At 45.7% G+C, this 222003-nt stretch overlaps 3 protein-coding genes and 1 long non-coding RNA gene across 17 annotated transcripts; 2 read left to right on the forward strand and 2 right to left on the reverse strand.

Annotated features, from left to right (window-relative positions):
* The first annotated feature begins 13969 nt into the window (after window positions 1-13969).
* USP43 (ubiquitin specific peptidase 43) lies at window positions 13970-107287 on the forward strand. 2 transcript variants are annotated; one of them, XM_083597676.1, is made up of 15 exons: window positions 13970-14926; window positions 32901-33041; window positions 55865-55971; window positions 66523-66615; window positions 70336-70471; window positions 70856-71000; window positions 79438-79600; window positions 83574-83685; window positions 92135-92238; window positions 95569-95646; window positions 96159-96288; window positions 97839-98166; window positions 103435-103593; window positions 104689-104847; window positions 105772-107287. In XM_083597676.1, exons 1-15 carry the CDS (start codon window positions 14309-14311, stop codon window positions 106809-106811), a joined length of 3513 nt encoding a protein of 1170 aa, XP_083453802.1. In that variant the 5' UTR covers window positions 13970-14308; the 3' UTR covers window positions 106812-107287. The 2 variants fall into 2 exon arrangements, with proteins under 2 accessions (XP_083453802.1, XP_083453803.1); XM_083597677.1 differs by lacking the exon at window positions 32901-33041.
* Window positions 107288-107415: 128 nt separating this feature from the next.
* Window positions 107416-124482, forward strand: LOC310755264 (testis-expressed protein 47-like). 4 transcript variants are annotated; one of them, XM_083597798.1, is made up of 9 exons: window positions 107416-107605; window positions 107639-110368; window positions 113051-113123; window positions 114016-114122; window positions 115873-115934; window positions 117663-117867; window positions 118604-118760; window positions 121978-122037; window positions 124077-124482. In XM_083597798.1, exons 2-8 carry the CDS (start codon window positions 110213-110215, stop codon window positions 122013-122015), a joined length of 798 nt encoding a protein of 265 aa, XP_083453924.1. In that variant the 5' UTR covers window positions 107416-107605; window positions 107639-110212; the 3' UTR covers window positions 122016-122037; window positions 124077-124482. The 4 variants fall into 4 exon arrangements, with proteins under 4 accessions (XP_083453924.1, XP_083453923.1, XP_083453925.1 ...); XM_083597797.1 differs by lacking the exon at window positions 121978-122037; XM_083597799.1 differs by lacking the exon at window positions 121978-122037 and having other exon boundaries at window positions 107639-108891.
* Window positions 124483-127571: 3089 nt separating this feature from the next.
* Window positions 127572-216278, reverse strand: ARHGAP44 (Rho GTPase activating protein 44). Of its 10 annotated transcripts, XM_083597686.1 has the most exons (23): window positions 215691-216277; window positions 168582-168621; window positions 165498-165602; window positions 165114-165190; window positions 164229-164340; window positions 162214-162290; window positions 157284-157401; window positions 156775-156843; window positions 156550-156631; window positions 154940-155067; window positions 154625-154736; window positions 153726-153807; window positions 148972-149052; window positions 146444-146557; window positions 145422-145513; window positions 144404-144584; window positions 141155-141172; window positions 139944-140165; window positions 137328-137786; window positions 135563-135711; window positions 134377-134754; window positions 132297-132348; window positions 129484-129622 (listed from the first exon to the last, which is right to left on the reverse strand). In XM_083597686.1, exons 1-22 carry the CDS (start codon window positions 215741-215743, stop codon window positions 132341-132343), a joined length of 2757 nt encoding a protein of 918 aa, XP_083453812.1. In that variant the 5' UTR covers window positions 215744-216277; the 3' UTR covers window positions 129484-129622; window positions 132297-132340. The 10 variants fall into 10 exon arrangements, with proteins under 10 accessions (XP_083453814.1, XP_083453810.1, XP_083453808.1 ...); XM_083597688.1 differs by lacking the exon at window positions 132297-132348 and having other exon boundaries at window positions 127572-129622; window positions 134701-134754; window positions 215691-216278; XM_083597684.1 differs by lacking the exon at window positions 132297-132348 and having other exon boundaries at window positions 127572-129622; window positions 165114-165187.
* Window positions 142432-144405, reverse strand: LOC310755284. Its single transcript, XR_014544278.1, has 2 exons — window positions 143161-144405; window positions 142432-142742 (listed from the first exon to the last, which is right to left on the reverse strand). It is a non-coding gene; the product is annotated as an uncharacterized lncRNA (long non-coding RNA).
* Window positions 216279-222003: the final 5725 nt, after the last annotated feature.

The raw sequence follows: 222003 nt of genomic DNA on the forward strand, positions 1-222003 counted from the left end.
GAGGATTCTTTGATTGGGGAAGTGTGCTTTAAACATATAGTATGTATGTGGCCATTAACAGCTTAAAATGCAGCAGGCCACATTTTTTCTCCATTTAGATTGAACTCACATGTGCCATGTGAACCTGAGTAACAGCTCTTCTTAGTTTTTGAATCTGTGGAGGTTAAAGATATCATTAATATTGTTGCCTGAAACATGAGGGTGAGGGAGCTAAGCATTCCCCAAAGAATTAAAGTTACATCAAAAGAAGTCATTGAAGCTCAACATCCCTGGGAACAAACTGGAAATGTTGAGCGCTGTATACGTGTGTGTTTAGAAGTAAAAATGCTGTAAGACTTGTTCTTAAACAGAAACCCAAGTTCACATTTGCACCGCCCACCTTTGCAGCATTTACACGAAGTCATGGTTTTATTTTAACTCTCCTTTAACAAAGGGCCTTTTTAGTCATCGAATTCCAGTCATGTTTGGTTTCTCTGGCTATCCTTCCTTTCCCCATTCAACTTCCTTCTCTGGTTTCTAGGCCTTGTTGATTGCCAAGTGGGGGGGTTGTGGAAGCGGGACATCTTCTACCTGCTTTCAGTGATGTGAGACACAAATCCCAGAAAAAAAAACATTTCTCAGACTTCTCCTCTCCCCCTCCCCCCGTTTAATCTGCATTTGCTTGAGTGACGGGAAATATCTATCTCAAAATCTATCCATCCCAATAATTGCTTGAAGGTAAAGGGACCCCTGACCATTAGGTGCAGTCGTGACCGACTCTGGGGTTGCGGCGCTCATCTTGCTTTATTGGCCGAGGGAGCCGGTGTACAGCTTCTGGGTCATGTGGCCAGCATGACTAAGCTGCTTCTGGCGAACCAGAGCAGCACACGGAAACGCCATTTACCTTCCCGCTGGAGCAGTACCTATTGATCTACTTGCACTTTGACGTGCTTTCGAACTGCTAGGTTGGCAGGAGCAGGGACCGAGCAACGGGAGCTCACCCCTTCGTGGGGATTTGAACTGCCGACCTTCTGACTGGCAAGTCCCAAGCTCTGTGGTTTAACCCACAGCGCCACCCACACCCCAGAATAATTGCTTAGTAGTTACATTACTTTCATGGACCTGGAGAATAACAGATGGCCTTGCTGTCGCTTTCCCCATGTGATGTTGAAGTCATACTTCTCCTCCAGGCAATAAAAGGCTGGTGACTTGGGAGGGCTTTCTGACTGATGAAAAGGCACAGGGTGATGGTGGTTAGCCTTCCCTCCCTTTACAATGCCATGCCTAGCCATCACACTCAGGTAAGTTAGCCCCACAAGTGATGACAGCAGCAGGAAACACAGGTCTCAACTAGTGTTTCCTGCAGGAAGAACCTAAACTATGGCTGTCCTACAGATCGTTAAAGGTCCACAGGTTCATGCACCTGGGAACCCTAACTGGCACAGGGTCCACAATGTATGATGCCCATAATTTACAAGTATGCTGCAGACAACACCACCAGTTCTTTGCATACCCTCCAACATTTGTCTGACAAAAATAGGGACATCCTATTTAATCATCATCATCATAATTATATTATTTATACTCTGCCCATTTGACTGGGTTGCCCCACCCACTCTGGGCAGCTTCCAACATATATATAAACATCATAAAACATAAAACATAAAAAACCTTCCCTATACAGGGCTGCCTTCAGATGTCTTCTAAAGGTTCGGGGGGTCGCATAACTCCATACCCATATTTCTCTGATGAAAGTAGGGACATCCTAAGGAAAAGTGGGACATTCCAGGATCAAATCAGAACCTGGGGCAGCTTCTGTAAATCAGGGACTGTCCATTGTAAATAGGGACACTTGGAAGGGTGAAATACAAAATGAAAGACCCTCCCCTCCCAGCTTTTCGTCGTTGCAGAAAGAGCCTTAAATGGGACAAGGGAGATCTGTGGCCAGGTTTCGAAAGATACCCCCCCCCCCAGTTAAAAAGCTGTAACACCCATCCTCTCTTCAGATTTGGATTGAAGATTCAGTGCTGGGGCTGGGCAGGAATAGGAAGCAGCAGGCTTGGAAGCTAAATGTGGTCCTCCATGGCTTTCTATCTGGTCCTCATGGTTCTCCCTATAGCAGTCCTCTTCCCTAGGCCACACCTATCACCAGTCTGGCACCATGCCCTCCTGCAGCGATGCTGTCTGGGCGGAATGTGTCTTTGATCTGCGTATTTCCTCTTCCTTCCTTGAACGGAGCTTTAAGAGTGTGCAGAAAGCTCTGATGGTAGGAGTCACAACACTTACTCTGCTCACTTTTGCCTCTGGCCCCACCCACAATTAGCATGCACCAAAGGTTGTTCACTAGGGACCAGTGGCTTTCAGGCTAAAAGAGGTTCACTGCTTCTGGGATTAACCCCTTTTCCTTTGTGCCATTACTTTAGTGGTCCTGAGGCTGCTATTAGCTGCAGAGGGGAGCAAATAACAGGTACTGGGCAGGTTAGCGGTTCTCAGACCTGAATTCCTTGTTTGTTTCTGTAAAGCCATCCCATGCTGCGTCTCTTAAAAATTCATGTGAAGCAGTTTCTAACGTTTGCACGATTCCACAAAAGCAAATCCGAACACAGCAAACTTAATTCAATGTTGGTCTCAAATCCTGCTTTGAAGCCAGCTTTACTTGGAATAATTCACAAAGTTCGGAGCGCAGGGGGTGTACAAAGGCTCTTTGAAAAGGGAAATATTTAATTGCTGTCAACCCTAGTCTGTCTTGACCAGAATCCCTAAGGCAGGTATAAAAATCCACCACAATATTCATGGTGGGGTTTCTTTCCCATAGACAAAAAGGGGAGAGGCTGTCACTGTTCATTTGCATACTTTTTTTTGTTTTAATTTATGCATTCTTTTTCCTTTTTCTTTATTTTTTCCTGAATTTTCCAATACATATATTGGCCAATAAATGTAAGCCAAATATCAACTGCTGGGGGGGGATGGAAAGTGAGATAAATGTTTGTGTTTCATATAATCTTAATTCACCAAGTTTCCTATGCTTGAGAATTTGTATTGTTTTCTCCAGTGCTTAAGTAACTGACCTGGCGTGTATTTGTATTTGATTGGCTGATCTCTCTATGCTTAATTTCTGCACTGTGCCCCTGCAGACCTTCCAAGTGTCCCTATTTTCCAGGAACGTCCCTGATTTTGAGAAGCCATCCTGGTTTCTGATTTGATCCCAGAATGTCCTGCTTTTCCTAGGACATCCCTATTTTCATTGGAGAAATGTTGGAGGGTTTGGAGTTATCCGACCCCCAAGCTGTCCGAAGGCAATCCTGTATAGGGAAGTTTTTTTAAAAAAAATGTTTAATGTTTTATTATTATTTTTATATAATAATAATAATAATAATTTATTATTTATACCCCGCCCATCTGGCTGGGCCTCCCCAGCCACTCTGGGCGGCTTCCATAAAAACCAAAAATACAATAAAATATCACACGTTAAAAACTTCCCTGAACAGGGCTGCCTTAAGATGTCTTCTGAATGTCAGGTAGTTGTTTATCGCTTTGACATCTGCTGGAAGGGCGTTCCACAGGGCGGGCGCCACTACCGAGAAGGCCCTCTGCCTGGTTCCCTGTAGCTTTGCTTCTCGCAATGAGGGAACCGCCAGAAGGCCCTCGGCGCTGGACCTCAGCGTCCGGGCAGAATGATGGGGGTGGAGACGCTCCTTCAGGTATACTGGACCGAGGTCGTTTAGGGCTTTAAAGGTCAGCACCAACACTTTGAATTGTGCTCGGAAACGTACTGGGAGCCAATGTAGGTCTTTCAAGACCGGTGTTATATGGTCTCGGCGGCCGCCCCCAGTCACCAGTCTAGCTGCCGCATTCTGAATTAGTTGTAGTTTCCGAGTCACCTTCAAAGGTAGCCCCACGTAGAGTGCATTGCAGTAGTCCAAGCGGGAGATAACCAGAGTGGCTGGGGCAACCCAGTAAGAAGTGTGGGGTATAAACAGTAAAATTATCATTATGGAATGGGACGTCCCTATTTTCACCGGAGAAATGTTGGAGGCTCTGCCAGCGTGGTGTAGTTGTTAAGAGCGGTAGACTTGTAATCTGGTGAAGCGGGTTTGCGTCTCCGCTCCTCCACATGCAGCTGCTGGGTGACCTTCGGCTAGTCACACTTCTTTGAAGTCTCTCAGCCCCACTCACCTCACAGAGTGTTTGTTGTGGGGGAGGAAGGGAAAGGAGATTGTTAGCCACTTTGAGACTCCTTAGGGTAGTGATAAAGCGGGATATCAAATCCAAGCTCCTCCTCCTCCTCTTCTTCTCCTTCTTCTTCTTCTGAGCATTTTGCTTTGCTCACTTTCTTGAACAATCTGCGCTCTTCTCCTTTCTTCGTATTCTACCATGGATTCACTGTCCCCACATTGGGTAAAATGATTTTTAGAAACTTCAAACCCTTGACTATATCATTATTATAACTCAGAAAGGTTACCTAGGCCATGTACTGCAGATCAAAATGCACATATGCATTATAGCATAATATGTGTGTGACTTGACCTGTTAGTGTGTGACCTGGCTCATTCTCTTAAGCTACCTGCTCTGCATATTCTTTTATTTTCTGTGCTGTTTGTGACACAATTCTAGAGGCCACAGCTAGTTGGTAGAGCAGATACACGTTCCGGGCATCTCAAGGTACAGCTGGGAAATACCCCTTTCTCAAATCCTGGAGAGCTGTTGCCAGTCAGTACAGACAACACTGGGTGAGATGTGGGGGCCTGGTATCATTTGCGGATGGTACCACTTGGTAGCAGGGGACTTGTGTTGTTGTTGTGTAGTCGTTTAGTCATGTCTGACTCTTCATGACCCCATGGACCAGAGCACGCCAGGCACTCCTGTCTTCCACTGCCTCCCGCAGTTTGGTCAAACTCATGTTCGTAGCTTTGAGAACACTATACAACCATCTCGTCCTCGGTTGTCCCCTTCTCCTTGTGCCCTCCATCTTTCCCAACATCAGGGTCTTTTCCAGGGAGTCTTCTCTTATCATGAGGTGGCCAAAGTATTGGAGCCTCAGCTTCACGATCTGTCCTTCCAGTGAGCACTCAGGGCTGATTTCCTTAAGAATGGATAGGTTTGATCTTCTTGCAGTCCATGGGACTCTCAAGAGTCTCCTCCAGCACCATAATTCAAAAGCATCGGTTCTTAAAGCATCGGTGATCAGCTTTCTTTATGGTCCAGCTCTCACTTCCATACAACACTATTGGGAAAACCATGGCTTTAACTATACGGACCTTTGTTGGCAAGGTGATATCTCTGCTTTTTAAGATGCTGTCTAGGTTTGTCATTGCTTTCCTCCCAAGAAGCAGGCATCTTTAATTTTGTGACTGCTGTCACCATCTGCAGTGATCATGGAGCCCAAGAAAGTAAAATCTCATAGGCAAAAGCTCCACACCGTGGGTGTAGCCAGGATTTTTGTTAGGGGGGGCAGAACCTCAGTTAGCTACATATTTTTATTGATTTTGGGGGGGCAGCTTCCCTTCCTTGCACCCCCTGGCTATGCCCATGCTCTACACCGAACATCAACAGTACCCTGTGGCTCCACCTGTATGAGTTCCCAGCTTCATCCTGTGCTGTTCCTTGATCCTTTGTATTTTAAGAGCTGGCAAGGCTAGAATAGGATTGTTTAATGACCTGCAGACATATAGGTATGTAGGGCAAAGACACTGTCCTTCTGTGTGTATGTGCAACTCCCCCCTCCCATTCCTTGCAATCAAAGACATTCAGGTGTAGCAAATAAGGTGTAGCATAGAGTTATATGTGCCTTGCTTTAAACTGCATCTGCCTGGCAAGGCAACTCGGTTCTGCTGGGGTATTTTTAATCCCTCCTCCTTCACCCCCACTTGCTTATCTTCAAAGTATCAGCCTTATTCTCCCCAAACCAGAATGCAGTTGACGTTCTATGATGGTTCTGCCTGGTCCCCGTGGATTTCCTCTGCGGGTGGTTGATTTGACACAGGCAGCTTCTTTCCTACGTCATGATGGAAGATAGCTTCTTTTCAACTAAAATGCTCTTTTGTAACAATTCCTAATTGAATGGCATTTTTTTTCTGAATCTCGGCAAAGATCAAGATGCAGAAAGTTGATTATCTAAGAAGAAATACATTTTCAAAGGTAATAGAATTTGGATTTCTTTTTTCTTTTTTCCCCCTTGCAGAAAAAAATCCCCACACAGATAAGATGCGGGAGGACTGTTTCAGTGCATTGACTTTTATGACATAATCCTGTAATCATTTCCATGGAATCCATTGTTAATCTCTGCCACTGGATACTTAGTTAATTTATTTACATCTTTAGCTTGCCTAGTACCAGAGGCATGAATCAGTAAGCAATATATTTTAAAACATATGAAATTGTCACATTAAAATGAAACAGATCAAGATTAAACATTGTGAAGTCCCCCCCCCCCCGCAGGATCTGGTGCCTTTATCAGCTATGTGTGTGACAAGAGAAGATTTTGCATGCAGATTTCTCCTCATTCAACTGGTTTAATACCACAGAAATCCCATCAGAAAAAAGAGTCAGCAGTAACTCTTCTTAATTTCCTTCCTAAACCAGCATTAAGCACTGACACCAAACACCAGTGTGTGTAAAAGGTCTTACAGCAAAAGGTGTGGATTGGGTTGCCTGACAGGTGCCCAAACTGCACCTTTGACACGCTCCTTTCCCTGACAGGAGGTTGCCATATCTGATGAGGGATGTGTTTGAAAGTGCAGCTGAGAGTGGCTATTGCTGGCCCAATCCATGCTTAAAAGCTCTGCTCAGGTGGGAGAAGTGAGGGTTTCTGTTATGTGTGTATTGTCCCCACCCCTGTCTTAAAGTTTCCGGAAGATGCTTAGGCTCTGGCCTCTCTCTCTATGGCATAGCTGTCAACTTTTCCCTTTTTTAAAAGGGAAATTCCATTATTCCAAATAGGATTCCTGGCAAGAAAAGGGAAAAGTTGACATCTATGCTCTATGGGCCAGATTTTTTTTGGGGGGGAGGAGGGGCAGACACCAGGAATGCCTTTGTGTGTCTGCAATGTTGGTAGTCACAAGGATTCTTTCAGGATGGAGCATGACCTGTCAGACTGTACAGAGGGATCAGATTATGCCTTTCAGCACCATGGATGATACTGCAGTATCATTTTAGCAACCAGAAAAACGACGACGAAAATGCCCCATTCTTCACTGCAAGAAGCACAAACAATGAAAATAGCCAGGAACGGCAGCTGGCTGATTTTCTTGCTGGTTTTAAATCACACTATGTACATCAGGGATGGGGAACCTCAGGCCTTGTAGCTGAATTTGACCCTCAAGGCCTCTCTATATGCCCTTTCAAATGCTTCCCAGGCCAGTATTTCTGCCTGGCTGGAATGTGGCCTTGAATTCTGGCAATGCCTCTTGCTTGTCTGGCTGGTAGTCAGAGAGAAGTGTGTGTGTGTGTGTGTGTGTGTGTGCGCGCGTGTAGAAACTAGTCTACTGTACAAAAGCTAAAAATTACATTTATTGCTCTACCCACCTTTGGCTCTGGCACGTGGGCCCTGGAAGACTGCCCAGAATGAGAGAATGAAGCCCTCAGGCTGAAAAAGGTTTCTTCACCCCTGACACACTTGAACTTATTTTTCCAGCTCCGTGTGCTAGGAGATGACGACAAAAGCCAGGAATTCCATTTGGACAATGGAAGCCTGCTGCCCAGTCCAAAAAAGTCCGGTGTCTGGTAAGAGTTTTGGGTTTGGATGTGGAGGACCTTGGCTCAAAGGGAGAGGAAACCAAGTGTTCCAGGCAGGCATGAGTCACAGCACCTCCCTGATTCTAGAAGCAATTGCTGCTTGGGGCATCTCCTGTTTTGACCGGAAACTACAATGGCCCCACTTCTCACCCCCCAGGGTTGTTATGGGAATGAACATAGTAAGGAATATGCATTATTAATTGACAAACAAGCACAACAACAACAATTATACAGCAGTGGATAATAACAGTAGGAAAAATAATACTACAGCACCACAACGATAATAATCACAGGCAGTGGCATGTTTGTTACTCAAGGAAGTTTGAACCCCTTTGGTGGCATTTTAGGATTAACTCTGTGACTAATTGCCACTTTAGATCCTGGAGAGTCTTCTGCAGGGGGCTTGCCTGAGCAGCCTACCAGGTGTCTTTTAACTCAGCTTCTGGGAAATCTTAGTTTGAATTATGATGTGGACACCATATATTATGTAGCCATCAGCATGCATCACGAGACCTTGAGTTTTGTAAGTTGTGCAAACAGCCCCAAGCCAGCACATTGTATAACGATGTTCCCAAGGCCTTTTTTATGACACCCAGGATCACTGAATGTTTTTTCCTAGACCTAACTTCTATCAATCAGCCGGAAACATTCCTAAAACATCAATCGTGCAGCAGGGTAGTGTCTTAAGAGAGCGAGTACAGGGTGTCTGCAGGACGCCATCATTATAGTAAACAGTAAGGTAGTCTCATTAAAGGGTGAGTTAAACAGCACCAAACAAAACATTTCTCTGCTTGGGAATTAAGCCAGATCCTAAGCAGTCCTCCATTAATCTCTTGTGCTGACCACCTCTTGTTAAGCTAGGCCCTGAAAAACACCAGGTGAGCCTAACAGCATTTTAAAAGTCTAAGTAAGTCTCATCCTTGGATCTTTCCCTGACGTTTCCTTAACAATGAAAGTAGCTGGCTCTCTCCATCTTTCTTTCACAGCTATTACTTTATGCATTATATTTGAACATCCACATGATGTAAAAGTCACTTCTTGAAAACTAGTGGAACACAGAACATGTTTAGTGTTCAACTCTGTGCTATTTGATTTCAGAGAAAAGACATACCAATTTGCCTAGAAAATTAACCCAGAAAATTGTGGGAATAAAGTGATGAAATTTGGATATACCAGCATACAGTTCTTTCCTGCTGTTTTTTTTTTTTGTGTGGGGGAATCATGGAGAAACAGAAACACACATGTGCAGAGAGGGTGGGGGAGTAGCATCATTGTCCGATGATGTTCACTGTGTCACACCATGCCCACTGGTGTGGATGAAATTTATTGTGGCATGCCAATATCATCACTCAAAAAGGCACAGTTCCATAATGCAACAGGTTACTGCAGTGTGACTGGAACATTAGAAAACAGGGCAGGATGATAGAATTGTAGAGTTGCAAGGAATATGAAAACAATTATAATCAGGAAAACAAACACACTATTCCACATGTCTGAATGCACCTTTAATCTGGCTGCAACGAGTCTTTGCAAGATTAGGCCCTAGAACAGCTATATTTGACAGGTACGCTGACTGACCTATTTGTTAGGGGAAGGATTGATTGAAGAGAGGCGCTGGCTCCATGCCCAGAGAGAATCTCTTCTCCTCACAGCATTGCTACAATAAGGATGACATGCCTATTATGGAAGGTGGCCTCTTCCGCCTTTCTAAGCTGTACATCCTGACTCAAATCGGTGTGCTACATTATGGTCTGTAGCTTCTAACTATAAAGTTAGAAGAGGGACTCTCTGTTCATCTGAGAGACATCAGCATTTCCCTGACAACCAGATCCAGGTTGCGGTGCTTCTGCTCTGCTTCTCTCTCACATTCACACACCTGTCAGTCACTCTGCACCTGACTTGACAGCAAAGAAACCCAGTGCCTCTGAGCAGCCTGGAGCTGACACCAGGTAACAAGCTCTTCTCTGAGGCCTGACCTTGTGCCCAAGCAAGTGATGAGGCTGCCTGGGTCTTATGCAGAACAGGCACCGAGTCATATAGGCCACACTTGATACCTGCTATGAACGTTTTATCTCTCTAGCTCACTGGGAGCTTAGAAGACCAAAGCGGGAAGAAAGCTTGCTTTTACTGGTAAATGAAATAAAGCCTAATGTGTGTCACTGTGACATTGCTAGAATGCTTAAGATTACATGCTACCCCCCCCCCCCCCACAATTCTGCTGTTGAAAGACAATGGGTAGCTTAGCAATGCAGAGATGTGCTTGGTTTCTGTGCAAGTTTTGCTCTCACACCAGAATTCCAGTTGGCTATCATTTGAGACTTTCTTATGCCCCTGTTTTTCAGTTCGGCGACTAGGCTAAAAATATTCTGGGTCACTAGTTGGGAGGTTTCCCCCCTATGCTTTTAAAAACTTCCATTGCTATTGCTTGTGCTGTGAAAATCACAAAAGCCAATGTTTTTCTTCTAAAGCGACAAAGCCACAGAAGACTGCACGTGTCACACCTCATCTTGTTCCTTGGCTTGTTTCTCCCTCCATCTTCCTCCCCACCTGCTCCATATGGAAGGTGGCTGGCTGGAGGGAGCTGTGGAGAAGCTGACCTGGATGGGGTCATACTCTTCTTGCTGGGGTCGTACTCTTCTTCTGCTTTGAAGGTTCTCCCCCCCCCCCCGCATTTTGCAATGTAATGGGACAAAGCATTTTTGGGAGACATTGTGACTTGCCCAAAGCAGAGCTGGGATTTGACTTCTGCCTCATCTCCAATATTTATATCAAACCCTCTTATCTGATGTTTGCTCTAATTGACAGAGCAATATCTTGCTAATGGAACACATCTGTGCTGGTGAGAAGGATGCTGCCTTTGAGGAAATCTTCCTTTTGTTTGGTGCACTTTTTACATCCACACACATTGACCAAACCACTTCCAGCAAGGGAAAGAGAGAGAGGCTGTCAAAGGCAAGCAGGGGCTTCGTCCATCTATGGCACGGATGTTCTTGATATGCTGCTGCCAAGTGATGCTCTACTCTGAAATGAGGTAAGACTTCTTCCCTTTGGCCCTGAAAAGCCATACTAACGGGTTCTGCCCTTGAGTTGAGGACTTGGCTTTTTGCAAGTGTGAAGGGATAGCAGCTGGAGCTGGAAGTGCAAAGGCTGAATGCCTTCCTTCTACTGCCACCAGATTTTATGTCTGTTGTAAAAGTTCCAGAGGACGGTCAGCATGCAAGTTTCCAATGAAAGTGAATGGGGGTGGGGGAATCTGGACTGGGGCCAGTCTTTGCTATATCCATTAAGCAAAGTGTCATTAGGTTCTGGTAAAGCAGCAGATTAAAATAATATTAATAATGGGGTGATGATGGCTTTTCATAGAACATGGCCACTTGTATACCACGCAGAAACAGGGCAATTTGCATAAGCTAATAGGTGTGTGTGTGAATACAAAAATTTAGAAATGCTTCTTCCAATAGACTGTGACCAAGTGACCTGGATCCATCTCTGCTCAATCTGCTGCCCAGGTGCTCACTGTTGACCAGCAACTTCAAGGCCCTTCTTGCTCCCCCTTTTTAGGGTTCCTTTTCCAGCTTGGGCCAGGCTGTCCTTTCAAACAGAGGGCTTCTCCTTTGTAATTTATCTAAATAGGTTTGCTTTTAGTTTTACTGAAAGTGTTGGGGCTGCCCACTCCTTTTGGGGCCGTTTTTCTTTTCTTTCAATACAAGCAGTGCAAGAAGAAATGGAAGGTGAAAGCCAACACACAACATGGTGTCAGCGAAGTTAACTTTTTATTCAAAGAAACCGAAACAGTGCAGGCCTAGAAGAAGAAGTTTGGATTTGATATCCCACTTTATCACTACCCTAAGGAGTCTCAAAGCGGCTAACAATCTCCTTTCCCTTCCTCCCCTACAACAAATACTCTGTGAGGTGAGTGAGGCTGAAAGTCTTCAGAGAATTGTGACTAGCCCAAGGTCACGCAGCAGCTGCATGGGGAGGAGCAGGGAAGCGAACCCGGTTCACCAGATTACAAGTCCACCGCTCTTAACCCAACAACTTTTCCCAGTAGGTCTTGCCCTGATGAGACAGTTGCAAGGACTGTAGGTCCCTGCCTTCCCACAGCTGCCTAAGTTGCCTCCTTTCCTTTCTGCTCATTTCAGAAGACCTTGCAGAAGAGGAACTCTTGATGGATTTTGCAGTAGATTGTGAAAGGGATCCATGGCACTTCAGCCATGGATATTGCGCAGAGCCACTGTCTAGTTTATTTCTTATAACTATTGGTTTCTTCAGGTCACACAGTTTGTGTGCCTGGCCACACAGTTTGGGAATGAATGATCACACTATAGTATTCCCAATGCCTAACTGCTTAGGAATTAACTTTCCTCCAGTTTTCAGCCCTAGATCGTAATGTTCAAGGTCCTCTTGAATTCTTAACGAACTTGAGGGGAACTGAGAGATCCTGGTTTTCAAAGTGAGATTGTCTGTCTCTAAGGAGGATCCATAAGGGCAGTTTCCCAACTTAAAAAGTGATCTTGTTTACAGTGCAGTTACAGTACAGGACTCAGAGGCAAGTCCTGTTGAGGTCAGTAAGACTTCTAGCCACCTTAAAACACTCTCGTGCATCCCCATCTTATGAACAATATTACTTGTGTTCATATGGAAGGCCTGCAAGCCCTCAGCAGCCAAAGTTTTCAAACACAATTGGCTTAAGAGCTGATCCCAGCTCAGCCCTCACTGATCATAGGCATGGAGTCAATGTGGACAGTGATGGCAAGCAACTGCTGCACTCTAACCTGTGCAGGCAAATTGGCCCTTATCACAGATGGTTTATGTTTTATGCAGGTGATGACTAGCAAAGTAGCTGTTTGACTACCCATCTTGCAACTTAACCAACCAACATTTAATGGGTTACTAATGTGGATGAACCACTAACATACATATTATGCCTGACCTGTGTGGCAATTAGACACACATCCTTGCCATATGCTGAACTAATCCATGTAACCTATATCTCCAAATAAAGTTCTTAGTGAGCTGAGCAGTTCTCCTATCAGGAATCTGCACAACAAGCCTGTGTTGTAGGCCAATGTCCCCATCAGGCAAATAATGGCCAAGGCTGGTAGTGGCTTGCCTAAGGCATCCTATGACTTCATGGCAGAGGTGCGGCTTGAACTGAAAACTGCATGGATTCACTGACATTGCTATCCCCATATGTCTACTACTTGTGTGCATTTTCTAATCTACAGGGTGAGTCATATGTGTAAAGGATTCATGGGGGTTGCCTGAAATCCTTGTGTGCACTAACCCTTTGCCTGTATGCAGCTGCTACCACCCACAGACTTATTTCTGGCATACTCTTGTAAACCACCAGCTCTTCCACCCGCGGAGCAGTGTAATATTTGAAGCTGGGGAGCACACAGGGGTGGAGCTAGCATGCTTACTTTTTAAAGAATGCCCACATCAGTATCACCCCAACTCTTCTGTGGTGGGGCAACATTGGCAAGGGAACTGATCCCCACTAACTCCTCTCACAAGGTCTGCCAACCTGGTCCAAATGGAGCAGTGTGGGATACATGGATCTGGTAGGAAATGGCTCTTCTCCTTTATGAATGGACTCTACCACCACAACCCTGTGCACACCCACCTGGGAAAAAGCCCAACTGAAGGCACTGGGACCGGTAGGATCACTCTGCACCTGTGAGTTTGTGGTGGTGTGCAGAAACACAGACCTGCTCTGTCTCCAGTTGGCAGTGATGGCCGTAGGGTAGGAACCACAATCCCGAGGCTTGGTTGGGGACTACGGTAGGGTACCGGTATGTTGTCGTTGGAATGTTGACATCTTTCCTAAGCTGGAAAGAGATGCCCACCTCCACCTGGCACAGGCGAAGGTGGCGAGGCTGGCTTCTCCAGGATTCCCGGTGGCCCACAGCCGCAAGCTGGCTCGCTCTCCCCGCCTCCCTAGCCGCTCCAGTCATCTGCCACTGACTGTGGAGCACCTGAGCAAAGGAGGAAGAGGGACGAGGCAGGCTGCAGGTAGTGCCGCCGCCACTACCCTCGCTGGCAACACCTGCCTGCCTGCCGCCCTCCCTTCCCCACCCAGCCTGCCTGGTCCAGGAGATCCTGCTCCGTGCGCCTGCCGGGCTCCAGCGGACGCCACTTCTTAGCGGCAGCAGAAGCAGCAGCAGCAGTAACGCCTCGCCTGCGAGAACCGCCGCCTCCCCGCTGTTGAACCAGGCGGGCGGGCGGGCGAGCTCCCAGCAGAGGGAGGCGCTTGGCGCCGCACCTCCAAACTCAGCGCGCGCGATCCACCCCCTCCGCCGAGTTTACTTCCCCTGTTCCCCAGGCTCTGCCGATCCGCGGGCGGCGACCCGAGGAGGCGGGGAAAGCGCCGTGCCTTGGGCGGAGGGGCGCAGCAAGATGCCCGCCTGCCCCCGGCCATGAGCCCGGCCCGCTCGCCTTCCCCGCCTCTCTGCCCTGCCCAGCCGGCAAGCGCGGAGGGAGGGCGGAGAGGCTCGGAGCGCGCAGGTAGCCGACGACAACAACGGGGAGAAGAAGGCAGCAAGCGCCGGCAGGCGGCGGCGGCGGAGCGGGTGGCCGTAGCCTCCTGGCGCCGATGGGCGAGCAAGAGGCGGGCGAGAAGTCCGGGCCCGGCGCGCCCGGCCCCCCGGACGGGGTGGCCGGCGGAGAGCGCCCCCACGCCGGGGCAGGGCGGCGACGCCGAGGAGCCGTGCGCGCCCTGAGCAGGCTGGCGCGGCGCCTCTTGCAAACTTTGCGCGGCGCCCGGCAGCAGCAGCAGCAGCAGGCGCGGCGGCGAGAAGGCGCCGAGCCCGAGGACGACGAGGGCGGCTTCAAGCGCCCGCCCGGGCCCGAGCGCGAGAGAGGCCAAGCCAGTGGCGGCGGCGGCGGCGGCGGCGGCAGCGCCCGGCTGTCGTGGGGCGCGCAGAGTCCCCTGCCGGCGGCCGTTCCCGGGGACCCTCGGCCGCTCACGCCGGGCGCGCAGGGGCTGAAGAACCACGGCAACACGTGCTTCCTGAACGCCGTGGTGCAGTGCCTGAGCCACACCGAGCTGCTTGCCGCCTTCCTCCTGTTGGCGCTGCCCGACCAGCAAGGGCCACCCGGACCTGGAGCCGGAGCCGGAGCCGCCTCCGGGGAAGTCACCCAGCACTTGGCGGCGCTCGTACGCGCGCTCTGGACCCTCGAGTATACGCCGCAGCTCTCCGCGGACTTCAAGGTAGGGGGTGCACTTTTGCGCGGGATCTGTCCCTCTCTCCGGGGGGCCCCGGGGAGAGGGGAGGGGCGCTCGGGAAAGAGGCTCCGCGTCTAATGCCGGAGTCCTTCTCAGCCACCTGTAGGCAGTCTTCGACGCTGCATTTCCACCCCCCCCCCATCCCCAGTGTGACCTGCTGCTCAGGATCTGGCTCCGGCGAGCGGTCTGACCTCAACTCTGCCAGGCGCTGCGGGGACACTGGCTGCTCACAGGTGGATTGCTAACCGTCACGCAGCTTCTGCACTTCGAGATGTGCTCCTTGGTGGCAAACGGCTCCACTGGGCAGAGTTAGAAGGATTCCTTCACGCTCTCTCTCTCTCTCACACACTCTTCTCTCTTTCTTTTTTCTCCAGCCACCTGTTTAGTCACACCGCACGCTTTAAAGCAAGCTACTGTGCTGCAGGCGGATTTGGCAATGGGGCCAGGTTGACTGCCGAGGCAGGTGGAGGAGTTGGAGGGCATTGCTAACAGATGGGCTCGTGGTGCCACATCAGGGAGGCTAACCAGGATTTTTAAAAAGAAAAAAGGAGCGGGAGAATAAAATGCTCTTATGTGTTTTTTTTGTGAGGAATTTCCAGATTGTTTGTGATCTCACCCTGCTCCAAGTTCATACTTCCAGCAGCCTGAGCTCTTCCTGTTCTGTGTAAGCATAGTGTTTGCTGGTGTTGTGACAACTTGGTCAGGTCCTTGCCCATAGCCAGAAATGAGGAAAGTGCTACTTTTTATCTTGAGGATTTTTAATTTAATAAATAAATAAATTTCTGGGAGGGTAGTAAGAGAAACATTTGTGTGCCTGATAGAGCCTTTCATAAAGAATTTCACTCCTGCTTGGCTCCACCAGACACACAAATGCTTCCATAATCACCCTCCCAGAACCTCCCCCCCTTTTTTTAAAAAAAAACCTCATTCCCTTTCTCTTTTTTCTGGGCAAAGACGCTGAAGGTAGGGATGTGCTGGAGAGGGTTTTGCTTGTGAACGTTGCACACCTGGGAAGCTCTCCTGAAGTCTGTGGTGCTGCTGAACATTTGTACATTGCTCAGCATTTGTGAGCTGTGCTTTGAAGTTGGAAATGAAATACTCATTACTGAGCAATTGCTGTGGGACTGCCTCCCTTCCTCCTCCTCTTCCGGAAACCCCATTTTTCTATCATGAGGGCCATGAAGCTGAATGGGTCACCCTAACTGGATGTCTCTGCTTCTGGAAGTTCAGAACTGTTCTGGTGAGCGTTCTGGGTTTCCCACCCAACCAGTTCGTTGTGATCCCCCAGCTAGGTTCGCAGCACTTCGGGAATAGTCAGGCATGATACTCTGCACTCTGTGTGTCAACACTGCCTGCTTGCCTTTAGGTGGGTTCACACTCTGAGGGGTGAGGAGCAATTAATCTGGGGAAGCAGACTTGATTCTAGAACTGCTTAGAAACGCCAGCTGGAAGGGAAGAGATTGTCAAGTCCACAATTTCCTGCCTGCCACAGGGCATGGTTGCCTGTATAGCAACCCCAATCTGACTGGCAAGAAATAATAACGACAATAACAGCAATACAATATTGTTATTTATATGCCACCCATCTGTCTGAGTTGTCCCAGCCACTCTGGGTGGTTTCCAACAAATTAAAACATCAAACACAGTAAAACATCAAACATTAAAAACTTCCCTATTCCAGGGTGCCCTCAGATGTCTTCTAAACATCAGATAGTTGTTTATTTCCTTGACATCTGATGGAAAGGCATTTCACAGGGTGGGCATAGCAATGAGGGAACCGCCAGAAGGTCCTTGGAGCTGGATCTTGGTGTCTGGACTGAATAATGGGGGTGGAGATGCTCCTTCAGGTATACAGGGGTGAAGCATTTATTTTTGGGTGGGTGGGAGTCCCAGGTGTTGCTTGCAAGTGGACTTCCACCCATCTCCTAATCAAGTGATGCATAGACTATTCAGCCACTTCATTAGGGGGCTGAGCATGGTCCAGTGTGCTGAGCCAGTGATTTGCCCTGGTGGCTTGTTTAAATGCCTGTAGTTTACTGAAGAAAAGACGGATGAGTGTGCACTGTGGAGGGTTTGAGTAGCAATGGTGAAAGATAGGCCTCTCTTCCATGGGTGGAAGGGAGAGGAATTGCCATTGGAATATTTTGTTTTGTTTTGGGAATTCCTTCCCTAGAAGAGTGGACCTAGGGAGCTAGGATCAGGAGGTTCTGTGCAGTTGAGGGATTCTGATTTATTTCTGTTGTTTTGAATCTACAGTACTATCTGGTCACTTTTGTTGACAGATTGTATTTCTTCAGAGGTGAGCCTTTTCTCCTTCTCTGATGCTCACATTTGGCTGCTGGCTGTCAGAGGCTTCTTTGAAGCAAATGCCTGAGCTGTAGCTTTGGCAAATCTTGTGTTACTAATTCAGCTCCTTGACAGTCCTGCTGATACTAGAGTGGAGTGTGTGTGTGTGTGTTTCTTTCCCTGTTGATGCAGCAAGCCACTGTCAAAGGTGAAATTGTCTCAGCGTCATCTGGTTATTATTATTTTTATACCATGCACAGGAGCTGTATGCTAAGAAGGAACCCCAGGTGGATACTGAATTATAGGCGAGGCATCTGAATCTTTCAGCACTTTGCATTTTGTGGCGGTTTCTGGAAACATAGATTTCAAATTCTATTTGGAGAAAATTCTCAGAGTGGAATGTGAAACAAAAATGTCTCAACATCGAACCTTAAAATGGGGCATGCGGTGGTATAAGGAAGGGGCTAGATTCAGCCCCTGAAGGTGATGACACACTCTCACCTTCAGACTTACGGTATTTCCAAATTAGTCATACTCAAGTTCATTTAAAATTCCTGTTTTATGTCAGATGCAAAAAAGCTTTGGGTAAGGAGAATGGTGGTGGAAAGACGATGTGCTGGGCAATGTTGGGTGGTGGGTTTGAGCCCCACATTGGGCAAAATATTCCTGGATTGCAGGGCTTTAGACTAGCTGACCCTCACGGTCCTTTGCAATTCTACAATTCTGTGGTTCCGTGGAAAGAAGCTGGGGCAGCCACATCCTCACTCAATGATGGCAGCGTCAAGACAGTTGCTTACTTACATCTTGAATTGCCACCATATATCTAACACCACAAAAAAAAAACCAAAAAACAAAAAACAGATAGGCACACTTTTGTGGTGCTTCAAATGCAACTTGGTGGCGCCTCAAATGCATCACTTTGGTGTCTCTTCACACACATGTATCAATGGGCCTTCTCAGTGGTGACTCCACACTAACGGAATTCTCTCCCCAGGGAGGCACCCCAGTTCCATCATCACATATCTTTGTGTGCCAGGCCAAAACATTAATTTTCTACCAGGCCTTTGGCTTTTAATTATCTGTGGGCCTCCTTCAAGTGTGTGTGTGCGTGTGTTTAACTCTTCCTTTTAAAAATGTAAATGAGTTTTGGATTTTACTCTGTCTCAGTTTTATGCTATTTACTTTTCTAGTTGTAAGTTGCTTTGAGTTACTTTTTGCAAAAAAGTGTCTAGTAAGTTTAAATAATAAAGATACTAAATGTTTAGTAATCAAACAGTGTTACTAGACAGAGTGTGCAGGTCTACAGTTGGCAGATGCTCTGCATACTTTCAAAAGGAGAACTTCTCAAGTTCCTCCTTATGTCATCAACATCTGTACAAAGCATAGTAGTGGAGGTGCAAATTTCTAAAACTAGTTGATTCTCCATATTGTTTTCACTGCACTCTTGTTACAAGTTGGTAGCATCATGCCACTCAGGCTGCAGAAGGAAATTTGAATTCTCTGTGGAAAGCCGTGAGCTTCCTGTTTGTAACTACAGTCAATCATCATGATACCATTGAAATATCAGGTATTTCTTGTGCACACATACCTGACACTCTAATAGTCTCTGGTGAGGCAGGTATTATGTTGCCTCAGATTCTCAGTATAGCACTTTAGGGCAGGTATGTTCAATTTTTGGCCTTGCAAAAGCTGTTGGACTATATTTAGTTCACATCCTCCCTGACCATTAGCCATTCTGTCCAGGGCAAAAGTTTGAGTCCAACATCACCTGGATGGCCACAGGTCCTCCACCTTTGCTTTTAACATAAACTTTACAAATGGGCCATAGGTTGTGGAATTGGTGATGCTTTCGAATGGTTGTAGAGAGTGGCTTGGGATGTGGAACTTGAAACATGGCATGATCGTTCATATCTCACCTCTGCCATGACTTTCCCAGGGGCTCTGAGTGCAGCATCTGCGATATGGTGATGACTTACCTGAGATTATCAAGGACAAAGGTGTCAGTATCTCCTGTTGATGATGACAGGTGGTGGGAATGATGATTGGTTTGCACTGTTTAACAGACATGGGTTTTTTGTGATGAAGGCTCCCATGCTCTGCAATATTATTATGGTTGTACACTACCCTAGTCTCCATCTGTACATGATTCCAGGTGCTTACCTAGGGTTGGTGTTTCCTTTTGAAATGAGGCAGTGGAGACTGTGGTGTCTTTCTGATATATGGCTTTTTTTACACACATATATACAGCCTGAGCCTGTGACGGAGGGGTTCCCAACATTAGCACCTTAAGAGGGCCTTGCTCCCCCTGAAGCTGTGACCTTGGATTCAAACAGATATCAAACATTGCTCTGTCTCTCTCAGTTCCTTGTCAAAACATTGCTCTGTCTCTCTCAGTTCCTTGTCAGTTCCTTGTTTGATTCTTTGCTTCTAACCCTCATCACTCCAGCTCTCTGCTCTCAACTCTGGCTTTGTCCTTCTAACTATCTGTGGGCTGAGGGAGGGGCCCCACCTATTTGCCATCTCACACAGAGCCCCTTTCCTTTGTTCCCCTTAATGGCCCATCACCCAGGCTATCACCTTTTCAGGAAGCTAGCCTGGCTGATCTTTTAACACTTGCTGGATCCAGGGGTTAGGAGGGTCTTGGGCATACAGCCTATTCCCCCTCCTCCACATCATAACATTATTATCATTTTACTTGGGGAGGGAGTGACTTCCATCGAACACAGTAGGGCTTTCTTTTGTGTAAGCCTCCATAGGCTCCTTTTACAATTGCTGATACACACACACACACCACACACACACACATATTTGTGACTGGATCGTCACAGATCTAGCTAACATTGCAGAAATAAATAAGAACTTCCACATTGCCCAGTGTCACCTCACGTGCAGGTTTTCCTTGGCATCAGCCCACGCATTCATCTGCCAGCCCTTGAGAATTGGGTAATCAAAATGATGTATATATGTTCGTGAGCCAATTCTACTCCCTGCTGGCTGTCAGTCTGGGAACCCACCAGCTTCTCATATATGCCAGGCGGACGTGGCCTCTCTTACTTGAATGGGAGCTGGGAACCAAGCCGTGCAGAGGGAGGATTTCCCCTGAGGGGCCTGGTATAAAATGGGAACATAAAACTTAGGACCTCCAGACAACACTTCACATTTCTGAAATGTACCAGCCAGACAGACTTTATGTAGTATTTTTTAGCTGAGGGTTTGAGTTTGGGGGATTAAAATTGGATCACCATCTCCAAAAGCTGAAAGAAGAACGCCCTTGTTCAACCTCAGTCCATGTATGACAGTTGTAGCTGCTGGTGGGTGGGAAGGCACTTTAGCGCGTACACACCCTCTGTTTATTTATTGTGAGGCTGAGTAGTGATGTGTTTGTGACGGGCTCTGTTTCTAGGAAACAGCAAGGCAAAGGACTCCGGGAAGGAGACTGTGCAGGGAAAAGACGGCGAGCGCAGAGAGTCCTGTTGAGAAAATTCCTCTTGTGCCGGTGCCATCACAGGCAATTTTCGCATTCCCGCAGAACAGAATCTGCCCTTTTCCAGTTCCACTTGAGTCTGCCTAGCACACTTCTGGTTTACAAAAGGACTTGGGAGTGTAGGGGTCTCATTGAGTCTCTCACACAAATCCCCCTGTTGTCTGGTCACTTGGGAACCGATTGCTACAAGGAGCCTCTTTGGTAACCTTACCCTGGGAACACCCGAGAAGATCTTTTTTCATTCAGTTCTGTTCCTGATGATCAGGTGGAGAGGAGGGAGGCTTCTGGCTGCTGGCAGACAGGCAGGGGACCTCTGGCTGCTTGGATTGAACTGGGTTGCTCCTGTAACAGCCTTTTTAAACACCCAAGCGCAGATGCTGAGTTTGAAGCCCTCTTCAGTATCCAGGGCTCTCATTCTGTAGCAGCATTTTTAACCTCAGGGCATTTCAAGAGTGAGAGCGGAATCTTTATCCATCACCTCTGCTGCTCTTGAGCCGCCCTAGATCATCCCTGGGCCACTTTGCTCTTTCCAAATAAGTTTGCCTCAGCTATGCTTAGTCCCCATGATACAGTGGAAGGGGGTGGGGTGCAGCTCCAGGACTTACAGTGGTACCTCGGGTTACAGATGCTTCAGGTTACAGACTCTGCTAACCCAGAAATAGTACCTCGGGTTAAGAACTTTGCTTCAGGATGAGAATAGAAATTGCGTGGAGGCGGCAGCGGGAGGCCCCATTAGCTAAAGTGGTACCTCAGGTCAAGAGCAGTTTCAGGGTAAGAACGGACCTCCAGAACGAATTAAGTTCTTAACCCGAGGTACCGCTGTACTTTCTTTTCAGAATAGGAACTATGAAATCATCAGCCAGAGATCCTCCGGACTACCTGGGGGCAGAACATCCCAATTTATCCTCATAATAGCAACAGCCCTATGAGGTAGGCTAGGCTCAGATGGTGACTGAGGTCCAACTATGGTCACACACTGAATTTGATGGCCGATCAGAGTTATGAAGTCAGATAGACTCCTCAGCCCAAATGCTAACCTGGTGGGAGGGGACCTTTTTTGGCCCAGAAGGCCAGATCTTTCTCTGTCCTCACCCCTGTGGGTGAACATTGACAGATGGGCAGTCCCTTCAACCTTGCTTTCTGCAGGGATCACCTGAGTGATCGGGTTCCCCATGGGGAACTGAACTGCACAGCCGACCCAGCTGTGTCTCTTCCTGGCCCATACCTGATGTCACATATGATATCAGGTGGTGGGACAGGTGGGCCTGGTTTGTGGATCACCCTTTGCAAACTGATCATTCTATGACTATCAGCTGATCCTAACAAGGCTGAGTAATGCGGTGTGTACTATCACTCTTTGGGTGTGTACAGTAAACTAGCACAGCTGTCTTCATTCTTGGACTCTCCTGGAGAACAAGGCTATAGACTCTCCTTAGGGGTGCAGCTGTGGAGGCCATCACAACAAACTCCTGTCATTCAAAATTTACAACTACATCACTGCTTAGACTGAGAAGCCCACATTCCAGTTGTGCATTCCACTGTGCTGTATGAGTAAAAAAAAGGAAAGGACTCCTGACAGTTAAGTCCAGTCTCGAACTACTCTGGGGCTGCAGCGCTCATCTCGCTTTACTGGCCGAGGGAGCCGACGTTTGGCCGCAGACAGTTATTCCGGGTCATGTGGCCAGCATGACTAAGCCGCTTCTGGTGAAACCAGAGCAGCGTACTTTACCTTCCCGCCAGAGTGGTACCTATTTATCTACTTGCACTTTGACGTGCTTTCGAATTGTTAGGTTGGCAGGAGCAGGGACCGAGCAACAGGAGTTCACCCTGTCGCAGGGATTTGAACCGCCGACCTTCTGATCGGCAAGCCCTAGGTTCAGTGGTTTAGACCACAGCGCCACCTGCGTCCCTTGTATGAGTACCAGAAGGTTAATCCAGTACTGTTTCTTTTTTAAAAAAAGGTTTGAAGAGCAACAAGGGTAAACACATCCTATGTATACTCTGCAGTTTCAGGAGTGTTTTGAAAAAAATAGCACAGCTTCCTGGCTGTGCATCCTCCTGTTGAGAACACAATACCCTTGGAGGGCAAAAATATCCCTCCATCATTCCCAGAGTGCAGGTTCTGGAATAATCCTTGAAAGGGCTAAGTATCACTTTCTGCCCCACTGCTTCTTTGTGGAAATATGTCCTTTCGAAGATCTGCTTTTCTTTACAAAACCCAGCTACCAGGGCAATATATATATCCCACCTTTTTAGTTTATTTAATAAATGTATGCCCAGCTTTCCCAAGTTATCCGTGGCAGCATTCATGGGTAATAAAACCCATAGAACCCATAGGCAGTACTAGACGACCTCCCGTAACAAGGCTGCCATGATGCAAGAATGGCAAGCTAGCAATAAAATTCCATCAGGAAAGACATGGGGTTTACCTGGCTCCTTAAAGAAAACAGTGCAGGTGCCAGGCACACTGTTTTGGAAAAGGTATCCTACCAACAAGGTGCCACAACTTAAAAGTCCCTGTCTCCAGCAGCTTCCTACCTAAGCTCGATTGGTGGAGATACCTGGAGTAGTATTTCTGATGATGATTACAATGGATGGGCCAGTTTCAGTGGGATAAGGTAGTCGGGTAACATGTGGTTTGCTCCTCAGACAGTAGAGTTATTGGGGCCAGAAGGATCCAAGATCTGATTCTCACAGGCCTCCATTGGAAAATGGAGACAAATGAGCAATACTTTTATTGGGTTTCTGAAATGCTGTTTCCACATTTGACTAATAATTTGCCTATGGGTGTTAGGAACCTCTGTTCTCATTCTCGGGTATTGTGAGGTGAGGGACACGCAAATAAGGGTTGTGTAGATGATCTTCTCTCCTCCAGCTCCAAACTGTGTGGAACCATTCCCCTTCTTTCAGTGGCTTCTGTGAATAGTTGGTGAATCCTGTTTGGCATACTCTGTCCTGTGCTGAAAATGGTACATGTTGTCCTAGCAATTCAGCTGGGACAATCAGACAGGGCTAGAGGACTGACTGGCTCTTCCTTGCTCAGCCCAGATGCCTGTCAGTTTGGTCTGCTCTGAGATGGTTTGGCTCATGTTTATTTATTGCCCATGTTTCTGCTGAGCCCATACCAGTAATATCATACTTTTCATCGCAATGCTGCCACTAGCACACCACTGACCTTCCTTTTCATTCTTCAGCACATACTTGATCAGCAATAAATGAGGTGTGTGGGGGAATTAAACAAAGCCCACAGCAGGCATTCAGATCCCAGACTTCAAGAGATAAAAGCAACAGTCCTTTTCAACTCATTTTGGAAATCGGTTAACCAGGAGTACCTGAATTTGAGGCTGTTTACTCCCACGCACGAACATGACTAAAATCCACATTCCCTCACTTAAGTCACTGGGATATAAGAGCAGCTGAAAGGAATGGTTCATATACAGCGACAAAGAGAAGCTTATGCCTTAATAAAATGGTTAGCCTTTAAGGGGCCACAAAACTCTTCTAGTGTTTATGCTGCAGTAGACTAACACAATTATCTTTCTGGGAATCACTAATGTGAGTTGCCACTCACCATTTGTTCTGCAGTTATATATTCATGAGTTGGAGATGCAATGTATAGTGTTCTGCATAATTTTGGTATTCTTGTGACACAAGAGTGGGCAGTTTGGGTGTGTTATTGTCTCCAGAATGCTGGCCTCCAGCTGCAGGCCCAGGACCCACTTCTGCAGGGATAAGGAATCAAGCCTTCTAGGCCTCTCTTATCTGGCCCTTGGGACTCTTCCCAGGTCACATCCCACCACCAGGAGTGCCCCACACCACTCCAACGTTGTTATTTCCTAGAGTGCTTTTGCCTGGCTTGAATGTGTTCTTGAATTGTAGACATGCTTCCTGTTTGCTGGTAAGGAGGTGTGTGTGAGAGAGAAAGAGAGAAAGAGAGAAAGAAAGAAAGAAAGAAAGAAAGAAAGAAAGAGGGTGTCTGTGTGTCACCAGTTGAGTGGGGATTGGAACTCTGGTCTCCCAGGTCCAACCAGTACACCATTGCATCTGCCAGCATCCCTTCTTCCGGGTGTCCAGAAAATAATTGATAGAAAGTCTTTAGGTTGGAAGCTTTTGAGTGCGCGTGTGTGTGTAAGTAGTGCCTACTTTAGAGCGGTACTTTTGCCAGAATTCAACAATTAAGGTTGCATAAATTTTCTCTGGAGAAACAGTTTTACTCTTTCCCCCTTTCCAGCTCAGACTGAAATACTTCAGCAGCTCACCGTTTGGCCATGCCCACATTGAATTAGCAGTCAGTTTTCATCAGCCACATCTCCATACTGCCCCTTCAGAGATCGGGAAAACCGGTGACCAATCTTGATGCAGGGGAATTTAACCCCCATCATTCTATCTGAAAGTGGGAGGGAGACAAAATGGTGATGGAATAACCAGACGTGCTTAATTTGACTTCTACATTTCTTCCCTTTCTTAATGTGGGGGTGGGGGGAACTGCCCTAGGTTAATATCTGCATCTCAGGCGGGGCAGTGCTTTTTTCCCTGGGGGTACGCATACCGCTAAACATTTTGTGAATCTAAGTTTGGCCTCATTGAGGGGCAGTATTTCAATATGAGTAGGAAAATGAAAGTACCCCTAAACATTTTTTTTTTTAAAAAAGCACTGGGTAGGGGCACAGGTATAGGAAGAGTTCAAAAAGTTGGCAAGCCTAAGTTTTTTAAAAAGCCCAGACACTTCATCACCAGAAATTTCTCATAAATTTCCCCTGCCTCCTGTTTTCCCAAATTAAATGTTAATTTGCACAGACACAGTAGCCTCTGTGTGTAGCATGAAGCAGAGTAACTGACCTGCCTTTTTGTGGGTTGTGCAGCGCAGCAATTTCTGGTGATTGCTACCCACTCCTTCATGATGTATAGGCTCGCCAAGGGAGGCTGCTGAGAACAATGTTTTGTTATAGTAATATTTCCCTTGCAAGTCTGGGTTTAATTTCTGTTTAATAGGATGGTTATTATGCAGCCACAAGGCTTCAGCGATGAGCTACCTGCTGAGGTTTCACTACATGTTACAGATAAGTATCTGGAGGGCAGATCTGTTAACACTCAGTTGGCTATATAGTTCCGTTAATAATCAAGGGCTTGTTAGCATTTAATTGCTCTTCACTACCCAAAGAGCATGGGAAGGAGCCTTGCTTGAGGAGGAAGCGGGTATGAACTGCTTCCACAGCCTGCCCTCTAGGCTTTTGGACTGTGTGTGGCAAGATGGCTGCTGATGGATCTGGTCTCCTAGAGCAGAGACCAGTCACCTGTGATCCTCCAGCATTTGTTGGACTCCCAACTTCCACCAGCCACAGCCAGCATGGCCAGTGGTCTAGAATGGTTGGAGCTGGAGTCCAGCAACACCTGGAGAAACGAAAGGTAAAGGATGCTGGCGATGTCTCACATCTGACCTCACCTGTTAGAGGGACCCTCAGGCATTCTAGTTTCACTGGGTAATGTGTTACATCAGCAGAAGCCCTGGGCTTCTTCTGGCACAACTGGGCTCCCCTCTTCTCCTCCCCCTGCACACCCAAAAATTGGCTCAGAGGGGTGTTTTGGGAGAACACCCAGAACACTTGGGGGCAGTCTAGGAAGCTGCAATGCTTGACAAGGACGTTCAGCAGAGTACAACACTGAATTCCACCCACTATGCTGAGGACTCCTTGAAGGGAACTTTCCAATTTTACCTCAGGCACGACTTTTGTTCCAGCAAGTGAGTCCTGTCACATAATATCACTGCAGGGGTACAGGGTGCAAGACATTATACTGCCTGAGGTGGGAAAATCAAATGGTGTTCTCTCCCCCTTCTCCCGTCCCCAAATCTCACTGTCCATAATAAACATACACACAATAAACATAGACACCTTCGCCACAGGAGCTGTGCAGAGGTCAAGCCAGGATCTGGATATGAAAGGGGTAAGTTGTTGATAATGCACCCAGACCAGGAAGGCTACGTTCTAGCTGAAATATGAAGCCGTCTATAGCTCTGCCAATGACCAGCCTGGGAGAGTGGTGCCAGTCCACAGCCTGAGGTTACAAAGATGCTCCAAACTGCAGTTTTGATGGCTGTCCTCATGGGCAGCCATGCACATCACTGGTGGTTCCTGATAATGTCAAGTGTAGGCTGAACATCAAATGCCGATTGAATCCCTTTCCTTTGGAGTTGGCATGTGCCACGATAATTTTACACTTCTTAGCCCTTCAGCTGAGAAGGGCTGCACCTTCTCCCCACCCTCACAATGCTCTTCAGAAGCTTTCACCTCCCTGCTGTTCCTGGCTAGTACCAAAATCCTATGGGGAGTGAGAGAGTCTCACCTGCCTGATTTTAGCCCAGCCCATTTCACTGAAGCTCAGGTGTGGTGTGGGCAGCCCTGTAACTAGTGTTGCTTTGTACACCTGCATTCCAGCACAGCCTGGCACAATGCCCTGTGCTTGGCACACATTCTTTCTGTGCATGCTTTTTGCTGCATATTTCCAGGCTCTTAGTATTCCCGTCTCGGCATACTGAATGTCACACTTAAACAAGCATAGCAGTATTTAGGGAGCAGCTTGCTCTTGAAATAGAGCGTGTGGGAGACGTTAGTGTGGAGAGATGGGGGAGTAAGGGGGAATAGACCTTTTGGAGCACAGGAGATAGATCCTTAAGGCGTGGAAGTGCCCCGGATTGCACAGGAAAGGGGAGGCAGCCTAATTCTGATCACAAGATGCTAAGAAGGAACAAGGAGTGGCCATCACATTCATACCTTGCTTGCATGTGGTGGCCAGAGGCATTTGGCTGCCTGCCAGAGAAGCGATAATGTGGGACTAGATGTACCTCTTCCCCCTCATTCTAATTTAGAAACAGAGTGTTTATTTACATTCTTAAAAAGGTCATCCCTTCCGCAATTATGACATTGGGGTAGGCTTGGAGACTTAGGCGGTCACATTAGAGCATCATAATCTTTAGCAGGCTAGTGCTTTAGGTTTCCTCTTGCGTTGCAATTCTGCTTTTTCAGTACCTAGCTTGGGGACAGAACTGATGGGGGGAAACCCATGCAACTCTTGGCCATCGTGGACAAAGAGAGCTCTGTCTTCGGTAGCCGTTGGATCTGCTGGTTGCAAGTAGGGTTGATACCACCGCCCTCCCAATAGGGCACCTGTGGCTTCAAGGGAGGGGTGGGAACTGTGGGTCCTCAATTTTTTTTTGCTGGACTACAACCAGAGCCATCTTTCCCATAGGGCTTAGTGGTGCATCGCGCCAGGGCGCCGGCCTCTCAGGGGCGCCCCAGCAAGTGGGGGAGTGCTGGGGCTTTGCCGGCGGCCTCCACTTTCCCTGCATGCCCGCCAGCAGTGCCCCACCAACCATAAGGCTGGCGGGCATGCAGCTTCCCTCCCAAGCCTCCATGGGAGGAAAGCGATCCCCACAGAGGCTTAGGATGGAAGCTGCGCCCCGCCAACCATACAGCTGGCTGGAGTGCAGCTTGCCTCCCAATCCTCGCTCTCCTCCTGAGGAGGCTTGGGAGAGGCGCAACTTCACTCTCAAGCCTCTGTGGGGATCGCCCTCCCACAGCGGCATAGAGGAGAGTTGTGCACCCCCCAATGGCTGGCAGTGCACAGCTACGGCCAACCCAACACTATCTGTGGTAATTTGGGGTGCTGGGCCGATATTTGCACCCCAGCACTGCATCTGCTAAAGACGGCCCTGACTACAGCTCCCATCACTCCTGACCAGTGCTGTAGCGTGGGTTGCCAGTGTCTGGGGCCGTGCGGAGGAGTGGGTGGGAGAGAGGGAAACGGATGGAGTACACATGCACATGCAGCTGCCTAACAGTGTCGCGTCACCCAGGAGATCGCTGCTGCAGAGATAAGAAAAGAAGAGTCCTTCCATTGTCTGGAGAAGCCATTTCCTGGTTTGCATGGAGAAGCCGTTTCAGCGGAGCACAAAAATTGAAGTACACAGTTGTCTTGAGGCAGCACCGGGTATTGATAATTAGTGCCTCCTGGGCTACCACCCCTGCCCCCTACGCTACACCACTGCTGGGGTAGATGGGAGTCATAGTGCTGAAGCATCTGTTAGGCCACCACTGCTTACCAGCTTCATGAGAGACAGACCACTGCTTTTCCCAGCATAGATGGGGGGGGCAGTTCTCCTTGTGAGTTTGTGCCCATCCCACAGCTCTTAAAGGCACAGGCACCTTGCCAGAACAAAGTGTGTGGGGTGGCTTCATGGGTACCTGGGGCAAGCTCCTAGTGAGTGGCTTTGGGGACAGGAATGGTGTGTCAGAGGAAGGTTTTCCAGTTTTTGTTAAGCTGGGCAGGGTGATGTTCAGAGCTGCAACTGACTAGACTCTTCTTCATAGCAGAGATAATTGGCTCCTTCACAATGTCCCCTTGTCAGCAAAGCACAGCAGGAAGTGGCTGGTTTTGCTTTGTGATCTAGGAGGACTTCTTTGCCCAGGAGCTGCAGGTAGGGCATCAAGGTGTAGCCTCTAAGAGGAAAGAGCAAAGTTGCCCTGACAGGCAACAGGGAGAAAGATCCTGAACTCTTCTTGTCTTTGCCCTCCTGGGTTCCCAACAGTGTAGCTTTGGTTGTCATGGTAACTGCTGGGCAACTCAGAGGCAGGCAGAGAGCCTGTGTTTGTCTCCTGTAGATCCGACATTGGGGATCAATTTAGCATCCTCTTCTATTGCTGCAGGGATAAACCGTGTCGTCCCAATTCTTTCCTTGTGAAATATAAGCAGGGGTCAAACTGCAGAGGGGCATGATTTAGGAACTGGGTAGGTCTGGGGATTATTATTATGCTTTTTGAAATGTGGAGTGAGCAATTCTGGTTTTGTTAAGTCAGGTGAAGATCACTTGTACAAAATTGACATGGTAATAATGTTGAGGATGATGCCACACATTGTGGGATAAGCTTTTCTAGGGCACGAGCATGGTGTAGCTGTTAAAAAGCCAGTGTGTTTTAGTGGTTGTCCTAGACTAGGAAGACTTAGGTTCAAATCCCTGCTCAGCCATGCAACTCAGCCTAACCTACCTTACAAGGTACAGTGGTACCTTGGGTTAAGTACTTCATTCCGGAGGTCCGTATTTAACCTGAAACTGTTCTTAACCTGAAGCACCACTTTAGCTAATGGGGCCTCCTGCTGCCTCCCTGCCACCGGAGCACGATTTCTGTTCTCATCCTGAAGCAAAGTTCTTAACCTGAAGCACTATTTCTGCGGAGTCTGTAACCTGAAGCATATGTAACCTGAAGTGTATGTAACCCGAGGTACCACTGTAGTTGTAAGGATAAAATGGGCAGGGGGGAAGCTGTGGATGCCACCTTGTGCTTCCTGCAGGAAAAGTGGGTGAGAAACCTAATAAATAAATTGAAAACTTTTGCTAGATTATCTGCAAGAATTGGACCTTTTTTTTTCAGCAGGGGAGAAATAGTCTTCTTTGTAGCTTCAAGAGCAAAGAAAGAAAGAATAAGGACTTGTGTCATCATGTAAAGAAACCTACTGCATTAGGTGTAGAAATAGGTTTAATGTGTATTGCATGGCTCAACACGATTCTGCTGTGGAGAAGTTCCTGCTTTGTTAAGTTAAAAAGTGAGGAGGAAATGTCAAACTGAAGAGTAGTTCAGCTGCAGGGTTTCTTTTTCGCAACTCCATTGTATTGACCAGATTTACAACTATTCACACTTATTACACCCAGATGCTACAGTGAGGGAAAAAAGTATTTGGTCCCCTGCTAAATTTGCCCGTTTGCCCTCTGACGAAGAAATGACCAGTTCATAATTTTAATGGTAGGTTTATTGTAGCTGTGAGAGACAGAATAACAACAGAAAAAACCCCAGAAACCCAGAAGACAAAAGTCAGAGATTGATTTGCATTATTATGAGTGAAATAAGTATTTGGTCCCCTATCAACCAGCCAGATGTCAGGCTACCTGGTTTCTTCACTGTATGTAACAAGCTGAGATTAGAAGCACCTGCTGTAAGGGAGAGGTCTTACCTGTAATCCTAGCTCGTTACAGTACCTGTACAAAAGACACCTGTCGACAGAAGCAATCAATCCAGCAGATTCCAAAGTAGCCACTATGACCAAGACCAAAGAGCTGTCCAAGGATGTCAGAGAGAAGATTGTAGACTTGCACAAGGCTGGACCGGGCTACAAGACTATTGCCAAGCAGCTTGGTGAGAAGGTGATGACGGTGCAATAATTCACAAATGGAAGAAACACAAAATAATTGTCAACCTCCCTTGGTCTGGGGCTCCATTCAAGATCTCATCTAGTGGAGTTGCAATGATCAGGAGGACGGTGATGAAGCAGCCCAGAACTACACGGGGGGAGCTTGTCAATGATCTTAGGGCAGCTGGGACCATAGTCACTGTGAAAACAGTTGGTACCACAATACGCCGTAAAGGACTGAGATCTTGCAGAGCCCGCATGGTCCCCTTGCTCAAGATAGCACATGTACAGGCCCATCTGCAGTTTGCCAATGCACATCTGAATGACCCAGAGGAGAACTGGGTGAAAGTGTTGTGGTCAAATGAGACCAAAATCGAGCTCTTTGGCATCAACTCAACTCGCTGTGTTTGGAGGAGGAGGAATGCTGCCCAAGAACACCATCCCCACCATCAAACATTGAGGGGGACAAATTATGCTTTGGGGGTGCTTTTCTGCTAAGAGGACAGGACACCTTCACCGCATCGAAGGGACGATGGATGGGACCATGTATTGTCCAATCTTGGGTGAGCACCTCCTTCCCTCAGCCAGGGCATTGAAATGGGTCGAGGATGGGTATTCCAGCATGACAATGACCCAAAACACACGGCCAAGGCAACAAAGGAGTGGCTCAAGAAGAAGCACATTAAGGTCCTGGAGTAGCCTAGCCAGTCTCCAGACCTTAATCCCATCAAAAATCTGTGGAGGGAGCTGAAGGTTTGAGTAGCTACACATCAGCCTTGAAATCTTACTGACTTGGAGAGGATCTGCAAAGAGGAGTGGGACAAAATACCTCCTGAGTTGTGTGCAAACCTGGTGGCCACCTACAAGAAATGTCTGATCTCAGTAATTGCCAACAAGGGTTTTGCCACCAAGTACTAAGTCATCTTTTGCAAAGGGATCAAATACTTATTTCACTCATTATAATGCACATCAATCTCTGACTTTTGTCTTCTGGGTTTCTGGGGTTTTTCCTGTTGCTATTCTGTTTCTCACAGCTACAATAAACCTACCATTAAAATTATGGACTGGTCATTTCTTTGTCAGAGGGCAAATGGGCAAATTTAGCAGGGGATCAAATACTCCCCCCCCTCACTGTACCTGTAGATCTGGTCCAACAAATGTTCTACGTTTTTTCCCCTCTGTTAGGTCAGGAGTAGGCCTTGTGCGAGTTTTGTGGCTGCCTTTGCCTGGCTGAGGCTACCTAGATACATATAGGGCAGTAGAATGGGGAAAGCTTTGAAGCCATGGGGTACCATCCCACATATTTCTCTGCCCCGCTTCTATGGTTACTTCTTCCTGTGTCCCTTCCCTTTAAAATTTCCTCCATGTCCTTGCCTACCGCTGTTGCTGTCCTTGCTACAAATAACACCATGTTCTTTGAATCCTGCCATCTTGGAGCCGCTCCAGATTATACAGCAGAAGTCATGCAAATGTGCTCTGCATAATTCAGGCTGAGCTCTCGCTTAGGTGACAAGCCTACATCTGGGCTGTGCCCTTTCTCTTATTTCAGTCAAGCGAATGAGTGACTTTTCCAGGGTTACTCAGTGTGACTCTTAGGGCTTGTTCTCACTCAGGTGGTAAACCTTTGTTTGACCTGTACCACTTTGACTGCAGTTGGGGGCCTCCCTTGATGGACTGCTTCTCCATATCAAACAGTTCCATCCCCACAGAAAGTGGGTGTGTCTGGGAGGACACTTCTGGCTTACCTTCTCTCTGATGTGCCAGCCCCCACTTGCACTCTGAAATGGTACAGTCCAGACATCTTGTTTTGGTGAGGCCTTATTCTGATTAATGTGATTCTGCTGCTCTTGGCTCTTTTTGATTACCCACAACTTAGCCCAAACAGAGGGAAGATGTCAAGGAGGATCAAGGCATATGAATATCTTTTACCCTTCCATGGCTAGGGCCCCTTTCCTACACCATACAAAATATTAACTCTGAACTCTTGTTTGTTTGTTTTTTTAACTGCAGAATGTCGTATCTAAGTATGGCACACAGTTCCGCGGAAACTCACAGCACGATGCCCTGGAGTTCTTACTGTGGCTGCTGGATCGTATGCATGAAGACTTGTGTTCGGTGTCTCTTAATCAAAAACTCAAGGTGTCTGGAAAGGTCAGTGCCTGGCAGGGGATGCCCTGAAAGCTCTCTGACTTTACACATCAGATTGTAGGAATGTGCATAGAGTAGCTTTTGCATCTCATTTCTCCTTGAGCTGAGGGGCGTTCCCTCAATGTGCAAATAGTTCCCAGGTGACAATGGGACCGGCTGCTAATGTCACAAAAGCACTGGTGTATTGACTGTTTTTTAAGCTTTGATTTTATTTATGTTCTACTGATTTTCACTTTTCTGAACTACCAGGAGGTTGTGTTTAATTGGGTGGAATTTAAATGCCACACAGTCAATTATGGCTTCACTAAAACAGAGGGGAGTAGTTACATTTCCCCAGTTCCTTAGAGAGATAGTGGGTGCTCACTCCCAGGTGAAAGGCTGCAGGTTTCCCAAATGCAGTCTGTTATCTTCCCCTCCTGCTCAGCTTTCAGACTTTTCCTCTCCCTTCCACACTGGGAAGTGGTTCAAGAGGAGATGGTAGACTGACAGACCAGAATTCCATTATCCCAGGAGCTATCTGTGTGCCAATGCAATTTGGTATCTGTAGATATGTGTCTGTTGGTTTCTGTATCGCAGTGCTTTACACACTTCGAGTGCTTGGGTCAAACTTATTTCCTGCATTGTGACTTACAGCACACACATTCTCTCTCGCACACTGCTATGCTGTGTCTGAGTAAGAACATGACGGATACCCATCAACATGAGCCTCTGGCAAAACACACGTTTTTCCTTCCTCTACCTGACTCTTGCCTTAATTATGGGGCTGGTACAGGGAAAAGCTGACTGAGGTGGGACACGTCATCCTGCCTTAAAACCGGGACAGGTTTCTGATGGACTTACCGGTAAATGTAATAACCTTTCCTTTGGCTTGTTTACTTCCTTAGGGCCTACAGGAAGGAGGCTGTACCAGGTTTGATCTTTGGTTGTACAAGGTTTTACCAGATGTGGACATCTAAATCAGTGATTGAATAAAAAAGGACATAGATTCAGTGTTTTCTTCCCCCGGTGTGAATGTGGGCCTGCAGGTGTTAGATGGGGGTGGGGGGTTAAGGTGGAACTACCCTGGCTTTGATAACAGTATATTACCAAGTGAGAGCTGTGGCAGTGCCAGGCTGTTCCAAAGTAGCCCCCTCTCCCTCTTTTTTGCTCCATTCCTCACTTTTCATCCTAAGGATCTAGGCTCTGGCTCTCTGTCTTAGCCACTTGCTCTTATTAGTGGCATAGGGACACGGGTAGCACTGTGGTCTAAACTACTGAGCCTCTTGGGCTTGCCGATCAGAAGGTCAGTGGTTCGAATCCCTGCGACGAGGTGAGCTCCTGTTGCTCTGTTCCAGCTTCTGCCAACCTAGCAGTTCGAAACTGGTACTTGCATACCAGTGCAAGTAGATAAATAGGTACCACAATTGCAGACAGGCAAACGGTGTTTCTGTGCACTCTGGTTTCCGTCACGGTGTCCCATTGCACCAGAAGCAGTTTAGTCATGCTGGCCACATGACCCAGAAAGCTGTCTGTGGACAAACGCCAGCTCCCTCAGCCTAAAGAGAGATGAGTGCCGAACCCCATAGTTGTCTTTGACTGGACTTAACCATCCAGGGGTCCTTTACCTTTCCCTTATTAGTGGCATGTGCAGAAGCTTGAAGTGCCAGGGCTGCCTTTCAGCACCTGGCATCCGTTTCCTGGATACATTTTGGTTCCTTTCTGGCTGGAGATGGGTGTGTGGCTGAGAACAAAATCTCCTCCAAGATTACTAAATGTGCCACCCAGGAAAGTGATGCCAAAGTATTAAAATTCGGGTTGCAAACTTGTTAATTGACCTGTGGCTTTCTAGATGTTCTTGGACTCCAGCTCTCAACAGCCCTGGTCAGCATGGTCCAATGATCAGAGATGATGAGAGTCAGGGATGCTGGAGAGCCATGGCTTCCTCAGCCCTGATCTGAAGCAGCAATGGGGAACCTGAGACCCTTCAGATGTTTCTGGACTACAGTTCCCATCATCTCTGATTACTGACCATGCTGGCAGGGCCTGATGGAAGTCAGCATCCATCAAAATCTGCAGGGCCTCAGGTTCCCCCAGATCAGGTTTTGATCTGTATGGTTGGAAGTTATGAGCTTGTTCAAATCTCTGAGTTGGTTTTGGTTCCCCTCAAAAGTTTGCTCCCTATTTTGTGGCATTTTGTTGGTTCTAATAAGGATATTTGTCACTTTTGGATGTTTCCCCCTGCCGGCTATTTACACTTTTGGATACTACTCGGTTAAGACCAAGCTAGATGTGACTCTGGCCACCTTTTTCTTTGGTTAAAATCATCAAGTGTGTGTGTGTGTGTGTGTGTGTGTGTGTCTGTCTGTCTGTCTGTCTATATCTCTGTCTCTATCTCTATCCATGGTATCTATCTATTCTATGATTCAACTACATAAATTGCACATCCAAACTCTCTCAATAGTTAGTGTGCTTCCCCTTAGGCTGTTTCCTTCTAATCGTCCCACAAGCGTACATATTATATACTAAGTACTGTAATCAGTGCATTTTCACTCCCTTAATTAGTGATCTTGTTAATGTATGTTCTTATGTTTGTTGCCTGTATTTTAAACTTTATTTCAAAATAAAATCCCATAAGTGGGATTCAGCTAATGAGTCCCACCAGTGGAAATGCTACACAAGGACTTCTGTTTGTCCAGCAGCACTTCTTCCCCTCTTCCCCCCAATGTTCCCCACGATTGGTTCTGGGGTGGGGTGGGGTGGGATAACCCCCTGGAACAGTGCACTGGGGGAGGTGAAGGGGGATTGTTCCATCTGGCAAGCCGAAATTCTTGTCCTGGAGGAATGATAGCCTTAGCACAACACTGAATTCCTCCCCATGTTGTTGTTGCTTAAATCTGTGCCAGGCTGGTGGTGATACTTTGGTAAGGGATGTGGGGCTGATGGAAGGATGATTAACCATTTGGTGCTATGCCGTATCCCTAACTTAAACCTTCCCCTCACCTGCTGTTAGTCATGGAGGTGAAAAGGCAGGTCCATTATGTACCTGACCTTGAGACCCCTCCGAAGTTAGGAACAGCTTTGGTGTCAGCATTGAAACCATGGAGGACAGAGGGGGGAAGCATGGAGGAAAGGCTTCAACCCCTCTCTTCTAGTGTGATGGCCCTGATCCAGTGTCCTCTGGTGGCTTTTAACCTACTTATCAAAAATATTTATTTTATTTTATTTCCAAACCCAACAAACAGTATATGTATTTTCTGACAAAAAGTTTTCCTCTTTTTTATTATAAAAAAATTATTAATTTCAGGTAACAAAGCATAGCCATACATTTCCTCTTTAGGTATATAAGCAAAATCCATTTAAGATATTTCTAAATGATCTTCGTCCAATATACTTTGCAGCAGTGTTCTATTCTTGTCCTGTGGCAGAGCCCACAGAGCAAGGCAGATCTGTCATTTCAGCACCGAGGAGAGCTCCTAGTGATCAACTTGTTCCCACAAGGTTTTGAAGTGAAGCAAGGCCTTGTGCGCCTCTGCCTGTAAGTCCACCTCTGCTAAACTTAGCGCCTTTGGGGAGAGCTAGAGTCTTTTAAAGCAGCCTTTCTCAACCTTCGGTTCCCAGATGTTGTTGGACTCCCAACTCTCATCAGCCCCAGCCAAGATGGCCAGTAGGTTCAGAAATTATTGTCCCAACAACATCTGGGGGCTTTCAAGTCACTTGATGTAATGTTCAAAGGCAGTGGAAGAGATATTGTTTTAATTGGAGCTGTTCAGAATTGGGGGAAGAAGTTGAGTCCAGTGTTACTAAGCCAAATCCATAGAGGAGGCCTTCCATGAATACATATCTACCATTAGGGGCCTTCATTTTTGTTCTCTATAAAGTCAGGTTGTGGGTATTGGGGCACAGGGACTCTTAAATTTTTAGTTTCATGTAACCAATTAAAAGCCAGGTAGTCAATCAGCTGATAATTATTTGATATATGGACGGCCCTAACTGAAACAACAAGATAAATACAGCCATACCTTGGTTTTTGAACAGCTTAGTTCTCAAACGTTTTGGCTCCCGAACGCCGCAAACCCGGATGTGAGTGTTCTGATTTGTGAACTATTTTTGGAAGCCGAACATACAGTGGGGCTTCCGCGACTTCCAGTTGGCTGCAAGAGCTTCTGGCAGCCAATCAGAAGCCACACTTTGGTTTTCGAACGTTTTGGAAGTTGAACGAACTTCTGGAACAGATTCTGTTCAACTTCTGAGGTACGACTGTAGTTTTTATCAGTGGAATCCTCAGGCTTCAGTTAATAGTTCACATGGTGACAGATGACAGACTTGCTGACAGATGTATCTCTAAACAAGTTCTGGAATTAATAACAAGCTCTTTGAAATCTGAGGAGAATTGCCTACAAAAAACAGTGCACCAAGGACTGCACCATCTTTCCCAAGCAATGGTTCAACAAACCCATTTCATGGAAAACTCTGCAAAGGCCCGGCTAACCACCTTGACCTTCCAGGTAGACTTGACCACTTCCAGATGGATCATAGAGTTAAGCCGAGGAGATGAAGGAAGTCTCTCTCTGCCTCTCTCCTCATTGTGTGAACCCCCATCAGAATCCCACTACTAATCTGCCACTAATTACACTTTCAGGCAGCTTTCTGGAATGGAGTGGCAGCTGCTTTGCTGCTGGCAAAAATAATTTTTATTTATTTATTTTTTAAAGCAAGCTACAGAATGTGCCTCTCTGTCTGTGGCTCATGCACACTGAGCTGGAGTTAGGGGGTATTTCTTCAGATAGTGCAGAGACTATACTTTTGAGCAAACGGTTGCTGTGTGTTGTGTTTTGCTGAGGACAAATGTTCAAACAGTCCACACCCTCTCTGTTGGGAGAGAGATCAGGGAGAAGGTTTTAGAGCCCATCAGTCAAAAGACTTGCTTTGCTGTATATGATGGGAGCCTCCCACCTGTCCTGTGAGGCAGAGCAGATTGAGATGTCCTTCTTTGTCCTATTATGCAGTAGCTGCCATCACTCTCTGCTTTCTTAGTCTCAAGTCAGGAGAATCTTAGGACTTAATGGATTTCTTCTGGGGAATGGCATGAATGCTCTTATGTTTAAAACTTTCAAAGGCAACCTGCATTTGACACGGGGGCAGGCCATCTCCCCTCACCCTGTAAGGCACAGCATGGAATTATGTCCAGCCACTTAACGGAGGGATTTTCAAAGGCATTCTTAATCTGTGTGGTGCCACACAGCACTTATCTCAAAGCGACTGTAGGACTATATAAAAAAACCAAACCTTGGGCTTTCCCATGGATGATGGAGCAAGCTTGTTTTCTGCTGCTCTGGAGGGTAGTCCTGAACCAATGGATTCAAATGACAAGAAAGGAGACTAAACATTAGGAAGAATTTTCTGTTTGACAGTGGAATGGACTACTTCCGAATGGGGTGGACTCCCCTTCACTGGAGGTTTTTAAACAGAGATTGGATAGCTGTCGGTCAGCAATTCTTCACTGTAGAGGGTTGGACTAGATGACCCCTGGGGTCCCTTCCAACTCTACAGTTCTATGATCCTATGACGACCTGATAAACTGCAAGCAGCCACACCCTGCAGAAATGTGGGCTACACCACATATTTATATATATATGTGTGTGTGTTCAATCCAAGCACTGCTCCAGGTGGTGCAAATCAGATAAGTTTGCTCCAAAATGCAGAGTGAATCTCTTAGCAGCAGCTAGCCTAGTTAAGCCAGTCAAGAGCTGGTTCGGAGGGTTTGGTGTGAAACTTAGTATTCTGTAGTGCCTTGGAAAGCGTCCATTTAGGGGACTGTACTGGTTACTTGTCAATATAGGGAAGAGAAGTGAGAAATGGTTTCATTTCTCATTGGCCAGAAATAGGCAGATTTTCCACTTGGAACCTTGATATTTGTATTTTCAGGAAAGTGTAGGATGTGCATGCTTTGCTCACTTCCCTGTAATGTAGGAAGGAGTATTTAGGACAGAGATAGGAGTACCTAAATGTTGCACACAGAAGGGCTGGCTATTTCCCCTACATGGTATGGTTTTGCTGTACATTTATTCTGTGTACATTCCAGGATTTGCTGATAGTGGCAAAACGGGGATGTAGACTGCACTTAGGCAACACTCCCCAGAGTGTTCTACATGATGGAGATAATAGCAGTGTCCTACCTTACAGGGTTATTGTAAAAATTACTGAGATAAGGGATGTAGAGTTAAATGGACATTCAAAAATCCACCATGTCAATGCCAAGTAGTTCTACCAAGCGCCACTATTACTGCAAGACTATCTTGCCTGGTGGCAGTTTCTACAGCTAAGTGCTACATCTGTGAGCCTGGAAGAACCAGAACTTCAGAGCTGGGTGGAGGAGCAAGAAATACCGTATTTTTTGCTCTATAAGACTCACTTTTTTCCCTCCTAAAAAGTAAGGGGAAATGTGTGTGCGTCTTATGGAGCGAATGCAGGCTGCACAGCTATCCCAGAAGCCAGAACAGCAAGAGGGATTGCTTCTTTCACTGCACAGCAATCCCTCTTGCTGTTCTGGCTTCTGAGATTCAGAATATTTTTTTTCTTGTTTTCCTCCTCCAAAAACTAGGTGCGTCTTGTGGTCTGGTGCGTCTTATAGAGCGAAAAATACGGTATGCATGAACGTAGCCAGGATTTTTTGGGTGGGGGGAGCAGGGCTTTTGTTAGGGGAGCAGAATCGATGTGATTGGTCAGCTAGTTAAGTATTTCTATTGTTTTACTTGATCCTGGGGAGGGGGCAGCTGCTCCCCCTGGCTATGCCCATGGTCCTAAGGTTCTCTCCTGCTGCTGGAAGGGGATGTTGCAGATGTTTGGGAGACTAGTACCAAGCTGCCGTTGCTGATGCAGATGTCTCTAACAATCATTCTTTAAATTTTCCGTGTCTGTAAATTGAATGAAAGACACACATATGCACATATAGTCTCTCTTTTGCTTTTTAAAAAAATATTACTTCAACAGCATTCCAGAGTGACACATTCCAGGCTAAAAAGAGAGTGTTCTTGACATCAGGTTATCTTCTCTTGACTTTTTCAAGTATGCAGTTGAGTTTTTTAAGCACATCATATAAATTATACTGTAATGAGGAGTATATTTGGCTGGTTCTCAGTTTATAGCATGTCCTTGCAACTCTTACCCCCTTATCTGATCTCCGCGTAAACAGCTTGTTTCCTCCCTCAGTGTTCTAATACTACCCTTTTTCCATGTGCTCCCTGGAATCTCCAAAGGATCTCCATAGAGCAGCTCTGTTGCCTGTCCTAGCACTAAACACCACAGCGCTGTGATCAGAGGTGAGCCCTTTGCCTGCTGCCTGTGAGTAAAAGGGCAGCTGTGGAATGAGGGTGAGGAAGAAGGCTGCCTTTTACTTTAAAGAGCAGGTGGAGGGGCTTATCTCCAGTCTCAGCACTGTGCTGCTTGGCACTAAGAAGGGAAGTAAATGATCCCTCTGGCTGCTCTTCAGAGAACTCAGGGAGTGGCAGAGGGATTCTATCTCTTGATCTCAGCACTGAGACTGGGAGATAAAGGACTCATATCTTCTGACCAGATTGGGAGATGAAGCTGCGAGACTGGTAGGCTACTTCCCGCATGTCTTTGTGGGCCAGATCTCGTCTGCGGATTAGCCACCCCTGACCTAGCACTATATCATATTTTCAGTTGGGGCTATTAGGGATACTACAGAAAGAGGGGAAGAAATAATCCGATCAACCTTTATCACATAACACCCTTCATAAATATATTTATCCATCCTTGTTTTAATGCTAATCAGATGCATTTGTCTAGACGGCTTGTCTGCATTTGTGACAGGTGTCAAAGTGTGATTGGCAGCTACCCCTAGGCAAGGATGAGAAACCACCAAAAAAGCACAAGCTTTTTCTTTCTTCTCCCCCTGGCAGGTGGCTTAGAACCTGCACCCCAGCTAGGTGAGGCTCCCCTTGGAATCTGCTAAGTATGCCAGCGGGCCTGTTGGGGAGTGTCACTGCACACCAGGGTAGACAAATCAATAACCGTAGACACTAACTGCACAAAACCCAGCTTGGAAATATGCAGCAAGAAACCAAGCATTGTAGTGGATGCTTCTCGGCTGCATTGGGATGAGTGTGTGATGAACGCTGTCCTTCTTGCAGTATGTGATGCAACACAGTGAAACAGTGGAAGTTGGAGCAATGTGCTATTAGCAAAGCAGATTGATCTGTTCAGACTGCAGTTCTCTACGCAGGAGTAAGCCCCGCTGAACTCAGTGGGGTTTACTTCTGAGTAGACATGTACAGGAATGCACTATTGTTTGCTTTTCTGGGACCTGCTCAAATTGTGATTTCCACTGGTATTTGGATCGGAGGTGTAGGAGATGAGCACCAACTACTTGCCAAGGGGAGAATATAATAATAATAATAATAATAATAATAATAATAATAATAATAATAATAATAATAATTAGTAGTAGTAGTAGTAGTAGTTCATACCCCGCCCTTCTGGCTGGTTTTCCCCTGCCACTCTGGGCAGCTCCCAACAGAATATTAAAAACACAATAAAACACCAATCCTTTAAAATCTCCCTATACAGGGCTGCCTTCAGATGGCTTCTAAAAGTCAGGTAGCTGTTTATTTCCTTGACATCTGATGGGAGGGTGTTCCACAGGGCGGGCGCCACTACCGAGAAGGCCCTCTGCCTAGCTCTGAATGTTTCCCATGTTTTCCATGGCAGATGCCTCTTGCTCTGGAGGTAGGGGTCCCATACTGATCTGGGTTTTTTTCTTTTTAAATGGAAAGCAATATATAGCCTGTTGTTCAAAGGCTTATGTGCCCTCATTTTAAGTAGAAATTGGGACTTGAAACAGACTCGGTATTCCTCATCCCCTGTGTTGAGCAGGGAGGCTTAGTTGGTGTTTACCTGTGACAGGGCCTTCTTAGTGGCAGTTCCTCATCTGTGGAGTGCCCTGAGTCTGTCTCCTTCATTATTAACATTCATGAGGTTAAAAAGCTTTCCTGTTTACTCAGGCATTTGTTAGCTGTAATATACTGTTCCTAGCAATAATTACTGGCTGCCGCAGTATGTTTTTAGATGTTCTCAATGTTTTTTAAAATACCTGTTATTTATTTATATTTTATTTTCAATTCTGTTATTTTGCTACTTGGCTGTTTGCCACCCTTTGGGTGGAAGGGCAGGAAACAGATTTTTTAAACCAACCAAGGAACGAAACACACTTCTGGACTCCTCGACAGCACTTGTGCTCATGCCAACTGCCGCTACCAGACATGAGCTTTCCTCAGATATATTTCATTTAACTTTAATTTATTTCATATCTATCCTACCCATCATCAAACAAGTGATCCAGGGTGTGGGGCACATCAGATATATAAAACCAAACTAACAATAATATAGCAATTATTGTTACATTAAAAGAACAGTAAAAACAATTGTAATAAAAGTACAAGAACAATAAGAAATCAATGGGGACAGTCTGTACAACTACAGATTGGTCCAGCTCCTGGATTTTCAAGTGAAAGGGTCTCAGGTATGAAAGTCCTCTGCCCCATGACCCTGATTAGCTGTTACCAGTTAGTGTAAATAACACTGGGCAATTCCTTTGACTCCCATTTGGCAGAAATAGCAGGAGTATGCTTCCCTTAGATATCTACTTAGGTAGTCATACATGAGCAATGGTATAGCCATTTTTAAATGTAAGCATTCTTAGCTGACTCTTGAAAACTGGTTTTCCTGTTAAAGGCATCTGTTGGCAAACAAAATTGTCTTTTTGCTTCCTTGCTTGCTTTATTTATTTATTTATTTATTTAATCAATCTATCCTTCAGTTGTGAGTCTAGAAATGATGGAGAAAGGGGACTGACTTTTCAAACAATTCAAATTCAAACAATTTTCTGTATGGGCATTGCAAATATGAGAGAATGAGAGAGAGAGAGAGAGAGAGAGAGAGAGAGAGAGAGAGAGAGAGAGAGTGTGTTACAGAGGAGGTGGGAGGATAACTGCTACCACACATTGCCACAATAGCACTTCAGGGAGGGAATTGTATTATGAGCAAACTCTACGTTCTCTAGGAAGCTGCTGATTTTTTCCTTAAGAAAAAGGCATCTTCTGTGAGTTGCTACAGCCTCCCAGTGATGATAGGCTTGGCTTTGATGCAGTTTCCCCACAGAGAAACGTCTCTCTGTTAGGAAAACAATAATATCAGAAGAGGTGCTGAAGAACAAATCTGGTTTGGGAAGTGAGCCAGAAACAAGAGGAAGGGGCAGTTGCCGTCCCCCCTAACGAGCTCCCATCATGTAATAAGCTTGGATCTTGGCAATTGGTTTACATCTCCAACAAGATCCCGTATCTCTGTGCTTTGCTTTCGCTAGCAATGTCAGGCTGGGCACATTGCACCTTCCAAGGCTGAACACACTGTAATCCTACATGCTGAGATAAATGTTTGATTGTGCAGCCCTTATCTCTTGCTCTGCTGCTGGCTGTGATTTGCTCAGGTGGTTCCTTGGGGAAGACAGGAGCGTGTGCTTCCTGGAGCACTGCAGGCATGTGCGTGAACTCTCTCTCTCTCTCTCTCTCTCTCTCTCTCTCTCTCTGCTCTCCTCCCACCTTAAATAGCGTGGCTTCTCAGCTGTGACAGAGCTCAGGCTTTGGAGTTGCCTTTGAAGCACCTGTGGACACTCTTCTGCTTACAAGGTCTTTCCAGCTCAGGCTCTCGCAATCCCATCACACTGTGGTCTGATGGGTGGAGGTGGCATCCAAGGAACTCCTTTAGGTCCCCTGTACAGTTAAGTACTTAAGTACTTAATACGTTTCAGAGGTCCGTTCTTAACCTGAAGCTGTTCTTAACCTGAAGCACCACTTTAGCTAATGGGGCCTCCTGCTGCCTCCGCGCCGCCGGAGCACAATTTCTGTTCTCATCCTGAAGCAAAGTTCTTAACCTGAAGCACTATTTCTGGGTTAGCGGAGTCTGTAACCTGAAGTGTATGTAACCTGAAGCGTATGTAACCCGAGGTACCACTGTATTGGATTATTTTAATTTCAGGAAGAATGCTTAACCTTAGCCACTGTAGATACCTACAATCTGGCATGTTTTCACTTCCCTTTCATGGGACGAAGAGTACATAGCTGTAACTAACAGAAACTCACAGGTTTTGTCTGTTGCCCATTGAGGTACTCGTCACATGTGAGGTATTTCCCCCTCCCCCCCAAAATAAAAATCATTTTATTAACTTATAGTAAAGATTGACGAGTAGATCAAATGCAGCTGTCAAAAGAATGTAATTCTCTGCCAAGCCATAGCTGTACTGACTATGTCATGTGCCTTCTTAGCCTATGCACTCTCTCCCACATACATTTTCCCCCTGCATGTGTTCACACCTCTCTCTGTCTCCTTGCCATACATAGATGCTGTCTGTGTTTCTCTCTCTCTCTCTCTCTCTCTCTCTCTCTCTCTCTCTCTCTCTCTCACACACACACACACGGTACCCTACCAAGAGGAAATCACCTGCTTTTGTGCAAGATACACGAGGCTGCCTAGCAGCTGAAGCGAAAATTAATTGGCACTTATCTCAGTTTGAAAATGTGCCTTTTGTCAGAGCATGCGGCGAGCACTGAACTCCTCCTGCACAAAGCACTGTGTTTCCCTAATTGCCACTGGAGACATCAGCCTCGGGGGAAGAAGCTCTTAGAACCTGACTTTACCACAAGTGGAAGGTTTTTGGGGGCGGGTGGGAAAGCTGGAAGGCAAATAGGCATGAGGTCAATTTTAAGATTCCTGCAACAGGCAAATCTTAACAGTAGGACACCAGCCCTTAGCATATATTCCAGAGCAATAATTGGGATGGGGAAAGGTATTGTTACCATAGCTGTCAACTTTTCCCTTTTTTCAAGGGAAATTCCCTTATTCCGAATACGATTCCTTACAAGAAAAGGGAAAAGTTGACAGCTGTGATTGTTACACACCACTCCAATGACTACGGTGGTGGAAGATTCCAGGGGTTCCAGGCACTTACCCAGGGTTTGTGTTTTCTTTGGAACTGAGGCACAGCGGAGACCATGGTGTCTTTATGATCTGTGGTTTATTTTCACATATTTACAACCTAAGGCTGTGATGGAGGGGCTCACAGCATTAACACTCCAAGAGGGTCTTTGCGTCTCCCATGGCCACAGTCTTGGGTGCCAGCAGAAATCGGCCATGGCCCTCTGTCCCTCTGCTCCAGCTTGCTGCGTTTAACAGACTGCAACTTCTTCCTCACACCCCAGCCAAATGCAATTCTAAATACAGCTCCTCTCCTTCCAACTCTAAAGCTCTACTTCAAATGCTCTTGTGTTTCTAACTAATTTTGAGTTGAGGGAGGGGCCCTTGCCTTGAGGGAGGGCTATTTGCCCTCTGGCACAGAGCCACTCCCTTTGTCCCCCTAAGGCAGTGTTTCTCAAACTTGTGTCCCCAGCTGTTGTTGCACTACATCTCCCAACATTCCTGACCACAGGCCCTGCTAACTAGGGCTGATGGCAGTTGTAGTCCAACAACATCTGGAGACCCAAGTTTGAGGAACACTAAAGGAAGACTTTAGTGGGTCGTTTCTTCTATGGGGACATCCATCACCACATTGTCAGGACCCAGAAACATGCCAAGCCCCATGCTCTGTTCACACGTTTTGTGTCTCCTTCTCTCATGCCAACTGCATGCCTACTTCTCTGGCCATGCCCTGGGTTCAGAAAGCACAGCTGCCTCAGCTGCATTCCCAGGAGAACTGCATTCAGTGCTGGCCCACCCACGAGGCAAGGAGAGGCAACTGCCTCAGGCGGCAGGATCCACAGGGGGAGCAGATTATTCCCATCTTGTTCCTGATGTAGATCTTCACTCCCCTCTTCTTCTGTGGTGGCGAGGGGGGCCACCATTTTGCTATTCATCTCAGGTGCCAAAAGGCATTGGCCTGGCCCCCACCACATCATTCTTTCACATCCTTTAAATAGCCACCTCTACCCTGGGCAGATGGTAGAATTCATTAGCCATCACTGATCCTTCCCTTGGCCTGATTGCATTGGCACTCTCACAATGCGCGGCTTATTCAGGGCTTCCTTCCCAAGCTGCTAATTCAGTCTCGGAGGAAGAAAGGGGGGTGGGGTAGATACTTTCGCACCCACGTGGATTCTTCAATTGTAGAGTGGGAGCTCTGATTCCATGCAGTCACTCAGCAAGAGCTCCAGGGCTGGAGGAACCTTGAGATAAGCCTTTTAGAGAGAGGGAGGGAGAGAGAGAGAGAGAGAGAGAGAGAGAGAGAGAGAGAGAGAGAGAAAGCAGATGTGCTCAGCCTTTTAAAAGAAGCGGGGAGTTAGTTTCTGCTCTCCTACAAAAGTGGCCACCACACAGCCCCCACCCCCCAAAAAGGCTCCTCATCTGTTGGTAGCTTCACTACTCCAGTTACCATCTCAGCCTTTTTATTTGGCTCCTTTTTATTGGGTCTCTTCCAATCCTACCTGGAGATGCTGGGGATTCAACCTGGGGCCGTCCCCATGGATGGACCACACCAGGCAGAAGAACTGCTTTGAGAAGGTGGTACACCTGATGGTGATGATGGGCATAAGATACCATGAACAGGCTGTTTTTATTATTTTTTTAAAATAAGTATAGGCCAGATCTTAGTGTTTGTGTCTAATGGAGGGAGAGTTCAGTGTATGTACCAACCTAAGCCACTAAAAGGTAACTTTTGATAGATACATGTACTGGAGAACCAACCATGTAATCTAGAGCATGCGGGGTGCTAGGTGTGACACACAGCTCAGGACTGGCTATAATTCTGCTGTAATGAATAACATCATTTATAAAGAGTGATTTTAAAGACTTGACACAGCTTAGGTTCTTTAGACTGGAGGCAGCTTAGCAATGTTGGTGGTCATTAAAGCAGCCACCCTGAGCCATTTCCAGGACTCGGATGGTCCGCCTACCTGTTCAGCAACTCTGAACAAAAGTAGTTATATCTAATAACTCTCTGCAGCTGTTTCTTTGTACAACAGGGAACCAAGTTTGCGAGTTGTTGTTCTTTCTGCCAGCCAAAACATACGTGACCGAAATGGAGCAAGCTGTGTGAACTTAAAAGACACCAAGTCATGAACTAAACTTCCTGCTAAAACTTTCGCTTAATATTTATTCTGTGTGCTTCTGCCCCTCTCTTTGAGCGGATTCCTATCTTGTTCTCTTGAAGCATGGTTTTACTCTCAGTGGCTCTTCATTTCTGTGAGAGCGGGGATCTTGGGCTGGCCACCTATATTCTCTTAGAGTATGGGTGAAAAACCTCATGTTGTTGGACTTGATGACTCCCCATCCAGTAGTGAGGGATGATGGGAATTGTAGTCCAGCAACACTAGGGAATGCTGCAGGCTCTTCATCCTTGTCCTAGAGCTGGTTGTTCTAGATTCTGATGGCTGAGAAGAAGCCATTGGGCTTTCCACCTAAAAGTGACCAGATTAAGGCTGGGCATGTTCTCTCTGTGTGGAAAATCTCTGCTTTGCTTTTCCAGACACTGTCCATTGTGCACAGTGACCTTCCTGATTCCACTGGCTCTGACAAGGCCTTTGTCTTGAGGGAAGTTCCCTGAATGGCATTGTGAAACCCATGACTGCACTTGTTCCACACACCTTTCTTTCTGGCTAGCACACAGCTTTTGCAGTTTAGTAGGTGCTTAGAAATGTCCGTAGCCCTTACGTGCTTTTTTGTGGAGCCTTGGTGTGTTGTGTGCTAGGCGCTTGGTGTGTGAAGGCAGTCCTGTTCAGGGAAGCTTTTAGTGTGTGATGTCGTATTGTGCTTTTACTGTTTTTTTGTTGGGAGCTGACCAGAGTGGCTGGGGCAACCCAGTTAGATGGGTGGCATATAAATTATTATTATTACCTCGAACCTGAGGGAAAGGAGCTGTGGAAAAAGACCCGACTACTCAGGTGAGGAGGGATGCGGGTGGCATTGTGGGTTAAACCACAGAGCCTAGGGCTTGCTGATCAGAAGGTTGGCAGTTTGAATTCCCGTGACAGGGTGAGCTCCCGTTGCTTGGTCCCTGCTCCTGCCAACCTAGCAGTTCGAAAGCACGTCAAAGTGCAAGTAGATAAATAGGTACCGCTCCGGAGGGAAGGTAAACGGTGTTTCCATGCGCTGCTCTGGTTCGCCAGAAGCGGCTTAATCATGCTGGCCACATGACCCAGAAGCTGTACGCCGGCTCCCTCGGCCAATAAAGCGAGATGAGTGCCACAACCCCAGAGTTGGCCACGACTGGACCTAATGGTCACTCAGGTGAGGTGGGTGAGGTTGCCCTGAACATGCTGGGACATATGTGTTCTCTTAGGTATTTGCACCCTGGAAATGAGCCCTGAGTGATGGTGCATAGTGGTAGCTATCATGTCAGATTAAAAAGTTAAGAGAATTTGGCTAAAGACCACCTTAAAGTTCATTTTCAGTAAGAGTCGTCATTCCAGGCCAGTAATCCCATGCAGACGCCAGCTATCATCAGCCCCGCAACCTCACTCCCACTGTGTGTGTATGCACAAGCTCACATACGCATGTAAAATGCAGGCAGGTGGGGGTGTTTGTGTTCAGCTGCAATGCGCCCAAATTACCTCTTGCTGTGTAGTAATTAGCTAGTATAACTGGCGTTATCAGCCTGGTTGTTAAAACGTGGATGGGCTGTAATTTGGTAAGCTGACTAATGCATCTTGCTGGCAGCAGCTGACATGCTGTTTGCGCACATACTTTGCATTTATATTTATTTATTTGTATTCGAATGTAGAAGCCATTGTTTGGCCAAAGCAGCTCCCAAAGCAGCATGTGACAATTACAAAGTACAATATGTGCGTATTTGTGTGATGTATTGGTAAAACAGTAAACACAATAAAACCAAGCAGCATAAAATTGAAAGGCAGAAGCAGTTGGCATCAGCAATAACCAACAATCTGGGCAAGGGAGCAAATCAGCCCATGATGCAGGCCTGTTAAAACAGGATGATCTCTACCAGTTTCTTGAAAATTGACAGAGAAGAAGCTCCCAAGGGCTGGTTGCTACAACTAAGAAGGCCCTGTCCTGCGTATGCAACTCCTGAGGACCTCCATGGGCAGGCATAATCATATGGGAACAAGCAGCAGGGACTGGGGAGCCAGTAGCCCTCCAGATGTCACTGGACTCCAACTCCCATCAGCCCCAGTCAGCATGGTCAATGGCCAAAGATGATGGGAGTTGTAGTCCAACAGCATATGGAAGGCCATAGGTAAGGCACCTCTGTTTTAGAGCTTTAAAAGTGATAAGCAGCTCAGAAACAAACTGGCAGCCAGTGTTGGCCCTCAGCAGTGGCCTGCTAACAGCATTCTGCACCACCTGCAGTATCCAAATGCCTTTCAAAGGCGGCAGCCATGTGTAAAAGTGTATAACGATAGACTCCAAGGAACAGAATGATAATTGAAAGGCAAGGGGATAAACAATGTGCTGTTGTGCGGAGTAGTAAGCCCCAAGGGCAGGGAGTTGCACAGGAAAGATGGTATCCTGATACCACACCTCACTTGGATGGGAACTAGCACACGGAGCTGTAGTAAAGATCAAGCCTTCAGTTCTTTTTACGGGAGGATTTTGACCATTTCAGGCAACAGCTTGTGGTGTACTAATGGATACTTGTCTCTCCACTCAGCCTGTGCCATCTGTTTCATCATTATAACAAATAAACTGCTTATTAGGGCTGGGCGACAACTGGTTTTCAATATTGTGATCTATCACCAGCTAAACATCGCAATATATTGACATATCACGATATCTGAAATAAGGAAGGCACCACTCAGAGGTGAGCAGGACAATGTCCTGGCAAATGCTGCTACATAAGGGTATAAAACTGATAACTGATGATATTATCAATCACCTCATGGACACTATCAGCAGCATGCAAGCCAAAATGCATCCCAATAGGACTTTTGGCTTTGGGCTTGGCTACCAAATGGTGGTATTCAGGGCAAGCCAGCGTATGGTGTTGAGTCATAGTGAATACAAATAATCTGGGACTGCCAGACTGCCAACAGACCTGCTAGGCGACAGAAGCGGTAGCAGCCTGGTGACGGCAGAATCAACAATGGCAGGGAAAGGGCAGAAGCAGCGGCAGCAGCCTGGCAGCAGTGGCACAATAATCAGCAGCCTGTGAAGCCTCGCCACAGGAGTGGGCAGTGGCAGAAGTGGCAGCCACCTGCAAAGCCTTGTCGTGGTGGCAATTGTGCCGCCGCCATAAGGCCTTGCAGGTTGTTGCTGCTACTGCCGACACACACCGCAGTCATGGTAAGCTGTTTCTGCCACTGCTGCTTCTCCACCCCCATCCCAGGTTCCTGATCTGGATTGGTCCACCATGCTGGCTCTTGGTGGAAGAAAACTTTTGTGAGCCTTGCACTCAAGGGCAAACCATGTGATTGAAAGGTGTTAGGTACTATGGCTCTGACTGTGACAGAGTAAACACAATAGGGAATGAGTGAGCCCCAGCCAAAGGAGCCTTCGGACCAAGATTTTGTTGACATCTATTAGTTAAGAAACCCAAGCAGGTAGACCGTCCTAGAGACACATTGGGGTCTGAGAAGGCTAGGCATCCCTTGTCTCTTAGTGGGTGCATTTGTATTTTCAAACCTTTAATATTTAGGATCACTACAGCATGCAAAGCTGGTGGTTAAGTTTCTAAGATTGGGGCCATGCCCCATGAATCAGCAGGCAAGATCAGGAGTAATTTTATTAAAGCAGGGATGAAACTAGGCTCATTTTCACCCTGGTCAAAGACCCAGGTTCGCCGCACTCCCCTGGTGTATTTGCATACACACAGGCTGGTGCCCCTTTGGAGGCTTCACCCGGTGCAAAAAACCTGGCTCCCCCCCCCCCCCGCAAGCTACGGCTCTTATTAGAAGCTGTTTATTTGGAAGTGGAATGACAAACAGGCAAGATGAAAGAAGTACCGTAATCGCAAAGTCAGAGGTGTACCTAGGGGTTGGCAAAACCAGCCCCAACCAGAGATGCAGGCACGGGGGGGGGGCACAAAAACCACCTGTCAGGTATTGGAGTCCTCTCATGACATCTGGAGTGCCCCCACTTGCTCAGAAACCCAGTCACTGCTTTGCCCACAGAAGGAGTCTCCAGCAGGAAAAGCTGCTCCTACTGCAGGAGGAACGGAAAGTGGCCATTGGAGTGGCTTGCAGGCAGAAAGCCGCATCCAGCCCTGAAGAGGCATGTTCCTCCTGTCCACGCAACCTTGCCTGCTTCTTAGATTTTTCCCCCGGGGGGGTCTGTGTCCCACCAATATAGCTCCTTGCTGAGGGTGCAAGGGACTCTAAGTACACCTCTGCACAAAGTATTAGAGCTGACTTAAACTGCCGTAAGCTAAAGGTGTTATGCAATTTCAAGAAGGAAAGGACACTCCGTCTTGTTCCAGGAATGGAACAATTGTTATGGGCCCGCGGCCAGGCAGTAACCCAACCCCTTCTCACCTACGCACCTGTAGCTCGGTTGCGTTGGATGTGGGTCAAGCTGACGGGAAGACAGAAAGTCCCCTTTGAAAGGGAGCAAACACAAAGTGGCATTCAGCAGTGACCTCCCGTAATTGTGCAATTTTGGGCTAATCTTGGCTAAACTCCCAAAGGTTGTTTTGGAGATTGTATCTCCAGGCAAAGCTTTGTTAAGCATACAAAAGTCAGTTTCATAAGTTGTCTCCAGCCACTGTATTCTTGCAACCCAAAGTTGTATTTAAGCAATAAAATGAAGCAAGACATAACTGCCCTGTGGCATAAGGGGCATTCATGAGACTTAATTCAACAGGGGATATATTTGAGGGTCTCAGTAAGTGACAGGAGCGAGCCAGCAGGAAACTACATTGAGCAAATTGGAGTTAACTCTTTACTAGAAAAAACGAAAGAAAGAAAAGCATTTGCACAGGATGTCAGGCCAGCTGAGCAGAGCAACTCTTCTCTGGCAGGTCTCGTCCCCATGAAGCAGTTGCGGAGACTGAAGGTCCCCAACTCCCCACAGCTGCCTAAGTCCTCTTCTCTCCAGGGTTTTCCCCAAGCAATCTGACACTGTGCCTGCATGAAGCCAACTTCTCCTCTGCTCTCTTCATGCCTCTTCTGGTTCTGGGAGACCATGGGGGAGGGGAGCTTGTTGCAGCAGGAGAGGGAGACACCTGTGTATCTTCAACAGCCAGATTCATCTCTGCCTCTTGGCCTCCCTCCTCTCCCATTTGAGCTTTTGCCTCTGATTCTGAACTTCTCTTTGCAACAATCTCTCCACCTCCTCCCTCACTAATCCCTGTTACCTCTTCAGCCTCAGACAGCTTCTCCCAGTCTTCACCCTCTGACCACTCATCGTTTTCCCACCACCAGTCCCCTGGCTCTGAGCCTTCTTTCCTTGAGGGTTTCCCATCTGGTTCCTCCAGCCAGTATGTAACAGCAAGTGTCTATTCTCTGGTCAGAAGGGAACACTTTAAGGTGCGGAAACCCTCCGCATTCAGTTGTGTGAGCTCTAAATTTGCCATCTGGAGTGGTACACCCTGGCTTGACATAGTCAGAACTAGGAAAAAATGTATCAAATTCAGATGCAAAATTGAAGCCATGTCCAGATATTGTGAATTGAAGCCATGTCCAGATATTGTGAAGTTCCAGATCCAGCCAGATAAGTACTGTATTTTGTATTAAACGCTGACTCAGTATGAGGCAGTTTCCTATGTTCCTGTGAATGGGGAGGGAGGAGGAAAAAATAATCTCAGGCAGCAGTATTTTAAATTATAGTTCTTATAATGACCAGGTGGGGTGGAAACAATTCAGGAAGTCTGCTGGAACAGCTGCTGTTAGGCAACAGCTGACAGAGAGCTAAAGCCAGCTGATCTCTCAACGGAAGTGACACAGCTCCTCTCTGTGCTTACCTACCTAGACCTTAAAAAAGTTGGACATGATTTGCTTTCTATTCAGGTGCCAGGATGTTCCTGTTTTTGAGTTATCCCTGGACTGGTTCAAGTGACAGCACTCTCTGGTTCTGAGGTGACCGGTGTAGAAGACAGCTCTTGGGTAGATGTCGATATGACTTGCCTCTCTGCAGCGTAAGGTCTTCTGCATGCTGTAGTGAATCAGGTGGTGGTGGATCTTCCATCTGAATGCTGGCATTGTTGCAGCTTAGCTGGATGGGGCAGGATGGCGGTGGGGTTGGGAGTGTGGGTGGGCACGTGGGCTTTGTTGGCACATCTGCAGAGCTCCAAACGTGCTCCACCCAAATAAGCATTAGGCAATGCTGGTGTTGGGAGGGTGGCTGCACCCACACTTAGCCAAGTTTCATCTCTTGAATTCTCCCTTAGGAGAAAGTTCTTGTTATGGAATGTGGGCCATGCAGAAAGGCTAAACTCTTCTGTGACTCTTTAGGAGTGCTGGTGGTCAGATGCAAGAGAGGACATGCATCTTGGTGTTCTAGTGGAGAAGTGGGAATTGTTAGAGGTGCAGGACCCATGTCCTCTTTTGCATCTGATGAAGTGAAGGCGGCTTTAGTTCTCTGCTGTTTGTGGCAGCTGTTTGATGGCTGAGGCTGTTTCCACAACACAGGAATGCCAAAGTTTAAGGACTTGATAAAATGGAGGGATGGAATAGCCATCTTCACCCCTCCCCACCTTAAAAAATGACAGTCCAGGAAAAAATGTAATGGAGAAGCAAGGAGAATCTTAAAGGATCTTGGTGCATAACAACACCCTTAAGAGTATGGCACCTTGCACTTTAATTTTCCTGATAGTCCTTTGGAATAAGTCCCCTCTACTCAGGTCTCATCATGAGAACCAATATTAGGTCAACAGTGTCCAAGCTACCAACCTTCTGAGAAGCCTTACCACAGTGAGATGCATCTAGAGCAGCAGTTCTCAACCTGTGGGTCCCCAGATGTTGTTGGACTAAAACTCCCATCATCCCTGAGCTCTGGCCTTGGAAGCTATGGGTGATGGGAGTTGTAGTTCAACAACATCTGGGGTCTCACAGGTTGAGAAAGGCTGATCTTGAGGGACCCTTTGCATTGCAGAAAGTGTGAGGTGCAGTCCAGAATCATACTGTTCTCATGGGCCTCATTGTTTACTTGCATGAATTTTACTCTGCAGCACGGCCAGCACCCTCTTCTGCTTCTTTGCATGGCAAGGGGGACTTGATAGGAGCAAGAGATCTTTCAAATACCTTGTCCAGAATTGTGAACTTTTGCTTGGAGGATCCCCTAATAATAATCTTCCAAAGAACATAACCATTAGGTTTTTAATTTTTAAAAATATTTACTTCACTTTATCAATAATAAAAAACTCATCTTGTGTGGCTAACAGCATGATTTGAAAGATGACAAAGCATTCCTTAAAATACAGAATAGATAACTGAGTTCTTGCACTTCTCTTTGAGCCAATGTGTCACCATGTTAGGAGATCAACTCCCATTTTAGGGAAATCTCCTTGCTTCCTAGAGTCTGGGCGCTATTACCCTCCTATTCTGTTGTTCTTCCTTGCGTATCAAGAGAAATTCTCTCCCTTGCTTTCATAGAGGGGGGGAAAAACACTTTTCCAGACAGGGCAAATGGTTTGATTAATAGCATCATGAATTATTTTCCTTCCATCCTGCTACGTTTGAGAAATCCATTAAAATGTTAAATCTCCTTTGTCTTAATAGGAGGGGGCAGGTGTGGGCAGCCTTGCTTCCTGAGCTGTGAGGTCACTGAGGCCCAATTCAGATTACTATTACAGCCTAGCAGCGGCTGCTGAAAAAGCCTACTTGCATGCTCAGAGCACCGTGTCACAGCAAGCGGCAACCATGCAGATCTCCCAGATTGTACAGTGACTTCCAATGCTGGTAGCACTTAGATTAGTGTGTTTGTGTAAGCCCCAGGCAGAAGTGTCACTGGCATATGCTTTCATTGCAAAATGGAGCCTTGACTATGCAGAAACAGTTTGTGGGAAACAGTAGCCGCAGAACAATGGTAATGTAGCAAGGGTGGGGGACCCACTCTTCCAGAAGCCAGTGGCCAATGGTTGATGGGAATGTTGGTCCATCCGCATGGAAGGCTATAATATAGGATTCCACTGACTGGTCCTGGACTCGGGTGGCAAAAGTTGCTTGCATGCTTTGGCTTAGTATACATTCTACTAAGAATAGGGCTTGACCAGGTGTCCCTTTCTGGTCCCTAGGGAGACCAACCTGCCTGCTTTATTTGCAGATACTTTTTTTTTATTCCTTTGTTGTCACACTGCGTGCAACAAAATGTGTTTGTCCTGTTCTGGGACTGGCAGGTGCTGGCTTAGCCTGCTTCTCCCTGATTTAATGAGGAGAGAGTGAAAGATTCCCAAACACCTTGAAGCTGGTAATTGAGCTTTTGCACCCTCTTCTCTCATCCAAACAACTTCACAGAGCAGGACAAAAAATATGTGTATGTTTATGAAAACCCATCAAAACAGAACCCTGCCAGAATTCTTTTTTTTTTTTAATGCCTGTTAGCAAACATGGTCACCTAACCAACTCTCTCTATTCCCCCTTTTAGATGTGATTTTGCTGCTGAAAGGGAGTGGGAGATGTGAAAAAGTGAGAGAAATGTGGTGGTGATGGAAGGGCAGGGAGAGAAGGTGGGAGGAAAGCAGGGACAACGAGCTGGAAGAACCCACATTTTAAAACAGTGTTAAGAAGGCAGAACTATGGTGGCAGGTTTGGCTGAGTGTCCATTGGGAGAATGTTTTGGGAGGTGTTTTCAGCGGCGGTGGAATGTCGGGAGTTGTAGTCCAACAAGATCTGGAGGGGGGGGCAGGCTCCCCAGTCCTGTAACTCAACTGTACTCTCTTATTTTCTCTGCAGCTTCCATCTGGGCAGGAAGAGGGCTCCAATAATGCAAGTGCTCAGCCAACCGCCCAGCCGCTAAAGGGCCAGAGCTTTGTGCAGAACCACTTCCAGGCACAATACAGGTAAAAAGGGAGCAAGTGCTACTCATTGCATTCCGGCATTTTGTTACTTTCAAAAATGGCCAAGAATTGTGTGCAAATATATGTTTCAGAGCACCTCCAAGGCAGAACATGTGGGAGATGCTGCAGGCAGGCCAAAGTCCTGGAGGACCTGAGTTTAAGCTAAGGAGCATAATAGCTGACTAGCAGAAAGTGCAGGGTGAGCGAGAAACAGTGATTTAGCTTGGACATACCAGATCTGGCTTGCCTCCTTCTCAGCTGCTTGCAACAGCAACTGTGACAGTGTAGCACTCACAAATACAGTGGTACCTTGGGTTAAGAACTTAATTCGTTCTGGAGGTCCGTTCTTAACCTGAAACTGTTCTTAACCTGAGGTACCACTTTAGCTAATGGGGCCTCCTGTTGCTGCCGCGCCGCCACCGCATGATTTCTGTTTCATCCTGAAGCAAAGTTCTTAACCTGAAGCACTATTTCTGGGTTAGCGGAGTGTGTAACCTGAAGCATATGTAACCTGAAGCGTATGTAACCCGAGGTACCATTGTACTGCATCAGTGGGTTAGTTTTGGAGATAATCAGGTGACTTGATTCTGAACTCCCTGCACCACTGTGGTATTACTCTCTTCCTTTGTCCATCTGAGCTGCACAAAAAACTGTAGGGACATGATTGGACTGCAAGCACACCCTTGCACCCGTGCAACTGCATGCACCCCTGCTGCAGGTCGTGACTTCAACAGCAAGTACCCTCTTTCAGAAGAAGTGTCCCCCTTTCCTTACACCACCCCTGTGCAGACGGAGAGGCTAGTGAAGTGTGGAATGGAGCAGAACGTGGCACGGCTCTGTCCCCCTTTGCGTGGCCAGGGGTGACTTGCCTTAGCACAATCTTGCAAGCCTAGCAGCTCCTGACTCTTTCAGCCACCCTGAGCTGGATGCAGGCCGAGGGAAGCATCGCAGCCGTGCTTTCCTTAGAATGCATGCACATGCACAAGGCTCCTGCTGCTGACACTGCTGTTTTGTGTCTCTGGCGGTGGGATGAAAGAGCTGGGAGCGGAGTGAAGTTTGAAGCTCCCGGTGTGAGGCTGCTCTCAAAGATAAGGCATTAATGACTAGCGCTTGCCAGAGCTTTCCATTGTAAGTCTCTCTCCCCCCACCCCACTGTGCAATGAATAGGGTGAGCCCTTGCTCTAGGCCACAGCAGGAGCAGGGACACAGCAGCCAAGCAAGCAGACGAGGCTCCCACATTTGTCTTCCAATCATCAGAATTTAGTGGAAGCCAGTGCTGGACTTGCCTCCACCTTTCCCAACATCTCAAGGGCATTGGCATCTCTTTCCCAAAGAAGGGTTGTGCGAACGGAAGGAGAACATGTGGATGTGTTAGCTGAGCATGCTGCCATCCAGACTTATCACTTGTGTTCTGATTCTTTTGTTGAAGTAACAGGTGTCACTCAATTCCAAAACGTAGCACATCTGTAGGGGTTTCTTCCCATTTCACTTGCTCAGTCCCTTCCTCTGGGTTCTGCGCAGCAGCTGTCCTGTGGGCAACTTCCACACCAGTGCTTCCCCCTACAACCAGCCAGCCAAAAGGGCATTGTAGTAGTTGGGATGGGGAGGGGGGCACACACTCGGCTTCTTATATGGGTGGCTAAAAGGAGCCAGGATTTGCGATCAAGTTTTTTTCCCCTTCTGACCTGTGAATAAAATCTGAGCTTTTCCTTTGAGGAATGCAGTGCCCCATCCTTTCCCCCATGTGGTCTTTCCATCTTCTTCTTGAGAAGGGATGGCAAGGAACCTGAAGGCACAGGGCTTCTGGATCACTTCTAGAGGATTAGAGGTCTTTGGCACGTGTGCACTTGTTAATCTTTAAGGCGTCACATCACCCATTGTTGTTGCTGCTGCTGTTTCTATTCTGAACGGCAGCTTACCGAAAACAAAACTCCAAGCCCTGAAATCTGGAATTCCAGCCAACTCCGTCTTACACTGTGAACTTGACTTGCTTCAAAAACTTGGGCTCAAATTGAATTAGCTATATTATTCCCACTGCTGTGGCCCAGATGCCCAGTCAGGCCAACAGAGGTCCTGCAAGCAAGGTACGTATCTGTGAATTTACAAAATATCCAGGAGCAGGTTCTGAATTTCTGAGTGTTTATTAAGAAATTTGGAGACACTGTTGCAACAGACATTTCAGTCACACTCATGCTTTATCGTGTGGCTGCTGAACATGCATAGGTTTGGAGATAACAAATTCTGCCCCTGATCTACATGCGTTCATTCAAGGAGAGCCCTGTCTATATTGCTTCTTCTGATCTGTGCACATTCTGCAGCCATGGAGCCTTGAACAGGTATATTGTGGCAGGCTCCAAATGTGATAATTGCTAAATCTGAATTCGACTTTGCCCTGTTACAAACTTCAGGTGGAATTAAGCATTGTGCTAATATGATCATTCCATCAGTGTGAGCATTTCTGCTTGTCCAATGGAATGATTACACACACACACACACACACACACACCTGTGTTGCTCGAACCCCCCCGAGTGGATTTTGGGTGGAGAGGAGGAATCAACATTGTGCTAGTGGGTGTCTTTGCACTGGTTTCTGCCCCTATGTTTTTCTGGGTAGTATTCAGAAAAGCCAAAGTGCACATAAAAGTGTTGAATAAGTCAAGACAGAACAGAGATAGGAAGAATTGTTTTGTTGCTTTGCCCCTAAGCTGCTGAGTAGGTTTTCCATAAGAGGAACTGAGCTAAGGATGCCAGCAAAGCTGTGATGCGGGGCTTCTTTATTCAGCAGAATACAATACCAAATACCAAAGGTTCATCTACTCTAGTAACCCACTTCTCACAATGATGAACGAGATGCCTCTGGGATGCGCACCAGTTGGACATTGTTCTTACCTGCTTCTGGTCCCTAGTAATTGGCATTCAGTGATACCCTGTCTCTGAATGCAGATGTTCCACAAAACTATTATTGCTCCTATCCACTGATAATTATTGAATTCATTCATGAATTTATTTAATTTTTGAAAGTCATCTACAAGATGAATAGAGACCTAGTGCCCTCTTGATGTTGTTGGACTCCAACTCACATCAACCCCAGCCTGCCTGTCCAGTGGTCAGGGATGATGGAAGCTGTAGTCTAACAACATTTGGAGGTCTACAGTTTCCCCATCCCTGATCTAGCCTGTTGTACTCACCAGTTTCATGGCCACACATTCTTTAATTATTTTTGCATCATGTGAAGAAGCATGTGTTTCCTGGTTATCTTTTATGCTTTTCTGTGTTTGCTTGTTAAGCCTGTTTGTTCTGCCGCACATAGATTTCTATGTGTTTGGATATTTTCTTGCCAACAAAACCCCATTGTTTCCTGGAGAATTGGACATACACATCCAGCCTGTATTTGGAGAGACTCCAGTCTTTACCAATGAGGTAGGAAGAGAAACAGCTATGATGCTGTTATCTAGTACCTGTGATAGGATCAACAGCTGCTATCACAGCGTGACCAAAACTGGAGCAGCTGCTGTTAGCTAGCACCACAGATCTTCAGGCCAGTATTTTCCTTTGAGTATTGTGCAGTGCTGCCAGAGCTTGTGTGAAAATATGGAAACATATCCTGGCTTGGCTCCAGTTTTATGAGTTTTGAAGTGCATCAGCTGGGCTTTTTGGTCCATAGAATAAGGCTTGGTCATCCCTATTCCCGAACCACATCTGTATTGCTTTGTTATATTTGGAGAACAGAAGAAGTGCCTTAAAACAACCAGCAAGCAGAAAGTGGGTTTTGGAAAGGTTAAGAACCCTTTGAGATGAGTTGTGCTTAGAAAATCAGATGCTGGCAAAATCTTCATGGAATTAGATTGATGACACCTGGACTTGTCCTCTGTGCGGCACGCAACCTGGTGGAGCAAGTGACACTTGTGGAGCCCGAATGAAGCTGACAGCTGTTAACCAAAAAGGCTGCTGCATTAAGGGGCCGGAGCGTGTCAAACAGGCTTTAGTAGAGTAAAGTGGCTTAGAGATTGCAAAGTTAAATTTATTCCAGTGCATGTGGACCTCTACAGCTTGTGCTTAGAGGACCTTATGTAGGGAGAGAACTAAATGAAGCAAGTTTTCTCAGTGGTGCATTCTGGAGGGTGGCCTCAGTTGAACTCCATGCCATATGCCAAAAAAACCTTGGAAGTTTACGTCGACTGCAATGGGTGCCACTTCAGGGGCAAAAGCAATCATTATGGGAGATCCCCCCCTGCCAATAGAACTGGAGCAAAGTCAGATGCTCCATCTGTCTGAGTGGCCCATCCATTATTGCTGGTTCTACCTGTCACTTAGTCGGCAAACCGCCCATCACCAGATCTGCAGAATGCCTTGTGTTAGTTGGGGCCACAGTTTGCGCTGTCCAAGGTGGTTTCCGTTGCATTTTAAAATCTGGGCAAGTGTCATCTGGCAGAGGATAAAGTGTGTCACATTTGAACACGTGACTTGTGTTAAAACTCTCGTTCAGTGGTGGACGACCCAAGAGTGATCTTCCTCATAAAGATATCTCAGGGGGAAGGAAATGAAGGCTACATCTGTTGTGTGTTGCCTGCTCAAGACATCCAGCTCTGTGTACAGTGTTGGGGTGAGTGGAAGAGCTCATCTCATCACACACTGAACAGTGCTTGGGTGTGTGAGTGATTGTGTGGCCCACTGTAATGTGTGCTCTGTATTTTTGCCTAGTTGGCGAGTGACTTGTATTTATTTAAATATTATAATCTGCGCCTTCGTAAAATATATCACGCAAAAATATAAAATCCGTAGAAGTATGCGTGAAACATAATCCAAAGCATGAATAGATATTGGTTGGTTAAAAAGAGAAATGCAGATTGTGAAGGACTGTCTAAATAATACTGTTTTCACGTTTCAGGAATGGTTCTTGCCAAACCTCTACTGCTAAGGAGCTCCACAGAGTAGACATCTGTATTCCCCCACAGATCCTGGCAATGCACAAACCTTCCCTCCCTTCCCTCATAATGACAGATATTTTGCTAATAAACAGATAAGAACTAGTTCACTTGTCACACCCTCAGCCCAACAGAGGTGTTCCCAGGGCCGTTGACACCCTGCTACAGTGGGGCCTTGCAGCTATTGCTTCCTATGAGGTGGGGAATTTGCATTAACCCCATTCCCCATTCTGGAGGAGCAGAGGTGGGAGATAGGAGAGACCAGCCCCCCAATCCCCCATGTTCATTCCCAAGTCTCAGACTTGCACTGCTTTGCTCCACCGTGTGACATTGCAGCCATCTCCATGGCAACCCGTTGTAGTGTTTGAAAGGGTGGCTGGCGTGGTGGTAGCTAGGCAAACGCCACCGCAGGGGCACACGCTAGGCTCCAGGAAGCCACTTTTTCAGCAACTTACTTTCCCCGGCTGATATCCATGCAAGCAAGCATTTCCACCTGGAAATGTGCTCAGAGAAAAAGGCACCCTCACCCCACCCTGCGTTGCTTTGCATGCCACACGCCACTTCCCAGCTTGCATCCTGCGAACAAAAACAGCCTTTCTGGCAGGAAATTGAAATGGCCCCGTGTGACAGAACTGGCCCCTTCCTGAGCTCTGGAGAAGTCTCATTTTGGCGGGCTTTATTTCCTAGCGTGAGCCATCACAAAAACTAATAGAAGTGCAGGGCAGTTGCTCTATGTGGGGTTCTGCCTGTGCTGTGTGTATGGTTTTGTGTGTGCTCTGCAAGGAGCATTAAATTCAGTAGCCTGAGATTTGCGGAGGTTGTGGGGGGGGGGGAGGTTTCTAGCCCTTATGGCAATGAAGGTGAGTTTAATTATTTTTGTGGGCAATGGTTGGTGTAATCTCAGAAGCCAGGGAGACAGGTTGGTGTGCGAGGGAAGGACAGGCAGCTAGGAAGCAACAGGGTGTCATTACTCTTTATATCTTCATGCCCTTCCATGTGCCTAGTGGAGCTGAACAATTATTGCGGAAGAGAAATGAACAAACACACACATTTTATCGGTTTCCAAAATTGAAAGAAGTTTAGGTTTTCATTAAAAATAAAAAGGTGCACCCTGGACTCCTTAAATAGTCAACACAATTGCACCCTCGGTTAGCAGAGGCTCTGTTGTTTTGCTCCGGACCACATCATAAAAAATTGCTGCAAATCTGTTCTCTGATAGCGCCTACATGTGGTGGTTGCAATTTCCATGGTATCTGAGGCAGTTCAAAGATTCCATCCACCTTCTGCAGTGAATCACAAGAAGAGCTTTAGATCTCTCCTCGCTGAGCCAGCCTCCTCCACCCCCAGCCTAATCCCATGTGTCCCCCCAAGGCCCCCTTTCCCATCGTGCTGGTTGGCAGAGAGAGACACGCCAGGCATGCCAAGCGGCTCTCCACTCCCCAATTAATCCCTTTCCCATTAATGCTTATTAAAAAGGGCTGCTTTCATTTTCAGCCTGCCAACTTCAGATCTGTGCGTCAAAGCCTGTCTATATGCAACGGTGCAGTGCTGCTCCGCTCTGAGCTGGCTGGTGAAGGAATGGGAAAAGTAGGGCTCGGAGTTTGGCTTGACTTTAATTTAGGACGCTAGTGTGTGCGTTTGAGCGGGGGGGGGGGGGCGCGAGAGCGAGAGCTCGGGAGGTGAACTGGCTATTTCCATTAAATATATATAATATCCCTGTGGAGCTTGGATAGAGTACTTTTTCAAAACTTGGTACCTGAGCGGGAATGGCAGCAGGTGGGAGATTGAGTTTGCCAGTGTTTCTTGCTCATGCATGGTCTTTGGGTGGGGGGTGGGGGGAGCCGCCACAGCGCCATTGATAGCCATTCTTGTATTCTGGCACTGTGATCAGGGAAGGTAAAGAGAGCCCCGCTGGATCACTCCAAAGTTCCTCCTAGCACAGAATCCTCTTTCCCACAGTGTTCAGCCAGATGCTTCTGCGCAGCCCAGATACAAAGGGAACAACCCTCTTCTGTTCTTTGACCTCCCCCCCCCACCCCGCCGCCCGCCCAGCAACTGCCTCTGAGCTTGGGGTTGAGCTATTACGGTCAATAGTCACTGACAGACCGATTCCCCCTCTGTGAATTTGTCTAATCCTCTTTTGAAGACATCTAAGGTAGCGCCCGTCCCCACATCTTTCTGGTGGCAAATTCTATTAGCTGTGTGAAAACAGTACTTTCTTTCGTCCACCCTGAATCTACCCCTTCATCAGAATCGTTGTGTGATCACAAGTTCTAATATTATGGCAGAAGGAGGAGGGGAAGATGGATCTCTCTCCCTCTCTGTTTCTCTTTCCGTGCATAATTTTGTAAACCTCAGTGCCATTCCCCCCTTCAGGCATTTTCTAAACGAATCCCTCCCCCAGTGCTTCAGCCTTTCTTGCGTGGGAAATGTGCTCCGGCTCCCCGATATTGAGGCCTTTCCTTAAATGTGTGTGTGTGAGAGAACTTGGGAGTCCTACTGCAATCGGAGACATCCATTCCCCCCTTTGATCTTATCCGCTAGGACTCTTCTTACAGTTAAGCTATGGAATTTGCTATCACACGGTGTAATGATGGCTGCTGCCTTTGACAGCATTAAAAGGGGATTAAGCACATTCATTGGGATAAGGCTATCTTGATGGTTATGTGTTAACTCCAGGATCAGAGACACCATGCCTCTGACATGCTGGGAATCACAAGTGAGGAAAGTGCTATTGCACACAGGTTCTGCTTGTAAGCTTCACATACGAATCTGGTACGCCACTGTTGAGAACATTAGTGGACCAGATGGGCCTTTGGCCTGATTCAGCGGGGCTTTCCTTATAGAATCATAGAATTGTAGAGTCGGCAGGGACCACAAGGCCCATCTAGTCCAACCCCTTGCAATGAGGGATCCTCCCCCCCCCCACACAGCGTGGGCTCGAACCCATGCCCTGAAATTAAGATGCCCTACTGACTGAGCTCCAATACTTTGGCCACCTCATGAGAAGAGAAGACTCCCTGGAAAAGACCCTGATGTTGGGAAAGATGGAGGGCACAAGAAGAAGGGGACGACAGAGAACGAGATGGTTGGATAGTGTCTTCGAAGCTACAAACATGAGTCTGACCAAACTGCGGGAGGCAGTGGAAGACAGAAGTGCCTGGCGTGCTCTGGTCCATGGGGTCACGAAGAGTCGGACACGACTAAATGACTAAACAACAACAACAACAACTGACTGAGCTGTGTTCCTCATTAATTAAATGATGATGATGGTGGTGATGATGGTGGTGGTGATGATGATCTAGGAGGCCAAATAGTGCTCCAGACATCAAATTCAGGAGTGAGGGGAGGTGGTTTGCTTCTCCTGTTGGTTTCACCTTGGCAAAGTCAGACTGCTAGTGCATGCAGTGTGGTTGTGTGAAAGTGAGTGGGAGCAAAAGAATGCAGATAAAAATAGGACTCGGTGTCTTTTAAAATAATATTTCAAGGGTAGCTGCAAAGAAGGAGATAGGGCAAGCTTTAAGTACTGAGCAAAGCGGCTCCTGCTACACAATACCTGACTCCCCACCCCTCCATAACAAATGCCAGCTTCCTAGAGGGCAGATTTAAATGTAAATGATGGCGGTAGTGGGGGGGGGGGTTAGACTGTCTCCCAGTGCTGTGCCCTTGATCCAAATCTTTCCTTCTCCCCTGCAACACCTTATAACAAAGAAAAATCCATTGGCCAATCTGATCTCCTGTCACATTTAGTTTGGCCATTAGTCTCGAGATGTTGGCTGCAGTTTCTCAATGGGGGGAGGCCAAGCATTCAAACACCTTCTCCGTTTTTGTTCCTTCACAGGTACAAGAGCTGAGCCGTGTACATGTATCTGCTAGAACTCTGTTTAGTGCAATGGATTGGTCTAACTGAATGTGGCTACCATGCCAAATCCTATGTTGTGTATGTGGGGAGGGGGGTAATGCACGTTGCCTCCATGCCTGTAAATGCATGTCCAAAGGGGTTGTTTTGGGTCATTTCTGGTACACACTTAGCAAAACTGTGCTACAGAAAAGCAGATGCAGTAGTGCTTTTGGATGGCATGATATGATGAAGGGTGTTACCTGCGTCCTTCTGAAAGCGCACCTGTATATTTAAGCCTGACTGCACCACTGATGAAAAAGGGACTTACCTGAAGTATCCACGTAGGTGAAGATAACTTTCTATTATTAGGGAGTTGCTGATTGTTTTCTTTTCTAGAATGGATTCAGCCCTGCATGTTGAGTCTAACCCTCACTTCTTCCTTTTGGGGAATCTTTTATTTTTATGTCACATACTGGAGCCTGAACTCCCAGGTAATCTTGTTAGGTGCAATCCCATTAACTGGCTAGGACTTGCACCACTGAGCCAATCTCATTAAAAGCTGGTCTCACTTCTGATGATCGGCTCTGTTCACTGCTGAGGAAATAAGTCCGCTTCTGGTGGAATGGGCTAGCCCTGCTAGGTGGAAAACCCACTCTTTACTGCTGAATTGGAGCAAGCAGCCCGAATTGCCGTTTGTTCTGATTCAGCATTAAAGAGCAGTTTTCTTGGGGAAAGCAGTGGGGCAAAAAATAACCACTCTGACTTGGAGCTTTAAAGGGTGGACCTGTGTCTAGAAAGAGCAAGGATGAGCCCTGCTTGCAGTATTGGTCTTTTATCTGTTCTTTGAAACCAAGGGTATGTATTGATATGCATCAAGGGGATTTCTTCAGTCAGCCACAAATCATCTTGGTGAAGCACAGAATGTCTCCATCACAGAAACGGATCTGGTGCTATGAGGCTACAAACAAGCGTCAGGAAGTGACACTATGCTGGATGAACAAAATGTGATTTGGTTATTACAGTGAACTCAGTGTTGGATGTGAGTTGAGGGGTCATCTTTGTTTGTCAGCATGTGTGTAAAACATGCTCCCACTCCAGGGCAACTATGGCAGAGAAAAGTTTCATTCAGCGATAAGAGCTTTGAAATATTTTGTAGTATCTAGCCTGTAGATAAAAGAATCGCTGGTTGTGGCATGGAACTGGTCACAGTGACATAGAGGATGAGCATGAGTGTAGTAACCAAAAGTGTTGTTGCCTGGGGGACAGGGAAGAGTGTATTCATTTATGGCAAGTCAATTTACAGGGATACAAATTTAGAACTATTAACTGTCTGACCTTAAGCTCCTCAAAGTGACTTCAGTATCCTGCTGCTTTTGATAATACTCATAGACTGGGTGCAGATCTTCCTTGTGGTCATTCTTCTGTGGGGAGTCTGCTGACTCAACCCTCTTTTTGTAGAACAAGGGGCCCCTTGAACAGCCCTTTGGCTGGAGCAATGCGACTGTACCTGTGAGATTAAAATGGTAAATCTAAACAAATTTACTGGGAAGCAAGTCTCATGGACCTCAGCAGTGTTTATTTCCAAGTTGTTAATGGGTAAATTTCACAAGGGATGACCTCCTAGGACCTTAGTTATTCTGCATTCCACAAGTTCTCCTTTTAAGCCTTGAGGCCAGATATGAGCTTCAGACTTCTAGAATACAAAATGTGAGGTCAGCCCTACATTTTCACTGGTGTAGTTATCCCTTGACATGGGATCTGACAATGTTTTTCTCCCTCCCTTTCTAGGTCCTCCTTGACTTGCCCTCACTGCCTAAAGCAGAGCAACACCTTTGATCCCTTCCTGTGCATCTCATTGCCCATCCCTTTGCGCCAGACCAGGTATGCGAGCCAAGTACCCACACTTTCTCTCCCAGATCCTAGCTAGGGAAATCAGTCTAGTCAGGTCTGTGTCTCTTCTGCATGCATTGACCCGTAACTCCCTTGCACCCCACTTCTGCATGAATTTATGATTTCAAAGAAAAGCTGCATGAAAATTAACATTTTAATATTCTTTTTAAAATGTATTTTGAAATTTATTTTCTTTCAAAAAGTGCATGCATTTTGATATGTTCTTGATCTGCAAACTCCCTTTGAGTTCAGTGGGGTTTACTCCCATGGAAGTGAGTCCAGGACTGCAGCCTGAGTTCCGATTCATACATTAGTCTGGGAGAGGGAGGATTATCAGGTCAGCTCCTAGTGAAATTAGCAAAAACCGAATTGCTCAGGCATCCCTGGTCCAGCCTCTCTGAGTAGTGCCTAGTAGTAAAGATCAGTGAAGTGGTCTGCTATTCAGCCCCATTTCAGGTGCAGAAAAGCCTGCATATTCTTAGTCCCCCCCCCCCCAGGAGAAAGCAGACTGTCTTTTTGTCCAACCAAAGCAGGACCTTTCCCCTCTCAGAATCAGTGCATACAGACTCCTTTGCACATCTATTGGGAGTTGGCAAGGCAACTGCAATGGTCACCTACAGAGATAGCCCTATTCACTTGCACTTTTGTTTTTGTTTTTTTTATAAAATATTTATTGAAATTTTACAAAAACATAGGTTTGCAAAATACATTAAAAAAAGAAAAAAGAAAACATAGGAAAAGAAAAAGATAACAAGAGAAAACATACAAAAATACATAAAAAATAAAAATAAAAATACAAAATACAAAAAAAGAATAAATAAAAAAGAGTTAAAAACAAATCCATTTTTTGTATCTTTAAACTCATTAGCTTGTTTCCTTGACCTCCTCACACCTCCCCTTTTTGTATTCCCATTTAAATAATCAAATCAGCAAATCCTTACCCTCTTTCGTTTATCTTAACTCTATATCTTAACATATCATAACTATATTTTCATCCATTATCAATTAATTTTTGCATATTCTCATTAACTTTGTTGCTAATGTCACTTATTTTCAATCCAACATCATTTTTAACATTCATTAATTTTACAGTGTTTCTGCAAGTAGTCTTTAAATTTCTTCCAATCTTCTTCCACCAACTCTTCTCCCAGGTCTCGGATTCTGCCAGCCATTTCCGCTAATTCCATATAGTCCATCACCTTCATCTGCCACTCTTCCAGGGTGGGTAAATCTTGTGTCTTCCAATACTTTGCAATGAGTATTCTTGCTGCTGTTGTTGCATACATAAAGAAAGTTCTATCCTTCTTTGGCACCAATTGGCTGACTATGCCCAGGAGAAAGGCCTCTGGTTTCTTCAGGAAGGTATATTTAAATACCTTTTTCATTTCATTATAGATCATCTCCCAGAAAGCCTTAATCTTTGGGCACGTCCACCAAAGGTGAAAGAATGTACCTTCATTTTCTTTACATTTCCAACATTTGTTATCGGGCAAATGATATATTTTTGCAAGCTTGACTGGTGTCATGTACCACCTGTATATCATTTTCATAATATTCTCTTAAGGCATTACATGCCGTGAATTTCATACCTGTGGTCCACAACTGTTCCCAGTCAGCAAACATTATGTTATGTCCAATATCTTGTGCCCATTTAATCATAGCAGATTTAACCGTTTCATCCTGCGTATTCCATTTTAACAGCAAGTTATACATTTTTGAAAGTATCTTAGTTTTGGGATCTAACAATTCTGTTTCCAATTTTGATTTTTCCACCTGGAAGCCAATTTTTTTGTCCAAATTATAGGCCTCTCTTATTTGATAATAATGAAGCCAGTCTTGCACTTTATCTTTTAATTTCTCAAAACTCTGCAATTTCAATTTATCTCCTTCTTGTTCCAATATTTCCCAATATTTCGGCCATTTGGCCTCCATATTGAGCTTTTTCTGAGCCTTCGCTTCCATTGGTGACAACCACCTTGGGGTTTTATTTTCCAGTAAGTCTTTGTATCTTATCCAGACATTAAACAATGCTTTCCTGACAATATGGTTTTTAAATGCTTTATGTGCTTGTCGTACCACAAATATGCATGCCACCCAAAAACATTGTTAAAACCTTACAAGTCCAAAATGTCCGTGTTCTCAAGAAGCAGCCAGTCTTTCAACCAGCAGAATGCTGCTGATTCATAGTAAAGTTTAAGGTCTGGCAGGGCAAATCCGCCTCTTTCCTTTGCATCAGTTAATATTTTAAGTTTTATTCTGGGCTTCTTGCCCTGCCAGACAAATCTAGAAATATCTCTCTGCCACTTCTTGAAACAGTCCATCTTGTCCAAAATTTGCAATGATTGAAACAGAAATAACATTTTTGGCAATACATTCATCTTTATAGCTGCAATTCGACCCAACAAGGAAAGCTTCAAATTTGACCATATTTCTAAGTCTTTTTTCACTTCTGTCCAACATTTCTCATAATTATCTTTAAATAAATTTGGGAGTTGGCAGGGCAACTGCAACGGTCACCTACAGAGATAGCCCTATTCACTTGCACTTTTGAGTCATTTCTGAAGGTTTTCCCACTCCCACCCAGCAAAACATTGTCTGTCTCTGTACAAGTTGGCTCTGCAAACACACACACACACACACACACACACACACCAGCCAACAGTAACTAGTCCATGCTGTCCATTTATCTGCATGGTTCTACTAAGCATTAAAACCAGGAAAGTTTTTAAAAGTCTTTAAAAATGCTCCCAAGATGTAACCTGTCACCATAACTTGCAAGTCCTGGGGGGAAAAAAAGATATTTTCCTCCATGTACTTGGTAACTTTACAAGGATGTTGCGTTGAGTGGGAGTGAGGAAATGCCCCCCCCCCCCAGTAGGTACATGGGATAGCCATCTTTATTTCTGTATACTTTCCCAGGAAGAGACTTCACTTTATGATGTTAGGGTGCTTACCAGGAGTGTTGGATTGTGTTCATAAATTCTATAGACCCACCCAACCGCTCAATCTTCACTCGCTCTCCGTAGATTAATCCACATTATTCACATTTATCTGTTTTTGATCCACAGATGGGTCTGTTGTTCCTCCGCCCCAGTGGGTAGTTTCACTCCCAAATGCGGAGCTAACTAGACTCCTCTGACATCTCTTTTCTGATGGTGCAGGAGTACATGCAGAGTCTGTCCTGTGCAGACTGCAGATGAGCCAGTAATGACTTTCCCCTCCAGCTAAAAACTTGCAGTCACAGCCAGTCACCAACTTCCAGCAACAGCGCTCCCAGTTCTGCTTGCCATGGCTGATGCTTGCTGCATCTTTTCTTTAATAGCTAGAGGGCTTACCCAGGCCTCTGGTAGGCAGCTCCCATTTGTCGGCTGTTGCTGGAGCAAAGGAAGACAGAGGATTGCATGCAGGGGAGAAGAGACCAGTGTATCTAAAGCAGGCATGGGCAGACCTCAGGCTTGTAGGATCTACTTTGCTGTTAGGCTTTTTTTTAACTTTTGTTTACTAGAACCCTGAGATCTACTTTGGGAAGCCCAAACATTAAAAACTTCACTGTTCAGGGCTGCCTTCAGAACTAACAATAATTTTATTATTTATATGGGTCCCAGGGCTCTGGATGCACCCTGTATCTCACCAGGGTGGGGCAGGACTGCCATTTGGCGGCCATTTTGCTGCACCATTCTAAGTTCCCTTTCCTGGCCCCTTTCCCTCCAGGCCTTTGAACGTCACTCTTGTCTTCCAATCCAAGAGCCAGCGATTTGTGCGTGTGGGCCTGGCTGTGCCTCTCCTCAGCACCGTGGCAAAGCTGAGGGAAATGGTGGCAGAGGAAGGCAAGATTTCACCTGACCAGGTAAGCCAGACTTGTTCCTGCCCCCATGCTCTGGGTGCCCTTGTTCCCTGCGAACTGCATACAGTGGTACCTCTGGTTAAGAACTTAATTCATTCTGGAGGTCCGTTCTTAACCTGAAACTGTTCTTAACCTGAAGCACCACTTTAGCTAATGGGGCCTCCCGCTGCTGCTGATGCCGCTCGATTTCTTTTCTTATCCTGAAGCAAAGTTCTTAACCTGAGGTACTATTTCTGGGTTTGCGGAGTCTGTAACCTGAAGCGACTGTAACCTGAAGCAGCTGTAACCTGAGGTACCACTGTATAAGCCAAGGAGGTTTTCCTTTCTCATATACTGCCTAAGTCCTCAAGCCTTGCAAGCCCTGACCATTTCACTCTGCCGCTGCAGGTGATCCTGGCTGAGCTGGGCCAGTCAGGATTCCGGTGCTCCTTCTCAGACGACGAGGACCTGAACACCATTGCAGAGGGCGACAACGTCTACGCTTTCCAGGCTCCTCTCTCCTTCAGCAGGGCCAACTCTTCCCGCCTCTCAGGTGTGTCCTGTTGTGGCAGCTGGAACGCATTCTGAATGTCCCTCTAAAAATGCCTGTCAAATAAGCTCTGGAGAGGCGGCCAAGTTCTTCTCCATCCTCAGGCCCCTGGGCCCCTGCTATTGTCCAGCTGGCTCCTCTCTTCCCCCTCTCCACATGGAGGTGTCTGGCACTCAGAGCTTCAGGTACTTTTGTATCAAATGGTGAAAAGTTGAAGAAAATAATAATTCCCTCCACTGAGTATTTATCCCCTCTGCCAATTCCATATTGTGTTCGGCCTGAGGGCCAAACCAAATATCAACATCAACAGAGCTGTGTTCTTAAATCCAGATTGCTGCAATAACATACCTGCCAAGTGCCCTGTTTTATGTGGGATGGCCCCATTTGCTTTGAAGGCTCTGCCTTCACCCCAGGGTTCATATGGATTCATATGGCTGGTGGGCAGGTGGGCAAGGGTGAGCGGAGAGCAGGTGGGCAAGGGCAAAGGTGAGTGGAGATTGGGTGGGTGAGGGTGGGTGGTTGTCTTGCTTTGCCCTCCCAGAATGTTGCAGGGTATGCAATAATACAGGAAGCCGTTTGTGGAGGAGCCTAATTTAAGGGGCAAAAAGTGCTGTGTACAGCTAACCCCCACTTTCCTCAGCCTTTTTCCTTTCATCCCCCCAGCTTGCTGCCTTTCTTCCTGCTCGAGTCACTTCCAGTAGTGGGACCCCCCAACTGGAAGACAAGGGGTAAGGGAGAGGGGCTGTGGGGGTGTAAATTGAGAGAAGAGCTTCTCTCACCCACACATCCGTTTTATTCCTCAAACAGGGGCACCCATCTCCTTCACCCACGTTCTTGGCCATGGCAGCAGATCCAGGTTTAAACACACCGATCTGCTGATGCCCATGTCTAGCATGGCCTTGAGAAAGCCAGGCGGCTGTGCGACAATCATGTGTGATGGACAGGATGCTTCTTTTTTCAGTGACCAAGCAAAGATACTGCTGCCAAAAGTAACAGCCTCAGAGCCGAGCAATTTACTCGGCACTTATTAAGAATGTAGTACCTGTGCTGATGTTGTGAAGGTTGGGGTGCTTTGCACAGCGGCATTCAGAAGCCAGCATGAAGGAAAGGAGGAGGAGGAGGAGACACCCGATGCAAGAGGAGAGAGTTTTCCTGGCTTGATGGGATCACAAGGAGGCCAGTAACTTTTAACTGAAGACTGGCTCTATCCATCAGCCTGCCCTTGTCTCCTCCAGCCAGCACAGATTAGCCACAGTCACAGCAAATAGCCTCAGAATGAGTGGGCTTTAGGGGCGCCGAGACTCTGTCACTTTAACGGCCTCTTATTAAGATCTACAGTCTTGTGATTGCATCATGAGGCCTCTGGGAAATACCTTTTCCCTGCAGAGTCAGAGGACCTTCTCCGCCTCCGCTGGCAGCTTTACTACCTAGCTGTGCAAAAGGCATTTTTCCTTGTGTCTGCTCTTTGTTTGGCTTTCGGCTGGCTCTGGCAGACTGTGAAGAGGTGATGCACCTGTAAGGCTGAGACGCAGTTGCCGGGACCAGGTCTGAACTGACAAAATGGGACAGCTGCTTCTGAGAAGAATTGGATGGATGCTGATGCATTGATCAGCCCAGGAACCTCTCCTGTGCCCTTGGTCCTGTTGCTCAGCCTCCTGGCCTGATTTCCTTCTGAGAGGTTTCAAGTGGTTTAGCATTGAACACACAAGTGGGTGTTGTTGAAACTGACGCAGCGAAAGCTTTCCTGCTCCTGCTTTTCTGCAATAAGTGTGTTCTTCGGTTCCTTCTTTTTGAGGGTGTCTGGAGAGCACGTGTGGTATAGACCTCGTCTGCTAGGGTCATCTCAGAGTTCACATTGTTTGAAAGCACCTGCTTTGCCAACTTGGGAAACTTTGCACATCATGGATGCTGCAAGGTTTCACCAGGGTTATTAACCTTCTGCAAACAAGGCGAGTTTGATACATAGGTGCATTCACAAAAGTAGCTCCACACATGCATTCAGAGGTGGCCCTGGGCCATTTGGGAAAGGTGATTTCTGAACAGTGAATTGCTCAAAGGATGCTTCCAGACCATTGCTATTTTCAGGTGGGATTCAGATCATGTACCAGGAAATTCAGGTTGATTAATCAGGTTGATTAATGAATGAATGAATGTTAATATGGTGCTCTTAAAGCAAACTGGCTTCCTCCCCCAGATGGGACCTTTTTGTAATAAGCAAAGTGGTAGAAGAATACACTGGGAAGTGTAGGATAAAAGTTGTATGGCATGTTTTCTAACTTCCCTGCAAACAAATAAGAAATGAATGCTCAGTAAATCAATGACATCACGTAACCTCCTTGCAAACACTTGATAAACCTCTTAATTTTTCTGAGTGTTTCAATGCTGGGAGACACCACAGTTCACTAGAGCTTTTCTTTTCTCCCAGTGTTTGTTTGCTGCAGCTATTTCGCCCCCTCTCCACCCCCACTTCCCATCTGTTCTATTCTTTATGATTCCTTGTTGTGGCAAAAGATAAATAAAGTACAACAAGCTGATATTTTGCAATGAGTAACCAGTGCGTATTGTTCTGTATGCAGTTGGGTTTTCTTTTCTTTTCTTTTTCTTTTGCACCAAATATGCAAGGTCATATTTTATCAGAAAAAACTCTTACATTTTAGTATGCTTTGTTTGCCTAGTCCTAACTTGTTACCAATATGAATCACAAAATCATAAAATTGTAGAGTTGGAAGGGACCTTGAGGATCATCTAGTCAATCCCCCTGCAATGCAGGAATATACGGGGACCGAACCTGCAACCTTGGTGTTATCAGCTCCATGCTCTAGGAAGCACTATTTGGACTACAAAGCTATAATCCAGGTTAAAGGCAGCATTAGATTAGGAACACTTGTAAAAAAAAAAGAGAGAAAGTACTTAAAAAAATACGGTATAAAAGAAAACTTATTGGCAGAATCAGACTGAACCTTGCATTGTATGAATATAAGTTTGTAGGGAAGTTAACGGAAACTATATAAGAAATATGTAACTGTATGGTATAAGATAATCAACAGATAAAGTACAGCGAGACTAATTGGAAGTCATTTTTAATTTCTTGTTTTACAAGTTTTACAATCGTTCACACATCATTGGGAGTAAAAAGGATGTTAGTGATAAGAATTGTGTTGTTTCATATATTGCTTTGTTGTTGTTTAGTTGTTTAGTCGTGTCCGACTCTTCTTGACCCCATGGACCAGAGCACGCAAGGCACTCCTGTCTTCCACTGCCTCCCGCAGTTTGGTCAAACTCATGTTTGTAGCTTCAAGAACACTGTCCAACCATCTCGTCCTCTGTCGTCCCCTTCTCCTTGCGCCCTCCATCTTTCCCAACATCAGGGTCTTTTCCAGGGAGTCTTGAGGTGGCCAAAGTATTGGAGCCTCAGCTTCAGGATCTGTCCTTCCTGTGACCACTCAGGGCTGATTTCCTTAAGAATGGATAGGTTTGATATATTGCTACTGCCTGTCAATTCATAGTTTGTTTATTTGATTGTATATTTGTTTGTTGGTTTGTTTGCTTTCCTGGCAGAAATGTATCTATTTTAATTTCTCAACCTGGGATCCTCCAGATACCTCCCCCCCTCCCCGGCATGGCCATTTGGAGAGCACCAGGTTGGGGGAAGCTGCTATCTGCCCCTAGGCCTGCTTAACTATGGTGTTCTGCCTCTGCCTTTCAGGCATTTGGGGAATGTTATGCTGTGAACTAGTTCATGATGTACAGCAGGAAAAGATAGGCCCATACCCTCTCCTGCACAGCATTCCAAGGTTTCTCAGTTTAAGCTTGAAACACTGAAAATGGTTTAGGTTTGTAGTGATAATGCAGCTATATCGAACCATTCAGGGGAAAAAAGCCCATGGGAAAAATGTCTCCCCTAACGTAGCTGAAATGGAAACAGACGTGATTTGGCTGTTTGCAATTGCTTTCATTCCAGTTATTAGCAGGCAGATGAAAGAGAGGTGGCAGGCCTAAGATGGGACTGAGAATGATGTTGGACTCCACCTCCCATTGGCAGGTGTTTCAAAGAAGGTGAAAAGCCCTAGAGTTCCACCTCCACTTTCAGAAGTTGCCTGCTCCCATACAGTACCAGTTGTTGGGAATTGCAGGTGTTTGTGCATTCATCTCCAGCTTGCAGTCTTCCCATAAGCACCTGCCTGGTCAGCAGGCTCTTCTTACCTTCTTCTAGTTCCATGGCTACTGTGCAAGCTCAGGCAGGTGTACCTGGGAAAAACAACAACAAAGAGACAGATCCCCTCCTGCAAACACATTAATTGCAAAATTAATTGCAAAACAGGTAGTGATTGAGTCTGTAGAGCAGGTATAGGCAAACTTGGCCCTCCAGATGTTTAGGGACTACAAATCCCACCATCCCTGACCACTGGCCCTGTTAGCTAGGGATGATGAGAGTTGTAGTCCCAAAACATCTGGAGGGCCAAGTTTGCCTATGTCTGCTGTAGAGCAACAACATGAAGCATCTCCAAACACACCCACACACCCACACACACCCACACACACACACACACACACACACACACAAAAACCCCACAGTCCCTGGAAGATTCCCCTAGGCATTGGAAGGTAGTGGCAGCATGAACCCACCTGTGCCAGCTCAGCCAAACTCTATGGCAAGGGTCTTGTTGGATTACAACTCCCATCATTCCTGACCGCTGGCTGGGGTTGATGGGTGGGTCACTGGACCCCTAGAGTTTGACTGAAATGACACAGGTGGACTCATGCTGCTGCTAATGTGCTGTGTGCTTTGGGTACCTTTTGGGGACAATGATTTTTGGGAACTCCTGATGTTGTTGCTCTAGAGCAGCGTTTCTCAACCTGTGGGTCCCCAGCTGTTGTTGAACTACAATTCCCATCACCCCTAGCTAGCAAGGCCAGAGCTCAGGGATGATGGGAGTTGTAGTCCAACAGCATCTGGGGACCCATAGGTTGAGAACCGCTGCTCTAGAGACTCACTTGGATTGTAGAATTGTAGTATTGGAAGGGACCAGAGGGTCATATGGTCCAGTCCCTGCAATGCAAGGATCTCAAGTAGATCACCCTAGGTCACAGAAGGCCACCCATCCTCTGCTTAAAAACCTCCAAGGAAAGAGACTCCACTACCTCTGTCCATCGACAAACAGCTCTTACTGTCAGTCAGTTCTTCCTGATGTTTAGTCATAATCTTCTTCCTTGTAACTTTGAATCCATTGGTTTGGGTCCTAGCCTCCGGAGTAGGAGAAAACAAGCTTGCTCCATCCTCCGCATGGCAGACCTGTGATCAATACCGTTTTATAATTAGTGTGTTGCCAAAAGGGGACCCATCTCTGTTTTGTGACTAATACAAGAAGTTATTTTTAGCCTCCCATGGACCTGGCAGGCAGCCAAGCCATCCGTGCTTCAAAAGGTCAGGCTCTGAATCGAGATAAATTGGTTTTACAGTCTGTAAAATGCCACTAGAGATCCAAAGAGCTCCAAGTCAGGGAGCTGGGAAGTGTTGTGAATCCTGGAGTGGCAGGAGAGTGTAGTGAGGGTAAAAGCCCATAAAGAACGAGAAAGGAAAAGAGAGGCAAAGGGGAACAATTGTGCCTCTTCTAAAGAAACCCAGAAGTTTTGGGGGGAAACAATAATAAATATTCAGCATGCTTCCACCTGCTCTGTGTAGAATCATAGAGTCATAGAATTGTAGAGTTGGAAAGGGACCCTGAGGGTCATCTAGTCAACCCCCTGCAACACAGGAATCTCAACTAGATCATACATGACAGGTGTTTTGAGTCTGTTTCAGTGTGTGGGGGGGGCGGGAAGCATTCAAACATGTAACTCCTTCCTTCAGCCTGAAGTGGAGCCACAGGCCAGAAAGGTCATTACTGCTTCATTCTGTTGATTTGATAAATGAGCCAAATGTGACTTCTAGGTTCATCCCAATTTTTAAAATTTTTTTAAAATGTATTTTTATTAAAGATTTTCTTGGTTTACAAAAGTATGTGTAATGTCTCTCTCTCTCTCTCTCTCTCTTTTTTCCAAGTAACATTTTTTTACAGATCAGTTTTGTTTGTTGAGACATTAGGAAGAAAAGGGGGAGAGAGGTGGAGGGGGGGAGGTGAGTAGGGGTGGGGTCAGGTCCGATTTGAGAATCCCGCAGCTGTGAATTCTGAGATACTTCCCTGGATCATCATCATCATCATCATAATTTACCATTTATACCCCACCCATCTGGCTGAGCCTCCCCAGCCACTCTGGGCAGCTTCCAATCAAGTGTTAAAAACAATACAGCATTAAATATTAAAAACTTCCCTAAACAGGGCTGCCTTCAGATGTCTTTTAAAGATAAGATAGCTGTTTATTTCCATCACATCTGATAGGAGGGCGTTCCACAGGGCGGACACCACTAGTGAGAAGGCCCTCTGCCTGGTTCCCTGTAACCTCACTTCTCGCAATGAGGGAACTGCCAAAAGGCCCTTGGCGCTGGAACTCAGTGTCCGGGCTGAACGATGGCGGTGGAGATGTTCCTTCAGGTATACAGGATATGGACTTTGCAAGGCTGAGGCTTCAAGAGGGCAGCTTGGTGGGGAAGAAGCCAGGTGCTGAGAGGAGAATGGGGATGAGCTGATCCTTGGCACTTATGGTTGCATTTTGGGATGGATTAGCTTTTATATGCAAAATGAGAAGGGAAACTGGAGACAAAGTGCCGTGGCAGTGATTTATTGCCTCTCCAGGCTAAACAAGAGGCCTTAATTGAAAAACATCAGAGGAGACAGCGCACGCAGATCTGGGAGATGAAGTTCATGGCAATCCTGCCTTTTGGACAGCCCTGTTGCCAGGTGGTTTTGATGAATTGCGCAGCCCAGATCTGGGGAGGTGGACAGATCGAGTTGCAAATTGGAGGTGCAGATTGGACTGATTATGCGTGAGCGTTTATTGCTGGTGATAATAGACACCAACTTGTTGAGAGTGTTAATGTTTATTCTTCCTTGCAGAATCGCAGATCTGGAAGGGATAAGTCTGAATCATTTTGTCAAACCTTTGTTCTAAGGCAATATGTCCTATATCTTATGAATTTCGGATGATCTGTGTCTAGATTTTCTATGAAAGTTCTGGAAATCGAGAGCCCGCAAATCTCGAGTCATCGTATTCCCTTGCTATCTATTATAATTAGGAAGCTTCCCCCCCAACCCTGCACCTCTCATGGGTTTTATTTACCATGGTTTGGGGGTGGGAGGGAGCTGGGGGCACTGTTATGCAGTGGTTCCACTCCTTCCTCCTGGGCCATGTCCAGAAGGTGGCGTGTGGGGATGAGTGTTTGGACCCCTGGGCGCTCACTTGTGGGGTGGCTTGGGGCTCCATCCTCTCCCAAATTGTTTTCAACATCTATATGAAGCCATTGGGGGAGATCATCAGGGGGTTGGGGTTGAGTGTTCACCAATATGCAGGTGTTACCCAGCTCTACCTGTCTTTTAAATCAGAACCAGTAAAGGCAGTGAATGTCCTATGTGATTGTCTGGAGGCAGTTGGAGGATGGATGGGTGTTATTGGATTGAGGTGGAATCATGACAAGAAAGAAGTACTGTTTCTGGGGACAGGTGCGGGTGGGTGTGGAGGACTCCCTGGTCCTGCATGGGGTAACTGTGCCCCCAAAGGACCAGCCTGGGGGTCATTTTGGACTCACAACTGTTCTTGGAAGTGCAGGTTAATTCTGTGTCCAGGGCGGCTGCCTACCAGCTCCATCTGATATGCTGGCTGAAATCCTACCTACCGGCACACTGTCTCACCAGAGTGGTACATACTCTGGTTATCTCCTGCTTGGGCTACTGCATTGTGCTCTGCATGGGGCTACATTTGAAAGTGACTTGGAAACTGCAGCTAATCCACAATGCAGCAGCTAGACTGGTGACTGAGAGTAGCTGCCGGGACCACATAACACCTGTCCTAAAGGTTCTTCACTGGCTCCCAGCACATTTCTGAGCACAATTCAAAGTGTTGGTGCTGACCTTTAAACGGCCTTGGCTCAGTATACCTGAATGATGTTAAAAGCTCATAGTTAAACCATGGAACTCACTCCCCCAGGAGAAGCTGATCGCCACCAACTTTGATGGCTTTAAAAGAACATTGCACAAATTCATGGAGGGTTGGGTTATCCATGGATAGCAGCCATGATGGCTATGCCCTGTGTCCATGACTGAAGGCAGCTATGCTTCTGAGTACCAGTTTCTGGGAATCGCAGGTAGGCAGAGCGCAATTGTGTGCAGGTCCTTCTTGCAGGCTTCCCAGATGCTGCTCTAGGATGCTGGGCTAGATGGACCATTGGCCTGATCCATCAGCTCTTCCTATGTTCTTCTTTAAGCCATTCCCAAAGTAGTTGTCCAGTAGAGGAGAGGGATGCCTTGGGGATTTACTGATGTGCGTTACTCTTTCCTTTTCCCAGGTTGTCCCCACAGCCTCCCATCCTCTCCCAACTCTTCTGAGCCTGAAGGCCAGCGCTTGGCTCATAACGGGGCCATTTCATCGGAGTTCCTGCACCATGGCGGAGGGGGCAGGATCCTGCTCCTTGTCTGTAATGTGGCTGGGGCAGGGCAGCAGGCCGTGCGGTAAGTCCTGCCGAGCAGGAAAGCTCATGCTAGAACGGCTAAGAGTTCTGCCACTGTGGCTCAGTGGCAGAGCTTCAGCTTTGCATGCCAAAGATCCCAGGTTCAATTCCTAGCATCACCAGGTAGGGCTAGGAGAGACTCCCTGTCTGAAACTCTGGAGGACCGCTGCCAGTCAGTGTGGACAATAACTGAGCTAGATGGACCAATGGTCTGACGCAGCATAGCACAGTTTCTTAGTTGCCTTTCCTGAACTGGGCACTTGACCTGTTGGCTGTCCCCTGTTACTCTCAGGCTCGCAGAGGCCTTTTCAGAGGGATGGGACTTCAAGCTTGGGAGTTAATTAGTTAGTTGCTTGTTTTTTTGTTTTTCTAGATCCCAGCTTGCTGATTAGCAGCTCTGAAAAAGCCGGAAGGAATCACAGAAGCAGCAGCTGGGCTTGTTAAGAGCAGTTTCCTTTGTGTCATTTGGCACAACATCTGGGCTGTGTAACATTAATGTCGAGCTCTGATAAAGCAAGCCTAGTGGCAAGTTAATTGTCTCCACTTGGTGACGAAGGGGCTTGGAATGGGAGGGCTGTCGCTTCAGCCAAATCAAGCTGTGCAGTGGGTCTGGAGAAACAACCACCGAGTGTCCTGAGCTGCGCTTTGGACCATTTGGCCTGCAGCGGTGTTCTGCCTGGTGTGCCACTTGTTCCTTCAAAAGCCCATTTCTTTCCCATGCTGGAGACGTGGATGGAGGTGGGGGGGGGGGGAAGAGCTGCACTCTGTTTACCAGCCACTGATGGCTGCGAGGAGCTTGCGGGAGGGCGATTGGATGCAAAAGCACTGTAGGCGGGTAATGAATTCACATTGCACATCCCAAATGTCATTAAGTAACGCTCTGCATGCTTGCAGTGGCTAATAAACCAGTCATCGGCTGGGAAACGGCTTGTAACATGCTGAGCTTTATGGAGGGCAATTTATCTAGCAATATTTCCGTGTTACGTAGGCAGGCCTAGCATGTCTCCCTCTCCCCTCCTCCCAACCCAAGTGCTTTTGCAGGGACAAGAACTATATGGCTTGATTCCTGGAACTTTTGCCTGTCCATTTCGTACCCCATTTATTCAGCCAAACAGCACACGCAGATTGCAGGGCTCAGGAAATGGGGTACTGATAGTTGTCAGAACAAGAAAAGAGCTTATAAGATGCATTAGAGGAGAAGGTAGCAGGAACTTACTTGAATCTACACTTTTGGTTCTGTCACGTTGCCGCAAATGGGTGGTGATGGTAGCCATGTCTCCTATTTTTTCAGAGGACAGTCCTCTATATGGGGGGGGGGACGGTCTTCTCTTTGAAGGGTCATCTATTTTACAGGAACCTTAAGATGGGGGAGCAGAGGTCTTGAAGTTGCCCATCAACAGTTAGCAGCTGGATAGCAGATTAAGCAGGCAAACAGGTCACTTGTGCACACGCCATACATTTAAAGCACATGTCTTCTCCCCAAGGAATCCTTAGAGTTGTTGTTTTCCACTCAGAGAGCTACAGTTCCCAGCACCCCTACAGTAACAACAGATACCAGAATTCTTTGGGGGAAAACATGAGCTTTGAGTACATTGTCATGCCCATTATGTTGCATTTCTGTTTAAATCAATAGTAATCATTTCTGAATTTGCATTTAGAAATGTAAATGTGCATATGCAAACCTCTTCTGGAGATGCATTCCCCACCCCTTTTTTGGCAATGTGTGACTAGCCACCCTAAACTGGAACTGGAGGGTATATGTCTCCAATAGATCAAGTGGTTTGCTTGTTTCCCCCCCTTATTTGATTTTGAAGGGAGAAAGGTTTTCCTGGCTTCTCTTCCTATCATTTCCATTAATTCTCTTTGTAGCTCTTAGGAGACTCAGTCTTTTGAGTTCTGCAAGCTGGCCAAAGGAGCCTGGAGTTCCAATCTGTCAAGTCTGGCTGAGAGTTTCGCTGGCACCACCAGAGTTTTGAGTGCCCAGCTGTCAACTTTCAGCCTGGGGAACTTTTAAGAGCATGGGATCAAGTAGTTCAGATCAAAAAGTGCAGTCTCTTGAATCCCTAGGTCAAATATGTTTAGATTCATAAAGAAATAAATTATATACTTTCAAAACAAGCAAAATAGTTTTAGCATGGAAAATAAAGAAAGCAGAAAAACACACACACTTTTTTCTGTTCCTGGGATGGATATACGAGACCAAGTTTCATTTGCCTTTAGTTACAGAACTAGTAAATGGCTATGTGGATTTTTGTGGTTTTTTAACCCAAAAAGAAAATATTTTGCCAAAGAAAGTTAGCCTTTACAGTAGAAGACTTGCCTGCCCCAAATCTTTCATGCAGACTATCCAGCCAGCCTAGGCTTTCCCTCAAACAATTATCTTGGCTTTGAAGTGGAAATAAGATTTAGCTTTCCATTTAGTCGATTTGCATAGTCCCTAAGCCCGCCTGCCCTCAGCCTAAATTTGTTCAACTGCTTCCCGCCCATTTCATAGTAGACTGTGGAGTACAAGATCTGATCACACGTGATGAGAATGATGAATCAGGGGAAAGTCCTGAGCAAATACCTGCCATAAAATGCAAAATTTCCCAGACATGACATTTTGATTGGCAATAGATGACTTGAAGCATTTCCAGGTTATCCAGCCCACCTGTTTTTATATCTCACAGGTGACTAGCATGCCAAGTTTGTTATCTGCTTTGGAAATGGCCGAACAAGATTTTCTAGAACACTGGGGAACTGGTCGAGTATTATGCCAGAGACCCACGCAAGATCATTTATTTGCATAGATTTCTCATAGTACGTTTACCTCTTAGTTTACCCCTCTTGCAAAACCGATCGAGTTATTTCAGAATTCTCTTAGTTTGTGCTTTCACGTCTCATCACAACATTGGATATTGCTTGGGGAGCTTTCTTGCACCCAGTAAAGCTGACTGATGCAGAGGACTGGCGAAACGTACAACAGGGTGAGAGCACAGAGAGACCGTTTCCCTCAATCCTTTGCCTGCACTGCCTCCTGCTGGTCTTGCACCCTTCGTCTTGATGAGCTTCCCTTTAGTCTACATAGAGAAAGCTGAGATTGGTAATGTAACCACCACCACCACTGTTAGCCATTCAAGAAAACATGAATGCACAACCAGTCACCCCTTAATCATTCTTCCCTTCTCAGGCAGTATCAGTTGGGGAGAAGTACAGAGGAGAACTGGCTGAACAAACATAGGGAATATAGGAAGCTGCCTTATAGCAAGTCAGGCCACTGAATCCATCCTGCTCAGTATAATTTGCACTGATGGGCAGTGACCCTCCAGGGTTTCAGACAGGGGTCATCTCCAGCCTTTCCTGGAGTTGCTAGGGATTGAATCTGGAACCTTATACACGGAAGGTTATATTCTATCACTGAGCTACGGTTCTTCCCCAGGTCAAGCAGCACGTTGGTGTGAATGCTTTAAAAAGTGCAGGCATTTATATTAGTGGCTTGAGCGCAGGATGCTCTTTTCCTACCCAGGAACAGCAATGGGACTTTAGTTTGCCGGTTGCCCACTGTCTAGGGTCAGCAGACGGTCGCCTGAATGGTAACATTCCAATTGGGTAGCAGCCTGGGAAGAATATCATCCCAACCTCAGAGATGCTGCTCCGTTATCCCCTGACATCTGAAATGTAGTTGTATTTTCCGGAGAGCAATGGGCCTGGGCAAAATGATGGGTGATGGAGGAGGAGAAATGGGAAATTTAGATCATCTTTCTTGCTGAACTCTGGCAGTCGGCTATTCTGAAATAAGTCCCTGCTGGCATGATCAAATTAATGTGATGTTGAATTCCACCCTTCATTTCATTGGGAAGTAACTTTAAAATTTAGATACCTCTGCCAGTGAGTGAGTGATGTCTTGGCTTCTTTTGTATCACTAAGTGAGCAAAAGGCACCTGAAGGCTAGTTTCTTTGCACAACCTACAGCAATTCTCTAATGTGTTTTTCAGGTTTGGCCCACCTTTACTGATGCGGGAAGACAGAGCCATGTTGTGGGATCAGCTTCAGCAGTGCATCCTGGGCAAAATGCGCTATCTGATGAGAAGGGAGGCCCAAGTACAGGTGAGTCCATCCTGCTGTCCAGGCACTGTTGCATCTGCCCTGTTGCTCCTGCTCCTGGCAGTAGGAGAGATGCAATGTTTGAAGGGTAGCAGCTTCTTACAGAACATACTGTACTCACAGCAAAAATTAAGCAGGAACAGAGTGCCAAGAGTCAGTAAGCATATCAGGGAGCTCTTCGGTCATCCTAACCCCAGCCCCAAATCCCTTAGGAAGCAGCCATCGCTCTCCCAAGTCACAAATCATGATGGGGCAGGGGAAACTGCCTCCACTTACAGGCAATTATTGGCCTGTAGCTGTAGTTATTTGTATAATTCTTTTCCATTTCAAATGTTTATTTGCTTAACTACCCTTCATCAGCAAGAATCATGGGGCAGTGTAGAGAAATATGATTAAAACAAGAAGTTCCGTCGAAGCACACAAAAACGTAGTAGTGTAGAACAATAATCTGGTCTTCACCTTAATTAATGCAACCAAATCAATGCAGAACAGCATCAAACTCTCCCAAAGACCCAAGGGAAGAGATGTGTCTTACGACTGTCAGAAACTCAGTAATGAGGGTGACAACCAAAACATCCTGGGTGGGGTCATTTTATGGGCAGGATGCCACCACTGAAAAGTCCTTGTCCTGCGTTTCGTGATCATGAACAGTGCTCTGACCCCCGCCACCGGCAGCAGATCTCAGTACCTTGGCACTCCTTCAAAATATTTGGGCTCAAAGTTGTTTAGGGTTTTTAGTGTTAACATCAGAACCTTAAATTGGCCCTGGCATTGGCAGCCAGTGAAGGTTGCACAGAATTGGTGTTATGTGGTGCTTTACTCTATATAAGAGAGCAGGTCCCTGCCTCAAGAGGCTTACAAACTGGAATATAGATTGACAATAGCAAAGAAAGGAGAGAGGAAAGGAAAGGAAGGCAGGGCTTACTTATAGCAAGGCACAGTGACAAAATTATAAACTTTTGATCTAGTTCTGAAGACACTAAATTCCTCATAGGGGAAAAATGATTTAGTTTAAGTGTTATATTTTTGTGTGTCTGTTACTTGCCTTTTGGAGTTGCTCTAAGTGGGTAGCGTTTTAATTTAATTACAGCTTATTAAATCATAATTGGTTGCCACAAGGGACCTAAAATTAAATTCCTGTGCAAAATGAAGATTGATTATTGCATCCAGATCCAGGGTAGTCACTTGTAGATGCTTGGCAGGTCTTTTTCCCTGGCATGATTGACACCGTGTAGTACTCTCGGAGGGGAGAGAATCCTGCTTCCGGCCTCCTAATCCCCTCTGTTTCTTCCAAACCGAACATTTGGAAATAACAACTGCGGCAATAAACACTGCCGATTGCATGCAATGAGTGGAAAAAAACATTCTCAGGGGTTGTATGTTTATAAATAGACATTTCCTCCCGTCTGTGTTCACGCTGAATGTTTGGCAAGGACTCATGTTTTCCCTTTTATGTTGGCTGGGACAGCAGACAACAGCAATGTGCTCACTGCGAACAGGGATGGGGTGAAGTGAGATGGTGGCTGCAAGGTTAGGGGAGGTATGGGGCAGCAGCAGTGACAGCCCCAGAGGTGTGCGTATAGGGCTGTTGTCCCAATGCTCCCTCAACCTCACCACTGCTGCCTCGCCTCCTTCTGAGGAGCATCTCTGGGAGGATGCCACTGCCTCTGCCACCCCACCCCTCCATGAGCCCCCACTGGTACACATGAGCTGCCATTATGAGGGGTGGCAGGGACTCCTGCATGGTGTTTCTCTGTGCCTGCGTTGGCAGTGATAGTGGTAGTCCGGATGTGCTGCACAGCAGTTTGTCCCTCTACTTTTTCTCATAGGAGCGAGTAGACACCATTCATTTATATGGGTGGAAGCAAAGCAATGTACTCAGGAAGGTAATTGGAAGGGATGACTAAGCTGGCCCCTTGTGAACACTGTGGCTGGGGGTGCGCTCTCATCTTTTTGCTGAAGGCTTTGAGAGGGTACCTGTAGAAGAACTGATGGCTACAGCAGGCATTTCCCAGCGTTTGATCCTGATGTGTGGCCCAGCTCTTGCCTGCCTCTCCTGTGTTTGTGGATAGCAAGTTGATGTGGTTCTTTGCAGTCTGTGAAGTGTTGTGTGCCCCTGTCTGGAAGAAGATGTGCCAGGCATATAGTTCTGCTATTTATTTTTTTTTTAATTTCAGCTTCTATAACTAAATTATCTAGTCAAACACTGAAAACAGTAGGCGTTCCTCTTGGAAGAGGTGCTCTCCAGATTCATCTCCAGAGCCGATCATTTCCAGTGTAATTTGTGACAAAAAGTGGAGGGTGGTGGTTTTGTGCTTATCAGCACCAGGGGCCCCAGGGTAGCATGAACTGGGTGCCAAGACTCTCCTTGCCTTCCGCAAGCCGTTTCAGCCATTGCTCCAAATGTGGGTGTTGCAGAAAAGAATGTTCTACTTCATTAAGGGTCCAGAAACCAAGCCTTATGAGGAATGGTTCAAGGACCTGCGTATGTTTAGCCTAGGAAAGAGGAGACTGAGAGGAGATATGATAGTCATCTTCAAATAGCTCTATGATTCTGTGATCATTACAGCTACCTCAATGCCCTGGAAATTACAGCATCCCAAAGTCTTTATGGGAAGTCCAGTTGTTCATTTATATAATGTGACATTTGGGACCTTGGTTCTCTCTGGAAAACTACTCCCATCATGGCTTGTTCACCCATCCTAGTGGTGCTTATGGGTTGTCTGTGCTTACACAGCAGTGAGTGAAAAACACTCTGCCCACGTTCAGTGGCATTCTGTTATCACTTCATGTATTTCGGGATTAAGGCCTGGGAATAGGGGCTCCCGGACTCAACCCATGAAGTGTTATGCTTCAAAGTAAGAAAGAAGGGGCAATGAGAGAGAATTCTAAATGCAGAGAGATGATTTCCAATACATTCTGTTTTCCCCTAAGACCCACAAAACCCCAGAAATTCCAGGTACATTTTATAAATGAAGGTGAGCAGCCTGCGGTGTATCATTCATTCTCCTCCATTGGTTATCTTTTGGAAGAGCAGAAAGAAATATATTGCTATTGCAGACTGTAGCATTTCCCATTGATCTGTACAAGTCCATTGTCTGGTGGCCCATAGTAATGAACTGTTCAGAAGAAAATAATGCCCCTACTTAACACGCCTGGTCAGTGAATCAGGGCATGGGGACAAATTCATCCTTCTTGAGCTCAGCAGCTGCCTTAAAACATGCCATTAGCACGTGCACAGTTTATGCTGTTTCAAGTTACCTTCATTCCGCCAGTCTAACTAAAACTTGGCTACTTTCATTCCTTCCCAGTGATGTGTCTCCTAGGATGGACTCGAAAGTCAAGCATTGCTTAGGATGGTTTGACAAGGAAAGAGTGAGCTTGAAAATAAAAGCAAACAAATAGCTACACGGTTGTCCTTTTAAATCTGACCACATGCAGAGTGCTTTATGTTGTGAGCCTGGTATGTACAGCAGCTTAACAGGCCCCTTCAAGCCAATGGAATTTGCAGTGGACAGGGAAGATTGGATTTTAGACATGGTCAACTACTTCCATGGGGAGTAGTTATCCACACAGATCCAAAACAATCCGGGTAGTTTTCGTTGTTTTTATTTGGACCCACCCTATAAGATGGAAGGGCTGTAATTCAGGGGTGGAGTATATTCTTTGCGTGACCCAAGTTCAGTGCCTGCCATCTCCAGATAAAGGCTATAAAAGGTTACTGCCTGAAATCCTGTAGAGCCACTGCCAGTCTGTTTACCAAACTAAACGGACTAATGGTCATATTCAGTACAGCAGCTTCCTATGTTTCCATTCGTGATTCTGAATTTGGCTACAAGTGAATATTCACCAGATCTTCCCCAGATTGCTTTGCTTTGAGCATCTGACACCAATGGGGACCTGTAACTGGTATTTTATTTCAGTAGTTAAATGTAATTACAAAAGCACCAAGCAAAAGTCACCAGCCGCAGGCTGGGTGTTTATAGCGAGCTGTCCTTTAATGGCAAGTGCCTGCACAAGTGAGAGCAACTGGGCATTTCTGCTTTGTGCGCTGCATTCCCCCCCCCTTTCCCCTGTCAAGGCGGCAGCAGCAGCTCATCTTGCAAAAGAGTCACGGAGAGCGGTGAGCCAGCAGCACGGTTCATCCGCAAGGGAGCCATCCCATAGCTGCTTGACATGAAATATTAAGATGGAGCTACCTAGCAAGACTGTGCCCCTTGCAGGAGGCATTGAGAGCCAAGACGTTTTCCCCGCTGCGGGCCAGGCAGCGAGTGGAGGTTTGCGGTCCATGAAGTCTTAATGAATTGGCTTCATAATAACAAGCTTCGAAACGAGCAGGCCAACTGCTGCACCTTGGCCCAAAGACTGCGCGAGAGCTCAAGCAGGAAGGCTTCCCCGTGGTCATCACCTTGAAATGTGAAGGGTGAGAAGACTCACAGAGGCAGGCAAATGTTGTGACGCAAAGGCAGGCCGTTCTGCCAGGATGGAATTCACCATGTAAAATCGCCTTCTTCTGGAAAGGAAGCAGGTTGTGTCTGGTTTTTGTAGAAGCTTCCAGCACTTCAATGGGCCATGGGACTTTCCTGTACAGCTGAGGGTAGGATTTTACTCCTTGTTGCGGAACAGAGCCTCTTCTCCTCCAAGGAGAAAGCAATGGCCGTAGCCCAAAGTCCACAAGAACCAAAATCCCCTTGTAAAGCTCGCAGAGCATTGTGCAGTCCCCTAAGGATCTGAAGCGAGGCTGTTCTAATTGCAAACAGACCTCACAGGTAAATAACCAGGCCATGACAAGCTCCTGAGGGGCAAACTTGTGATTTTTAACATGTCACGATGAGAGCCCCTAGTAACTGTCAGTTGCATGAATGGGCTGCACATGCTTAAAAGTGCCTCATAGAATCATGGAATTGTAGAGTTGGGAGGGACAATGAGGGCCGTCCAACCACCTGCAACTGAAACCTTTTACCCAACATGGGGCTCAAACCCACGACCCTGAGATTAAGAGCCTCATGCCCTACCAACTGAGCTATCCACAGGGCTGGCCTTCCATATCTCATTCAAATGGCTGTTGTCTTCTTTCCTGATAATGTGGTGTTAGGAACTGAGTGTTTTCAGTGTCCAGGAAAATATTGAGGAAGCAAAGGATTTAATAAGGTGAAGAATCAGTCGGGGGGTTGGGCAGATCTGTGGCAAAACAAGAAAAATGGACTTAGGTAACAGGCGTTGATTGATTGATTGGTTGGTTGGTTGATTGATTTTTTTTTAAGAGAATAGAAAAGGCACATGGTGGAAAGCTCACTTGAAACGACCAAGGGAGAGACCTGGTCTGAATAGAGACTTTGGATTCTTATCTCATTATACATGATAAAGCTATTTTTAGCCATCTCACCCCTTGCTTTTTCCTGTAAGACCAATTGCAGTCATTAACAGTCGTCAGCAGGTTTACGCCACCTATCAGCCAATCACCCATTCCCACCACCCTTCTGAGTAATACCCCTCCCCATCCTCTCACTATATATAAGGGTCTGGTGACTTCTGTTTCAGTGTATCTGAAGAAGTGTGCATGCACACAAAAGCTCATACCAATAACAAACTTAGTTGGTCTCTAAGGTGCTACTGGAAGGAATTTTTTAATTTTGTTTCGACTACGGCAGACCAACACGGCTACCTACCTGTAACTAGAACTAGAACTCATGAACATTCCATGAAACAGTGTTGGAATATTAAGGACAGACCAAAGGAAGTCCTTCTTTACATAGCACATGGTTAAACTGGAATTTGCACCCACCCGATGAAATGATGGCCACCAAATCAAATAACTTTAAAAGAGGATTAAGTATGTTCATGGTAGGTAAAGCTGTCAATGGGTATTGGTCATAAAGTGACACTCACACACCTCCCCTTCCTGTTGTTAGGAGAGGCTCCCTAGTACAGTGCAGGGTCTCAGTTATACACCCCACACCCTGCCATCTTTTGCGTGTTTCCGCTGAAAAGGAGGCCATCTACATCAGGAGCTAACAAGCCCCCTTGTAACTTAATGCAGCTTGTTCTGGGTTCCTGGTTCCAAAGAGCTGTTTTCATTAAATTAGGTTTAATTAAAACATGCAGGTATTTAATTAACTCTGTGGCCCTCTGCTGCTTTCATGGCTGCCCCGGGGATATTTATAGAAGTGCAGGCAATGGAGCCAGCTGGCCTTTTGGAGGCAAATAAGTGGGGGCGGGGTGGGTGTGGCTCTGCTGCCCTGCAGCTTTGAAGACCAGACATAGGAAAAATTACGTGTGAGCAGAGCAATTTTTCTTATCCTGTATATCGAGACTGGGAGTAAAAAAAGGGGTAATCCTTAAGCATGTCAGGAAAAGTGAGATAGATAAAGGCAGGGCTAAGGGCGTTTGATTTTCTGAATAAGAATGACCCTACAAATTTTGTTATTGGGTTCCTCCTAAAAATGCCTGTCTGTGGTTTCTGGCTTGCATGGTTGCAAGGAGAGCAAATGTGTCAGCAATATATCGTGAAATGTCTTAAATTGGGGTGGAGTAGTAGAGAGAAATTGATCAGGATTTCCAGTGGGCATGGGGGCAGAGCGTATGCACCCTGCAGAACTATTTGGCTCTCTCCCTGGTTAACAGAAGCAAAGTCTTACACAACATAACTAACCAGTTTGCATAATGTATGTTTTGAACTGACCAGGCACCACCTCTTGCTCAGTGCTGGTGGTGAGACCCAGTTGTGAAGTCTTGAACTTCTGGACAGGAGGAACAGGGGGTGCAGATACCTGGTTCCAATGAGGAGGTTGTCCTTTCCAGTCCCCAGGGTGTCCAGGGTCCTGTGTTTGTCATGTGGAGGAATGAGCTCGTAAACCTCTAGCTATCAGTGGGAAGTCCTGTTCATTTCACACTAGGAAAATAAGGAATCCAGTAAATACCAGCTGGCTTGGAACATACTGTCTCCTGGAACTGTGATGTTGATCAGTTGACCTTTGTCAAATATGTCCTCCATGTTTTTCTGGTATCCTGGACCCTGCTTGCAGATGGTGGATAATTGGGGCTCTGTCGTTCTCACTCCGGAGACTCAGCTTATTCTCTCTGAGCTTTTTGGACTTCCAGTGTGGCATTCTCTTCATGGCAATGTACAGTTTTATTAGCTGATCTATAAACATTGGGTCTGCTGTTGCCTCCTCAGCTCCATGCGGATAGGAATGTAATAAGGCTAATTTTGAAGCGACACCAACTCCTGCTGGCAGAAGCCAGGGAAGAGGTGGGGAGGAGGTGTGGGAGGTCAGAGTTGCTGGTTACTCCATGCTCCCATCCCCAATACAAGCGGTGCTGAGGTGGGGGGGCACATCACTCTTTCTGACACCTGTCCAAGGGGCGGGTGGATTATAATCTGAACAGTGTCAAGATAATGGATTCATATTTGTCCCCTCATCAGGTCTCATTACATTCTCTGTCAAGAAGACGAGGGAGCTGGACACAAAACATAATGAAATCTGGAATGTACTGGCTAATCATACTCTGGTTTTAATGACAAAACAGCATTATGGAGCGGGAGGGAGGAGTAAATGAATCCATTTGTATGACAACAGGGAAATTGCAACTGGCACCAGGGGGAAAAGGTTGTGGAATGCTAGACAATTTTTGGATGGAGCGGGAGCCAAGTGAAATGGTCGTTGTCGTATGGGATCCATCTGCCTGTGTGAACATGCAATTTACTTTAAGTGCGTTATCAGACCCACACTCTTTGTGTTAGATTAATTAGTCCACAATACTGATCACCTCCTATTTCTGTTTGGAAATGGAAATGGAAATCACAGCTCCGCTCATAAGCATGCACTGGAAAACTAGAGGAAGCTTTCTTTTGCTACTCTTTCTTCAACCCTCCCCCCTTGATAGTATGAACAAAAGGATGCTCTGAGTTTTATTGTCTACTAGCCACACACCTGACTTTAGGATGGGTGGCCCTAAGAAATAGATGTGAAGAGGATCTGTAACCCTCCAGGTGTTATTTGGTTATGGCTCACATTGTCCCTGAACACTGGTAGTCACACTGGCTGGAGCTGAGATATTATTGCATGGCAAACGGTTTGAGTCTTTGAGAAATGAGCTCCATAGTGAACTGTTTGAGTACTAGAGAAATGTGTGCCTCAACAACTACAACACTCTCGTTTTCCCTGCAATTGCTAAAGAGGGGCAGCAGCCCACTTCCTTGCAGAAGAAACAGACTGTGTTAACAATTCTGTAGTAAGGTACTCATTGAAAATCTTCTGGAGACACCTAGATTTACTCCCAAAGGATATGCGACACAAAAGATTAGCCAAACAGCTCTCTTCCCACAGTGTAGCTGCCTCATTGTTTTTGCCCTTGTTTGCCCCACTGAGCCCCTAATTTATCAGAAGTCTTCGCCAGGGAGAGCAGATCCTTTGACTCCTTCTCTCTCCCCTTCCTTTGTCTTTTTCAGGCTACTCCAGGCCTGTTCCAGGTGCGAGTGGTTGGCGGCTCTGCGCTTTGCAGCTACCTCTCTCCCCAGGACAGCTGGCCTCTCTATCATCCAGCGGTGGACAGGTAAGAGATCAGACATAGAGATACTGCTAAAAATAAGTGACTGGAGGGATCCTGTAATCGAAAGAGCAGAGGACTGAGGACCTGCCTGTTCTGTTCTCTCACTAGTCATGGATCCTGTTTACTGAGCTTTTTCTTCCCTAACTTTATGCAGCAACCTCTGTTCGCCTTCCTTCCTCCTGGGCTCCAAGAAGAGCTCCCTGTTGTAATAAGGAATTACAGTGGTACCTCTAGTTATAAACTTAATTCGTTCTGGAGGTCCGTTCTTAACCTGAAACTGTTCTTAACTAGAGGTGTGCTTTCGCTAATGGGGCCTCTTGCTGCGGCTGCGCCACCAGCACACGATTTCTGTTCTCATCCTGGGGCAAAATTCTCAACTTGAGGTAATGCTTCCAGGTTAGTGGAGTTTGTAACCTGAAGCGTTTGTAACCTGAGGCGTTTGTAACTCAAGGTACCACTGTATAGTGGTACCTCGGGTTACAGATGCTTCAGGTTACAAATGCTTCAGGTTACTGACTCTGCTAACTCAGAAATATTGCCTCAGGTTAAGAACTTTGCTTCAGGATAAGAACACAAATGGCGCGGTGGCAGTGGGAGGCCCCATTAGCTAAAGTGGTACCTCAGGTTAAGAACAGTTTTGGGTTAAGAACGGACCTCCAGAATGAATTAAGTTCTTAACCCAAGGTACCACTGTACTGCATTTCTTTAGATTCTTAAGCTTCCCTCTTCTCTGAGTGGGTATCAGTGTGCTGGTGCTTGATGGCACGTTCAAGTAAAACTTTTAACAACAGACGCAGGATGTTAAAACACCACACCTGATATGAAACATGATCCAGAATAAACAAGTTCCAAGAATGCTTCTGGATGATGCTCAGACAAGTCTCAGAGGGTTTCTGTGGTTGTGGGACAGCAACCAAAGTCGCCTCTCTAACATGCATTTGATCTAAAGTTGATGCATTGATGTTGGCCCCAAGACCTGTTTAGCCTAAGCTGTGTACTCACTGTACCATTAAAACACACGGCGTTTCTTCTCTCTGTGCTCCTCCCAGCAGTCATTTCTCTCCTGGTCACTACTATGGACACTGCTATTGGCTGTGTAAATGCAAGAACCTAGGAAGCTGCCTTATACTGAGTCAGACCATTGCATGTCTACACTGGCTGGCAGTGGTTCTCCTGGATTTCAGACAGGGAGTCTCTCCCAATCCCACATGGAGATGATGTTGAGGATCGAACCTTCTGTCTGCAAGGCAGGTGTTGTGTTGCACGGAGCTATGTGTGGCAGTTCCGTGCCGGTTTCCTTCCTTGGCTTGACAAACCGGGCGGGTGGCCATTTTAACTGGGGTCCTGCCTGGTGGGTGCAGCTAAATAGATGGTGGGCAGCTAATTTCCTTCCATGGCATCTTCCCTGCTTTCAAACTCCCGGCACCAAGGCTGCGCACCAGGCCTGGCAGCCCTGAAGCGGCAGCGCCCAGCCGGACGTGCATCGCTGTCGAGCCATCGCGGAGGGGCCGATGAATTATTAATGCCTTGCCGCTGCTAGCTGGATTCTAGTCAAAGATAATGTTAGCTCAGATAATGTCCCCAGGAAGCAGAGAAGTGAATCAGCTGCTGTCACCCTGCGTGTGTATGTGCCACAACCCTTGCTAATTGCATTACTCACTGGCTCCCAGAGGATTCTATGGGGATCCCCGTTGGGGAGTTAGGTGCATGGAGCCTAAGTGGAAAGAAACAGGAACCCAACCTAAGCATCTCTTCTGTGTGTATGGGCACACCACAGCAAAAGGCTGAGGGCTGGGAGTTGCCAGTTGCAGGAAAGATAAAAGGTTCAACTTTGGCTCTTCCACTGAGTCTGAATTGGAGTGATGAGCCTAGCCTGCCCCTATCCTTGCCCTTTAGGGCTGCATGTGCTTGAACCTATTGCTAGCTATGCAAGTAGGCCTCCTGCTCCTGAGCATCTTAAGGCAAGAATGGGGACATTGTGGCTGCTGTGGGGAAGAGCAGACCCACCAACAGGTCTCAGGGCTTTGCAATGAGGAAGCAGCCAGATGGCTAGAGGTGTGCACTAGTGACAGCATGGCACCTGATTCCTGCATTGCAGGGGGTTGGACTAGATGACCCTCAGGGTCCCTTCCAACTCTACAATTCTGTGATCTGTGTGTGACGGCAAAGAGGCTTTACTTCCCGTTGGTTTATCTGTAGAAAGAGATGTGCCCTGGTTTTGAAGCCTGCCAAGGAGTCGAGCAGTCATGATCCCTGATCTGGGAACCCTAGTTCTTCATTTCAGATTTGCAGTTACTGCCTGTGTGTTTTTTTCTCAATGGTACTTTGCACCTGATCAGAGATGAATTCTTCATTCTTACTTTACCTCCTCCTGGGCTGAGCCCTAGCACTGAAGACATGCACAGAATTCCAAATACTTTGGGAGGGAGTTGGACAAATGGGAAAAGGCCACAGTTTACTACTACTACCACTACAACAACAGCAGCAGCAGCTTATTATTATTATTATTATTATTATTATTATTATTAATCCCCAGCCACTCTGGGTGGCTCCCAACAGAATATTAGTAATAATAATAATTAAAACAACAATAAAACATCAAACATTAAAAACTTCCCTAAACAAGGCTGCCTTCAGATGTCTTCTAAAAGTCAGATAGTTGTTTATTTCCTTGACATCTAATGGGAGGGCGTTCCACAGGGCGGGCACCACTACCGAGAAGGCCCTCTGCCTAGTTTCCTGTAGCTTCACTTCTCACAGTGAGGGAACCGCCAGAAGGCCCTCGGATTTGGACCTCATGCAAACTAGGGTCTGGCTCCATAATGCCCACACTGCAGCCCTTTGCACAAGCATGAACAAGAAAATATGAGGCTTTTGAGGAGGCAAACCTCCATAGCAGGATTCCAGAAGCAGGAGCTGATTAATTGCCAAACACTTCTGAAGCAGTTTGGAGTTGGGGATCTTCAGAGACAAGCCCCACAGGTAAAAGTGACATGGAATGTACGGCAGTAACAGAGGCTTAGATGCTTCCTGGTGCACTGTTCCCTTTCCCTGTTACAAGTGTCTCAGTAAGCAAAGGAACACCAGATGAAGCTTCTTTGAAACCATGAGTTTTATCCAACTAAGCTCATCTCAGAACAGGCCCATTGAAAGTAATGGACCTATGTTAGTCCTGTTCGTTAATTTCAGTGGGTTTATTCTTTCTGAACCAAGATTCTCCAGGACTAACTGGACTCCCCATTTTCTCTGGGATACGCCTGTCTGACTCATTACATTCAAGGCTACTTGCATTGGAGCCTGCAGCATAAATCTAACGGCTCCATCTTCCTGCAGAGCACTTCAGTTTGGTGGTCCTGGTGGTCCCGCACATGTGAAGCTGGTGATCGAGTGGGATGTGAGCACCAAAGAATGGTGAGTGTGCATTGCAAGTACGTTGTGTTAAATCTCCCTGGCCGGCCATCATGGTGGGCACAAGTGTGGCTCCTTAAAGGACTTTCACTCCGGTTGTTTTTTTCTGAAATTCAAATGGCATTTGGACCGCACTGCATCATCTTTGCCCCACATTGACAGATCCCTGAACTGGGCTGAACGGGGCATTTGCCACATCAGCACAATTTGCCAAATGCATTACCTTCTGCCTGTAGAGCCCCTCAACTTTAATTTCCATTTTTCACCAAGGGTGCGCACCCCCCCTCCATGCTCATGCATTGAGACTGTGTTTACACAAAGGGCAGATGCATGCCATTCACACAATTCTGGCCAACTGGGCAGAGGTATTATGGATTAAAGCTCTGGATGGGAGTTGAGAAGAACAGGTGGTTGGCTTGGGCATGCGTGCATTATGTGGACCCATTTGCCTATCCATAGTAGAGTCACGATCAGGTCTGAGCCATTGCTGACCCCCTTCATCTGCATTTTTGCAGCTTGTTTGGCAACATCCAGGAAGAAGTGGTTGAGGATGCAGAAAGCGTGAGGCTGAAGCAGCAGCTCCACCAGCAGCAGCATAGCTGCACCCTGGACGAATGCTTCCAGCTCTACACCAAGGAGGAACAGGTATCCTCGTATGAGTGCCAAGGACATGCTGGGATTCAGCTTGTTTATCATTCATTTATTGCTTTTATCTCTGAGGTGCGCAAGGTGGCGTACATAGTTCTCCCTATCCTCATTTAATCCTCACAACAACCTTGTGAGGTAGGTTGGGCTGAGAGGCAGCGACTGGCCCAAGGTCACCCAGTGAGCTTCATGGCTGAGTGCGGATTTGAACCCTGGTCTCCCAGGGTTTATCCTAAACCACATGGACACTCAGTTGTGATGCAAACAACTGAAGCAGGTCTCTCCCTATTGACTGCCAGATGGCAAACAACGCAGACCTTGCCATCATCATCTCTTCTTTATGTGGCTCCTCCATGAGAAGTTCAGAGTATGGCAACACGAGACGGGGCCTTTTCTGCAGTGGCTCCTTGCTTTTGCAATGCTCTCTCTAAGGAGGCACGCCTGGCACCCCTGTTACATATCCTTAGGCACCAGTCAAAAAGATTCCTTTCCCCCCAAGCCTTAGGCTAATTAAACTATATATAGCCTTTTAAACTGTGGGGGATGGGGATTGTTTTTGTTTGTTACTATGTTGTGCATATTGTAAACGGCCCTGTGATCCTTGGATGAAGAGCAGTATAGAAATTTAATTAACAGCAACAGCATGACCAATAGATATGGGAGTGCTCATCTTGTTCTCCCAGACTCTGTTTGGCTCAGGGGTGTCCTACATTTAACATGACTAATAAGGGTGCATAGAAGAGGGGGAAATAATTGATTGCTGGTAGAATATGCCCATCAAGCAGCGTTGCCCTCCCCGCCTCATTCAAGTGATTGCTGTGTCTGTGCTCCAGTGTCTAAACCTGACAAAGCCGCTTTGAAAAAAGACTGGGAACCATTCATATTATATTTTCAGAAACAAAGAAAGTCAATTGACTTGATGGCAGGATTTAAATAAACATTCACATTATCAGCATTAGAAAATGTTTAGAAGATAGTGAAATATGATGGTGCATTTACTTTTATTTTTATGTTTTTAGGCTTGATGTTCTGTTACTAATAACTTTTTCTGTTAAGAGATAGCCAAGTGGGTGAAAATAGAAACAAACCAGAAGCGGAAGTTGGGGGAAGCCTTGGCGGGGAGGGAGGGAGGATTATATAGTAAATGCTAAGAATTTGAGATGTATGTAATGAATAAAGAAGAAAAATGAATATGTTATGTACTGAAGTTCTCACCCTGGGCCAGCAGGGGGATACTGTAGATAGTTATGCAAATAAGGGATTGAAAGTGACGTTCAGTGATTGGATAGTTTTAGAAAATAGTTACAGTTACGTTGTACTGGAGCTCTATATAAGCAGGCTGACTGAACCCTTCAGTTCAGTTCTGTTCTGGCCTCTGAATAAACAAGAGCTGTTTGAAGAATTGCTGTGTCGTCTGATATGTTCACCCACAACTTAACAGAATATTTTTTTTAAAAAAAACCCTGACAAAACCCCTGTTGTCTGTTTTCTGTTCTCTATCTATCTATCTATCTATCTATCTATCTCTCTATCTCTCTATCTCTCCACAGCTGGCCCCTGACGATGCCTGGCGCTGCCCTCACTGCCAGGTGCTCCAGCAGGGCATGGTGAAGCTCAGCCTATGGACACTGCCCGATATCCTCATCATTCACCTGAAGCGCTTCCGGCAGGTGGGCGAGCAGCGCCACAAGCTCTCCACGCTGGTGCACTTCCCCCTCCGCGGGCTTGACATGGCTCCCCACGTGGCCAAGCGCAACCGTGGCAGCAAGTGGGGCCCCTGGAAACACCCCGCCCTGGAAAGCGGCCAGTGCAACTTCCTCTACGACCTGTACGCTGTCTGCAATCACCACGGCAGCATGCAGGGCGGCCATTACACGGGTGAGTGTCCCACTGGTGGTGGGTGGTGGAAGTGCAGGAGTCAGTATAGCTGTGGGCAACTGCTGCTGAAGGAGATTAGTTTGCTGGGATTTGTGGGAGAAGGGAGATCAAGAAAATCCTGCTCCAAGGAATGGTGAATTCTGCAAAATGAATACAGGTGTCCCCTTGCCCACGCATGAATGCATAAATGTGTGGTGCTGGGAAATAAGTAAATAGTTCAATTCAAACCCGGAAATGGCAGGAGGAAGCTGGGGAGCCCTTGTGGCCTAAAGAGGATGTCAGTGAGGGCGCAGGAAGCCCCAAAGAGATCGGAGGCACAGTGGGGCATTGTTTACCATAGTTAAATGACTCTGTATTTAGGTCTTTGCTCTGCATACCGTATTGGCCCAGATATAAGCCGCAACCAAATATAAGCTGCACGTTTAAAAATCAAGGAGGGAAAAGAAAAAAAGACAATACCCGAATATAAGCCACTCCCTTAAAATTCCACAGGCATTCAGGGGCCACTAGGTGGCGCATCAGAAGATGGCTGACAATAACATCTCTCCGACCCACACGAGGTAATTTGGAGGCTATGATGGGGGTAATTAGCCTCCTTAACCCCCCAGGATTGTGGGGGGGACGGCCCTTGCCTGCTGTGCCCTATACCACCCCCGAATTTGTGGGGGTGGGGGCACTAGGCACAAAGCCCTCCTGTGGGATTCCGGCACTCCTGGACGCCGTCCCTGATTCGCACCGCTAGTTGCAAGCATCTTCAAAAGAAACAATTTGGACAAGATAAATTGCACATGCTTCAAGGAAAAAGGGGAGTAAAGACTGCTGACAGAAGAGATCTCTGATAACAAGACAAGAATAAAATATGAGAAGATACGTCAAGATTCGGTAGGACTGAGGGGGGAGGGGAAAAAAAACCTGCCTTCCTTTTTCTTATGTGATTTAACAAGAATCCCCTCCCCTAATGAGTCAGAAACTAAGGGCTTAAGCTGTGGATTTAAGGCTGTGTGGAGATAAACTTTCGAACCAAAGCAATGTTTCAAGATGAAGCTGGAAAGCTAAGAGTTTTTTTTTTTAATGAAATATTTATTAGGATTTTTCAAATTCAATACAAAAAAATCAAAAAGAACAAAAAATGCAAAAAATAAATAAAAAAGGAAAAATTTAAAATTTTTAGTTTCATATTTTCATTACCATATTTCCCAGACTTCCCCACACCTCCCCTTCTTGCATTCCAATTCAAGTTCTTTGTTCAACAAGTTCCTATCCCCAATTTTTAACCTTTTTATATTTAATTCATTTTTCTTTAACTTATTTTAACTTATAAACATCAATATTTGTACCTCAATACACAAATCTTTTTCCTAAAGTCGACCCTAGTTCCATTCCACGAATTTCCCAATTTTCATATTGTTAACCAAACAAAAAAAAATAAGACAGATCATAGTTATACACCCTTTGGATTCTCAAACCCCACCACCCCCTTTCCCGGTTTCGATCCCCAACAAATGTCCAGTCTTAATCTTCTATCAGCCTGGAGATCTCACGTCCGAGGCTCTTAATTCTCTCTCAGTTCCTCTCTGCCAGTTTTTTTGATAGTCCTTAATATTAAACTCCAAATTTCGGAGGAGCTCTGTCTCAATAAGGTCCAAATTTCTTCCAGCCAGACCTCCATACTTAAAAGCCAGGTCCAAAAGTCCAATTGTCACCAAGACTCCAGCTTCCACTTTAATCAGATTTGTAATCCATATATCTTCCGGTCTCCACACAAAGGAATCTCTCCATTCTTCCTTCACCAATTTAAACCAGAATTTCATCATCCAGTACTTATTTTCCTTTGTAATCATCCTGTCAGGCCTTTGGTTTGATTTTTTGTTTCCCTTTTTGAGCATGATGTCAGGCCTCTGGCTCTCTTTTGTCATTTGCAAAGTTACAGCTCCTCCTTCCTTCTCCTCAGGAACAACATATATCTCTTTCTCCACACTTTCAAGATTCTCAAAGTCCTCTTTTTGTCCAGCTGCATGGGCTTCCTGAGTCAAGTCCTTATCAAGTTCCGTAATGTTATTTGCTTTTAAATTCAAGGTTGTTACATTTGTAGACAAAACCTCAATTTGACCTTGTAACTTTCCCAGGAGAACAAATATTCTGTCCAGCCCAGCCTGAATTTTCCCTTTTCCAGCCATTCTTGTAGTGTCCCAAATCCTCCTCTAGAGGGATTTAGTAATTTAGTATTCTTTCCAGTTAAAATCCAAAAGTCAGGTTAATTTGTATCAGTTCTTACTTATTTTCAACAAAATATAACCAGATTGCAGCAACTGTATCCAGCAGAGACAGCAGAAACAAAGTTCTCTTTTTCCTTTTTGACAGCTAAATTTGACAGCTGTCAAACTTCTCTATGTCTCCTCAACAGGCTCTCTCGCGAATCACTCCCGGGTCCGGGGGGGGGGGGTGTGGAACTTCAATTCTCAAAATTAACTCTTATCCTCCAGCACAATTACTTATTGTATCGCCAAATCGTGAAATTGATATCTTTTATCGAAAAGACAATTCTCTCGACTTTAGTTAACTAGTCCTTGCTTTAGATCTTTTACAAGGCGGGGAGGTGGACTTCCTGTTTGCACCTTCCCCGATCGTGCCAAATTCCAAAGAAATTTCCTTAAAAAGTCCAATTTCCTTACTACTAACGGGTTGTTACTTTTAGGGTCCGATTGTTCACAGGAAAAAGTCAGCGCCCTCCGACCATGGCTCGCGGTTTCACTCCCCAGGAGAAGCAGTCGACTCTCAGCACCGCGCCACTCACCCCGTCCCCCGTTCCAAAGCCTTTAAAAAGGCTTCTTCACGGGTCGGGGGGGGCGCAAATGGTGCCCGCCGAGTCACCAAGTTCACAGGCTTCCCCGCCTGTGATTTCTAAGGGTCCCCGCGTCACCGCAGTGGCAAGACCCCGCTCCTGAAGAGCCGATTCCCTCCGGAGCTCGGATGGAATCCGCCATTAGCCGTTCGTGCTAACCCAGAAGTCTCGGAAAGCTAAGAGTTTTGGAATGACGCAGTTAAAAATGCCATCGCCTTTTTGGGAGGCATTGTTGGAGCTCTTGGGTCTGGGAGGAGAAAGAGAGAAATAGAGTTGTTTACATATCGTGGATCAACTTCTCGGTGGGACTTAAGAGCGACAAATGCCAAATTTATGATGGAAAGAGCGATGTTATCTACAAAGGAGATATATGGAAACCATCTGGACTTAGTGGAGGAACGGGAAATCCACACAGGATTATTATTTTGCTTATCGGCTTAAGGAGACTAACAGAAGAGATCGTAAAGGAAAAATAGAAATTATATGAACAAGATATGATGTGGAAACACCAAGATAAGACTGGATAGAATTATGAATTTTGTTTGGACTGATTGGGACTGATTTGGACATTAACGCAGTAATAAGAAGATGATCTGAATCCCCCTTTGGATCTTGAAGTATGGGTTCCCCCAACAAAATTTAAAAATATGGCTTTGTAATTTGGAATTTATGTGATGTGATTTAATTTGATGTGATTGGCCAGTTAATAAAAATTATTAAAAAAAATAAATCCACAGGCATTCATACCCATAAATGGCAAATATAGAAGAAAATTCTACAAGTACTAGAGAGGACCTACAAGTGGGTTAAACACCTGTTCGTAGCACCGTAAATGCAAATAAAAAAATCAATACTGCACTGTAAAATACGGGGAAGGCGATGAATGACATTTGAATTAATTGCACAACAGTCTCAAGCTCGCAAATTGGCAGTAAAACTCCCCCCCCCCCCATTTTACCATATGTCTGTTTAAGTAGCGATAACGTAAAAGCCAATTTCTGTAAGGTTGCGAATTTAAGCCGCACTTTAACTTTTCATGGTCGGAATTAAAAAGTGTGGATTATATTTGGGCCAATACGGTATATTTCATTTTGTTTCTGCTAATTGCGGGGCAAGAGAAGGTGCTCAGATCTCGCTCCCTGGAAGCAACTCTTATCTCATTTCTCCCAGATGTGTTCAGGTTTATCTTCAGAGTCAGAAAACTAGAAATCTCTTTTGAAAAAAAGAAAACCAAGGCTGTGGGAGGAATTCAATGTCATGCTAATTTAAAGTTGCTTAGCAGTGCACTGGTTTGCACTAGCACATGCTAGTGCAAGAAAAGGCATAGAAAACCATCCCTGGTTGTGCAACAGATAACTACTGTAGTCCTGATACTCCCTGGTGCACAACAAGCTTCTACTTGCACAACTATTGCACTGCATTTTGAATTGCACAAGCTTTATATTAATCCTTACACTAGCAGAACAGCCCTTGTGCTGGCGGTTGAATCCAGGCCTGAGATTCTTAGGATGTTGAATACTATCCATGACAACAAATGTCTCTGTGTGAGACAATCACAGGCATGATGTGGATAGAAGTACTGTATTTTTCACCCTATAGGACGCACTTTTTCCGCTCCAAAAATGAAGGGGAAATGTGTGTGCGTCCTATGGGGCGAATGCAGGCTTTTGCTGAAGCCTGGAGAGCGAGAGGCGTCAGTGCGCACTGACCCTCTCGCTCTCCAGGCTTCAGGAAGCTATCCGCAAGCCTTGCGAGCCCGGCGGGAGTGCCCGCCGGGCTCCCAAGGCTTGCGGGCAGCAGCCTGCAGATGTCTGCAAGTGTTGCGAGCCCGGCGGGAGTTCCCGCCGGGCTCGCAAGGCTTGCGGATAGCAGCCTGTTCTGGGGGCTGGGGTCGGGGGAAGCTCGGGCTTCCCCCGCCCCAGCCTCACGGCTGGAGGGGAAATATTTATTTATTTATTTATTTCCCCCCCAAAAAAAAAAACGAGGTGCGCCCTATGGGCCAGTGTGCCCTATAGGGTGAAAAATACGGTAAGTTTATCAAGCAGGAAATGAATGTGAAGCTCCAGTTCTGTTTGCAGACTACCTGCTTGGCCTGATCACATGCTTGAAAATTATCCCACTGCCCAGCAACTTTTCCTTCCTCTAGTGAACCCTTTGGCCCTCCAGATGTTGCTGAACCACAACTCCCAACCCCAGAAAACATGGCCAATCGTCAGGGATGACGCAAGTTGTAGTTCAGCAAAATCTAAAAGAGTCAATGGTTCCCCATGCCTGCAATAGATGCATCTGAAGCCCTCCATCTGAGAATAATCATTAGGATTGGTCTGGATCTCTCTCAGCAGCTTCAGTATAAACCACACGTTTGGAGGAAGTTCAGTCCCACCAGCCAGCGTCTCCGTTAATGTGGTTGTCTACTCTGTCCCCAGCCTACTGTCGCAACACCTTGGATGGTCATTGGTACAGCTATGATGACAGCACTGTGGAACCTGTCTTGGAGGATGAAGTCAGCACTCGTGGTGCTTATATCCTCTTCTACCAGAGACGCTGTGTGGTTCCAAGCTGGTCTGGTGGAAGCTCTGTTAGAGGTGCGTAAGCAGTGCTTAACCCGTACAGTGACACTATTCTGGGCATTTTATCTTTTCCATGTCTTTTACTGGTGGAATTGACAGACACACAGAATTCCAACAGACACGGTATGGGATTTTAGAGCACGAGTCTTGAGACTCATGCTGGTGTAAGTCAAAGATGTGGGCCTCATTCAGTCCAAAAGAAGTCACTGTAAACTTGCTTTACCTTGATGTGAGACCATTGCAGGACTCGTTGGGCAAGCCTCCACTGCCCAAGGGGTTTCAGACCTCCCCACCCCCCAGTAAAAAGGAGATGAACTTGAGAAAGAGCCAATCCATTTCTCCAAAACTCAGGAAACAGCTTGGCTGATTTCAGAGCTAGTCCCAGTTCAAATCCACTTCTTTGAACCTCCCTACCCACTAGGTTATTTTTCGTCCCCCCCCCCCAATAGATTTTATTAAAGTTTGAAAAAAGATATGCAAAAGTTAATATCAAATACCCAATATCTTTTTAGAATATCAAAGATAAAATAATCTAAATAAAAACACACAAAAAGAAAAGAAACAGAAAGAAAGAAAAGAACGAAAGAAAGAGAAAAATAAAATAAAAAGGTTATTTTTCTAACAGAAACATTGCCATTTTGGAATGTCATCAACACTTTTCACAATGTATATTGGGTGTGCTTGCTTTTGGTTTGTTGTTGAAGCATGATTCTCAAAGCAACACAAAAAGTCTCTGGACCTGAAAATGGACGTGAGATTTTGGTGGGTCCTCCCCCCAAAGCAATATTTTCTAAATTTTTCCTTTCAATATGTCAGCCAGTAATTTTCTCCTTTCCACTGTCCCTCTTCATCTCTAGCTTTTTAGTTGCTTTTACGGGTTTGTAATGTTCAACGAATTCTTGGCTTACCTCACTCCAACCAACCCAGTCCTACATTCACAACATGGCAAGTTTTAGGTGACCAAGAGAAGGCCCATCTGGACCTCTGGTTGTGCAAAGCTTGCTGCTTCCCGTAATCTCTGGCTGACTTTGATAGCTGCACCTATTTTGGGGGAGTCCTTGGTGGAAGGCTCTCCCCAGAACACTTTAATTCTGTGGATTTCTCTTGCAGGTTCCACCAGTTCCTCTGTCTCAGAGCACTGGCTGGCACGCCTCAGCGGAAACAGCAAGCGAGAGAGCCTGGTGTCCCGGAGCTCTGCTACCTGCCCATCTCTGACAAAAATGCCGGACTCGCCTACCCTCACCAATGCCAGCAGCTGCCCAGAGAAAGGTGCCTGATTCATGCTATACTGCTCACTATACACCAAGGCTTTCTGGTACAAAGTCCACCTCATTCCAGCTGGCAGACCAGGTCCCTAGCCTTTGTCAGTGTTGACAAGGCTTGCAGGATGCTCCCTTTGCTGAATGGCTCTCAGTGGCAACCAATGGACTGTTCTGCTAGTGTAAGGATGAATATAAAGCTTGTGCAATTAAAATTGCAGTGCAATAGTTGTGCTAGTGGAAGCTTGTTGTGCACCAGGAAGTATCAAGATTACAGTAGTCATCCGTTGCACAATTAGGGATGGTTTTCTATGCCTTTTCTTGCGCTAGCATCTGCTAGTTCAAACTAGCGCACTGCTAAGCGACTTTAAATTGGCAAATGTTTCCCACCCCTCTGAATCTCAAATCAATTGGCTTGGAATGAAACCAAGCTGCTTCTTCTAGAATTGAGAAACAGCTTATTTGCAAGCCAGTCCGCATTCAGACTGAGCTCTCCACCCTTTGGAACGCCCTTTGGATCCCCCAACACGTTATCCAAGCCTCTTCCCCATCCCTCCCTCGTTCACTTACCTGGTTGGTGCTGATGTTTGCTAAAGTCAGGAGGGATATATCTACCTCCTAGTGCCTGGTGTGCAGCAACCAGGATGTGTAATTTCCCCCAAGGGCTGTTATAATATCAGCAGCCAGATAAATAGGATTTTTGGGGGGGGGAGGGATATTGGAGGATTAATGGGTGAGTAAAAAGGAGATGAATTTGAGAAAGGTCAGCTTTGCTTAAAATCTGAGCCTGAAAAGAATTCAGAAGTTCTAATGTCACTGAGGTCCAAGAATGCAAGTCTGGGCAGCGTCACAAGCTTACACATTACACATTGGGAGTGTGTGTCACTGGAGAGTAACTGGATCTCCTGCCAACCACCTTAATTTTCTTTTCTAGGTGGTTTTGAGTCACGACCCTTGGTGCGCGGCGTTCAAGGCAGGAGCATCAGTCTGAAAGCTTCTCCCAGTAAGGCCAAGCTGGGAGCCCCCAAGCCAGTGCCCCTGCGATGGTCCTTCATGTCCAAAGAATGGCCAGCAGAGCCTTCTGGGGAACTCGTGGAATACCTGGAGTCTGGCCGCAGACCGCGGTTCACGAATGAGTCCATTGTCCCCCTCATGACCAAGGAAGGGGAGGACAGCGGGCCTTCGGTCGCCAAAGCAAAGCCCAATCCTCTGCTCGCAGCCGTGGGCCCCACAGAGAGCACTGGCAAAGTGCCCACCAGCTTGGAGAACACGAGCAGCATGAAAAGAGCTGGGAAGCCGAAGGAGGATGTAGGTGAGCAGCCCCGGACTCCAAAGAAACTGGTGCTCTCTCTCAGCACAGTACCTCCAATGAAAGATGAGGAGCCCATGGGCAAAGTGAACATCAATGGGACCTTGCGCACTGGGACAAACCTTCCCCCATCCAACTATCAGCCCAAGAGCAGAGGAGCCCAGGACCAAAAGCTCATGCCCTGTGTTGGGGAGAGGGACACTGAGGGCGAGAAGCAGCCAGAGGGGAAGCTGGCTGTCTTCAGAGTTGGCTTCCTGCGGAGGGACCCTAAGAGACACAGTGAGTCTGAGAGACATGGTGCTGCACCACTAGCCATGGCATCCTCCCGGTCATCTCTCTCCAATGGTACACTGAGTTCCATCACAGGCAGCAGAGCAGTTGGCTCCACCCTGGGCCGCAGCTCCACGGAGGGGCTGCCCAATGGGCGGATCTGCCGTTCTGAGTTGGACATCAAACGTGCTCAAAGCTCCTGCAGCAGCAAGGGAAAGAGTGACTGGTTGCTGAGCAGGTCAACCTCCTTCGGCAAGGCAAACAACAGTGTCTCCTTGCAGGGTTACACACCACCGCTAACTCTAGAGGGAGTTTCTTGTGGCACTTTCCAGCGGGCAAGATACCACACAGCATCTCTGGGCAGGAGACTAGCTGTACCCGAATCCAGCTTCTGAACTAGCCCATGATTTCATGTGGAAGTACTGAAAGAGTGCCAACCCTGGGTGCTCTGGAGGTGCCAGGGCCTTTGGAAAGATCTGTAGATTGCTGGAAAGTTTCGCTGGTGCTTGGTGCTTGTTTCACGGGGAGTTTCTCAAGGGGTGCTGAGTGACACCATTGCCTTGCCTGGGAAGGAAGATGCAACAGGGATATTGTGAACCTTGGGGTTAGAAGGGGGGCGGGGAGAGAGGGATAGATCAGATGTCAGAATCTTAGAGTTAAAAGTATTTATTCTGTACCGAGAGATAGCTTTAATGATGCTAGTGAGAGGATGTGCTGTTTTGTGACGGCATTTATTTTGGTACCAGGTAATGGGGAAGAGAAAAATATGGGGAGAATCTAGACATTGCCCTATGCAATAATACCAGCTTTTCTATTTTCTGCAGGCCTTTGGGTTTTACAGATCTATTTGTTATTAAAAATGTCTCAAATGCGTGATGAGCCTCTATGGTTTGGGGGATCAGTGGTGGACCTGAGTGGGTTAATCTAGAGGTTGTCTGTTCACTCGGATGTTCTGGCAACGGGGAGGGGTAATTTCGGTTTTTGTGTTCCAATATGCTGGAAATGGGTTCTGAAGCATTCTTCTCGAAGCCTTTAAATGTATAAAGTACACAGTATAAAATGGACTCTGGGGGCAACTCTGTGCATTTCCTGGAGCTCCTTCCTACACACCAGAATGATCAAATTAGAGCTGTCTTAGATGTGAAATGTTTGATGTGGCTGCTGGAATCCGAGTTCCTGCTATTAAGATGTGAAATGTTTGATGTGGCTGCTGGAATCCGAGTTCCTGCTTGTGGCTCCACTTCATACGGGATTCTTACCTCAAGCAACCAGATATGCCTGCATATTCTTGCCTCCGAAAGGTCCATTAACTTCTGGGTCTACTCTTAGTGTGAGACAATGATGAAATAATCAGACAGATAGTTAGCATTGTGGGGTGGAATGATGGGAGAAGGCTTTGGATTAGAGAGGTAGAGCTGGGAAGCCATCAGTATGGGGGTAATATTCAAAGCCATGTGATCTGACAGAGACTTCCAGGAGGCAGTGTGTAGAGAAATGATAGAGGCAATAATAATAATAATAATAATAATAATTATTATTATTATTATTATTATTATTATTATTCAACCCCCCCCCCGCCAGGGACCCCAATGGAGGGGTGTGTGTGGAAGCAGAAAAACAAACCACCCCATAGAAAGGTTGGGTGAGTGTAGGCAGGGAAGAGCACAAGACGAGGCCGGTCGCTGAAACCTAGGGCATGGGAGGAATTGAGTAGGAGTAGGTGATCCGCTGTCCACAAAGGGGTTAAGGAGAATTAGGACAGAGATCTTTGGATTTGTCAGTGTCTAAGGTAGTTGGTGATTTTGGAGAGTTCCGCTTCAATGGAGTGCAAAGAGCAGAACCCAGACTGCAGGGAGACGAGAGAGAGAGAGAGAGAGCAAAAGAGGGATGCGTCAGAAGTGTGTCATTATGGTGCTTGTGCAAGCAGCGCAGCCTGCGGAATCCAATTTATACTTCTGGTGTGGGGCCCTCGCTGCACAGTCCTTTCTAGAGCTACAAAGCAAGCTGCTGCGCAGACGTTCTTTCAGAGGGTGTTGGCATTCTTAGGCTTTCATTGCTTCTGCCTAGTGTGTTTCTATCTATCTATTCCCAACATCTGTGAAGAAAAAGCTGTACACCTGAATGACAGCCCTAGTTTCCCAGACTCCCTGGAAAATGTTCTTAAGCGTGCAGGAGAGCATGACTTTGGACTCATTAACTTGCTGGCACAACCGTGTCTCTGGCCGAATGTAAGCGTCCCCTTACCAGGCTGCTGCAGGCTGAGCTTTGTTGACATGGGGGATGGAGTGAGCCATCTCCCACTCCCTGGGGGCTCTTTTGTTAAGCCATTGCCTAGCAACTTCAGCAGGAGCACAGTGAGCTATGGCGTCCTCCCAGGCAGCCAGCAGCTTTTTATACCACACGGATGATTTCACCTTTGAAGAGAGGACTTCAATGTATCAGTTGCGGCTGGAGAGGCAGAGAGTGGATGGGAAGGTTTGTGCCTGGGATGAGCGGGAGAAATACTTCCAGGGGTCCTCCAGCCCCATATTCAGCAAACTCCCTGTGGGAGCCTAAGGACCCCTTAACATGTGAGGGAGCTTTAAATAGGGCTAGCTATAAAACCCTTTTGGCTGTTTGAAAAAAGGGGGAATTCAGACAAGTTTATTTAACTGAAGTCATGGATGTTCTTAGATGATGGAATGTTCTGCACTTCCTCTTGACGTAGGAAGCAAATGCTTATGAAATCTTGGGTGCCAAATGTAGGTTTCACTGTTTTCCAGCCCCCAGAGCTGCATACACTGTCATGTAGCACCTCTGTTTTTCCAGCACCTACACTGGAAACCAGGTAAGTTTTGTGAGGCTTTGCAAATAAGTGCACACCCACTTTTGTCACAAAGTCCATAGTTTGTGAGCAGTCTCTGTAAGAAGTCATGGTTTCTGTTTTGTTTTGTTTTGTTTTTAAAAAAACCAACTTGTGTACATGGCTGAGTGAGCAAAAATTGGAGACATTTGGAGCAATTAAGTGAATATATATGATTGTTTGTTTGTTTGTTCATTTTGGGGAAAACACTGTGAATGACCCTCAAATATTTTGATGGAGTACATCTAAAGATCTGTACTTTCTTGGGAGACAGTGGCAAAAGGATGCTTATGTACACACATGAAAGAATCCTTAGCACTTGGGTGTGTCTCTGGCCAGTGCATTGAAATGTGACTGTGTGTCATTAGAGAATCCCAACTTCTGATTGGCCAGCAAACAGAAACCACTCTTGAAAATTTCTAGTCACAGATTGGCTGCTTCATGTTACCATTTAGATTTGCATTTCTGTGCCAAAAATAATTGATACGTACATTATAATTCCATGGCTGAAATTTGCCACTGTTGGCACAAATATGTCTTCTCTCCCTGTTAATGCTGCTGTAGATGAACTTAGTAAAAAAATAGATCTCAGGTAACAGCCCAACTTCTACTCCCCAAAGTGTAGCTCCTGCCTGCCCATAAGTTTTGAAATGTCACCACAAGGCTCAGATGTTATCGTTAGAGGTCAAGTGTTGCCTGAGCAACGGCTGCCCCATTCAGCTAGCCTGCCAGTGCCAAATGCCAAAAGACAATGCACCTTTGAGAGAGAAACGTGCATGCCTGACACTGCTCCTAAGACACCAGGAGCCACGGTTGTCAACAAACAGCTTTGTTTGGCCAGAACTGCCTCATGGTTGATGCAGAGTGTAACATTATCTGGATAGATTTCTATGATTTATTCAAAGCTCCCCAAGCTCCATCTCCCAGAATCAGGTTTTTAGAAGCCAGGCCACTATGTCAAGGTTTAAAGCAGGCACCTCAGGAAAGGGGCGTTATGAGAAGGAGACCGAGATGTGGGAGAAGCAGGAAGCATCACCATCTGAGGAAGAGAGAACAAACTTACTTGATCAGCTCCTCCATGAAAAAGTGCACAGTGGCACAAAGGAAACAGTGAGTACTCTAGATCAGGGATCCCATGTACCTGCTTAATTCCTCACTGTGGCTGAGGGGGTGTGTGTGTGTGTGAGAGAGAGAGAGAGAGAGCAGGGCTCGAAGGTGTGTGATATATTAGCTGTGAGCATTAGCTTGGGTGGAGTGGGGGGGTGCACGGGACTGATACCTGTGTTCAAAATGACACTGCTGAATGAACAGTTTGTGGATACACTTTGTAAGTGTGTGTCCATTTTGCCCACTATGAGTTGTGTGGTGTAATATTAGACCTTAGAAAGCATCTTTTTGTACCCCTGATGAAAATGGGTCCTGGGCCACTAGAATCTGTTGCTCTTCCAGTCTGCTTCTTGGGACCCAGTTAGCCCTTGCTTGATATCAACACAGTCGTTGCCTTGTTTTATCCCTCCTAGAAGCAGGTGAAAGTTGATAGTTTTGGAAGAGCACATCAAAACCTCCTGTTCAAGTGATGTTCACTGTTCACTTATTCATCCTCTACTTTTCTGAGATTGGAACAAAAAGGAATCACTTGGAGAAGTGGCAGAGGTTTACTTCTTGTGGCCCATGTCTTCTGTGAGACATCTACAGTGTATCCTCAATGGTTCCAAGCAGAGTGACCTACCAGGAGAATATCAAACCCTTTATGCTCACATATTCAAACACACATCTATGCCCCTCCTGTCAGTGTTGTAACATGCAGTCTGGCTGTTCCTATTACTGGTAAGTGAAGGGCCTATTTTCTTAGTAGGTGTCCCAATTCCAAGCATAGGCCTAAATATTCAAGCATTGCATCCAATTGAATTGCAGCAATATGGCTCAGCAGGCATCCTTTTGGAAGCCATAGAAATTGGAAGTGAACTTAGTGTGGAACTCATCTTTTTTTTAAAGGTATGATATCTGAATGAAAAGTGTTTGGTACAGGGAATGCAATATTGATACTAAATGTTTCCAAATGGAAATAGTCAGCCATGGATTAGTGGACATAACTTGCTCGCTGCTGCACTGTGACCAAATCTTTTCTTATCTAAAACAAGTGTCATTCAGTTTTCACCTGGTAAACGTTGAAGAGTAAGTTGCATCATGGGCCATTTTCCTTTGATCTTTAGCATTCTACAAACCAGCCACTTAAATTGCACATTGATGGATTTAAATGTACGCAAGATGAAAATGGGCTATGTATGGCTTGAGCACATGAAAACGAAAAACATGAAGACATTGCAAAGCAGGGGTGGAGAACATCTGGCCTGTGGGCCAACCTCAAGGGCAGTCTAGCCTTCAAGTTACGAATGCACAGACAGCTGTGGCCATGTGAGACTGAAGCAAGTTTAAGACAGCAATCTACAGTACTTAGAAGTGATTCCTACTGAACTCAATGGGGTTTATTTCCAAATAAGCCTGCTTAGGTTCGAATTGCAAGCACCTTTTCCGAGTTTATAAGTCCGCTTTCACCAACCTAGTGCCTCCAGATTTTAAATGGTTTTTATTGAAAGAGTTTCATAGACAACAAAGGCACATAGAACGTCTCTGTTTTGAATTCACAGAGTCCTGTCCACACGTAGGTGTACATTTGGTTTGAGACGTTGCTATCATAGGCACTCTCAGGTTCTGGAGAGGGGAGAAAGAGGTGGAAGAAAGATGCTTTGGTCTACAACTCCCCTCAGCCCCAACTAGTCAGGGCTGTCATAATGAGTGCCTATTTAATTATAACACAAACACAGACTTCAGGCTACGCAGCAAGGCTTCATTCACAAGAGCTCATCCATGAGCATACTTAATCATGCAAGCAGAATAAGTATTTTGAGTGAAATGTCTTAGTTTACTCAAAGGAAGTCAAGCAGAAAATAGATTGCAGGGAGGGGGAGGGAAATTAAATTTTTTTTAGCACTAACTCTATTTCACCCTCTCTTAAACTAACAAACAAGGTGCAAAATCTTAAATTAGAGCCAGTGTGGTGTAGTGGTTAAGAGCGGTAGACTTGTAATCTGGTGAACCGGGTTCGCATCTCCGCTCCTCCACATGCATCTGCTGGGTGACCTTGGGCTAGTCACACTTCTTTGAAGTCTCTCAGCCCCACTCACCTCACAGAGTGTTTGTTGTGGGGGAGGAAGGGAAAGGAGAATGTTAGCCGCTTTGAGAATCCTTCGGGTAGTGATAAAGTGGGATATCAAATCCAAACTCTTCTTCTTAAATTACAGTTTGTGGTAATCTTACAACCTCATGCTATTGTCTGTCCCAAAACCTTTGTAGGAGCAAATGACATTAAATGTGGGACCGCATAACCTCCCCAGTATCACCATAAGCACAAATAATAATTAGGAATGTGCAATAATTGATGTTGCAAAATATGGCAGGGAGAAGAAAGACATTCTGTTGGTCACAACCAGAGATTAATAACAGAAGAAAGGTACCGCATTTTTCCGTCTATATGACGCTCTCTATTTTGGGGGACTCCGATTTAAGAAAATGGGAGGAGATGGCCCCCATGTATAAGATGCCCCCAAATTTTGGACATTATTTTTTTAGGAAAAAAACCTAGTCTTATACACAGAAAAATACGGTAATTTTTATAACAATATCAAAAACAACATCTTTTAAATATTATCTCAAAATGTAATTCTTTACACAGCTGATAGTATGCCTTAGTTTGTAGCTTTTGATAACAGATGCTTTCTTTTTGTCCTTTAGAAATCTCTTCTCCACCGGCTGATTTTCCTGGCCAAGATCTCACCGGAGCTGGCTGACAAAAGGGATTTAGCTGGTAAGGAAACATCCTCCTGCTGGCTGCTTCACCTTTCTAGATAATTCACAAGAGGTATTAGAATAGGGTGAGGCAAATGAATGAAATGGGCTGCCCATTGCCATCTTGTTAACCATATTGGTGACTAGGACAAATATTAGAGGCCTTTGGGAGGCTGCCGGGGGGGGGGGGGAGCACACGAGCTTGGAAACATAGGAGAAAGGACTGCATGAAACTAAGTCACAGAAGCCAGCACAAGTATTCCCACTAGTGTAGTGGGACTTCCTCCCCTCTCCCCTCCCCAAATCTGCTCCAGAAGGTTGGGAGAACCCCCAGGCTGGCAGGAGAAGGGAAGGCATTCTGTTGGACAAGACAAAATGTGTGTTTTTGAGTACAAACCAAAGTCAGCAAACTGTTTTTGCCTACCAAGCATAAATGAGATGCTCTTTTTTAGCTAAGGCAATTGAAGCAAGTTTCACGCAGGGAAAGTGTTAACCTGTGCAGCACTGAAACGAAAAATAGTAGGCCGGCGAAGAATTTTTGTAGGGTCGGTCGAAGAGAGGCAATGCAGAATCCTCGTAGGGCTGTCACTGAGTCATTGGGTTAAGTGTTGGGATACTTTCCATCTTTTAACATGAGCTTCAGATTCAAAGGTTTTCTCAGATTAATAGAAAGAGGGGCTCTTTAAAGAAAATGCAGACATTAAGAAAGGCATTGGGCTCCCTGCTCTACAAACCCACACCTTTCTTTCCTATTTCGCAAGCCTGATTTTAGTTTGGCTTTACAGCAAGGAAGGCAGGGGATGGGCGAGCCTGAGAGGCCAGGTGGGACAGGTGTCACCTGGCTGTGGCCACTGTATGGGGGTTGGCATGCTATTCCAAGAACGATTCGAGCCTGCCTTGCTTCTCCTCAGAGTACTGGGAACAACTGTTTGCGAGTCTTCAGCACTCCTATTACCAGAGCGAGGGGGTCACAGGCCTACTGCTGCTCTACCCCGCATATGTTGTACACATACTGGAGGTAAGGTCTCTTGGTGAGGTGGTCCCACTGTTGAAATATATGTTGGGATTACATGGGATAGCTCCATTTTTGGAGTGTGAGACTCTTTAGTTTCAGCGTTGTGGGTTTGAGCCCCACGTTGGGTAAAAGATTCTTGCATGGCAGTGAGTTGGCCTACATGGTCTTCATGGTCCTTTTCCAACTCTACGATTCTATGGTTATGCTCAAGGTTATGAGTGACTCCGTCACTCATGTCTTGAGGTTGCTGGATCAGTCCTTCGTGCCTATGGCCCGTCTATGAATTTACTGTTGTCTTGACTCCTGCCCCAAAGGACAGAACACACATTGGCACTAGCTGGGATCCAAGCGTTATAACCCTCCTCTTTCACCTCTCTCACCACCTCCCACTCTATCTTTTCCCCCAGCCAGAGCCCTCTCCCCACAGGTCCTTTCCACCAGTGCTTGGAATGGCACCCTTTGCATTATTGAGGTAAAGGCCTTAACAAGGAATGAGAAGGTGAGACGGTGGCTCTGGAAAACCAGCTCCTTCATGTGCTCAGCAGCCTTACTAAGGAAATCATGAGAGGTCTTCCTTTTCCAGAATCTGTCGTGTTTGTTGGCTCCATTGGTGAGGTAGTCTCCTTGGCAGTACCTGCTTTTTTCTCGTTATCAGACATCCTTGGATGTTGTGAAGTCAGCCTCTCACTGTTCGTAACCACGGCAACGGACAGCCTAGGAGTCCTTAGCTGGAGTTGGCATCTGGACCAGTTTTAGATCAACAGTTCCAAAATGTGTTAACTGTGGTGTCTTGCCCCTTCTTTCATTGTTTGGAAACCTTACATCACAATTCTGCTCCTTCAATACACACAGCACAACTTGTTGCGCTTTCACTTCCATCTGAAAAGCCTGGGCTTGTCCACCCTTCCGTTTGTTCTGTGCCTAAAAAGCATGGCTCCCAGCAGTTTTCTGCTTCACCTGCACTTTCTAGGCATGGGTCCAAGCAGTTTCCCCCTTGCCCCACTCCTTTCCCAGGGAAAACCTGCTCTTTAGTACTGAATCGGAGCAAGTGTCAATCTGCAGAAAACCACTTTGTTGTTTGCTCCGATTGAACACTAAAGAGCAGTTTTCCCTGGGGGGGGGGTGTTGCATGCAAAATCAGGACTGGGTTAACCATTAAGCAAAATAAGCATGTGCTTAGGCATCAAGGGAAGGGGGACACCACAGAAATTTTCCATTGCTGGGCTTTTTATCATTAATAGTCACAAATTACTCAGCTGAGCGTTCATTTTCTGAGTTGAATTGTATTAAAAATTCCAACAGAACAATTATGCAACAAGGCAAGCTGGATGTCTTATCTCTACTAAGTATAGAAGCAGATGTGCTATGCAAGATTAGTTTTGAGGATCTGATCAAAGACTTTGCAATTACAAAAAGCAGCAGAATTTTTTTTCAATTATAGATAAAGTGGAAGTATACAAAAATAAACAATATTTTCCATCTTACTGTTGGTTTTGTTCCATTTTGAAAAATAAAACTTTATTTGATGGTTTATTATTGTGTACACACACACACACATTGATATTTAAAGATTCTAATCTGGTCTTGTGCAAAATGTTTGCTCTGGCACTGAGCTATAGCCCTTTCCCCTCAAACCATCCCAAAAAACAGGCTATTTGGAGCCTGCTGCACTTCTGCAAAGTTGTTCAAGATGAGTGCCCCTGCTTTATTGCTAGGTTGCATTTTTAACCAGATGTGTTGATTTTTCTTTCAGTCATCCAGTGATGTGCTTTATGCTGTCCTGCGAGACCTGAGGGATATGGAGCAGCAGCAGAGGTGAGCAGATGGTGGCAATTATGTGCCCTCTTCAAGCCTAGGGCTGGTTGTCAGGAGAGCAATTTTGATTAACAGGATTTGATCTGATATACTAGCAGTGCAATCCTCTCAGAAACACCATTAAGTTCAGCGAGGCTTACTCCTAGGCAAGTAGGCATGAGATCACAGTCTAAATATACCTTTCGATCTTGTAGGATGCAAGGACTGAACCCCATAATGCTAATGTTTCTGTAGGCTTCACTAAAGGAACTGTTTCTTTCAGCTTCCAGCAATTCCTGATAGACTGCCGTACTACATGACCTTGGACCTAGCATGGACTCTTGGCTTAGTCTATCATACAGGGCTGTTCTGAGGATGAATGAGGCAGGATCCCCCCAAACTTTTTGGAGGAGTAGTGGATAAAAACACCAATACTAATAGCACATATTCTGATACCGAGAGGCAGATGGGCAGTTGACATCTTTACTTCTCACTGACTCAAGTATTGTGGTGCCTTTTATATCCAAATGAGCTTGACAGATTTCGTATCACGTGAGGAAAGCAGTACTTAACATTCAACATTTTGCCTAACTACACATTATATTTATGACATGATTAGCAATCATGTAGTGGGTTTAATTAAAAACAAAATACTGGGCATTTTTGGGGGGTGGAGTGGTAGTGTATCAGCGTATCCTTTTCCAGCTGTGATTTTAATAAAAACGGTAATTGGCATTAGGAGGAAAAAACCAGTTCCTATTGACATCAATGGGAAGTTTTCTCTTAGTACTAATTGCCACATAGGGTGAGTGCGCATGAGACCTTTATGGAGATTGCAGTTGGGAAGAGGGGAGGTTTAAGCCTCTCTTGACACTGTGGTGTCAATTACAACATGATATTTAATTGTAAAAAACCACAATGTGACTGTTAATCACATCATGAACCTGTAGTTTGGCCTGAGTTACTGAGTGGCAAGAGTTCATATTTGCATTTATGAACCTGCCCTTAGAAAACATCAGGCCTGGGGTGTCACAACCTTGCAGGAGCTCTCTGGTTCTGAGGATGTCACTGCACTTGGCTCAGTTTCCAGCTTTTCATGTTTTGAAGCTTTTACAGTGGTACCTCAGGTTAAGTACTTAATTCGTTCTGGAGGTCCGTACTTAACCTGAAACGGTTCTTAACCTGAAGCACCACTTTAGCTAATGGGGCCTCCCGCTGCTGCCGCGCCGCCAGAGCACAATTTCTGTTCTTATCCTGAAGCAAAGTTCTTAACCTGAAGCACTATTTCTGGGTTAGCGGAGTCTGTAACCTGAAGCATATGTAACCTGAGGTACCACTGTATTCTTTGAAGAGGCTTAAGGAATTCCTTAATGCCTATGAGAGGAAGGCTAGAGTTAGAACCTTTCATGGTGGTGATGTATTTGTTTAAAGCTTCCGACTCTGCTAAATGGCATTATGTGATAGTTTGAAATATTTCTTCTCACCCAGACTGTAGTTTACCCCCATACAGCTACAAGCCCTATTAAACTACCAATTCACAGGATTCTTTGTGGATGGAGACATACTTTAAACGTATGCCGTGCATGCAGACTCAGGCCAAATCCTGCTGTTGGGTGGAGGGGGTTTGTTTGCCCCATTGCCTTTGTTTCTGTCCTGAGAGGTACCCCACCCCACCCCAACAGTTGTTTTTCTCTTGGTTTCAAAAGAAAGTGCAAGCTCTGACCTGTGGTTTCTTGGCCTCTGTTTCAGAGTGTTAGTCCTGGGTGCCAAGATCCTTGTCATGTCCCACAATCTCCCTTCCCGACTCTTCCAGCAGTGGAACTACAAAGTGCTGAATGTGCCTGAGAGATACCAGGAGTACGATGCAGCCCGAGAAGAGCCAATGGAGGCTGTCATCTGCGAGTGCCTCACCACGCTCCTGAAACTTGGCAAGCATCTACAGAGGTACCCCAAGGTATGGGCCCTTGAGCCATTGCCACAATGGGTCTGACACTCTCCTAGCCTGTTCTACTATTGTTTTCACTGTTTTGGTACCTGCAGAGCATGCATTATTAGTATGTCAGGCACTGCACGCACAGAGACTGAAGACCGCCACTAGCCATTTGCAATGCAGCCTAGTAGTACCTGATAGGATGCAGGTCACGAAGAAGAGATGGGAGCTTTTTTTGGCCACAGAGGAGTGAGAGAAAGAGTGGCTGAAGGAGGCATGGCAACAACTCTCCAATCTGATGATGTTGGTGGTGATAGTAGTAATTTATATACTGCTTAATGCCAGATTAGGCTTCCGCTAATATAAAAACCAGTTGCACAGACTTTTAAACATAAATGCTCACAATTAAAATACAACAGTAAAAAAAAAAATCCTCTTAAAACAGTAAAATATAAGCATCCATAATTAAAATATGCAACGAAACAATCCCATTCAAACAACAGCAAGCTACAACAGTATCTCTTCCTCAAATAGCTTGGGAAGCTGATGCCATGCCATCAAAAATAAAGGCTGGTTTAAGTTTCACCTCTAATGCAATGGTATTTTTCTTTTCATTGTCCCTTTCATTGCACTGACTGGTAAGTGACCCAAGCGTTATAAAACAGGACAGGTCAGCAAAATATTCCCACCAGCACAGTGTTCCTATTTTCATATAGACCATGGGATTCACCTGATGCTGAGTTCTTAACTTCTTCTCCAGAAGCCCAAGAACCTTGAAGACTCCATCCTGGAGAAGGTCCCAGAGCTCATTGTCCCCCAAGATACCATCTGCCACCTGCTGGAATGCCAAGAGTTACTGAGTGCAGCTCAGTACCTGCAACTTTATGACTCCCCTTTGAACATTCTGATGGACTCAGGTATGGACCAATCATGGAAGGCAAGGGAGGAAGGCTGTGGGCGGGCCCATAGCCCAACATTTTGCGGAACAGGGGCCAAAGAGGCACAGGTAAGAGTCTCTAGGGGAAGGATATAGAACACCTGCTTGGAAAATAGATGATCCCAGGGTATGGTCTGAAGACACATGAGGCTACCACTAGGTTGCTGGAACTAAGTGGTTTTTTTCTGGTTGGTGCCTGGGGGACTACATGGAAACCACATGTATACTGCTTTGGGCTTCATGGTGACAGAAAGGCCAGATTAATCTGTCAGAAATCAAACAAGCCAGGTCCTAGGTTTAATCCCCTGCATCTGCAGGTAGGCCTGGGAAGATCCCTACCTGGATCATGGAGAGCTGTTGCCAGTCAGTCTGATTTGGCAAAAGGTAGCTCCTTGTATTCATATTCATTGCAGAACTATCACAACATAAATACTGTAAGCCCAATACGTTTAAAGTGGTTTGATTTGATTAACTATTAATTTGATCACATTTACAAACAAGGGCTTAGAGTTTAGCTGTTATCCAAATACATTTGCACTCATTCCCCAGAACATTGGAAGGCAAGAGTACTTCTTAGGAGCAAATGGGTAGAATACTCTGCCCTCTTTTCCTGTGAAATGGCCTTTTCCCACCTGTGAAATGGCCATGGAGGCTAAAAATTCAGGGAAGGAGACTGGGGTATTCTTTACGGGCCCCGGCAGCAATTATTTAAGGTCCCCGAAACAGATTTCCCCCAGTGTTCCTACTAGAGATACTTTAAGTGGATGCACCAAGGCATGAACCTGGGATTTTTTGCATGCAAATCATGTCTCTAATGCTTGGGCTAGCTGCCCAGCCGCTGTACTTACCTTAAAGGCAAGCGCCAAGGCTGATCTTTTTGCTGCTGCCTTTTTCAACTGCTGAGAGATGTCCTTGTGAAGTTGAGTGAATAATTTTTTTTTTTTTAAAAACACACCTTTACTCGGGCACCCAGGATGGGTAGCACCTGTGTACACAGAAGTACTTACAGCAGTACCTTACTGCTGTATTGCATGGACACTTTGGGAATAAACTTCAGCTGTACTGTGAACATCCATGTGAACACAGCCTGCATCTGAACCTCAAATCTGTGAGCCTCAGGATATGCCGCAGGCACCCGGTTCATCAACCCACCAACATGTGCTGGCTAGAAATATAATAGGTTAGATTTTGAGAACAGTTGCTTAGCTTCTCAAAATCTAACCAATTATATATCTTAGGAGAACAGACACTTAGGTGTCGCAGCATCCTATGGACGCTTGCTGTGTTCAGTCCTTTGCTCCAGGAAAGCATGCAAGAGATGACAGCCTTAGCTACCTCAAGCCCCTCTGCTGCAAAATGCTAGAGCAGAGTTCAAAGTTGAAATAGGTATTGCCTACAAAACATTCAAGGCAGGCTGGTGTATTTGCAAAAAGAAGGCGCTGAGCATCCTGCTGTAACATACCAAATTAAATGCAAAGCTCAGGAATCAGAGGACTCAGCTGGTCTCTAAATCTGCCTCCGCCCCTCTAAGGATATTTGCAGGTATCCTGGAGGATTCTTGATAGCAACAAGCTTATTGGCTTGCCTGGGTCTAATGGCAAAATACTAACTGCCCCATGTAGTTAGCGAAGCTACTAGAAGAGGGCAGATGAGGAAATTCCAAAGTGGCAAACTTGACCAAACTCTGGATTTCAGAGAGATTTGCACAGATTCTGGTTGTGGTTTGTTAGTGTGTCTTCCAGGAGAAATGTTTGGCCAAAGGACACAAGATGCTGGAGAAAAGGTCTTAAATCTAGGTGATTTAATTTGCCATTTAAAACTGGTATTCTCATGGAAGGAGAAGACCTGTAAAGTAATAAAGGTAACCAAAAGATGACTGTCTTTTGAGATCAGCCCCTTGGTCCTTCCAATTAGAATACTGTTGTGTTATTTTTGGGGGGTTCCATCTGTTCTGCATATGGAGAGGTACAACGGATGGCTCCACAGAGATGGGACTCCTTGTGTGTTACGGCCTACTTTTCAATACAGTGGCAATTAAGTTATTTTTAATTTGCAGAGTAGTTATGCCTTTGCTCTCATCATGTAATATGTTATGTGCACCGGTGGATTTTGGTTCTGTGTGCCTCCAAGTCACTGCTTAGCAGTAGATTGGCAGCCAGGAGGTGAGCTGGGACTTCAATGGCCTAGCTGGCTTTTTGGGGGGTAAAGTAAAAGACAAATGGAGTAAGGTTACCAGATTTTTTTCAATGAATCCGGGGACACTTTTCAACTTCAGTAGGAATGCTAGGATTTTGTCAGGGGACTGATTTGTAAATCTGGGGACTGTCCCCGGGAAACGAGAACATCTGGTAACCTTAAAATAGAGTAACTGGATGCAGGCAGGGCAGAAGGCAGCAAATGAAACAGGAATAGCAACTATCCAGGCATTGCCAAGGAATCCTATGGGAAACCTTTTCCTGTGCTGCTGGGAGATCTGTGGACAGAAAGCTCACATGCTCTCAATTCTTGGTTGAGTTGTACACGCACACATCAATGAACGTATGGATGGACCAAATGCCTATACTGTATCTAGATCCATGTCTTGTGCTATAGAGCAGACACCCCTATTCGTCTTCCAAGTTTTATGAGGCAAAACAGCAGCTATGGGGAAATGGTACCATGCTAAGTTAAATTTCCTCCCTCTCTCTGCTATGGTTCCTATGTGATTCTATGTCTATACCTATGAACTAATTAAAACAATCTCCCAGATAATGTCCAATTGAATGAGCTGAGAGGCAATGGATCCTTCATTGCTATAGAAAGAAGCAACTCTGTAACCCAGATTCTCCCCCCACCCAACCCCTGAATCTTACGTTTATTTCAGGCAATGTGTATGTAAAAGAGATGCTAAGTTGAGCTTCTGGCTGCCATAGGAAGACTTTGCCCAAGCACTTTGCTATCTCTGTGCCCTCTACTAATGTCTATGTTTGGATTTAAACATGAGTCAATTCCACACACTAAGAAAGCATGTGGATTTATTTCACTGGTTATGGAGCAATACAGAGAAAATGCCCCTTCAAAATTTATTTGATATTCTCTCTCTCTCTCTCATCCCTTTTCACTTGCCAAGAGACACATAAAAGGGTTTTCACCTTTGGCAGGGTTTAATTTGAAATCAGCCAATGCTGCCATTTATATAGCCCTTGTTTTGGTTGAAGGGCTTGTGTTTCGAAGCGATGATCCCACATCAGTTTAAGTTCTTCATGCACAGCATAAAGGTACAGTACAGCGAATTGTATGCTTCCCACTGCATGCAGGCACTTGCATGATGCTTCCCAGCGCATGAGTATAGTCACAGGCCACTTGTTGCTAGACCAGACTAACACTACCTGCTTCATACAGGAACAACTTTTAGTCACCTGTCACATTAACATCGCTACCTGCTGCTATAGAAGCAATTGCTTTTGAATTCCACTGCTCTGCATAGTATTAATCACATTGCAATAAGCACAGGTTTGTGTGAACATGCAACACTGTATGGTATAGATTCCTCTTCCAGTCCCAAAACAAAGCTGCTAATCCACTTCTGTACCACAGTGGAGGAAAGCTATGGAGACAGCAGTTTGATTATGAAGATTAGCTTATTTTAGAGATGGGAACTCCTCCATTATGTGTTTCTCCTCCTCAGAAGGCCACAGTGCAATGCCAGTTTAATGCTTGTTCCTTCCCACACTCCTTATGATGTTTATCAGATGCTTCAACACCAGTGATGTTTTCTCAGTCTCCCTCCCCCTTTGGCCAGCTAGCCCGAGGAAGAGTTCTGGAGAGCTCAAAAGCTTGCATACAGCACACACTTTTTTTGACATCTTGGTTGGCCTAATACGAACTTTGGGATTTTTTCTTAACACCAACATCTTTAAGATTGCTTCAATAAATGAAGAAGGGGAAGTTGATCTCCAGCTATTGTTGGACTTCACCACCCCTTATCCCTGATCATTGGGCTAGCTGGGCTGGTAAGAGTTGGGAGGCAAATGGCACCTGGAGTTTCACAGCTTTTCCACCACTACACAAAATGCTGTGGATCAAATGTGGTTGTTAGTTAGCTGTCTTGCTAGAGGAACAGCAGAGAATCTCGAGCTCATAATGGTCCCTGGAAAAGGTCTGAAAGCAGCATTCATCACAAGGTATGAGCTCTTGAAAAGCAGCTGGGTAAACTGGGAAGACAGACTAAGCTCTCTTGGCTATACAGGATGGTATCTCTGTTTTGTTTTTTTAAAAATAAGGGACCTGACTCTTGCCATTAATTCTCTTACTCTGTTCACACAAACTGCTATTCTAGGGGCTAAGGTCACACTACATCGCTCACTCTGCTTGTGGAAGTATATTGTGTCAAAATTCATGTATGTTTGTTGTCACCTGAGAAATACAGAAACAACAACAACAACAATAATTTAAATTTATTATTTATACCTCGCCCATCTGGCTGGGCTTCCCCAGCCACTCTGGGCGGCTTCCAGAAAAATATTAAAATACTGTAATACATCAAACATTAAAAGCTTCCCTAAACAGGGCTGCCTTTAGATGTCTTCTAAAAGTCTGGTACTTGTTGTTCTCTTTGACATCAGGTGGGAGGGCGTTCCACAGGGAGGGCGCCAGTACTGAGAAGGCCCTCTGCCTGCTTCCCTGTAACTTGGCTTCTCGCAGTGAGGGAACTGCCAGAAGGCCCTCGGTGCTGGACCTCAGCGTCCGGGCAGAATGATGGGGGTGGAGACGCTCCTTCAGATATACTGGGCCGAGGCCGTTTAGGCCTTTAAAGGCCAGCACCAACACCAAAACAAGAACCACCAAGATGCATACCTGTTGTGCTCCAAGCGGCTGTACTTTGGGCAGCATCCCTGTGCTCCCGTCAAAGCTAGAGGATAATCTCGTATTGCAGCTTACACGTTTGCATTCTTAAAACAAAGCATGGGACGGATGCAAGCTTACTCTGGGCTAGCGCCTACAGAAATGTCCAACACTGTTCCCTTTTGTATGTTAGGGCCATCTAAGTGCACATGGCCTTTTCTGTCGAGTGCATATGTGCATCAGCCACAAATACACCTTCCTATATGGCGGAACATTGCATTTCTGTTTGCTTGAATTTGTAAACCGCTTTGAGCAGCACCTTTGTGAAGGGAACAAGTGACGCATAAGCCGGCGCTTGTTTTTTATTGAGTCATAACCCCATCTTGCCAACCCTTGCCCCCAGTCTGTCTAGCATGAATCTCCAGCACCTTGAGATGGTTCTAACACTCCACTTCTTCTGTCTCCAAAACAGAGACGACATGGCCTTTGGCAGAACGGTTAAAACTGCATCTTGAATGGGCTGCTGCAAAGGGAACCCACTTTCAATAAGGAAAAACGACTCGGGACGAAATGTATTGCATTTGGAGCAGAGTGGTAGTAGCAGGAAATCAAGACTGAATACCTTAAGATTTGATTGAGAATTCAACAGCAAAGGAGGTGTTTTAAAGTGATCACTGGGAAGCATGGGTAGGATGAAAGGAGACGCAGTTGAGAAATTTTTTCATCTCACTTGTTGTTTTAGTTCACCGTTTGTGGAAAGTATTGAAAATCTCTAGCATTGCTCTGAAATCTTAGGCATTCCTTCAATTCAGAACCAGCATCTAAATGGCAATATTTTCAAAATAAAGCATGATCTCACTTACTAGAATGGACTGCAAGACAGCGTGGTGCAGTAGTTGAAGTTTTGAACTAAGAAGCTGTGAGACCAGCGTTCACTTCTCCACTGGCTGATATGGGACAAGTCACAATTTTTCAGCTTGAACTACTGTAAGGAGGATAAAATGAGTAGCGGAGGAGAGGCAGTTCATACTAGTGGGGTAGGAGAGCTGAAAACAATGCCAATATATTTCACATCTTGCAAACCAATGCAACTCTTTGGTTTCAGATAGCCCATGAGTCTGAAAAGCCCAGGACACAAGTTCTCATGGCCCTCTAGTGGCTATGGTGTCTCATTTACCAGACGTAATGTATTTAGCATTCCACTCTGGAAGTGTATACTCGATTCTGACCAAGCTAAGCCTCCAAATTGTATGGAAACGCCAAAGGAACGTGGGGAGAGCTGCCATTGTCAGTGGCTATTCAGGGAGCCTGCCACAGGTGTCCTTAAGATCCAGAACAGATGGGTCATGCAACAACTAATCATACCACCTTATTAAGAGCGCAGATGCCTCTTGTGCCTAATGAGTTATTTGCTTTGGGCTTTGATCCTGGGTCCGTCTGAGATAGCAGGAACATTGGCACTTGGGATGGAGCACACACACAAACAAGGAAATCCCCATGGAGCGAGAGCAGATGCCTGCAATTGTGCTTGGCAGGCAGCAGATGGGTCCTGGGCTGCTGCCACTTCCAAGAGGAGGAAAAAAAGAAATAAGGCTTCTTCATGGGGCAGAGTTTGCTTCAATTGCCACCTGATCAGCAGCTCTGCTGAAATGACCCATTACTAATTGTCAGTTGGTCACACTTTGGGCGAAGTTCCCCCCCTTTAAATGCTGAACATGCCAACCACAGCTTTTGTGGCTTGAATTTGCCCCATTACAGCCAACAAGGTGTCTGTGTATATCTGTGCCCCTGGGTATCTGCAGTTGGTAACTTGAATAAAGGAGGAAATTGGGATGTAACTGTTTTTTTTAAAAAAGTTAAGATTTACACAGTGACCACACACTGGTGGCAGCCATTGGGGGTGAGGGGAAGCTGTTGGCTTTTAAGGAAGGAGAAAGAATCACTGAGCTCTCACCCTAAAATAGATACGGTGGCAGAACAGGGGCCCAGGGAGCAGGTCAGATGTGAGAGGCACATTGCTTTCCCCACAGCTCCAGCAGCACAGAAGTTATTTAGGGATGCAGTGGTGAAATTGAAAACATCTCTCAGCAGCCCAGGATACATTAAGTGATTGCACATGTGCCACTCAGAGCACTATTGAGGCTCCTTGCACACATATGAAATACAGAAATCCATTTTTAAAATGTAATATGTTTTCTTAAAAAAGAAAAGAAAAAACCCATGGACAGGGATTCAGGAAAGTAGCTTTGGCATTGCTGCATTTTGTATGGGTGAGTCACTTGTGACCTATATGCATTTGATCTGATGGGCATTTTTAACCAGCTCTCCACTCACCTTTTCAGGCTCTTCCTAGTGGTGGTGCATTAGGAAATCAATTTTTCCTACATTTCAAACCATATGTTTCTGTAGTACAATACCACTCCCATCATCCCTGACCACTGGTCATTCTGGTTGGGGCTGATAAAAGTATTCTTCCACTAGGAAAGTAGTCCTTTGATCAGGATGAACAGGCCTGTCTCCCTTACTCAATTCATCTTCTCCTCAGGTGATCATCTGCTGCACATACACTTGCTTTTAGCTGCCCTTGTCCTAAAGCCATTTCCCACTCAACATGAGAAAGTTGGGGGCAAGCCTGGCCAACTTCACCAGCTCCCTATCCCCTCCTTGCACCTGCACTGGCATCATGAAATCATTAGCACAGTGGGTTAGACAGGGAATGCAGCAAGGAAAGAGTTAAGACTATCAGACCATCACCAACCATCTCTTCATCCAAGAGCAGCCTCGGGACAATACAGACCAGTAGCAGAGGCAACCAGCTGTAGAAATACGTTTCTCCCATTCCATCTGGAGAAACAAGAAAACTGTAACTGATGAATGGTGAATATGAACACTACAAGCAGTGGCGTAGCGTGGGTTGTCAGCACCCGGGGCAAGGCAAGTAATTTACGCCCCCTAACCCGTGGATTTGCGCCCCCTAACCCATTGATTTGCCCTAACCCCAGATGTTGCGCCCGGTGCGGTCCGCCCCCCCTGCACCCCCCACGCTACGCCACTGACTACAAGCAACTCAACATTTATGCATGTTCAAGGCACACGTGCACCACTCCGAACCCGGAAGTGGCATGAAAAGAGGCAAAAATGGCCCTAAACGAGCACAAAAATTGGCAAAAGTGGTGCTAAAACAGCATCTAGCAATCCCACGAGCCTTTGCACTGACCTTTTGAGGCCTGTGGAGAGATGGAGAGGGAGTGATTCTGGTGGAGTTTGGCGGATTTGGGTGTTTTTTAGGGGGTTCCAGAGCTTTAGAGGGCGTTTTCAGGCTTTTTCAATGGTGTTCCCAGTATATGTGATTTCACTTACATGTGTGGTGCTTCAGGATATAAGGGTAAAGGGACCCCTGACCATTAGGTCCAGTCGTGGACGATTCTGGGGTTGCGGCGCTCCTCTCGCTTTACTGGCCGAGGGAGCATGTGGCCAGCATGACTAAGCTGCTTCTGGCAAACCAGAGCAACACACAGAAACACCGTTTACCTTCCCGCCGGAGCGGTACCTGTTTATCTACTTGCACTTTGACGTGCTTTTGAACTGCTAGGTTGGCAGGAACAGGGACTGAGCAACGGGAGCTCACCCCCTCACGGGGATTCAAACTGCCAACCTTCTGATTGGCAAGCCCTAGGCTCTGTGGTTTAGACCACAGCACCACCTGCATCCCTTGCCTCAGGATATAGCCCCTATGTAAAAGGGGAGTTGCCTGCCAATGAAAAAGGGAGGGGCGCTTCCAAAGTGATCATTAAAATGCTTTTAAAAAATGTACCTGTGACTTCAGCCTAATTTTTGAAGTGGCCTGAAAAATGTATGTTTCGCTGCTGAATAAGCCTGTCTCACCCAGGTATCTTTTGTTTGCAGCCAAGAGGCACCCCTCTCTGCTAATCCAAACCCAGCAAACAACAGACGAGAGAAACAGAGATACCACAAAAGTCATTAATTGTACTTTAATGAGACCATACATTGGGGAAGTGGAGGGGTGGGGGGCAGAAATGGAGAAAGCAGGACCCCCCGAGAAAGGAGCTGCTCAGTGCTTGGGATGGGTCTGTCTTGCCAGTAATTTTAAGATGCAGCACAAGATACCAATCGGCAATGCCCCCTGCTTGAGCAGCAAATACACCAAGTGACTGGAATTGGAAAGAGCAGTTAAGAGTACCATTTCGCACCCCCCTCTCTCCTCCCCACACATTTCTAACCACAATCTGCACTTGTTTCCCTGCCTCTTCCACCTTGAGTGATGAACTACACATTATCACAGCCTGTGGCAAAGCAAGAGCACCCAGACTTGCAAAAACACTGCTGGGGTGGGGAACACACATACACAAAAAAATAGAGGGTGTTTGGAGACATTTATCATAAATCCAAGGGTGGGAAAGGTCTGTGTGTATGCCTGTGTTGGAAGAATTATGATAAGCCTTTAAATTTACATTGTACATTTGTACACCCGTTCAGATGGAATGGCCCCAAATAAACCAAATATATATATATATATTTATAGACTTTTATATATATATACAAATATATATCTATCTCAGCAGATATATATATATATCTCATCTCTTTTTTAAAAGGATAAAAGGTTACATCTGCCTTTGCATGCACAGTTGAGAGCTTTGCCCTCCTCAGTCGAACCCTGGGCTAAACAACAATGGGGAGCTGCAATCGGGCCACTATAAACATATATTCTGTTGGTGGTATTTGTCTCCCCTTTTCCTGCTGCCAAGACATGGTGCCCACAGCAGAGAGAGAAGGGGGGAAATGAGCCCGTGACGCTGGTGAACAAGAACTCCACACGACCAGGTTCCACTTCTGACACCACAATGCAGGGAGGGTAGGTATGCTTAGGAACACTTTTATTGCTAATCGAGTAACTGCTTCCCGACATACAGGAGACCATTACTCACCCATATCAACATCTACCCCTCCCTCCGGCTTCTGACCACTGCCAAACACCTGTGTCCCCCCCCCAAGAGTGACCCCTCTTCCATCTACTAGCTTCTCCCCCAGGGGGAGTCAAGCAAAAGCCAATGAAAAAAGGGAAGGGAAGGGGGGAAATGGAACGGTAAAGGATTTGAGAAGGCCAGACACCCATTCCCTTTAGAGGCTTGTGGATACACAGAGACTCACGAGGCTGTATCTGGCTATTTCAGAAATCAGGATTTCAGGGACTGAAAGAAAATATAGGTATACGCTGCTTGTGTGTGTGGGTCTCTCTCTCTTTCTCTCTCTTCCCCACCACTCAGCTTCTAAAACAAACATTCCTTGGCCACAATCTATAAGGAAGAGATACACGAACCAGCACAGATGGAGTGGAAAGAGTAAGGACAGCTGGAGCAAAAGCAGGAGGCAGAAGGAACAAAAGACACTGCCAAGGTCAATAAGCCAAAAACCCAGTGGGTGCCTTCGGTGGAATTCAGCCGGTGAGCAGCCTGCCATGCTCCTGAATCTCTCTGCCCTGTGCACAACACCAGAATTCCCCAACAGGGCAGGTGGGACTTAATTCTTGGTCTGAGGGTCCGAAGAGCTCGAAAGGGAGATAAATAGGCACCACGTCAAAAAGGCAAAATTTGGATAAGGCTAAACAAACAGGAGACAAAAATAAATAAATAAATTGGAAATTGCACCAGCAACGCCCTTTTGCCAGGGTTAGCACCAGGCCCACAGGTCTGTCAAGTCTTGCACAAAGGGGCTGGCAAGTGGAACTCCAGAAGAGAGACCGCCCACGCCCCCTCCCCACGCCGGACAAGGTCTCTGGACAACATCGCCTTCTGTAGTGTTCATGGGGCACCGATATGTACAAGAGAGCACATTAGAGGGACAAGGGGCTTTTGTGTCATAGGGCGGTGCTTTCCGAATCCTCCTCTGAATTGATTTTTCCTTGTACCGGATGTCTCTGGACTTGTCCCAGTGGGTCCAGGTGGAGTGTGGCATCAACCTCTACATGGATGGAAGGGATATCAAGGTGGGCAAGATCTGCAATCAGGCACAGACACACAGGGAGACAGAGAATTACCATGCTGCTCCAGGCAACGTCTGCCCACCCGTTCATATACAGATTAAGATAGACAAAAATAGTCAACGTTTTAACTTAAAACTGAGCAGGAAGTACAGTTCTCGGAGCCTGTTAATGCCAGAGGAAAGGGATGTCATAATATAATCTTGGCTTGTGCCTTTTGCTGCTGCAACATTCTTCACAGCTGTCCCTTCCCCGCAAGCACGCGTGAATCGGGGTCTAGGCCACATGCTTCTTAAGCTCAACAACAGCTCAGCAAACTGGGCCGATGGCAGCAGACAGCAGCATCTCCTGCAGTTTCAGAACCTAGTCTTAACCATGGGCCTGTAAATAGCAACTTGGATTGTCATCTGTTGTGAGAGAGGATGTCCAGGCAACCATGCAGGAAAGAGTTTGGAAATGGGAAGACAGTTTCCCTTCCAGCCCTCCTCCCATTTTCACCATCCATGTGCCACAAATGACTTAGCGTACAGGTACGTGGGCAGGCAGGCAAATCACTTGAAGGATATTGAATTGAGAAGTTACTTGCAAAGTTGCTTTAAATGTCTTTAGGGGAAAGACCCCAAGACCCCAATCTCATTTGGCAAGGGAGTATCAACATGACAAAATTTGGCAAAGCTGCCTTTGCTGTCCCCCTTAGCTCAGCCTTGCTGAAAACAGTTCCCTCTAATGAAGGAATCTAGGCAGCCAGTACTTCAATACAACTTACACCTAGAATTTAGCATCTCTGTTCCCTCTGCTATCCCCCTAAGTGGCAAGTATCCCATTCAACTTCTCAAGGTTCTCTTTTCTATTACATGCTTTTTGGTGGCTTACTATCCATAGACATGCTATCAGAAATAATTAAAATATTTAACATCTTTGCACATTGGGACCAAATGACCAGGTTGGCTTATAAATGTGCAAAACCCTCCTGAAGAGCTAGTCAACTGCAGAAATGACAAGGGATATTGTTAAATACATGTCTTCTCAGAGCAGAATATTTTTGGTCCTTGCTTAATCCAATGAACTAAGAGGCGGCATTGAATAAAGGAAAGGCAGCTCTTTCCTAAATCTCATCTGGGGCCACTCCTCAAGATGTGAAAAAGATGTTCAAAATGTGCCTACCAAATCTCCCCATATCTCTGAAGGAGACAAGAATATTTGTGGACATAGGTAAGTACATGCCTAGCAGCCAAAGTATACACACAAATCTCTCCTCTGGATGATACAGTGTTCACAGCATATCCCCATGATGGATATACTCTAAATGCCTCTTTCACAAATCATATGAAGTAACTCCACGGTGCGGCCAAAAGTGGCTAGGATTTGATGGACAAGTCCTCCAAACAGATGATTTGAAGACTATGTGCAATTAGGACAGAGTAGGCTTACTTATCTGTTGATAAACAAAAGCATCCAGATTTATCAAAACGACAACATCCCATGCACAGCCATGACCTATCCCCAGAGCTCCACAAGACACAAATAGGCTATGACAAAACATCCTGTTCACCCCTCCTTTCCAGTCAGACAAACCTCCTATTTCAATTAAGATGCAGACAGTCCCTACCTAGCCAGGGAGGAGCATGTCACACTATGTATAATTTTAAGCAATGAAAGTCACTGCTTCTCTCGGAAGCAAAGGAATAGCTTCCACATGGCTACTTGTGAGACAGGGGAAGTGAACTTGTATGTCAAGAACCTGCAAGCTGCATGGGATCCTTGGATACTGAGTAAAAATCACCCTCATAATATGATTTTACTCTTGAGAGCATTCCCCCATGAATTGGGAATGGGGAAGCAATTCTAAATCAGCTGTGGGAGATGTACTTCAGAACAAGGGGCGATTCGTTAGGCTTTTCAGCTGAGCTGAGGACCTTCATAGTGTAAAAAGCAGGAGTGGGGAACCTCTGTCCCTCCAGATGTTGCTGGATTTCAGCTGCGGCCAGGGATGCTGGGGGCCGGAGCCCAACAAATTCTGGAGGGCCGCAGTCTCCCACTGATACTGTAAAGGCAGCTGTCCTTACTTGGGTGAGAAGAAGACCCCGCAAGCTTTGTATCCTTTTGAGCAGTGGCACACATAGCCTTGACCATCACCTGCTCCTGGGTTGCCCCTTTGGCCTCACCCACAACAAACAACTGCCATTAATATCCATTAATGGCAATATCATGACATCCCTTTGGAAATAACACATGGAATGGGAGAGGGAGAAAGTCACGTTGGTAAGAAAGGGGCTAGCAAGGTTAGGAGCCAGTGAATTCTGTGGCTTGGAAAGGAATTAGTTGAGTGCCTGCATATATAGATATATATATATTTAAATACACACACACACATATTTAAACACACACACACACACACACACACACGAATGTCAGGCATGAAAGGCCAAGTGAGAAGCACCCCCTCCCCCCCGCAAGTTTACTAATGACATCATTATCAGTCAGCTGGGGAGTGGAGAGCAGGCTCGAGCAGCCATGCAGTTCTGGAACAGCGTGCCCCATGCAAGGCCAGCGAGATGGGGTGGGTGGGTGGGGGGTGTGACTCTGTGAGGAAAGGCATGGGGGCCAGGGGTGGTGGGGGTGACATTGGCAGCAGCAGCAGTAGTAGTAGTGGCAGAAGGTTCAGGGAGGAGGGCAGGGACTCCAGCTTACCCTGAGCATTCCCCTCACACCTATCCAATATTGCATCACGAGCCTCAAACAGCTGCAGGGACACAATGGTAGGATTGGGAGAAAGGAACAGAAGAGAAACAGGAAAAGCAACAAAGACAAAAAAAAAAAAAAATAGTACACAACAAGACCTCCAAGTCAGAGCAGTTGCACCTGCCTACCAAAAAAACACCAGCGGGAAGCTGGAGACACAAAACCCCTCTCAAATGTTGACCACACAGGCGTGGCCATTCCCAAAGCACAAGCTGTAGCAACAGGAGCCACGATCGGCCCACGTATCCAGAACGGACTGCAGTTGACCCCTCCCCAATGTTTTGGAGGCCCCAGGCCTTCAAAAGAACAGGGACCAGTCGATCAAAAGCACAAGTCATCCTGGAGTTATGTACAGTCAAACCACCCCTGAGTTTTGAGACTTTGCCTGCTAGCTGTGCCTCTACTCTGCCATTGGGACACAAAGATTGGCCACTACTGACCTCCTGATCAAAAGCTGCAGCCACCCAAGGAATAGAGCCCTGCACGGAGACAGGTGTGCCAAAGAGTGGACCAGTTTCGTTCTGCTCCTGCATTTCTGGCCATATTTGAAATTCCCAAATGAAGGCTGAGCTGCTGCCTCTCTCAGAGACTCTGCCGGAATGTGGAAGGCCTTTCTAGACACTCTGGTTTCCCAAGGGTAATATACATATTTCCCCCTCAGTGGTATTTTACTGCTTAACCAAATAGCACTACTGTTTGGGTTATTTACTGTTAATTTTTTTTTACTGAAGATGTGCAGTCTAGCATTTGAAATTATGAATGCACAGCCTGCGAGGGGGAAGGGAAGAAGGGGGTTAAAAAAAGGCAAAATAGCTGCGCAGCAGGCATGGGGAACCTTTGGCCTGGGGGCCCAATGCAGTTCTCTAGGCCTTTTCTTTGGCCTTTGGAACTCTTCCCAGGGCACACTTTCCATCCTTCACCAGCCTTGCTTCACACCCTCCTTGAGGGCTTTTGCCTGGCTGGAATAGGCCCTTGAACTCTGACAATGCCTCTTTGCTTCCATGGATGGAGGACAGAGAGAGCGGTGTGTGTGTAGAAATCAGCCTCCTGTACAAAGGCAGAATCTGCATTCATTGCTGTGCCTACTTTTGTCCCTGCCAGGTGGCCCTTGGGGAAGGTCACCCAGAAGGAAATGTGGCCCTCTGCTTGAAATAGGTTCCCCGGCCTTGCTACGCAGAGCAAGAGATTTGAATCACATCAGAAAGTAATGACCCATGTCCATTGTAGCAGGACCCAGAGCGAAACATGGAGGAAGAGTTGCATTTTCAGAGGGAGAAGGGATTAGCAGCACTTGCGCAATGTCCCTTTTGTCTGGAAAGGCTAAGTTCCTGGCCAAAAAGATCTGTGTTATGCTCAGCTTTCACATTCAAAGTATTCCCTTCCAGATCACCCTCAAGCAGCATTTTAGCTCAGCTCACTACATATGACCTGGAATCGGAGGGTGATCCTCATTCCCTCACCGTGTATGCAATTTACCCCTTGATATTTTGTTCTAAATGCAACACTTGAATTTTGGCCTTGCTTCTCAGGTAGTTTCAGAATCCTGTTTTGAATGGCAATCACTTCCTGCTTGAGTGATTAAGTAGGTGACAAGCACCGGAATTTATATACAGCATAGCTCAGTTGTTGCTTTGCCACTTGCCTGTGGAATACAGAAAAAAGTGAAGGACTGTGCCACCAGGAAACTCCACCCTCAATCTTGACTGGATTATGGTGCTCTGCACTAGTTGTTCCTACTTTTTGCTCTTGGCTCTACAGTGCTTCTCTCCAGCTGTGCCTTAAGCAATCAGAAGGTAGACCTGGAACTTCCCCCTAAGCCAACAGTGCCCTTCAGATACCCAGGACCAGAACTCCCATCATCCTCAGCCAGCACAGACAAAGATCAAGGATGATGCAAGTTCTGCCCGCAAACAACTGGAGGGCGCCACGTTGGCAAGCCCTGCCCATACACTGCTCCCTCCACCACTCTGTCTCTGCTAGCAACCCCCCACCCCCCTAGAGTGCTGTCCCTCTGCCACTGCTTTGTTACCTGTGGACATGCTCTCCCCGGGGGACATGCCGTCAAGTACTGTGTGCTCCATGGACTGCGGACTAGAGCCAGATGCATTTGATGTGGGAGGCTGTGGAGGTGGCAGCGTGGGCCTCTGTCGCGGCTTAGGGGTGGGCCGAGATTTGGTTAAAGTGCTCGTCAGGGAAGGAGGAGAAGACAAAGAAGGAGCAGCTGCCGGGGAGAGTGGGCCCGAGCCCAGGGAGTAGCCTGGTGGGTAACTCAGTCCATAGGGTGATGGGGTGCTTGGTGGGGTGGGAGAAAGGCTGGCAGGGGACGGCTGCCCCGTAGACTGATCGGACATACCACCTGACTGGCCGTAAGGAACCTTGGCAGGGATGGGGGTCAGCTTCTTTGAAACTGCAGAAGACAAGAGAGAAAGAGACACACATACAAACACACAGATACAGCTGGTTGTCATTCATCACTGGGAGGTCAGGTGAGCTTTTTACTACTGGCTTTCTGAATAAAACCATCAGGCCTGCTTGAGCCCTGGTGAATGGAAGCTCAGGCCTAAGGGCAACCTGTGCTGATGGGAAGTCATGTCTGGAACATGGACCATATTTAACCAACTCATTGTACTAGTGGAAGCCAACAGAAGGGTTCTCTGCTAGCGCAATGGGACTTCCTCCCCTCCCCTTGCACTCCATTAAATCTGTTCCAGAGGGTTAGGAGAACTCATAGAACAGTGTACGAGGGGAGCAGAGATTGTTCCATCAGTAAACTAGAAATGCTTGCATTGACAGAACAATCTCCTTAGTGCTATGCTGAATGCAAAGCAGAAGTAGGGCTTGAACCTAGCTCTTTTTTATGTCCTCCAGGTTAACTGTCCAATGGACCCTACTTGTTCACTCTAGTGACTTTATTTCTTAGAAACGATTTCAAGTGTTTGTGGCAGGAACTTTCCTACCAGATTTCTCAGTCTTATGAGAACACCAGAAAGGAGAACTAATAATCTGCAGTCATTGCAGTTGCCCACAGAGAAAACAGGAGCCCTGGCCAAAAAGCAGTCAGTTAACTAGTGGAATTAAATTGTGTGGTTAACACACTAAGAGAGAGAGAGAGAGAGAGAGAGAGAGAGAGAGAGAGAGAGAGAGAGAGTTGTTGCTTTGTTCATTTCACCCAGCTGAACCCACTCCTGTTGCCCTGTTCAGGTGTGAATACCTACCTTTCCGCAGGGTGTGTGGGCTCTGTTCTGTGGACAGCTGCTGTGTGAGACCAGGCAACTGCTGTGTGGTCCCACATGGTGCTGCAGGGCCACAAACCGGGCTCCCTTTCTGCCCAGAAACAGGAGAGAGTTCCTTGGTTTTTAGTGTGCTAAAAAGAAACAAAAGGTGGACAAGAAGCAGCAGTCATGAGCCCCTTTGTAAGAAGGGCATCTTAAATGCATAAATCCCCCTCTCCCATAGCCTCCCCCTCCTCCTGTCCCACAGTCCCAGGGTGCAGGCCCATAACCCTCCGCTATGATAAGCCAATGATGCTTGCAAAGCAAAGCGTTTTGATGCCTTCCTCCCGAACATACGCCCAAAGGACCAGACAAACTTGCACATCCACCTTCAAAAGCAGATCTGAGCATGACTAGAGCATGAATGGCACTGCAGCCCTCTCAGTCACTCTGTACACAGCAATGAGACGAAACAAAATGGAGGGAAGCTGTTTTCCAGAGAGACCACTCTGTGGGGCAGGTGGGGCAGGAGGAGGAGCAGCAGCAGCAATACGATCTGTTCCTCGTGGTGGGGATGGGGTGGGGCACCTCACAGATTTAAGAGGTGAACTTGTTATGCTGAACTTGAGGCCATGTCAGTTGTCCAAGTTTGTTCCTTTGCACTTAGCTTACAAGTGGCCACCAACCCCGAGGCAGTGTGGCAAGCCATGGTTTACCTCAGTGAGGGAACTGAGTTTGTCACAAATAATCTGTGGCAAGAAAGGTGCTACTCAAGGTGGTTGGCTAGACCAGGCAACTCAATGCAGTAATTGGAAACCTGGATGGTGAAAGCCTCAACATTTGCCAGGCCGAGGTGGGTGCCCCCTGCGCCTCTAAATAGGTTGGACCCAAAGAAGCTATTGGACTGGCACAGCTGTTTTGGGCCCAACTCAAAATCTTGTAATACAAGGCTGGGTAAACATGTGCCCCCCCCATGTTGTTGAACTCCAGCTCCCGTCAGCCTCAGTTGGTATGGACTGTTGACAGAGATGATAGGAGCTGTAGTGAAACAGCAGCATCTGAAAGGCCACAGAATCCCCACTTCTGATGTAAGTCTTTGCAACTTGGGGTCCAAAGAAAGGGCTGGTTGGTTGGATGCTATTGACACTAAATGCTTACCCAAGCTACAGATATATATATTGCATGGGATTCACCTAAATAGCCATTTAAGAAGTAGTTCTGTGCAACATATCCTGCTTGTGCAATGGGGCTCCCTGAGCCTGTCAAAATTGGCCCCAGTGTGTGTGGGAAGGGGGAAGGAAAGGGAGGGATGTTCCATCTGACAAACTGCAATATTTGTGCAGACGGAATGATTCAAAGAGTGTGATGTGGGATTCCATGGCTGTCATAGTTTCCCCATGGAATTTTGGGAATTGTAACTTGGGGATGGTGTTGAAAATTCTCTTACAGAGCACTTTGGGCATGTCTCAGAACTTCACTTCTCAGGGAAAGAAAGGTGACCAATGAAGCCTATTTTAAACCTGGATTTGGCTTCAAGGAACTCCCTCCCTTGCAGGCTCCATCAGCTGATACAGCTGAAGTTCTCTCCAGGAGATCTGTAGCAATGTGGAGGCCAACAGGAAGGCCTCATTTATCTACCGAGGAGGTGTGGAGGCCCTAGGCATCGTCCCTGTGTGTAGACCTCTGGTACGTGGCAAGCAAGTGGTGCTCACCCTTCCACCACCGTGCCCAATTTGCCCGAGCATTTGTCAAATAAGAGGTTATTTACCTAGCGAGCCCGGTTCCTCTGTCTCTGGCACAGGTGCAGCTGACCCAGGGGGGAGAGACTGACATATGGGAGCTGTAAGGAGTGCCAGGAGGATCGGGTTTGGATAAGGTGAGGGGGGGTTTCATGTAGACGGAGGAGAGGTTAGTCTCAGGACCATGCAACTCTGTGAAGGAGCTCTGCTTAGGGAGGTGCAGGAAATATGGTTTTGGATTAGAGTTAATGTCAAGCTGCTGAGGGGAGGGAGAGGAAGAAGAGGAGGAGGAGGAAGGGGGAGGCAGCGTTTGGCTGTACCCTGGCCACCGGTACAGTGGCAAGGGGGGCTCCGGCCTAGCGCATGGGCCAGTCTTGGGGTGGTGGTGGTGGAAGGATGAGTAGCAGGGGTATGGGGGAGGCTTGTCGTCCTCAGGGGATGGGTAGATGTAACAGGAATCCGACCAACTAGACGACACACCATCCGTGCTGCAAATGTCCAAAACAACAAAACAAAAACAAAAAAAGAGAGCAGAGAGCGTTTGTACAGGGAAGAACCAAACAGGAGTTTCGAAAACAGCCCATAAGCATTTGCCAGGAGAGGGTTGGGGTGGGGGCGGGGGAGAGAAGAAGAAGAAGAGAGGAGAACAACAACCAAAAATTCAAGGAAAGCAAGAGGGACTCCTCAACTGCAAGGTACACAGTGGCTGGGGCAGCAATCCCCACCTTCCTGAGCTGACAGCTCCAGGCCTGGGTTTCTGCTTTTCTCTCATGAGCCACCCAAATGTAGAAAATGGCACTTGGAAACTTCATCTGCTGGAAAACAGAAGCTAGGCCTGTGCAAAGTCTGCCTTGCCAACGTCACCTATTCCTAAACAGTTGTTTGGGGGGATCTGGAAAACATCTCTAGATGCCAGTTGTCCTGAGTGGTGGTTTTGTCTCAGGGGCTTGTTGTGTTTTGTGTGGGGGGGGGGAGGAGGAATATCCCACAAGGAAAATGTTCCTCCATATGAAGGAAATGGGTATCTATGGGTTGAATTTCACCCATAAGTGCTAATTTGAAAATAAAACCAAGCCAGGGGGCATTTGAGGGTTCACTATGGAATTCAAGGTCCCCCACAATTCAGAAAATCGATTACTCTTGTCAATTAACTTGGGACAAACTAATCCGTCACAAAACAAGTGGGTCACAGTGCATAGTAGAACCTGCTGCCTCATTACACTGGGAAGCCAGGCAACCCTAAGCAGAATATTGGATTGAGAACTAGTGATCTGAGGAAAGCATGGCAGAGAAAACAGCGGGACAGCGTACCGAGATGCAATGCCAGGCAAGCATCAAGGTTTGCCGTGTAACTCCTGGACTCCTTCCAAAGTGTGAGGTATGCAATTGCAGGTGAGAGAGACCCCAGGGGAGGCAAGGAAGCATGGAATGAGTTCTAATGAAGTTGCATGTCCTTCTATCAAGGGCTTGACTTTGCCCCCATCCTTCTTTCTTGGCCTCTTTCCCTGGCTAATGTGAGCTCACAAACAGAGAAGTGCCACCCAAATTGGCGCTTGGCAATTTACTGGAAAGGAACAAGCCTGGAAAAACTGAAGTTGAGAAAGAACCAGGAATGTCATAGAAAGTCAAAAGAAAAGACTGCAAATGGTGGATCCTGCAGAACAAGACGAATGTTGCCTATTATTGGAGCCCACAGGCTGGAGAAGTAGCAAGGGTGGGACTAAATCTCTCTTCTTGCCAGTGTAAACACAGAATTATTATCTCAATTCAGATTTAGCCCGTATTTCCTCCTGTTTTGTGAGAATATGTGCAACAGAAAGGTGAGAGTGCCTGCCTTTATGGATGGTTTTGCCAGCTTCTTATTCCCATGCATATCTCACTCCCTCCCCTGCTTTTAGTGGGTATGTTGACATGCAACGCATTAAACGTCTAATTACATGCTTGCTTTCAGCAGGGAGCACATCTATGGCAGAAGCACAGACCAGAAACATAAGCATGGTACCCCCTATGGATAACCCCCTACTCTCTGCACATATGAATATGGCAAACATGATCAGTCATTTCTAGCTTGCCACAGAGCTGACCCTTATGAATGAATCCCCAGCACAAAATAACACAAGTCTTGCATTAGGTCTGAAAATCCAGGACTAAAAATGACAACATGGCAGCTGGATGAAGCTGGGCCCTAAAAACTGTCGGCAGAGCCAGACCTTTGCCTTAAGTGGATATCAATAAAATACCAGGTCAGAATAAGCCTCTCTGTGCTGCTGGTGCCAAATTCCAACAGGAGGAGGTGGCAAAATAGGAGGGTCTGCCCAGTCTCGGTAGCGCAAAATCAGGAAAGGAATTTTGTTCTATGTTACTATTATTGGTGCCAGTCTCCCTGCTTGTCTAAAATCTTTGGAGCAGACAGGTCTGTTGTTTGTTTTTAAATGGCTTACATTCAGCTGGGCCACAGGAAAGTATTATTTTGTGCCTCAATTCTCTCTCATTCAAACACACACACATACACATACTTGCAAAGTGAAAGCGGAAGCGTAACTAAAGAGGGCCCATGCAGGTGTGGGAGTGGCAGACGTGTCCACAGAGACTTCCAGGACCACAGAACACAGTGGCAGCTGCTTGCGCTGCCCTCCAGCACTTACCTTGCTCTCTCAGCCCCTGGCGGGAAACCGAAGCTAGTTGGAGTAGGGGAGGGAGTAGCTGAAATGTCAAGAGATTGCTCAGGAATTGGTGACTGAGGAGTAGCAGCAAGATCGGAAGGCGGAGCGGGGGGCTGCATGGCAGGAGGGGTGGAGGATGCCTTACGAACTATGGAGGTGCCTCTGCGAGCCACCCATGAGGTGTCCATCACCCGGACGCCCATGCTATGGGGGGGAACACAGAGATAGTCCCTTACCAACTCGGAAGCAATCATTGAGAGCATTAAACACACACATTTACATTGCAGGGGGAAGGAGGGAAGCCATCTAGGTGCATCCAAGGTCTGAAAGGATCCACGTACAGTCAATGGGAGCCAATAACTTAAATGTAGACTCTAGAGAGGGGTTTCTGGCACGGCCGTGAGGGTCACTTGGGTCAAAGGCTGCTCTGCTGGGAAACCCAGTGGCCACTTGCAATCATCAGGGCAGCCGCAAAAGCAGTGACCTTCCAAGGTTGGTAAAGTTTTGAATCTAAGGGAAGTTCTCCCAGGCATCAACAAGAACAGGAAGCCTCAGGGCCTTTCCAAAGAGCCACAGCTCTGAACATAAAACATCTACAGCGTGGGGCAAGGGAATCTTAAAAAAGTGTGCAGCCAGGACACCTGTGATTAATTTTCCAAGAGGAAAATGATGCCCTTTGCATTGGGGATGATAAAAAACTGTGGAAAAACAATATCCTGCAGTAAAGGGGGAAGGGCCATAGGTCGATGACAGAGCACATGCGCCCAGGGTCCATCACTACCACCTTGGGGAAAAGGGCTAGGAAAAACTTCTATCTAAACCAGGGTTTCCCAAACTTGGGTCTTCCAATGTTTTTGGACTACAGTTCCCATCATCCCTGACCACTGGTCTTGCTAGCTAGGGATGGTGGGACTTGTGATCCAAATTTGGGAAACTCTGATCTAGACCTTGGAAAGCCGCTGTCCACCAAAGCAGACTCTGTAATAAGGCAGCTTCAAATTTTGACGGGGCACTCAAAAGACAGGCTCCCATCTCAGTGCTCTCGGGGAGAAGCTGGCTTCTGCTCTGCCTTGCCCCGACACTAAGGGTGGCAAGGGCGAGCTTCTTCTGGCAAGGCCGTGGGTGCTCTGAATTGACTGGGTCTTGACACTGAAGGTAGGAATGGTTCAAGAGCTACCCAGAGGATACCATACCTTTGGATTTTCCTAAGGCTGCATGGACAGAAACATACAGGTATTAGTGTAACAGAAACTAAGGCCAAATGCTTCTCCTGCTGCATCAGTTTGACAGGCCTTTGGGAAAGGGGCTGGGAAGTCCAAGGCCGCAGCTTGCAAAAAGCAGGGGGATCGGGGCGATTTGGCTGCAGAGAAGCATATTGCTAAGTGGAGAAGCAGGACATTCAGTGAAAGGCAGAATTTGAGGAAATGGAAGGTTTTTGTGAAAGCAATGCCAGTTGTTTTGCAGTTTGTGTGTGTGTGTGTAGGGAGAATGCGGGAGAGGGAGAGCAGGCTAGAGGTGAACCTAATAGGGGATTACAATAATCTTTGCATGGTTCTTCTTCTGGGATCCAGAAGAATTTGCTTTGCAAATTAGACCTAACAATATATGATGTCCGCACTGAGCACTGCAAGACTCCACAACATACAGAAAGCTCCTCAAGAGTGGGATTACAATGTTTCCAAAACTAATCTGAGCCAGTATCAAGCCTCTATCTGGGATCTTTTCCAGGTTGTGCCTTCCTGTCAGAGCTCTTTCATGGCATAAGGAAAATAACCTATGACTTCTCTTGCACTGCACAGCTCCAGGTACTTGCCACAACCTTCTACAGAGAGCTAAATTTCCTTTGCATGCATCATGCAAAAATAAAAACAAATGTTGAGATTACTCACTGAGGCCATTCCTAGACCTTGGGATCACTATAACATTGACACAGGTAAAGCATACTAAAACTAAGCCTGAGAACACTTCCAAGTCCAACCCTCAAGAGACCTTTTAAACACAAAAGATCTGACAATGCAGTTTCCATCAGGCAAGGGTGTTCCTTACTATCCAAGCTTTATGCATATGGATGGCAAACTCAGTAGGGCATTCATGGCCGTTCCGAAGAGATCAAAACAAGTCACAGGAGAGAAAAGGTCCAAATTGAGAAAGTCTTTGTAAATCCAAGAAAAGAAAAACAATCACTAAACTAACTGAGGAATTGCAAGTAGGAAGTTTTAAACGGCATATGTTTATTATAGGAATGTGAGCTTTAAACTGATTAGACAGGAATGCATGAGGTGTACTGCATACCAATATTAAGCTCTCCAATCACTGATTAACATTACCCCCCAAAAAACAATTTAATTGGGGGAGGTGATACAAGCAGGGACTGCAGGCCTAGGAACTTTTGGATGACTTTCCACCATGCAGGCTACACTTCATTCCCCACCCCGCAATAAAATTCATGCTATTTATTTATTTCATACAATTTATATACCACTTGATTCTAAAAACATCAAAGCTGTTTACAAAACTCACGCCACCTCCCTCTTCCCTGAGCCTGCTTTGACAAGTAGAAACTTGCAAGAAGGTAGCAGATAGTGCATGACTTGCCACATGAAGTTTTTACTTAAATAATGGATGTGACTAACTTGGGTCTACTCTAATTTCAATGGGTCTACTCTGAGACGGACACAGCTGAATACAACCCCAATGTGTCTTTTAAAACCGATCGACCATTAATCCATGGTCCATGACCTAGTTCATTTTTGAGAGATGTTTTGTTTCCCTTTCCTATCACTATATTGAAGAATGTTTATTGCTCAGATAAGCCTTGGCGTCCAGCCCGCTTCGGCTGCGCAGTTCTGCTAGGCCTCCGGACTTCAAAGGCCACATTCCAAAGGCTCTGGGCAAACGCAGAGTTTAAGCAGCGGTCAGAGAAAGCTGGAACCTCCAGTGCGTTCTTCAGTGTGCTTAAATAAAGTCCACTCAGGATCTTAGCAGCTAAAAGCAGTTTTTATTTACAGCAGACTATCCATTGTCTATCACAGCATCGTGAAAACACGTCCTCTCTCCTCAAAAGCGAAAGTAGAGAGAAAGAACAAAGGCTGGAGACTCTCGGAAATGACAATGACGCATAGTCTCCCCCCTCCTCCCAAATTGTAGGCAGGGTGTACACTCTGAGCTGTTTAACCCTGTAAGCTCAGGTTCTCCTCACATATATCTCTTCCATATTTAAAAGAAAGATGAAACATTGTCCTTTCTTCTAACAATGAATGACAGCTTTTTAATTTCAAGACCTCACTAAATGAACAACCACTCTTCCCTCTCCTCCTCCAGAATGGTAAAGCTACCACCATCAGTGTTTTACAGTATACATTTAATACTATTAGCTCACACCTAGAGGATGCAGGAGATGTTAGCGAGAACCTGTAGACCCATGACCAGATGCACATAGCCTGAGCAGGACAGGCTCTAACGTATGAAAGGTGGAAAGTGTCTCCTCCCTCACTCCATTCTCACCTCTAGTCCCTGGCTACCAAGAGCTATCAATGCCCTGGATTCCAGATCTGCAGCTCTTCAGGTCTACAGATGGTAGAGAAAGGAGCAGCACTGTAACTATTGCATGTGCTCAGGCCAACTGAGCAGGCAGAGTGCTGCTCCCCTGTGCTAACCTTACCACAGCAAGGAACAACTGCTAAGAAATATGCATGCGAAGCTAGAGTCAACAGGACCCAATAGGCATCTCAGTAGCTCAGCATCTTTCTTCACCCATGGCTGTATTGCTCCCTCTCCTGATCTCAGCACAGATGTCTCCTTTAATGGGCAGCAGAAGCAAACGGTGCTATGGTGGTATGTTGTCAATTGTGGAAGACAAGTCTCTCCCCCCCATTTTTTTTGCTCTCCGCCAAAGTAGTTCTGGATGGCAAAAACTACAAATGTCCCAGCATGCTGATCAGGCAATCATGTGACCTATTATTTAGGCTCTTAGAAAATGACGGCAAACACCCATCAACCAACTGATAACATGTTTTGAAACGTTCACTGCATCACTAGGAAATAGGTGTAGGACAAATTTCACTCTGGAAGTTATCAGGACCAGTTTTAGTACAGTGAGGTAGATATCTGCTTCCCGTCCCGGGGAACACCTATGTTGCTTGTTGAGTCAATGCGCAGAGCCATACAGCTAGCTTGGGCCAGGCACATACCAGGTGAATAGGCAGACAGGCCAGGTGCAACAGCCCTGCTTCCCTTTAAAGAGGCCACAGGCCGGGAGCCTGCAGATGGTGTGGCGTCAGGAGCGGGGTGGGATGTTAGTGGCAAGGCAGTGAAGTGTGTTTGCACGCCTAGAAAACATGGGCACTACTTCTACGGAGCAGCAGCGACTCCAGGCCAGCACAGCCCCTTCCCAGCTCCCTTCCCCTTACTCCTCCTGCAGCAAAATAAAAAGCACCCCCTACCCATCCTTCTTGTAGAACTCCAGCATCATGTTGTCTGTGGCCACGCTAAGCGGTCGCCGGGCCTGGTCAGGATGCTTGCGGTCGGCGTGGTCCATATCAGGAGATGGCATGGAATTGTAATTTGCATTGTGGTTCACATGCACAGGGCTGCCATAGTTCCCGGTCAAGTTGAACTCAATGTCTAGTTAGGAGAGAGCAAAATGGCCAAGTAGTGCTTGTGGCTCCCACTTGAAGCCAGAGGGAGGACAGACAGAGGCTTGGCAAGGATAAGTGTAAATCAAATATATACACACACACCCTGGAGGCAGACGTTCCTGGTCATATACACACCTCTTGGTAGTTCTGCCGCCCTCATAGGTTTTGGTGGTGGCAGCCTAGAAAAGGACAATTCTCTGTGGCAGCCCCCTAAGTTGTGGAGTTCTCTCCCCACAGAGGTGCATCTGGACCCTTCACTATACAGCTTTCAGCAGATGCAGAAGATGCACCTGTTCACCTGGCCTTTTGAAACCAGAGACATGTGTTTCCAGCACCCACCCTATTCCTGTGGCTGTAATTTGTTTTAATTGTTTTAAACTGGATTTTAAATTATTGTGACCCACCCTGCTCGTGAAGGGTGAGCAACAACAACAATGTACTCATCATCTTGAACACTTTTAATGTGGATGGGGAACCTAGCAGCCCCCATATAGGATTTTCTAGGTAACAACTGTTCTCAATAGTACCATGCAAAGCATAAACAGGGAAACCAAGCCCATGGAAAGATGCTTGTCTGGAACAGCAAATGATCAGAAATACAGATCTTTGGTTTAGGAGGCACAGGGTGAGACCTCTAGGACCCCTAGCCAAGACTATGGAGAATGTGAGCCATCAGGGAAAGGAATAGCAAGAACCACAAATGGTGCCTACGGGAGGCGATCTATCCAAAAAGGATAAAATCTGTGGCCTGGCTGTCACCAGTTCTGCCCTGTCCACTTTGCCTTAGGTCAGTTGGGCTCTAGCAAACAAAAAACAGTCCTACCTCCTGGAAAGAACCAATCTGCATGCTGGATGAGGGGCTCAATAATTGCAACAATCTGCAGGGAGACGGTGGCCATCATCTCGGTGATGTTTCTGAAACAAAAAGGTGGGAGAGAGAAATGGACAGGTAAGGAGGGCAGTAAGACAGGTCCTTCCGAAGGGCAAAACAAAATGACAACATCACAGGGTTGGAAGGGACTAGAGCTGGCATCCCCAAACTTGCCCTCCAGCTGTTTTGGGACTACAGTTTCCATCATCCCTGACCACTGGTCCTGTTAGCTGGGGATGATGGGAGTTGTAGTCCCAAAACAGCTAGAGGGCTGAGTTTGGGGATGCCTGGATTAGAGGATAAAGTCTCAGGAACCTGCCAAGGTCGGTCAGCTACGAAAGGTAGGATGCTGCTCTGGATACTTTACCAGACATTTTCAGAGGAATTGGGGCAGATTGGTTTCTATATTCGACATTTGTTCACCGGATGCCCACTAGCACTAAAAGTGATGATTTGCATTGTGGTGATGTGTTTGTTAAACAAACTATGGGACTTGTATACATTAATGGTGGCAATGGGTGTGATGTACTCCATGCTGATGCTCAGCAGCTACCCATTCTCTTCAACTGTGTTTGTGTTTCTAAAATGCAAATAATTGAGAAATATATACAGAAGAGTTCTAAGGATACATTCCTATGCATGCTGACACAGGTGTAAGCTCCACTGAACACATTGGGGCATCCTTGTTAGTAAGCATGCACAGGATTGTGCTGCGAGGCTGATTCCTCCACTCAGCAATCTGCCTATCCTTTTCTCATGCCTCACTGCAACTCATTTTCCATATTTTGCCCTCACTTCATCCCTGCTCTTCACCCTGAGAGAGACATCCAGATGTTTCAAATGGATCAAAGCATGAAAATTGAACAAGAGGCTTGCAAAATGAAGGTAAGAAAAATCAGCCCCAGGACCGGCATGTTCTTAGTTATATTATCTAGCATTTCAGAACTGCAGTGTTCTAGATGTCAGCCGCTTACCCTTCTGTCTGAGGCCAGAGAAGGTTAGGCCCCAGCACAATCGCTATGTTGCTTGGGGTCATTTTGTTTGCATCCTGGTACTCTGTTAAGTGTGCAAGGAATTTGATCAGGTACCTGCAATGGAAGGCAACAGAGTTAAAATGGAGTGGTGGGTGCACATTCAGCAGCTACTGACTGGGTCATAAGACTATTGCTAACCAATAGACATGCTCTAGTGGATACTTTCCCAGGGGTTCATACGAATAAATGGGCAAGTGCCATTATTTGCATTTTACAGGTACTAACCACCAGGGGGAGAAGCTCTCATTGACTAGTATTGTAATGTACAAATCACTGGGTATCAGGCCGGCAATGTAAGATGCCTCAAACATCACTGTATATAAGCCAAGGAGAATGCACTGCTTGCCACAGTAGTGACCACTTTCTCTCGATGGTTTATTGGTGACTGCTGCTGCTGCAGTCCTCCTCTAGCCCTTCTATGCAGGGCACATCTAACTTCCAGCAAGAAATACACTGACTTTGCCACTAAGGAATCAAGACCTCTTGGTGCCCCTCCTGTAGTCCGTAAGAGGAGAAAAATAGTATTGCAACACCGCCTGTAGATCTCTACCTCTGAATTTCAAGAGGGGCAGGAGCAATTTACCCTGCCACCCAACAAGTATCTTGGCGTTGCTGCCTGATATCCTCAAGCACCAGATGTGACTTACCGTATTTTTTGCTCTTTAAGACTCACTTTTTCCCTCCTAAAAAGTAAGGGGAAATGTGTGTGCATCTTATGGAGCGAATGCAGGCTGTGCAGCTATTACAGAAGCCAGAACAGCAAGAGGGATTGCTGCTTTCACTGCACAGCGATCCCTCTTGCTGTTCTGGCTTCTGAGATTCAGATGATTTTTTTTCTTGTTTTCCTCCTCCAAAAACTAGGTGCGTCTTGTGGTCTGGTGCGTCTTATAGAGCTAAAAATACAGTATATTAGCCCAGTGTACTTGTAGGCAATACCTCGATGTGGGAGCTACCCCTGAAGTTGGTCTGGAAGCTGCAGCTGGTGGCATGACATTGGGACAGACAACCACTATCGTATTATGCTGCAGCTGAAAAACTGCTACTGGCCTTAAGTTCAAGGTGCTGATAATGGCGTACCCTGTACACAGGTTGGGACCAGGAAACTTAAAAGACCTTCTCACCCTTTATATACCCAATCAATCACTTCTCTCTGCAGGAGAATGCCTCTTGCAGATACTATCTCATCCGGAGGCCTGTATAGGAATCAGGCCTTTACCATGGTGCTGCCTACCTTTTGGAAGTACGTATCAGACAGACACCGTTGCTATTGTCTTTTTGGTGCCAATTTCCCCCAAGCCTTTTAAAGGGGATATTTAAAAAAAATAAAAATCCTGGTCCATATCTGAATTAAATTTGAAGTTGTTTTTATAAATTAAATGGTTCCACATAAGTTTTTATTACGGATGCTTTTGTATTGTTGAATTTATTTGAGAAATGTAGGAAGCAATTCCTAAATGGAAAGGAATAAATGATAAATAAAAATATTGCATGTATCTGCTCCTGTATAATCATTCTAGCAAAGCAGCATGCCAGATCTCCCTCCTGTCTCTTAGGGAGGATCCTTGTGAAACTGGTTTGGATGTTGAGGAAGGAAGCATCCCTTGCTACTTAGAAGGCAGTGAGCTGGAGGCAAAGTTTTTCTCGAGGTGCATTGCAAAGAGTCAGCAGTGCCAAGCACTCTTGTGTCTCATTGACACAACTCTGTTTAATTGCAATGCTTGTCGCAGAGAGGCCTCCTGGTGGAATTAACGTGGCAACTTTAGACACAGCAAGCTTTCAAAGCCATTACAAGCTTCCCCCCGAGGCTCCCCAACACCCAAGTACAGGCAAGACGTCTTGCTGGCAGCGGGTGAGAAGTAGCAAGTCCTTTACTGTGGTGCAGACAAGATCAAGTTTCAGGCCAGCCTGGCTCTTGAAATGAGAAGTGTTGGTCTCTTTTTGCAAGGCAGGCCATGTGAGAGAAGAGAACACCTGGCACAAAATATGGGATAGGTGCTTGGAGCAATGGTTACCCATCCACATATATTTCTCTTCCCTTGTGTGCTGGGACTGAAGCTGCATCAGAAACTTTCCAGGCCAGGAAATGCAAAATATCATCAACATTAATCAACCTTCGCCCCATGCACCCACCATTATTTTAAAGGTACAGTGGTACCTTGGTTCTCAAACGTAAAACCAAGGTGCAGCTTTTGATTGGCTGCAGGAGCTTCCTGCAGTCAAGCCAAAGCAGCGTCAGATGTTCAACTTCCAAAAATTGTTCGCAAACTGGAACACTTACTTCCAGGTTTGTGGCATTCGGGAGCCAAAACGTATGTGTGCCAAGGTGTTTGAGAACTGAGGTATGACTGTATAGCCTTTTGGGTGGACCTTTTGGCCATATAGCAATTGCAAATTGTAAAACTGATGTCAGCAAGAGACAGACAGTGAAGAAGAAGTGAAGGTATATCCTTTGGCTTGCGTACACCTGCCTTAGATTGTTGTAGCTGGGCTTGGGCAACTTCTCAAGGGCATTCCACAGGGCCTGCAGCCTCTTGTCTTGGTCCTGGATGCTGCAAAGCAAGAATGAGATGTCTGGGATTAATTCAGCAGTGGGACGATGGATAAAACATATGGGGATTTTGTATCTCTGCACCTTCAGCCTCTCTTTCCTAAGCTTGCCTGAGCTGAGGCAGTGGCATAGACACAAGTTGTGAACAGACGAGGCACCGAGGGAGCCGCCCCCTTGCCCTCCATTAATTTCGCACTTGAAACCTGTCACACTACAGACAGGACAGGACAGTCACTGCTGGGAAAGCTGCCAATGCGCTTCACATTTCACCTCTCTGGGAATGTGACTTCTGCTCCTTGTCATGTACTGGAAGCAACAGTTGCGGTGGGGCCTACTTGCACAAGCACTTATCCTGAAGTGACAAGCCCCAGATCGCACTTCAGCATCAGATTTATGTCAATGTTTAAAGCAGACCTTTGAAAAGTGTAGCCACTTTAAATGCCTGGTAAGATCAGGGACAGTCTTGGCTCACTTTTCTTCAGGCTCACTTTTTTTCAGGCGATGAGGGCTGGAATAACATCTTCATTCCCAATCTTATTAGGGAAGCTTTAGGCCAGACTATAGCTTCTCTTCCTTGCAGCAGAGAAGTCATTTCTCAGTCTCAAGAGGGGACAAGCTGAGGCAATTCATTTGAAGCAAAACCAATTAAAGAAATTGTAATTCGTTTGAATCTGCTGGAGTACTTGGGACACAACAACAAGTTCTTGAGAATTGGGCCCTGGATCCAAAGGAAATTAGTTAAATTTGAGTCCTGCTGAAACACTACTTGATTGATCACATCGTGACTTAGGTGCAACTAATGTTTTCTGGTCTTGGTGTGGGAAGCAGAGGAATTCCTTGGAAAACTAAGGTGAGCAACCTTAGACATACAGCTTTGACATATGTCAGAGAATAGTCTCCTTTCTATGCATAGCAGACATCTGTTGCTTTGGGACTCATTCACATTTCACCAATGGGCCCTGAATTTCAATACAGTGGTACCTCAGGTTACAGACGTTTCAGGTTACAGATGCTTCAGGTTGCAGACTCTGCTAACCCAGAAATAGTACCTCAGGTTAAGAGGTACTATTTTGTTTGCTTCAGGATGAGAACAGAAATCGTGTGGCAGCGGCGGGAGGCCCCATTAGCTAAAGTGGTACCTCAGGTTAAGAACAATTTCAGGTTAGGAACGGACCTCCGGAACGAATTAAGTTCTTAACCCGAGGTACCACTGTATATCTGCATATTGAACAAAGGCCTGAATGTGTGAGGGTGTGGCCCTGAAAAGTGACTAATAAATAAGTGAGAGAAACAAATAAATGATAATGACATACATGTGCAAAATAATAAGCAAAATATAGACTTCCGGCGAACCGCAGCCACAGGAAAGGAGCGCGAGGACGAAAGCCCATAGGGAAATCTCCGGGGACAGCGGGGAAGCGCAGCGCGCCTTCTCCTCTGTTCCCGGACCTGTCCTGAAGGCTTGCGGTGGGAGGAGGGCTTTCCTCCCCACCGCCAACATTCAGAATGCTGTTCTGAATGTTGGCAGTGGGGAAGAAAACCTTCCTCCCACCGCAAGTCTTCAGGACAGGTCCGGGAACAGAGGAGAAGGCGCGCTGCGCTTCCCCGCTGTCCCCGGAGATTTCCCTATGGGCTTTCGTCTTGCGAAGCAAGCCCATAGGGAAATTCGTCTTGTGAAGCTGCTAAAAATAGGAAAACCCTTTCGTCTTGCGGGTTTTTCATTTAGCGAGGCATTCGTCTTGTGGGGCACCACTGTATTGAACATTTGGATAGTAGAATAGACAAGCAGGCGGCGTTGATTTTCATTAATGCCAAGAAGGCATTTGACAACGTCTCCTGGCGCTTCATGAAGGAAAATTTAAAAATGATGGGAACTGGTGAAGGATTTAGAAAAGGTATTGAGGCTATTTATCAAGAGCAAAAAGCCAAACTTATAATAAACAATAATATATCGGAGGCCTTTGATATTGCCAAAGGGACTAGGCAAGGCTGTCCCTTATCCCCTTTGTTATTTATAACAGTGTTGGAAGTGTTTAATAAAAGGTTAAGGGAAACACCGGAGGTTAAAGGAATTAAGGTAGGAAGTAAGGAATTCAAAATAAAAGCATTTGCAGATGATTTGATACTAACATTGGAAGATCCTAAGAACAGTTTACTAGAAGCCCTACAGAAACTAGAAGAATTTGGAAAAGTGGCAGGTTTCAAGCTCAACAGGAATAAGACTAAAATGATAACAAAAAATATAACCAAGGAAGATATAGTAGAGTTAGAACAAAGGACGGGAATTATGGTTGCTAAGAAGGTAAAATATCTAGGAGTGTGGATCACAGCAAAAAACATAAATCTATACAAAGATAATTACGAGGTTACTTGGAAGGGTATCAAGAAAGATTTAGAAATCTGGGAGAGATTGAAACTTTCCTTCTTAGGGAGGATATCGGTTATTAAAATGAATGTCCTGCCCAGAATGTTATTTTTGTTTCAAACTATACCAGTATTGAAAGGACTAAAACAGTGTAAAGATTGGCAAAGGATCTTAGCGAGATTTATCTGGCAGGGAAAAAGACCACGAATAAAAATGAAAATACTGGTAGATAAAAAAGAAAGAGGGGGTTTTTCTTTACCAGATTTGAGTTTATATTACGAAGCGGCTTGCTTAACGTGGGTGAGAGATTGGATAAAGCTAGAGAATACTGATATCTTGGATTTAGAGGGCTTCGATAACAGGTACGGGTGGCACTCGTACCTGTGGTACGAAAAGGTGAAAGTTCATAGAGGCTTCCTAAATCATATAATTAGAGGACCATTATTTCAAGTATGGGAAAGAAATAAGAACCTGCTGGAAAAGAAAACCCCATGGTGGATCTCGCCAATAGATGTCTTAACTGTCAAAAAAACAAACATGGAGGGGGAAAAAGCTACCTATGAAGAACTTATCAATAAAACTGATCAGGGCATAAAACTCAAGCCCTATGAGGAGGTAAAGAATGTGTTCACGGGGTGGCTGCAATATGATCAAATGAATGATCTGTTAAAAGATGATAAAAAGAAACTGGGATTTGAAGATAAAAAATCTAAATTTAATGTGGAAGTCATAGAAGGTAAAAACAAATTATTATCTAGGATGTATGACCTCTTACTAGATTGGTATACAAAAGATGAAGAGGTGAAGGAGGCCATGATAAAATGGGCCATAGATATTGGTTACAACATTGACTTTGTAAAGTGGCAAGAACTGTGGAGTGTAAATATGAAATTCACGGCGTGTATGGCACTAAGGGAGAACCTCTGGAAGATGATTTATAGGTGGTATCTCACACCAGTGAAGTTAGCTAAGATTTATAAACTGAAGATTAAGAAATGCTGGAAATGTGGAGAGGGGGATGGTGAGTTCTATCATATGTGGTGGACATGCAGTAAAGTAAAAGGCTTTTGGGAACTGATTTACAACGAACTTAAAAAAATTTTTAAGTATACTTTTCCCAAAAAGCCTGAAGCTTTCCTGCTAGGAATAGTTGGCAAGGAAATCAAAAAAGAGGATAAAAATCTGTTTCTATATGCCACAACGGCTGCTAGAACTATGTTAGCCCAAAGCTGGAAAATGGAATTAATACCTACTATAAATGACTGGCAGATCAAGATGATAAATTATGCTGAACTAGCTAGAATAACAGGAAGACTAAGAGACCAGGATGACCAGAAGTTTCATGAAAATTGGAACAAATATCTGATGTATATAAGAGATAAGTATAGAACTTCGATGACTCTGGCAGGATTAGAACAACTCTAACAGTGTTTGGCAAATATGTAAAGGAGATAAAACACGTAACTTCAGAAATTATCTGATACTTACCAACGAAGTGAAGGGAAGTCCGAGGCTCGGCAGAGCCCAAAATAATTGTGTATTATATATATGATTCTTGTAACAGCTATGTTATATGTAACTTATGTAATCTAGACTGTATATATGTATAATTAATGGAAAACCAATAAAAAATTTATATGAAAAAAGATGATGACATACATGTCCAAGAGGCAGAGGCTCTTGGAGAAATAATTAGAATATGTTCAATTTTGGGGTGGGTGCGTGGGGATTGGAATTTCCCACAATAAATTACACCAAATGGGTTTGATCTGTCCCATGAAGTTCCTGGTTCTGCATGGCAAATATTGTGGGCTCCCAGACTTCAGAATTTCCCTCCCTAGAGAAGCTAGACTGGCTCTCTCCTTGCTCTCCTTCTGCCAGCAGATGAAGACTTTCTTGTTTCAACAGGCTTTTGGGAACTGACTGCTTTTAATTAAAGGGCTGGTGCCGGGCTGTTTTTATTGGTAAGTTTTAAAACAGATTCTATATATGTACATAGTTGTAATTCTATCCATGTTTGATTATACTTTAATGACTGATTTTTCTGTGTTTTGAGCAGTTCTTGTTTTTATCTGTAAGCTACCTTGAGTCCTGTCAGGGAAAAAGGTATAAACAAACAATAATTTTGAGAGAAGCTGATATGGTACAAATTTCAGCCTGATCCTCTGCATGTTTACTTGGAAGCAATTTTCACTGAATTCAATAGGACCTATTCTGAAGTAAGTGTCCCTTATTCCAACCTTGTTTGATATTCTATTTTTATACCAGAAGGTGAAGAAGCAGGGCTCAAGCAACGGTGAACAACTCACTTTGAGGCTTGGATCCATTCTTCATAGAGTTCAAATGTCATGAGCGGTTCTGGCAATTCCCGGAGATAGGACTTCAGTGCCCCTGTGCAAGAGACATAGAAACACAGAACACGCATTAGCAAAGCAGAAAGCCTCATCCTAATTTGGAGGGAATTTTTTTCCTCATTGAACTTTCTTTGGTTTGGGGCAACAGCTGAAGTCAACGAACCAGCCCTTAACTGACAGGAGCAAAATGCTGTACTACCTAATGCTAAGATCAATATTTCCCTTTCTGGACACAAGAACTAATATAGATGACCATCTGACAACATGGTAGAGTTTTCTACCACTTGGTCATTTGTATTAAAGTAAATGTGGCAGGTTTTTTGCTACTCATCCCAACATATGATGAAGTACGGTGTGTACGTATGCTCTTAAAATAAATAGCAAGGCTTCTCCACATGGCTAGATGACTCTCTGTATCCATATTAGTGTGAGGGCGGGGGGTGGACTGCCTTGAGCTGTAGGAGTTTCACAACTACAGCTGTGTTTTAAAGGGGGGGGAAGCAAAATTTTCTCTGCTTTTCAGATTTTATTCCAAATGCTATTTCTGTATTTGAAAAGAGTTTAAAAACTGCAGTAATTATACACCTATAGCTTTAAATATAATATAGATTTAAAAACTATTAATGTTAGTTTTGGTGTGTTTGAGGATTTGTCTGGTGTGTATATGTTTGTGTGTGACTTATTGACTCAAGTTACAATTCTGCCTTTGGTTTGATAAGGATGCTTAGTGGGTTGTGTGTATAATTGATTAATTGTCTACGTTTGCCACTGAAAGCAACCTTTTCCCATTTGTTCAAGCTAATAGTATTCACTACAACACCAGTCTGGTATGCCAAGACAAGAGCAGCTCTTACCTGCAATGGCATGTGGGTCAGCTGAGTACTCCTGAACATCCACAACACAGCAGTCAAGAGCTGCCTTAAGCTTCTTTAGTTTAGAGGCTGAAGGGGCCACCCGGAATAGGCCCTGCAAACACAAGATGTGAAATAAAAGTGTGTGTGGTTGTGGGGCGGGGGGGGGGAGACGATAATGACATGTCTGTCCAGCTTGCAAATCCCAAGGAAGGTAGTGTGGGCAACACAGCATTGGGGCTAGGGATGGGAATATGGGGGGGGTGGTAAGCACTCCCAGGCCTTAGCACGAAGGGGCATCAGTTGCCCGATACAGACCTCCTCCTGCATGCCACACTCCAGGAGCATAGTGACACACGCCTCGATGGGGAAAGCAATCTCCCGGCCACTGACAGCTAGGTGCTCCTCCAGGGGCTTCCCAAAGGAGGGCTTTTCAATCCAGGCTTCTGTGGAAGGCAGTCCAAATAAGAAGCAATCACAATATACCCACAACTCACCCTCTCGGTAACATGCAGTAGCTGGACTTCTACACACTCCTGGCTTATTTGCAGAGCTGTCCCTAATGCCATGTGTCTCGAGACTAGAAGATTACCCTCTGTGCACATGTCTAAAGTCATTTTCAGGCCTCATCACCTTAACAGTGCCTTAAGAGACAACTAGGGTACAGTGTGACACGGGTGGTGCTGTGGGTTAAACCACAGAGCCTAGGACTTGCCGATCAGAAGGTCGGCAGTTCGAATCCCCACGACGGGGTGAGCTCCCATTGCTCGGTCTCTGCTCCTGCCAACCTAGCAGTTCGAAAGCACATCAAAGGGCAAGTAGATAAATAGGTACCACTCCAGTAGGAAGGTAAACGGTGTTTCTGTGCGCTGCTCTGGTTCGCCAGAAGCGGCTTATGCTGGCCACATGACCTGGAAGCTGTACGCCGGCTCCCTCGGCCAATAAAGCGAGATGAGCGCCGCAACCCCAGAGTCAGCCACGACTGGACCTAATGGTCAGGGGTCCCTTTACCTTTACCTAGGGTACAGTGTGGACTTTCAGTAAACTTCGCTACATGGGATTGTGCTCAACTCCTTCTGGCCCCGTGTCTGATTAAAGTGAGGAACCCACAGAACCATGGGGGTACGTCAACACAGCTGAGAACCTAGACTTCCACTTTCCTCAGGACTACTGCAATGTGGTCTACATGGGGCTGCCTTTGAAGATGGGGTAGAACCCACAGCTAGTGCAGAAGGCAGACACCAGAGCACTGAGGGGTATATCCAGCTGGTAAAAATCGAATACTGATTCTACACAGGCTGCACTGACTGCAAAGAAGCTACTGGGCACAATTCACAGTTTTGATGTTTACAAAAAAACCTCAATGACTTAGGCTCCTCCTCTGCAGTCACAGCCAACCTATGGAACAGCTTCCAGGAGATTTGGTCAGTTTAAAGTATTGGCTAAGGTTTCAAATATATTTTGGTATAATATCCTCGGATCTCACTGACGAAGAGTGGTTCGCAAACTGAACAAAACACACCCAGAAAAGAGCCTTAATCTGGATAACATCCTATAGCGCTAACCTTGTTGATTCCTCATAGTTTTTGTGAGCTCAAGAGTAGGCTCAAATGAGTCCTTACATTTTGATTAGAGTAAGGTGCTGGCAACGATTCTAGGAATGATATATATGGTGGTATTCTTATTTTTAGTATTCTGGCTGGCTGCAATCCACAGACCTACTTCATTTTGTGACTGCTAAGCTGTCACACTGTCTCATCTACCACAAAGGCAACTGTTAGCAGGCTGGGGGCTCTGGATTGATGGGTAGAATCACCTTGACTTTTGATGCTTGGTATGGTAGTCACGTTGCCTCAGAGAGCAGCACTGAACGTCTCTCATGTAATATGTGACAAATGGTAATGTAAGAGACACTGCATCACACTTACCCTGCTGTGCTTTGATCTGAGGCAACACATTCTGCAAAAGTGCTAATGACTTCCTGTGGTACTCTGCTTGCACTTCTATTAACTGGGAGAAAGATGAAACAAGAGGCAGCTGGTAAGAAAACTCATGCCCTGGAAAGCGTTATGGTTTTCCAAAGGGAGATGGGGAAGTTGAGGCGTATTAGTGCCCCACCCCCCTCATGAAAAGCCAAGTTTTCTGCTACTTACAGTCTGAAAATAGTTTGCATAGTCTATCTCTTTGGCCACAAAGTTGTACATGTCAGCTGAGAGCTGATCCTGCGGGAAGTACAGAAATGACAAGAGTTACATGGATGCAAAATGGCCAAGTCAAACTCGCTGCAACAGCTGTAGTGCTGCAATATGCATTTCCTTTCCAGAAATTCAGATGAAATCTAAAACCACACCTATAGTAAGAATGTTAATGGGGTCACAATTCACACATTGATCTACCTCTTGCCCAAAGTTCTATTCATCAAACTAGGGCAAATGGCTGAAAATTGCAATTTTAAATACTCTCCTCCCCAAATGATCGTACTTGCAACTGCACCAACAATACTAGGCTTCAATGGACTAAGAACAGTGGCTTTTGGAGCCATCACCTGAGCCACATTCCAGATGGCACAAATGATGCTTCACCAGGAATAGAAAGACAGAGAGAGATAAAGAAAGAAATAATAGATAGATAGATGATAGATAGATAGATAGATGATAGATACCCTGCAAATCTCCACTCTGTTTGCTGCCTCCTCCATCTCTTCCCTGAGAGCATCCGCTTTGGCACCCGAAGGCTGCAAGTTGCTTGACAAACCTGAAGATTTGGCTGACTGCTGCCACCTGCCGGAGAAAGAAGTTAAATGACATTAGCAACAGATGAGGAGGACTCCTACTTGTAGGTGGGGCAGAACTTTTAGCAAGGGCAGTCACCAGTACAAGAGCCTGAAGGCACACAATCAGCTTGAAGGCACACAACCTTTCAATCCCACCCTTTCCTCAGGTTGTCTTTAGACTCTCCCTCAATCACCATTTGTAAATCCACATATATATCCACTGAACAGCTGCTTCTCTTATCAGATGAAGCAACAATAACAAACCCTTGGAAAGAATGACCTGGGAAACTCCAAAATGCAAGCAATACTCAAGGGATGCAATAATCTATGGAGTAATTTGCCCTTAAAATGGAAACCTCCTAAACCCAATGAACACCATTAGGGAGCCTAAAAATCTGCTACTTGCATCCTTATCTTTACTGCCATCTGCCCGTGATGGAACTTAGTAGGATACTGCTTTGTTGAAGAAGATAACGTTTTAAAAAGCATGCAGCAAAGTCCTGTGCTGAGGAGAGACAGAGATGTTCCACTGATTGAACCATACTGGCCAGCTCAAAATGGAGCTGCCTCTGTCAGACTAAGCCTGCCTCCGATCTGAGGATGATCCGGATGCCAGCTTAAATGATAGCTGCCTAGTGGGTCATTCCTACAGCAATGAAGCCACTGGAGCACTTCCAACTCCCCACTTTCTTCTAACCAAAATGTTACTTCCCAAGCTGTCTTATTCTCTAAACCACAGCCTGCCTAAATAAGAGGGGGTTTTTGTTTTGTTTTTTAAAGCAGGTGTTAAAAACAGTAAAATAAAAGCGCCTGCCCAAGATTTAAAAGTTATCCTCTCACGTTACCCTGACTGCTCAGGCAAAGCTGGTCCCTTGAAGCAACTTCCATGCCACAAGAACTGGGCCTAAATAATTGTGCAGCTATTTCAATCCGTTCTAATTCTAATTATATATAATATACATAATTAAATTTTCTGTTTTGCAATTTAAAGTACTTTTTACATCCTTAAGATGTCAATGACTTCCCTTCTTCTCTTTCCACGGTTCATTTTGCATTTCACAAATCCCTGCATATTTTACAAAAAACTATACCATTCAGTATTCCATTATTACATCCATCAAAGCTTATTCACACTGTTGAATTTATCTTAACGCTGCCAGCGTTTTCAGCTGTACACAGCTATTTCCCATATATTCAATAAATGTTTTCCAATCTTCTCTAAATGCATGTTCTTCTTGTTCTCTTACTCTATACGTTAAGTCTGCAAGCTGCGTATATTTGGTTAAGTTAAGTTGCCATTCTTCTTTGTTTGGGACCTCGCTCGTTTTCCATTTTTGTGCTAACAGAACACAGGCCGCAGTAGTGGCATACATAAATAACCTTTTTTGACACCAGGTGTGCAGCTATTTCTAAACATAGATTTGGCTTGATGAAAAACTTAGGGCCCATCCTTGAAAGCCATGAATGAACATAAGTAGAGCCTGCTAGATCAGGCCACGGGCCTGTCTAGTTCTGCATCATGTTCTCACAGTTGCTGTGGGAAACCAGCAAACAGAGCATGAGCACAAGAGTGCTCTCCCCTCTTGCGGTTTCCAGAAGCATTGCTACCTCCAACTGTGGCAGAAGAACACAGCCATCATGGCTGGTAGCCATCAGTAGGTTTCCCAGGTGAACTGGCAGACATCCCAAAATCCATGACATGGACGAGCAGCCTGTATTCAGCAGCAGCACATTCTGTCTCATGTAGGATTAAGGCAGATATCTGTGGCCAGCAGTGGGAAGATGTCCTCCACTTGAGATCAGGGAGGATTTTTTTTTTTAAATCCTCAGTTAACTCAATACTTCTAGTCAGAGTAACCAGCTGTTTATAACCAGTTTCAAATAAGAAGATTATTCCCAAAGATCAGCAAACCTAATTTGAAGGGAAAACAGAAGTGCCATCTGGCTCCTCTCAAATCATTTCCCCTCCCACCTTTGAGGGCCAGACGCTGTCAGTTCTTGCAGTGCTGAAATGCTGACACAGACGTTATGTGTTTAAGGGTGGACCACATCCATAATCTTAGTGGAATTAAAGCGAAAGGGTGAGTGCCATCCACATCAGTCTCTCCCAACTTTGGGAGAACACAAATCTCTCAGAAGCCGTTCATCTTTATATCCAGTGTATTTTCCTTTATGGCACAGAGAAAATAGTCACCTGTCACTATGGAACCTAGAACACCGCCTCTCCCTCCCTCTGACTTTCACATGTGTAAATTCATCCCTTCTAATCTTGTTCCCTTTTGCTGCAACACCCAAGAGGCTTCATCCCATGATCACACTATGACATAGGACCAGCTGAAAGTTCTTTTGCTGACTGCAGCAGCATCGCACTATCTCGTGGGCAAAAGGCAGTTCAGGGTGCTCCCCCGGTTTCCTACCGATTTGTCTGAGAAGACCAAGAATCTTGTTGTATCTTAAAGTTGAACTTATTTACTGAAACACGAGCTTCTCTTTGGTGTAGTGGTTAAGAGCGGTGGACTCGTAATCTGGTGAACCGGGTTCGATTCCCCGCTCCTCCACATGCAGCTGCTAGCAGGGTGACCTTGGGCTAGTCATACTTCTCTGAAGTCTCTCAGCCTCACTCACCTTACAAAGTGTTTGTTGTGGGGGAGGAAGGGAAAGGAGATTATTGGCCGCTTTGAGACTCCTCAGGGTAGTGATAAAGTGGGATATCAAATCCAAACTACTCTTCTTCTTCTTCTTAGGCAGATGCGTGAAAGTGTATGTTCTTTTGGCGATGGGAGGAACAGCGCAAGTGTGGTGTAGAGTGGTTAGACTAGGACCTGGAGACCAGGGTTTCAATTCCCTACTCACAACATGATCTTAGGCCAGTCACAGTCTCTCAGCCTTACCTATCTCACAGGGTTGTTTTGAGGATAAAACAGGGAGGAGGAGGTGATGAATCATATAAACCACCTGCAGCTTCTTGAAGAGGTAGGACATAAATGTAATAATCAAAACAAAACAAGCCTGGTGGTGGCTGTGGTGAGATTTTTTTTTTCACTTCACAGAAATACCAGTTCAATTGTCTACAGACCTCATGATTTCTCCAGTTTTGTGGCAACATATCAATGGCACCTCCAGGGAATGAGATCAGCTTGCGCAAGGCAAAAATAGCTTGCTTTCGAGGAGCACCGGGAAGGAAATAAACACAATTTACATTTTTTCCAGACATGATCAGAAATACCAGCTTGCTGTTTAGGCTGGCTTGGGGGCATAGTGATAGTGACAGGATTTGGCTTTCAGATTATTTCTTTGCCCCAGTGAGGGAGAGTCTCAGCCACCTGCTTCACAGCTGAAGAGGCAGGAAAGAGAGCTATTCCTTGGGCATGATCAGAGGCACAGTATACCAGCTAATAAGACATGTTGTGGTAATCCCTTCTCTCTTTCACCAACAGCAGAGTCTGAGTAAATGCAGACTCCTCACTGAATGACACTGACAGAAATTTAATACTAGACCATAGTAGGAGACTGTAAATTCTCCTGCGCTGCCTTCTCTTTTGGATCCTCTGACAGAAAAAGATCTGCAGACATGGGAATTCTGTAGGACATTTTAGCTGGATCTGACAGACTGAGGAGTACACAGGATCAAACAACTGGAGGAATTTCCAAAGCCCTCACTGACTCCATCTATGTGTGTGGAAAGAGCTGAAAGTATCTTAGACTGCTCTCACACCATCTTCCAGGGAGCTTTCTTTTACCAAAGGGGAAACAGAAACATGGCCTCTTCACATAGAAGAAGAGGAGGAGGAGGAGGAGGAGGAGTTTGGACTTGATATCCCACCTTTCACTCCCCTTAAGGAGTCTCAAAGCAGCCAACAATCTCCTTTCCCTTCCTCCCCCACAACAAACACTCTGTGAGGTGAGTGAGGCTGAGAGACTTCAGAGAAGTGTGACTAGCCCAAGGTCATCCAGCAGCTGCATGTGGAGGAGCAGGGAAGTGAACCCGGTTCACCAGATTACAAGCCCACTGCTCTTAACCACTACACCACGCTGGCGTAGTGTTGCTGTTGAGCATAACCCACTGCAGGCAAGACTGAGGGCAGCGCAAGAAGCCTGATGGGCAAATAGCACATGACACAAGATATGTCATTCTAGCAGTAAATCCATCAGGGACAGATTTTTAAAATTCTGTTTTCACTGGTAGTTCAAAGTAGCAGCTTCCCCTGTATGAACCTACTCAATCCCTTCTCTATTTGACCCTTCCAAAAGAAGTTCAGAGGGTGGAAACAAGAAAATGGGCCTTTCTGGAGGTAGCCCCCATTTGTGGAATGCTCTCCCCAAGTAAATTTGCCAGGCATCAATGTCTGCCATATTTTCATTGCCAGGCAGATGGTCTTATTCTCCCAGATGTTTGGGCAATAATTTGTGCTCTGATAACGGTGCCTGTTTTTATTTTATCTTGGTGTTTGTCTTGTTGCTGGGTGGGAAATAGTATTTTGATGATTTTGTAATTAATTTCTGGCAGATGAAGTTTTTAGTGCTTATTTAAACAATTCCTTTGAAACATATTGCATCTTTATGGTTTAAATTTGCTTCAAGACACCTTCATTCATAGAAAGCAACACATAAATTGAATGAACAAAACTAGTGCATTTATCTGTGATTTGCTGCTTAACCCACTGGAACTTGATATGGCTTTTTATTATTGTTATGTACATTAAACAATAGTATTTATATTTTTTTTAAAAAAATGCATGAATTTTTAACATGAAGAAACATGAATCAAGGGACATGGTACTTTAAGGATGGGCAGACGAAAAGCTAACATGCCTCTTACCTTGTCCTTGACGAATCCATGTCCAGAACTAATTTCGCTAAGTGTTTCCTCTGTTTTTGGATATTGGGGATTTCTACCTAAAATAAATGATAGTAACATGGGTATTTTCTGCAGAGAACTGCAATAAACATTCCTGTCACTGAATCCAAGCAAGGTCAAAGTGAATTCACAGGATTTTGCATCTGATTCGGAGCCTAGAGTCAACACCAGCAGCTGGGGGCATATACCACTGTTGGACAGTTCCCAGATGACAAGAAGCCACATACGGCCCCCAGAACAACTTGCCGTCAATGCTCTCTGGCTGGTGTTAAAAGCAGAAAATTGGAAAAGAAACAGGCAGCAGTGCTTGGCAGCTATCTCAGTCTAGATCTGAAAAAATACTTTTAGCCCATCCACTTTAAAGAAATATGACAGGAGGAAAGGAAAAAGCGAAGGTGATGACTGTGGTGTCCCTATCCTAAAGGTAAAGGGACCCCTGACCATTAGGTCCAGTCGTGACCGACTCTGGGGTTGCGGCGCTCATCTCGCTTTATTGGCTGAGGGAGCTGGCGTACAGCTTCCAGGTCATGTGGCCAGCATGACTAAGCCACTTCTGGCGAACCAGAGCAGCGCACGGAAACACCGTTTACCTTCCCGCCGGAGCACTACCTATTTATCTACTTGCACTTTGAGGTGCTTTCAAACTGCTAGGTTGGCAGGAGCAGGGACCGAGCAACGGGAGCTCACCCCATCGCAGGGATTTGAACCGCCGACATTCTGATCAGCAAGTCCTAGGTTCTGTGGTTTAACCCACAGCGCCACCCACGTTCCTATCCTAGAGAACACCTAATTAGCCAGTGGTGCATGCATCTACTATCCCCTCAGCTCCAAAATGCCTGATTTGAAAGTAGACCCACAAGAACAAGGAGCACCTCTGGAATATACTCAACTTCTCATTAAAAATAGTCTAGCTTCATTTCTGCAAAGTGAGTATTTCCTTGTTTGGTCTTGTGCATGTGAACTTGTAACGGCAAAACAAGAACACACACACCCCTCCTCTGACAATATAGGGAGCAACAAAAGACAAACAGAAAGGCTAACCACATGGAGCAACTTAAAGTGGTTATCATTTTTTGGTGTAAAATACCAGGATTCAAAGGCCACACTGTGAGGAGAAAGTTCACAATGATTTTTTAAAAGAAATCCCTTCAGTTAACTCAAAGTAGGCTGGGATACATTTACCTAGAGAGAGCAGCATTCAGAATCTGACATGATTTTTAAATATTCCTTGCCCCCCCCCACACACATTTTAAAACCTGAAGAAAATTTTGTTCTTGGCTCCCAGAATTGCCTCTCTTTTACTCTTGCCTTACTTCCTGGCCCTGCATAACCCTGTTCCTGCTTCACAACCCCTCCCAGCCTTGCTGCTTAATGAACCCATAGCTTGAGTTTTTCCCACAGAGCCAAACTCATGTCTTTCTACCTGCCCATGAGCCTTACTAGCTTCTCAGTCTTTTCACCTAACGGGAACTTGTTGAGCGAGCACTGTCCTGCTCCTTGCCTGCACCCAACGTCCAATGGGCCAAATACCAGAAGTCCTTCATTGCAGATGTGGTTCTTATCCTTCTTGAATCTTCTTCAGAATTGCCCCCTTGCTTCAGAGGCCCTTCTTGTTAGAGCAGAGGTAGGGGAACTTGCTGGGTTTGAACTCCCATAATCCCTGATCACTGGCCAAGCTGGCAGGGGCTGAAGGGAATTAAAAGTGCATAATGTCTGGTGTGCCAGAAGTCCCCCCTACTTTAGAGGTCATACCACTTATACCAGGCATAGGCAAACTCTGGCTCTCCAGATGTTTGTGACTACAGTTCCCATCATCCCTGACCATTGGTCTTGTTAGCTAGGGATGATGGGAATTGTAGTCCCAAACATCTGGAGGGTGGGAGTTTGCCTATGCCTGACTTATACCAACACATCAGAACAACCCAAAACAGTGCTCACTGCAGCTATTAACTGCCACCGCTTGAGTTTTTTCTCACCTCAGCCAATACGAAGAGAGGCTCAATCACATCCCGTTCAACTTCCAGCTCAAAGTGGATGAGCTCTTGAGAAAGCTTGTCCTCTGCTTCCCCACATAACTTCAGCATCTTCCTGCAGGGCATGAAAACAGACAATTGCAATGAAGTGGTACGGCAAGCAACAGAGATGGAAAGGCAAACAAGAGACACAGACAGAGAGAGGTACAGAGATGGTCATAGGCCTGAGACAGATGATGTGTGGCAGAGAGAGGATCTGAAGCACTAATCATGCAGGCTCTGTAAGGCAGCAGGCCAAGAGGCTTCTATATCATCTGAAGCACAAAATGGTTCTGTGTCATTCCACTAACATGCTTTGGTTTATTTGTAATAACACAGGCTGGTGTGAAACGACAACTTATTGCTGCATCCTGCGAAGGTGCCATGGCAGAGGCAACACCTAGTATCTTTTTATTGTCTTTTGTATTGATTTATGCTATAAACCGCCTTGCTATTTTACATGAAAGGGTGTCTCTAAATGTTTAAAGCACATGAAATAAGACTGAGGAGACCCAACCTGAAAAAGGTTGGTTGGAAAAGGGGGTGGCAATTGAAAAGTAGCAAGAAGCTATTAAAATTGGTTCAGGCAAAAGGATTTTTCATTACAACGCTAGACTTGCGATCCTTTTATTTTTAATGCATTTTACAGTTCTTGTTTGTGAGCTGCCTTAAATGTTTTATAAAGGAAAGGGCAGGGTATAAATATTTTAAATAAATCCACCAAAATGTTTCCTACTGAAGTGGCCTTTCAGCTGAGGAACATTATTGTGACTGGAACAGATTAAAAGAGAGAGAGAGAGAGTTGTATCTTGCCCAATAGGTGGGTATTTTGAATGGGAAGAATCTTACCCAAGCAGGGAGTCGTCCCCTAGAATAGCAGAACCTTCCATCAAGCATTGGGCTAGCGATGTCAAAGGCAATTTCTTCTGCAACAAAAGCAACTGCTGTATGAATTTAGGGTTTGTTTTTAAATCCATCACATCACAGTTTGAGCCCACTTCATTCCCAGAAAATGACACTATTTCCAAACAATACTATTTGTTTATTAAAACCCCCCTATGAACCCCTGTTTTACTAACTCTTACACTCACATACAATTTACACACAGGAGGGGAGGAAAGCTAGCTGTGCTGTTTTCTCAGCTTGATTCCCTCCCTCCTGCCTCTTCTCCATGTGAAACACGTAGAGACATGAACCCAGCTCTGTTGTCTGGTGGGTGCTGGAATCTCTCACCGAGCGCTTATCAGAATCCGATCCCTGCTGACCCTGAAGACATGCTGTCAGTTTCTTGTGTGTGCTGTGGGAGACCTGCTTCACCAACTCCAAACGCTTCTCCACCTGGGGATGAACACAACAAGAAGGCATCACATCAGAGGTGCTCGTCCTCGGCTCTCAGCTATCTGGACATAGAGAGAAAACCAAATCAGTTCACATAGGCCCTGCCCTCTGGGTCCCCTTAAAGTGTCCACTTGCATACTCCATTCATCAGCAGCCAATTTTAACACGCTGGACTATATGACAACTAAGGAACAAATGACACAATAAATAGTTGATTAACATTATCAGATTTCACAATTTATTTCTTTCCTGGCTCTTTACTTAGCCACCCAACAACGATCATTTTCAGGGTGAAGTACACAAGTATTTAAAGCAAATTAAGATAATGCAATTCAAAAAGAATACATTCAATAGACAACACCAAGATAACCATCATTGTAAACACAGGGCAAAAAGCTAAAAGATTATACCAAGCAGCAGGTACTACAGACCTTAAAAGTCTCCAGAAAGTAAAACAGACACATTAAAAGACCACATAACAGAGGGTTTAATAAAATCTGTGAGACTGAAAAGTTAGTTGCCTGATGCCACAAGGCAGGCATTCTCTAAATGTGAGGTCATTGCTGAGGAGGACCTGTTTCCTGTTGCTATTACACAATATTCCAACTAGCAGGAAAACCTGGTGAAGAGCCCACATTGATGACCACAGGGCACGTTTAGGTGCATATGGGAAGAGATGGTTATTCAGTCACTGTGGCCCCAAGTCATGAAAGAACTCAAATGTCAAAGGGAGCACTCTGAATCAGGCTCCGAAATGAAGTTACAAAGAAGGGTACTCTGAGTTGGATAGGATTTCACTAGAGTTTAAATTAAAAAGTTACAAGTGACATAAAATAAAAACCAGGCCCATAAGCTGTGATAGCAGAGATGCCAGGCAATCTGGAAACTACGTCCCAGGCAAAAGGATCTCCAAGAAATATAGTTTTCCAAAATGCTTGAGGGGTACTTTTGAGTGTATGAGTATTCTAGAAAACTATACTTCCCAGTCTTCCTTGATTACTTGAGCATCTTCAGAAATGCAGGAAATGGCACTCAAGATGCCAGCGAAATCTGAACTTTGGCATCCTCAGTCACTTCCTATGTTACTTCAGCATTCAGGAATGATGCACCATGTTTGGTTTACCAAGCCCAAACACCACTCTCTAGCTATGGAAGTGCATTAGTAATCCAAAAATAAGTGTGTTTACCCATTCTAATTCCATTAATTTACAGACAAACCACTGCGGTTAAAAGTTCGAGAGGGGAGAGACAACTGTTTTAGCGTTGATTTTAATTTAATATCCTGAAACAAAAGCTGGAACTTAATAAAATGTGATTCCTGAATGGAGATAACTAACTGTGTCTGTATTAAGAAAGGAAGCAACGTAATGAGATGCTAAAAGGACAACTGCAAAATAAAGGCTTGGAATTTTGGAGGCAACCCGAAAGTGAATGTTCAAATGAAGAATGTACCTGAAGCCACTGTTGAAATACCTACTGTAAGTGACTGGCTTCTAGAGACTAGTCAGTTTTGGAAAATGGCATAATTATCTGGCTGATCTCATAAGGGGAGATGCCATATCTTCTGCAAATAGGCATAGACCGCTTATCTGGCATGCACTCTAGCAAAAATGGTAGTGGGACCCCTTTACTTCTCCCAGGATTGATTTGGGGGCCTGGAAAGAGAAGATGTTAGAGACTGCTGCTGAGACTTAAATTTTTTTTTTAATAAAAATAAACTGGCAGATGCTCACGTCCAGGAACTGGGAGCTGGCTCTTTGGTTCTCACTTGCTCACTGGAGACATTGCATACAGCTCAACAGTCCAAGTCAAAGATACTAAATAAAAATGCAGAATCCCTTTGAAATGTGAAAGGGACAGTGGTATTAGGTTTTCACGTTTAGGTTCTCAAGTTTCACATTTCAAAGAGATCCTGCATTTTTATTTAGTAACTTAGACTTGGATTGTTGAGCTGTATGCAATGTCTCCAGTGATCAATTGCGAGCCAACTTTTAGCGTAAAATATCCTTGACTTCAGTGAAAAGTTAAATTCAGAAGTTGCCCCAAACTTTCCTTCTTAAAAATGAAGAGTCACTAGAGACTACCTGCCCTGTAAAAAGTCATTGACCACCTGTTTGAAAGATAGCCATAAAAGGCAACTGTTTTTTTTGGGGGGGGGGAGGTTAGTTTTTATTTTATTAAAGATTTTCTTGTTTTACAAAGGTGTTTGCAATGTCTCTCTCATATTTCCCCCCCCCCCCATGTAACATTTTTACAAATCAGTTTCATTTGTTGAGACTTTGGGAAGAAAAGGGGGAAAGAGGTGGGGGGGGGGAGATGGGGGGGGTCGGGTGACGGTGTTACTATTTTACTTACTATATGTAGGGTTTGGTGTCAGCATTGCTTGTGTAGGTTCTTTGATGTTCACTCCAAAACACCCACCCACCCCACTCACACACGAAAACAAAGTTCAACACAGCCAATCACAAATGAACAACCACACCCTAGGCCAACCCCAACCTCTCTCACCACCAAAGGAACACAAGTGAACAAAAGGCAACTGTTCTGCTGATGAGGCACATATTATATTTGGTATCCTCTCTACATATATATGCTACTATATAATTATGAAAGAGATCACCCCCCCCCCTTCATGCTATTTTCTAAATCAATATGGAGGTGCTACAGCTTGAGGCTTCTCTGAAACTGGATCTACTTGGTCCTTGGTGTAAGCAAGAGAATTTTTTTGACCTTCAGAGGCTGCCAGTGAGACTGCATTCCACAATCCTCCAACGTTCATTGTGGAGACTTGATGGATAGATTTCTCATACATCCAATTTTGTTATTACCAACTTCATGTTAAGCATGCTGATTTTATTTCCTATTAGACGATAGCCCCTGCTAAACCAGCCTCTTCAAAGTTTAGTTTTGTCTTTTGCGCATGGAGTAGTGTACAATATCAAATGATTGCAGAAGATGTCAGAAAGATAAACACTGTACCTGCAAGAGATCTTCATTTAGGACTTCTGTTTTTTCAGCCCTAAAGAGAGAGAGAAAAGAAGGAAAATGTAATTCAAGACAGAGAAACCTTTGTGGTGGAGGGGGGAATGAGTTTTATCTTTGAGCTGGTTGTCTGTTTATTAATGGTTTCATTAATGTTCTTATTTGACGGGATGTGGTTTTAAAAAAATGTATTCTACTTCGTCATAAATGGAATTGTATTTTTTATCTGTTATTGTGTAAGCTGCCTTGAGTGAATTTTAGACATAATGGTGTACTATAACCACTTAATCTTTGTTAGTGAAAACAGCATGCCCGACTAGATGAGCCTTGAGTCTGATCTAGAAAGGCTCTTCCTACATTCTGGAGTCATATTCCCCACCGACCAAATTAAAATTAAAATCCCCCACCCTCCCAAATTCCTAAACCATTGTTCATAATTAATACATTCTGCCTTCACCCCCAGGTCATTTAAATATCCCCTTTCAGCACTTTCTCCAGTACTACGGTATCCTTTTCAAGACAGGTGACCATAATGTTAAATATAGCTGCATTATAAATCCATGAAACTTGCTTTAAAAGGGAGGGGGGAACCAATGAGTTCCTAACACAGAAACGACCCTTTTCAATATAATAGTACACAGATCAAACATTTGTACTCCTTTGCCTTGTGTATAATGCATTCCTCAAATGTAAATAAAACTGCCATGTGGCAAACCGCAGCTAAGTGTGGCTTTTTGTTGTACTTCTACATAAATCAGCCTAGCATCCTTGACTCGGGCATATACCTCAAGCCGTTGCCTTAACAAAGCGCTAAAACCAACATCATCCTTGTGCTACCCAATCTAAGCCATAACCTTCTCAACCCATTGTCCTTCAGGATGGTTTTAGCTAATATCTAATTTATAGCTAGGTAAAGGTAAAGGTACCCCGACTGTTTGGTCCTGTCACGGACAACTCTGGGATTGCACACTCATCTCACTTTGCAGGCCGAGGGAGCCGGCGTTTGTCAGCAGACAGCTTCTGGGTCATGTGGCCAGCATGACTAAGCCGCTTCTGGCGAACCAGAGCAGCACACAGAAACGCCGTTTACCTTCCCGCCGGAGCGGTACCTATTTATCTACTTGCACTATGACGTGCTTTCGAACTGCTAGGTTGGCAGGAGCTGGGACCGAACAAAGGGAGTTCACCCCGTCACGGGGATTCGAACCGCTGACCTTCCAATCGGCAAGCCCTAGGCTCTGTGGTTTAGACCACAGCGCCACCCGCGTCCCTTAAATTTATAGCTACTCCCACCTTATTTCTTTTCCCTTCCTTTGGTATCTACATAATAGTTGAACCTTCATCTCTTTTTAGTAACCACCCACTCTGCTATTCTTCGCTCTTCATCTTTTTTTTGTCTCTAGACCACGTATACCCACCGTACTTTCCTCCCGAACAGATCTTTCTCCTTTAGCTTTACAGCAGTTTGATCTTCATAGTGAAACCATAAAATCTAAAGGCTTCAAAACTCATATTTCACTGAAGATCCTTTACCCATCTGAAAGCTTTCTAAACACCTTATGTCAGTTCTGTCTCTAACAGCTGTGATGTGTAGGCTCCCTTTCTTCAAATAGAAGTGCTATATATTGATGTTTGCCAAATTCGCATTTATCAGATGAACTTTCTACCCCCTTCCTCTTCCCACTGCCTCAACCAATTGGTTACATTAGCCACTAGTACCCCAGGATAAGAGCCAATTATTAGTACTTCAAAAAAAGATGCACGATTCCGATATATCACACAGCAAAGGATTGCTCTATTTACCATACTTTTCTGTGTATAAGATGAGGGGTTTTTAAAATTAAAATAGGATGTTTAAAATTTGGGGTTGTATTATACATGGATAGTGCATAGGGGGGATGTGGGATTGGTTGCTTCCACGAGCCAGAGATTGTCAGCGGCTATCGGGCATGTTATTGGTGGCTGCGGCAAGGGCTGTTCTTGATTGTGTGTCTCTGCGTCAATTGGGCGGGCGATGGTTGGCATCTGCCGGTGAGGGGACAGACGATCGGTGGCTTTTGTGACGCATGCGAGTGGCAGCGTAGGACACTCAGGTGAACGATTTTCAGCAATCCCCCCTAAAAAAACCTCAACAACTCCGGGCAATCTCCCCCCATTTTCTTAATTTGGATTCCCCCCAAATAGGGGGTGTCTTATACACGGGGGGTGTGTGTGTGTGTTATACACGGAAAAGTACGGTACTTGGCAGGGGGTGGGGGCAGAGTGCAGAGATTTAATGAATCAGAAAATTTCTAGACCTCTGAATTTCATCAACAAGGCATGCTTCTGCAGAAGTTGAGAGGGTGAAATGAGGAGACTGTAAACCAAATACATTGTACTCAAGGTAAAGCAAGGTGACAGAACGTGAAAGTTCCATGAAGCATTTTATCTGCGATGGCTCATTCATATATGCAAGCCAAGATTTGAGGTTGCAGTCATCAAGCAACAAATGTGTATGTGAATCAAGTCAGAGCCCAGGTAGCCTTTGTGTCTTAAGAGTTTTCCCAGCATCACCCTGAGTCACACAACAGAAATCCTTCTCCACTGGAAAACACACACACACACACACACACACACACACACACACACGTTAGCACGTTACTCTAGATCAGTGATGGCCAAACTTGGCCCTCCAACTGTTTTTGGACTACAACTCCCATCACCCCTAGCTAACAGGACCAGTGGTCAGGGATGATAGGAACTGTAGTCCCAAAACAGCTGGAGGGTCAAGTCTGGTCATCACTGCTCTATAGGCTGTGCTTCAATCTCAGTTCCTTCTGCATAGCTTCCTATTGGAAACTGTGGCTAGAAAGCTTGCCAGCAGACACAGAATCCGTCATGCATCCCTAACAAGAACACTTATATAAAAAGAGAAACTTGATCACGTTAAATGCTGAGCGCCCGCAGCCTTGCAGCTAATAAGGCAGCCGCATGAACCCAGAACTGTTCATGCTTTGCTTCCTTGTGACTTCGTGCTTAACAAGCCAACACAATTAGCATTCACAGTGATGCCCATGCAGATGAGGACCATGTTTGCGGAATGACAGCATCACCACATATTAATGTATCTCAAAAAGGTTGCATCAGCACCGGCTGTTCAGAGATAGGGTGGGCTGCCTAAGCAGGCAGAACAGAGGAAGGGGTTGCAGTTCACGTAATGCACATGCACACTTCCCTCTGACTGGACTTCACTGATTACAGTTGCTGCCACCAACCATATATGCATGTGTGTGAGCATGTGCATGCGCACACAGACAATAACATTTCACGTATCTGATATAGGGGAATGTAGTCCATGAAATATTATGCCATAATAAATGGGTTAGTCTTTAAGGTGTCACAAGGCTCTGCTGTTTTTCTCCCACACACTAATGTGAATGTCTCCCATCCCACAACTGAAACTAGTGAAAGAGTTACCAGTATGAAATGAAGGTGCTAATAAGGTCATGTGGAACATAGCTGACACTGTGCCAAGCAGTAAAATTTGTTTGTGAAATTGATCTGCAATGCAATACAGTTAGCAAGATAAATGACTCTCCCAGAAGGTAACAGTGTAAGCATGGCATCTTCGCTCCTCCAGATAATCTATCTTGACACACCCAGCTCTTACATGCTGATACTGTATTGTGAGGCAGAATGTCTAGACAAGTAGCTAACTGTATCAATAGAATCATAGAATTGGAAGGGTCATCTAGTCCAACCCCCTGCAATGCAGGAATCTCAGCTAAAGCATCCATGACAGATGGCCATCCAACCTCTGCTTAACACGCCCCACCCCCCAGTGAAGGAGAGTCCACTACCTCTCATGGGAGTCTGTTCCACTGCTGAACAGCTCTTACGATCAGAAAGTTTTTCCAAATGTTTAGTCGGAATCTCCTTTCTTGCAACTTGAAGCCATTGGCCATTGAGTCGTAACCTCCAGAGCAAGAGAAAACAAGCATGCTTCCTCTTCCATGTGACAGTCCTTGAGATATTTGAAGATGGCTAACATAGCTCTTCTCAGTCTCCTTTTTTCCAGGCTAAACATATCCAGCTCCCTCAACTTTTCCTCATAAAGCTTAGTTTCCAGACCCTTGATCATCTTGGTTGCCCTCCTCTGCACACATCCAGCTTGTCAACATCCTTCTTAAATGGTGGTGCCCAGAATTTGACACAGCATTCCAGGAGTGGCCTAACCAAGGCAGAATAGAGTGGTACTATTACTTCCCTTGATCTGGACACCATACTTCTGTTGCTGCAGCCTAGAATAGCATTAGCTTTTTTTGCTGCTGCATCACACTGTTGACTTATGTTAAACTTTGGTCCACTAAGACCACTAGATCCTTTTCATATGTACTGCTAGTAAGTCAAGTGTCCCCCATCTTGTAATTGTGCACCTCGTTCTTCCTGCCTAAGTGCAGAACCTTACATTTGTCCCTATTGAAATTCATTTTGTTAGTTTGGACCCAGCTCTCCGATTTGTTAAGGCCATTTTAAATCCCAATTAGGTCTTCTGCAGCATTAGCTACCCCTCCCAGATTAGTGTCATCTGCAAATTGGAGAAGCATCCCCTCAATTCCTCCATCCATGTCGCTTATAAATTATGGTATTGCCCTCACTATGCAGATAATTTTTAAAATAATTTATTAACATGACTACAGAGTCACTGCGACTTCAGCATGTCACCATTACCTTGGCACTCAGTCTGCTGATAACTTATTAAGAAGAACGCACAACATTATGTTTATTCTGCCTATACACTGTCACTAGCAGAATGCTTTTCCCTCCAAGATGACCTGTGCGGTCAGAGTGTCCTGTTGCAATGATATGCCTCAGCAGTGTTTTAGTTAGCCTGCTCTTAAAAGATGATTCAAGTACAGACAACAAATGTTCCATTACACCAGGCAAGTTGTTAACTGTGTGCTGGATCAGCTGAGGTTTCTGAATGGTTTTCTAAAGCAGCCCCACACACCATGCATCGCAGTAACCTGAATAAAGGTGATTGGTTCTGTTGGCAAGGAGCCAACCTAAACTAGTGAAAAGCACTTCATGCCACAGATGCTACCAGGACATCCAAAGTGAGACCTGGATTTAATATCATCCTGCAAGCTGCAAGGGGTGTTCCAGCCCACCCAGAACTGTTTGAATACCAGCCCTTATGAGAGTTGGACCACCCGCAAACAATTCTGATCTGAATTTTCAGCTTATTAGCTTTCAACCAGCCCAATACCAACTCAGGACATCGGTTTAAAACTTCTGCCAGCAGCACTCACAATTTAGAGAAAAGGGAGAATTATGGGAAGGGTAATTAAGAGTTGAGGGTCATCAGCACATCAATGACACTTCATCCCAAATCCCCCTAAAACCTCCCCCAATGGTTTCATATCAATGATGAGCCACATTACCATCACCATCATTATAATATATTTATTTATACCTCGCTCGCCTCCCCCCCCGACACCTCATGCAAAGCAGTTAGTTCCAAAAGCCTCTTGGACAACTAAGTCTTATGTTGGTGATGCACTGAGATTTCAGGAGAATGTGATCTGGGATAGAATAACTCCACCAGGTCATGGTAATGTGAACCAAGCCAGAGTCATCAGCCAGGATTACCTGAACTTGTATGAAAATAAAAGCTCTTCAAGCCCTGCTGGCTTGTTGACAGAGCAACTAAGGTCACCCTCAACGGGAGATGGATCAGAAGGAGGAATAGCTCACACTTCTCTAGATCCCTTTCCATTCCCTCATGGAGGGGGCTCTGTGCTAAGGAATGCATGCAGCAATTTAAAGCATGCAGAAGATGCACCTGTGGCCAGCCAAATTGCCACTAATACACAAGACTGCTGCCAAGGATGGTGTTACAAAAGACCACTCTCCCTACCCTGTGGCTTTTATCTTTCTAATCACAGATCACACACAACACAGAAGCATCACTAAATACCTCTTATATGTGCCACAAGCTTTTCACTAAGCTTCTGAAGTACTTACACTTTCTGTGTTGCCTTTTAGACAAATGAGCAGAAGCCAAAGCCTTGTAACTTCTAGCTCTGATGCAAGGAAACGTCTGTTATGCTCTGAACAGAGCATAGGTAAATCAGGGGTGCCTAAGCCATGAGTCACATCTGCCCCAATAGGTTTCTTATGCCCCCCTTAAAGACCACTTCCCCAATTTTCCAATTTTTAATTTTCAAGTATTATGTGAACTGTTCCTATCAACTTTCTGCTATGATACTATGATGCCACCACATCATGATCACAGTTTTGGTGGTCCCCAAGACCCCTGCAATATCTGCATTTAAAAAATGGCCTAGCTGAACAACTAAAAGTCACAGCTTGGGCTAACCCTCTACCCTTCCAATAGAGTTGTACACACAGGAGGCTGCAAGAGGCAGGGGGCAGGTAGGGAAGAAGGGAGAGATGCAGCCTCAGGGACTGTAGCAATGATGCAGAATAAGTCTATGTAGGAAGAGCCATATAGTAATGCACAGAGGAACTTATTTCCTAGCACATAAGTAGGGGGCAGATTTGCAGGGCTATGAGGACCTAAGAACACAAGAAGAGTCCTCCTGGATCAGGCCAAATGTCCATTTAGCCCAGCATCCCACTCTCACGGTGGACAACCACTGCCCTTGGGAAGCCAACAGGCAGGATCTTCACTTATAATTCACAGCAACTGGCATTCAGAGGCATGCAGCCTTGGATAGTGGTGGTAGAACATAGCCATTGTGGCTAGCAGCCATTGATCACCTCATCCTCCATAAGGCCAAAGATTCCCATCTCTCCATGAGCTGTTACTGTACTGGGCATTCATTACTGCTGCTTAGCACTCACAAGAATTACTAGAGCAAGTAGCAAGCTCTATACTCCTCAGTTCAAAAATACAGTACTTCTCACAAATTAAAAATGCTGAAATGTTGCAAGGATGAGAACAGGTGCAGAAGGCATGTCGCTGAGCATGTGTTTAGCCTAAAAAAAAAAAATAATGCACAAGGATTCTGTGCAGGAATGCCAGCAGTATTCAAAATGAAGAGCTACTTGGATGGAGGGAAGGAGAAGAAATTGGCCCAATCATCCAAAGAGGGAATATGGGTTAAATATCAGGAAAAAGCAAGTGATAAGCAACAAGGAGCTTTGGAGTGTGATTCACTGAAGGGTTTAAAGAAAGATCTTTATAGGCATGTGCTGTGGGTGCTTTAAGTATTTATGTGATTCTGCCCTGGAGAATAAATGTGCATGAGTAAGGCTGATGGGAATTAGATCAAACTATGCAGTGTTACTGCTGCTATTATGCCTAGAAACCTCTGAAATGGTTCAAAATAATCCATTCCCCATCCACTCTCATGAACCATTCATATTACCAAGAAAGCTATTACAATCAACACTGTGGTTATATATCTCTGAGGCAGTTCTAAAGGATTATACGTCGCTATCTCAGACGAAACAATTAACAAAATGTGAGGAGAAGGGACACTATTAAGGCATTTCTTCCAGCAGGAACTGAGGACTGTGAGAGGATGCAAGTTTGTATGGAAGAAAGCTTCTCGCTTGATTGGAGGGTCAGTCTTTTAGATGACAAACCCCACAGAGCAACTGCTTAACATAGGATAAAAGCTACCAAAAGGAGCAATTAAAGAAGCCTCTACAGCTCAGCTACAGCACGCCAACCGATTCTCAGATCTTCCAAACACAGGTGACACTTGGCAAGAAAATAAGAACCTCACTGATCAGACCAAAAAGTTTCATCGAGTCCAGCATCCTATTTTCCAAAGCGGCCAGCCAGATGCCAACAAGCTGGACATAAAAGGCACTAGCTGCCTTCCTCCCACTGCTGCTCCCCCAGCAACTGATATGCAGAGCATAACAACTGCCTCTGGACCTGGAGGGAGCACCTGGGAGACTCCTAGAGAGACTCTGCATAATGACATTGCAGTTCATTCATCAAGAGCCAAGTTAAAGGTTCCTCATTCAGCTGCTCCCAAATGTCACACTTTAAAATTTAGCAAGAAGGCGGCAAAACTAGAAACCAATAAACAACGACCACCACCACCAGCAACCACACAACAAAGTACTTATGCCCTTTTGCATTGTTTTCATATGATGGATGTCAGCTGAGGTCTCTCCTCATACCCAACAGCATTCCATGTAATCAATGTGATAAATAGCTCTCCCTGGTTTTTCAAGAGGACCCACCGTTCATTGTGACGTAGCTCATAAACCTGCATACCATGAATTCAGCAGAATGTATAATGCTAGGCTGGGCTGGGTTGCCCCTGAATCAGAAGGAAGCTGCTAAACAGACAGATTCCACGAGAACTTCTCTTATATTTCTTTAATTTATTGGGCCTGCAAACCTTTTCCAGCTGGTTTCTCAGGAAATACAGCCTTTCAGGTCTGGACAAAAAGGCGGTGATATTCTTTATTTATTTACAGTTTGTGCCTTGTAGAGCACAATGAGGTTTATGAGCCAGCAAGCCAAATAAAAGGAGCAGAAGACTTTGGAGAGCGATCTGCAGCAGCTGCTGCACAGCAATTCCCCCTTTCATAAAAGGCAGTGGAGGAATAAAACCAGCCAGTATGAACCAACACCATTCCTTGCATGAGCGAATATCCGACTTCATGCCTCCTCTCACTCTCTCGGTTACTCCTGTCCGCATACAACAATGTGCCCAAAGTAATGGCGATTCCCACACCAAGTTGCCTGCATGGTTACATCATTTGTGGATGCCCTCTTCCTCTACATTCATTTGCTGGGTTGATCTTTTAGTGTCTTATGCCTTGGAACTCCCTGCTTTCGGCAGATATCTGGATACCTCATGTGCTCCACTCAAGAGTTCTCTGCAGTAAGGAAATACAGATGTAGCAGTCACTCAAAACAGGTATGCAGAACCTGTGGCCCTCTAGGTTTTGGATTCTGGTTCACCTTTGGGTTTAAAAGCTAGAGCCCTTTCCTTTTCATAATAGGGCACTCTGTAATATTATGAGCAGTATGCAAGAAATTAGGTGGGAGTGGGATTACATTTTAAACAGAATAACAAACCTTGGCTTTGCCTTGCTATCCTCAAACAAGTTCTGTCTTAATCAGAAGGCAAACACTCTAGCAATGAAGATCATCTCCCATCATTACTGAGCTGTGGTTCCCAAATTGCACATGTCAACCTGAGCAAATAAAATTGTAACTTGGTTTTTTCCTTTTCTTTAAAGGAAGGAAGGTAGCAAGGCACCGTAGCCAAGCATTGGCAGCAGTAAGAATGGAGGATGGAACAATGGTCGAATTCTGAAGCCGCTAAGGACGGCCAGCCAACGTGCTTCTGTGCAAGTTGGCTTATTTTTAACAGCATGTTCTAAGTGCCAGCTGGAAAGAAAGCGAGAAATAGGCTTAGCAAGAAGCTCCCAGACGGCTTAAGAAAATGAGCTGTTCTACACGCTCCACAAACAGGGGCAGAGAGAGAAAACAATAAAAATTGGAGGAAGAAGAGTAGCATACAGCCTCCTCCACAATGACGCTTCCACTCACTGGAAAGGTTAAAACAAACACACACACACTCTTCTCACTGTTTTGTGCCTTCCCTGTGGGATTACTGAATATATCTTTGCCCCATAAATATTGAAGAGCTTATCTGTTTCCTCCTGGGACTGGCTGCTTCTAACAACCTCTTATGGTACCAGACATAAGCAGAACAGTTGCTTGGAAGAAAATGTTATTGAGCGTAACACAACTGACGTGAAAGCAAGTTCAGCATGGCTCTCTGGTACACTTGCCACAATTCAGAAGCCAGAGATGAGTTAGCGTTGTGGAAATTGGGATGTCTTTCTTTCTACGTATGTAGATTATTATTTTTTTGAGTCCCCACTGACACTTCTTTGATGCCATTTTCACTCTTCACACTTAGTCCTTGAGGAACTTGCAGCACAGTACTACATCAGACAGCTATTTCAGACCAAAACAATTTTCACCAGAGGCTGTTGAATGCTGCTCTATAGTTTAGTACAGTGAAAGCATACTCAATGTCCCTCATTCTAGCACCCTATTCATTCTCCCAACCAGTGAAGTGGACTTTCTCCCAAGTCTTGAGAGCAACTTATGCCTTTTGTGCCATCCTCACAAGGAGGTATTTGAGGACAGCCTTTATTATGGTCTCAAGCAATGATCCTGCCAAGATCACATTTGGACCAGTCCCTGAGTGACTTTTTAGATGTGAAAAGGCTAAGCAGGTTGCTTAATCCATGATAGTGGCTATCATCCCAACACATTTTTCTATCCAAGAAGGTAGAGATAAATGGTAACAACAAATGAGGAACACCAGGAATGCACTATTTCCTTATTTTTAACATCAAGGTTTTTCAACATCACCAAGGGCTTCTGCTCATACATTGGGGCTTTTGCCCTTCTTTTTCCTCACCCATGCTCCCACAATTGGCTTGGTTGGGCATCAGGAGAACTTTCAGAACAGCACAAAGGAAAGGGGGTTGTTCTGTCTGCCAAGCTGAAAGGTTTATGTAGATGGAGTGCTTGAAATATCACAAAACTGAATTCTGCTCAATGTTCCATGTAAAGCAAGAACTTCAGCAAAATCCCTGCCATGTAAATAAAGAGCTTAAAAAAGGAACACAAAATAGAACATGAAATCAGAAAAACAAGTAACAAAAATAGCATAGAACTTTACCTACAAAGCCTGACTTAGCCAGAAATGACAAAATGATATGATAAAGGTAGTGCTGCAATACAAGCTTCCTTAAATAAAGAATTACCACTCTGCTGCAGGTAGGTGTTCTTCTCCAAGAACAAAATAAGCATCTCTCCCACACGCTGGATTCCTCCCCAAAATTGCTGCTCTCCCATGAACAAGCCACACCCACCTTTACAAACTCCTAGTTTGAGGTACAGCTGGTGATCTCACGAAAAGTGGTGGGTTTGAAACAATCCCCAAACTGTTGGAAATTGGACAAATGATCTGAACCCAACTGGAGGCTGACAAGAAGTGACAGATTTCCCCTGCCCAGTCTACCAGAAGGCATTCTGTTTAAAAGAATCTCAGTCAAATATCAAGTTGTCAATGGTCCCACATATACCAGGAATGTGCATTTCAGTCTGCAAGGTGAATGTTTGACTTCAGCAGGTTTTGCATGATCAAAGCACAACCATTTTATTTAATGAAGAACAGCACAACACAAAGCACACACTGTTGCACAGAGTCGACAGGTTACTGAATTATCCATTCTCAAACTTTTCCAGCATCCAAATACTAGAGACTGATGAACACTCATTGGAAAGTTATTGAATGACGAGAGGAATCCACACCCAACCAGTTAAGTTTCTGTAAATTCTGCATTTGTGTATACATCAGCTGAATGAAAACATGGAAGTACAGTTGGATGCTGCAGTGTGGTGGGTAGAAGTGGGGAGAAGAGAAAATGGGGATTAAATACAAAGTTGGCTGCATAATGTCATGACCATGGAGTCCAACAGTGACCAGAAAACAAAGTCTGTAGCTATAGTGTCATTGAGAAAGGAGTCAGGCAGGCTTCTGGCTCTGAGCTTGATGCTGGTGAGCAGGGCACCACTGAACCAGAGTTTGGCAGACAGGAGTCCAACGAACCTGATGCCACAGCACAATGGCCCATAGAACCAAAGCGCCATGGGTGCCTTCCTGCAGGCTTAAGGAACTGAATGCATCTCACATTATCCTACTAGCTCAATGGTGTGGGTAGTGTATGCTGGAGAAGTGCCCATCTTCAGGCCTGAGGGTTAATACTCTTAAAAGACTCTAGTTCTCCAAAGGGAGGAAGAACATAGGAGTGTGTCAGGTTGGAAAAAGTGTCTCAAAAACTCTCAGTTCACTTTCAATCTTTATCAGTGCAAGTTGCTCACTCAGAGCTCTCCATGGTGCTGAGACAACTGACCTGACTTGCTCCATGGGCTTCTCCGAAGGACCAGAACAGAACAGATAACTCACCCAAAGGAATCACAACTTGTAGATACTAGGAATCAGCCTCAGCTTGGGAGCAGCCACAGGGCATCCAGATTCCATGGCACACATCAATTAAAAAGGATTTGCTAAAACCTTCAGAGATGCTTGTGCATCCGTAATATACTGTTGGCAAATAGTAAAGGGTTTGCTGTATCAACTTCCTAGTGCTCATCTCATGGATCCAGTTACTTAGCATTAAGAAGGAAATGAGGATAAGAAAACATTGATGCTGCATCTTTATGGCTTCGATGAGTGTGTGCCAGCAATCTGCTCTCCTCACCCTAAGCCAGACTGTGTGGGCAAAAACATCTGCTGAAGAACAGAACATGACAGACATGGAGAGCACAAGGATTTCTAGTGGCAGAAAGTAATGGTGCTCCCAGGAGGAAGGGGTGGGGAGGAGCTGAGAATGAAGGGAACTATCCTGTCCCCCACCCCAATACTATCAAGCTCAAGCAAAGGCAGGTTTCATGGAATGCCATGGCTGGTCTCAGGAATGGACATAATGGAAAGGGACAAAGGGAATAATAGTTCAGGCAAGGTAAAAGGAAATGAAATATCTCCATCACTCATCTCAAAAAAATAAGCGGAAGGTCTCCAATCTCTCAAATAATTGCTGCACATTACATACCTCTTGGTTTTGCAATCACAGTCAGAATTGCACACAAGCATAATTTCTGTAAGTCAGTCACTTCAGGTGCAGGGATGAGAGAGAGGGATGGAGAGAAAGAGAGGTGGGGAGAGCTGCCAAATCCATCACAAAAAGAAGCCAGGAATATCAAAAGCTCATTGAGCACTCCTTTCTTCACTCCCCCAGTCCCTCCCCCCCACATGGTCAGTTGGGCAGAGAGTTTGTCATTGGTCCCATCAAGGACCCCACTAAGTCTGGATAACTACATGCTTACAATGCGCTCCTATCATGCCTGTACTGCATACCCAGATCCCCAGGCTCTAAAGAAGTAGTAAGCAATGGCATCAAATCAGTCTCTCTCTCTCCTATTTCCTCTAAAGCAGAGTGGCCAGGATGCAAAATGAGCACACAGCAACCAAGAAGGCATGAAGGAAATGTGACTACACTCCAGCAGTCTGCAGGGACAGCTTGAGTGCAGCGGGAAAGGACAGCTAGAGGGACAATGATGGCACATTGCATATGGAATTGATAAGAATCAAAAACATTCACACACTTCCAAATTATGCTCCGTCGAAGAAGAAAATGGGACAGGAAAGGCCTAAAAATCCACACAATGCCAGAGACGGAGAAGCAGTAGAGGCTCCCCTATAGATTGTACAGAGAGCATTTCCCCAAGGGTGTCATTCTGAGTTGGCCTTCTACCTGTAGGTGAGCTAGCACAGGGGGGAGGCAAGTTTACCATGCTGATATCTCATGCTGCACAAGGGAAGGAGTATAAAAACAGACATATGCTGCCATCTACCTGCACTGTGGTTGCTCAGGCGAAGGAAAATGAGCAAAGTAGAGGGTTCAAATATCAGACAGGATGTTAGTGAGAGTAAACAATGCAAAAAAAAATAAATCAGTTTATACAGAGCAAACAGAAGCAATGCAGCAGCTGCAGTATCAGGTAGATAATCTACAAAGTTGTTGCAAGACAGTGTGCCTCACTCCTTTCAGAAGGCAGAGGAAAACCAAAATTACCAAGGGTGGGATCAACTCCCCAATGAGGCAAGGGTATAACCTTTGGCAGCAGTGGGAGGGGGGTTAATTTAGAGAAAAGGTGAGTAAAAGGAGAAATTAGAGAGGTATATATACTGTACTAGAACTCAGGTCATCCAATGAAGATTAAGGCCAGATAAATGAGAGAATTTCTTCACACAGGGCAAAATTAAGTTACAGAATTTGCTCCCATGAAAGGTAGAGATGGCTACCAGCCTGGATGACTTTAAAAGAGGATTAGACAAATTTGTGGAGGATGAGGCTATCTAAAGCTATTGGCCACAATGGCTATCTTCCACCTCCACGGCCGGAGGCAGTATGCCTCTGAATGCCAGTGGCTGGTGGGAAGAGTTGTAGTTTTTATTCTTGTCAGCTTTGCCCTGAAAAGCAGCATATAAATTATACACACACACTTAATTAATTGCTAGCAGCTATTTTATCCTTTTGCCACTCTTCAAACAGAATGCCCTACTAAAGGAGGTGGAGTGTCTTTCTGGGCAAAGCCCATCACAGGCCCTTTGAGAATATGACACGTGCACAAAGCCCTTGAGGTAAGTCACTTGGCCAGGAATCACCCACCAGGCAACTTCCATATTCATGCTTCCCTTTGCCTACTTGATACTTAGAGGGCCCTCAGCTTCTGCTGAAGCCATTGCTGCCTTTTCAACCCCTGAATGGTCATCAGTCTCCAGTTTGGGTGGGAGACAGGAGACAGGTGTTGGCAATAACCAGAACAACACAGAGGCATGGACAGATGCCATCTGGCTGGAAGGTCAGAGTGTTGATATATTACTTCTCTTCCCCACAGCCATGGTAGATGAATTGGAAACAACACATATGCGTTTGTGGAGGACAGAGCTTTGTACAACATGGGAGAGAAGAGCCAATAGCACAATGAGCATTTCTCCCACATGGTTTCCTGACAACAGATTTTAAACCAGAGAACTAAGATACAGAGACCTACAAATAAATTGGTGCCATCGTACTATACCAAAGGAATCTCTCTACTGCCACCTACCGACAGACTGTCTGACCTGACCCAAGGCCTTCCATTACCAGATGTGCCTAGGCCTCACCTTCCTAAGGAGATCCAGCTCCTCTCCTTGCTTTTGCCAAGGGGAAAAAACAACAAGTGCCACAAGAGGCCACTGCAGTACAACCTTGCTATGCCCATGCAGTCGGGCGGGGGGGGGGGAGTGTAATTCCATACTGCTTCCTTCTGGGACATGCTTTCTGCAAACAAGTCCAGATCACAAGAGGCAAGGATATTGGCTGTATGGGCATTTATCATTCTGCACAGAAGGGGCTTCCTGAATTAACTTGCACGCTGTATTTACAGACAACATTTATCTGCTTCTATAACAAATCAGGAAGAGTGGAAGGAACAGTTCCTTGCTTATTTCCATTGTGCAGTTTTCAAAGGAAATCAAACTGGAAACACATTTGTTTTCCCCCAGAGGAATTGACTGTTCCAGTTTCTCTATTGGTGCATCATGCTGTTGCTAGGCTGCGGTCTATGTTGTTAGGTTTTTTGTTTTTTAAAAAAACATACTCTCCCCCTCTCCATGTGTCTGTGCGAATTTCATTAGTTCATTAAACACAGCTCTAGAATTATCTTCTGATGTTCCCTAACTGTGAGTCACCTAATGAGCAGATGTGGTCCAATATACCACTTCAGATTCTACCCTTGCAGGCTCCAGGCCATCACTGCAGAACAGAGGAAGACTACATACACATGAATTTATATGCAATTTATAATTCATATGCCATTTATATGTGAATCTACCCAGAGTGATGCAAAACACTGTATTGCAGTAGTTCTGGGGTCATCATCTGCAACTTTCCTGATAATCTCATCCTGATATGGATGTTTTGATTCTTCAAACAGTCAAATACCTCCTTTCCTTTCCACCTGAAACAAGGCAAAACCCCAATCTTCTCCTTCTTCAGAATCTTCTCAGAAACACATATACACACCTGGATACTTTCCCCGTGGTTCCATCCTGTTGGTAAACAAGGAGTAGATGGTTTCCCTTTACACCTCCCAATAACTTTTTCCACGGGCTCAAAACGTGCTAAGTCTGGCCATCCTGCATACCTGTGGAACCAGGAGTGGCTAATCTGCAGCCCTCTAGATGTTTCTGGGCTACAACTCCCATCACCCCTGCTTATAAGTCATGTTGACTGGGGCCAATGGGAGTTGGAGTGCAGCAACCTCTGTCGGGCAACAAGTGAGACAGTCTTGTGGTCTAACCTCTTGAGGCTGGACAAACCCTAAAATCAGTTCCAGTGTAGCACAATTCTTCATGCCAGTGGCATAGGTTCTGTTCTGGCAGGGAACAAGCAAACGTCCAATGGCTAGCAAAGGGCTAGCAAATTTTATGTGGTGCTTTGGGCCATGAGGAAGCAAGTGATCAGTCAGTTGGAGCCTAACAGTCAGGGTTGGGGATTGTGGCCCTCCAAATGTTATTGGACTATAACTCACACCAGCCCAAACCAGCTTGGCCAGTGATCAGAAATGAAGGGCATCTACGTCCAGAAACATCTGGAAGACCATAGGTTCCCTGACCTTGAGATAGCAGACTATATTGCTTATTCATTGCACCCTATAATTTCTGTCTTGCTTTATGCTAACTCTTTAATGAAATACCTAAATTAGAAACACAAAGTCAAGTATGAGGCCTTGACTTGGAAGATCTCAACCATGCTCACTCTTGTACCTAAAGCTACTGAATTACCATATATTTGAAATTCATATTTCTCCATGTTCAGACTGAGGTATCAGAATGCAGGTGGTGGTGGTTCTCCCCCATGTGTGAACTACACAAAGGGCTCCTCTCAGTGGTCCTACCTTGTGGGGGTGTGTGTGGAAGCTAGGGAGCTTCTTTGTAACACCTCCCTTTCCAAGATGTGTGAACAAGGCATAACCTGAACCAGCGTATTTCAAAACCGATTTCCAGAGTGAGTGCTCAGCTCTGAAAGAGGTGAGATAAGCATACACTTGAGCATGTGCAAAATGCTTTCCCACCACACCTCTGGGTATGGGCTTCCTGGTCAGAGCAATTTGCAGACAGGTGTGCCCCCCCAACTTCTGATCCATGTTAGAAATCAGGCATGCCTCTTCCATTGTAAAAAGTCATCTCCAAGACTGGTCAAAAGGTTCAACACGAATCTCCCAACATGTAACACACTTTGAAAGTGGGGTTATCAGCCTTCTTTCTTATCTAAGACCAGAAGCAAACGGAAATTGGATGCCTGAGGACACTTGTAAACTCCTATGAACACCTAAATGGTCAAAAGGCTCACCCCTAGATATCCTGCTCAATCCCAAGGCAAAGAACTCATTTGCTACATCTAGACTTTTGCATTGGACCCTTCTCAATTAGTATCTACTAGGGTGGGTTTCTTCTTAGGCATAGATGTTGTTGTTAAGCATTTGACTTTGACAAAAAGCAGCAGCTTTGGACATTAAATCCAGCTTGGATTTTAGAAACCAATTCTCTTTAACGAGTCTCCATTGAAAAATGCTGCCATAGCCATTGGGACTACAGTGCAATCCCAACCACTTTCAGCAGAAATCATCCTTAATTTCAAGATTGTCATTTGTTTTGCAAGGCGATGGTTACTGATTTAAAGCAAATATAAAAAACCCCCACAACCACGTACATAGCAAGCTGAATTGCCCTAGTTTTCCAAGTTCACTGGTAAGCAGAACATGTTAGATAATGCTACAATTTATATAGGTTTTATCAGCGGCGTAGCGTGGGTTGTCAGCACCCGGGGCAAGGCAAGTAATTTGCGCCCCCTAACCCCTAACCTGCCGCCGCTGCCAGCTTCTTCTTGCTGCTGCCTGGTCTGGTCTGGTGTGGTTCTCTCCCGCGCTCAGCGCTGTGCTGGGCGGCCACTGCACTGTCCCTCCCCCAGATAGTCCCTCGCCCTCTCTCCGCACTGCATGCCTGGCACCCACCCCCTCCACAGTGGGCGGCGACCCGGCGGCTTGGATCGGATTCGCACAGCCAGCACTGCAGTGAGTGAGAGAGAGTGAGTGAGCCAGGTAGGGGCAGAGAGCTGCGAGTGCGAGTGCGCCCCCCAGATGTTACGCCCGGTGTGGCCGGCCCCCCTGCACCCCCCAAGCTACACCACTGGGTTTTATTCATGTTAACTATACCTCTTAAATGTATAATAATTTCAAAAAGGAACCAAAGTTCTGTGATTAGAACAAATTATGCAGTTTAAATTTATCAGCATAAATTTGCTGTGACTTGCCATCTGTGTTTGGATGAAAATCCCTCTGTTTTTGACTACAGCTCAAGTTTGCAGCAGAACCCAACACTGCAGTGCCAAGGGTCTACAAATGCCCTTCACATCATTTTATCTGGCATGTGCAGCATCAGGGAGAATTATCCTTCTCCTGCTGAACATGGAGCCCAGGCTCCCTGAATGTGTGTTAAGCCCTGGAGACACCTGAAAGATCAGTGAGGTTTCTTCTTCTTCTCTTTTCCTGCTGCTGATTGTTTCTGAGACTTGGCACAACAAAGCCGAGACCTCTCCTCAGTTCAGAGCTAGAAAAAAGGGCAAACGCTCACTCTATCACCAAGGCCTTGAGTACAGGGTGATGTCAAACAAAACCCAGGTAAGAAATACTAGAAATATATGAATAAATAAAAGCCATTTCCTTTTTGCTGGAGTGAGCAAGGGTAGGCTGTGGCAACAATTCTTTGGAGGTACCAAGGTCTGTCAAAATTAGTGAACCCGTAGACACTGCAGCTTCTGCTCAGAAAGACCTGTTGAAACAACTAGACTATTTACCACAAGCATGGAGCCAGTGTAGGTAAGGAATTGTGGAGGGGGGGGGAAACACCTCCCAAGAGCCATGTGTCTCAGGTCCTAAGAATCATGGTCATTTGGTTCCATTAGTTGCTTCCATCAGAAACATAAAAAGAGTCACAGCCACATCATACATGTAAAGTACACGGCTTTCCGCAAAGAATCCTGGGAACTGTAGTTCACCCCACAGAGCTATAATACCCAGCACCCATAACTACATTTCCAATGATTCTTTGGGGAAGCCTTGTGCTTAAGAGGCATATGGGTTCTGCAAGATGGTGGCTTACCATCTTGCAACTCTTTGCTCGCCCTTGCAAAACACAGCTCCCTGTCAGCTGTGCTGCCGCCAGATCACTTGTGTCACAGCTCCAGCTGTCAATGAACTGAAGTGTTTTCCTTCTCCAGCAGTGCTGACAATGCTGGTGACAGATGGGGAGCAGCTTCTGCGTTGAGACAGGCTGGGTAGGTTTCCTCAGTGTGAAAGTTTCGGCTGAACTAGACACCCAGAAATAAGCTCCTTTAATGCTTCCTGGCTTCTCTTTTGTTCAGAGGAAAGAGGGGAAGCAGTGATGAATTACCCTAGAGCCAAATAATTCTGCATTTGCCCATTTTCTGTTCCTAATCCCGAGTGGGATTCACTTTAAGAGGGATGCAATGAAATGCAGTGTCAGCCAAGTTAGAACTGGGTACTGCTAAATGGCACACAAGTATGCACATGCAAAAGTTTGGCGCAACATTTCTGAGCACCGATGATGAACCGAAAAGAAAGATGAACTGGAACAAAATACAAAGAACAGAAGCTAGAACAATCTTAAAAGTGAAGAACTCAAGTTATAAGAAAGGCTTGATCAAACACACCTCTTTCAGCTAAAGGGAAGATTGGGTACAATAATGGCTATTAATATTTTCCCTTATGTTTGTACCTTACTTTTCATAGAACCTGAGGAGGCGTACTTGTAGTAATCTGTGTCACAAAGAGAGGCAGTTAATGCATTTCCCTGACATCTACAGTAGCTGAGAAATAGAACGAGGGAGCAGGCTATAAAGAGAAGTGTAGGCTTGAGTCTCAATGGCTCCTATCTGCCAAAAAGTAGAATGCAATTTGCAAGATCATTGAAGGCTGGGCCAAATATGAGCTCCCAAGCCAACTGGAGTGCTCAGGGGGCAGGTAATAGTCTTTCTGTGATTAGGTGTCATTGAGCAGACTCCTTAGCTGATTGCATATACAGTGGTACCTCGGGTTACATATGCTTCAGGTTACATACGCTTCAGGTTACAGACTCCGCTATCCCAGAAATAGTACCTCAGGTTAAGAACTTTGCTTCAGGATGAGAACAGAAATCCCGTGGTGGCAGCGCCGCCACAGCGGGAGGCCCCATAAGCTAAAGTGGTGCTTCAAGTTAAGAACGGACCTCCGGAACGAATTAAGTATGTAACCAGAGGTACCACTGTATTTGGTAATTTGGCCTCCATCCTCTCCCACAGGAAAAAGGAAAAGGCTGCACATAAGATACAACTGCACAGGGAGAAAAGCTTGCCCTCTGCTGCCCCTGACACTTGGTGGTCCAGCTTCCACTGATTGACACCACCACAGATGGAAGCAAATGAATCCAGGGGGCCTTGCAATTTGCAGGCGCTCTTTTTGCTTCCATTTACCTTGGTGACAATGATGGACATTTTGCTAACTCATTCATATATTAAGGATCAAGATCAAAAGACAATTCCCCTGTTATTAGGGATGTGAAGGTAAGGAACATAAAATTTGAGATACACATGAAATAGCATCTAAACAGAACTGGATGAATAAAAGGCTTTAAACTGTCTTGCTTGGGATCAGGAAGGGTTTCTCATCCTTCAATTCTGAAACTGGTTTAATGGCCCCTTTTCCCTTCGGAACATCAGGCTCTGCCATAAATAAAGACATGTAAGTTTGTGAGAAGGTGAAATGTTGAAATGGCAACATGGATGGACTTTACTTATGCTTATTCCACTTGGAATCATTCTAGTGACTGCTAGTTTATACGTGTGGAATTCTGCACGGCTGTTTGACTGGACATTGGTAAAAATTTGCAATGTCTTGATTGCCAAGGGCAGATCAAAGTAGACAGAGATTAGACAGAAGAAGATTAGACATGAAGAACATGGAGACAGAGGGTGAGGCTTGTAAGGTAACATGGGCTATTAAAAGACATTTGAGAGTCAGGTGTGCCATGTAGGCACACAAATATATCACAACATGTTTTTTTATTTCCCCCAATCTGCATATTTAACCACCCCACCCCATTTTATATATTCAGTCCCACTGTTTTCAAACAAGGCAGAGGCAATGCATGTGCTCCCTCACTCAAAGAGCCCAGATGTTGTTTCTCTAAAGTAGCCTTCCTCAACCTGGTGCCTTCCAGATGTTTTAGACCAAAACTCCTACCAGTGGTAGTCCAAAGCATCTGGAGGGCACCAGGTTGGGGAAGGCTGCTCTAGAGCAAATATGGCAGAGCCACAGCATTGCTAAGAATGGGTGTGAACACAGGAAAGAAAATCACATATCTACTAGATCACTTGAAATTCAGCAACCAGATTTCCAGGGACTATGGATCAAGCTATAAATGGCTGTTTCCCTGGATACGTGATACATTAGAACAAATTCACACAGTTTTTTAAACGCACGTTAAAGGGGAGGGGAGCATTATTAAAAGTCATATAACAAGACACAGTTCTAAGCCTCTTCAGATTCTCTCTCTCTGCTTTCCCCCAAGGAGGTGGCAAGAAAAAAGCCTGTGCCTAGGAAGTGGTGATATTCACATTGTAGAGTTAGATCTATCCCAGGCATCCCCAGCCTGTGGCCCTCCAGATGTTTTGGCCTACAACTCCCATGATCCCTAGCTAACAGGAACAATGGTCAGGGATGATGGGAATTGTAGTCCAAAACATCTGGAGGGCCAAAGGTTGGGGATGCCTGATCTATCCCATACAAACTAACTAACTTCCAGAAACAGGCTGCATATTCTTCCTGGGGGAAAAGGTGCATCTTTCTCATATATTGTGCATATTCATGTTATCTAGAAGTGGGAAGTGATCCCTAAGTTTATTTGGCATGGGGAATTTTTTTAAAAAAATGAATCAGTGCTGGAAGCATTTGCATGCTTGTCAAGCAAACTTTCCATTTAAATTCTGAAGCACTAACTTTTCCTCCCTACCCCACATTGCCCCCACAGCCAGTAAATATTAAATACTGAATTCTATTTAAGTGCAGGGTATTTTTTGTTCTATTTCAGCTGTGTCCATTGAGAATTCCCTTTCCAGCTATAAAAAGTTGCTCTTACTTTCCATTCCCTATGGGCCAATTCACAATTTCGGTATCTAAGAGCAGGTTTTCAGTCAGTCCATGTGGATTTCCAACCACGCCAGACCCAACAAGACATTGGTATGCTGCAGCCACAAGCTGGACTCAAAAAGCAACATTTGTGGTGGCATAAGTCAAACAGGGATCTGAGCTGAATCTGGCACATATTGGCAATACACTTGTGGCAAAATGACATGGCCGGAAGCCTGTCGTAGCCTGTGTGGAAACTGCTGCCGGCAAAGAACTGAGAGGGCTACACAAACCAGATGTCAATATATGGGTCAGGTTGGTACACTGACTCATGCTATCCTCAGAGATGGAATCAACCTTGCCCTGTACATTCATAAAAGGTATGGGTCCAATTAGAGAGGCAATAGATTCCTCACAACCTGCCAATTATCTCCAGCGTGTTGATGAGGTAATGGAACATTCAGTGTCAGAGGAATAGGGAAGTCATTAGACATGGGCTGCTGCACTTCAAAGCCACATACAGGTACAAGATTCCTTTTGGGGTGAGAGGGCTTTGAAGACCTTGTTGCCACACTTCCCCCAAAGTCACATCAGGAGGCCCTGTGTCAAATCCAAAAGATGATGAACAGGAAAGAGGCAGGCAATCTCTCAATCAACCATTCACTGGTTAATAGAACAGCTAAAGAAGCAGAGCCAACCTAGCAGTTCGAAAGCACATCAAAGTGCAAGTAGATAAATAGGTACCGCTCCGGCGGGAAGGTAAATGGCGTTTCCGTGCGCTGCTCTGGTTTGCCAGAAGTGGTTTAGTCATGCTGGCCACGTGACCCAGAAGCTGTACACCAGCTCCAAAGTTCCATTTTGGGAAACTTTCACTATTACAGGTTAGTGTTAGAAACTCAGATATATTAGCTTAGTGAGTCGCTAAGCTAGGTACCAAATGCCTCCTTAAACCAGAGTTACAGTTGCCAAAATGGAAACCCAGCCAGATGGGTGGGGTATAAATAATAAATTATTATTATTATATTATAATAATACCTAGTTGCCATTTGGAGGCCAGACAGCTCAAAAGTCATATTTTTCAATGGTTTCAATTTGGTTCCTGAAATTCATTCTGGCTGTGCAGATATAATATTATGAAAAGAAATCTACAGGGTATGTTGCTGCTGTGTGAAAACAGTCAAGATCCAACGTTCCTCAGGCATGCACCTCCAGATGGTGGAGACATCGGGCGCCATCCTGGCACCTGGGCAGCTTCACTTGGTTGCAAGCAGCCGATAGCCAGGTGCAAAATGCACCTGACGCCTAGAGAATTTCAAATGCTGTTATAGATGCAATCCTAGCATGACATAAAATGGGATCTCTTTGGTGATGCCCCACACCCTCGGGTTTGAGACAGATAGTAGGATTTTACATTTCATTGGGTGCCACACTTTTGAAATTTGTACCAGAAACCACATTTGTATGAGTAGCTGAAGCAACTTCTCAGAAGAGCCATATGGGCACTGCAAGCCATATGGGAATGGAACTCATTCTGTTGTCCACCACTAGAAATCTGCTTCCAAGATGGCATTGGACAGAAAAGGCAGAAGGCTGACAACACCCACTAGCAACAGGCCTGCATACTGACACCATTCTGAAAGTACAGGCTGAAGGAGAATTGTGTGGCATTATTAAGAAACAAAAGTTTGCTCCTGCCCTCTGGAAAGGTGGTGGGTGGTTTCTCACTCTGACAGTGGGTGGGTGGGTGGAGGGAGTTTGCTACATCCATCCTAAGAACCCTGACATTCTACAAATGCAAAGCCGTGTCACTTCCAACCACGGTCTGCCATGATGATGATGGGAGCGGGGGCCAGGAAACCAAGCCAGGCGGTGCTCCTTAGATATATCATTCTCGATATGCTCTTGTGCCTGGAGGGAAGAATGCATCTGAGAGCAGGAGAAGATGTCATAGCACTTCCAAAGTGATGCTAAGCCGGTCCGACAAGTTGTCACTACAGCTGCATCATGATGGGGAAAAATAAAATCGCTCTCTGCACATGAGTGGGGAATAGCTATGGGCTACAGCTCTTGAAAGGACATTTTTCAAAGAAGACTAAACACATCCTCAAGACACTGCAGACATTACTATAACATCACTGTTGGACTGAGAACTCTTTGCACACCATATTGGTTATGAAGGGCTGTTTAGCTGGAGTAGAAAAGAAAAGGCTAGGGAAGCACACATGGCCAATTTCTTTTGTGCTCATACTGGCACACCTCTCCCAGACAGTGGGGAAGGAGGTTGCTTTGGAGGCTGCTCTAGTTTGCAAATGCCAGGGATGGGGGACCTGGACCATTTGACTCCAACTGCCATCAGCTTCAGCCAACATGGTAATAACTAATGATGGTGGGAGACAGTCCAGAGACATCGGATTAGCCACGGGTTCCTCACCCCAGTACAGGCTTAGTTACATGGCACTCAATCACCTGTTAACTAAAAACTGGCTTCTACCTTCCCTTTCCCATCATCTTCCTTAAATGCCTACTCCACACATTCCTCCCCTGTTCCTTCAAAGCGGAGAGGCAGCAGCAATTTGGTGAAATGTGTGCAAGTGCGAGAAAGAGGGGAGGGTGCATGAGTCACAAGCTGGTACTAGGCAGCTTATTCTTGAAAAACTGAAGTCATAAAATGCCCAGTGTGTTCCAATTAAAATCATCCACAGGAGCTTCCTTGTGCCTCCCTCCTCCAATTTCAAAGAAAATTTTCAGAAAGTTACAGCTCAAAAAACTCTGAGAACAGCTGTATTTGAAATTTGTTGAGCTTTTAAGAATTATTATTAGAGGTGTGCATCAACCACGAGATTTGGTTCAGAGATCCATCTGGCATTTTAGAAAATGGCCAACCTTTGCTTTTGTACACTGCCTAACTTGTCTCAGTGTCTGTTCAAGTATGCATTGTTCCTTTTCCCAATTTACTACTGATTTTTAAAAATAGTGGTAATACCCCTACTTTTGATAAAGTAGCCAAAATCTGCAGGCATACCTGCCCCTGAAGAGTGGATAAAGCCTGTCAAATAGCAGAATATTTGTGCTATATTTATGTTATATTTATTTATATGTTTACATAAACATATGTAGATTTTTTAAAAAAAAAATAATTGGTGGAATCTGATGAAAGTTGCAGGCAAGGTCACGCCTTCTGTCAGTCACCTGACATCACAATGACAGGTGACCTGCTTTCCTTAGTCCATGCAGTTTGAATTCAAAGTATATGGGCAAAAAGCACAGCACTTTGCATGTTCCAATGATCATTTGCTTGGTGATGCTTGCAAACTGCGGGGCTTTGCAGATGGCAACAATCAGTAGATTGGCAGTGCTTGCAAAGAGCAGTGCTTGCAATGGCACAGGACTTTGCAGGCACTGAAGATCAGCTGATTGGTGGGGCCTGAAAATCCTGTTTTTGGCAGGAAACCCCATCTTTACCTGCCCCACACCTGACATCATATCTGGAAGTTGAAATGGGAGGCTGTTGGGCCTAATTAGGTTTGTGGGGCAGAGGTTCCCCACTGCTGGATTATGAGCTTGATCTGTCAGTGGAGCTCGTCCTCTGGCCTGCCACCACTCTAGTGATTGCTCTCAGTTCCTCCATCCCACTACCCTGGCATTGTAATAAGGTGAGACACATTACTTTTGCTTTCAGCAGAGCTTGTTTGCAGCAATTTTTGATGTCTGGATTGCTGAGGCACCATGAAGCGCTTCGGCCCCAACCCCCATTTTGACTCATGCAGATCCTGCTTCACCTGAGCTGCCTTGCTTCATGATTCATCCAATTCTGATGCACACTGCTAATTATTATTATTATTACTTCAATTAAGACTGCACCAACTCAGCATGATTCTCTTCTATTCTCCATTTTTAACCAGCTTCGTAGATTGTTTTGTTTAGCTTTCAGCAGACAACAGTTCATTTAAAAGCATGTATCTCCCCTGTACACATTTGATTAGTTCTTAACCACGGTACAGTTGTAACATAGCTCGTTAGATTGGTCATCTATGGAGTCCTCCTTTAACAATGAGATTTCATTCAAAGACAATTAAATCATGGTAAGTACTGTACAGTCACTAAGACCAGTTTTCTAAGTGTTTGCTGGTTGCTATTCACAAACAAATTACGGTTTAGAGTCTTTCTTTCTCTCTCTCTCTCTCTCTCTCTCTCTCTCTCTCTCTCTCTCTTTAAAAAAGAGGTTCCGGAGCCAGATACAGCAGATCCAGACTCGGCAATGGCACATGCAGCAAACGTGTGGCTAAAACAGCATTTCCAAATGAGCTGCCTTTTCTATTAAGAGCTATATTTGTAGGTGGCTTAGTAGGGAGAATGTTCTCTCATTCCCGCCCCCATGCCGCCTTTGCTTTTCATCTCATCTCCTACTCTCATCTGCTCTGTTTTCCCCATGGTAAGAAAACAAAGAAGCTGAGCATGTTCCATGTGACCAAGTGGCTTCTCAGTTCAGGAAGATCTTTGTTCTCTACACTAAATGGGCTGGATTCATATTCTAGGTTGAGGATGGGTGGTGGGAGAATCCCAGCTGCCATGGAGCAAGTGGGGGCATCCTATTTTCAAATGGGATGTCCCACATGCAGATGCCCAGTGTGAGAAAACAGGAGGAAGCATTTGGTCAAATCCATCCTACCAGCATACCCATAGAGGTATGCAATAAAATAGTGTTTACACAAACAAATCACACATGCACACACTCTTAACCTGCTGTGACAGAAAATACTGCATATGCACACAGTCCTCATGCTTCTAATGAATGCTGGCAGCAGAGAGCAGCATCATACATAAGCCCAACAATGGTAGAACCCTACAGTTAAGCCAAAAGGAGGTAAGTGGCCTGTTGCTTGCTCCCTGATGAGATGGTGAGGGAAATGGCCACAGAGAAGTCCATGGTCCTTTCCACAGTATCCATTAAGCTGAAAGGTTGACTGCAGTTTAAAGTCCTGGAGGAGAGGAGAGGTTAGGGTAATGTAGGGAGCCACACCTGAAACAAACACATGAATCCTGGCCCTGTGTCCTTTACTGGTCCATAAAGCAGAAAGTTCTGCCTGCTGCCCTCTCAGGGTCCAGGGTCCACACTTTCTTCTGCTTAAGAAGAAACTAAACTCCTGCAATCCTGGTTTTGAAAGCACACATTCTGAAAGGTCTACATCTGGATATAGCTATTCATGCCTTCAGTCTCGCATTTGCACAGCTAACATAGGGTGTGCACAGTACCTGAGTGATAATGGCACAGTGGCACTTAATGGATGAGCAACATAACAACAGATAAGGCAGAGTCACATCTAGTAAGGTGAGTTCAAGACAGGCAGGTCAGAGTCAAGTTCAGGTCACAGCAGGTAAAACAGAAGTGATGGGAAGTACTGCAGGGTCCAGTATAAACAAGGTGGTCCATTTGTCAGCACCTTGGACAGGGCACTGTGAAGGTGCAAAATAATGGCTCTTCACAAAACAGTGTGAAAGTCATGCTTCTGTTATCAGATCTGGACACAGTCAATGTTAAACCACCATTCATTCATACATTATTTATTTATTTCATTTCGGAACTACCCTTCATCCCAGGTGACTTGCAAGTGACTTGCAAAGTAATCCCAAGTGACTTGCAAAGTAATCAGATGAGATACAAGGTATCACACAACAATTATTAAAACATAAAAAATCATATAGAAATGTTACTACTATAAGTAATCTTCAATAGAGAAGCAAAAAGAATAGTAACTGTTGTACGCCAGATAATATTTGCTCTCCAAAGGCTTGAAGGAACAGGTGCATCTTCAACTGATGCTGAAAAGTCTGCCCAAGGACCACCTGCATCTTTATAGGATGGTATTACACAGCCAGGGTGCCATAGCAGAGAAGGCTCCATCCTACATCAATACACAGTGAGCTATAACTGCTGGTGGGGCTGCAAGGTGGGTCTCCCCCAAAGACCTCAAGGCTTGGGTTGGTAGATAGTAGGAGAGATGCTCTTTTAAGTACTTTGGTCCCAAGTCATTTATGTACACCAATTCCATCTCTCTCTCTCCTCTCTCCTGTTTCTCTCTGTCTTTGTCTGATTCTCTCTCTCTCTGTAATTCTGTTTTTTAGTTTTAAGCACATATACAAATACCAAACAGGAAACAACAAAATATCTAGGATTTCTTCTCGCTCTACCCCACCAAGTGCTATAGTTCCCTGCATGAGGCAGCCTTAAAATCCTGACTTTTCTTCAAGCCACAAAAGCGAATTGTGCTGTTTGCCTTCTGAATTTCCAAGTGCACACTATTCTCCTTGTGTCCAGTTCTGATCACCACAAATTTGAAAAGATTTAGTGGAAGAGAAACAGGTTCAGAGGAGAGCAACAAAGATGGTTCGGGGTATAGAAAACAATTCCTGTGAGGAAAAGTTGAAGGAACTGGGTATACTGGTATAGAGCCAAGAGGCTAGTCAGGGTCAAAACTACACAAATGGTGCTGATTCATGTGATGAGACTTTAAGAGAGGGCAATTGCTAAAAGTAAGTCACAGAGTTCAGGCCTACCAGAGCAGTTCCCCATGGTTCTGAGAATCAGAAATGCCATGGCAACTCTTGAATCCTAGACACCACACGAGAGCAGTAAAACCCTACCACAGCTACATTGTTGAGCTGAATCATCCTTTGCCTGCTCCGTAATCCCTCCCCCTCACAGATTCTCATGAGATATTTAAAATCTAAAGACTTAAAATCAAATATTTCAGGAATGAAAAGGTTCATGACCTTAAGGCAGTGGGTGGGGAGAAGAGAAGGCAGGCGGTTGATGACTTGGTAAAGACTGGGGACAGAACAGCATGGAGGAAGATTATGTTTCTTCAGTCGAGGATGGGAGAGAATAAATCTAAGCACACAGAGCTCAGCTAAATGTTCTCAGCCAAACGCTCCCAATTTGAGGGGAGCTGCATACTTTGAAGAGGCAAGGGGGGGGAGAGGGAAGGCTGAGTAGAGAAGAGAGAAAACAGCTTCAGAGAGAAGCTGAGAAGCTGAGCCATTTGCTTAGGTTTGCTCAATTTATCAGCAGTTCAGCTGGTAAGAAAAGAGACCAGGTGCAAAATATATTGAGCAATAGCAAATAAGCCATGCAGCCTTATATGAACTTCCAAGGAAGAATATGCTCCAGGATTGTCACCACACTACTACAACAGAGGACCCAAGCATAAAACTAGGATGGCCTACCCTTTTGGTATGTTAGTCACTAGTGTGCATCCAACACACACTGCTGGGCATATGGGAAGGAAGACTTGGCAGTTGTTTTGGTGGCAACTTAACATGAAGGGCCAATAGTGAGAATGATTGAATGGAGGATCCAAGGCACAGAATGAGGCATAACCATAGAGCCAGTCATGAGAGAGGCTAGAACTGGGGAGATCCAGGTTGAAATCCCCACTCAGCCATGGAGCCAAGGTAACCTTTGTCCAATCACTCAATCACTACTATCTTAGCCTCTCCCAGAAAAGGTAGGATATAAGTATAATGCATAAACATTCTTAGGTCAAGGCCACAGACTCTGTAAAACAGTGGTTCCCAAATTTGTTTGTTTTTTTGCCCATGGGCAAATCATTTTTCTACCTGCGTAGCTGCTGCATGATTATTAATTGTACTTTTATTGCTTCTTTTATTACTTACATATTGTATTTCATCGCTGAAACAGATTGAATTCCACAGAATTCCAAATGTAGTACAATCATCAGAAGAAGCAACAAAAATGCCTATTAAAAATATTCAATACCAAATCCACAGATGTGCTGCAGACGACCTAAGTGAAGCTCGTGGGCTACAGTTTGGAAACCCCTGATGGAGAAGCCTAAGAAAGAAAGGCATCCGATGGATATGCAGCTGACCCCCCAATGGCTTCATTGCAGTCACAAACCCATTAACAGGCAAGCACAGTTTTAACAAGGGCAGAGGTTCCAGGGCAGCAGGCAAGCAGACACAGAACTTATATACATACAGTTATGCTAAAAAGAGAGACAGTGTCTCCAGACACCGATCAATTTCTATTAATAGCCCTAGGCATTTCAGCCAAAAGACCTTCTGCAGTGGCTCTCTATCAGAGACAGATAAATATATTATACATATACTGTCTCTGGTAGAAAGCCTCTGTAGAAGGCCATTTAACTAATAATAAAAACTCATCAGCATCATGAGACATTGTCTCTCTTTTGGGTGGCTCATTGGGTGGGTGCTTCCTGGTGTCTTATGTGTGTTTTTCCACTTATACCGTTAACGCATCTCCAGCCAACCCACAGACTGAGTTTACTGCATATTGTGGTTTTAAAGTTCCACAGCCTCCTGGCATGTGTTTGTATCTGCTAATGCCATAACAATAGGTTTTTTTTAAACAAAAAAACAAAAACAAAACAGCAGCAGGTTAAAACAAATAAACTTCCCCCTGGACTCTCAGTTGGGGACCAAATACAGCTAAATGCAATATCCATATGCAAGTGCTGGTTAACTCTGCAACCAAAGCTTATTTGAGGAAACCAGTTCCCAAGAACACCAGTGTTCCAGACTTTGTTCTCTCTTCTGAACTCCACCTGCAGAAGTCATCATTGGTACTGAGAAGGGGTGGGGAACTTGCAGTACAGCAGCATTTGGAAGGCCACAACTCCCCTCAGTCCCAGCCAGCATAACTTGTGGTCAGCCACAAGGGCAGCTGTAGACCAATATCCGGAGTGCCACAAATTCTCCACACCTGGTACAATCCTCTGCAAGTCCCAGCATGTCCAATAAAACTGTATCCCAAGTGAGCCTGTCTAGGATCGCAGCCTGAGAGAACCCTCATTAGAACAAAATATTGCAGCTTTTCCTGAGCTCCCTTCCACTCACCCAAACTTCAGTAGATGACCCTTGGGATTGCTTCCGACTTTATAATTCTCTGATTAATATTTATCATTTTCCAGTGGACAAATGCTGAGGGCTGTAACAGAAGAGGAAGTTCCTGTGACATTTAGAGGAATAAAATTACGAGGCAACAATAGAAGGAAGGCGGCAAAGATTCTTGTTCCCCATCCCACAAGCTAGGATACATATTACAGTGAAAGACACTCATCCATCTTTGGAGCAGCAACAAGCCACCAGGGGCAAGGATAATCCTCCCTAGCAGACCCATTTTATTTATTTTTTTACTTGTCATTACCAAAGCTTTTAACCGCTGAAGCAACGAGGGAAAGCCACTGCTGGGCAAGGCAGTGAAGATGGCGGCTCTGACATTTCTGATTTCTAAAACTCTGAGTAGTAAACACAGCAGCTAGAGTATTGAACAAACACTGTAGGGATTTCTGGCTCAGATTGGCTGGCTGAAGCCTGCTCCTCTGACGCAAGAAAATGTTTTAGCACTCAAGTTTTTCCTTGTGTAGTGTGCCTCTTACTAGGAAAAGCACTAAAGCCACATGAAATATACATCGCAGTCATAAATTGCTGCTTTCGTCCCCAGCGGCTGCAACTCTGCATGCACATTGCCAGCAAAGCTCTGACAGGGATGTAGCTGGATGTAGCGGTACATTAATTTTTTTATGCAGAACAGGATCAGGAAGGATTTTTTTCCCACAAAGAAAATTCTAGGAGCATTGCTCCTCCATCTCTAAGCTTTATGCTGCCAAAACTCCTGAACAGGCAAGACCACGTATATTCCATGCTGAACAAAAATGCCACAGCCATTCAAATTCTGCCAAGAAAACCCCAAATTGTGCAACCTCTATAAATAAACTAAACTATGTGCTCCCTCATTTTGCATCATTTGTTCAGAAATTGATTGTTGGGTTTTTAATTGTGGATTCTGGGATTAATTGTGGATTCTCTCTGGCTTCTGGGATTTCAGTGGGATTTCTAGCCCTTCTGCAGCCATAAGGGCTATCAACTAGGAAAGGCTGGAAATGTCCTATTGTAAGAACACATCTGCCTGGTACTTTGGGGGTGGGGAGGAATCTAATTGGATGAGCTTCAGCTGCTAATTTGAACCAGAGAGAAGAGTTTGCTGGAATTCTGGGCATGATCTGTAGTTCTCATTGTTACAGGCAAGCAGAACTGGCTGAGTACAGCTCAGTCCCTGGTGTTTCATTGCTGCTGTTGCTTCTCCTCCCTCCCAAAATTCAAGGCTAAAACCATTGAGCAGGCCACTGGTTTTACTACTCCTTCAGTGTGTGAAGAGGGACGCGGGTGGCGCTGTGGGTTAAACCACAGAGCCTAGGACTTGCCGATCAGAAGGTTGGCGGTTCGAATCCCCGCGACAGGGTGAGCTCCCGTTGCTTGGTCTCTGCTCCTGCCAACCGAGCAGTTCGAAAGCACATCAAAGTGCAAGTAGATAAATAGGTACCGCTCTGGCGGGAATGTAAACGGCATTTCCGTGTGCTGCTCTGGTTCGCCAGACCCGGAAGCTCCCTCGGCCAACCCCAGAATCGGTCACGACTGGACCTAATGGTCAGGGGTCCCTTTACCTTTACAATGTGTGAAGGACTGTAGTCTAAGTGTACCTTCTCATCGCTACCTAATTTTCTTATCAAGACACTGGGATGAAACCAAACAGAACAGCATTCTGGGGGATTTAGAGCAAATACTTTGCATGTAGAAAGTCCCAGCATCTCCAGCTGTGGCTGAGAAAGAACCCTGCCTGAAACCCAGAGAGAAATGCAAGTCAGCATAGATAATACTCTGACCTAGATGGACCAATAGTTTCACCTGGCATAAGGAAGCTTTTTATGTTTCTGTTCTTGGCAACTACTCTGTTTTCTCAGAATTGAGTCAAAGCACTTTAGCATCTTTCTATATGGGCCAGCTTTTACTGTCCAGGCTACAGGCATTGCTGGACAGTTTTACATTTGGCATGGTTCATTCCATTCTGTACTATAGACCTGGTTTAGATTCTGATATAGTCACCAGGTCCTCGGGGCAGAGTTGGTTAAAGATATGTAAAGTGCAGTGCATGCCAATCAGCCAATCAAAAACCACTGTCTAGTCCAAAGTCCCACATAGACTCCAGGTAAGGAAATTAAGATTGCTGGGTGCCCAAAATGCTTTGGAAATAAATTCATTGTTTTGGATAATTGTCGACATTGCCTCAAAACACTCACAGCAGCCTTTGGATACAAGAGGAAGGCAGAGCTTGAAAAGCTGAGCAGATGAGGGAGCAAATTTCAGGCAGGCACCGAATAGATGGAAAGAATGCAAAACACACTCTTTTGTTTCTGGAACATGACATTCCCCGGGGCTCAAGAAGCACATCCACTCTCTGTTAAGAAATACTAGAAAGAAAGAAAGAAAGAAAAAGCTCCAGCTCCAGAAATGAGAGCGCCAGCTGTTCTCCCCAGGACATGCTGGGAAAAGTGGGGCAGCTTGCACTTCACCCTAAGTGGATTTGCCAATTGTGGGCTCACTTTTCAGGCATCTTCTGGAAAATCTGTTAGCTCATTAATGCATTACTCAATTCCCCAGAGACTCCCTTGCAATCTCAGTGCATGTTACAAAATGTGCAAGAAAGCAACAAAGGATGGAATAATGGGAAACAAGGAGGGGTTATCCAAGAAATAAATAAAATGTAACAAGAGGCAACAGGGCAAAGACAGGCTTCCAGGCCTGCATGCTACTTATGTCAGGCAGCATCTGGTTTGAGACCAGGGCTGGGGCACCTTTTTCAGCCTGAGGGCCACATTGCCTTCTGGGGGCCACATGCAAGTGGTAGGTGGGTCCCAATGCAAAAAACAGGGGGAACAGCACCAGAAGTGATTCTTACTTTTGCACAGTAGTCTAGACTCCAGCCATACAAAAGCTGGAGTTTTCTCACATAAATACACTCACGTCTCTCCATCCAGGCAAACAAAGAGGCTTAATCACAGTTCACAACCATATTCTAGCTAGGCAGAAGCACTTAAGGAAATTGCAGAGCAGCAGTTGTGAGGGGTGTGGTCTAGGGAGGGCACATGTCTGGGGAGATCTCTGAGGGCCAAGCAGAGAGATATTGAGGGCCACATTCAGCACCTAGGCGTGAGGTTCCCACACCCACCAACAGAGGCATATCTGCATGTCCTTAGAGGTATATTGTTTCCTCTTATAAGGTTCAAGAGGAACAGAATTCACAAAAATCTTTCCTCAAAGTGCTATGCTCTGTTTCTACTTGCGCCAGCCCAATGTCTGGCATATGGCACATACTCAACTCAGTGTGCCCTGAAAAATGTCCACAGTAAGAGAGAAGGCAATTTTCCTGAGGTAGCAAGATTGATTCCATGCTGCTTCACAAGAACTCCATGGGATGTGCAGCAAATGACTGCTTCAGGCTGAAGCTGAAACAAGGACCTAAGCAACAAGCCAGAGATCCAGAGAAAAGGCTGAGGTGATCACTGGTGCAACTCTCCTGAAGCCATAATCACGGGGCTGGAATGGCATTGGCACAAATCCTTCCCTGCCACATCACTTTTCCAAAGTACAGTTGTACCTTGGTTTTGGAACAGCTTAGTTCCCAAACGTTTTGGCTCCCGAATGCCACAAACCCAGAAGTGACTGTTCCGGTTTGCAAACTATTTTTGGAAGCCAAATGTCCAACGGGGCTTCCGCAGCTTCTGATTGGCTGCAGGAGCTTCCTGCAGCCAATCAGAAGCCACGCTTTGGGTTCCTAAGATTTTGGAAGTTGAACGGACTTCCGGAACAGATTCCGTTCGACTTCCAAGGTACGACTGGACCTCATAACACTCTCCTCCTGCTTTTCACAGAATCAAAGAGGGAAGTGCCAAGTCAGCAAGAGATAAAAGTCCTTCTTACTGCAGTCTTCAAACATCACATGTCAACAAGGGGCTGTCATCAAAGGAATTCTGATACTACAGGGCATCCCTTGCACATTAGGAGTCTCAGGCAACCAGTTTACCCAGGGACTTCCCTGCACCTAAGTTGCTGCAATATGCTCAGTAATAGAAGCTCACACATATCATCTCTGCACACCCTTAAAGCCTCACTATGGAGCACTGCTCTAGGCAGGGGCAATGCCTTCCCCTTGGGCAAGCTGCCCAAGGAAAAGCATTGGCTTGATCCCTTGACAGTAAGATACTTGTGCACCTGGGGGCAGCCCAACTTGGTCCTGTCTAGCCAGGAACTCATTCCCAGAACACCTCTGCTGCTGAACAACCTCTTGCCTCCACCTTCCTTCAAATTCCCTGCTCAAACCTCACCTTTTCCATTGAATAGTTCAACTGATAAGCCCCTAGTCCTCCGCTGAAAAAGCAGAGGCTCATGCACATGTCTTCTACTAATAAGTCCTCCTCCTAATAAAATCATTGTGCTGACAGAACGTTGGCCTCAGTGCCATGTTGGATTCCACCCTGTGCCTCCATTCACATCCATCCCTCCTTATTCTGGTCTCCTCCACCTTGCCTCCCTCCCTTCCCCTTCCCTGTTTATTGTCTCCCTCACCATCAATCTTTAGATTGCAGGCTACTTTGGGTAACGATCTCCTTTTTTGTTTGTATTGCTCTGTAGAACACTATGCACTTTGATGGTGTTCTATAAATAATAAGAATAAGATGACTGCCACTGGCATTATATATACCAGCATGGACATTATTAATTTCTGTAAGTGCAAGTACACTTGATTATCAATAGTGGGACTCTTGCTGTCATACTTCTGGCAGATTTTTTTATTTATTAAAAACTTCATTCTCAAGGAAAGACACAGAACCAATGCAAACAAAATGGATCTCAATTCTCCCACCCATACGAGGGAGCCAGCTATTCTCATTTCAGACGTCGGGTCCAAAAGCCTTTAACCTGCCTTTGGGGAAGGAAGCATTAAATTAACAGCTTCTCAGAAAACTCATTTATATCATCATTAACCATATCCAATATCTCCCCAGAAGTATGGACCTCCCAAAGGGCTGAACTTGAAGCTTCTCAACACACCCCTACTAATATGAACCAGGTCCCACCCGCTTCTGTTATTGTCATCATAAAGAAGGCCCATTTGCAGGCCTCTCCTCTCTGCCCCCAGCTCCCTGCACAAAGTTTTCACCATGGTTTCCTCACATCAATTATTGAAGTGGATGATTTATTTAAAGGAGCGCCTCTCCACACTTCGATGTATGCCGCATTTGCCAAGGAAACTCCTGTGGGTCTAGAGCCATTTTTTTTTGCAGCCACGTGTGACATTAAATTAATATCTGCAGTGCTGCTCATGTGCTGAATGGAACGAACTTGCTTGCACAGACGAAAAAGAAAGAGGAGGTGGGTGGGGGTGGGGAGAGTCAAAGAGAAGGGAGCAAAGCTGCCCTGGCACACGGCAATACCCAGGGTGGGCGTAAGGGTCCTGAACTTCACTCTGTGCCAGTCGGATGACATTAAATTGAGAACTGGGACTAGTCACATTGAAGTGTGCTCTCCTGGTCAGCAGGAAGGATGAGCAAATCACAGTTCTGACCCCTGTTTGTTCTCTGGCCACATCACCCACCCACCCCTATCTAGCCAACATTTCCCCTCCATCCTCTACTTGCTGGATTTAGAGACAGGCTTTTTGCCCCCAAGGGCCACATGCAGCAGTGGTTGTGTCTAGTACTATTCACCTTCCCCTTTCAACATATATCTTCCCTTCTCTGCCCCCCTCACTTAGGCTGTATCAGGGTTGATGTGTGTGTGTGGCGGGGGGAGTATGAAACCTTCATTCCTCAGCAAACCCTGGGCAGCAGAGATTGCTGTGCCCGCAGCACAGGAACAGTAATGTTCTCCTCAGCACCCAGCTGATAAGCTGGGCAGCAGGGGGTTGGAAAGGTCTCTCCTGGGGCTTGGTGGGCTCTGCAGCTAATGGCCAAGGGCCATGAGTTGTCCTCATTTGGTGCAGCATGTAGGTGCTATGAAATCAGGCACCTTACAGAACCTTTTCTATACTCAGTCCACACACCACAGGCTCCTTGGCAAAAAGCAGTGCTTGGCATATCAGAAAACACCTCTACTGTGCAACCGCAGACTCAGATACAAAGTACGGACCAGCCTCATGTTCCAACAAGCTGTTGGCTTGATGTGTTGTGTAGCGGTTGCCTGTTTCTTTAGTCTTCCTCAAAGCTGTGGCAGATGTGTTATCTGCAACAGCACATGAAAAGGCCTGATGGAGGCCGTTGATCCATGCAGTTGAGTCTTTCCCAGCTTGTTGCTTCCTAGATGTTTTGGACCAGCCAGGTTGGCCAATGATCAGGGATGATCCAAAGTATCTGGAGGGCACCAAGATTGGACAAGGCTGATCTAGTTCCTTGGAAGACAGTGGAAGATCAAGCGGCAATGGACTTGACGTCTCACCACTCCATGCCTCTTCCCCAATCTGGTGCCTTCCAGATGTGGTTGGACTCTCATAATCTCTGACCACAGGCCATTCTGGCTATAACTAATGGGAGCTGGGGTCCTAAAATATCACGGGTCAACAGACTAGGATGGAGACAGGGAGAAGCTGATTCAGATGGCTGTCAGAATTGCGAATGAACTGCAGGAGTTCCCTCCAAAGTTAAGGCAGGTTTCCCTGCTGCAATTTCTGGGAAAAGCTCTTTGCCTGGAAGTATCCCTGAGGGGTTCTTGTTTACTCCCTGTCTACATACTCTAAAACAGCTGCTAATTTGTACATGCTTACTGCAACTGTGTTTCCCATTTCCCCAAGGCAGGCAGAAAGTGCTTGTGTGCCTTATATTCAAATCCAAAAGCAAAATCCTCATCACATTTAGCCATTAATATTTGATCATTAGATTTGTCATCTTCATTTTGAAAAAAAGGGGGGGCTATATAAGAAGAAGCCCTTACTTCTCAAACACATTTATACTGATTCTCACAGCTGGAAAAAGCCCAACTACTTATTCCCCAAGACTAATTACTCTAATAAATGTTCATAATTTGAGAAATTCACAAGCAAGTTGCAATAAGGAAGAGGATCTGGCTGAATTAATTTATACTTCCTCCTTGTTAGACAAAGCCGATTCCAGCCATCTCCGACGATGAAATTGGTATGATCAGAACACTTTTCCTAATAGATAAATAAGGGGGGGAGGAGTCTTAATCATACAATCACAGAATTATAGAGTTGGAAGGGATTCTGAGGGCAATCTGCTCCAACTCCCTGCAATGCAAGAATCTCAGCTAAAGGAGATACCAGAGTACGAGGAGGAAAGAAAGCAGTGCAATTGAGGCAGCAACGCTTTATAGAAAAGACATGGCCTCCAAATTAATCTGTTCAGTAGGTAAATGATTCATTCTCTCTCCCCCCCTCCAACCGCCCCCCACCACATATTCAAATTGTGTCCAGTACCAGAACTCGCATGCTGTCTGTAAAAAGTTACCCGGGAAAATACAGTCAAGTCCAGCTTCAAAACAAGCTCTCATAACTTTGCCTGTGTGCACATAGATGCACAATCGCTCTGGCAAGTTGCACAAGCAGCCCTAAGTGACACAGAGCCTCTGTTTGGAAGTCTGGGCTGAAGGTTATTATGGTGTGCCCTTTTTAGACCCAGATGACCTTGGGAACCTGTGTAATGCAGGCTCAGCCTCTGGAACAGTTAAATTCTGCTCCAGGGTTTCCTTTCTCATCTCAAGAGGAGCTTTTCAGCTGCTCAGCTGCCATTAGGAGCATGAATTTTATTTTCTGGAGTATGAAAACAAGAAGATCTGGCAGCACTAATGAGGATACTAATGGAGAGAGAAAATCATAGAGCCTCTCTGGACAGTCTTGGGCGAACCACCACTATCTCTGAGAATTACCTACCTGGTAGGGTTGCTGTGAAGATAAAAGGGGCTACTGGTGCTCACTAGAGGAAAAGTGTGTTATAAATGTAATATTAAACAAACAGTGAAGTCATAACAAAATTAAGAAAATGCTCCTTGTGATTTCTGCTAAACATTGACCTGCTCAGATGGCATGATGCAGACCAGGACACACACACTGATTGACCTACATCACCAGAATCAGTCAAAATATTGAATTCTTTTTGAGGGAGCTAAATGTCCTTTGCAGCATCCCAAGTCCTCCCAAAGTGCATGTGAAAGAAGGTCATCAATGGGATCACTAATTAAATTCTGCTTTATGGTATTAAAAAAACACTATTTAGGGCAACACCACACCCTATAAAATTAAGAAACAGAAGAGACCCTAACCCTATAGGAATTCACATGAATGCTGCCATTACAGACTGTGACCCACAATGACCCTTCGCATACATTCTGGGTGTGAGTTTTTTGGCCAGGCAAACTGCAGAGAATGACTTCTGTCTGAAATCCTGTAGGGGCACTGCCAGTCAGTACTGAGCTAGATGGATCAGTTCTTGGTAGAAGGCAGCTTCCTATATTCCTGTACTCCATGTAGGGGGAAAAGGTTTTCTAACAGAAGCTGTTCCATAACTTTCCCCCTCCCCCCCCCCCCCGGAGATTTGGCTAAGATTGAGTCTGTGCATCTTCTGAACACATTGCAAGACTTTGATATTAGGAGACAGCTTTCGACAGCAGGAGTTAAGCCAACTGGCAAAGGTTTGACAAAGGATGGTGATGTATGTTTTAACTGGTCATTTATTTATTGCTTTTTAATTGACTTTTTGCTTTTAAAATGCATTGCTGCAAGCAGAAAGCCTTAAGAGCCAGGCAAATGGAAGTAATCAAATGTATGCTGTTTGGGGTAAGGGCATGCATATCATTTCACACATATTATATCATTTCATGACCAATTTTGAATTCCTGAATGGCCTGCTTCTTATTGGTTACAAACCCCAAGTAGTAGCTTAGGGTTTAAAAACTCAAACCCAGCTCTATCTTGCCAATTACTTATTCAGTCTATTTCCTGCCTTTCCTCCCAAAGGAGCCGAGGGCAGCAACAAACCCTAACACTTAAGCTGGAAAGTTGTACTTTGGACGCAACTGAGGGGCTGGACTGCTTCACGCATATAAAAAGGAGGAAATAACAGCAACAGGAAAGTCACGTGGTAGATCATTGCACAAGCTGCATAAACATCTAATCCAATGCACATTCATGCATTTAGGAGTTTGTGACTAGCTGTGGCTCTTCAGCATGCATTTATACATACATGGTGCAAGAGCTGTATGTGGCACACACAAAAACCTACATGAGATTTTCATGATTTCTCCTACACCTAAGTGTTGTGCATGCACAAAACATTTCTGCCCAGTGCTGGTGCCTAGTATCTCAGGCCCTGCTCCAAACACACAGGACATTCTGCATGTGAACCACCATCATGGCTGAAAGCTCTTCAAGAATATAGTTGGTGCATGCAGGAATGTTACCACGTAATGTATTTGATGGTCTTTGGACAACCACCTGCTTAAAGGAGTGGAGGGAGCCTCTCTGCTGCACAAAGCTCCTTTCCAACCATCTGAACCATCCCCTAATAGCCCATTTCCTCTGTCATCTACATCTCCTTTTGGTGTTCCTTTAGCATACAGTTTCAGCATTTTATTGCCTGGAGTCTTAGTAAATGAAACAGAAAAATGTAGGAATCGAGGAAGACAAAACACTTCCCAAGTTTCAGTGGAATCTAATCTTTGCTTAGAGTCATAGTGGTGCAGGCTTTAAACCTGCATATGGTGTGTTTCAAGGGGAGAGGGGAGCAGGAGAGAGAGGGATAGAGGGAGTGAGAATATTGCTCTCTTCCTGAACCTCCAGCCAACCATGCTTATTGCCCACACCTGTTTTCAATGCACCACCACAAGTGACAGACCTCAGAAGGCATCCAATAATTGGATTGTGTCATTGACATTAAGAATTGCCATGTTGGGTCAGATCAGTGGTCCATGTGCCTCAGCGTGCTGTGAGTCCACAAAGGCCAGACAGATGCTACTGAGAAATTCATAAATGGGGAATGATACTGAGATTGATACAGCTATTTGTTAATCCCCCAACATATGCTAGCCAGAGGCATACAAACTCTATAGTGTGCCAGTGGGAACAGGGACCCATGGGTCTAATTAGGGCTGGCACAAGTCTCTGTTTGGCTTGTGAGGCCACTTTCCTCAAAGCACACCCACCCATATGTATGATGGCAGATATGGGGCAAGTGGAGGTGAGGTTGCCAGTGGCCAGAGCAAGGCAGCTGGGATTGGCTATGCCATAAAGTTCTGGAACTCAATAGTATAGCTGACCCCTGCAGGTAGTAGAGCTTGAAGATTGTGCCAGTTAGCTGATTGGTGGTAACTTCCAGGCTCACTTGGCTGGGCATGATTTGTGGCATGGATCACCTGGCATCACTATGACTGACAGGTCATTAGGCTCCACCCACCAATCAAAACAGCCTGCCAAGGGTGGGGGAACTCAATAATCTGGCCCGCTGGCTGGATCCACTTCCATAACCCTGTTCAGAAGGCTAATGCAAATGTTAAAAAAAGAGCAGGGACCATAGTTCAGTCACGGAGCACACATTTTGCATGCATGGCCTCTCCAGTTAGAAGGATCAGGTGATGTGAAACATCTTTCTTGAGAAGCTAAACTCTGCTAGTCAGAGTAGACACTACAGGACTAAGTGCACAAATACTCCAACCTGAATTCTGTACGCTCATATTAAAGAGCCCAATAAGGAGTTAACTGTGGTCTGTGGGACTGCTTTTGTCCCAGCTCTTCTCCAAAGCAAACACCCACCTCACCCACTAAGACTAACCAGGGTTTCTGCTGCATCTGGATTGAAACCAGCTTCATACCACTAAAAAAAGGGAGTTTGATAGAAAAGCTATCCACAGTAAATTGCCTGTAAGTTGTTTATTATGCTTTTCACCTCTGTTTTATACAGAAAAGGTCAAGATCTGACAGGCAGAGGCAGAGATTGCAATGCAGATTAGCCATTACTGCTCTTATACTCTGGCAGAGGGAGGGAGGAACACCATCCTTCCAGAAGGATGAACTTGTGGAAGGGGAGAGGGTTGGAACACACATAGCTGAAAGGATGCAAATTAACTTAACATGGTCTCCTCTGCCTTCATCTCTCCATCTCTTTTTTGCAGAGCAAGTGACAGCCTTAATCTGTCCAATCAAAGAAGGAAGTTCTAAGGAAATGCAAGAAGGGAAAAAACAGTATCTACTATGCCAATCCAGGAAAGTGTGTGTGTGTGTGTGTGTGTGTGTGTGTGTGTGTGTGTGTGTCTGACTGTCTGTCTGTCTGTCTAACTGAGAGAAAGATTGCCTTGGCTCCTTGGCTCACCCTTGTTAAAGGACGGTTCCCTTGGCAACCTGGTATGATGAAAGAGACGGCTATCGATGGCTATTTGCAATGCTTCTTAATACCAGTTGCTGGAAGCCACAGGAAGGCAGAGTGTTCTTGTGCATGAATCCTGCTTGCTGGCTTTCCACAAGCATCTGGTCAACCACTGTGAGAAGAGGATGCTAGACATGGGCCATAGTTCTTATAGATTTTTGTGATGGTCACGGAAGCAGCAGCCTCAGATCCAAGCTGGTTAGAATGCAAAGGAAAGAAATAACCACCCAGTGCCTCCTTTATTTCACAGTTCAGTGGAGATGTCCACTCAGTGCACAGCTAGAGCATGTGTTACAGCATATGGTGTTGGAGGCTTTCCTGAAGCAGGTAATACATGGAGGCAAAGTAAGGGGAAAGGAGATCTTCTCAGTGGTACCAGAGGCCCGCAAGATGTGCTGTTGTCACACCCTTGTGTCTCCTCCCTCATTTTATCCTGAAATTTGAATATAAAGGAAAATAAGATGGATGAACACCCCCAACTGAGAAAGTGAGGAAAGGATGAACTGTCACCAGGCAATGGCAGTCATGCAAGATAGCAAGGTTTGTTAAGATCTAAGGAGACTCCATAAACCACATCCACACCCTAGATCAGGAACGGGGAACCTATGGCTCTCAAGATATTGTTTGACCTATAGCTCCCATCATCCTTCATCACTGGCTATGCTGGCTGGGGCCAAGAACATCTAGAAGGCCAGGCTCCCTATCCCTCTCAGTGCTTCCTGGGAACAAAGGCCACCGTACTATGCACTATGTAAATGAAGAGGTGTAAGGGGAAGCCCTTTCCTCTCCAGCTTATTGTCATCATGGGCAGTACCCAGCAACCTCATTTTCCATATGAGGCATCAGAATGCAGTAGAGAAATGGAAAGAACCCATTCCGTTTGCCACTGAGGAGATGCACAGAGATGGCAAAGAGTACAATAGGAAGCCATAAGCAATTTCACTTTCTGCTGCATTTTCTGCCTGCACTTCAGAGCCTTAATGAAAAAGAGCCTGTATATACTGCCACCTTGAACACCAAAGTCTGAATATAATTTGAAGGTGGACACTTTTTGCAAGACCGAGGCCTCTAATGACATCAAATCTTCCTTAGCTCTTCCTCCCCACAACTGTTCCCTTCTAGGTCTGCAATCGCTGGCTCCAGCAACCTCCCATCCAACCATTATGAGTGGAACCAAATTTCCTTTATATATACAGTGCAACAGAAGTTTGCCAAGTGAAGGGATAGCTCAGTTGGTAGAGCATGAGCTCCACGCTGGGTAAAAGATTCCTGCACTGAAGGGGCTTGGACTAGATGACCCTTGTGATCCCCTCCAACTTTATAATTCTATGATTTTATTATCTCTTGTTCTGTATTACAGAGAGCAAAACTAACATGGTTTATCCATCTAATGACCACCTAATTCAAACTAGTGTTCTAACAACCATAAAACATCTCAGCCTCTCAAAAAGAATTTCATAATAGTTGCTCAAGTCAATGTTTTTTAAATGTATTGTATTGTGTAATGCATTTTATGTATTTGGTATTGTGACTTGCTGTTATTTTTATTGATTGTAGTTTAGTAATTATTCAATGAAATTGTTGAGAGTGAATTTCTGCTTAATTATTGTTTGCTGATATTTTGAGAGTTAACGCTGTTGTGTATTATTATATGCTAATGGATTGTTGAATATTACATTAATTAATATAAATTGTTTATTTTAAAGTCATATCTTATTATGGCTTATTTGTATTGGATTGCATTGTTATATGATGTATGATCTTTGTTGTATATGTTGTTGTTTCTTCAGCTTGTAAACTGCCTTGAGTAGAAAGGTAGCAAAATGAACCTGAACCTGAAATTCTCTCACTGTCTCCAACACAAGCCAAGTTGCCTTGTGAACTCAACGGCAGTTCTTTCTCAATATCTTTGAATCCCAAGCAGAACAAAGGCCATAAGGTTATCTATCATACATCCTATTTCCATGGAAAATAAATATAAAACTCACAGACTCCAAACAAAGTAACTGAGGGGCAGTGCAGTCTCTATGCATGCAATGCTGCCATGTGGCCAGGCTCCAACATAGCCAATGCCCAAGATCTGTTACCACATGTGCACACAAACATACTCAAAACAAGATAAGGGATATTGTCTATGAGGCATCCTGTTTAACTATAGTGAATGGCACCAAAGTGACTAAGAACTGACAGATACTTAATCAGAAATAACAGCTTACTAATAGAAATAGGAACAGAAGGAGTGGAAGTTAACACTGACAGCAGAAAAGCTCCCAGAAAGAGCAATTTTGTTTCCCACAAATGGGAAAATGCACAAAAGTGAACTAGGATTTATATAATCTCACTGGTTCTAAACCTATTATGTGATTTTAAAGATCTGAGTCATGGTTTTGAAACCCAGGGATAGTCAATAACAGAACCTTTTGGTCACATCAGCTGGCTGGAAGTTTCAGCAGGTCTGTCAAATATCTGTTCTTCTCAACTGCCCTCCCCCCGGCCACCGCCCCCACCCAAAATTAAAGAGAGGTTGTCACACTGGGGACAGCCAAAATATGCATGGCTCATGTGGATAAGCTGGATCAGGGCAATTAATTGCTGCTTATCTAAAAGCAGCTATTCATGCTGAAAAGTTAGACAAAGGACTCTACACAAATGCATAATACATCTAGGCCTGAGGTCACCAACTGCGTGCACACAAATGCAACTAACATGAAAACTAGGTGCATCCTTCTGGCTCACAATGGATGCCCCCCCCTTTTTTTAGTGCTGGTCGAAGTGGTACCTTTATTCAGACAACAAGCAAAAGAAATAGAGCTTCAACCCATCACATGACTCCTGTCACATTACCTTTGCACATCGTACAATTACATCTATGCCCATCGGTTTCCTCCCCGACCAAGCCACCTCCCACTACAATGTCTAATGTAGGTCATTTGTTCAGCAAATTGGCTGCTATTATGCCTGTTGGCTCCACAGTCCCATTGACAGGCTTTGCAACAGCAGAACCAATGCCTTAAGCCGTCTCCCCATCAAGTAGCACACATGCCCTCGGCTAAACAGCCTAGCCGCCTGCTTTCACAGCCAAGTCACTGACCAATAAGGCATTTGGTTTCTTATACCAACTGACTGCCGAGAAAGGAAAACAAGCCAACCCCACCTCATTGTTTCAGAGGCAGAGTCATTTTTTTCCTGGGGATTCGAAATGGACCACTAAATTAGGGGTGGGATTGTTGCTGCCTGTGCAGAAGAGCTTTTTCACCACACTTATCAAAAGCAGCCTGCACAGCAGGGCCACCTCTGCTACCACAATTAAACCCAAGTTTGACGTGATCGGATTTCTCAACAAGGACTGAGTCAACTACCAGAAAGGCATGCTAGCAATGGAGCCGTAGCACAGGGCCAGGCTGCAATATCCGGAGAAATGAAGAATAAAAACTTCCCTAATACTGCAAGCCATAGATAGAGGCAGACCCATTTGGCTAGCCATCCCCGGAGGCTGTAGGGAAAGCCAGTGCTCACAGCTGCTAGAGGAAGCGATGCAAAGATGGACACATGTCAGCTGGATAGATTGGCGCGAATGAATGATGCACTGCCCATCTGGACAGTCCGCAGGCATAACACTGGAAGAGCTTCTCAGTGCATCCCCTGTTCCCCCCATTAAGGCTGTCAGGAGAAGAAAAGAAATCAAACAAATAGGTTGCAAAGCACAGCGAGATTTCTCCCCAGACAATTTTTGCCCCCTGTGTTATAGCATTCCATGAAAGCCACATAGCTCCTCCCTCTCCCACTGACCCTTCCATCTGCCTCATACCTCTATCCAAAAAATGGGACATAATTCAGGAATAAGATTGGGGAGGGGGGTAGAGAACCTCTATCTAGACATGGTATAATTCTCAAAAGGTTTTGCAGCAAGCATTCCCATTAAAGCAAGCAAATGCTGTGAACAGAAGGCCCAGCCAGCATATCAGAGCCTGCACAGCACTCTCACAGGTCCAGACTGATCCTGGCCGCCACAGCAAGGGCAGAAGAAAGATGCTCAGATTTGCAATATCCAAAAGCAAGTCTCCCTTATCATGCAGGAGCAGGGCTCACCGGCCCTTCCTTCCTTCAAAAGCCAGCTGCTGAGCGAAAGCCAGCTAGGCCAGCTCCCCAACCAATAACAGCTGATTCTCGCTAGCATAAACAGCAATAAATCCTGAGGTGAGCAGAGAGAGAGAAATTCCGAGATAAGCAATAACTGAGGTGAAAAGGACACCCCATAGCTATAGTCTGAGCAGCTGACTCTCCAGGGAGATTTTTCTGCCAGCTTGAGGCTGCAAGCCTAACCATGTCTACTCAGAACTAAGTCCAGCTGTAACCAATAGGGCTTACTCCCAGCTAAGTGAGGTTAGGACCACAGTCTTAACTCGGAAGGCAAAGTCTGCTAAATGCCATTACTGCCCCTTGCCAGACTTTTTATGCCTTCCAGTGGTTTCTGTTAGCTTGCTTACCTGTCCCTCCTGCCTGTCAGCAGCTGGTTCTGATAAAACCTATACAAGTAGAGGGGAACTTGCAGAGTTTTCATACCGCAAGAGCTTCCTGAATAAACTACTTGGGGAACAAACCCAGCAGAGGCCAGGCAGCATAGGAAGCACCTTGAAGCCTCAGGTAAGGGCTTTGGGGTAGCAGAAAGAAGCCCTTCCATTTTCTAAGCATAGGCTAGCAGTCAAAGGATGAAGATCTCTTTCCCAATATAACCACAGCAGCCTCTCAGCGGGTGTGTAAACGAGAGAGAAAGAGAGAGAGGCGGGAAGAACCATAGGAAATTGGAGGAGGGGAATGCACAAGCTGTGACCGAAGGAATATAGAAACCAAAACATGTAATGGAGGCAGCTTCACCAAAACAGCCCTCGAAACAAACCGAGTTTAGAGACGGGGAGGGGGATGATTTGCACTCGGTACCTAACCCACACCCTCCCGAGCACCGCTCCTTGGCGCACCAGCGTCCGCTGGGGCAGAAAGGGGCGTTGGAAGCCGAGGCGATGTGCTTTTACCTTGGACCCCCAGCCCCAAACCACTTTCCTCCCTTACCTGCCCACGGTCTGGTTGGCGAGCTGCCGCATGCGGTTGAATTGCTTCTTCATGGTTGCGCCCTTGGCCAGAGAGCGCCGCGACGGGCTCGGGAAAGAGGAGGAGGAGAGGGAGAGCTGGGGAGATCGGTGGCTATCCCGGGCTGGGGGAGGCGGAAGGAGGCGGTTACATGGCCCTTCTTCTTCAAGGTAGAAGGTGGAGGAGGAGGAGGGGGGGGGGGAGGGAGACGAGGACTCTAGCACTGCAGCAGCGGCGGCGGCGGCGGGGAAGGAGGGGGGCAGCCCCCGGCCAGCACCATCGCCGCCTCCTGCATCCTTCGGGGGCGCAGCAGCAGCGTCACTTTCTCCCTTTCTGGCTAAGCGCAGCCGCCGAGCGAGCACGCCCGGCCCCGAGTGCTCAGCGCAGCCTCCCGACCCACGCCCGGCTGGCCATGCTGAGCTGGTCGTCTTTCTCTTTTCCCTCTCTCCCTCTCCGAGCTCAGCGGCGATCCCGACGCGCTGCGCTGCTGACAAGGCTGGAAGAGAAGCGGCGGCTCGGACTGCGGCTGCCCGGCCTGGGGCGCTGGGAACTGGAGTCTCCGCCTCCTGGCCGCCGCTTTCCCACTTGCGCCGGGCGGGGGCGCTGCGGAGCACCTTGCTGCGGCCGCGCAGTGGGGCTGCGGAGGGGAAAGGAGGCAGCAACAGCAGCGCCGAGCATCCATTCCTGCTCGGGGTGGGGAGCTCTTTCAACGCGAAAAGAGCCAGAAATGAGAGGCTCTGTTCACTAGTGGTGATGATGGTGCTGCTGCGAAAACCTGGTGAATCTCACCACCAGCACCACCCGGTTGTTCATCCTCATTTGCCCCCGTTTCTGTAATTCAAGATAGAGCTGGCTGGATTGAGAGCCCCCATCCCGCGCGCACAAAAAATGTTCCTATTTCGGCCACGGGGGGCATGGATGGTTCAGCTGCCCAAGACGACAACCATCATGGAATGGGGAGCGCAGAGGAAGCTCCCCGGCTTATACAGTGGTACATCGGGTTAAGTACTTAATTCGTTCCGGAGGTCCGTACTTAACCTGAAACTGTTCTTAACCTGAAGCACCACTTTAGCTAATGGGGCCTCCTGCTGCTGCCGCGCCACCGGAGCACGATTTCTGTTCTCATCCTGAAGCAAAGTTCTTAATCCGAAGCACTATTTCTGGGTCAGCGGAGTCGGTAACCTGAAGCGTATGTAACCTGAAGCGTATGTAACCCGAGGTACCACTGTATTGGCGACTTGGACCTGGTTCTGGGTCGCTTATTCTGATTGAACACTCAGATCGCCGCCTCTCGCCCTCTACGGACACATCTGGGCATCTGTCTATCCCTATAGGCCTGGATTGCTCAAGACGCTTTTTATAAAGCCCGGGGATTGTGTCCTCGGAAAGCGCGCTCCTCCAACGGGGATTCTGTTTTGGGCCGGCTTCTGCCAGCGTCCGACTCCAAAATGCACAGTGTCCGCCGAGCAAAGAAATCGCTGCTTCAACCTCAGCTGTGAAATGGGCAGGATAACACCTTATCTATTGTAAAGATAAGGGAGGAAATGTAAAGTCATTAGTATACCAGCAGTGATTGCCACACGACAGACAATTTAAATAATAAAAGGTAGAGCCCACCCCCACCGAAAAACAAATATTGTGGGGGTTTTTTTCCACATAAAGGATTTCTCTCAAAGGCCCATCTACACCCAGCAGCCTGTTCTTGCAGTGGCTAATTAGAAGCAGGACCTAAGAGTGACAGCAACTGCTGTCATGCAGAGGTTTCCTCCCTCCAGTGGTTGAGGCAGAACACAGCCATTATGGACAACAGCCATAAGTAACCACTACTGGTGGAACATATCCACTGTAGCTAGGTGACATTGTCAAAATTTATTGGAATCAAGTGAAGGTGCTTCAAAAATTCAGAAAACAGAACCATAGAATAAAAGAATTTAGATTAGATTCTTTTCTCTTTTTGTATTATGAAAAACTTTATTTTTTTTTTAAAAAAACCCCACTGTCTTAACAGCAGAAATAATCAGAATTAACAAGAGAATAAAATATTTTCATAAGCTGAGAACATATCTGCTGCCAATGGTGGTTCATGGCAGGTGACAGTTGTGAAAACTCAGGCACCATGTCCTGAGTCTGCACTAAGAAACAGCCAAGATGGACCTGGATGAGGTGCCATTAACATTCTTTCCATTCAGCTCAGGTAGTTCTCCTGCCCCCCCCCCCCCTGGGCTGCACACTTGAAACATGGGAGGTGATGCCACAGGCCTGGCTGGCTGGCACAGGGATAAAAAGGTAAAGGTACCCCTGCCCGTACGGGCCAGTCGTGTCTGACTCTAGGGTTGTGCGCCCATCTCACTTAAGAGGCCGGGGGCCAGCGCTGTCCGGAGACACTTCCGGGTCACGTGGCCAGCGTGACGAAGCTGCTCTGGCGAGCCAGCACCAGCGCAGCACACGGAAACGCCGTTTACCTTCCCGCTATAAAGCGGTACCTATTTATCTACTTGCACTTAAGCATGCTTTCGAACTGCTAGGTGGGCAGGAGCTGGGATCGAAGGACGGGAGCTCACCCCGCCACGGGGATTCGAACCGCTGACCATGCGATCGGCAAGCCCTAGACACTGAGGTTTTACCCACAGCGCCACCCGCGTCCGGCACAGGGGTAGCAGCATCCAAACTTCAGATCCAGGGTCAGGCCCAGTTGCATAAATCAAACACCCTCAGCTTTTAGAATTTCTCTCTCCTTCTTACTGTTTGAATAATTACTTAAACTGCATTGGAAACTGAAGGATACATTTAGCTGGATAAAAAACTATTGCCAACATTTACAAATAACAATAATTAGAGAATCGCTTTTGGACTTTTTGGGTGAAAAGGAAAATGAATTAATTTGAGACATTTGGGTCAGAAGACTGGGAGAATATTGCCTAACAGAAAGTAGATCAGTTTGATGTCATTCTAGTGTGAATAATTTCTTTTATGTAACTGACAGATGGAAATTTGGAAGTCCCTTATATTTTTCTTCTTTTTCCTTCCTTCCTCTTCTTTTCTTCTATTTTTTCCCTTGGTGTCCTCTGCCTTGGGCCTTCCACCGCTCCACCCTGTTCCCATTACCGTTCCCTCTCCCCCCCCCCCATTTCACCAGCCACTTCCTGGTTGTGGAGATGTGCGCATGCATGGTCACGCACATATTGAACATGTGTGAAACAGTCATTGCCTGTGCTTCATATCTGACTTTCTTCAGTATTGTTTTATTCTGGGTTCTTTTATTTGGCGTTTTCATGTGTTGCAAACCTCTTTGAGATTTTTTCTTTACAATATATAAAAATGAAATGAATAATAATAATAATAAAAGTTGCACCATCAACAATGGCATGGTTTTGCTCTGTGCTAATTCTTGTCCTGCTCCATTCTTTCTCAGGTGTTTTGCCAGCTCATTTGCTGGCACAGCAGCTGAACTGGTTGAGTGTTCTGCTGGTACATCCACCGGCATATCTACCAGCAGTGGTGGAGCTTCATGCTCCGGCACCAGGGGGGGACAGCAGATGGGGCGGGGCTGGCGCACGTCCCGGGGGTGGGGTGCACCACCTGTGGGGGGGCAGGTGGGGGGTCAGCTGCGATGGCACCCTGGGGATCGCGCTGCCGGGGGCGGTGCGCTTCCCCCACACTCCTCTTCCTCCGCCAGTGTCTACCAGGGCTTCCACCATATTTTATTTTCCCATCAGGCCATATGACTGAAGCATAAGGCTACAGCCATGCTGGTTGGAACTGATGAGAATTGTAGGTCTAAAACAGCTGGAAGACACCAGACTGGGGAAAACTGATGTATCCCTTGCACATGCCTGCTATAAATACAAAGTAGCGCTTTGTGAGCTGTTTTATTGTTTCTCTAAACGTGAGCGATTGGCTCCATCTCGGCTGCAAATCTTTGCTAGCTGCAGTGTTACATTATTTCTCCTGCTGGTTGTACCCAAGGTTTTCTAGAACATCTTGTACCTATCATTTTCTCATGAGTATAGTGTCTCTTTTTCCTGCTCAAATTAACATATTTTAATGCTTTTTTTAAAAAAGTGCTAATTACACGTAGCGTGTAAAGCAGAATTAACAGGATAGCTCTGCATATACTTGTGCAAATAGCTCTGGGTTCAGAGGGTGGCGTAAGACTTTGCACATAAGACTGTGGCTGCTGGATGAGAGAAACAGTGGGAAGTATTCTGTTTCCCAGCCAGTGTCCTTGCCTGTCACTCCTGAACAGCTTCCCTGAAAGAAGTGAGCTCTGAATGGGTTCAAAGGTGTGAATCATCACAGTGCTCCTTTTTTTAAAAAAAGGAATTTTCACTGGAGGTGTACTTTTAATTTTTTGTAAAAATGCAAATTGCATAATAAATTAATACTAAAATTGTCCTAGAAGGTGGGAGATGCCTGCTGCCTCTACCCCACCACACTGACTAGAATGGATTTGCTGGCTGGTCAGCCGTCTCAAGCCAGAACTGCTTCCTCTTCATCACCTTTGCTGGCTGGGAGATGATGGGAATTGTAGTCCAAAATGTCAAGAGGGCATCAGGTTGGGAATGGCTGCTACAGGAAACTGCATCAATTGTTCTTGATATCTTCAAAGCCTTCGATGTAGCAGAGGTTGCAGTCAAAGTTTGTGGGTACTTCAGGTTACCATTATGAAAGAGTGCAAGTTCTACACTCTCGAAACAGCTAGAACTAAAAAGGAAAAAATCCCAACTTACAGAAAGTTCCTATTTATTATTGCCACAGGGCCCCTCAACTGTTCTGTAGTTCAGCAAAACATCCCTGGGGTCCTTGTTCCTCATCTGCCCCCCCCCCCAAGGTCACTAAGTAATTAGGTGGATGCCTAGAGCTATCCTAAAATACCCCCAAACCAGGGCTGCAAACAGATTTGTAGAAGGGGTTGGATTGTTGTAGGCCCAATGCCTGCAGGACCCACAGACTCTAAGCTTTCATTAAAAGGAAAAGGAAGCCAGTTGAGCATTTCTGAAGAAACTTAGAGTACAAAAGGCAAAGGCAGCTCCAATGCTTCAGTACTCTGCAGGTAGCACCATTGCTAAGGATGTTTAATCACTGCTGCTATGGCAACAGAGGAAGGAATGTTGACCATCTGCACCTGAGACTTGGGAGGGGCTCCACCCAGGGAAGCAGAAAAAGCAGGATACTGGGTTATGTCTGTTAAAGCATTTTGCTCATGATCCTTGTTTCATTCACTCCCTTGGTGTGCTGCCTTTACAGGGTTAAACAAAGCAAAACAATTTATGGATTTTACTCAGAAGTAACACCCTTGAAATAAATGAGGTTTCCTTTCTGCTGAGAAAAAAATGTGATACTATAGTCTCCCCCTCCTGATTTTCCATGTCTCCCACAGAACCATCACTGGCCTGCTTGACATCATTGGGCTGATTTATTTATATACAGTCACCATAAAACAAAAAATACAATATGCAAATGAATCTGCAGATACAACCATAAAATAATTAAACATCTTACAGCTGCTGTAGACTTTTAACACGGTGATTTTGCTTAAATATCAATGGTGTCCAAATGTTTTTTGTGTGTGTGTTTTGCTGAGAGCTGTGAAACTGCACATATTTATTGCTTACTGTATCTTTGTCTCTTGATTCTCCTCCCAGGAGCTCAAGACTGTCAACATTGTCTTCCCCTTCCCCTTTTATCTTCACAGCTGCCCTGTGAGGTAGGCAAGGCTGAGAGCTGTAGTTTTGTCCTTCAGCAGGACTAGAATGCATTACGGGGAAAGAGATCTGATTGGACACCAACTTAGAACTGCCAGTTTCCAAGTTTTTTTTAATTACTTTTTTATTCAAAATTAAAACAAAACATATTATCCAGAAACATATCATCCTTATTTCCCCCCTTTTTTCCTCCCTCCCCCTCCCTCCCCCCACAGAACCCCCCCCTTCCCTCAGTTCCGGTCTTTGATTTCTCTAAAAATGCTGTTTTCTGCATGTTACACAGTTGAATAGATCCTCAAACTATTTAGGTAATAATTATCAATAAAAAGTTTGTTTATTCAAAACCAGCCAAGGAGTCCAGTTTGCTTTGTTGTGTCTTCAAATACTTTGAAAAAAGGTTCCCATTCATCTTTAAAGTCACAGTTATCCTTGTCCCATAGCTTGTATGTCAGTTTTGCCAGTTTTGCATAGTCCATCAATTTTTCTTGCCATGATTCTTTAGTTGGGGTTTCTTCAGTCTTCCATCCTTGCGCTATTAAAACTCTCGCGGCCATTGTCACATAAATGATGTTTTTCAGCTTTTTTGGCAG

This window comes from Podarcis filfolensis, assembly GCF_964270895.1.
Source record: "Podarcis filfolensis genome assembly, chromosome: 2".
In the NCBI taxonomy this organism is placed as follows: Eukaryota; Metazoa; Chordata; class Lepidosauria; order Squamata; family Lacertidae; genus Podarcis; species Podarcis filfolensis.

Coding starts and splice junctions, on each gene's coding strand:
- LOC310755264 (XM_083597797.1), top strand. CDS start 110,213: ATGTCAAGGTTTAAAGCAGGCACCTCAGGAAAGGGGCGTTATGAGAAG. Junction 113,124..114,015: donor TGACAAAAGGGATTTAGCTG/GTAAGGAAACAT, acceptor GCTTCTCCTCAG/AGTACTGGGAACAACTGTTT. Junction 117,868..118,603: donor ATCTACAGAGGTACCCCAAG/GTATGGGCCCTT, acceptor CTTCTTCTCCAG/AAGCCCAAGAACCTTGAAGA.
- USP43 (XM_083597676.1), top strand. CDS start 14,309: ATGGGCGAGCAAGAGGCGGGCGAGAAGTCCGGGCCCGGCGCGCCCGGC. Junction 33,042..55,864: donor AACTCAAGGTGTCTGGAAAG/GTCAGTGCCTGG, acceptor TTTTCTCTGCAG/CTTCCATCTGGGCAGGAAGA. Junction 79,601..83,573: donor GCAGGGCAGCAGGCCGTGCG/GTAAGTCCTGCC, acceptor TGTGTTTTTCAG/GTTTGGCCCACCTTTACTGA.
- ARHGAP44 (XM_083597682.1), bottom strand. CDS start 215,743: ATGAAGAAGCAATTCAACCGCATGCGGCAGCTCGCCAACCAGACCGTG. Junction 165,191..165,497: donor CGGATTCTGATAAGCGCTCG/GTGAGAGATTCC, acceptor CTTTTGTTGCAG/AAGAAATTGCCTTTGACATC. Junction 135,712..137,327: donor AGAGGAACCGGGCTCGCTAG/GTAAATAACCTC, acceptor GTTTCTTTTTAG/CACACTAAAAACCAAGGAAC.